The sequence below is a fragment of the Zootoca vivipara genome, chromosome 5, assembly GCF_965207765.1.
Source record: "Zootoca vivipara chromosome 5, rZooViv2.hap1.1, whole genome shotgun sequence".
Lineage (NCBI taxonomy): Eukaryota > Metazoa > Chordata > Lepidosauria > Squamata > Lacertidae > Zootoca > Zootoca vivipara.
Window position 1 is genome coordinate 45,640,332 of NC_142588.1, and position 288,358 is coordinate 45,928,689.

The following is a 288,358-nucleotide window of genomic DNA, read 5'->3' on the forward strand; positions in this document are numbered from 1 at the left end:
TATTGAAAGCATACCACTTGAATTCAGTGGGACTTACTTCTGAGCCTGCATGCATAGGATATCACTGTAGAGGCAGCTGATGGCTTGATTGAGTTGCTTTAAGATGGCTTGTTCCATGGCTCTCACCAGTAGAAGCAATAGCGGTAGGGGGGAACGAGCATGGAAAGGGACTGGGTAACATACAGGAAGTTGTTAATAGGGGTGGAAGGGGAGGTTAAACTAAAGAAGTTTGCAAGAAATAAGTGGAATATTAACAAGTTGGCTGCAATATCGCCAACTAAATGAGATATTCAAGATTGATAAGAAAAATGGTTTTACAACTCATACCTCTCAATTAGAAAAAGACCTGCTAAAGAATAAAAGGTAATGTCTAAAATGTATAAATTATTATTAGACTGGCAAACAAAGGATTAAATGGCCACATCATCAATGATGCATTGTGCAATGGATATAGGTCATAATATTGATATGACAGCATGGGAAAGACTCTGGAATGGAGATTAAAAATCTACAGCGTGCTATGCATTAAAAGACAATTATATGTAGATGAGATATAGATGGTACTTAACGCCAAGTAAGCTGGCTAAAATGTATGTCTCAATCCAATATTTGTTGGAAATGTAAAGGGAAAGAAGATACCTTTTTCATATGTGCTGGTCCTGTAAGATTGCAAAAGCTTCCTGGGAAACGATCCATAATTAATTGAAAAAAATGTTGAAAATAACCTTTGTTTAAAAAAACAAAGCCAGAAGCTTTTCTTCTAGGTATACTCAGAGAACAGGTGCTGAAAGACCAGAAAAAACTATTTATATATGCAACCACAACTGCCCAAATGATATATACCCGGAACTGCCCCAAATAGAGACAATAGGCAATAAAAACCGATGGAATACACAGAGATGGGGAGACTTACCAGAGGATTAAGAGAACAAGATGATAGACTTTTTGTAACAGAATGGGGAAAATTTATTGAAGATATGAAAACAAATTGTAAACAATTAAAAACATTGGCAGGATTGATATAAACACAAACAGTAAGAAATTTAAAGGAATTATACTTGATAAATTTGTAAAAAGAATAAATTTGGATATGCAGTAAGAAAATTATAGAAAAATAAGAAACCATTGAAAGGGAGGGAGGGAAGTTGCAGAAAATATTTGATTTGTGTATATTTATATTCATTGTTGAATGCTTTAAAGTGGAAAAACTGAAAATATATTTTAAAACATAAATAAATAAAATGGCTTATTCCAGTTCCACCAGTCACATTCCTCTCAATAGGACCAACATATAACCTTGAAGACTAACAGAGTCATTCTAACAAAGTCCTATTGAACTAAACGGGGCTTACTCCCAGGTAAAAAGGGTGTCTGAATCGGTTAGGCAAAGTTAGCTAAGTGAAAGAAGGTCAATGATGATTTGGAACTTCTAAGGTCAGGTTCTGTGGTTGGGAGTTTGTTGATGCCTTTGAGCAAGGTGACCCTGAAGATCCTAAGCAGAAAGAGAGAGAGAGAGACTTCCAAACAAGCTTTGATCACCACTGAGCTTGTCACTTATGATCCATATAGCTAAGCCATTGACCAAATGGGTAGCCATTGTCCTAGAAGTCTCCCAAGTTTGCCTCTGCTTTGCAAAGCCCAAGCACAAACAAAGCCCTGCAAGAAGATAATTTCTGCTACATCTTCATTGGAGTCATTCATTTCCACCTGGATCGTAATCCTAGCCCAGCAGAAATTACTCCAGTGTTAACTTAGTAGTAGCAGTGGCAGTTTTCTAGAAATGGTAATTACAGTGTATAGAATGCCAGCTTTGTACAGAACACAGGTAATACTATCTGCATTGGGCACGTTTACAATCTAGGTCAGCTGAATACAAGTGAGTATTGCTCACCAGCACCTACACAGCTGTTGCTTTTTAACCACCTTCTCCCACAAACCATGTGCTCCAGATTATGAGGGATTCATGGTGGATTTCAATGGATTTTGAGTAACAGCATTTTTTGAATGTGTGGATTGGATTGAAGACTTCAGCAGTCCTAGCTGCCTCTTGGAGTGGTAGCTGGGAATCAGCAAGCGGAAATGGTTGTGGACTAACTGATCATACAGGTGAGAGGCCCAAGTTCTCCCCTATTTTTCTTCATCCACCTCCAATAGCACCCCCAAAGAACTGAGGAAACTGGGTGCTGGGATGGGTAAACTACAGTTCCCATGATTCTTGGGAGTGGTATGTGATTTAAATGTATGATGTGCATACATTTGTCTTTTCAGTATCCTACTCTGAACAACTTTTGGATTTTCCCATAAAACTGAAGACAGTTTTTTTTCCATTCTTCAGTTTTATGTGTGATAGTCCAAAGGAGGACACAATCCTCTCTACCATCACTAGAGTGTCAAAAAATGCTCACTTCTTCTAATAAATCAAGGAATGGACCATATATTTTCCCAATCAGAAGGTCAGCAGTATTGAATGTTGTTGTTCCCTTGACTTAAAGGAGGTGCTTCCTAAAATAGCCGAGCTATACTCAAAATGCCCCTGTGGTCATTAGGATCCATGTAGGAGAGGAATTTGGAGGGAGAGGAAGGACTGGGAGAGCCCCAACCCCTACCTACCTACCCACCCACCCAAAACATTTCCAAATCAAAGGAGCAGGGACCAATCACCAAGAAGTGGTGGGGTGACTCAGTCTCTTCCTCCCTCCCCTCACATGCCTGTGTTCTGCTGCTACCTGTTTGTCAAAGGCAGCAGTTCTTTAGGACTCAAATAGTCAATGAAGACCACCAATGTTTCTCCTTAACATCTTTTATTTACAAGATGAGGAGAGTAGAGAGCGAAGCAAGAGAAAACTGACAGATCATCTTATGGTCTCCTCTGCTGGTGAAGAATCCCTTCCCTTTGGGGGAAGACAATGAGTCAAATGCCTCACAGGCAGTTGGTGCAGCACCCAGTGTTGATAGCAAAGTCTGCATTGAGACTCCCAGTGGCCCTAGGAAGGCTTCAACCTTATATACTATTTGGAAATGCTGATGGCACGATCATCTCTGTTTGGGGTCACATCCCCATGACCTGTCAATGTTTACATCTGGCAAGAGGCCGACTACAAAGAGTTGTGATGTCCCCATGCTACTTTACATAGTGCTGAGTCAGTGACATACGTCTCAGGTGGAGATGCATGGCCTCATATCTCCCACTCCATCAGTCAGGCAGCTTTCTGTAGTAAGCGCCGATTCCCGTAAACTGTGGTTAATTCTTACAGAGCTCTAATCTATGATACTGCAATGGTCTAACTACAGGCAAGTGCCAATTCCAGGCCTGGGCTGACTGCATCCAATGGGGAAGTTGTCTAGCATCACTCCTAAGTCCTCATAATACAAAGGTCTTCTGGGTATGTCCCAAGACAACCTCTATGTATGGAACTGGATAGGAGCATGCCTCTTGCTTGGTACTGCACACCCTCTCCTGCCTGATGTTGCTCCCAGGCACTTCAGGCACAGGTCAGCTCCATCCACATTTAAACTGCAGCCGTTTTGTGGGCAACAGGCTATCTAATCTGCAGTTGTTAAGTCCAGCCCACTTCCCTAAAATTGAAGGAGGTGAACCATTTGCAACCCACAATCAACAGAAAACCATCATTTTGAGACTCCCAATGATGTGAGCCAGAGACTTTAACACTACAGTGCAATCCTATGCATTTCTACTCCAATGCAACCCCAGGAGAAGCTTGTAAATGTGCTTAACAGACCAAGAAGGCAATTCTATAAAATAGTAATAATTTATTATTTGTACCCCGCCCATCTGACTGGGTTTCCCCAGCCACTCTGGGCGGCTTCCAACAAAGATTTAAAATACATTAAAATGTCACACATTAAAAACTTCCCTAAACAGGGCTGCCTTCAGATGTCTTCTAAATGTCAGGTAGTTGTTTATCTCTTTGACATCTCGTGGGAGGGTGTTTCACAGGGCGGGCGCCACTGCTTCTCACAGTGAGGGAACCACCAGAAGGCCCTCGGTGCTGGACTTCAGTGTCCCTCAGTGTCCGGGCAGAACAATGGAGTTGGAGACGTTCCTTCAGGTATACTGCGCCAAGGCCATTTAGGCCTTTCAAGGTCAGCACCAACACTTTGAATTGTGCTCGGAAACCCCAGGGTGTGAGTCTCACAGAGGTCAACTGCTGCGTTCAAGTTGTCATTCTGAACACCCTTAAGGCACAATCTTAACTTTATTAACAACTCCCACTAAATTCAGTAGATTTATGTGGCTTACTCACAAGTAAGTCTGCTTAGGCTTCCATAGAATTAACCCTCACTGAAATCCATCGAGTAAAAACAAGAATATTTTTAATTTTTTTAAATTTGCAAGCCTGTTGGGATGCAGGTTCAGTAGGACTATAATTTAGGATTGGGAAAATCTTAATCCTCTGCGTGTTTACCGGTACTTGGAAATAAAGTATTGTGTTCAGTGGGACTTATTTCCAAGAAACTGTGGCTGAGACTGCAACCTCGTGCTACACTGAACACAGTGAACTTTCTGAGTCAGTAAACATACAATTGGATGGGACTATACATTTGGTTGTGGACTCCCACTTCACTTGAATCCCACCGACTTTAATACCTCCAGCACTTCATTCTCGGCAGGCCATCTTCGGATTTTGTTTTTCCCATACTATAACAGAGTGTTTCTTCCAGACGCTTGGAACCAGCAGTTGGTTTGGGGCCTCTCGATGTTCATCAGCAAGGGTAAATATTGTGGCTCTTGGCGGGCGAGGTAGGGGTGGAGAGTTCAGGTTTTTTTATATATATAAAAAAATGGAGCCACAAATCTAACTTCTTCTCCTTCCGCCCCACCACCACACACCATTCTTCTGCGCGCACTTAATTTAGAAAAAAGCACAACACACTAAACTCAGGGGGACTTACTTCCAAGTAAACGTGCATAAGAGGGGGCTGCAAGAGGGGGCAGAGAAAGCAGGATTCCAAAGCTTAAATGGTTTTTTAAAAAAAAAAAAACCAACGGAGTTTTGTTTTTCCCTCCCACCGGATACGACCAAAACAACCTTTCTGAGAGAGGTTTACGGTTTGGGTTGAATTTCGCCCGCAAGAGTAAGGAACACCAACCTGCCAAGTAAAATAACAGCGATTAGCGAGATTATGAATGGAACTCGCCGGGGAGTTTTATCTGGGAATCTCTCTCTCTTTGGAGTCCTCGAGACTGCTGTGTCTTCTCTGGCTCTAGTACCTACTGCGATCAAATGCTAGAATAATAAGCAGAACGCTCTCTTTTCCCTCATTCTCGAGGAAGAATGTCAAGCCCTGTGGTTTTGCTTTCTAAACAGAGCCCCCACCCCGGAAAAAGTTTGTTCAAATAATGAGCGAGCTAGATGAATGAGATCCAGATTCCCAAGACCGTCTGGAAATGCCTGCCGCTTTCTCTTGGTGAGCCAAGCAAGCGCAGGCAACGGGCCCACGGACAACTCTCCCCTTCCGCGACGAGGCTTCACCTCTCCAAACCCACCTCCTCCTGCGCAACCGGATCTTTACCTGAAAGCGAGTCTGAAAACCCGCCACCAGGACTCACGCGTGAGGAAGTCCTGTTGAGTGAAGTGGAACCACTACTTCCATGGAAGCGTGGTTAGGATCCGGCTCTGCGTCTTTAGTTCATTTCCACGGGGTTTCCTTCCGATAAAGTGCGCTTTGGCTTCGTCTCCAGAGCACATTTCCGCGCGGAAACGTCGTTCCCACGGCCACACACAGGAATCTAAGGGAGGTGGGCGGCGGGCGGCACTTCTATAGTATCAGGCCTGCTTACTTGAGTGTAAGCCCCATTAAAACCCACCGAACTTGCCGCTGCAGTATTTGACGAGGCTGCCGGACTTGGACCAGTTACTTACTATGACTGATCTCCTGCAGATCCCCCTCAACTGCTGTCTTTGGACTGCAGTATCATAGCTAGGATATTCTCTTTTCTCCCCTCCGCCACCCCACCCCCCTTTTTCTTATTATCTATACTGAGCAAAAGTGAAGAACTGGAAAGCTTGCTTGCTATTGCAAAGCTTTCGTTTTTCCTAATAAAGGTATTACCTTACTGATGTTTTTGGGTGGGGTCTTTCCCCTCCTCTACCATCTTCTTTTTAAAATGCCCCAAATAAAAGAAAAAGTATTTCATCTCTACATTCCCCAGCATTCACGTGAACTAGGGGGAGGTAGACTATTTAGAGCAAAAGTACACGTTGTGAGAGGGGAGGGGACCGTGTTGGAGAAAAAATGTTAAGATTTTCCCCCGTTTTCCTTTCAACGTCATTCCTTCCTCCTATGCAATTATCTCCGTTATATGGGACCTTATTCTGGTCTCGTTCCCCACCCCGTATGCTTGGCAGAACTTTCCACAGCAACTTCTTCCTGTCTTTTGGTGCGAATTGCTCCTGAATATTTGTATATTTCTTCCATAATTAAGATCAGAACAGATTACGGTGTCTCTGCATGGAAATCTTTTAAAAAATAAGTTTCTTCAATGCAACCTCGCCGCCTTAAACTCAGCCTTCTTTTAAACTTGTTGCCATCCTTTGCACATTTCCTCTAGAGTAAACCAGGCTTAGAGTCAAGGGCAACTACTCCAGAGTAAATGCATTCAAGGTTGTGGTAAGTTAGAAAAACCCCTTCCCCCCCCCCACCATGTCGTTTGAGGAGCTAAGGCATGCACCGATTTGCTAGGAAGTTTGAGGTGTACGTGGGGATGTCGACAGGATGTGAGAATCGGGACTGAAGGAGGTTTTCGAGCGCCAGGTCTGTGCCTGCGCTCATTTGATAACCAGGAATTGAAAACCTTTCATTCAGGGGTGGGGCGAGAGGCACGGGCCATTTACAGGCCAATGACTAATTTAAAGCACATTAAAGGTCATCATAAAAACCAACAAACGGCAGGAAATTCAAGAGTTAGGAGCGAAACATTTCTTTTCTCCTCCCTTATTTCCATCGGTCCTGGCCAGGAACCCTACAAAAAATATTTTGCGGATAGAAAATTTCATGGGACACTATGCAGTCTAAGTGAAAAGCCATTGGGGGGGGGGGTGAAACGCAAGTTTCGGCTGCAATCCTCTGCTCACTTACCTGGGAATAAACCCCACTGAACTCAGAGTGGCTTAACTTCTCAGGAAGCATTATAGGATTGCGCCACTACTCTCTCCAGGTACCAATCAAATGGATCCCGACCTGTTTCATCGTGGCTGGATCGAGCCCATTGGTTCCACCGGGAATGAGCAGAGGAAGCCTGCTCACACGCCCCATAAGTGGCAGCTTGGGTCAGCCTCTCAAAGCATTTGCTGTGGGTCAGTCCCCAAAAAAACCTAGAGCGGTTCTTTTTGCGTTCCCAGCTCCCCGTGTTAATGACCGATCGATCTGAATTAAATGTTGCTGGCTTAAAAATGTGGGGTAGGCAAGTTTTGCTCCGGAGAACTAAAAACAGGCAAGACGCGGCCACTTCCCCTTCTCTCCCACCACGACTTCAAGTTGAATTTCCAAAACCTTTCTCTTTCGCTCCGCTGCATCTACGACGATGAAAGCAGACCTCCGAAAAAGAAAGGCATTCACAAACGACCCAAAGAGAGAGAGAAACCAGTCTGGAATCCCCACTTTCCCCCAAAACTTTGCAAGCTAGTGGATCGGCAGTTGCTCAAAGTCCCACACCCCATACCCCCCCCTCGCCCTTTTGGGCCGTAGGATGGCCCTTAAGGCGCCCCTCAGCGGCCGGCGGACGTTGAGAGGCTCCTTTTAGTCCTCCTCCCCATTTCAAAGAAGCTTCGCTGATCTTTCATTGTCCTGGTGGAAAGGAGAAGAAAAGAAACATACGCACAACATTCCGAAGAGGAGGGGGCGCCTGGTACCTCCAGCCTTTGATGTTGATTAAGGCTTTTTGCAAGGAAATAAATAACAGTTCAGGGTGGGACGGGCAGACCGGTCTGAGAAAACCTGGAAGATGTTTGAGCCTTAAAGCGCACCGACCATGTGCAAAATTCTCTTTCTCAGAGCCAAGGAGCATAAATGAGAAGCTCCTGGACGGTTAAGCCTGACCGTCTGGAAGACTCTCACTTTCTCTCCTAAATTAGAGATGGGAGAAGCTGAGCGACGGGGTGGCCGGTACCTTTCCGGTAGAATTTCCTGCTAGGCTAGTGGTAACAAACCAGCGAATAACATTTTTTCCCCTTTAAAGCCCCAAAGGAGGACATGATATGAATGTCTAATAACCCCAACAGAAAATTCCCTATCTCATTTGATATTTGGTGCTAGGCAGAAGCTAGCCTTCGTAAATAATATACAAAGTAAGAAACCTAATCCAGCCGGCTAGAATGTTTAATTCATCATTATGCGAACTAATTGGAAGGTGATTATATGGTAATTGCTCATTAGTGGTGTATATTTATCGCTGTACCTTATGTCAAGGCCATGGGAATTGTGTAGAGTCTGTTCTCTCATTTCAAGATCAGTTTCAGAAGCAGGCCGGATCAAGTGTGTGTGTGTGTGTGTGTGTGTGTGTGTGTGTGTGTGTGTGTGTGTGTGTGTTTCCTTTTTCTTGACGTCAGGTCCAGCCAAGTGCAATGGAGAGCTGAGCTATAAATATTAGCCAGTTTTCCCCAGACTGGGAAGGAAAGGCTGGAAGGGCTGGGGCGGGTCACCCCCTCAACAAAAAAAGAAGCCCCTTCGGGGGATCCTGACAGCGACTGAAACTGCTCCAACAAATAGGTTGCAGTGGACATCAAGGATAAGACCCCTCTGCACTCGGAATGTTGATCAACACCAGCGCGAAAGAAAGGTTGTGGAGGGGAAGAGGCGAAAGGGAGCAGTCCAAGCGATAGGGGAGTTGGTTAGGAGGATTCTCCTTCAACCGCTAGGGATGGGGGGGAGGGCAAAGATGGAGGAGGAATCCACGCCTGGGAAATCGTGTCTCTGATCAAGCTGGAGCGTGCATGAGTGGGATGAGAACAGAGTGAAAGTGACTGGCCAGAGTGAGTGAGTGAATGAATGAAAATTATGTTAATTGTAACCATACAGCCATAGAAGGGGAAGGTGTCAATGAAGAAATTATCTATCTACCGGTATATATGGAAAGATTGGCTGCTGTGACAGAAACAGCTGGATGAGTGGAGATTCCTGGACTTTTAATGGGGAAGTCTCGTTGGTTTCAGGGGGTCGCCTGCTTGCGGGTTAGAAGAGAAAATCCTGCAGTTAGAATGTCAATATGAGGACCTACCTTTCCCACACTGTTTTAACCCTTCCTTTAAAAATATGCCTTTAAAGCACTTTAAAGAACAGCCCAATCCCAGCGCTCAAATAAGGCTTCTGTTTCGCAAACAAACGATGCACAAATAAGGGGGCAGAAGTCCGTGGATTTCTCCCCAGACAATGCTCAAATGCGCGTCAGGTGCTGATGTGGCGAGAGCCTTTCTCCCAGACCAGAGACTCGTCCGAGCCGTGTTGATTTGGAAAAGAAAAGGCTTTTGTGAGCTCACGGGTCAGCCAGGCACCTGCCGGCGTATTAAATTCAGGCGAGGCGTCAAATGACAGCCGCCTCTTTGACACTCTCCCCTCTGCACTTCAGGTTAGAATTTTCCAGGGTGCCAGGCAGCACCTAGGTAAGCCAAGAGTTGCGTCCTGGGCCTATGGCGACCCTAAACCCACCTATTTACACGCACCGCTCCTTGATTTCGTTCCTATTCCTTTCCCAGAAGACTTATTGGATTCTAGGCACGTGGGACCCTCCTTCCCTCCCCCCGTCGTTTTCAGGGGAACTTGTTGTCAAGTATGCTCCGATCCTAGGTAGATTTATTCAACAGAAATCAAAGTAAGTCCGACAGCTTTTCCTCCCATTAATTTCAAGGGGGCTTGCCCGATCCTTCTAACCCACTTATGTCCTTGTAAGCCCACATTCGTACCAGCGAACACGGTACGAATCCGGTTTAAGCCTCAGGAGGACGCAAGCGCCTTTGATTAGCGCACGCTGTGACAATCAGTTTATGAAATCGGCTTAAGTGATTTGCAGATCGAGCTTCTAGGAACATTTATCCCTTCCTTGAACATCTTTTACTTGGAAGCAGGCCCCCACTGATGTCAGTGGAACTTCATTCCGTGGAAAGTGAGCTTGCAGAGATGGTCCACTTGGAAAGCCCAGCATAGGGAGACTTACCTCTGGGTAAAAGGTACATAGAAGAGGACTGCACATTGTTCAGTTTCCTGTTTCAGACTGAAGGATGTCAAACTTCAGTCCTCAAGCCACTTACGCCAAAGATGTCGGGCATAAGCAAATGACTGACATCCCAGATCCTTTACACGTTTGCCTGAAGGTAAACGCCAGGGATGTTCAAGAACCATGCCGTCATTCCTCAGGTGGCGGGGAGAGACTTAATAGCGAGTTTAAGAAGCTCTGGAGTCCCAGCCAATCTAAAAGGGAGAATTAGTATATTGGCCAAAGCTGGAAGGGGGTCCTGGGATCCGCTCTGTGCTGTTTGACATCTCGCTTCCCTGGCTCAAGCGCTAATCACAAAAGGCCAATTAAAAGCCCATTGCCTCCGATTAATCAGACCTTTCGCTTTCAAGTGCTGCTTCTCTTCCCTCCACGCTGCGCTTTAATGGCTGAGAGCGTCCTAGCTGCTAGCAGGACAAGCTCCGGCAAGGAGCGAGGTTACCGCTCGGGGTCACCAGGTCCTCTAAACTCCGACTTCCACGGCGCAGCGGGGGCTATTTGGAGAAGTAAATCAATTGATATATGATGAGCTCTAAGTAGTTATGAAACACTGGAGGGGAAAGAGGGGAGAGCGGCGGGGCTGGATCAATGGGATGGGCGCGGGAAGAGGCGAGCCGAGCTTCCCGTCTCATTTCCTAGCCTCACGCCTAAGCGGTTCGCCTTTGGGGCTGGGGGCAAGATCATTCATTACCCAGAGGTGACCGGCCAGCGCGCTCAGAGGAACTGAGCGCTCGGTGCAGCCTCTCTGAACACGCTACGAAACATCTCGTTTACTTCCGAGAAAGCAGGGGGACTAGAATGAAAAGAAGCCCCACTTTAGAATCCGGAGTCCACCCCCCACCCCACCCCCCACACACACAAACGAATCCGGGGCCGACAGAGTAAAGCCTAAATCATCAGGGGCTCTCCAGAGGCCAAACCACAATAGACTAGGGAACAAAGGCGTTTTCACACCGGCGGCACCTTAACACGTGTTCATGGGAGTGTACCCATTAAGTGCAGGCATGGAATCGTTGGAAGAGACTCCAGGGTCATCACAGCATCATAGAATTGTGGTTTTGGAAGGGATCCAAGGCTCATCTAGTCCACCCTCCTGCAATGCAGAACTCGCGACCCTGAGTCAGTCTCCTCCTCTACCGACAGAGCTATCCCAGTCGTCTGAGCCTAGGCATGTGTACTAGGGAATAATACCCTAATTTGCATTAGGGTAAAGTAACTCCCAGAGACCCGCGTATGCGTTGGTCTGCAGGCAGCTGAACTTCCAAGCACATCCGGTTTTCCGGTCACATCCCGCTCTGGCGTGCTCACCTCATAGCAAGGCATACCGAAATGAAACAGAATCAGTCTGGGATCGCGATCCTAACCTCTGCTGCTCATTTTTTTGATTTTTTAAAAATTATATTCACAAACATTCACATTCTTTGCCACAAAACCGGGCTCCAATATCGCAGGACCGTCTCCAAGCTCAACGCTGCCAAGGCCAAGCAAGGGGACCCGGTCAGAGCAGGAAACTTTTAATCTCAGGGTCGTGAGTTCGAGTCCCACGTTGGGCGAAAAGATTCCCGCTTCTAACTGTACGATTCTATACGGTACTTCTATACTCAGATCCACGCGACTTACTCCCAGGTAAGCAAATGTTTGCGCCACTGGGATTAGGATCAGAGCGAGAACGGCAAAAGCAAGATGGGAGTGGCCTCCGTGAGATCACACCCAGGCCTGTGTACCCAGACGACCGAAAAATATCAAGGCAGTATCCGAGATGGTCAGTGCAGAAGTTGGTGAATGTCTGCGCATGCGCACAGACCCCTGGAGAAAACCCGCCTTTGTATACATTGTTCTGTTTCTGCAGATACAGTATAGTTAACATCCAACACGAGTTGGAAAATAATCGAAGTGGGAAACGCTCCATAATTCTGTCCATGCGCCCGTCGATCCTTAGGCTAAAATCCTATACATACAAGCCGCAATCCTCAACATGCATAATAAAAAGCCCTGCACACTGGGAGTGACTTCTGCAGAAATATGTATTCGCTTGCCCTGCTAGAAGTCAGTCCACTGGAATTAACCCGAAGAGAAGCAAGCCAGGAAGCGGAAGGTCTGATCTAGCTTTCTCCTTGACATGCTAGTTGTCTATGTGCAGGGAGCGTTAGCTTTATCTGGAAGAGCATTTAGTCGAAAGGTGCACAGGTTTACCACCTCCGGGAATACTAGGCCAGAACTTGGGGAGAACTTCAGTCTCAAAAGACAAGTCTAACTCGAGTGACAACCTGCTCAGGCTCCTTTTCACGCCAGTTAGACATGTATTCTGAGACTGAGGTTTGATTCCTGGCTGACCCCTCCCCAAAGCCTGTTTAAACCACTCCAGACTTCCTATGAAGCGCGGGTGGAGGTGGCGGGGTGGAATTCTAGGTGAACCCCGCCCCACCTCCGAGTCTAGGCCTGACGTCCCAAGAGCAACCTCTTCTGGGCCGGAAGATGGCTGGTGCAGGTTTGCGCCCCAGAACTAAACCGAACCAGATCAAAGGCGCGCCCCCAAATGCAACCAAGGCCTCCAGCTGAGACCGGGGCGCCCTGCTCTGAACCTGCCATGCAGACTGAAAAGGGGGCGCGCGGACCCGGCGGCGGCGCAAGACACAGGTTTTTAAGAACACAATTTCGGGACCGTGGCTTGGTGATCTCCGAAGTAAGACGAGAATTATCCTCACAGTATCACAAGCACGCACCACCATCCCATTCAGAAGATAACCACGCATGCGCACTCATTTCAACTTTTTTTTAAAAAAGGAAAAACAGTGGGAAGAGACAGGAAGGAGACCTAAGGAAATAGAGGAGGGGTGGAGTGGGAGAGAGGAGGAAAAAGCAAGCTGAGCCAGAGGTGCCGACTGGAATAAAATATTGGGGGGGGGGGCAGGTAAGCCAGGCCCTGCATAATCGATCACATGACGCAGTGCACAAACATTATTTGAATGGGAATGATCATCAACTTTGTGGGGGCCCAGGCGCCACAAATATTTCATTGTGGGGGCTGAATCCCCCAGGCCCCTAGCAGTTGGCTCCTATGAGGTGAGCTTAGTGTAAATGAAGCCCCATTTGGCTCAAGGGGTGTATAAACTGTCTGGAACTGGATCGGGCTTTGGTGTGTGGGTGTATGTTAGTGTTAGTGTTTGGGTGTATGTAAAAGCAACGAGGACTTAGCCCCCATTTACATCAATGGAACCTATTTGCACGGCATTGGCTCGGCCTATGTAGGTCTGTGTGTGTCACCGAGAGGAATAAAAGCCAGGTGCGCTTCCTTGGGAGTAAGTCTTATTGAAAGGATTTATTAGTCAACCAAGTACAGTATTGGAGCGGGCTAAAAGAGGGAGGGCAAGAGAGAGCAGAGCCAGGGAGAAAAGCATTTTCTAGACACCAGGAGTGAAGGCGACCGAAGTCGTTCCAGCACCTACTTTGGGAAAGCGCCCGGTCAGCCCCGTCGCGGTCCTCCTCCAGCTCCCAGAACCGCCTCCCCTAGCCTCCGCTCCCCGCTTTCCATCTCCGCCACTGTCACGCCCCCGACCTCGCTTTGCCCCCCGGTCCGGCCCATCGGGTCTCATCTTTTTTTGCGGAGGGGGCGCAAAGTTGGTCCCCTCCCCGCCTTCGGACGCTAACGTCGGGCGCAGCAGCCGCAGCGCGGCCTGCGTAATCCGGGCGCACTTTAAAAGAGATGAATTAATAAAGCAAATGAGGACTTAATAATTCCAAGCGTCCTGCTTCTTATGGAAACGGGGGCGGAGGGGGGTGGAGAGGGAGAGGGAGGGAGAGAGAAAAGTGCGCCCAAATTGTTTGCAGTGGATCAAGGCGAGCCGCCTTTTGCTTCACTTTCTTTATCTTAATTCCGACTTGAAAAGATATAATTATCTAGTTTGAACAGAGCTGCTATCAAATCCTTCTTTAGGCAGGGAAGGGGGAAGCTGGAGAGGGCTGCAGTGTTCTGAGCCGCTCGGTGGAGCCTGAGATAGCGAGTAATGAAGTTGTGGAGTCCTCAGATACAAAGGGCATTAACCTCATTAGCATGAAACCTTTTCTTCTAGCCATTGTGGGACTCTTTCAGACTCCTAATCCCCCCTATTTTCAAAGCTTGGTTTGTAATAAAGCTTTTAGGGGTTTCCCTCCCCCCCCCAAAGCTAATAGCATTCTCTGAAGATTTTATTGCTGTTACGCTACATAGGACGCTTAATATATATTTTTTCTTCTTCTCCCCTTTCCTTCAATCTCCTCTCTCTCCCCCCTTTTTTGCGGTTTAAGGGAAGAAAGAGGGGGAATTTATTTATTTATTTATCCGAAGCGAGAGGCTCCCGCATCTCGCAGGGGGCAAAAATAAGCTGTTCCAATAAAAAATAAAAAATAAAATCAAGATAGGAAACCATTTCGAGGACTAAAGCCTAGGAAGATTGGTAATGGGTGGAGGGTTTTTTTTTAAAAAAAAACAATCAAAACAAAACAATTTATTTTATAGCAGGGAATTTTTTTTAAGGTGCTAAAGAAATCAAACTCCCGTGGCCCGATTTTATTGGAAGAGGCGTTTTAAAAGGGAGAGACAGAGAGAGAAGGAGGAGGAGAAAGGCTGGGGGAGGGGAAAGAATGAGAGATGGAGGAGGAGGAGAAAGGAAAGAGAAAGGCGAAGAGAAGTTTACCTTAGGAGTTTGGCTCCTAGATGTGGAGTGGGAAACGGCGGGGTTGAAGGGACAGAAGAGGGAATTTCTCCCAGGGCACCTTCACGTTCTCACTGCTCTCTGGGTGGAAAGTCACCCATTAGGATCGAAAGGAGAAACAAAGAGCGGCCATTATAATTATTATGATTAATCATCATCATTGTTTTTTAAAGGCCTAAAAAAAAGAAAAGAACCCGACCCGGACCTTTTAAACCGAATTTCCATAGTGCCATATACTGGACAAGCACGTGCGCGGAATGCCTAATCTGAACTTTCAAGGCAGGATGCTGAACAAAGCTGGTATTTCTGCGACGCATTGTAACTTCGCCTTATCACAGTGTAAAGGGTAGTCAGATTGTCCTAAATTATGTCCAACTAGCCCCCCTGGATCCACGGATTAAGAGATTAAAGGAGACCACTGGGCAATGGCTCCTCTTTCCCCTTCATATTCCTGGTATGATAATTGCCTAAACTGATTTGCACTTCGACAAAAAAGTCTTTGTAGCTGGAACACTGCAGACGAGGTTTGCGCTGTCAATGGAAAGAAAACTGATTAATGCAGCCTATCAGGCTAAGGAGCAAATGAAGCATGAATTAAATTTTTTTTTTGGAGGGGGAAAAAACCAACAACCTGGGGCACCCCCAGAAAGCCAGCTAGCTTCCTCAAAGATTAGGGGAAACTTTTTACCCTTTTCTTTTTCAAGTTGGCAAACCTCCCTTCCCCTTCCTATGCCCCCACCTCGCTCTCTCGGAAAGTATAAACATTAATACGATAATGAAACAAATAAAAATCCAACCAGCTTCTCCTGCTCCCAAGGAATACTTGGCAAGCCTGCTACAGCTGTGGAACGCCTCGTTTTAGACTTGCTTCTAAAGCGTCGTCCTACGCTTATCCTAAAAGCATGCCAGAAGCGGCGCAATGCTATCCGGGTCTACTCAACAGTAAGTAAGCCCCACTGAGTCAGACCGGGGACGCATTCTCAAGTTAAGTGAGTGTAAAGCTGCAGGAAGTTCGGGTGGAATTGAAAAGAGTTGACTTGCATGTGTTGGATGCGAGGTTAAAATGAAGGAACGGAACCGCGATGCCAGGTTTTAAAGGAAGAAAAATGACCAAATGAGCTTTATACTCACCCGCCCACCCCCCTTAATGCGGAAGTAAAGTCGCGTTGATTCAAGTGGAGCCTCCGATTTAACAAAGCTGTCCTCGACTAATAGGTACCTGGACTCGCCAGCAGAGCGATCAACAAGCCAGTTAGAGAGTATTTGGAACTAAAACAGCAGCTATGCAAACGCGCCCACGAAGGAGAGCCCATTTATTTCCAGGAAAGATTACTTCCGGCTATAGTGATTTCATAGGAGTACAATCACAGGGCACTTTCTCACACACACATAAACACAAACAAACCCGAGGTTGCCATGTCGTAGGCGCTGCACAGTCAGGGCAGGCAGCTAATTCTGACTTTCTGGTGCCTGCGCGTGCATGGCACACGAATTCACACACACAGAGAGACGTTTCCGTGAAATCCATAATACATTTTTAGATGCACACTTAGAAATTTAGTTGGGCCGGTTCTGACATACTGTAGAAAAACTCCTCCGTTTGCTCTGGGAATGGTTTGGGGGAGGAATGCTTTTGAGGGTCAGGATGAAGAGATCTATACTGGGCTTCCCTGTTATCTAGCCTGTTGCTAGCATCAAATCAAGGTCATCGGCTCTATGGGCCAGCAGAGAAGAGAGAAGTGGCAGGGACTTAACCTTTCCGAAGGGAAAAACTGTGCTTAAAGTTGTTAGGCCATATTGATAAATCTTTATTGACAAAATATTGACATTGAGATACTTCTTGGAAGTATATAGTGTGTTAGAATTCTAACAAATTAAACACAAAAAACACAAAAATATTTACATTCTGGTAAAGAAGACATTAAGGAAACATTTGTCATTTTTAGTAGCTCTATAATCTTGGATCATCAACATCAGTGCTTGAAATTTGTCCCCAATGAAAACGGGCCTGGGTCGAAATGATTTCTACAGAGGGATCTGCAAGATCCCTTGTTCCTTCTGAAGTCATGCGAGAGTTTGAGTACAAACCCCCACCCAAGGAGGAGGGGAATTAAAAGGAGGAATCGAAGTTTTAGAATGTGGGGACTAGTTTCTTTAAATCTCTTTTTATTATTGTTTGTTTTTGCAGCAAAAAGTTCCCTTCCCCACCCCTCCACCCTCAACAACCCATCCCCTTTTTTCTTCCTCAAAGGTTATATCCATTGGGGGGAGGGGGAAGCAAAAATAAAATTAAAAAAATAAAATAAAAAATTAGAATTTGTTACCGCTACTTCATTGAGTTTTCACAACCACGTTGACGCCAGAAGTTATCATAAAAAGGTTTACAGACTGCACAGTTTCTCGTAAAATAAATTTAAAAAGCACACAGAACCTGTCTCTGAGGAAGGGAGGGGGGAAAGCACAGTTCATGTCTGACTTTAGGGACCATTAAAAAAAAAGGCCCAACCCCCTCCTCCTCCTTTCCCCTCCCTCGAGGTTTTTAATTTTTAAAAAAAGAAAGCATGCAGTTCAAGTTTCTCTGAAACAGGTGTGTCGATTTTGGCTGGGTATGGGGTCCTCTCTCCTAAAAGCCTTGGAGACACTCAGAATCATCATTAATAAGAACAAAATCCCTCGTCAACTGCAGTGTGTCCCGGTACGGTTGCGCGTGTATGCGATCCCTTTAAAAATTTGGAGCGATTTGAGTTCGAATGGCGAGAAACGGAATATTGGTCAATCACCTCGTCTTGGTGGTTTGGCTTTGATTGACAGATTCCCCTCCCCCTTCTCTTTTTTGCGCTTAAAACAAAATTGTACCAATGCAGGACCAACCAAGGCCCCTACCCTTTATGGACTGACTTTTGGGCTGGCTTAAACTGGCCGGCCGGCTCTCGCCCCCCTCAAACTTCCCCTCTCTAAAACAGAAACAAAACAGAAAGGGGGGGAAAAAAACAGAAAAACGAGAATCGCCTGGTGGGATCCAGCCGGTTTGCTGTCCCTCGCCCTGGCCGCGCCACTCACTTTCCTGCGGTTGTCGCGAGCCTTTAACACTTGAGTTGTTCGTGGGAAAGTCTGTTAAGTGCCAGCCGGGAGTTTTGCCGCCGCCGCTTCGTCGTCTTATTATTACTATTATTGTGTTCTTTTTTTAAAAAAAGTAGGAGATTATTTAATCGTCCGACGTGACGTCGATCTCCTCCGGGCTGGCTTGTTTGGTGGCGATCCTCCACCGGTTAATATGATGAGTCCCCTTTTTCTTTTGTTGGGAGTCCGAGCCTTCCTCTTCCAACTTCTGCCGCTTGAACTTTGTCCTTCGGTTCTGAAACCAAACTTTTACCTGCAGAAAGGGAAACAACACAGGCAGGGCTGTCAGCACCCTGTCAGAGGATGTGCGTGGCCTAAGGTCTCTCTCTCTCTCTCTCTCTCTCTCTCTCTCTCTCTCTCTCTCTCTCTCTCTCTCTCTCTCTCTCTCTCACACACACACACACACACACACACACACACACACGGCGATTTCTGCACCTTTACTGGGTCCACTGCAGAAAGAGAATAAGCCTCGCTTCGGAAACAGGCCTCCTGTCTTTAGATGAGGGTTTACACCAGGTAGACATGTCTGTCTCGGGTAAAATGAACACAGCATAGCAGCAGTGGGACATTCTCGCCCTAGCAGTACCCACTAACCCGGCTACAACAGCCCTGCGCGCGTGAACTCAGTAGGGGTTATTGTGATGATTGTTTAATGTATTTGCATCCCGTCTTTTTTCTCCCCAAGCGGGAATTCAAGGCGGCTTACAACAGTTAAAAATCTTCATTATAAAACGCAAAGCGCTAAAACAAACTAATTGCTTCTGAGTAATTAGGCCCAAGGTCGAGTTGAGATCGATTTTTTTTAAAAAGTATTTAGGTTAGTCAGGCACTCCAAGCTTCCTAATTTCCCTTCCCTGACTTCGATACCTTCTGCTTGGAAGTGCCATGTGGCCACGCAGTGCGATCCTATGGCTGTCCGCTTGGAAGGGGCCGGGCTGTGTTCAATCTGCTGTTAAGCAATCGCGTGGACCAAACACAGCTACGGCATGTTCATATTTGGAGAATCCTCTGGCTATAGCGGGACTGGAGGAGATGTGGCGTTTCTCGCCGGCTTTGCATGCTTACTGGGAAGTAAACTCCATATAAATTAATGGGACTTCCTGTTGCTTAGACAGACAATGCCCGGATCAAAGGCAATCTCATTGACTTCACGGGAGCTCACCTCCTGCCTCGCCTAGGACTCAGTTAAGCCGCAGTAATTGGGGTTTTAAGACTAATCCCCCACTTTGAGCGCAGCCCTTGGAAATGCGCCCCCACTGATTTCAACTTAGGACTGCAGCTTTTCACCCCGATTCTGAACTCATTTGTGGCATTACATTCCATATGAAATCAATAAGGGTTCACGTCCCAGGAAAAAACAACAAATAATCGTTTAGGATCATCGTGCCGATGCATTGAAAATCCAAGCATCTCGCTTCAGCTCCACTGTGGATCGCACTGGGGGAACTGGATTTTGAATTTCAGTGTAAACAAGTGACTACAGTGGAGATCTGGCTGCAAGCCTTTACTCCGAAGCAGAAGCTACAGCTATGGCGATCCTCTCTTTTTGCACGCGGTGGCCCCGTCGCACTGAGAGCCGGAAGTGTAACTATGGAGACGCGAAGGCGGGGCACGGCCCAGACAAGGAGCCTCTCCCTTTTCCCTCCCCAGGTGCAGGCAGCCCTCGTGTGCAGAGGTTTACACGCGATCTGGAACCCCAGAAGTTCTGCCGGCGTCTCCGCCGTGGATGTATTTTCGCTCAACCCAGGAGAACACCGAGTCTATGCTCCTCCACTTACTTACTCCAGAGTAGTCATTAGAGCCCACCCAAATGCTTGAGGGATCTGCAGCTTATAGGCACCGCACGTCTGATCTTCCTTATAACCCCAGTGAACCGTAGGTCCAAAGGCTGCACTTGGAAACAAGTCCCCTAGACTTAAAAAGTGATTTTACTCCCAAGTAAGTTCGCTTGTTTACTGTATAGCCTTACATTCCGATCCTAAATAAGTTTGCTTGGAAATGAACCCCATGGATTCAGCCATTGTGAGCAGAAATTGAGATCGCCTCACTGGGCAATCGGTGCCCACTTACATATGCACGCAGGTCTCTATATACAGCCCTCAAATTTACACCGTCTGTCTGGCTTCAGAAAGACGCTGTGCATGTGACCTACTAGCAGAAAGGACAATATATTGTGGCGTCCCGTCCCGTCCCCCGTCCCCCCGTATCTGTATGTGTGTGATCTGCCACTCTGCGGCAGTCAGGTCTGCACGATGCTCCTATACATATAGGTAAGCGTTACAATGTACACTTCTTGTGCAGATGTGAACCCGTTCGCCCATACTATCTGCTACAGATGTGTTTTTAAAACACCGCACGCTTTGCTCTCACACGTGTATTTCGTGCACCTATGAATGGTGCGTGCGTGAATGCCCTGTCCCGCTCTCCTCTCAAGCTCACATATTTCCTCTCCAAGCAGCTCTCTCTTGATACTCGTGTCAACTGCACTTTGCATTACAAACGGTGGGATTGAGAAGGACATTGAGAGTTCCAAGGGCATTTCCCCCTTCCCCACTCTCAAATATTAATCGCATCGGCAGCCATTCGAAATCAAGCAATTAACCAAACCGAGATGGTTGCATTTTTTTTGTCTTCATCACCACTTATCTCATAACCGGTTTTATATAAATTTAACGTCCGTATTTATAAACACCTGGCTGTAAAACTCTTCTTTCAGCCTGGGCTTAAAAACCTACAGTATGGATATATTTTCCTAAGGAGCTGAACCCGGTTTCAGGTTCTAAAGGTGGAGGGGGGGGGGAAACTACCTTAATTAAATATATTAAAAGGGGGAAGCTGAAGAGCTGCGTTAATTAAATAGGAGGGTCGAATTTTGCCTGCTCTAAATCGACGTATCTTTTGTACCCAGAGCCTGCCTGCCTCATCATCAAAGGGGCAAGATGAACATATTTCCCGGTGATGCTTCGGTGACAGCGGCCCGCGTTGCATGCCATATGGGGAAGTCCTTCAAGTATCTCGGGGAAGGGGGTGGGAAGAAGGGAGAAGGGAAGCCCCCTACGAATTTGCTTTGGCTCGCCTAAATCTGAATTATACATAACCAGCTGACCCTGTCAGTCATTTAATTGCAGATCTTATTGATCCCGAAATTATCTCCAAAGAGAGAGGGACACACGCACGCACGCACACACACGATCCTTGTTGCGGCCAAAGGTAAACACGGATGGGCTTTTTTAAAAAAAACACTTTCTGCTCCGATTCGGCCTGAAAATGCCTGATAAAGACGCTGCCCGTAAAGGGAGGGGAGGACGTAAATCCGAAAACGGGACCATTTTAATAAGCTCCTTTAACCCGCTTCGCTGCCCCTTCAGAAGCCCTTCGCTGCCAGACGCCCCCCACCCTTCCCTCTCCCCACAATTCGGCCGCATTTTCATATTCTAAAAAAAAAAGCGCCTCCCATTTCAAATAGCTGAGCGGGGGATATACAAGGCGAGTTTAATTCGCTTTTCAGTTTGCTAATTGAAGGGGACGACGGTTCATTTCTCCACGCCTGGTCTCCAAAGGGGCGCTCGTTTTGTCGGGGGCTGGAGGCCTGACACCGCCACAATAGACCCCGACCAGCTTCGGAATCAAGCGGGACAAAGACCACCTTAAATACGGCCTTTGCCAGTGGAAATCAGGCTGTGACCAGGCCCTTGTTCGGCGAACCTCATCAAAGGGGCGACCCATTTACTGGGGGTTTTGTTAGGGGAGACATCTTTAAAACAAAAGGCCCGGCCCTCTTTAAGGCGCCCCCAAAGAAAGGCAGGAAAAGGGGACGGGGGAGAGAGAGAGAGAGAATGGGGGGCGCGCGAAAGTGTTACAACTTAATCCGACCAAAGAACGCTACTGTTTACTGGGAACTTTGAACTAAGCTGCGCCTATTTTTCCTTCTTCTCTGGCCTTGCTCCCCCCTCTTCGCTTCCTTGAAATGCAAAGCCCGGGAGAGAACATTCCTTTCGAAATATCCCCGGCGTCTTGGAAAGAGAGAAAAGCGTTTGAAAAAGGCCATCGAACTTCTGTTAAGGGAGGAGAGCAGTAACAAAAGCCTCTGAAAATCGAGATATTTGAAGGGGGGGAGGCCAGAGACGGAGCCCCTCAAGCAAACAAACAAACAGAAAAGAAGAACGACGGCATACATCCTAAACAAAAAACAAAAAAAACCGGAGCAGCCAAACCAACCATCTGGTTTGAAACGTATGCACATACAGAATATACAGCAAGGCAGCTGGGCAGTCGAACAGATTAATTTGATCTGATCTCGCGCACACACTGCAAGGTTCACACAATTGATCTTTCTGCCTGGCACACTCTCCAAGAAACGAGCGCAAGTCTCATCTGGGCGACTGTCAAACAACGCCATTCTTCCCATCGCCGGATCGCTCTCCGCACCAGCTTTTTGATGTGGTCTCCACACACACACCCCTCCCCAAACCTTATCATTCTATTTCACTGGCACAATTTGCTGGAGGGTCAGCGGGACATACGCCGTTGGCAGGGAAGGGCTTCAAAAAAGAAAAGGGGGGGGGAGACAACCACCAATATTGTCAGCCCCCGGCAAATAAACCGTCCGGTCCGCAGCACAGTTAAAGACGGGATTTTTAAAGCGGTTTTGTTGCTCTGATGCAAAATGCAGGGGGTTTGGGGGAGTCCAGTTAACACGCAAAGAACCTTGCGGCTAACACGGTTGTTGGGGCATAAGCTCTCCTGGACTCAAGCCCGCTTCATCAAATTGAACACGTGAGTGTGTTTAGATATATATTTATCACACATTTAAAATGCGTGGTATTTAACGTAGGGCTGGGTCAATAGAACGTCAATAGAAATTATTCGAAACACTTTCGCTTAGAGTCTACTTCTACCTATATGGAAGCGAAATGTATTCAGGTTGGGACTGTGGAAGGGTTTGATTATTGTTACTTTGGTGTAAATGGGGGGGGGATGGGTTAAACTATATGGAGGTACCGACCATAGCGGAGTTAACTGTATGGAGGGACCTACTTTCAATTTCAGAAGTAAACAAGGCGGTGGAGGGGGAAGGGAGAACTCCCAACTTTCCGCTTGAGGTCTCTCTGTCTATAGTTTTAAATCGTTTAAATCCTACATTCAGAAAAAAAGACATAACGAACAGCACCCAGTTCCCAAACCAAGTCTGCTCCTCGAATAACAAAGCGAACGCGCCCTTTCCAGTGCGCAGTTTCACAAGCTGTAAAACCAAACCAAACCAAAAATCGATTGGATAGTTCTCAGCGATAAACACACATTAAATATTTCAAAACTCCTGATTTTCTTTAATTAAATGGAGTTCAATTTAGAAATGCAATTTATTTCTCCGCCTTGAAATTTGACCCTAGATAATCCCAACGGTACGATCCGGAAGCTATTTAAACCGAACTACCTTGATAGAAGATGATAAAAATCTTGTTCATGCCGCTGGGGCGAAATATCCTGTTACTTTGGCTTAAACAGGTAGCCTCTAGATCTACAACAATAATAATTGACATAACATACATTTTTCTAATACTGTAACAGTAACAATACCAATACTACTCCACGAGCTTTCTGAAACAAAACAAGACACATCTTTGGGAAAAGATCCAGAATGCTTTTATGATGGGGAGGAAAGAAAGAATCGCGGCAACCAACACACAGGGACAGAGTTTATAATTCCCACGTTAGCCTGCACCTCTATCTTCTTAAACGTGAACCTGGCTTCTCCCGCCCCCCGCAGCCCTTGCAAACTCAACCCAGGGCGGTGGGGGTTTGTTCAGAGGCCCAGGCCTTGTCCTGGAACGCGCGCCGGAGCGGCCTGCCGGGTAGAGACGCTCCCTCTCTCCTCCAGCACCTCACCTGAGTTTCTGTGAGACTGAGGCTGTGCGCCAGTTGCTTCCTCTCTGCCCCTACGACGTAGTGATTTTTCTCAAAAGCGTGCTCCAGTCTCAGTAACTGGGAAGGAGAAAAGGCGGTGCGGATCCGTTTGGGCTTCCTGGCTAGTGCATTGTGCAAGAGGAAACTCTCCGGGCTGGTTTCATTGCCTGGATCGCGAGACAAAAAAAAAAGACATTCATGAGCCAAGCAAGCCTTCTTATTAGCATTTTGCCTCTCTAATCGAAGGTGGAGGGGGGAGGGGAGGGGGAACATGAAGCGGAAAGTCTTCCCATTATTTTAAACCTTTCTGTGTTTGGCACCTTTGCTTGGAAGTGATTTGCCTACTTAACATGTGCTTAAATTCTCACCCAGCAGACTGACTTTTGGGGGGGGGGAGGGAGAGACAAAAGGTGCAGACCCTGCAAGATCAGAACGAAACTAACATTCACTCAGAGAATGTCTCCCAAGCAAGAAAGCGACGGAGAGGAAATGCCAGTTGGTCGGCTTCATATATCTTAAAAACAAAACTCTGGGTATTCGAAGGAACGCGTGGCGGGGGGGGGGGTTAGGTGTGCAAGGGGGAGGGGGGAACAGCTGACTTCCGATTAAGGGAGAAAGAGCCCCCTCAATACAAGAAAGCAACTAATTACCGGTATTTCACAAGGAAATTAATCTCGCCAACATTCAGGGAACTAAGAAGGAGAATTCGCAACCATCTTCCAGGAAACCCCAATTTCGAAAAATGGCATCCCCCGCTCTTCCTCCAAGGAGTTTCCTACCATACTATTCTGACATCGCCTTTTACATGCAGGTAGTTATTTAAAAATAAAATAAAAATCCGCACAAGGACCATCTTTTCGAAGACCTGCACCAGGTGTAAAGTCGCCACCCTCGACCGCCTTGAAAACTTCCAGCAGAAAGAGCTGCTTTGGCGAACATCTGACAAAGCAAAAAGAACCAGACTCATCCTTTTAAATGGGCATGGGGGCTGAAAATGGGAGAAGAGGAGGGCGGAGGCTCTCTTCCCAATGCCCACAGAGCCGCCGCGTTTGTCATCTGTCAATTGCTGGAAGAGTTTCCTCGCCAGGCTTTTTTGCAGGGACACCCGTCACCCCCACAATCGCTCTACCTATTTTTTGCGCCTCTGTCGTTTCATCCGACGCGGGGCAACAATAACAAGGCAGGCAAATCCCTCCTCTGCGATGGAGCCTCCTTCAGAAAGCTGCTCACGACAGCGGGGGAAATGACTGGGTGAACGAAACCCCTCATTTCCCACCGAGAGGTTATAACGATGATACTAATAACCCTAATCGAGTCTCTCCCTCCCCCTCTCCATCTCCTATCTTGGAAACCATTCCATTTCAAAAGAGGCGTTTGCATGGATTCCCAACCCCTTTGGTTACTCCTTATTGCACTTTGTAAAATTAAATTTTTTTGGGGGGGGGGACTTAGCAAGGAAGTTAATAAGACTAGTGGGATACAAACAAATTCGGTTTCTGGCTCTTCAGAAGCTCCTGGTCTTAGCAGGACAAATACCCCACGGTTAAGAGGCAGGTAGCAGCGTCTCCTTTGACTGAGTGAAGGCCAAACTTCCTTATCACCCTTCAAACTCGTTTTTATAACGTTTGGCTTCCCGAAGGGAAATTGCTTGTGCGCGCTCTCTCTTTTTCTTTCTCTCTCCTGCATGGGGGGCGGGGGACGAAAGCAATATTCTAGTCCTGTCCGTCTCTCTCTCTCTCCCCACTTTTCTCCTGTTAGTTTGCCCGTGTAAACCATGGGAAAGTGAAAGGAAGAAAGTTATTTCTGTACGAAATCCTTTTCCAAGTCTTTCCTTATTTTCGTTATTCTTTTATTTCTGGAAGATTGTCGGCGTGGGCTTATGGGAGAGGCAAAATCCAACAAGGCTTGGGGAAATATACCAGTGCGATCCCTTTTAAAACAAAAACCACTGAGAATTTAGGAGTCATTGACTTCAAACTGAGCGTTCTTTCCCAGTAAGGTTTCACTGGAACGTGAATGAGATGGCAGCTTCGGAAGTGCCTTGGAACAGCTATCGGTTTTGTTCCCAAGAAATTAACTCTGCAATTTAGCCTTGTTTTGGGCTGTCCTGGGAGCCTCAAATAAAGCTTCGCTCTTTGACTTGACTCCACATTTCTCCGCTGAAGTCGACTTTGGTTGGGAGGTTAAAAGGAGAAATTTACCTGCGAGGTTTTTCTTTAAATCATTTTAAAGTCATAGAGAGAATCGTTTCTGCCCCGCCCACTCCTCCTTTTAGTATTATCAACCCCCTTTCCCCCACTGTCTCTCTACCTGCCTTTCAGCTCTTATTTTTCTCGCAAGACCTTCGGTTGTTAATTCACTGGAGGGGGGGGGTTGTCCTCTTGAACTCACTCTTTAAGGAAGATCTGATTTTAAAAAAAAGTTTCAAGGAACAGGCTGCAGAAACTGACTCACTCCTGAAGCCCCACGTTCCATAACGATCCTCCTGAAGGGGATAAGGGAGACTGCGGAGGGAATCCATTAGACCAAACTGAGGGAGGGTTACACTGTCTGCCCCTTGATCCCAACCCTTCCTATTCTGCAGCGACAATCGCTCAAGTTAACGTTCAAAAAAAGAGCACAAACTCGAATTCGCTTCCTCTGCAAATAGTCACCTTTGCAACGGAACTAAGAGGTTCAGAATTTCTGCCCCCTCCCCCAGTTCCACACAGACACCCCTCCACGCCCACCCTCAACTCTTTTTTCGTTGCGTCGCCTAGACAAACGGCCTTTGGGGGAAAAAAGACGTTTCCTTCCCCATTTTCTCTGCCTTGGTCGGAGAGATTTCTGCACTTTTCCGGGTCTTCCCCTTCCCCTCCCTCCAATATGTGCAATAGGAAATCCAGCAGCTGGGGGGGGGTGGAGAGGGAGGCAACCCCCTCCGTCCGGCCCTTACCTTGGAACCGATGACCCAGATATCTATATCGGTGTATTAGCCAAGGGTAGAAAGTAGAGGGGTCCCTTTGCTGCGAGGCGAAGAGCGGGTGCGGGGAGTGTGAGGCCGGCAGCGGATGAGCGGCCAGGGCGTGAGGCGGGGGCACCGGGTGCACCGGGACGGCGGCCGGATTGGGCGGGTGCGAGACGGCCTCTGCGAAGACCAAGTCCGGGTTGGAGTAGACGCCGCGGCCGCCCGAGTGGAAGCCGTTGAGGAAAGGGTTCATGGGGCTTGCGTTGGCATAACTCAGCGCCGCCGGCCGGATGGGATCCTCGGCGCGTGAGGCGGGCAACGCAGGGCTGTCTTTGGCCACCAGAGACTCGATGGTGAAGCAGCGCTTCGGCGCCGGTTGAAACATCCTGGCGGCTAAGCGCCCGGCACCGGGGCCTCCGGGCGGCAGGCGCGCCCTCCGCTGCGCCCGCGGCTCCTCTTCGGAGGCGTCGAGGTCCGGCGGAGACGATCGGGGCGCCGGGCCCGCCTAGATCCAGAGCCTAGCAGCCTGGCAGCCGCCCGTGAAGGCAACGGCAGCAGCAGCAAGAGAGCCGTGCGGCCACATGGAGAGGCGAGCGCTCTGCAAAGCTCTGCACTCACTTCATCCGCCCGACGGGAAAGCGAAGTGGGGAAGAGAAAAAGTTGCTGGGCGAAGTTCTGCCTTTCTTCTTTTTGCCCCCTTCTCCTCCGCAGCCTCCTCCTCCCTTCCCTCCCGCACCTCCGTCTTGTCCTTTTTTGTGCAGCGCCCAAGGCGGCCCCGGCGACGTCCAGCGGCAATCCAGCGAGAACGAGGCGAGAGCGCGAGCGAGCGAGCTTGCGATCGGGTCCCTTTGCCCAAAGTGGTGCAAACGATTTGTTAGTTCATGAGCCTAATTAGTGCCGAGGATCACATAAACAGCTTCCTCTGAAGCCTGGTAAATGGCTTGATGATTGGTCGCTATTACTCGCCCGGAGGTGGAAGGGGGAGACTCTTTAAAGTGCGTCAGAGGGGAGAGGCGAACTTGTGGCCGGCGCGATCCTGGAGGGATGGATCCGGGCCCGGACTGGAATGGACTCCACCGCTCAGTGCCGTGCGAGAACGGGAAGGGAAGGGAAGGGAAGGGAAAGGGGGGGGTGAAAGTCACGAGAGAGGAGAGCGAGCGAGAGAGAGAGACGTAGCAGACGTAGCAGACGCAGCCTGCCAGAGGTCCCACCCGTGTGAGCGGAGTCGAAATCCCTCCAGGATGCAGGTAGGAGCGTGGGAGGTTTCACAACTTTGACAGGGGGGGGGGGAGGAAGAGAAGGAGGAAGAAGAAGACGACTACTTTCTTCGGGTTCAAGACTGAGCGAGCTCGCCTGAGCTAGCGAGGAAATCTGGCTTTCCCCAAAAAAGCCAACTGAAGAATTGTGGCGAGGATTTTCTCTTGGTGCTGGAAGTGGTGGTAAATGTCTACCGCCTGCTGTCCTCTCCTTCTCCCCACGCCTTTCGGGTCCGCCGTCTCTGTCGGATCTCTTTGGATGCCCCGAGTTGATCTTCAGCCATGGGGTGGCTCACTTCCCCCTTTCCTCAGAACCGCCCTACAGAGCAGGAAGCCGTCGACTTACTGGTGCTGTTTTCGTCCAGGAAACCTCCAGGAGTTTTCTGCGCCCAGACAAACGCAAAACCCCAAACACCTTTTTGGCGGGGGTGGGGGCGGGTGAGCGGGGGTGTGGCTCGTCGCCTTCTGCTGATCTCCGGGGCAGCATGATGACGAGAGAGGAGGGTTAGGTGTTGCAGACAAAGCTGAGACTCCGGCAGAGGGACGGGCGGCGAATCCGGCCTTGTCCGCATTTTCGAGATTACCGCGGCGTTTGGGGACGATTTTTAGGGCCGAGTCCTCCCGCTCCCATTGGCTGCTGCGGTCGAATAATTATGATCACATCCTAGTACTGCTGGCTGCTGCTTACTGTTTATTGGTAGTTAAGGATCTATTATCTATTCATCAACCTCCTATTTTTACCAATTACACTCTTCTAAAGTGAAGTACCAGCAGGTATTTTTCACGTTCTCAATTAATGATTAAAAAAAAAAATCTGGCGTATTTTAAATCTATTACACTGCGGTGTGATTTATTTCGAAAGGTGCAGAGGATGCACAGTGGAGTCTACATGGAAATCGGGAGGGGAAAGCTTGTTTCCAAAAGCTTTTAAGTTTTCCCTTTCATGGTTTCTCCACTATCCCTTTAATATTATTAATAAAAGCTATTTGATTGAATACTTTTATTTATTATTTATTTTTTAAAAACCTTATTATCTTATCACATTCATTTAAATATACCTTAAGTCGAAATATATCCTGCCTTTTCCGTAGTAACTTGTAGGAGCACAGGTAGGTAGCCGTGTTGGGCTGCCGTAGTCGAAACAAAATAATGTGGGAATGTTCAGGAATGTGGATGAGGAGATATTGTTTAATATATCCTATCCCCGCTTGCGCTAGCAAGCACAAAACTTTAGCAGAGTAAAACATTCCCCTTTTGCAAAATACACAGCAGAAGAACGTTTGCGCAGGCTTGATTTAAGCCACTAAAATAAAGTGTATTTTCCTGGTATTTCCCCTTTTTCCCTCTTAAAAGAAAAGACACAACACAATGCTCTTAAAAGTATAAAAGATGTTTACTTACAAGCATCTCGAGGTACAGCACACTCAAGAGGTAGACTTGCTTAGTTAAAAGGTAATATATACATTGTGAAGTTCACTTATAAGAAGTGAGACTCCATCTCATCTCTCTCTCTAGGCTGGAGGCCTTGAGGGAGAGACTCACTAAGATGTGTGTAGTCCAAGAGGTCTGGTCCAAGAGAGGGAAAATGGCTGTTTCCTTCAGGATTTATCTGCCACTTCCTCAACTCATTTGCATGTGAAGGAAGAGGAAACTACGCTTAGTCATATCCTCCTCCTCAGTCCTCCAAGTGGACTATCTAGGGATTGTTGTGACTTGACTGCACTTAACCCTTTGCATCCCACAAACCCCTTCTCAGGCAATTCACAACATACACAAAAACATACATAAATAACTTTAATCAACCACCCAAGAGTCCCAGCTTGCCACGAAGATCCTGGAACTTCTCTCTTGGCAGGGGCTTTGTTAGGACATCTGCAGTCATCTGGTCAGTGTTGCAGTAACACATTTCAACAAGTCCATCCTCGATCACCTGGCGTATGTAGTGGTACCTGACCCCAATGTGTTTGGTGCGTGCAAGGAACTTTTCACTTTGTGTCAGCTTCATACTGCTCTGATTGTCCTCCATCAAGCTGACAGGTCCCGTTCTTGGCACGCCAAAGTCCTTCAGGAGCTGATCCAGCCAGGGGATCTCTCTGCAAGCTTCCGAAGCCGCAATGTACTCAGATTCTGTGGACGATAAAGCTACACATTTCTGTTTATAGCTGCCCCATGCAATAGCTCCGTCCCCATACATAAAAACATAGCCACTTGTGGATTTATAATCCTTATTGTCCCCAGCCCAATCCGCATCAGTGTACCCAAGCAGTTTAGGGTCTCTGACAGCTGGCAGTTTTAATTTACAGTCCATGGTTCCCTTTAGATAACGAACAACCCTCTTAACTCCAGCCCAATCATGCTCAGTGGGACAACTTACTTTCCTACTTAGGATCCCCACTGCACTTGCCAGGTCAGGTCTGCATGTGGTAACCAAATACAAAAGTTTGCCAATCGCTGACCTGTATTGCGTGTTGTTTGGCAGCAACTTCGAACCTTGTTGATTCTTCAAGAAGTCTGTGGCCATCGGTGTCGCAACTGGGTGTGCGTCCTGCATCTGCATGCTTTCAATCAGTTCAGTTATCTTTTGCCTTTGGCTGAGTAAGAACGATCCATCCTCTTCTCTCTCAACTTGAATTCCCAAGTAGTATTTCACTTTTCCAAGTTCCTTGACCTCTACTTCCCTGTTGAGGTGTTTGACTATGTCTTTATAGTCTTTCTCATTTGACGTAGAAATTAAAAGGTCGTCAACAAAGGCTAAAATGTACGAAAACTGTCCATTCCTTTGTTTGGTGTACAAGCACTTATCAGCAGTCCCTTGCTTGTACCCAAGCTGCACCAGCATCTCATGGAGTTTCTGGTTCCAAGCCCTCGCTGCTTGCTTCAAACCATAAAGTCCTTTCTGCAGCTTGCACACTAGATGTGCCTCATTTGGTTTAATGAAACCTTTGGGCTGCTTCATATAAATCTGCTCAGAAATTTCGCCGTGAAGAAAGGCTGTCGCAATGTCAATATGGTAAACTGACATTTGCTTAGATGCTGCAATACTTAAAAGTAGTCTGACACTGCTGTATCGAACTGTCGGTGCAAACACTTGATCGTAATCCTCTCCATACTTCTGGGAAAAACCTTGTGCCACAAGCCTAGCTTTGTAGCGTTGCACCTCCCCTTCTGAACCCTTTTTAACCTTGAACACCCATTTACTTCCAATTGCTTCCTTACCAGGAGGTAGTTCTGTGAGTGTCCAGGTCCTGTTCCGATGAAGTGCATCTATCTCCTCCTGAGCAGCTTTCCTCCAGAGACTGGCTTCATCTGGTGGCATCCTCTCTATCTCTTCCCATTTGGAAGGTTCCTGTGGAGACGCCGACCTTGTAAGGTAGGACAGCCGTAATGGTGGAACACCTCTGTTGGTTCTGGATGAGCGTCTGACCTCTGGTCTTTCGACCGCATCAGCTTCCTCATCCTCCTCCAGCAGTGGCATATCCCCATACAGCTGCTCGTCATCATCTTCGTCTCTGGTGCTGCCAGGGGCCTGGACCTCCACGTCTTCTCGGGTGTCACCTATAGGGGGTGCTACGACACTAGAAGTTGGATTAGTACTTTGTATTGGTTCAAAAGGAAAAATCACAAATTCCTCATCCTGTGGCTCCTTGGAACAATCAATGGCAGTGTCCTTTGTATCAACTTTGCCTTGCTCATCGAAGTAAATTACATGCTGCGAACTTGTCTTGCCAGTTTGCGGATCCAAGACTCTATATCCTTTTCCTCCAGAAGCGTACCCAACTAGGATCCCTGCCTTCGCTCTGGAATCAAGTTTGTGTCTGTGCTCCTTGGGCACATGATAGTAGCACAAACTTCCAAATACACGTATATGTGACAAATTTGGGGCTTTTCCATGCCAAAGTTCAAATGGTGTGCGCTCTGCGCCTTTTGTGGGCAGTCTGTTCTGAAGATAGACTGAGCAACGAGCCGCTTCACCCCACAGCCTGTGTGACAAGTTAGCTTCCTTTAGCATGCACCTTGTCATTTCCAAAATGGATCTAAATTTCCTCTCTGCAATTGAGTTTTGTTGGGGTGTGTAGGCAACTGTGGTCACGTGTGATATGCCTTCTCTAGCCATGACGGCCTGCATCTCATGTGAACAAAATTCCCCACCATTATCGGACATTAAAATGGAAGGGGCTCGCTGGAACTTGTTCTTGACCATGTTAAGATAGTCCCTGAACAATTCCACTGTCTCACTCTTCTCCTTGATAAAGTAGGCTACGCAGAATCTCGAGAAATCGTCCAAAAATATCAAAATATATTTATTACCTCCTAGAGAAGACACATTCATTGGTCCACATAGATCTGTATGGACAATGTCCAATACTTTAGTGCTTCTCTTCTCTGCACAACGTGGGAAAGAAGGTTTAGTTGCTTTCTCACTAACACAAGTTATACATTTTGATGTTGGTGTATTTGTGTTGCTTTGCTTTACCTGCAGACCTCTCACAAGATCACCTTTCTGTAGTTCCAGAATAACGTTGGTGTCTCTGTGTCCAAGTCTCTTGTGCCAGAGTTCCAGACTTCCTTCGTCCTTTTGACTTGGTTGCGCCACCTTTGCAGACTGGTTCTGCTGGTTCTCTGAAACATTAAGCTCATATACACCATCCTTTAGTGTGCCTTGAACATAAACTTCATCATGCTTAGTCACAATACATTGTCCTTTTTCAAATGTAATTTTAAAACCTTTCCTGTCCAAACTGGACACGCTGAGTAAGTTGCAATTAAGCTTTGGTGCAAACTTAACTTCAGTTATCTTAGTATTAATTGTTTCATGATCTACGTTGAATTTCAAATTCACAGTTCCTGAACCAATTGCCTTTACAATGTTGCCATCAGCAATCTCAATTTCAGAGGTTTCATCCCCATTAATCTCATTAAAATACTCCTTTTCATAGCAGAAATGAGAACTCGCTCCACTGTCAAGAATCCACTTATTGCGCTTATTTTCACAATCCTGGACAGCTAAACTCCTCTCCTGCATCAACATGGTTTGCTCATGACTCCCCTTCTTAACACCTTGTGGTTTTGAGGGGTGGGATTCAACTTTATCCCCATTTTGACTCTTGCAGTTCCTTGCTATGTGGTTTTTCCCATTGCATTTAAAACAAATTATTTCTCTAGATGTCTGTCTGGACTTTCCAAAATGCTTGGATGCATAGCTGCTATCCTTCCTCCTTGGATTCCTTTCTTGAGAATCAAGGCTATCTCTGCATTCCTCTCTTAAATGGTTGATAAGCTCATTAAAAGTTAAATCCTTTGTGTGATCCATTATACTTTTAAATGGAGCAAACGTAGGTCCCAATGATGCAAGCATAAATGTTACTTTAGTCACATCATCAAAGGCTCTGGGAGTAAGGGCAATTCTTTGAACAATCTCAGAAAAAATTCTTAAAATGCTCTGTAAACTCTTCTCTAGAATTCATCTTCAACTTGAGTAACTTATCCAACAAGTATCTATAGGAACTCTCTGTAGATTGTGCATAAATGCGTTCAATGTCCTCTAGGATCTTAGATGCATCATCTTCAAAATTTATCATTGATAGATGCTCATTCCTCAAACTGCTCAAAATTATGTGCTTGGCTTCATCATTTTTAATACTCCAAGCTTCTATCTTAGCTAAAGCTTCTGCATCGGTTCCTGTAGGCTTTTCTTCCTTAATGGCCTGCAGAACACGCCTAGCAGCAAGATAAACTAAAACGCGCTGCTTCCACTGCACAAAATTATTGTCATCCAGCAGCATAAAACTTGGTCTTGCCTCACTATCAAAACTGGAGCTTGCCATCTTAAAACTTCAAAAATTTCCAAAATTCAAAAATCTTTCAAAAATCAAATTCAAAATCTCAAAAATATCTTCACTACCTCTGAGCTTTCTCAGTGCTGTAAACTCTGAGGGAGGGGAGGGGTAGTTAATCCCCCAAGCACACTGCAGAACAAAGAGACCATGTGCTCAACCAGGAAATCCTAACTGGAAAAATCCTACAGAGTTCAAAATCACAATCCAAATCAATCCTTCAAAAATACACAAAATACGCAACTCTGGGCCGCAATAACCCTATGTGGGAATGTTCAGGAATGTGGATGAGGAGATATTGTTTAATATATCCTATCCCCGCTTGCGCTAGCAAGCACAAAACTTTAGCAGAGTAAAACATTCCCCTTTTGCAAAATACACAGCAGAAGAACGTTTGCGCAGGCTTGATTTAAGCCACTAAAATAAAGTGTATTTTCCTGGTATTTCCCCTTTTTCCCTCTTAAAAGAAAAGACACAACACAATGCTCTTAAAAGTATAAAAGATGTTTACTTACAAGCATCTCGAGGTACAGCACACTCAAGAGGTAGACTTGCTTAGTTAAAAGGTAATATATACATTGTGAAGTTCACTTATAAGAAGTGAGACTCCATCTCATCTCTCTCTCTAGGCTGGAGGCCTTGAGGGAGAGACTCACTAAGATGTGTGTAGTCCAAGAGGTCTGGTCCAAGAGAGGGAAAATGGCTGTTTCCTTCAGGATTTATCTGCCACTTCCTCAACTCATTTGCATGTGAAGGAAGAGGAAACTACGCTTAGTCATATCCTCCTCCTCAGTCCTCCAAGTGGACTATCTAGGGATTGTTGTGACTTGACTGCACTTAACCCTTTGCATCCCACAAATAATAATAAAAAAATCCTTCCAGTAACACCTTAGAGACCAACTAAGTTTGTCATTGGTGTGAACTTTCGTGAAGTGTGCATGCACACGAAAGCTCATACCAGTGACAAACTTAGTTGGTCTCTAAGGTGCTACTGGAAGGATTTTTTAAATTTTATTTTGTAGGAACACACACACACAAAATTATATTTTAATCACATTGTCCGGGTAGCAACAAAAAACAAGAACAAAAAACCCAGACTTCATATCACTAGAGCAATTAGATGAGGACTCTCTCCTTCAATTGGAGTTACTAAGAACTCAGGGGGTGAATTCATATACTTTCCCCTTATTTTGTTTACAATTTCTCTCTCTCTCTCTCTTTCACTCACTCACTCACTCTCTCTCTCTCACACACACACACACACACTTGAGACAGTACAAAGTGCGTTGCTTTTATGCTTATGACCAGATGCCACACAAGCTAGAAATAAATTGAGTATAAATATAAACTCGTAGATGGAGCTTGCATATGGCTAAAATTATTATTAGGCTCTATTATTTATGCAAAAATCCCACCTATTTCTCTCTGCAGCCCATGTGGGTGGAAGTGTGTGGACAGATTAGGAAGGCTGGCAGCTGTATGCAACCAAGAAGACAGGAGTGTGTGTGTTTTCTTTAATCTTTCTTTATTCCCTGCGTTTGATGTTTTGGGGCTATCATCATCATCCTGCACTACAATACAACATTCTGGCTACTAAACTATAAAGTGGTCATTTATTTATTGTGCCTTTAATTGGTTTTTAAAAAATCTAAACGGGCAGCGTAAAGACAATGGACAACTCTTTTCAAAGCCGCCTTGCCTTGCCTTCACCCACCGACCCATTTGAAGTTTTTTTTTTTTCAATTAAAAAAAAAATCCCGGTTGTCTTTTAAAGGATTAACTATCGTCGTAAAGCGACCAATTTCGACTCCTATCCTTTATGCCCAAATGTTGTGTAAAGCGAATTTTAAAAGTCCAGCAAGGGGGGGTGAGATCATAGCTGCCAAGTTTTCCCTTTTCTCGCGAGGAAGCCTATTCAGCATAAGGGAAAATCCCTTTAAAAAAGGGATAACTTGGCAGCTATGGGTGAGATCGGTGTTGGGGTTACAGGCAATCTCAGGATGAAATTGGGCAACGTGAAATGTCATATAGCCCAATCCACAACTCAGGTCATCCTGCGTGTATGTCTGGACTGAAGCTCAAGTCACTTTTGTGGGATCCGCAGCAATTATTTCACCATAATTACACTCTGACATCACGGAAGTGGGAATGAGCTCATTAATTTCGGTGTAGGCTATTGGGAAGGGGGTGGGGAATTGTGTGTTTCTTAAATCCTTTGGGTAAGGGCGCCCATCTGCGATCCTCAGTGCATTAGTATGAAAGGGCGTTTCGCCGAAATAAGGGGAATTTACAAATGCAAAGAGATTGGCAGGCCCCAGATTTCACCACGATTTACCCGGATGTGTGTGTTTGTGTGTGTGTGTGTGTGAGAGAGAGAGAGTGTGTGTGTTTTATGCCATCAATGGGATGGCGGTGCCAGGAATGACAGATAAATATGCTTCGGATGACCCAGGTGCCAAGTTAGAACCTTAGTCCTGCTATTGTCTGAAATGTTCAAAAGGGATCGTATAGTAGTGGCGAGGAAAATCTAGCCGGGGGCTAAAGGAAGAAAGAGAATCAGCTTAAAAACAGAAAAAAGAACCCTCCCCAAACAAGCATATCCCATAGAAAAGAAATCTGACTGTTTAAATAGCTCCAGTCAGGGGATTTCAGCCTGCCTGTTTTGAATGCGAGAGATGCCTTCAAACGAGTTCCTTAAAAGTTGCTTCTCTGCGCAGGTATAGAGAGAGCCCTGTTGTGAATGAATGGCCGGCCTGAGTGGAAGCCTTCGGTCTTTCGGAAGCCCCCTGGGTCGCCTGGCGCGCGGCTGAAAAGTCGCCGAATGGTGTCTCTTTATAGATACCCTCTTTGAGCTCGCTTTGCCGCGGGATTCTATGAAAAGGGGGTATCGCGTCCTCTAACAAGATCCGAAGCAGGAAGTCTCGATCCAGCTCACCCCACCCCCCGTTTTTTAAACCAACGGCGAGTGGAAAACCGAGACCGAACTCGGAAGTGGGGAGGGAACCCCACCATCTCCCCTCGCTGTTCCCCTACATCGCGGCGGCCGGAAGGTGCCCTCATCATCCCGCTACACCGGGAGAGTTTTCCTCGGGCAGAGTTAGGTCTTGGAAAACGCGTCGCTCGCCGCCTTAGGAAACTCTTGCCAGGACATTTCTCTGTGGAAGTTAATAATCGCAGCCCGACATCTCTCTCCTAGGCCGGTGCCTGGCGCGCCCTTTGCTGGAGGCACCGGCACAAAATTACCATGCAGAATCTAAACTCCAGAAAGGAAAGAGGATCTTTTGCGAGAGGGTTGGCATATTTGTGACAACAACAAGGAGCGGGGGAAGTTGAGCCAGAAAAGGCGAGGGAAAAATAGGGCGCTCCCTTGACCCTGCTGCGTGTGGGGTTAGAAATTATTTCCCAAATCCCAACCTTTGCCCGTTGGCGCTTCTGGCTTTTCTGAGACTTCTGGGACCCCCTCCAAAATGAGATCCCTTTTAGCTCCAGATCTGAGTCTTTCCACCTTTACCCCACAATCCTAGTGCTCTTTCTTCTCATCGCATAGTTGTCCACTTCTTTTTAGTCTAATAAATAATAATAATAATAATAATAATAATAATAATAATAATAATAATTCGACCAGCCTGACGAAATAACCCAGAGCCGTCGAGGTCGCTCAGACGCTGCCCAGGCCCAGGAGCCCTGACTGGAATGGATCAGGATTGCGCCCACAATAAAATGCTGAGCAGGGCCGGGGTGGCGGCTGAGGTGGGGTGGTGGTGTGGTTCTGGTTGGCTGGGAACTGGAGGGATAATTACGTGGCTTAAATGCATAAGGCAGCTCCTAAATCTCCGCAAATAGATTTAGGCGTGCTGCGAGCCCCCTTTTAAAAGTGTCTTTAGCGCCATAAGCCGGAGCGATTGCGATGGCCCGGGCCTTGCCCTTCTGCTGTTCCTCGGCTGGCGCAGGCAGATCAGAAGGGAACCGAGGTCGGGCCGGGCCGGCGGGATAAACGAGGCGAGCGGTTGGAAGCCCGGCACCAGGCTCCTGGGCAGCGGGTCAGGCCGGACGGCCCCCGCCCGAGGCTCGCAAGCTGCTTTCCGCAGCGCGCAGGTGGATTAGCTGTCCGAGGTGAGAGCGAGTCCTCCAGCCAAAGTGAATTGCAATTCCCCACCTTCCTCTCTTCCCAAACCTCAACAGGCACAGAGGTATCCAAGAATCCTGGGATCCTCTCGGGTCCAGATCCCAAGAAGGATCCCCCTGCCTCCTTGAACAGAATGCAGCGTCCCCACCCCATTTTTCATTGAGCCTCTTTAGGATGGGGGGTAATGGCTTATCTCTCCTGGTACTGCCCTTCTCTCTGGGTTTACTGGGGGAAGATGCGCGGGATTGGGGGGGGGGTTGTGCGTGAGAGAGATAATCGATCTGCTAGCTGCCCCTCTCTCTGCAAACTTCCCAAGTTGGTTCTCTCTCTTCCAGATCCAAGTTAACATTCACAAATCTCTTCTTCCTATCCCCTAAGAACCACACGACGTCAAGAATTAGAATTGGGTAACTGGGCAATTAATGTTCAAAATTAATGTTAACAGAGTCAGAATTAAAAGTCTGGACGGTCTATTTGGAAGAGGGAAATCCCTTTTCAGCCCACCCCCGAATATATTGCACACACACACCAGTTTAGAAAGGGAGATGCAGGCTAGATCTCCCATCGACTCTCCCAATAACAGCGAGCAGAGCTGGGGGAAAGCGATAGCAACTTGCCAGCCTGGGGGAGATCTTCCGATTTGCAGACCATCTGGGGACGTGTTTGGGTTGCTCAGCAGAGAGGTTGAGAGGTCTGCCCTGTGCTAATTTTGGACTATCTCTCGGAGGTCCAGTTTTGGTACAGCCTGCAGGATAGGACCCAGGCTCTGTAATGACGCAGTGGGCGCTTAAACCGGAGTAATGGCGTTTTACGCGTCAGATGGGTTCCCATGAAACTCCGTGTGAGTCATAAAGTGGTTCGTGATGTCAAAAAATAATTATCTGAGCGAACCCCCAGAGGCTGATCCCCCTGTAGCCCAAGTGTGAATTAAGAACATTAAAACAAATAGCAGATAAACAGGAGGAACAGACTATGTAGTGAACAAATGTAGGTGGGACGGCGGTCGTTCCCGGATGTTTTGGAGTTGTATTCCTGGATCCCAATACTGGACTGAAATCGTTGTTCCTTTTGGCTGTAGTGGACCAAATTCTGTCAGATACAAATCTTCCTGCCTATTCTGTTTATGAACTATTGGTTTCCGGTCCAGAGCCCATTTCGTTGGAAGAGGTCGCCTCCAGTTAGAGTGGAATTTACCTCCAAGTAATTGCGTGTGTACAGGGTTGCAGTCCTGGCGTGGCTGAACCCTCTTGGTCTTGCTTAATCCAGCAGCACAGCATCAGTCAAACAGTATCAAAATAAATTCCAGATTTCGGGCATATATGTGCAGGATAAAGGGTTGAAAAGAAAAGAAAAGATGTGAGGGTCTCGATTAATTCGCATTAACGGCCTTATTTTACATATCGCATCAGATTACTGATATGAAGCAGAAATTAAATGATAATAGAAAATCGAGCGGGCCAAGCCGGAAACTTTTAAGGATTTAATTAGCAATTTTGAAACCCTTAATCGGATTGGAGCTCCAGCCATCGAGCATAATTTGGCGGCACTCTGCCCAGCACATTTTATGTGTTTAAAACTATTTTCAGAATTTGAGTTCTCTCCCCCCCCCTCTCTTCTTTTTCATGGTATCATTTACTCAGAGAGAAGCAAAATGTGGTTCAAATCAGGTTAAGGACAGATGCAACTTTCCACGAAACATCTCTCTCTAATTTTGTATGGAAAATTGTTTATTCGCATTATTTTGAAAGAGCGTGGCCTAAATATTTATATAAACAAGTTCTAACAGGCCAGAGAAAATGCAAATTTTGTTAGAAAACAAATTATTTCATTAAGAATAATTTTAAAAATAATTTCTATGCCTTTCCTAATTCAGATGCTTTTGCAAATTAACTTGGGATTTAAGCTATTTCCACAATGTGTGCTCATTACCAAATGTTTTATTTTTAAGAGTCTAGTGTTCAGTAAAGACGTTTTTGAAAAAGTATTCTCTAACCAATACTTCTTCCATCCCTTAACAAAATATATGTGCATGTAGCGCCGCCTAGTGGATGACGTCTGGGAAACCTCGAACACAGAGATCTTCTGTCGCAGAAGAAGAGATATTTTTCTCCACACACACACACACTCTTCTTGTAATTTACCCGTTCATCATTAACACTGCTATAAATGCATGGTGTTTTACACTTTCGAGATGTTATTATATCCAAGGCGTGATATAGGCCTAATAATTTTGCTATTTTTAAAAATCATACTTATAAGAAAATTATAAACTTATTTTTACACGGGAAGTGTCTTTAAAGACACACACACCTGGCTCAGCTACTGTATCTTATTATGCGCTTTAGTACCCCATCCTAAAGAGCAATTGCGACTAATTTGCAATGGAATGAGGACTAATTTGCACCCGATAAATGGACGGTGGGTCAGGAAAGCTTATGCCACCATAGATTTATTAGTCTTTAAGGTGCCACGAGACTGTCGTTTTCATTTCCAAATATATATATATAAAAATCAAAGTATATTTGGAATTGAGATGGCAAACGCACTCCTCAAAAAACAGAGCGAAAAACGTCGCATATTTCTTGTGCTAGTTGCCAAAATGCTGGTTAGCGAAAACTGTATTTGGTGCTGCTGTCTATTGCATTTTCGAATTAGCGATGCCGAATATATAGATTTCTCCACAATTTTATTTTTAAAAAAATCAGACGCGAGGAATATAGCTTCCCCCGCCCGCTCTCCATATTTTTATTACATTCCAGAAATGTTTTTCTCCGGGCTCTATTAAAACACCAGTTTGCTGCTGCAGCAGCAACAAAATCCATCCCGCTCCTTTTCTTGGAATTTAAACCTTTGCGTGCATTTGAAAATGGATTTCGGACCCCTCATTTGCAAATCACTTCCGTTGAAGTCTGTATTTTCAGGCGACCATCTTCCCAATTTCCTCCTTTGGATGTGGGAATCAAACACCCATTCTTTGCATCTGGCAAAACCCTGAGGTAAGGAGAGGAAGCGACTTTTCCTTTCCACCTGATCTATACTGTACTCGGGATGTGCCTGATTCCTAGCCTAGGGATTTGAGGCGATAAATCTTCACACACACACCCAAAAAAAGACCCACTAGAGAATAAACTAAGGGCTATGGAGCGCTGCCCCGCTCCGCGCTGGCTGAGACCAGATCGCTCGCGAAGTCCTGCGCTGCCTTTTACGCGCGACAGCAACCTGGACACGTTGCCCCAGGCAGTGCGCCAGCCAGTTCCCCCTGGAAGAGCTCCCTTGATCGCCGTTTGGACAGGGACTTCCACGAAAATTTTCCAAACTGCAGGACTTGTGGCCCGTCGCTGGAGCACCCTCCCCACTTCCTCATGCATGCGGATTCGGAACTCTTAAGCCCGATCCAGCGACCTCTTCGCTTGCTCTCTCCAAATCCCACCGCTCTCTCCAGCTGCCCCTTCTCGCTTTGCCTTCGGCGGACCAAGTCATTTGGGCATTTCCTATCGCTTCGACAAGGACCAGGAGTCTCTCCAGGCTAACTGACCCAGGCAAACTCCGCTTCGCGAGAAGTTAGTCCTTCCTAGCGAGGAAGAAGGCAGATAACGCCCATGCAAATTCCCAAACAAAACCTTTCCAAGGATCGTGGCACAGCAATAACCTCCACCACGAAGCTGTGATTATTCCACCACCTCCGTCTCTTAGCATCTTTAAAATGAGCTATAATAATTAAAATCATTAGGGAACTTTCTTATGGTTTCTAGCAGAGTCTGACTTCAACCTTTAAAAGCGTAGATAGCGTGGATTAAGAATTTGGAAAGTTCAGATTAGATTCATATTTACAAGTTTCTAGTCCTCGTTGTTGGGGGGGGGGAATGTACCAGCAGTGGTGAAATCCAGAATGATTAGAATCAACGCAAACCCAAAGCCAGTTTAAAGGCTCTCACATTAATGATAGTACCACAGCTTCCATTCCCATTGTCGAAGACTTCTGTATTTCGGAAGGATCTCCATGCCATTTTTCGAGTTGCCCCTCGGCCTCGAGTCTATATACCGGGGTTATCTACTGTCCTAAATATCGGCCGTTTCTCTCCAGATTCCTTTAGAGAAGAATAGGGGGAAAGCCCTTATCGGTTGCCCAGAAGCCTCAAATTTCATAGGTACTCGAATAGATGGTGCACAAGATGTCGATGTGTATTATATTCATCTAATTCACACAATGTATTCCTTCTGCCCTTGCCCTTGCCTTGCTAACATTTATTCACTCACCGTCCTCCTCCTTTCCCCCCATGTAATACTGTATGGATATTGCTGTGTCTTCATGGCCTGCCTTACAACAATTCTCTGAGCAACGTCAACTAAGGGTGGGAATCCAACTATAGTCATACTCAGAGTAGAACCATTGGAATTAAGGGGCACGACTAACTAGGGTGCATTATTTTCAGTGGGTCTGCTCCAAGCGGAATTTAGCTGGATACAACCCGAAGGGTCTTGTAGGACCTTAAAGGTTAGCCAGCATTCTTGTAGTACAGCATAAGCTTTCGTGAACTAAAAGGCCACATCGCCAGATGCATGAAGCATAATAGCCTGGACCTAACGGTCAGGGATCCCTTTACCTTTACCTTTAGGGATGTGTATGTATGTAGGTGTGGACAGAAATAGATATATGACTATTGTAATAGTTCCTGTCCTGAGTTCACAGGACTGCAAAGTGCTCTGAAGCCTAGACGCTAGCGCACCCATTTATCGCTCTCAAGGATTTCACACAGCGCACGTGTCCCGCTTGACTTCAGTGGCAAGCGCCCCTATCGGTTTCCACGGGGTCCTGCGAGGGGGCCGCAAGTCAAGCTCATGCTAAAATGGAGAGCTCCTACTTGAAGTCAGTTGTGACTAGTTCGTTGGATACTTTCGTTGCTACAAACGAAAGCACGAGAAATACTTCGACCCCTGGAGTGAAGAAACATCCGGGGCATTTAGTGTATGCGTCTGTGGAGAAGTTTATCCACAATCCAATGACAACCATTTAGTCCTGCGCTCCCGGATGCGCTCCCGCCGTCGCCGCTTCCTGCCACCACTGATCCACAACAAGATAGGCCGGCAGGCAGGGCTTCTTTCCGCTGGTCGGTTTCCAATACTTTTTGTTTATTTCCCCATTCAAGAAACTGGCCGGCCAATGTGGGTTTTGTAGTTTATTCTTTTTTTGTTGCTCTCTCCTCCTTAATTCCCACCTGGGAGGCAGAAAGAGCCACGTTGAGTCGGCTCAGTGGCGTCACCCAGGCCTGGAGCGAATTCAGCTTGACACCCATCTCGTAGCGCCTGTTGAAGCGGTTTGCGGATCGCAGCTTCTTCCGGGCTTTGACGAGCTTTAGGCCTTCCCGGATGAGCTTGGTTTTCCACCCACCTTCTCCTTTCCCTCCCGCTTTCATTTTTTGAGTTGCAGGCGCTCTCTCTCTCTCTCTCTCTCTCTCTCTCTCTCTCTCTCTCTCTCTCTCTCTCTCTCTCTCTCTCTCTCTCTCTCTCTCTCTCTCTCTCTCTCTCTCTCTCTCTCTCTCCCCATTTCCAGCAGTCTGGAGCGTGAATTACAGAGCAGACAGACAGAAGGAATTTAACCGAGGAGACAGAACACATTCAAATAATAAGTCAACCCCGCTTCTAAAGCACAGATTCAATATTAGCACATTAAAGTGTCATTTAGGATACTAATTAATACTTATTTCGTTTTAAATCATGCTTTTTTCAAGGGCTTCAAGAGCGTAATTTGCTTGCAGTGGCATCTTATGACTAGGAACATAAGTATGCGGAATTGAGACTCTCTCTCTCTCTCTCTCTCTCTCTCTCTCTCTCACACACACACACACACACACACACACAAAACATTTGCTGATTCCCTCCCTCCCTCACCCAACTGTGCATTTTCCAAACAGCAACGCTCGGCGATCCCACGCCCGCGCCCAAGACGTGACGCGCTGAGATAGAACTTGGCGTTTCTCCTTCTGTGCGCCGAGTTTGGCTGGGCCTAATACGAATGTGACGTTTGGACCAACGCAAAGATGTCTTCTGAACAGGCTAGAATGAGGTCGCAGGTGAACTGGGAGCCTTGTCTCGTTTCCCAAGAGATATTGGGATTTTTAAAAAGAGGGTGCCCTGTAATGAAGGGCGGCTTCTTGGTTAGCAAACTGCAGTTGTACAAACAGGTCCAAGTTGCAATCCACAATTCCCCAGCCTCTTGAGCTGCTCCTTCTCTTTTGAATAGGGTTACTCGTGAGAAAACGACTCCTGTCTCTGGAGTGCAAGAAGGCATGTTCAGGGCTTTAGAACTGGGTCCTTAGTTGTGTGCCTTTGGGAGTAAATTCAACCCAAAAGGAATGGGCCAAGTGGTTCCCAGTCTCTGCGTTAACTTCACACTTCTTCCCTAAGCCCATTTAGGGAGAAGTTCTTTGAGTGAAATTCTTAGTAAGTTTTAAAAGGGTGGAGTGGGGCAGAACAGGGTGCCAGTCTGGCATCTAAACCTTAATGCCTATTTATTATTATGGAATTTTAATAATGTTGCAGTATATATATATATATATATATATATATATATATATATATGTTTGAGAAGCAGGTTTTATGCCACTATGTAGAAGTAAACCTTCAGGTATTCCCACGTTCATTTAGCTCATCGGCTTAATGCCAACTATCCTAAATTCGCCAGGTAACATTTTGAAGAGCGGACATCTATGAGACGGGTCACAAAAATAAGCTTCTGCATTCTGTTAGTTTTTAATGACAGAAATAGGTTTGTTTGGGGTGAAGTATTTGACAGCTATAGAAGGAAACTTAAAGCTTTCATGGAAACGTGAAAAGGAAGTTGGGGACATTTTGAAACTGAGCAAAAAGTTCCCTTAGGCCTAATCCGTTTTGATCCGTAGCTACGATTCTTCTTTTTTGAAAGCCTGGCACGCCCTGAGTTACCGTACGTTTACTTAGACTCTAGAGTAAGTCCCCCGGAGCTAATCCTCCAAGTAAGAGGACTTAGGATCTAGCGCAGCCGAAGTCACTTTTGCTCACTCCGAAGAGCTTTTGCTCCTGAGTAATTGTATCGGGAACCCCTTCCCATTTTTTTCTTCTTCTCTTCCCGTTGTGGCTTTTAAAATAAACCTGTCTTACATAAACTTTCATTCCAGTCAAGGTACAGAAGCTGTGCGCTTGAGGATTTGCCCACGGGACTTGAGTCCATGTGCGCTTAGGGCTGGGCGCTTCTAGTTCCATTGACTGAGGGTTAAGATCAGCTTAACCCTGTCCGCTGGAATGTGGATCAAGCTCAGTGTGTGTGCGCCCCATCGTAACTTCTTGAACATAAAAGTCCTACCTTCTCATATTCCTCCGGGCACCTAACGTCTGAACTCCTAAGCTTATCTACGACTATCTCTCCCGCGGACACACCCAGTCTTGCACACCTTTGCACGCCAGAGAGTCTACGGGAGCTAGCTTAGGTCAGAGGACGTTGAACTGGTATTTGAACTGGTTGCGGGATTCCTTCATCCAGCTGAAAAGGTATCCTAAATTGTGCGGAGCCACATGGCACCAAAACGACCCGAGGGAAGTCCAAACCAGAGGACTCGAGAGAAGATAGACGGCGCGGACTGGGTTTCGTGTGTCAGACTGCCTTGTTCGTGATAGATTACGCACTCGGAAGTTCGTGGGTTGTTGTTTAATTTAACGTCACACAGGGCAACCTGTTTTGTTGGCTCGACTCCGAAACGGAATCAGAGACATTTTTAGCTTAAGCATTGGGGGCGAGCAGGCGGTGGGGCTGCGGGAGGATTTTCTGTTGTGCGAAGACACGTTTCTGAAGCTGAGCTGCGGCTGGTTTTCGACGGGGCGCCTGGTTCTTCTTCTTGTCTGCAATGTGCCTCTGCCCAAAGGCACCTGAAACAAGTCTCTCGTAAAACAGGCTCCGATGAAATCCTTGCTTGTAATGACACAAGCAAACCAACCGACCGACACCTCCTTAAGTGAAAAAACGGGGTTTAGGGCATTTGGCACCGCAGCCGAGATAAAATGCCAGGTTCCTCGGACTGAACGTCCGACCGTTTTAAAACTGACTTCTAGGCGAGTACTTTCTGTCTAAGCAAGCCTTAGAGCGCAATGGGATTCTCTCCCGAGCAAACGCCCTTTTGAAAGGGCTCCTGTCCTCCCCAAACAGAAAGGCATCCGTCTCATTGGATGCCAACCTGGATCCCCTACGTCCGAGGAAGGGAGCGGGAGAGAAATGTACACAGCCTGCCCCCACGCTCCAGCTTGGATTTGCTTGCGCATAAGTGTGCTGCGTAAAGATCTGGGAGAATGCTATGTTTCGGCTTCACAGGGTACAAGCTGGAAGTTCTCGTCCTCAATCCACTCCCCTGTCCTTAAAAGCTAGGAGAAACGTTGCCCTTGTTGCATCCCGCAGACGGGAAAACAGGAATGCAGTGGACCGCCCTCCGCCTCCCGCGATCCCTCCGCAGGTTGCCTCGCTGACTAGACTCAATGGAAAGCAGGCGACGTTGCGACGGCGAACTTAGAGGGGCGACCTGTGGTATCGATGGCTCATTGGTCAGCGACAGCTGCTCCAGACTTTGGGTTTCTTGATTGTGTGTGAGAGAGTGGAGCGACTTGAAGTTTGTTAAAAATGGGGTGGTTAGTTTTGCAGTTGGGCGAAGGGGTGGTATCCACTGTGAGCCTGTGTGAGTTTGTATATAGGATATCCCTGGCCTAATATTACAGTAACTCCTTTCTAGCTACAAAGATGCACACCATAATCCTTTTGGAAAGGGTTGGGAGAAAAGATGCAGTGCTTTTAAAGTGTACTTTGGACTTATTCTGTGGGTTAAGGATTTTAGAAACACATTTTAAAAATCATTTTGGAAAAAAGTAAATTGAAAATAAAATATGTTAATAAAGATAATTAAAATATTCAAGTCTGACTCTAATTTCTTTCTGGGCCCCTTTTTGGGATGTGTAAACTTTTAAAATAAAAGATAGCTTGAAACGAATAGCTGGGACATATAGCCACTGTGAGCTGATGCTGTGATTGCTGGGAATGGTAAGAGAGGCAGCCGTTGCCCAAATCACATTGTTACACTCCCCTTCAAGTAAGTTAACTGAACAGCGGAAGACTTGGGAGTTATATTTGCCCCTGTTTTGATCATCACATAAAATGTAGTCAGATTGCAGATCTGAAATTCTTGCAGAGGTCATTGTTGCTTGTACCATGGCAGGGAGTTCATTTTCATCCTTTCCTCAGCCCTAGCCAGACTAAAATAAAGAATCCAAAATAAAAGGGGGGGGGATCACCAGACTTTTCCATGGAGAGCAATGAGAATGATCTCACAACCATTAACATGAAATATTGGCTTCACATCAGGCAAGAACAGCGGACAACAGACCTGAAAGGAAAAATATGTTCTGTAGAGATTTAATTGGTCAAGTTTTAATGACAGGTTTTTCCTATAGAATGCAGGATGGTGTGGGGCATTGATCTTAAAGCCAGCACAGATGGTTAGATGTTCAATAGGATATGCAAACGAAAGAAGATCTTTGTGAAGATACAGTGTATGATAAAACAGCCTGTTGCACAATACGTAACACCTCAAGGCTAAACCACTGAGGTGTGCACACTCCATTACCAGAAGTGGGGTTTACTTCCAAGAAAATTCCTGGGGGTGGGTGAAAGAGGGAGGGGGTGCCAAAGAGGGAGGTTGGGAAAGAATGTTCAACACACACATATTTAGCCATTCCAAAATGATCTAGCCAATAGATAATTTAAAAACATAGGGGGGATTTATGCAGAGATTTGATAGATGCAATGATAAGTGAGGATATGACATCATATGGCAACAGTATTATGTACACAAACCATACAGACACAGAAATAACAATTCCCACACACATCACAAAAAGGTCAGTCATCGGAATCCATTTCTCAAGGATTACTCCAGTTTCTCAAAGTTCATCTGGGACGTACTTTCTTAGGTTGCAACTAAGCTGATGGTGGCAAGGGGTCAGCAGCGCTCCGTAGAATTCTGTATTTTGCTATCTCTGGCTCATGGGAACTGCTCCATTGAAACCATGGGATTATTAGAGAAGATGTAGATAGGGTCGTCAGCAGTGGTACCATCAAGAGGAGACTTTGGGGCAGAAGTCCACAACCCCGCTCAGCAGATTGAGCAGGAAAGCTCCTAACACAACAGGATTGCCACTTTGAAGGAAGTAAAGTCATACACATTACCATCTAAAGAAGGAGGCCTTGGAAGGTGATTAAATTCAAAGCCTAAAATTATCTAGCTCTACTTAACTGGCCACCTGGAACGGAACTGTAGGGTACACACATGAGTGAAAAGCCTCTGAACATGTAGGTATCCTCATGCTACCACTAGCATTTCAAATGGTATATCTGAGGAAGACTGGAGCATGTGTTTGTGCTGGAAAGCAGTGTGAGATCCCACATGTGTGAGATGATTGTGGGTAGGTTTCACATTAATTGTTGCATGGAAGGGTCTTTTGTAAAGAGAACGTTGTAACATTTTCTAGTGAAGTTTTAGTGTCGCTCAGAATCACACAGGCTAAATAACCAAATCTTTGCAGACCACAAAGACCTTTGCTATGCTCAACCTTTCTCTCTTCCCCCCTCCTCTTTCTAAACGAACTGTAGAAAAGTGGACAATAACTGTAGAAAAGTGATCTGCAGATAATTGCATCAACAAACTAACATCTGTTTGCCACTACAATGCTTGCTTTTTTCTTTTGCAAGAAAAGGATGGTCTAAGTGCTTGCTGAAACTTGTTCAGACTTTGTTTTTTTTTTTAAAAAAAAAAGTGTTTTGAAACTCATTACCATACAGAGAGCAAAGCAAATAGCAGTAGCAATTATTAAGCTGCAAGGAGCTCTGATTGACTGCACATGTGCTAGGATTCCCAAGCTAGCCAAGCCTGCTTTGCATGACCACTTTAAGGAATTATTTCTCAATCAGCCTAAATGGAACATGTCTGCAATAAACAGGTGATGCAGATCTGTTTTGGCCACTCACAAAAGCCATTCACAGAAGCCTCCATAAAAAGCTATGAGTGCAACACATTTCTGACGCCGGCATCTGCGTAGTGATGGTTGAACTCTCATAATATTGAATTGTAATTCCGCAACCAATTGTGAACATTGTTGAGAAATCCCTACCCCCAAGAGTTCTAAACTGGCATGCATGAGGGTGGTGTGGTTTTGCAGTGGCTCTTGGGAACTGTAGCACAGTTTCCGAGCACAATTCAAAGTGTTGGTGCTGACCTTTAAAGCCCTACATGGCCTCGGTCCAATATACCTGAAGGAGCATCTCCACCTCCATAGTTTTGCCTGGACACTGAGGTCCAGCACCAAGGGCCTTCTGGTGGTTCCCTCGTTGCGAGAAGCAAAGTTGCAGGGAACTAGGCAGAGGGCCTTCTCGGTAGTGACGCCCGCGCTGTGGAATGCCCTCCCATCAGATGTCAAAGAGAAAAACAACTACCAGACTTTTAGAAGACATCTGAAGGCAGCCCTGTTTAGGGAGGCTTTTAATGTTTAATAGATTACTGTGTTTTATTTTTCTGTTGGAAGCCGCCCAGAGTGGCTGGGGAAACCCAGCCAGATGGGCGGGGTATAAATAATAAATTATTATTATTATTATTATTATTATTATTATTATTATTATTATTATTAAACGGGGGGAGTGGAGAACAGCAGCAGTTCTGCCAGGAGTGTGAGGGGGGCACAGCAGGGCAGAGGAAATTGGTCCATGAGGGTGAATGCAGCACTGCTCCACTGACATTAGTATGCTCTCAGCCAGCTCCCACCTGCCTGCCTTCTTTATTGCAGCCAGCCCAGGAACTGACAGCTTCTTCTTCCCTAGTCTCAGTGTTGCCCTTGCTGAACTCAAGAGGGAGAAGGGTGGGTTCAAAACTAGAATGAATAGCTGCTACCTGTCATTGTCTCTGGCGCCAGCTACTGTTGGACTCCCTGCCTTTCTCCCAGTCCCAATGGACATGAACTACTCTTGCACTAGGGGTCTGGTTAGGGCAGGGGTAAGCAACCTTTTTCAGCCGTGGGCCAGTCCACCGGCCCTCAGACCATGTGGTGGGCCGGACTATAGTTTTTTTTGGGGGGGAGAACAAATTCCTATGCCCCACAAATAACCCAGATATGCATTTTAAATAAAAGGACACATTCTACTCATGTAAAAACGGGCTGATTCCCAGACTGTCCGTGGACCGGATTGAGAAGGTGATTGGGACAAATCCAGTCCCCGGGCCTTAGGTTGCCTACCCCTGGGTTAGGGGGTGGTTTGGCCTTTTGTGCGAGTCCCTGTACCTCCTGACCCTCCCCTCCTTTTAAAATAAACTTTGCTTACAGAATGACAGTGTGTGCTACAAAGCACAGTACCAGTGAGCACCCAGCTACATCCTTCAAGTGTCTGGGGCCAAAGTAGTACCAGATTTACATACAGGATGCGTGGGCTACAGCCCAGGGCATCCATCTAGGATGACCTTGGCCTCCTGCCATTTTTTTAAAGGCATCTTTTACTATCTAGGCCTAGTTGCTTAGTAACATAAACATGTGGCGTATGATTCTATGACTATATAACAGTTGTACAAATGCATGCTTACCATTTAGTAAGAATCAAGTGTCAGCTGCGAAGCAATACAAGTGTTCAGATCACTGTGTATCATTACAGTGTGCATTTTGAGAACAAGTGAGGATTCTTTTTATATGACTGTGAATCAGTATAATATTTAATTTTGATGTCATATTGCTTTGTACAGCAGGCAGAAGCAGCCCTACAGAATCCCCCAGATACAGAACATTTGTTTTCAAACAGAAGAAAATCAAGTAGACTACTCTGAGCAGTCTAAGGAGACTGAAGAACGACCCTGGGCACCCAAGTGGCTAGCTACGCCACTGATCAAATAATATTCCAAGAGAAAATTCAGACAGCTTTTCTAAATGCGGAAACAATTTTCCAACTGTGCCTGTGTTTAATGGTTACAAACTGTACTGGAAAAAGATAATGATCCATGGTCAACAATGTTCCAAGACTGGTTGTCTGATCTAAGTGATCTCTGCACGGAAAATGATAAACTGCAACTGACTGATTTTAATGATATAATTGATAAGTTGACGAGACCCTTAATGCCTCCTTTTTGTTTGATACAATGGAGTTTATTTATTTTAATGTGTAAGCAAAGGGCTTTCCTCTATCTGACGTAGTGAGTTGGTTTTCATATCCAGGCCCAAATATTTATTTCTTAATTTTATTCTACCAACCCACCATCTTTCACCCTTCATACTAACCTCTGTAAGCATTATACATATCTTAAGACCCTACCCCCAGGCTCACAGTCAAATAGGCATGGTACCAAAAAAAGGTAAAGGTAATGGTACCCCTGACCGTTAGGTACAGTTGCAAATGACTCTGGGGTTGCGACGCTCATCTCGCTTTACTGGCCAAGGGAGCCGGCGTTTGTCTGCAGACAGCTTCCGGGTCATGTGGCCAGCATGACTAAGCTGCTTCTGGCGAACCAGAGGAGTGCGCGGAAACGCCGTTTACCTTCCCGCCGGAGCGGTACCTATTTATCTACTTGCACTTCGTGCTTTCAAACAGCTAGGTTGGCAGGAGCAGGGACCGAGCAACAGGAGCTCACTCCGTCGCAGGGATTCGAACCCCCGACCTTCCGATCGGCAAGTCCTAGGCTTTGTGGTTTAGACCACAGCACCACCCGTGTCCCTTATGGTACAAAAGAGAGGCAATTAAATGAAGGTAAGGGGCCTGCCACAGAGATGAGCCAATTATTTGAAAGTTCAGCAAGGCCCCAGTCATGAAGAATCCAAGGAAGGGAAACCAACAGCAAGAAATTCCCCTACCACTCCTCTTTCCCTGATGAAACGGGGGGGGCACCTTGTTGTGAGCCCCTCTGTTCTTTCGTTTTCCTGAGTGCCTACCTTCCAGTTGCAGTCAGGGCTGTGTGCAAAGGAGACGGCTGCTTCTTGGATCTTGGTCCTAAAGCCCCACTAGCAGGATGTTCCCTGTGCAAAGCCCACTGCATGTTTTACTTGGCCAAGGCTTCTGGCTCATCTACAATTCCCAGGTATCCAGGATTTTTGCATGTGGGTGAGAGTGCCTGAGAAGCAGCCTTCGCGGTTGCCTCCCTTCCAGCTGCTGCTGGATGGCACCTTTTGGGGGGGTGGAGGGGAAAGAGCACAGAATTGGCCAAATTTAGAGCATAAATAAGCTCAATACGTCATTACTAGGATGGGGCTATTTTGACCCTCCCTCCATTCTGAAATTTGGCATCATCACAGTCATCATCATTGCATCCTGCACATGAATGATAACTTGTATCCGAGAAGTGATCTTTTGCTTAATTTATTATGTTTACAATTTAGTTCATTTGTTTTTACAATTTCTAGCCAACCCACTTTTGCAAGTGGCTCCTATGAAATACAGACTAGAGAATCTACATGGAAGGGTTGTACCGGTAGCTCGGGGGTAGATCATCTGCTTTGCATGCTGAATATCCCAAGTTCCATCCCCAGACAGAGTTGGGAGAGTCCCTTGTCTGAAGGCCTGAAGAGTGGCTGCCAGTCAGATCAGACAATGTTGAGCTAGATGGACCAAGTATATGACAGTTCCATATATTCCCAATCAATGGATGGTTGAGGTAGGGTGAATCTGTTGTACTCCTTCTGTTTATACCTAACTAACTCAAGGAGAAAGAAAAGTGCCAAGGAATTGTGTGTATCTTCATTGCAATGGGGGCACTGTACTATGGAGGGCTCAGTCTGCCTTCAGGCTCCCATCTTTGCCTTTTATGTGGCTTGTTGCCAACAAGAGACGTCTTATTATCAGAGAATTGGGGTGGATGCCTGCTAAGATTTCAGAAGAAACAGCTGATTTATCCGCAGGTCCAAGTCCTAAGGGCAACCTTCTTAACCACTAAAGAAGAGTTTCTCCTCACTCCTCCTGCTTGGAATAGTTAATATATATACTTAATAAAAAAATTCCTTCAGTAGCACCTTAAAGACCAACTAAGTTTTTATTTTGGTATGAGCTTTCGTGTGCATGCACACTTCAGCTCATACCAAAATAAAAATTTAGTTGGTCTTTAAGGTGCTACTGAAGGAATTTTTTTATTTTGCTTCGACTCAGACCAACACGGCTACCTACCTGTAACTATATATACTTAAGTTTCTCTCTCATTTTCCTTTTTAGCTCTCATGCAGATACCTGTGCTGTTTTGCAGTTATGTGCATTTTAACACCACCTCTCTGCTGTATACCAATTTGGCTTGATGCTTGATGTCTCCTCCTCTACTTGGCATTTCAAACCCCCTATGCCTTTTAGAATTAACCTCAAAGCCGCCAGCCTAATTCAAAGGCTGCCTATTGACTTCTCTCTGCCTTGTAATAAACTGTATACTATTTCATTCCAAATCTTGGTCTTTTTTTATTGCTGATTCCCCCCCCCCCTCACAAAAGTGCAATTTTTCCTGTGATGTGACAGCTTTGAGCTAAAGGCCCAATTTAAACATGTGTTCCCCTGTACATGTGTAATCCAGTCATAGGAGCTAACTCCTGGGGGCTGAGGTCCCTTCATCCCACCAATAAAATATTCTAGGAATCCCCCCACAAACTAGATGGACATTGGCACTGAAATGGTGTGTGCGCACCACATCATATGATCAATTATGCAGGGCGGGACTTACCTGCCCCCCCAATATTTTATTTATGTTTGCACCCCTGAATCCAGCAGTGTGGATGAGGAAACAAGAGACAATTTCCAAACTATACAGCAGATGGTTGCGGTTCTCTAAAAATTTAAAGCCACCAGTGCTTCTACACAACAGTTTATTGTGGACTAGTGTACTGCTCTTGCATACAGGTGTTGTGTGCTTGCCACACCATGTCATCCTCATCAAACTGTCACCCCATCTTTCCCCATTTAATTCAGTGATCGGTTTTCACAGAAAATCCCATAAGTGAAAAAACAAAAAAAATCCACAGAAGGTAAATTCAGATTAAATTGGGGGATGGAGGACAGGATGGCATTTTGATGAGGATGGTATGTGGATGCTGCAGAAAACAAAACAAAACAAAACCTTTTATGCATGAGTAGTGCACTACTAGATCACAATAAATTGCAGTGTGGAAATGTCCAGTGTTATTGATTGGATGTGGTGGTTGTTTTCCCCTCACTTAAATCTTATTGAGCAGCTACAAGTTTGGTATAGAAACTGAACCAAGAGTGAGAATCACTCAGAGTCATTCATGTGCTCTTGAGTCTGAGAAGAAGTGGTCTGCCCAAGACCACCTAGTGAGCCTAGGCCTGGTTGGCATTGATTGAAACTGAAGCTTAAGTTCAACATTATCCACTGACCACCACTATCATTGCTACTATTTTCAGCTTGCAGAATTCTCCTTGTATAAAATTGGTTTTGGAACCCTTTTTAAATATTCAATTTTCTCTTTCCTGGCAAGCTAGTCCAATAGAAAACACACCCCATTGGCTGGTTGTGATTGTGCCAGACCACAACTACAAATGCCAATTGCCTCTCAAAACTGTTTGGCACTCAGTTGACTGTAAAATGTGCCACTGGTATGTGGGGAGGGGGGATGCTGGTCAATTCACATTGATCCCAGTCCATCAAAACCCTCAGGCTCTAGACAAGTATATAGCTGCATTGACTTCATAAGGCTCAGTCAACAGGTGAGCTTTGTAGATGCAATTCCCTGGGTAGCATAATGAAGGATTAGCAACCTCTTGAAGACTGGAATCCATGAAAAGAAAATTAAGGCCGACAGTAATGGGTTATCTGCAGGTTATTGATGCCGTGAGAAGTCCTCCCACCCTTAAAAAAAAGAAAGAAAGGAAATAAGATAAGAGAAATCAAGGTATATGCCACCATAGTCAAAGGAAGATTCCTGTAAGTAGCTGTGAATGACAGTTAAGAATCACAAGGACTTGGTTGGGGTGGGGATGGTGTATCTTGTCATGAATGACACCTTAGTCACTATCCAAACAATGTCTGTGCTAATCACACAATCACATTATACACAGCAATATTGTTGGTGATGGTGGAGCTATCTAAAAGGCTATCTAAACCAGCAACCACCCAAATTGTGCTTAGTTCCATGCAACAGCAGTGCGGCCTGGGATTTGTCTCCCTTCTTGCATAATCAAATGGGTTCAGTTATGCTTTCATTTCTCACAAAATGACCCTTTGTAGCCTCCCAGACTCTAATGTGCCCTTGAAGCAAAAAAACAAAAACCCAACAACAATATTGGTTGTACAGATGTCAAGTGCAGGTGTTAAAATAGTTTATTACAATGTAATGACGAAGTGAATAAAAGATTGCGCAAAAGTTAAGCTCAGTGAATTGTGCCTTGAGTAACCCGTAACCATGTTATACGCTGCAATCTAATGCCCTGCTTTGTAAATCTGGACCACATTGTAATCCGTTTCTCATTAAAAGCATTTCATGTTGGTTTATGAATCACTTTCTGCAATGCCTAAGTGCACTTTAACACACTTCATCTCTAGCCTGTAATTTACTACTTTTAAGAGCATCATGTGCTAGAATTCATAGCTACTCCTGGGCATCTAAGAAGTAAACGTTAATTTAGGTTCCAAATATACCTGCTGTTACATCAGAATAGTGGAATGTTCCAAGGCAGCCCAATTCAGCATTCTCAGAGACCAAGCTGTTCTACAGATTATTGTCCATAGTTCAGGAGTACATTTTGCTGAACCAGCTGATACTCATGAGTGGTCACAAGAAGAAGTGGGTCATACCAAAAACCTATCTAGTCCAGCAACCTGTTTCTCCCAGCAACCAACCAGTTGCATATGGGAGGCCCACAAGCAGGATGTGAGGGCCATAGGCCTCTCCCACTGTTTTACTCCAGGAAATGGTATTTGGAGGCATGGTGGATTCATAGTAAAATTGGCTCCGTCTGTTATTATTTATTTAAAAGACTTCAAACCCACTTTTCAGGGCACACTGCCTTCAAAAGGTAGCTTACAAGATTCTGAAATATATGAAAATTCAGTTGCAACAATTTAGCCAAATAAAGACTTGTATAAATATGTATTCAGTATTATTATTATTATTATTATTATTATTATTATTATTATTATTATTATTAGTGATCCACAGACAACACCATCCACTTCATAAATCAAAGACTAGCAGTGATGAGGCCATATTTATCTTCCTATTTCATTTCCCCTTCTCTAACAGAAGCTGAACTGCAAACATTCTTATGTTTGTTTAGTTAGCAGTTTGATTTTTTTGTGACTATTCCCTGCCTTCCTACCAATTTACCCAATCAGTATGAAAGACTTCACTACAGCAAGCATGATGAAATATCATTTTCACATATGTTTGTTGTTATCACTGACATTTACTGTTTTTACTTAAGATATCTGACATATAAAGAAAGAAACTGGTCATACATGTGGAGTTAATGAACATAGAATCGTAGAGTTGGAAGGGACCTTGAGGATCATCTAGTCCAACCCCCTGAAATGCAGGAATATGCAGCTGTCCCATGTGGGGATCGAACCTGCAGCCTTGGTGTTATCAGCACCATGCGCTAACAAACCGAGCTATCCAGTTTTGATAGTCATAAAAGATGGGATTCACCTAATGAACCCCATCAGTGGAAGCCCTATGCAAGAGCTTGCACTTGCACAATGGGGCTTTCTCTACTCTCCTCCCCTTGCGCTCCCCCAAATTCATTGGGGAGGCTAAGGGGGATTGTTCTGTCTGGCAAACTGATATGCTTGTGCAGCCAGAACATTTGTAATAGTGCCACACTGAATTCCAAGCAAAGGCTTTTCAATATTTAATAACAGACATAAACTTGGCACATTTAATGCCCAAAGTGCGTTGGGGCAATTTTTTACTCATTTTCTTCACAATAGCTCTATGAGTTCGGTCAGTGTTCCCATTTTACATATGACACAAAGAAGCCAAGAGGTAGTCCCTTGCCCAGAATAACATGGTTAGGGTGGAATTTGTCCTAATGTGTTCATGCTAGTCCAAAATCTATTCAATCTCCCCAAAATCTTTGTCTGAATGTCTTTAAATTCTTGTGGCCATCTAGCGAGAGTCTCATGTCAAACGGTGCTATGAACTGGATTGTGTTGCTAATCTATTCCTTCTGAGATTGCATGTAATATAATAACTATACTAGCTTTTTTTCAATTCCCAGAAAAACTAATAATGCATATATCATATACTTAAATGAAGCAGCTTAATATAGGCTTTCACTATAGTTATTATTCTTTCCAAAATGGCAACAGCGATTGCTTATACTTTATTAGAGTCCCGAGTTAGAAAGTAGATATAATTCAACACCTGTTAGAATTAATATGATAATCCCACCCCCCTTGTTTTCATAGTCTGAAGGCCAAATCTTTGCAGGAACAAATTTCACTAAAAGGTAAAGTTAAAGGACCCCTTAAGTCCAGTCAAAGGCGACTATGGGGTTGTGGCACTCATCTCGCTTTCAGGCCAAGGGAACTGGGGTTTGTCCACAGACAGCTTTCTGGGTCATGTGGCCAGCATGACTACGCCGCTTCTGGTGCAACGGAATACTGTGACAGAAACCAAAACGCATGGAAACACTTTTTGCCTTCCTGTCGCAGCAGGACCTCTTTATCTACTTGCACTGGTATTCTTTCAAACTGCTAGGTTGGCAGACAGAGCAACGGGAGCTTACCCCACCATGGGGATTCGAACTGCCGACCTTCTGATCAGCAAGCCCAAGAGACTCAGTGGTTTAGACCAGTGGCCCTCAACCTTGGGCCTCCAGATGTTTTTGGCCTACAACTCCCATGATCCCTAGCTAGCAGGACCAGTGGTCAGGGATGATGGGAATTGTAGTCTCAAAACATCTGGAGGCCCAAGGTTGAGGACCACTGGTTTAGACCACAGCGCCACCTGCGTCTCTAGCACTGTATCACCACTGTGGCTGAGTACACACCATATATTTCAACCACATTTCCCCTCTCAATTTGGTTAAGGGTGCTGCAAGTGTGGCTCTATGAGAAGCAAACTACAGTTCCCAGGATTCAAGAGAGGGAGGTGCTTTAAATGTATGGTGTATACACAGCCTGTATGAGTTGTAAAGAACAAAGGACAGTAAATAAAACAGGGTGAAGAAAGCATGTCTTTCCTCTCTCTTCTGTTCGATTCATTCGTGAAATCTTTCAAGGTTGTGGCCATTTGTCTGACCTGTGATATGATTTGGAATGATAATTTCAGGCAACCTTTTCAGGAATCTCTGATGTAGTGAATTCAGCAGAAGGGAAGGTGAGAAGTTGGGGGGGGGGGCGTGTACCAAATTTTGGCCTTGCTTAGGCCTCCTTTGAAATTTGAAAGACCAAAGTCTGCCCCTGGGACATGTCTTTCTCTACTGTTCCCATTCTTGCCTGGAGGTGATCTCATAAAGGAATCTGCATAAGTCTGTGAAAGAGAAGAGACTTGGCAGTCCGGGAACTGAGTCTGAACAACACGCAGTGCTAGTGCTAGTTGTCTTCTGTGCTTCTAGGCTAAATAATGATTCCACATAAACATGATGCTGGTAAAATGGAGGACTGACCGAAGTTTAAAAACAATAAAGTTTGGGTGACAGTCCAGTGCAGGATCTAATTTTGAGCTCACATGTGTCTGAGGAAAGAAGCAGCACAACACAGTCAGGATGAATGAATTATAGTTACTGAAGATCCCTGCCTGATTAACTACAGAGGATGGATGGTATGTAATTTGAGGGGCATGTGGACATACATCGAACAAAGACAATAAAAATAAATAGTGAACAGCTGCCTCTTTTGTTAAGCTTGGATGATCCTGCAAGCTTCCTGAGCCTGGGGTCCTGCTAAAAATATAGTATATGATCATGTGAGATAGATACACAGAAAAACACATTAATGAATCAATGGAAGCTAATTTATATGGGAAGGGAACATTCTCAAATCCAGACCAATATGTTAAATAAAGAGAGTCGGGAGTGGACAAATAAGCTGCGTCCTTGGCAATATATATTAAGGAGTTGAGCAAGATGTAAATAAAACTGAGGTTATACCACGTGGTACCATTCAGAGATGATTGTCAAAACATTCTGAAGCATAGGTGGGGAATATTTCCCCCCTGGTGGTCTGCTTCCTTTGGGGGAAAGCGGTGAGAGTATGCATACCAGCAACGGGCAAGGCCAAAGCATGCATATTGTCATAGGATGGTGGGGTTGGTCCAAGCCTGTGGTTTTATATCTCTAAGATTCTACAATAAATGAGGCTGCTAAAGTGGTCAGACCAGTCCCTTTGTTAAGTTAATGACTCAAGCTAACTCTGTTAGGTTACCCCTGTGCATGAATGAAGAGCAAAGGTGAATGGTTTCCACAGAACTAGAGATGGAGATACTTTCAGAAAGAGCTAAAAGGGGCAGGTTCCTCTTCATTTGGCTGGAGGCGATGACATCAGTAAGTATAAGAAAACAATAGACTTAGACCAGTCTTGTTTGGGACCAGAAGCTTGACCTGCTCTTTGTGCTGTGTCCAAATCTATGCTTTGGGTGCCCTCTTAAGAAATCTAGTATGGGAGGAAGATCTGTTGGAGTGTTGATGCTGTGAGCTCTTCCCTTTTATGCTCAGCCTGTTTTTATGTGTAAATAAATTCATATTTCTCAAAGACACCACCATCTTGTACGATCTTCATTACGAGAAAACGAATCCAAGGTATGTGGTGGCACCTCTGAAGCTTCTCACTGCTGGGAGATTGGTACGTGGATAAGAATCCAATCCTTGCTTTTTTTCCAGCTGGAACTCACTCAACAACTTGGAGTGGGTGCTCCCCCTAAAAAAAAGGTCAACAGGTTCCAGCATCTCTTTTTCTAAAAAGGCCCTGATTCCACTTATTTAGTTTTATTTAACATGCCAGCATTTAAAATATGTCATCTTCCCATGCTATCTCAAAACAAATAAAAACAACCCAAACCCACATAAAAGATCAAACAACATTTCATTTATTCTAAGCCCCCTACCCCCTTACACAATGTCACTAAAAGCAGTCATGAATAAATATGTTTTTAGAGCATGCTTAAATGACAGCAAGGAGGGGGCTGATTGTATCTCTCAGGGCCAGGAGTTCTACAACTGTGGGGCCACTACAGAAAAGGTCCTGTAAAGAGATTCCTAAGTTGATGTAGTAAAAGCAAATTCTCCTAGTTACTAAAATTTCTACTGATGAGAAAATCACAGGGAGGAAAGGTCACGTGCATTCCCCAACATCAGGAGCCAAGAACTTCTTCCACCGCTAATTTGCATTGAAACCCACAGGGTTTTTGATGGAAATCGCAATTACATTGATCCCCATTGTCTCCTGATATTCACCAGTCTAGAATGTTGGAACCCTATCCAAGACAAGATTTAAAGACTCACTATATATCAAACAGAATGAGATTCTTGGCTACTTGAACAGGGACATCAGAGAAGAGATGTGCCAAATAATTCCCTCAAGATTAAAGACTCAAAATGTTCTGAAAAATAATAACTATAAATGGTCCAGGATGTCAACACTATATATTTCATTGAGGATTTCATTTTAAGAACCATTTTGGAATTAAATTTTGCACATTTCCAGCAAGATAATAATTATTCTAAAGTCTTGTGCACACTTCTCCCTTGAGTAACGTGATTTAGAATAAATTGCTGCAAATATGGGATTGCTGAAGAATTTCCGTTATCCTGCTAGTAATGGGAATTGTAGGCGCGTAAGCTAGAGAATGCCATTTCAAGCCAAAGGATGCCCATGTTGTTATTACAGCAACAATTAAGGACACTTCAGGCACCAATATGCCAAAACACCACATGAAAGCACAAGAATGGTTTAAAAGATGATCACATTTGTTCTGGCTAGCAATACGCAAGGGGGTGGGGAAGAGAACCATTCCAAGTTGGATGTTTCAGTGAGCCTAGACAGATGAAGGAGCTCTGCTGGCTTCTTGCCACACAGATGTTTATGAATGAATCTTGCAAAATGTGGGATTTGGCTTTAAATACAATAAAATAGCCCCAAATTGGTCTGTGCTGGAGAGATACTATGAAAATATAGAAAAAGGCTTTCCCACTGTCTGATCTCGCTATTGCTGTGCAATGTTGTGTGCAATGCTTGATCACTTTGTTTTGTCTAGGGTTGCAGCATTAGTCTTCTGCTAGTCTTGATCATTTCCTGGGCCAACCAATGCATCCTGTGGATTTTCATTAAAAGGCATTAAAAAAAAAAAGATACCTGGCAGTGTTTGAAAATGTACTTGTTGCCTCAGCTCCCAAACCAAACGTTTGGTTCCAATAGTTACAGTGATGATTTAAAATAACTATGTGTGAAAAGGTCATTGGGATCCCTGTTTCAGAGTTTCACAGGTTATTAATACGGGCCAAAGACTTGCTCAAGTCAGCTTCATACATAGATGGTACCTTATCACCATCTGCCTTCATCACATTAGTGTGTCTTCCTTGTGCTTGGGGAGATACTAAGAAGGACGGTCTCTGAAATACACATGGTGGACTTGTTAAGACATTATGGGAACCAGTTTTTGAGATTATATCACACATTGTTCACCATGTTAATCTGTAAAGTCAACCCAGAACTGATCCACAAGGATTTTGTTTCTGGCATTGTTTTAAAAGTTAATGCATCAGAGTGAACTGGCAAGAGGTATGGAGGGCAAGATTCCATCTTTGAAATGTGGGTTCTGTTAATCTTTTCCATAGAAGTTGGTATATCTGTGGCCCTACAGATGTTGTTGGATTCAAACTCCCATCACCCCAGAGAGCATAGCCAATGGTTAGGGATGATGGAAATTGTAGTCCAACAATGCCAGCAGGGCAAAAGGTTCCTCATCCCTGTTTTTCACCAACGAAGGTGGGAGGCAGGAATTCATCCTCCATCATCTCAGTTTTCCCCTTGGAAAGGCAACTCTTCTTGCCTTATGATAGTAGCTGTAATCTGCTTCATGTTTTATGGGATTATGGCTTTATTTATGTGTGCTATATGCTCTTGTATGCACCTTTGTATTTTGTCCTTGGCTTTTTTCGTCTTGCAATAAATGTACCCCTACTTCAATAAAATAAAATTTAAAAGGAAAGAAAGATCATCCAAATTGGCACGGGAGTATAACAATGCATGGAGATTCACCCTCTTGAGCACACCAGAATTCTACTATCTGCATGTGATCATTTATACTTCTCCATCACAATAAGTATAAATGGGAAGCCCTTTGGTATCTCATTTAAACAAGTCAAATAAACTGTTTTATGAGCCACTCCTTACAATAACATCAGCCAGAAATATAATACTACTGTATACATACTGACAAAGCACAGGCAGAATTTACAATGTACAAGTCAAATAAAGCAAGGTTGAGCAGGTAGGTGGTCAATGACTGTCACAATGCAGGAAACGTTTTCTAAATGACACCTGCCAACCAGCCCTGGAATCTGCAGCAGGTTCAATTAAATGGTTTTGGCAATTCTTTGAACTGCATGATTCAGATATCAGTGTGTTTGTGGGATGAGGGAAGAATCTGCAAAGTCTCCCAAAGGGATTCAGCTACAGTGCCAGCCAGCAAACTAAACATCTCAGCAACAAATATAACCTAATAATAATAATAATAATAATAATAATAATAATAATAATTTATTTGTACCCCGCCCATCTCGCTGGGTTTCCCCAGCCACTCTGGGTGGCTTCCAACAGAGATTTAAAAGACATTAAAACATTGTTGCCTGATGACAGAAGTCACCAAGAGGTGTGTATTGCAATGAAAGGGAATCTATCATGCATGTAGATCTTGCACACTACTTCTTGCTTGTGACTGTATCCTTCTAGTTTTTGGTTCCTGGAAAGCCATCTAAGGGGCCATGGCATTTGCATTAGTTATCCCTCTCCAAGGTTAGATTGAGATACCAAGTAAGATAAACTCTTACCGCCACCACAGCAACTTCCAGAGCCCTGGCCTTACCAATGCTGAAGCTCCGAAGTCAGTAGAGCCAAGAAGAAGGCATGCTAGGGGTGCGTTGGCAATACTGTGGAGGATCAGGGCAAGCTTAGATCTGACAGATCCAATAACTTCCCAGTTCCCCAACACCCATACACCCTGGAGCTGGCAAAAGACACTCTCATTTATTTCCCTTTTGTTGTTTCCAAACCAACCCATCAGGGAAAAAGGATGGAAGAGCACAAAGCACTCCTCCACCCTCACTTCCACTCTGCTGACAAGAGCCCAGCAGGTTGTTAGACATGAATTCCTCTTCCCATTTTAGGATTGCAGCTGAAGTGTACCAAAGATGTACCCTATGAACACATATGTCATGTTGTCCAGATGGCTGATATTCGGAGTTGTGATCTGGCAACAACGGGAGGGCACCACATTGGCTACCCAACTCTAGCCCATTATTGTCCCCAATGGGTAAGAGTTCTTCAAAGTGTTGGGCAGATTTCTTCTCCAGGTGTGCTACCTAAGATCCCTTACTAGAGATGCCAGGGATTTAAAACTGAAACTTAGGTACAGAAAACACATGCTCTGCCCCTCGGCTATAGCTCTTTTCTCATAAAGGCAGTGGCCCTTGTTGTCTCTCAGCATGAGGGAAAGGTAGGAGATGGCCCTCATGGGTGAAACCTGGAGTAAAGAATATTGTAATGCCACAACAGATTATGAATTTCTGCACTGGTGGAATTTCCAATTCTGGTGGAACTATGGATGACTCTTGCATGTGCCTTCCAGAGAATGGAATTCAGTGTGGAACTAAGGAGATTGTTCGCTCAGTGCAAGCATGTCTGCTTGCCCAACAGAACATTCTCCTATCACCCACCCACCTGTACTATTCTGGGGGTTCTTCTGACCCCCCATGGCAGATTTGGGGGAGGCATGCCCCCCCATTGCACTAGTGAGAGTCCTTGCTATGGTTTCTGCTAGTGGGACTGGTTAGTTGCATTCAGCCCAGTGTCCCAACTTTTGCGCAAACTGAGAGTACACAGCCCACTCTCCTTAACTCTTCAAAATGATTCTGGCATGGACATTCTTTTTTTGTGCTCTTCTTTGGTCATCACTAGAACAAAGCACTCTTCAGACTACTTTGTGGCATTGCAGGGGTTCTGGGATACACCTCTGAGATGCAGAAACAGCGCAAGAACAGATGCTGCTTCTGATCTGGGAGACACTGAGCACACAAACTGGTACTCAGAGCAGGGAACCAGCATTTGGATCTGTCCTGTATCAGTTGATACCTCAGTAATGAGCATTCTGTTCTGCTAGGGCTAGGCATATACACAGAGCTTAACCAAAGTAGTGCTACACTCCAGGTATTGATGTACTCCAGCTGCCATCACCCTCAGCCAACATGGCTGATGAACAGGTATGATGGGAGTTGGAGTCAACAGCATCTGGCGGGCATCCACAGTAGATAATAATTGCGCCTGCTCCTAGCCAGCACTATGGATGAACGTGAGCCGAGTCTTCTGGTCTTCTTTCACAACACCACAATAATTCTAATACAGTAATTCGAGAATTTCTATTGCTTCTTCCTTTCCTTTTTAATCCTCCCGTTCATGAGTCGGTTTGCTTGAAGAAATATTCTGCTTTGCATGGCACATGGGAGCATTTTCACGCAAATTAATTTTGCACTTCATATTCATAATTATTTTATACAAAGACAGAATGCTGTGATCATAATTAGGGTGGCTTCCTCTTGACCAGCAAGAAACACCTGTGGGAACACTGGAGCTTGTGGAGGTGGATCGGTTGAGATGAAGCTGGTTAGAAACAACAAACATTTCTCATACCATGTGAATGTCCCCCCCCCCCAGGTGATCTGGAAAGAAAGAAAGAAAACCTCAATGGGCCTTTTGCTGCAGAACTCAAGTGAGTTTATTTCATTTGCTAAAAATCTCCCCATCAGTGTCGCTTGCAAACTGTATTTACAGTGTCTTATAAAGCAGACAAATTTGCCTTGCCCACTACAGTACTTTTCTTTCACACAAATGTTTGGATTTGTTGGAAATGGTGAGTAACCAATTAAACAATAATTAAAATACAGATAGGATGTTTTGACAGCATCGTCTTTATCATATTGCTGTTCTTTATGTAGCATCGTCTATGTCACAAACGGGGAGCATTCTCAGCAAGAGGGCCACATTCCCTCCTGGGAAACCTTCCAGGGCCACCTGCCAGCATGGAAGGGGCCAGAAGCAAAAGTGGGTGGAGCAACAAATGCAAAATTCACCTTTGTACAGTATGCCACTTCCTCCATTCATGCAGGCAAGAGGCATCAGCAGAGTACAAGGACACATTCCTACTCTACAATTCTATGATTCCAGCCAGACAAAAACCATTCAAGTAGGATAGAAAGCAGGGCCAGGGAGGGCTGTGGCCTCAGGAGAGCTTCAAAGGCTGCATTTCATAAATGTTCACCATGCTTTATCTGTGCACATTGCAGTTTGCAAAGGACAGGTATGACAGCTCCCTGACCCAGGGGGCTTACAGTCCAAAATAGACATGGGAAAACAGCAGAGGAAGGGAGGAATGAAGTCATGAATAGACAAGAAGATGACTTCCAATAGATGTACTTTGGCTTGGTTACAATAGGGATTAGGGAGTGGATCCAAAGGCTTCCCAGAAAAAGGTGAGTTTTGAGGAGAGACTTAAAGGCAGTTTAATAAGTTTCTGACCATGTGGCTTGGATGAAGACTCCTCGCCAGAATTTACTTATTTTTTAAATTCAGATTTTATTCCCAGCACTAAGTCTGATCCAGATGTTTCACAATAACCTCTCCCTATGCATTGCACAAGACAGCCTTGCTACAGGAGGATTGCCTGCTAGTCTTTTGGGTTTTTTAAGAGGGTCAAATAAATTTAGGGGTAGCATGTATGTGTACATAAAAATGGTGGTGGGCTTTTGCAGGGGAGAGGGTGCCTTTCCAGGAGATTATCAGTTGTTTGCCACATTCCAGGATAGTTGTTTTTTATTGCCCATGGTGACTGGGGCTGATGGGAGCTGGAGTCCAACAACATCTGGGGAATGGCAGGTTTCCTCATCCCTGGTCTACACAGAGTGGTAGTTTCTCTCCATGGTGCTAGACAGGAGCCTTTCTCATCCCTATGTGGAGATGCAAGGGGTTGAACCTGGGGCATTCAATATTCAAGACACATGCTCTTCTATAGATGGCTCCTCCACAAAACCTGGAGACTATTTGCCTCAGACTGTGGCCCACAGCTTTACCAGGTAGACAACCCTAAAAACAGAATAGGGGAAATGCATAGCTTTCACTTTGTACAAAGTATACTTATGATTATCACAGTTTAAGTCTGTCTGACCCACAAACATTGGGCCTTTGAAAACTCAGCTTTGTCCAGCAGTGGCCAAGACATCTGCATGCACACTTTCAAGGACACTGAATCTGTCCCACTGACACTTTTCATCTCTTGCCTTCCCGTTCACGCCTCCTTTTCCCCTCTGTATGCCTTGGCCTGCTTTCGAAATGGAAGGACAGCAAAAAATTAATCCCCATTGACTATTCAAAGGCTGGTGGAAGACCAACCATCCCACCCATGCCATAGCCTCTTGCTAGCACAAAAATGTTGGTTATGCTGCTTCAAATGCTCACTCGGGTAGCAGCCAGGATTTTCACATGGGAGAGGGCTCTGTGTACAGCTCTCCAACGTGAACATAGCGTTGTGTCCATACGATGAAGGCATTCCATGCTGAAGCCCACCTAGGTGGATGTCCAATCTGTACCACCTCCCCGCTTTGTTGAAGGAGAACCACCATGTGAACCAAATATTTACAGCCATGGGAATCACATGTGGTGTACCTCCGCATGGCAGGAGAGGTTGGAGACGCCACTCCTTGCAACACGCAAAGGCTTTTGCCGCACAGGCAAGAACTTAACAGACATTATCTGCATGGGAGAAGAGACTATGCAAAGCCAAAGACTCTTGAAGCCTGGGGAAGTGTCTGTACTGGGCTTTTATCTCTGGCTGGTGTCAATGGAAACATCTGAAAGATTCAATTGAGGCACCCTCATCCTTTGTCCACTGTGGAGTTTGGCTTTTGCCCAGCTGGACTCAGCAACTCTCAATGTGCAAATAGATCTCGCACTCCCCTCCCTCTCCCCGAAGTTGTGCAGGTGCACAAATGGCCCGCACATGCAAAGCCCAGCAACATTAAAGCTGTCGTTAGATTTGCTTCTAATTTTTTTTGGCCGTACTCAACCCGTCAACCAAGCTGCTTCCCTATAGCTCAGCATGTGTGTTATCAAGATGAATGTTCCTTACTCTTCTTCTGAAGAGAGGGGGGGGGCTTTCGACTGCCAAACAAATCTTCAGGGAGATTATATTTCAGAAACAGGCAACAAAAAAAGGAGGAGCAAACTTCTGAACTACTTTGTCTGGCTGCCTTTCCTCTCTCATCTGGTTTCCTCTAAAGAGAAATCTTGCCCAGCTGCAAAGGACGTGGAGTTAGAGTGACAGCCTGTGGCAAAACAGAAGAATTTCAGTACCTTAATCCTATCGATTTTCATTTGCTTTTGATCTTCTTCATTCTTCCTGCTTGTCAGGCAAGATAAAGAGACTGGAGTTTGGGGCTAACTCCACACACTGCTGCAAGGAAAGCTCTTCTTAAGCAATGGTGGGGGGTAGAGGGGGTGTTGCCTCCATCCCCCTCATACCGTTCCATAAGGAAACACACTGTGTGTCAGGACCCAGGCCTATCCTGAGCCTGGGGGCAATCAAGCAGAGATCCAGCCTGTGTACCACACACAGATCAGAGGCTGATGTCATGTTGACCAGAAGCACCTGTATAGGCCTTAATAGAATTGCTGGCATGGCCTTCAATGGGTTACCATGCCAGGCATACAGAACATTCCCCATACACATTCAGGAAGAGAGTTCCAGCCTTCCTGCACCCATACAGAGTTCTCAGAAGTGAGAAATTCAGGCTATGTGCCACCCTAGTTATTTTTGCTATCTAGGATAATATCCACACAATGCAATTAAACCACAAAGATCACTGGGAACCGTAGTTTACCTTTTGAAGAGCTACAATTCCCATCACCTTTAAACTATATATCCCAAAGTTTTTTTTATGGTGCAGATAGGACCTATGAGAAGATCCTGTTGAAACATTGCTAGGCCTGACCACCACTCCACCTCACTTCACTATCAAAGGCTTCAAGTCAGACTTACGTGGTCTAAACAAACCAGACATGTTCTCAGTTAATCTGCTGTCTCCCTTGCTTGTACCCTTCATATTACCCAGGAGTCGGGATGCGCTGTGGTCTAAACCACTGAGCGTCTTGGGCTTGCTGAGGTCAGGAGTTAGAATCCACGCAATAGGTGAGCTCCTGTTGCTCTGTCTCAGCTTCTGCCAACCTAGCAGTTCGAAAGAATACCAGTGCAAGTAGATAAACAGGTACTGCTCCGGCAGGAAGGCAAACAGCGTTTCCACGTACTCTGGCACTCATCACGGTGTTTCATTGCACCAGAAGCAGCTTAGTCATGCTGGCCACATGACCTGGAAAGCTGTCTGTGGACAAACGCCAGCTCCCTCATCCTGAAGAGAGATTAGTACTGCACCCCATAGTCACCTTTGATGGGACTTAACCATCCAGGGGTCCTTTACCAACCTTTTTTTTTCAACATCAACTTTGTTGGACTGGTCATGTTGTGCAGATGCCTGATGATCGTCTTCCAAAGCAACTACAGTACTCTACTCCAAACTTAAAAATGGAAAGCGTAATGCTGGTGGTCAACAAAAGAGGTTTAAAGACTGTCTCAAGGCAAATCTTTAAAAATGTAGTATAAACACTGACAACTGGGAAACACTGGCCTGCGAGCACTCCAGTTGGAGAACAGCCTTTACCAAAGGTGACATAGGCTTTCTCGATCTCAGGACGCAAGGGAGAAATGTGCTAAGAGGAAGGCACGCTTGGCAAATCCACACCGTGATCAACTCCCACCTGGAAACCAATGTCCTCACTGTGGAAGGACGTGTGGATCCAGAATTGGCCTCCACAGTCACTTACAGACCCATTGTTAAAATCGTGTTTATGGAAGACAATCTTACTCGGCTACAAGTCATCGCCAAAAAAGAAGAAGACCTACCTTTTACTTTTACGCTAGTGGTCATCAGGTTCAGAAAAATCATAAGAATCTAGGCTTCCTTTTGTGTATGAGCAATTAAAAAAACAAGTTTCTAATATTTAGCCCAGAAAATTCCCCATTTTAAACTTGTGGAAGAGGGGCACAAGAGGCTTCTTCCTTTAAGCCAATAGGGTGTTGTGTAGCTCTGTTGTTCAAATGATGGCTCACAAACTCCCTATTTTTACAGCTTATGAAACCTCTGTTTCTTCAGTTACTATCACTAGCATTTGCCAGCTCTTGGGTTCAGAAATATATAGAACATTTATGAAAAAGTATTATAATAGCAAGCACTTCCCACTTTTTCAAGTGAGTATTTAAGGCAGGGATGAGGAATCTGTGGCACTCCAATGTTGTTGGACTCCAGCATCAAAAATCCTCAGCCCGCATGGCCAATGGCCAAGGATGTTGGGAGATGTAGTCTGACAACTTGTCGAGAGCCACAGATTTCCGATGCCTGATATAAGTGGTGGGGTGGTGACACCGTGCTAATGACTGCAAGACAAATTCAAGTTGATTAATCCAAAATAGACTAACCATGGAGAAAGGTTCCATCAACATGCAAGGGGAAATGGCGGTAGAAGGAATCTAATCACAGTGTAACCATCTTGCTCATTCAGGAAAAGAGCAAATCATGTAGGCATGAAAATTTAGCATACCGGTACCTGCATTATCTTGAGCAGCCCTTTCCCAGCCTGGTGTCTTCCACATGTGTTGAACTAAATGGCTGGGGCTGATGGAAACCAAAGTACAAAACATCTGGAGGGCACCAGGTTGGGGAAGACTGATGAGTATATACTCTGCAGTTTACCAATGGCAGGAAGGCAGATTTTTCCATGACTTGTCACTGATTTTGAAATCATACCATGGGAATAATTCCAAAGTACTTAATTTGAAAATAATAATAATGGGCTTTTGCAAATTGTCTCTTTGATGCTTTACCAACGTAGGCCGAGCAGCCAGTTCTTCCAGCCCGTTTTTCTTTGCAGTGCTTCATTTCTGTATAGTGCTTTATAGTGGCAGAGGGCCTATAGGATATTAAAGCCATTCCTGAGCAGAGTTCTTCCAGTTGGCCAGGCAACCATCCACTATCTCACCACCAAGGCAGCAAACTTTGCTCTTATAATAACAACATGCTGGCAGTTTTTCATTCCTGAAATGTCTGTGCAAGGTTGGGGTTTTCCTTTTCTTCTCTCAGTCGTGAGCAGGAGAACTAAAAAGGAGTGGGGGGCATTTATATTCCTTCTAAATTCTGCCCGAATTAATAAAATAAATCTTTTTTAAAAACAAAAAACAGTGCTAAATGAGTCACAGATGGGCCTGCCTTTTTACAGGTTGCAGAAATTGCCTATTACAGTTCCTTTAATTTATCAGGGGCAGGGGAGAAAAATAAGATGCCCCCTTGCTCCTATGCAGTAATAATCAGAACCAGTCTATCTGGCAGTCTAATTTGCTCTAAATATATAATGATAGTTGCAGTGAGGAATATGTGACCTATCTGGAAGTCACTAACAGAGAGAATGGTGGGTAGCTTTTTATAAAACCAGGTTTAATAAAAAAAGTGTTATATTAAGTATGGTTTCTGGTGTATTTAAGCATATGGTTTCCATATCAGGAGCAAAGATGGCAAACACATGGTTTACCTTTTGACTAACCTTTCTTACAGTCTGTGCTCCTTGCTATGGGCGGTGGGGTGTGTGTCTTTTTTCCCCTGATTAAATGTGTGCGTGGTTTTAAATGATGGAGAAGATGTCCAAAGGATGTTAAGCCTAAAAACTCTTTATCAAAATCAAGATCAGGCTCACATCACCTCTTCTTCCTTCTTTCCTACTTATTCTGAGAGGGGTCACGGCTGAAATTTAAGCTATAGAACTGGATGGAAGCTTCTTATGCTGCTGTTTGTATGATTTTACCCCCAAACCAAAAATGCAGGAAACAGTCCCTGGTTTTAAAGAGAAGGGTATAAAAATCTCTCAGCCGTAGCAGCCATATTTGACATTGGTGTTGTAGCAGCGATGCTGACATCTTACTGGTCCACTGGTCCAAGGGGCTTGATTGAGGCCACAGGCGATTTTTTTTTCCTGCCCCCCCCCAACAAGACTCCACTAATCTGACTAGCAGAGAAGGGACAATAACCACATATCTCAGCTGATTGGCACATTCACCTGGTAGTTGGAAGTAAGGTGGAAGGGTAAGGGAGATGTGTCACTCAGACGTCTCTCCTTACCACTGCTGCAGAATGTCCACAGCACTGACTATGTCAAATTTCAATCTACCTTGTCATCTGTGATCAGATTTGCCAGCAGACATAAAAAAATGCTCGGGAGCTGCATCCTGGGATTAATTGCTGAAAAACTGGAGTAGAAGTTCTGGGAGGAGGATGAGATTCCTTATATAAGCTGGAGATCCAGAAGAGTCTCTTGTCATGTTTGGCCTTGTGCTGGCGTCAGTGGGATTGGCACACAATGGCACACCAGGCCTGGATGGGCATCAGTAAGGGAATGACAGAGACTACAGAATAAGAAACCAGTTGTCCAGAAGGCACCTGCAAAAATCAACCTGTAGCTTCAAATTCATTTTAGACCCCAGAACCAATAGAATTCACCCATCCTTCCTCAGGAAGTCATTTATGCTGTCCCGCATTCTATCACACCAATGGTTGCCAGTCATACACACTTCATGAGTACAACAGGTCCCTGCTTCAGAAAACTGCCCCTTCAACTCATGGAAAGCTATAAAGGGTGAGGAAAGCAATGTGTTGGGTGGAACAGGTTTGCCCCCTCTCATATGATTGTCACTATGCAAGGGAAGTGAACCCCAAAAGAGTGTTCATGTTATTTCTGATTGATTGATTTCACTTATATGCTGATGATAGATAGACCCAATATACCCCCAATAATAGCCAAATTGTAACAATAACAATTAATTCCCAAATTGTACAATTATCAAAATGTCAATCAACTTCCAATTAATACATTTTAGCTAAAGTGACTCCCCGCATGGTGGTTTGGGTGCATTACCGATCTTATATCACTGTGTTCCATAATCTTAGCTAATGTCAGTTACATTTCAGTTTTAAAAATAATCTACATAATTAAGGATTTCCATTCATGATGTTACAATATACCAGTAGACCAGTAATTGTAAAAAGCTTCAAGTGAGGAACTCAAACTATTATCTTTATTCTGCCCTCCATGTGAAAATTGTTTTGTCCATAGAGATTCCTTCTGTCCATTTATGGTGTTGTCTCTTTCACTTCCCAGCTGTTGTTTTCTCCCATCGTGGCTTGGGGCGGAACTGAATCTTGAAGTTTCTCATGAGGTCTTATCTCTCCATCCCTTGCTTCAATGTCTTGGAACAGGTGACAGTCTGCTAGAAACCATTCTGTCTCACTATTAAAACATACAGCAGATCTTTGCCATTTCCCCCTATGCCTAGAAAAAGGTGGGCAGTTTTCAAATGCACTGAAGATTGAATACTCCTCTCCAACTCTCAGAATCTCTGCAGCGTTCTTATCACAGCCTCCAAATTCTTTCCCTTCCAACTAGAGATTTATGGCTTCATTAAACTTTATCTGTACCCAGCCACGCGTTGCTGTGGCTCATCCCTGTGACTCCCCCCACCCTCTCCCGATCCATGACCCGTCCCGACCCCATCCTCCATGGCGAGCCCCCACATCCACTCAGCTCAGTCTGCAGTTTCGCTCTTGTCCAGCGGGGGTTCCCTGCAAACCTGAACTGAGCTGCTTTGGAGAGGGAAAGCTTTGGTAGCTGCAGTACCAATGGAGTCTTCGATAGAGGGCGATGTTTTGCAACCTCTCCTCTTCCTGTTTTTATTGTTTTTCCAAAAAGCATGTTTTCACCTGTCACAGGTGTGACATCTATATAATCTAAGTATATGCAAACACTCCCATATTCGCATGGAACGTTGTGTAAAAATTTCAATGCAATCGGTCAAGTGGTTTTGGAGGTAGCTGGATGCGTACGAATGGGGACCTTTTACATTTTTATTTATATAGATTACATTCCGTCAGTAGCACACACAAATCTCAGTCTCTTTTTCCTTGTTTGTTGTTTATAAACGGAGGTGAGGGGAATTACTCTGTCTTTCCATACATAGTCATACTTGAGCTTCTCCTCCCCCTCCCTTCTTCATTTCGGATCACACACAGTTTCCATTTTTGCTAGTTAATATCAATATTACTCCAACGTACCTTCCGCACTTGTAAATATCTTTTTATCTTATATTCTGGAGAAGGTTGCCGAATCATAAATATATAAAAAACAGCTTAGAATAAACAAACCTTGGGCTTCCCTCTCCCCAGCTGACTCTCACACCAAAAAAAATCTTATTTCAATTCAAACCTTTGATCTATGTAGCTGGTATATTGCACAGTATGTTGTTGCAACCATTTCCCATCACACGCGAGTACTTTAAAGCCAATTAAAGATCCACTTAAAGGGAGAACTTCTGTTTCTTAATGGCAGCATAGGAGGGTTTTCGCCAGGTGAAGTGCTTTTGCACTCCTCACCTTCCTGCCTCCCATATTCCATGCCAGAGCAAGATTCAGGTACCGAGAGGAACTGCGAGTGAAGCCCATTACCCCCCCCATCCCTGGGGGGAATTTGCAAGGATGATTTACCCTCTGCCATCCTTGTTTTTTGTTCGCTGACGATCTCCCGCTCTTGCGGGGGCTGCCTCCATTAAGGTAGGCAGGACCGGAAGCCCAGATGCCGCTTTTACACAATGAGCTGTGCGGCTTACAGCAAACATTCAAAACATTACAAGAGAGAACATTGGAGATGCAAATATATGGGGCATGCCGGTAAATTCAAAACAACAAAAACCAACAATTTAGCAAACACAGAATAAATTCAACATTATGAAGAAAAACCCCCAATCTAGGCTAATTTACATAAATACAAAGCAAAAAATGAAAGTAAACAGGCTATAAAGTATCTTGTAGTTGTTTTGCTGCTTTCCAAGGAGTCTTGTTTAAACACAGTTGAATCGGGGAGGTTTTGTTTTGACAAATCACAGAATTCTTTCACCTTCACCTTCCAGTGCTCAGCTCATTTGGTTATTTGTTTGCAAGCTGAACATGGGGAGACAATGAGTGATGACACCCCTAGTGTGAACTTTACAGGAAGAATGAGAGCTAAATGCTAGCACTTGTTACACTCTCCTTGGTAGTTCCTGGTCTGCAGCAGTGAGTTATAAATCTATTGATCCTGCTGCTTTTTCGTCACTTGCCTGATCCTGTGCCCTTCTTTTCATGTGTTGTAATTACTAACATCTGCTTTCTGATCCTGGGCTGTGTGGCATTTGCAAAGGCACTTTCTATTCAGAACAATGGCAACAGCTGTTTCATTTAGCCTTGGGCCAGCGCTTCCTGTTCAGTCTACAGCTGTCCTCCTGCATCCAATTTATGTGGCAGAGTTTCTCTCTCCCTCTCCCTTTCTTACTATTATTAACACATTCGAAAATTTACATTAACTGCATTCTGCACTTGAGCATGGCAGACAACAAAATAAATAACCTAGGCTATGCTAGGTGAGTAATGTTTACAGTGGATTATTGGCAGAGGGTTGTAGCAGCCTATACACAAGCCTATACATGTCTCCTCAGAAGTAAGCCTAATTATGTTCAACGGAGCTTGCTCCAAGGTAAGTGTGCAAGACAGGATTGCAGACTAAAGAATGTGATTGTTCAAAAATTTGAAGTGGCATATATCTGTCCTTTTAGGAAGGCATTTCCAAGCATAAATGATTTAATATGTAACTTAGCAGATTCTGTTAAAATGCTGAAAGCATAATGAACACCAAGGAATTCTGGTAACACACAAAATTAGACAAAATAATCCCCAGAATAATTTCCACTCTTATCACCAGGTTCAGGTGAACAAACTGTAGGGATTAGCACTCTTTCTCCTCCCACAAGAAGGAGATTAAAACAGGAAGAAGAAAAATGCAAACTAACCACAGTTTCCTGTGACATCTGTACTTGGAAACTATAATATGTTTAAACTGTGAAATAATGAGAGCGAGCCAGGATCAAACTATGGTCTTAGATTCTGGTTTGCTCTCAATTTTGTGCTGTGCCCCAAAAGTTATTCTGCATTCCCTACCCCTCCCAACCACTCTCTTATCAATTTATGAGAGGGGAAAACTGCATGCAAAAATGATCCAATGAGTGATGAAATTCTAATTTGAGGGCCACAAGGCTTTTTGTTGTCAGTGAAATTTGTTTTCCACTGGTTTGCATTTGGCAGCCTTCCTGAAAACCCTATGACTCCCTAGACTGAGATTTCTTGTAAGCAAAAACCGTAACTGGCTTTGCCTACAATGTGCTATTTATTGTTTTGTTTTTTAAAGTGAGACCTTTAAAATGAAACTTCTGATCTCACAACTGCAGAGGAGGAGGAGAGGAGTGGGAACACAAGCCTGAAATCCAGTGCAACTTATTTTTGCATCAGGAAACGGTGGTTTGCTCTTCCATCTGAGCCAGACGGGTGATTCCATTCAGTTAACCACCCCGCCACTGACAACCATCCCAGCTCCAAAGGTAGTGAGGAAGTTGGAACGATCCAGAAGATAGGATACCCTTCCATATCCATATTACCTAAATAACACATCTGTTGAAGGTGTGGTGCTTAACAGCTGTAATATCCTGACATTTTAGAGCATGAATAAACATGGGATGCCCTGAACACAACATATTAAACTGAAAGGTCTATTGTTAATCAATCCCCATCCAAGCCTGGTTGCTGTGCCAATTTCAGGCTGCCACACCAATCTGCCTCCCCCACCTTCTGCCCTGGCTGCTGTGCATTGCAAGGCTGCAGATGTGCTACTAGGTCTATTGCTCCATACAGCCCCACTGGTGCACCCTATGTTGTTAAGTGAAACAAGGTTAGAAATAAGGGCCAACAACTGCTTTTTGGTTCATTAGGCTCCTGTGTCTTTAACAGGGTTGCTAACTTCTACTGGCTGCCACTGCCTTTTTTTTGCCTGGAACAGCTGGTTCCTGGGGTGACATCAGTAAAGGTTTGTGTTGATTCCCATGCCCTACCATCACCCCAGCTGAATCCTGCACATTGTATGGTTTTAAAGGGAACCAGAGTGGGTCCAGCTGGTAGTTTTCAGGTCAACTGGCAAACCCTTTCAAAGTTGAAATAGGAAAAGAGGAATTCAGAAGATAAAAGTACTCACCATCACACTGTTGCTCCCTACATCTCCCTCCTGCTTTTCCCTTAAAGGCTCCCCTGTTCCTTCAACAGCTGCCCATCAGAAATCCAGGTGCTGCACACCTCACAGATATTTCCCCCTCTTCTACCCCATGCCTCTCAAATTATTTTGACTCATCTCCAGTGATGTCTTTCTCCTGTATCTTTTCACACTTGACCTACTTTAACTATAAACTCTTTAAAAACTTTAAAAACCTATAATGAACAAATATGTCTATCCCTACTTCTGAGTAGACATGGTTAGGCTTGCACTGCCCATGCAACTAATCTAGTCCAGGCCCAACCAGTTTCATCTCCTAAATTAAAAATCCTAGGTGTCTTACTGAAGATTGATTCTTCTTTGACCCTTCATTGGTGATGCATCTCTTTGCAATGAACAAGCCTTTGCCTCTATCCCATTATATACACTTCTGATCGTAGAAAGCACAATGACATTTTTCTTTTCCTACTCGGGTGTGTGTGTGTGTGTGTGAATTCTTGCTTTAAAGAAATGCTCCAAAGAACATAGGAATGAATGTTAATCTGCTAAAGGAAATTGTTTTGGGGATGTAAAGGCTGGAGTGGACAGCATGATTTTTACGGTCATTAGAAACAGCAATAAATATTCCAGATTGTATCCAAGAGAAGTGCAGAGGGACAAGTTCTCAGAAGCCCAACAGGATGACATTTACACCCAAAGCCACAGTTGGGGAGAGAAGGGGAGTTATCTGTACTATTCAGTTAACTGGGGGTGGAACAATTGGGGCTTATTTGCCTGGCTTTGTATCCATCCCAGTTCCAACTCCTTACTTTTACATCTCTTACATGATGATAAAGATCTTCTCATAATATCCTGAATCTCGATCAGAGGTAGTATCCCCCCCACAAAAACCCCAGATAGATCTTTCTTTCTTATGGCTTTGATCCTCAGAGATCCCCAGCAAACTTCGTAATCAAATGACAGAACTGAAGCACCAGGGCTGCTATTTTCTTTCATGTTCTCTGACTATCATTTCTTTCACAATCATTATTGCCATTATAGGCAAAATGGGAAGGTGGAATCTCCCACTCCCTGTTCCCCCGCCAAAGCCTCACTTGCCCAGATTGTGTGATGGTGGCATCAGCTTTCCAACAAGATCTCATGAGATTTCATGGAACTCTTGTGAGATCCTGCAGAGAAGGAAGTTATGTGCTCCTAAGGCCTCACTCTAGTCAGCAATTGCGTTGCAGCATTCTGCACTAACTGCAGCTTCCGAGGCAAGTGCAAGGGAGTGTATTGCAGTAACCTAATCTATATAAGGGAAAGTGTACAGGCAGTATTGTTGTTGTTTGGTCGTTTAGTCGTGTCCGACTCTTCGTGACCCCATGGACCAGAGCACGCCAGGCACTCCTGTCTTCCACTGCCTCCCGCAGTTTGGTCAAACTCATGTTCGTAGCTTCGAGAACACTGTCCAGCCATCTTGTCCTCTGTCGTCCCCTTCTCCTTGTGCCCTCAATCTTTCCCAACATCAGGGTCTTTTCCAGGAAGTCGAGTCTTCTCATGAGGTGGCCAAAGTATTGGAGCCTCAGCTTCATGATCTGTCCTTCCAGTGAGCGCTCAGGGCTGATTTCCTTCAGAATGGATAGGTTTGATCTTCTTGCAGTCCATGGGACTCTCAAGAGTCTCCTCCAGCACCATAATTCAAAAGCATCAATTCTTCAGCGATCAGCCTTCTTTATGGTCCAGCTCTCACTTCCATACATCACTACTGGGAAAACCATAGCTTTAACTATACGGACCTTTGTCGGCAAGGTGATGTCTCTGCTTTTTAAGATGCTGTCTAAGTTTTTCATTGCTTTTCTCCCAAGAAGCAGGCGTCTTTTAATTTCGTGACTGCTGTCACCATCTGCAGTGATCAAGGAGCCCAAGAAAGTAAAATCTCTCCCTGCCTCCATTTCTTCCCCTTCTATTTGCCAGGAGGTGATGGGACCAGTGGCCATGATCTTGGTTTTTTTTTATGTTGAGCTTCAGACCATGGCAATATATTTTCCATTTATTCCCATTTATTCCCTGATCAATTGAAACTGTAATCCTATACAGTCATACCTCGGTTTAAGTACACTTTGGCTTGAGTACTTTCAGTTTAAGTACTCCGTGGACCCGTCTGGAACGGATTAATCCACTTTCCATTACTTTCAATGGGTAAGTTCACTTCAGGTTATGTATGCTTCAGGTTAAGTATAGACTTCCGGAACCAGTTTGTGTACTTAAACCGAGGTACCACTGTATACTCATAATTAGGAGCAATTCCTGTTGAGCTCAGCTGAATTTACCTCTGAGAAGACATACATAGGATTGCACTGTTGATATCTTTAAACATAGCGTTTTACCTATATTGATGTTCTGATTGTTCTACAATTATTCCCTGCCCCTTTACACAGTTTCTGACAGTGGACCTTGCTTGCACATTATACCACATGGGTTACTATTTGTAGCTTTTACTCTGGGAACTAAATGCAGTGTGACTATGTGGTGGGGCGGCAGGGAAAAGAAAATCTTGCTTCTCCCTTCCTTCCTCTCCATAATTCATGTGCAAACTCAAGGGCATGGAAACATTGCCAATCATCAGAGTCTTAAGGAAAAGCCATAGAGAAGGCTTAACTAGCAGGCAAACCTTTTAAGGGAACATGGCAAGATGTGATCTATCATCAACAGGAATTAATGTAGGAATAAGCTCCAATTCTTCAGCTCAGTAAACACTAGAACATTTAAAAAGTGGGACTAATGTTAGAATTCCTTGCACTATGAAAAGGTCCCAGCTGCTCCCTCCAATCAGCAGAAGAGGACCAAAGCAAACATCTCCCATTTGTCAGCTCTCCAGTTGTCACTTTCTGCCTTCCAGCTGGAAGGAAAAGAGGCTCTTAAGGGTCATTTCATGCCTGCCAAACAATTCTTGGGATTGTAGTTAAGCTTTACTCAGAGTAGACTCATTGAAAGTAATGGACTTACGCTTATTAATTTTGATGGGTCCACTCCAAGTGGGATTAGCATTGGATACAGCCCTTGATCCAGTTTTTAGTTTCTTTCCTTTTTTTTACCTGCAAAGTATTTCACTTTCATATTATTTGCCAAAAAAAAACACAGGAATTGCTCCATCTCCATGATCATAGAAATCACATATCTAGAAATCACAAATCAGGAGCCATAGATCAAGAAATCCATGATAATTGTGGACTGCTGAGTTACTAGCTACCACCCACAACATGGAAACATAGAAAAGATTGGATTATTTACTATTTTCATCTTCTAAATATCACGATGCTACCTTTTAAGGACAAGTTCTCCTGAGAAATTAGAATTAATGCAACAAATACCAAAATGATATGCAAAACAGCACAGATTAAAATGTAATGAGCCAACAATAAAATCATTGAAAGCACTGATGGAATAATAAAGAAATTCAGGATCCTAGAACTATGGTCTTCAGAGAAGACCTATCAAAGTGAATGCACCTAAGTTAGTCGTGTCCATTCATTTCAGTTCAGCTCAACCCTGAGTAGAACTAACACTAGATGCGACCCAGTTCTCTCAAACATACTCTTTTGAACTGGATCAAGTACAGTATCAAGAGTGCTAGGCTCTGTTTTCACAATCAGAATATCAGGTTGAACTTTCAGGCTAGTGCTCTTGGAGTGCTTTCTCAAAGCCACTTCATATAGATTAGTTAACCTGTAACACACTTTTAACAACTTTATGTCACTCTCTCCCTCTCTCCCTCCCCTGCGCGCGCGCACACACACACACACACACACAGAGGGATCCTCAATTCCATGATGATCGGTGTCTTTTAATCCTGATGAATTAACCATCAAAGTCATCATATTCACTGTTGGCTGAATCACATCACATCATTACAATGAAAAATCAGGGACAGGGGGAATAGGTTACACAGCGTATGGTTAGAAAATGATTCAGCAGACTGATTGGAAGCTTGGCTGTAGAAAATTTAGGAGTAGAAAGGATAAGAAATGGAATATTTGGAATGAGTTTAATACTTAGCAGGAGACTCTGGCATGCTGACTCGTGGTGCGCATTTTTGTTCCATAAACCTTTATAGGTTGGCTTTGTGGAAAAGAATTATCCATTTGTACTGTGTCTTTTGGGAAACATTTTGTTGTATTAGCTGAAGTGGAATGTCTAGTACGTGCTTTTGTCTAATAGCAGTGTAACACGCTTGTAGTTTTTGATGAAAAAGGCGTTTTTGTGGCTACTGCTGGTCAATGGGATTTCATAAAACCACTTCCGCGCCTGCATCAGAGGTGGAGTTGTGGGCGTCAGGACCCGAACACGCGCGCAGGGGCTGAGAGCTCAACCCCTAAGTGATTGGAGGGTTCCCACCTGCATCATTTTCTCGCGAGGAAGCCTATTCAGCATAAGGGAATTTCCTTTAAAAAAAGGGAGAACTTGACAGCTATGCATGATTTCCTGCCAAGAAGAGAGAAAGGAAGAAGATCGTTGTGTCCAATCAGATGACCAGTCAAATTTGGCAGGTAAAAGGGAAGAGAGAGAGAGAGGGAGAGGGAGAGGGAGAGGGAGAGAGAGAGAGATTACATGGAGCAGAAATTGTGTTTGGTTTGCCTACCCAATTCACACTTTCCAGAAACGCAGCTATCCTTTGAAAAAAAAAGTCACACTGCTCTGAATTTTGCAATGCAGATCTCCAGAAACCATGTATAAAAATGCATGAACCAGAGGAAAGTGTGTGTGTGAAAATGCATATGTTAGCATGCAAAAATGCATTATTGAAAATGGTTGCAAAAACATGTATATTAAGCAAAAGTGCATACAATAATGAGTATAATAAGAGAAATGCATGTGAAACTGCTGGTTAATTTTCACAAGGACATTCTTTCTTTAAAAAAAAAGTTTGCAAGCTGATGTAGAAATGTAGACAACTGAACTTTAGTTTGGAAAAATGAGAAACAGAGAAACTGAAGTTGTCAGGTTTGTCCATCACATGTACAGTATATGGGCTAAAGATGGGAAAGGGAGAAAAGAGGTCACTAAAGTTTGTTCTCTTAAAATATGTGCATAATTGTCTTCAACTCCATCATATATAATGTGTTTCATTTGCTCAACTTTTTTTTATGATATCCCAGGAACCAAATTTATGTTCCAAGCCCTTGGCTTATAACCAATCCCTAAACTTTAAAGTCTTCTCCAGTTCCCTCCCCCTGAAACAATTATGTAATATTAAAGTATGGACGGAGTTGTGGCCTCAGTTCACTGTATATGATATCATTAGGATTCCCTAATGGACTATCATGTTGGTGCAGCTGGCTTTGGAAGAACCCTCCTGAGCAATATTTTCCATATTCCCAAATGCTCAGAACCATTTCCCATCACTCAACCAATTTAAGGCTTTTATTTTAACTGATTAATCAATAAAGTAACCAATTAAAATAAGTGCTAATATCATGATCCTTAGTGACACATTGATGATCTGTAATTATGACCCACATTACTCTTAAATGAAAATACAAATGATTTTTTTTGTTTTGTTTTAATAATTATTTTCAGAGATAGTTTCAGTCTGAAAAAGGCTACAATCCTTGACATAAAAGAAGACTTAGAAGTAAATCCTAATGAAATCAATTGGTTGCACATCTGGTGTGGAGAACCTGTGGCCCTTCAAATGTTATTGGACTACATTAGCCCCACCAGCATGACCAATGGTCAGAGATTATGGGAACTGGAATCCAGCAACATCTAGAGAACCACAGGTTCTCCTTTTCTTGTGTATGCAAATGCCTAATGTACCATTTCTACATACTGATCATATTCAGGAACTCGTTTGGCTGCTGTTAAAAATGCCTCCACTTTGGCATATTAAAAGCGATCAATCTCAAGTTTTCCAGAGTTGAAGACAATCTTTCATTATAATCACTCTGTGATCCATAAAAAGGTTAGGGGTTTTGTCATATGCAGAAAAGAACTCTCCTTGCCAAATTATCAAGCCATTAGCGGTGGGCCTTAAATAAATAGTTCTGTCCAGCCAGTGTTTTCCATGAACACTAGGAGTTTGTAAAAACTGACTCCATCCATAGAGTTTCCTTTCCATTTAATGGCTCTGTTGCAACCCCCCCCCTACTTCCCTGATTATTAACTCCAGTTTTTCATACCATAGCAAGCAACTCTTCTGCTTATTAGTGTTAGCTGATGAACCTACCAATCCGAACACTTGCTAAGCAGGCCAAGCATGTCACCGACAACATTAAGGCGGATCTGGGTTGATTAGGGAGCAGCAGAGCTCTGTGAACCCAAAAAGATCTCTAGGAGGCAGCCAAAATGCAACAGCTTACATATCAAACCACAGAATGTGCTCCATAGAATAAATAGAGTCGCATCAGGTGGAACAGTCAAGCTGATGAAAATTCCAGAAAGTGGCTTATTAGTCTCTTCCCATAATGCATGGATCCTGCTTCTTTTCAGGAAAAAGCTTCTACCACACCAACCATCCATCTCACCCGTAGTAGGTGCGAACTCCCGGGGGCCCTGGGGCATAGCTGCCAAGTTATCCCTTTTTTTAATAGGCTTCCTCGCGAGAAAAGGGAAAACTTGGCAGCTATGCCCTGGGGGCCCAAGGACTCACAGAATTCCCCATGAAGGTGCTGGGCACCCACAAATTTCAGTGCCAATGCCATGCATGGCATCCACGGCCCCGGGCACCCATGATCCCAGGGCCAAATTGACACTCCTGATCTCAGCTAAACCAACCCAACCTGGGAAGCAATTATGTTATCACAAAGGACAGTCCTTGATAGCGTCTTAAGCAGGCATCCCCAAACTGCGGCCCTCCAGATGTTTTGGCCTACAACTCCCATGATCCCTAGCTAACAGGACCAGTGGTCGGGGAAGATGGGAATTGTAGTCCAAAACATCTGGAGGGCTGAAGTTTGGGGATGCCTGGTCTTAAGCATAGCTGTCAAGTTCTCCCCTTTTTTTAAAGGGAAATTCCCTTATGCTGAATAGGCTTCCTTGCAAGAAAAGGGAAAACTTGACAGCTATGGTCTTAAGTTTGGAGTTGCATTTGTGTATGTTTACATTTAAAAAAAACACTGTCCAATAATACCTGGAGAGTCAGAGGTTCCCCAACCCAGCACTAGGGAGTAGTGTCAAGCCACGCTCATGACACTGCAGAGTCCTGCTTAAGGAATCTTCAAGTGATTAACATTGCTCACTGCAAGGTTCATGATCTCCATAAGATAACTCTCCTGGGGGAGCTTTAACAGAATCGAGCCTTCATCTTAACACTTTTTGCAACATAAATTCATTCCTTACCAATGAAACTGTGGTTTTCCCCAAGCTAATTGCATCTTTTCAGTGCCCTGAGTCAGATAAGCCATATCTCATTAGAGAGGGAGAGAGAAAGATTTAGTATGAACTCAAAGCCTTCTTCAGAACATTAAAGAACCAGAATCCCTAATCAGCACAGTATATATTTTGTATAATTGCACCTTGGCAACTCTTTTTTTGCTCATTAAGTTGAAATGTACAAATGATGTATTTTTACAAGGCAAAAAAACCTCTCTGTCTATTATTGTTTATACATACAAAGTATGCCTGGGATCTGTGGGATCATCTGGTTTCATAGATACAACAGCTAAAATATTATCGTTGGAATATCAAGTCTATCAGAAAGCAGGGAACCCAGTTTTCAGCCAACGTAAACTGACCCAGCTCTCTCAAAGTTAATAAGTTCATAATAAGTTTCTTTACGCATCTGGCCAAATCTGTGAAGATAACAATCTGCCAGTTGAAAATCTAGTCTCGGGACACAAAGGAAATGAGGACTTGTGCCTTGTGGCACTATTAAGGATTAATTATTTGTCAAGATGCTTCACGATAAATTGTGAGAAATAATGTCTGCTGGGAGGCGGAGGGGATGAGGTGGGGAGAGAGCCCGCACAGATGACCCAAACTATCCTAGCTTGAGCTGTCTTGCGCTGAATTAGTTTGGTTTTTCTGTACCACCCTGCCAAATGGTAAGGAAGATTTTGCCATATGTTTGGTCCTGATGTGTGATCAAACAAGTGGTAGGATAATGGTTCACCTGGATGAACTCAATGCTACCACATATTCTGGGGCTCCAAATCTCTCACAGTGCACATGTGATGCTCCCTCTTAGGATGTTGACAACATTTAAAATTTTCTGTGTCCTTCTTCTGTGATAGAATCTTTGTTTCATTAAGTGGGGTACAGTAGAAGAATACGTAACCACAGAAAAAAATGGCCGAGATTTCAAACACCCAAAAGCTCCCCTCAGTCATTCTCTGCCGACCATAATTGACTGCCTTGGGGAAGAGTCTCAGGTTTCACACATGACACTAAGCCAGTGTGGTGTAGCGGTCAGAGTGTTAGGCTACGACCAGGAAGACCAGGGTGCCAATCTCCATTCAGCCATGAAGCTCACTGAGTGACCTTGAGCCAGTCACTGCCTCAATCTAACCTACCTCACAGGGTTGTTGTGGGGAAGGAGAACAATGTACACTGTCTTGAGCTCCTTGGAGAAAAAGGTGGGATATAAACATAAAATAATAATAATAATAATAATAATAATAATAATAATAATAATAATTAGCCATGGCTTAATAAACCATAATTCAATTGCCTATGTGATGATGTGCAAACCAGGCCATAGAAAACCTTTTGAGTTCTACATGGATTAAGAGGGAGGAAGCTGATAGCCAGAACCACCTGCTGGGCTGGTTGTAAACAACAACAAACAAACAAACAACAAACAAACAACAACAACAACAGAGGGAGGGGGCACTGGCTGAAGGCAAGACTAAGATGAGTAAGCAGTGTTCTATTCACCCTAATGCAGGGGTCAGAAAACTTTTTCAGCAGTGGGCCGGTCCACTGTCCCTCAGACCTTGTGGGGGGTCAGACTATATGTTGGGGAAAAATATGAACGGCTTCCTATGCCCCACAAATAACCCAGATATGCATTTTAAATAAAAGGACACATTCTACTCATGTAAAAACATGCTGATTCCTGGACCATCCATGGGCCGGATTTAGAAGGCGATTGGGTCGCATCCGGCCCCCGGGCCTTAGTTTGGGGACCCCTGCCCTAATGGATCAGCAACTGATAGTTTGTCCTGTCCATTAATTTCAGTGAGTCTACTCTGAGGATACAACCCACTGATAACAGTGGAACTTCCAGTGAAGGGGGATCATTGGCAGCTGCAAGGCAGACAGAAATTCAACAGGTGTGGCTTTCCTCCTTCGCTTCACCTGCATTCTGAGAAAAGCTTTACCTGCTAAATTTCTTTCTGAGTTGCAACAATGGCACAGAAGCTTTTGCAGGAAAACACACACACACACATTGAGATCCCTATTCATAGGTTCCAGGGCTGAGCCCGAATGAAAATAATGTGTTATCTGCCAGGCATTAAACCCAGCTAAAGGCCGGTGAAAAGAAAATGTCTGTGCCTGCTACAGTCCTATGCCACCTTGCAGCTTAGAATAAGCTTTGCAAGTGGTTGCCTTTGTACAAAACGAGTTAAAGTTTAGAATTTACAAGTGGAGCAAAGCAAATCTGGTGTTCCGATAATGCCTGAAAAAGTAGCTGCGCAGGGTTTTACCTCTGAGGAAACCTGCAGAAGGTTGGGCTCTGCAGCTTAAGATAAGCTTTGCAGGAGGTTGGTTCTGCCATAGAACATTTTAGCGGGGGTGATGCTGGAATCCTTGATCTATAATGGCTTGTGTGCAGATTTGGACTGGGAGGCAAGCCCAACATATGGCTTTTGTGACCCCACAATGCCGTTCGGTAACAGAGTCTACCCTCCAAACCACCATTTTGTGGCTGGGTCCACCCTGCACTGCCATTTTGTAACTGACCTGCTGGGAAGACCCCAGGGATATCTCTCTCTCTCTCTCTCTCTCTCTCTCTCTCTCTCTCTCTCTCTCTCTCTCTCTCTCTCTCTCTCACACACACACACACACACTTTCTTTTAAAGTACTGTAGATCCCACAAGCCTGAAGTCTGCCTGCCCTCTTACTCTAGAGGAATAAAAGAAAAAAGCTTATAGCTTCCTTAGTCTTCTTCCCCATGGTTGTGATCAGCACTGTGAAAGCATACTTAGTTTATTTGCCCATATGGCTGTTGCTGTGTAGTTTGGTAATTTCATATGTTTTATCAGCCTATCTATTCATCCTCCTTTTATCCTGTCAGACCCAAGTATGCTTACTCTACTCCAAATGTGTTCCATATTCCAAATTGACTCTTTCTTTCTTGCTTTCTTTTTTGTTTCCTAGTCCTCACAAGCAATGTGCCGATCCTTCTGTGTTCACATATTGCCATCTAGTGTGAGCAGAAGAAGTTGCAAGCAGATTCATAGCCAGAGAATGATGTGAAGGCAAGGGACACCGTGTGGAGCAGTTCCACTACCAAAGAGAAGCAGATTTGGCCGCATGAGCTGCCTGGGTGGGAGACCACCTGGAAATCATGTGTAAGCTGCTCGAGATACTTTAAGAATAGGGGTAGAAATATGTCGTAAATAATGGGCCCATTTTTTTGCCCAATCCTCCCAAGTCACCTTGTTTTCACAAATCCCCCTTGATTTTATGTATCTCTCTTTTTAGGTGCCAGACCAGCATTAACAGAGTTTTCTGATGCTGAGCTCTTCTAAGCACTTCTTTTCCTTGCATTAGGGCCCTTTTAAATCTTGACTTTTAGAGGTGCTGCACAGTCAGGCAGTGTATGTTTTGGACCAGAATCTGGCCACCACAGAAACTCTAAAAGAAATGAGCACATTCACAACTAAAATATGTCTCAGAATAGTTCAAGCTGAGCTTCCCTAACCCATTGTACAGATGCATTTGGTGACTTCCACGCTGTGCAGTTAAATCACTCTTATGCCACTACAAAACTCCTGACTTTCATCTTCTTTTAGATGGCAAGAACCACTTGTGTTTCTATTGCTACCTACGTCTCAACAAAACGAAAAGCAGCCATTCTGGCTTTTCACTGGAATAGTGAACAGAATTTACTGCTGGAGTGGCAGGACAACCAACTCGCTATATTTTTAATCCGTTGCCTCTGGAAGTGATGCTTGGTTATTGGCTTATACATTGGCTTATGTCATAAAACTCCAGACATTGCAGAAAAGTTTGCACCATGAATGCAGAACATGTAGAGTTTTAGACAGTAGCAGCACAACCCTCTGCACGTCTACTCAGAAGTAAGTCCTGTTGAGTTCAATCCGACTGATTCACAGGTAAGCATATATATATAGGACTATTGCTTTAATTGGACAAGATATGCTCACCAGAGATATTGTGGCCTTTGTCTTGGTAGCATTGCTGGAGCTATAGGTTTCTTCATTTGGTGTTGGCCTTAAAGCAGGGGTGGTAGGGAACCTTTTTGAGCCACATTCTGGTCTGGGCAAACTTTCGGGGGCCACATGCTGGTGAGAGGCAGGACAAAGCAAGGAATGCAATATGTGGCTTTGTACAGTAGGCTACACTCTCGTCCCCCTCCATCCAGGCAAGCCAGAGGGATTATCTGGAGTTCATGGAAACAACCCAGGCAAAAACACTCAAGGAGGATATAAAGTAGGGCTGGAGAGGGGTGTGGCTCAAGAGAGGGGTGTGGTTTAGGAGGGGGTGTGGCCTGGGGAGAGCCCTGAAGGACCTCATGTGACATATGGGCCAAAGGTTCCCCACCCCAGTTTTATGGCCTATCAGCATAATCCCTGGAAAGTGGGAGCGATCAGCACAAGTGCCGTGATCAATAAGCAGTATATTTGTGCAGATGCATACAAAGTGGAACATGGTGCGTATCACCCATTTCCTCCTCTTTAAGGCCACTACTGTAAGTGGATGAAGCTATAAACAGGTAGGGTGGACATGGCCACATATTAAAGAGGTAAAACTGGCTAATGATACTCTACTGTACTTTGTTGATGCCAGGACAGAGCAGACCTCAGGTGTCATAAGCCACCAGATGCTTTCTCTTAATGATATACCACTCCTATTTAATACAGTCCCTGGAGACACCTCTAACAGCATGAGGAGTATTATGCATTAGGCCAAACACAAGGCTGCTACTCTCAGGAACCTTCCAATTCAAATTAGGCAGATAATCTAATGAGACCTTACACAACATCATCATAAAAGAGTGTGAGAGACAGAAGGGGGAATATAACACAAAATGAGAAATGGGCTCTTGGGGAAACATGAATTACAGGGAACGGAGGCTGCGTAATTAGGCGTCTTGCATTCTTGGGTGAGAGAAAGAGCAGGATTCTACTCAGAGCCACAGCACACCCTGTGAAATGCATGAGGAAAGGGGGTGAGGGAGGGAGGCTCAGGTCTAGGAAACAGGGCTGTTGTAGAGCCAGGGTGATGTAGGGTTTAGAGTGTGAGACTGGTTCAAGTACCCATTTGGCCATGAAGCTTCTTGGGTGATCTTGAGCCAACTACCAACGTTCAGCCTAACCTTCCTCACAAGGTTGTTGTGAGGAAAATATAGAGAGGGAGAGAATTCTGCATTCCACCTTGAGCTTCCTGGAAGAAAGGTGAAATACAAATGTAATAAATACAGTGCTTTTTTCTGGGAGGAAGAAGGGGTACACATACCCCTAAACATTTTGTGAATCTAACGGGAGAAGAAACTAAATAATAATAATAATAATAATAATTTTCTAGCACAGTGAATCGTCAGTCCCAATGGCGGCTTCATTTCCTTTCCCAGTTCTGAGTCTCAGACAGAAGCGAACATTTAACATGTGAAGCAGTGTGGAATGTGGATGTGTGGTGTTTTACTGATGAAAGTTTGGCCTCATTGAGGGTCAGTATTTCAATATGAGTAATGCATGTCCTTTGTACTTTTCTCCATTTACTGTATTTATTTTCCCCGATTTGAACTATAAAATGGTGATTTTCTTGAGTCAAAATGAGAGTACCCCTAAACATTTTTTAAAGGGAAAAAAAGCACTGAATAAATAAAACGCTCTTATGGTCCCCAACATTCTGTGATGTGATGACAACAATATTGGAAGAAGCACTTGAATAGCCAGGGGAAATGAGAGGTGCCACGTTGGCTACCCCTGCTCTACAGAAACTTGGCCTGTAACTAAGTCTAAGCATACGTGACCCAAACAACTATGTGTTGCCTTCCTGTTTATCCCTTCCTTCACACCCATCTCTGGTCATTCTTCTGAGTTGGGCCCTATACCTCTGCCTCAAGGTCCAACCCTGATGACAACACTGCCAGCCACGCTCCTTCCCTCCCTCCTGAAACTTCATTTGAAGTATCTCAATGGACTGTTTAGCTTATTCGTCATTAACAGCTTCTCTTTATATCAGCAGTGTTTCCTGTTGGCAAAGGGAGAATGCCAAGTACTTGTACGTTGTATTAGATTTCCAGAGGCTGCTTCTAGAACCAGAAAAAAAAAGGACATAGCAGCATTGTCTCAGATGCATAAGTGCCAACATCTCATTTGCATAAAACAAAAGTGAGTTACATCAAATGTTTGCCAAACTATAAATCATCTTCTTCATTCCAACCTGCTCTGCTTCTTGCAAAAACCTTCTGCCCCATAAATAATATGCTCGTCAACCTGCTAGTCAGATAAATATTTCAGAAGCTGGGAGCATGGTCACACTTTCCCTGCTTTGCTTTGGAGTAGCGGGATGTTTGGATTAGGAATTATGAAGAAAACTAGAGAAAGGGCCAAGATGGAAGCCCTATTCACATTGGGCGAAGGGAGCACCAGATAATTAACCACAGAAGGGATTCCACTGCCAGCTGAGTTTGGACAATTTCAGTTTGTCTCAGTTTCTAATCTATCCAGTCTTAAATTCAGTTTGCCATATTTCTGCATCAATTTGCAATAATAATAAAAAAATCATCATGAAAATTCATCAGCATCTTAGTGTGCAGTTTTCCTAAATGAAACATTTTTACATGCCACTTTACCTTAAAAAAAACCACATATTTTTGCAAGCAGCATCCCTAATATAATGCATTTTTGTATGATGATTGAACAAATATTGGTAAGGGCATTTTAGTAAAGTTTTTGGTTGGCGATCTGCATCGCAGAATTTCAGAAAAGCATGTTTTTCAAAGGACTGCTGCATTTTGGTTCAAGTATTGTTTGGGGAAGTGTGGATTAGGTAGGCTCGCATTAGAATGCAAAGCAAACCAAATTTCACCTCCATGTAGATGTATGTCATTTTCACTAATACATGCATTTCTGTGCACACTTTCCCCTAATATCTGCACTTTTTGTACACATTGATTTGGCTGGAGAAGTGCAAATTTCAAAGGACAGCTGTACTTTGGTTTACGTATTGTGTAAGGAAGTTGGGAATTAGATCCACATGAAAATGGAAACCAGACTAAGTGTCTCTTCCCCCCTGCTTATTTGGACCTGTGGAACATTTACAGCAAGAGTTAATTCAGTCTTGTGTGGTATTCCTGATCCATGCACCCAACATATGGAAGTTGCCATGTAAAAGCAAATTTAAAGTTAGGATTGGTATTCAGTAGCATGGAGGCTTGTTGGCTACAGGATGGTTATATGAGTAACACTAATTGAAATTATTAGGATGTCTGGGATCTGCCCTAAAAGGCATCTCCTCTATTATATATATTAAAAAATGGTTTTTGTGTGTGTGTGTGTGTTTTTAATGTGGTTCTCTGGCAAATTATTGCTTGGGAAAATCTCATGGCTGTTCCCCTCCAACTCTTCCAGCATGAATGCCCACACTTAGCCCACTCAGCAAGTCTTTAGGAAAATAGCTAAGAGGATTTTCCTCTTCAGATTAAACCATCTCCAATGATCTCACCCTCGGCGAATCAGCAGGCGGTTGGGATAGGAAAGAGTTTACTATGGTTTTAATTTAGGGCAAGATGGATTCATTTCCTTCAACATCATTGGGCAAATTAACAAAGAAAGACATGAACACACATCGCTGAAGCTAAACTGATTTGGTGTGAGCAAAAGCTGTTCCCTAGAACTCTAACCCTTCTCTCTCTGTTGCCTCTTTCTACTGGATATGTGCTTTTATTTCTCTGTTGGCATTTAGTCAATCCGCGGGGGGGGGGGGATATGCAATTGTAGGAGGAGGAAACTGATTCTTTAAAAAAGCTTGTTTGAAAATCTTATGGGTCAAATCCAGCACAACCTTAGACATGTTTAAACACACTCCTATACATGTCTGCTCAGCGGTAAGTTCCATTGAGTTTAATGGAGCTGTTCCCAGGAAGTGGATATAACACACAGCATAGTTAATCACCCTTAGCTGCTAATGTAGCCAAACACCTATTAGGCTTGCTTCTACTTTCCCTCCTTCCTCTTCCTCTCTTGAATTTTATTTTCCTTTTCTGCTACTATATCTGGCTTTGAACTTTTCTTTTTGCCTTACTCCCCCGTTCTGTATTCCACTGCAAATAGCACGAAGGATTTTTGTTTAACCTAAAGCCTGCCGCTTTGGCCTTTCTCTCTGTTGGTCCCACTTGCCTTCTGGTTTTGCTCTGTGCCTTTTCCCTTTCTGATCCAAATTCAATATGCTGTTTTGTCTTCAGTTTTCTGCTCCATTGAAATGTGGATTTTTCCTCCTCCTCCTTCTGCAGTAGCTGCTAACACAAAAAGCTCATAAGCAAAGAGGGAAATCCCCAGAATTTAAATGCCACTCTTTATTCCCACCACAAGAACCCCCCCAAATTCCTCCTCTTCAATATTATAGTTCCAGATTTTATCAGAGAGACTGGTTTGCATTAACTTTTACAGTGCAGAGACATTAAGTAAAATTTAGAGCAGCCTCTTCTGAGCTGGCGGGTTTTGCTTATTTTCATATTTTTGCTCGTTAAGTAGCAGACCACATTTCCATCCAGTCTATGGTCAAACTACTCTCTAGTAGGGCAGCAAGACTGCATGGGTTTAATTTGCAGAAGACAAAATCAGCAGGGGGCCAAAGGAGTGAATGAAAAAGAGAACGTTACAGATGGCCTTTTGTGCATCTAGTAAGAAGTTCGCTTTTATTGCTTAACCTGTAAGTTTTTCCATCTTTCAGTATGAAGGTCTGCTATCCTGCAAATGTATTTGGATGTAATGGAGAGATGAACCAGTTTTTAAAAAGTAGATGTAAAAAAAGAAAAAAGAATTATTAATTAATTAACCAATAGAATTGTCAGAATAAAAACTGTCAATTGAAAAGACAGAGTAACGAAACAATGTGCATATCATACAGACTGCTATTTCAAAGCTAGATATGGCAGCACAACAGGGGCTAATTAATGCACAGAGTACCTTAGGCCACCAAATAGCAGCTCTGGAGAGGCAGTTTTTGGCAGCAGAACAGCATGGTGGCTAATGCTGCTGTCACCGATTGGGCCCCCTGCAGCTGCTTTCTGCTATGTAAGAGGCATGTAAGAGGTCTAAGTGGTATTGTGGGTGGCTCTTCAGCATGGTGGGGGAAAACTGTCTTAAAAACAAACAAATACCAAGGTATCGCCATACCGTTAGTGATGGGGCTCGCCCAATCTTATGGACTAGAAAATCCATTCGCTCGGGTGCCTTAATGGAGAAGGTTCTGCCTTGGTAGTTCCAGATGTAGACAATTTCACAGCACTCTAGTATTCTTTTGAGTCTTTAAGATGGAAGTGGAATAGCAGCTTTCCTTCTAGAAGTCTAGCCTTCTGTAGCCAGTTGGGGAGTACCTTTTCCCCAAGCCCCAAATATTAGCTTTTATTGGGATCCATGGTGGGTTTAAATACCCCTTCTCTCTTTACTTTGCTCCTGATTGCAGGTGGGGTGGGGTGGGGTGGGGTGGGGTGGGGTGGGGACCAGTTCTAATGGCAATCAGTGAACAGGTAGGGAGGAAGGCAAGAAGCCGATGACAGGCAGAGCCGCACATCATTGGCTGTAAGTAAGAAGACAGGCAGGTTGGGGCCAGCTGAGAACATTGACTCCTTACTATCAGAAACTTCTTCCAGGTGTTTAGTCAGAATCTCCTTTCTTGCAACTTGAAGCCATTGGTTCAGAGCCTACCCTCCAGAGCCGGAGAAAACAAGCTTGCTCCATTGTCCATATGGCAGCCCTTGAGATAGTTGAAGATGGCCATCATATCTCCACTCAGTCTCCTCTTTACTGGAGAGTAAGGTCAGCATACATAGTTGGACCTGATGAGTAGTTACTGTTCCCAACCCAAATCCTGCAGAAAGCCATCTAATTCAGATTTTAATTTTATCCTGACTTGTTTTTAAGAGCTACAGGTAGGTAGCTGTGCTGGTCTGACGTAGTTGAAACAAAATTAAAAAATTCCTTCCAGCAGCACCTTAAAGACCAACTAAGTTTATTTTGTTTTTAAGAGGTGATATAATTATTGTTTGATTTTATATCAATGTTTATATTTTATTTTAGCCACCCTGAGCCTGGTCTTGGCTGGGGAGGGCGGGATACAAATAAAAGTTTATTATTATTATTTATTATTAGAGTTCCAGTATGAAGCAATCCTGTTCTCTCTCTCTCTCTTTGCAGTTGTTAATAAATAAGTAAAAGGTAAAGGTACCCCTGACCATTAGGTCCAGTTGCGGATGACTCTGGGGTTGCGGCGCTCATCTTGCTCTATAGGCTGAGGGAGTTGCCGTTTATTCACAGATAGCTTCCGGGTCATGTGGCCAGCATGACTAAGCCGCTTCTGGTGAACCAGAGCAGCGCACGGAAACGCTGTTTACCTTCCTGCCAGAGTGGTACCTATTTATCTACTTGCACTTTGATGTGCTTCCGAACTGCTAGGTTGGCAGGAGCTGGGACCAAGCAACGGGAGCTCACCCCATTACAGGGATTCGAACCACTGACCTTCTGATCGGCAAGCCCTAGGCTCTGTGGTTTAACCCACAGCGCCACCCGCATAAATAAGTAATCCATTCCAAATCATGATCTGTGACAAAATAAATAAATAAATCTCAAGAGGACCACTTTTGGCTGAGCTGGGTTTTTTAAAAAAAACAAAAAACAAAAACCTGTTATGTATTTATTACAAGTCCATCCCACCTTTCTTCCAGGGACTTCAAGGCAGCATATATGATTCTCCTCTCATTTTACTATCACAACAACCCTGTAGGGTAGGGATTGGGGTAGGACTAAGGTGAAAGAAAGTGACTGGCCCAAGGTCACCCAGGGAGCTTCAACATTTTTTCAATTAATCCTAAAGTCTTCGTTCCAGAAAAAAACCTTTTTCTTTTTTTGCTTGCAAATCGGCTTCATTACATTTTCTTTTCTTTTTTTGCCTTATGCTTTTTTCCTTTTTATTTATGCACTTTGCAGAATTTGATACATACAACTTAATAGAAAGACAAAACCAAAATATATGAAAAAGATCCTCATTTGGTAGGAGGCAAGGCTAATAACCGTAACGTGGTTCATATCTCTTATCTCTTAAATACAGAAAGAAATTTCAAAAAGAAAAGAACAGGGTTTTATAAACTTAAGCACATCCAGATATAATTTCTTCCATCTGGGGAACAAAGAATTCAACAAGTATGTATGTGTAATTTGCTTTCATAAGCTAACATCTCTCAGGAGTAAAAATAAAATAATAAAAAAGTCAATTGATCCAAGACTGGCATAAAACAAAAATACTCTGGCTGTGCACACAACAGAGGAACTACTCCCAACAGTAAACAAGCATAGTAGGGTACTGTTAACTACCCATGTGGGTGCATTTTACATAAAAAGTTTAGCAGTGGCTGCATATAAATTTTTAGAACACACCCTGCCAGGATGGAATTGAGAAATGAAGGTGTATTTGTTCCCTGGAGTAAGAGCAAGTAAAAAAAACAAAAAACCCTGTTAATCTGCAAATATTTTTTTTAACTACCTCCAATACTAAAAGAAGGCTTGTAGTGTAATAACCGTCATTTGTGACCCAGCACTTGCTCTGTTTCCAGTGTCCAGAGGTGAGTGCCATTGCTTATGCAGGCTTGGGGAACCACAAGATGTGTAGACATACAAAACTAGTCAGGAGGGAAAGCCCTAAAGTGCTGGGGAGGAGAGAACTTCCAAAATAGCCCAGTAAGGACCAAGTGTATTCAGTGATCCTGAAATGCTGACTCTTGGGGAAAGGAGCGGAGCCTGGAAAACCAGGACATGGAATACTGAGCAGCAGCATTCCCCATTGCAGCACTTTGTTGTGGGATAAAACAATTAAGGGGGTGTCGTTTGATTTCAACATGATGCTAGGTTTCAAAAAGCCTCGTGAGCCTTTGGCCTAGAAATTTCCTACCTGTGCACACAAGGCTTATCTCGGTCTTCTCAGTCCCGCATTGGGCTGCTCCCAATGAAATGACTCCTGAGTTTTAGGGATAGTTTGGTAAGAAGTGGCCCCGTGTGCACAGCCCTGTGGATCACAGCCAAAAATGACTGTCAAACTAAAAAAGCTGCCATGGGCAAAGCTTACCTAACTTTTATGTATGCTTGCAGTTTGAAGATTGCCATAGATTGGCAGGCTACACTTAAATGGACAGGGTCCAACCTTGTTTATTTTATAAGGTGTGTTGTAATTGGGGCGTGGGCTTGTTCGAAGATGCTTTCCAGCGGCAGGACGACATGGACGTGGAGTTTGCGCGCCGAATCGGTGCCAGGACTTGTTTTTGCTGGATTCCAATTCGCCTGCGTGAGCGAGCACACATGATGGCAATTACGGCTTTGGCACATTTGAAGTCAGCTGCTTGCTGATCTAGAACTTAGATAGGGGCCGGGATCTTTCGGTCCAAGTTGAGAGAGAACATCTTGAATCTGTTTCTGGGCATATGAAAAATTAATTGAATCTCTATGGGCTGAAGTCTTCCCAAATGCTAAACTGTCAGATGGTTTGTGGTCCCCCTGCATGAAAAGGGGATAACCTGCTCAGCCTTTAAAGTCAGGATAATTTTGTCGGCGGGGTTATTGAGAGATCTGTAATGAAAAGTTGCCACAGTAAGGGAGCCCTGAGCTGGAGGGAGTTTGTTTATAGATGACAAGTTAACATTACTGGGAGGAGGACTAAGTTTCTTCAGCTTTCTTTCATCTGCTGGGTGCTGAGATGCAAAGATACATTAGAGTACAGGACTGATGAAGAACGTACAGCAAACATAAACCCCATTACAGTTCTCGTTTGATGTTTCTAAAACCCAGGCTTTGAGCTCCACCAAAGAGTTCTGAATAACAACTAAGTGAATGTCAAATATTTCCTAGCAGCCAGTTCAGGGGAATGGTGTGAGAAAGAGCAACAGTTAAAAGCAGAACTTGCAATGGGGCCTACATACGAACATTCAGTATTCCTGAAGGAGCGTCTCCACCCCCATCGTTCTGCCCGGATCCACTGAGGTCCAGCGCCAAGGGCCTTCTGCCGGTTCCCTCACTGCGAGAAACCAAGTTACAGGGAACCAGGCAAAGGACCTTCTCAGTACAGTAGTGGCATCCGCCCTGTGGAACGCCCTCCCACTAGATGTCAAAGAGAAAAACAGCTGACAGACTTTTAAAAGACATCTGAAGGCAGCCCTGTTTAGGGAAGCTTTTAATGTTCAACAGACCAATGTATTTTAATATTTTGTTGGAAGCTTCCCAGAGTGGCTGGGAAGACCCAGCTAGATGGGCAGGGTATAAATAAAAAATTATTATAAATAATAAATTATTATACATCTAGTCCAGCATCCTGCTCTCTCAGTGGCCAAGTAGGTGCCTGTGGGAAACCCAGGAGCAGGATATGAGCGCAGGAGCCCTCTCTCTTCCTTGGTTTTTAGCAGCTAGTATTCAGAAGCAAGGCATGTAACCACCATGGCTAATAGCCATCAATAGCCATTAAGAACCCTCTCCTCCAGCAATCTGTCCAGGGTGGTGGCCTTGAAGTGCGTAAACTTTTCTTTGAGTAACACATGCCACTCAAAAGAATGCAATCAATTTGACATTGTAAGGCAAAGCAGTCATTGTGAGCCTGGGTTGTGCCACCTGGCACATAATGATCCCAGCCTGCTGCCTTGCTTCCAGCTTCTATAATAATAATAATAATAATAATAATAATAATAATAATAATAATAATATAATAATAATAATAATAATAATAATTAATTTATTTATTATTTATACTCTGGGCGGCTTCCAACAGAAATATTAGAATACACTAATTTCTTAAAGATTAAAAGCTTCCCTAAACAGGGCTGCCTTCAGATGTCCTCTAAAAAAATTTCTTTTTGACATCTGGTGAGAGGGCGTTCCACAGGGCGGGTGCCACTACCAAGAAGGCCCTCTGCCTGGTTCCCTGTAACTTGGCTTCTCGCAGCGAGGGAACCACCAGAAGGCCCTCGGCACTGGAGCGATGGAGGTGGAGACGCTCCTTCAGGTATACTGGACCAAGGCTGTTTAGGGCTTTAAATGTCAGCACCAACACTTTGAATTGTGCTCGGAAACATACTGGGAGCCAATGCAGGTCTTTCAAGACCAGTGCTATGTGGTCTCAGCAGCTGCTCCCAGTCACCAGTCTAGCTCATATAACTCAACTATCGACTCTCAGCTCTGGGCTTTGTCTCTCTAACTACCAGCTCGTTGAGGCGGAGGAGCACTCATTTTACATCTGGCACAGAGCCACTTCCTTTGTTACCTTAATGGCCCATACTTAGGAGGCCATTACCTCACCAAGAAGCTAGTCTGGCTATACTAGGAATTTGAATCCTTGCTTAGATTTCAAAACTTGCTGGATTCAGGAATTAGAAGGGTCTTGGCATACTGTCTACCCTCTGCAAACTCATAACACTATGTTTCCATTAAGATGCAAACTGAACCAAAATTCTCCCCTGCCCCCCCCCCACATTCCTACAGAGAACTGACAGAGGTCCAACATGCAACAAGAGTTCCTCCCTTTGCCTGAAAAATAATAATAATCACAGTCTAATTCAAGGTGCCAGTTCATCATTTTATCATTTTATTGAAGATACAGGTTAGGCTCGTTGTTATATACCGTATAATCTTGTGTGACATAATTCCAAATGGGAAACAGACAGATACATGGCATAAATATTTGTTAATAAGTTTCAATAGATATAGTAAGAGACAGATGGTGGGGCAGGGCTTGGGACAAACGCTGCAGATACCTTATAAGCAACATAACATTAGTAAGAAAACTTTTGGGTGTTTTATTTTTCCTCTTTCATAGATTTCTAACTTGCACGAAGTGGACCAATACTGCCACCTTGTGGTAACAAATATAAATGGCTATTTCCTCTAAGGCAGTGTTTCTCAACCTTTTTTGGGCCACGGCACACTTGTTCCGTGAAAAAAATCACGAGGCACACCACCATTAAAAAAGTTAAAAAATTTAACTCTGTGCCGCCCTATATTATAATTATGACTGTAAGAAACACTTGCCAAATATTGCTTTCCGGCGGGTTAGTGTAGTGTATTGGCGGCCGCCAGGCTCGTTTGCACTGAGCTTTGGGAAAGAGGAGGAGAAATATTGCTTTCCGGCGGGTCAGCGTCTCGCGGCACACTAGTGTGCCATGGAACAGCGGTTGAGAAACGCTGCTCTAAGGATCAGCTTTATAAAAAACCTTTTCTATAGATGCATCTTTGTTGCATATTTTTGTACCATTTGTATAACGATTTTGAATTGAAACCATGAAATAATTGTATTGAACTGTCATTATTACAATAGAATAGGAATAGAATAGCAATAGAAAGGAAATGTAATCACCTAGAACTAATTGTGCAAAAGGATGCTTTAGGTTTTTTTGTTTGTTTGTTTGTTTGTTTTAAATAGAGGCTAGCTTAGGTTTCCCACTAAAATAAAGTCCTATCGTGATTTGCAATCAAAGTAAAAACAATACAAGAACCACATAAACAGAATTAATAGTATATTATTTACTCGTTTGTTTGTTTGTTTAGACTTATAAACCACCTAATTAAAGAGCTGTCCAGGTGGTGCACATAATAAAATTGTAGAAAAAACACTGAACACTTCCCCCCAATATATGCAGTTTTGAAAACACTGTTTGCTTTAGCAAAATTTTCATAGGTGCAAATTTCAAAGGGTAGCTGTGTTTCAGTTTGCATATTGTTTTGGAAAGTTCGTATTTGATGGATTCGGCTTCAAACGAGACCTGAATCAAGCGTCTCCCCCATCCCTAGTCTTGGGCAAGATTACTTGTGCAAGACTTCCACAAGGATGATAAATTATGGTCTGTTCTGTGATTGCAGTCTCCAAGGTAATCCTCTCCATATGAGGTCATTTATATTTTGAATCTGCCTTCAGCATGCAGCTTTCAGTGCAAACGGACCCACTTGTACTGCTTGCACATCCAGAAACAAATTGGCTAGCTTGTGCTTAGGTGAGGAGCAAACGGAAGCAGGGGTGTGGGGAAAGAAATGTCACCCCACACATGTGACCAGCCTCCCACCAAACAAAGGAGCTGCGGATGCCCCACAGGTTATGTTTATGTACTGGAGTTTCTGCATTAAGCCATAACCCAGAGTGAATGCAAGAAGACAGAAAGTACAGGCTGCCATTGGGATGCTGGTGCTGTCATGTGGATGCTGTGACAAACATGTGTATGAGCAGCACCAATAAACTGCCAACTAGAAGCACCTTGAAACTATGTGTCTAACTAGAGGGGACATTAAATGTGTGGATGCATTTTTGTCTTCTTCCCCCCACCTCTAAATAACAGCTCAGGTGGGGCATCATGTCTATGAGAAATTGGGTCCATTCCCACTCAAAGAGAAAACCACCACCTCCTCCCCACAGCTGCTGTTAAGCCCAGGAGGGAAAGTTCCATTGATGCCGATTGAATACCTTCCATTGATGCCTCCTAGGGATGATAGCAGCTTTGGGAGTAGGGTTGCCAGACTCAATAGAGGACAGGACCTCTGTGCCTTTAATTGACCTGCTCTCTTTTGAGTCTGGAAACCTTAAAGAGAAACCAGCAGACCCTTTGTTTAATTTCCAAGCAAAGGGTCTGCTGGTTTCTCTTTAAGGTTTCCAGACTCAAAAGAGAGCAGGGCAATTAAAGGCACAGAGGTCCTGTCCTCTGTTGAGTCTGGCAACCCTATTTGGGAGGGGTGGTGAACATAAAAGCCTGGTGGATCAGGCCAATGGCCTGTCTGGTCCAGCATCCTATTCTCACAGTAGCCAGCCAGATGCCTGTGGGAAATGGTCAAACAGTTGGTTCATCAGAATTGCAGGAGTAGGAAAGGGGCAAATCCATGCTCCCAAGTTCAGTGCCCCTGATTTCCCACTCCGATTGCTATTATTTAAAAAAATAAAAACTGGGATGAGTGTTTATTGTGGGATTGATCAGCATCATGCATGCCAGGGTGCATGTGTGTGTTTGTGTGTGTTTGCATCGACATGATATTATTGGCATCGAAAACTGCATTCACACATTTAACATCTAATCTATTTTTGCCCTTACTCTTATCTAAAGTAAGTGTGAACTTCGGCCATGACTAGTTAAATGGGGGCTGTAACACCTTTGTACCAAAGCTACACACTTGCATGGCATAATAAAGCATTTATTCTATGAAACATTCAGAACAAACATTCCGGCCAATTCTATGCATGTTTACCTGGGAGGAAACTCCATTGTGTTCAGTGGGACTTATTTCTAGGTACGAGTGCAGGGGATTGCAGTATTGTTGCAATGCAAACCTAGGCATGTCTACTGAGAAGTAAGCCCTATTGAGTCCAGTGGAACTTGCTCCCAAGTAAGAGTGTGTAGAACCAAAGCCTAAGAGAATAAACAAACTGTTTATGAAGTCAGGCCAGGCTAAATTAATACAGAAGGCAGGAGGGGGAGAAAAGCTTTCAGCAATGGGCGTGAGTTGCAGAAGTGTGTGCTTAAGCACTGATCCCCTTTGGTGTTGAGAAGAGGGTTGTTAATAAGTACACAAGGGCACCTGTATTATTCAGCTGTGAAAACAGATATGCAACACAAACGACTTCACGGAAAACAACACTTCTGTTGAAATTGGGCACATGGAAATAAATCAATAGTACTCATTAAGGCACCACACAAGTGCAGGTTTGGCCACTTGTACTGGGAACCTTTAAAAAACTAGAGACCTGAGAGCCAGTTTGGTGCAGTGGTTAGTGTATCGGACAAGGACCTGGGAGACCAGGGTTCAAATCCTCCGTTGGCCCTAAAGCTGACCTGGTGAACTTGGACCAGTCACTGCCCTTTGACCTAACCTACCTCACAGGGTTGTGAGGCATTCCCAAACTTCGGGATTCCCAAACTTTGGCACTCCAAATGTTTTGGACTACAATTCCCATCTTCCCCAACCACTGGTCCTGTTAGCTAGGGATCATGGGAGTTGTAGGCCAAAACATCTGGAGGGTCGCAGTTTGGGGATGCCTGGGTTAAGTAAATGAGGAGAGGAAGAACCACGTATGCCGCCTTCAGTTCCCTGGAGAAAAAGGTGGGATATAAATACAATAAATACAATAAATAATCCATAGTAATGGTGATTACGGATGGCTGTTTACTGCAGGATTGGCCATCATCATGCATGCAAGGCTGTGTGTGTTATTGGCATCAAAACGCCAATCCACAACCCTCCCATTTAATCCAGATTTTCTGGGAGGAATCCAATCACTAAAAACAACCTAATGACACATTTTGTGCTATCTATGGCCTGTTTTCAAATTAAGCCCCACCTGGAAGCACCCACAAACTGCCCCTTTGCAATATACAGAGAGAATCTTCAAGGTTGAGGAGAATAAATAACCCTTGTCTCCCCTTCTTCCATTTTTTTCTATTTTGTCCTTCCTTGTACACAGAGACACAGAGGACTTCAGCAACATGTGTTAGCACAGGGTTTAAGTAACTGCAACTCCCTAATGAAGCTAAATATGTGCATAGAGATTTTCTTCCCTCAAGGTCAGAGTGTTCACTTGTTTAGAGCTCCGATAAGAATCATGGAATGTGATTGTACTTGATCTGCAGCACTCACCTCAGCTGACTCTAGCTAAATGAAGAGATAGGAAAACAGCCTGGAGATCTCTTTTCCCTCCACTCTAATAGCAGGTAGCCATGGTATAATTTGCCGGGCCTGCAGGGAAACTAACTTACTCAGGAGCCATGCCACTAGTATTAATTAGGCTACTCTGATGTAATTTAACTAAATGGCCACGAGAGTTAGAATTCTATAGGGATCAAATTCCTCAGATTAAAAAAATAATACAGCTGCTCTGAATAAAAAAAATATCCCATCTCTTTCACTGTCACATACCACAGCTAAGAAATATGAATTTGTATGTTTCCCCCCCTCACCACTGTTCTGTCTCGTTCTCAGCAAGAACTGTTGACAAAAGAAGCCTAACTTTGTACAGATTGCAACACTTTGCTTAGGGGCAAGGAAGCACCATCTGTTCAAAGGCTGCTCTCGCAAACACATATTTTGAACCCTACATGGGAAAACAACTTGAAGCTAATTGTGAGTGGAGGCAAGGAAAGAGTTAACCTCCTCCTCCCCCTCCTCCTCCCTCCTCCCCAGTTACTGGGCTCAAAATCCAGTTTCTTTCTTGAAATAAGATATTCTTATAGTTGCATATAACATGCAGTGAGCCTCACCTGGATAGACTGTTGCTTACACACACCACACCCAAGTACATGGGTTTTGTATCTGCCCTGCTTTGCCATGCTGGACGGTCCAGTGGCGGCTGATCTATTAGGGCAAACAGAGAACTGCCCCGCCAACCTCTCTCAGCCCCTACCTGTGTCAGGGACTGGGCAGAGGAGGAATGGTGGAGACAGCCTCCACAGCCTGACCCTTTCAGAGAAGAAGAAGACAGTTCAGAATTACAGCAGGGGTTTGAGGGAGGTCACAGCTCAGAGGAAGGCGAGGGGGAAAGCTGGGAGAGGAGGAAGAGGAAGCACCAGGAGGGCGACAGCTGATGGACACAGTGTCCTTAGAAAGCATTCCAGACCACCACCACCCACCTCTCCCAGAACCCGGCAAGCCTTGAAAGTAGGAGAGCAAAGAGCTCAAAGGCAGAGGGTACTTCTCAGCATCTGTAGCGATGATGCATGAAGGGAGACAAGTGGGGTGGAGACTCACTTGGGTCAACATCATTATTCCAAGAGGCTGCATTCCCGAGCCTCTCTCTGTGAATATTGAATGAAAAGCAGTTGGTAAGAACTTTTCCTTGTCTTATCCGTTCCTGGAAATCTGCCGTGGGGGTTGGATATTCTGCTGCCTGACAACCTGCCTGCCTTCTTATTTCCAGTGCACAGCACCACGCTTCTGAAAAGCAGCACCTGATTTTGGGTAGATTGTATGTACATTCAAGGACAAGAGACTTTCCTGTATCTTGTATGTCTGCCATGTGTACAAAAACAACAACCACCCTTATAACCGGTGGGAACTTTGGCCAATGCTGTTTTTTCATGCATATCTGGGGTGGGGGGTGGGGAGATGGATTGAGGGGAGGTCTTCTGTGTTTCCTAGATCCTTTGAAAAGCAATTTTTAAGAAGTTCTGAGCCTACCAAAGAAGGATACCTTCCTTTAAAAGGACTGATGTTCATTTCTAGTCAATACCATAAATTATCATGCAAGAACTGGAACACTTACATTCTGAGCACAAATACAAATTTCCCCAAACTTTACAATGATCATAATTAGATTTCTGGAATTGGGCTGTGAGTGTACAAAGAAGGTACCTGGACTCTGCTATACATTTATATTCATTCATTCATTCATTTAAGAAAATATTTACTACCAGTTTATACAATATCAGATGGTGGTGCATAAAAATATAGGCAATAAAATAGAAAACTTCATAAAAACAAAACAAAAATTAATTAAAATATGAGTCCACCCTTCAAATGAACACTTCATGCTCCATCCAAGGCTAATTGGCACAGCCTTCGCCTAGATCCCTGTCTATTGCAAGGTTACCCAAAGTTGTAGCTGGTGGAAGGCAGGGAGGCCAACAGTAGGTGGAGCCAGAGACAATGACAGGCAAAGTCCACTAATTCTAGTTTTACCCCCTCCCCCTCCCCCTCCCTGCAGAATTCTTCAAGGGCAAAGTTGAGACTAAGGATGAGAAAGCTGACAGCCAGTCACCCCCTGAACTTCTTAAGCAAGAAGGCAGGGGCATAGGGACTACCAATTGAGGTTGCCCTAAAAAGATCAGCCTCTGCTTGCTCCCAGTCTCTGGTGCTTTGGCTGGGCCACATGATTTTTGATGAAGCCAATCCTCCTCTTTTGCTTACGTCTCCAATCCTGGATCTGCCTAGTCTTCATTTTCCTTCTATGGAGCTAGCACAGTAGCTAATGGTTTGTACCATTAACTCACCGTCCTGATCTAACCAATCAAGATTGATTGATTAGTTATACTGGGAAACATAGAAAAGGTCTGGAGCTCCTTATATTTCCTCTCCAGCCTTCCGCCCTGCACCCACACCCTGCTTCTTTTGCTGTAATATAGGATGTGGTTAAAGCTGCCTGGTTCAGATTTCTGGGGGCATCGCTGAATGATTGCATTTAGAACGTAGCTACTGACATTAGCCCCATCAAGATAAAAAGCATGCAGCAATTTATCTGATCTGCCTGGAAGTGTCGTTATTTTAAGGGAAACAGCACAAGTTTGCCTGCACCTTCTAAAAACTGCAATTAAAAAACATACATGCAAGAGAGTCGCTTTTGCCCGAATCGCAAGGACAAACTCTCAACATGAGCAGAATCCTTGAAAGTGAAGTTCTGTAACTGTACATGGCAAAACATTGCTCTTAGCTGAAATAAAGAAAGAGGAAAAGGCTGGTCTAGAAAGTAAAATTTCAACTGAGTTTTATGGAGCTCACAATAATAAAAGCAGTATTGTTCATCTTCTTACACCCTTATTCCCAGAAGGCCAAGGAGTTTATCATTAAAGGAATCTAATTGTCAACTGAGGGGTTAAAAATATTTCAACATTCTTGTATTCAGGGAGCTATCATAGGAAGCCATGTCTACCCTGGCAAGGATCTTTCATATTACTTGCAACCTGGTCCTTCCAATAGAAGATGCCCTTCTGATGTTGGCCGGTGTGGTCAATGGGCAGGGATGGTGGGAGATGGAGTCCAGCAACATCTGGACAGCACAGGTTCCCCATCTTGAAAAAGAAGCTCTGCTACTGAGCTACAGTCTCTCCCTTGAAATCATTACAAAAAAATTCTATATAAATTGACTGACACCCAAAGAATCATGCAGCCTAGCACAGATGTGGCCTACCAAATGCTGCTGAACTACAACTCCCATTATCCCTGACCATCAGCCATGCTTGCCTGGGTTGATGGGAGTTGTAGTTCAACAACATCCAGAGGGCCAAATGTTCCCCATGCTTTACCTAGTAGACCTTTTAAGGCCTCTCTTTCTGACAGCCACACTTACACAAACACACACACACACACGGGGGGGGGACCTCCAGCGTCATTCAACAATGCTCCCAGAAATTTGAGCCAACTTTACCAACATCCTTTCCTACAGCAAAAGAAGTACCTATTGTGTGTGTGTGCAGGGCAGCGAGGGTGGGGGAAACAGAGGCGAAATAGGAGAAACCCTCCTGACTACGCAGAAGCCCTTGCACATGCATGAACAGGATCACTGTATCCTGGCTATTATGAAGATGCAACTTCCATTAACTTCAATGGGGCAATTTGGATTTTAGATTATTAGCAGGTATTATACACATTCACCTGTGAATACAGGTATTCCCACATGTTTGTGAAGTGGCTCTAACCTGCTTCAAAGCCTTTTCCTTGCTGTGATTTGTATCTGGTTAACACATGCTATATAAAAAATTATTACCTACATTAACTAATATATAACTTTTGGGGGGGAGTTTTCTAAGATGGCAGTTTTAGTGTGAAATATACTGTTATTATTCTTTCAGAGATCTTATCATGTAGGACACAGTCCGCCCACCTAGAAACATACTTTGCTCTTTCTGTGCCCCCTAGGATTTTTCTCTCTCCTGGTGCCGCCACTGGGCCCTATGCTGATAACAGCCATGGCTGGCTTGGTGTAGCTGCTGTTACCTAGGAGCAAGGCAATCTCCAAGAACTGACTGCACTGGAGATGCAAGTACCTAAATCTCAGTAACTTTATTTTGGGATATAACAAGGGTATAAGGTAAAGGTACCCCTGACCATTAGGTCCAGTAGTGACCGACTCTGGGGTTGCAGCGCTCATCTCACGCTATTGGCCGAGGGAGCTGGAGTACAGCTTCCGGGTCATGTGGCCAGCATGACAAAGCCACTTCTGGTGAACCAGAGCAGCACACGGAAACGCCATTTACCTTCCCACTGGAGCGGTACCTATTTATCTACTTGCACTTTGATGTGCTTTCGAATTGTTAGGTTGGCAGGAGCAGGGATGAGCAACGGGAGCTCACCCCGTTGCGGGGATTCGAACCGCCAACCTTCTGATCAGCAAGCCCTAGGCCCTGTGGCCCTAGGCCACAGCGCCACCCACATCCCTAACATGGGTACAGAAAGGTGGAAAACATAGATGCTAGTGAAATCCCCATGGGGAGTGTGTTCCATAATTGGGGAGCCACAACACAGACACCTGCTCCATGTCTCAGCATAGTATACCTCACCCAAGAAAAGCCCACTGCACAGCGCACAGGCAAGTTAGCTCTTGGCTCCTATGCTCTCTAGAGATTTATAAAATAGCATTGACACCTTGAGTTGAGGTCAGCAGCATACAGGTAATCAGTTCAGATTCAACATTCTGTGATTCCAGCTAGCTGAACTGGTCTAACGCTCTGGCAGTCACATTCTCCACTAGCTGCAGTTTCCAAACTGTCTCCAAGGAGAGCACCACACAGAGTGCATTACAGTAACATGAGGTTACCAAAGTGTGGGTTACCATAGCTGATGTTTCTATCCAATAATTGCAATTGCTGAGGACCAGACAGAGCTGGACCCCTGACATCGCTTGGGCATTGATGGAGAAAGCTGAATCATGGTGTATTCCCAGACTATTCACTGTTTTTTTCAAGGGGAGTATAACTCCATCCATATACCCAGTTCCTGGACCTGAAAGTTACCAGCCCACAGTACCTCCACCTTGTCCAGATTCAACCTCAACTTATTGACCTGCATCCAGCCCATTACTGCCGCCAGGTAATGGTTCTCACCTAATTCTGATGACAAGGAGAAACAGAGCTGCATGTCATCTGTATATTGATGGCATAACACCCCTTACCCTGGATGCCCTCTTCCAGCATCATCAGATGTTAAGGAGTGAGGGGAACAATATGCATCTTTGCAGAACCCCACACCTTACAAGCCATGCAGCTGAGCAGAAGTTCCTCAATGCTGCTATCTGGAAATGGTCCTGTGGATCGGCACAGAGCCACCATATCATCCCACCTCTGACACCAAACCCACAGTGCTGATCCAGGAAGATACCATGGCTGATAGTATCAAAACCCTCAGATGATCAAGGCAAATCAACAGTATCGTACTCCCTCTATCTTACTCCTGAGAAAAACAATAAACCAGGGTAGCCAAGACTTTGTCAGCGCCAAAACTGGGCCTGAGTCCAGATTGAAATGGATCCAGATAATCTGATTCTTACAAGCACATCTACTGCCAGCTTCTCAAGAAACTTCCTCTATAATAATAAATAGTTTCCCTGAGTGTTTTTTTTGGGGGGGGGGCTCTGTTTGATTTAAAAGTTGGGAATTTCCCCTCAGTGGACACATTTTGAGGGTGTGTCTTTTATGCTCTGCAATTTTACCAAGCAGCCTGCTTGTAGAGTGCCTCTAGAAAGGGTAAAGGAGAGACAACCAAAGAAGTCTATGCCAGCTTTTAAATGCAGCCCGCATGCTGAATAAATCTGCAAAACCTTCTGTGCTGCAGAACCCCCGTTAATTAATTGTGTCTAGCTCAGATGTCACTCACTGCTAGCCCATAGGCAAATAAGGGAAATGATTAGTAGTGCTGATACCTAATTGATCTAATCAGCAAGTCTTCACTGTCTCCTGCTGCCTTTAACTGGAATAGTATTAGGACAACTGAGCCTTTTCAATTTCTAAAGAAAGTGTGAATTAACATTTTGGTTAGGGGCCAAACTACACTGCAGTTCTGTGACTTTTCATTTCAACAGGTCTTGTTTTTTTGTTTTTGTCTTAAAGGAAAATTAGCCACGGGAGCTTAAAATTGTGAAAGTAGGGTAAACCTACTTAATCCACACACACACACACACACACACACACCACTTCCTGGATAAGAGGTGAACATCTTTTTGAAACAAGTGGGATTTGCTACAAAAAAGTTGCAATTGTTTATTCTCTTAGGCTGCAATCCTACATACATCTACCTAGGAGTAGGTCGCACTGAACTCAACAGACCCTACTTTCGAGTAGATGTGCATAGGCCTTGGTTTTAACTTACCACAAGAAAAATACTAGCATTTATATTGGTTCGCTATAAATTGTAATATGCCTATGGTAAAATAAACCTGGGCACACCTTAAAATGGAGGGTTGTTTGGAGTAGCAGAGTGACTCCATTCTGTCCGTATTCTACGGTAACTAAATGTCAGTTTGCACAAGGTGCACAGTTGACCCTGGGATTTTTTATTTTATTTTTTGCTGAGGCATTATTTACCCTAGGCCAGTGTTCTTTCAGCTTCTGCGTGCTTAGAATTCCAAGAATGGAAGAAGGATTTATCACAGACTCAGCAGAACACTCTGACCATTTAATTTTGCAGAGTTAGTCATTAGTACACAAATTCTTACCTGACTAAATTGTGGGCTCTGGACTGCTTCGTTTTATACATGATATTTCTCCTACAATGAGACAGTATATCTGTAAAGAGAATAATAATAATGAATAATAATAATAATAATAATGAATAATAATAATAATAATAATAATAATGAAATGTGTCTATTTATTTGAGTGCAGTTACATCTTTACACAATAGTTTCCCAGTGTGTTTAATCACAGTAAAATAAGCACTCATGTGTTCTTCACTTATGATGCTGTCTACAGTTTTATACATTACCCCCGCCGCCGCCATGTGGACATAAGATCAGTTTAGGGGACAAATGTCATTTCTGATGAGGCCCTCGCAAAATGGGCTTGGGTCCATGAAGGTTGATGCCACCATAAATTCTGTTACTCTTTAAGGTGCCACAAGACTCTTCAGAAATGACAAAGTTGTGCTATTTCATAAATGTGGTATGTTATATTAAACTATTGTTGTTGTTGTTGTTTAGTCATTTAGTTGTGTCCGACTCTTCGTGACCCCATGGACCAGAGCACACCAGGCACTCCTGTCTTCCACTGCCTCCCGCAGTTTGGTCAGACTCATGTTGGTGGTTTCGAGAACACTGTCCCCTTCTCCTTGTGCCCTCAATCTTTCCCAACTTCAGGGTCTTTTCCAGGGAATCTTCTCTTCTCATGAGGTGGCCAAAGTATTGGAGCCTCAGCTTCACGAGCTGTCCTTCCAGTGAGCACTCAGGGCTGATTTCCTTCAGAATGGATAGGTTTGATCTTCTTGCAGTCCATAGGACTCTCAAGAGTCTCCTCCAGCACCATAATTCAAAAGCATCAATTCTTCGGCGATCAGCCTTCATCATGGTCCAGCTCCCACTTCCATACATCACTACTGGGAAAACCATAGCTTTAACTATAAGGACCTTTGTCAGCAAGGTGATGTCTCTGATATTAAACTATGGTCCTTGCTAAATGATAGAATTTGTTCCCACAAGATGTGATGGCTTGAAAAGAGGTTAGACAAATCCTTGGCGCATAAAACTATTGATAGCTATTAATAATGATGACTATAGAAGAATCAGAGGCTGAAATACCTGTAGAACAAATGTAGAAGAGGGTTCTTGTGCTCATGTCTTGCTTGGGGGATTCCATTAAGCATCTGGTTGGCCACTGTGGAAAAGAGGATAGTGGACTGAATTAGCCTTTGGCCTGATCCAGGAGGGCAGGGCTCTTAGGTTCTTACATTGTATTCAATAACTCAGCTTTCTGCTACAAGGTTGACTGTAAGTGCAGCCCTAAAACCCAACGCACTGAGAGAATACAGCCATTGCACTAAGGCATCATACCATTTGCAACATACCATATAAGCAAGATGAATATGAGTCTAGGGGTATTTCACCTACACAGCATCCTGAAGGTATTTGCCTATGCTAACTGTGGGGTTGCAAGTTGCTAGTGACTTTGCAACATAAGGATAGGGGTGGGGGTGGGACCAGCTCACCACATGCAGGATGCTGCTGTAGTTCCATTACTATGTGTTGCTCTGTGGCATCGTTAGCAACGGAACAGCCAAACTAACTGCCACAGAGCAACAGCCTCATTTGCAATAATTTCCATAGTTCAGTTTGCTCTATGGAAGCTTTGCATCGTGTGCAATTACTATCCTCTGGCAAACAGGTAGTTGGTGCATAAAAATGTATCTGGAAAAGGGTTTCTCTGTCACAACGGCAACTGGATAAAAGACAGTGGAAGCAATTGGTCCAAATTCCTGCATATCAGCCTTCAGCACCTTCCCAGCACCCTTCTACACGCATCATATAATGTTTGCTGCATACTTATAGAATCTGTTGTTGTTGTTTAGTCGTTTAGTTCTGTCCGACTCTTCGTGACCCCATAGACCATAGCACGCCAGGCACTCCTGTCTTCCACTGCCTCCCGCAGTTTGGTCAAACTCATGTTCGTAGCTTCGAGAACACTGTCCAACCATCTCGTCCTCTGTCGTCCCCTTCTCCTTGTGCCCTCCATCTTTCCCAACATCAGGGTCTTTTCCAGGGAGTCTTCTCTTCTCATGAGGTGGCCAAAGTATTGGAGCCTCAGCTTCACGATCTGTCCTTCCAGTGAGCACTCAGGGCTGATTTCCTTCAGAATGGATAGGTTTGATCTTCTTGCAGTCCATGGGACTCTCAAGAGTCTCCTCCAGCACCATAATTCAAAAGCATCAATTCTTCGGCGATCAGCCTTCTTTATGGTCCAGCTCTCACTTCCATACATCACTACTGGGAAAACCATAGCTTTAACTATACGGACCTTTGTAGGCAAGGTGATGTCTCTGCTTTTTAAGATGCTGTCTAGGTTTGTCATTGCTTTTCTCCCAAGAAGCAGGCGTCTTTTAATTTCATGACTGCTGTCACCATCTGCAGTGATCAAGGAGCCCAAGAAAGTAAAATCTCTCACTGCCTCCATTTCTTCCCCTTCTATTTGCCAGGAGGTGAGGGGACCAGTGGCCATGATCTTGGTTTTTTTGATGTTGAGCTTCAGACCATATTTTGCGCTCTCCTCTTTCACCCTCATTAAAAGGTTCTTTAATTCCTCCTCACTTTCTGCCATCAAGGTTGTGTCATCTGCATATCTGAGGTTGTTGATATTTCTTCCGGCAATCTTAATTCCTGCTTGGGATTCATCTAGTCCAGCCTTTCGCATGATGAATTCTGCATATAAGTTAAATAAGCAGGTTCCTATGCAATATTTTTCTTTACAGCATTGGACTTTCCTTTCGCTTCCAGGCATATCCGCAACTGAGCGACCTTTCGGCTTTGGCCCAGCTGCTTCATCAGCTCTGACTCTACTTGTACTTGTCCTCTGCTCTTCCTCAGTAGCATGTTGGACGCCTTCCGACCTGAGGGGCTCATCTTCCAGCGTCATAACTTTTATATGCCTGTTGTCTTTGTCCATAGAGTTTTCTTGGCAGGGATACTGGAGTGGCTTGCCAATTCCTTCTCCAGGTGGATCACGTTTGGTCAAAACATAACTTCTCTAAGTTATTTAAGCCCCTTCGCCACGACAAGGCAGTGATCCATGAAGGGGATAGAATCTGTATGGCATATTATATTTATGTCAAATTTGTCAATTCTGGCACAGTCAGTTTGGGCCATGTAAAAGTATCCTGATGACTTCAGTGTACCACTAAGAGGGGAAAAGGTCAATTGCAATATATACTTCTGTTGGAATTGTTAGCTTGTGGTTCTTAATGTTATTGACACTATACGTACAGGAGACTTTGTGCTGCAGCTGTGGTTAAATATGGAGGCACTTTGCAATGCCTTAGAGCATTTTTCCAGGCTTACTAGAAACCTGAAGACAGAGCAAATCATCAAAATCAATAAGACATTTATTTTAAGAGTGGAGGGTGGGTTTCCCCGCCTCCTGGAGGGAAATGCACTTCCTTTAATAGTGTTCATCTTTATGTCACTGTTTTGCTCATGATCAATCTAGGATGGGATAAGGCATTTTGTATTTATTGGGCAACTGCCTCCTGCCCAGACGTGCACTGCCAGATGATTCCATTAATAAAGAATGACATTCCCAAGGGTGGGTCTTTGATCGCAAATACAGAACCCACAACCCATGCTCTCAGAGAGGGGCCAAAGGAAGCTCAGGGCAGCCACCTGGACTGCTCCTGCAGTTGATCTCCTAGCAGAACTGTTGCTTAGATCTTTCAGTGCAAATGGGGGTGGGGATGCACTTTAAAATCCAACTGCATGGCTCCAGATGAGATTTACTGAGATTTCAGCAGTGGCGGCAGCAGCAGCAACCTGGACAACTACCGTAGCTATCTGCCACCCATTTTGTAAATGGTGCTGACCAGAACTGGGAAAATAATGTGAGCATTGTGTTAGGAGTGGGGAATGTTTTTCAGCCTGAGGGTCGCATTCCCTTATGGGCAATGTTTGGAGGCCACATATCAGGGGCGGGCATGACCAGAAGCAAAAGCATGCTTATTGCCTCTGAATCCAAAAGAACAAGTGTCCTTGGCAGAACAGGGAGTCTGACTCAAAGGTTATGGCAGAGGATGAGAAATGTCAACAGAAAGATAATGGCACAGCAACACAGGGCCGGCTCATCATAGACCCCCGGTGGCGCAGGGCACCATGGCGCCGGCCTGCCAGGAGGGCGCCGCGAGCTGCGCCCGCCCGCTGGTCCGCCGGTCCGCTGTGCAGCTGCGCGCGGCGCCCACCTGCCCACCGCGCTGGGAAACGGGGCGGGAGGGCGCCGAAGAGATCGCGCTGTGTCTGCCCGCCCGCCCGCCCGCCGCGGAGCCGCGCCCACCCGCCCACTGCGTTGGGAAACGGGGCAGAAGGGCGCCGGAGAGATCCGGCGCACCATGGCGACAGGGGCGCTTAAGACGGCACTGCAGCAACAGCAGGGGAGAAAATATCATGCAGGGGCACCAAGGACACCTTGCATGCCCCCCCCCCAAGTTTGGCAACACCACTGTTTGTTCAGAATTCGTAATGAATTGCAAGTTGAAGAAAATGGCTTTTGGGGGGCTTGATCCTTTTAAAACACAAGAGCCATGCTGTGACAAAATCAGATTTGAACTGTTTTTGGATTGATAACCTTATAAACAAACTCCAGAAAACAAAACATTGTACAACAGGGGATATCAAGTTATAGATAGACTTATATTAATACTTTTAAATTAGCAAAGTATAAAAACCTTGACACTATTTTACATGTTATTTTGCACTCCACATTCCCTCAACCGGTGCGACATTTTAGAGCAGGTTTAGTTTCCTTGGGAACACTGGAAACTGTGATATACAGTTGCTTACAGATAAATATATTGAAAAAGTGAACCACAAGCAGGCGCTGCTACTTTGAAAGCGGTATCAGTCAGTCTCCAAATGCAGCCTCTCTTCCCTGATGCCTGCCTCTCTAGCCAATCCCGAGAACTAAGAAATTGTTCTCTTTTTTCTAATCCACTTCAAGCAGCTTATTTTAAGCTCTGCTGGCATATACATTTGTATCCAGAGTACTGGGCAAACTAGTTTAATAGCTTTGTTCAATATATATTTTATTTTTAAAAAATAACAGTTTTAATTAATTTTTCAGTTTATACGTCTCAAAATAAACATTTTACATAATACCATGTGTAACAATTGACTTCCCTCCTTCCTCTTTCATGGTTCATTTTACTTATCTATCATTCCTACATATTTTACTATAACCAATCTAATCGTTTCTCCATTTTACATCCTTCAAATATTTACCATACTGTTGAATTTATCTAAATGCTACCAGCATTTTCAACCATACAGTTATTTTCTAAATATTCAGCAAAAAAAATCTACTCCTCTTTGATTGAGGATTCTTCTTGCTCTCTTATTCCATAAATTAAACTTTCTGCTTCCACAAATTCTATCGTCTTAAGTTGCCAATCTTCCTTACTAGAGATCTTGCTCACTTTCCATCTTTGGGCTAGCAAAATTCGAGCCGCTGTAGTTGCGTACATAAATATATTTTTTCCTAACAGCCAGGAACTTCAGACTGAACTATTCCTAACAAAAAGGCCTCAGGTTTTTTGAGGGGATTGTTGTTTTAAACATTGTTTTTAACTCACTGTAGATCAATATTAGTAAGATGTTTATTTTAAGAGTGGGGCAAGAATTCAGACACCTACCACAGTGAAGGTCTGAAGGCACATGTACTATAAAAAGAGGGGGAAGGGTTGTACCTCAGTGATACTGCATTAGCTTTGCAAGCAGAGCAGATCCCAAGATTGAAGACCCCAAGTTCAATTCTCATCATCTCCAGATAGGACTGGGAAGGAAGGATTTCTGCCTGAAACCCTGGAGAGCTGTTCCCATATTCTGAGAACTCACAATGGATTCAGAAGCTGGGGCATGAGCTATTGTTGCAGAATCCCAGTTCTGCGATTTGAATGACTGCTGAAAATACCAGAAAATTAAAAGTTCATTCCACTGCTGGCCTTTCCCTTTCCCCTTTTTTAAAAAAGAATGTTTTCAAAGCTCTGTATGATTCTCTGTTTAAAAGGTAAAGGGGCCCCTGACCATCAGGTCCGGTCGTGTCCGACTCTGGGGTTGCGGCGCTCATCTCGCTCTATAGGCCGAGGGAGCCGGCGTTTGTCCGCAGACAGCTTCCGGGTCATGTGGCCAACATGACAAACTGCTTCTGGCGAAACAGAGCAGCACACAGAAACGCCGTTTACCTTCCTGCCGGAGCGGTCCCTATTTATCTACTTGCACTTTGATGTGCTTTCGAACTGCTAGGTGGGCAGGAGCTGGGACCAAGCAACGGGAGCTCACCCCGTTGCAGGGATTCGAACCGCCAACCTTCTGATCAGCAAGCCCTAGACTCTGTGGATTAACCCACAGCGCCACCTGGGTCCCTGCAATGATTCTCTGTTTAGCCATTAATTAATCAATCAAAGAGCTTTTTAAAAGTGTGTGTGTGTGTGTATGTGTAAAACTTATCAAGTCTGGAAAAGGAAAGCTTTCCATTTGTAAGAAAGCTTCCCAAATGGCCCCCCTGTTCTAAAAATGCATACTAGATGACAGCTGAGGTCAGCTATAGGCCAACTACTTGATAACTCTGATAGCTGAGGACTCTTAGGTCTGGATTTTAGGGCTGATTGACTTATTTCACTTACATATATCCCGATACAGCTTTTAGAGTGGGAGAGTGGATTGCCCCAAAAGGATTAACACCTCCTGCCAATTACTATGTAAAAATCATAAAATAATTTGGAGGGAGGGATGTTGTTATGTCACATACATTCCAGCCAACTATCACAATAAAGCGTGTCCTCCCTAAAAGAGGGCACGTGTTGCGGTGAGACCTGGAGACTGACCTCCTGGTTGTGGGTGGGTCTAATATTGGATAGCCACAACACCCGATTGGTAGGTCCCTTGCTGCTGGGTTTAATCTGGCCAATGGGGTACAGTCTAAACGGATCAAGGGACCTATATATACCTATGCACGTGACCCAGAGCTTCCACTTTCGGCACGTGCATCGGAACAACGAACAGTGTGTCCTGTGTCCAGCCGAGCAATGATACACCTCTTCTCAGGTTAGAGAAATTGCACTTTGAATATTTGCTGAAGAAGTATGATCCTATCGAAACAAAAGTACTACCTTGCAGGGAGATGCGCATTCATTTTGTGAAAAGAGGATTGTACAGCAAAGGCCATTGTGCCTCTCCCATGCACTCTGATACCATCTTCTATTCTGTCCTGATAATGCTCCTCCTCTTCTTTTTCTTAACTGTATAACTAGTATGCCAAAATAAAAATGAGAATAACATTTAACGAAGGTATTGGATGGTGCTGTTTAGAAAAGTCAAAATATATTCTAGGCACAGCTTTTAGTCTTTCTTGATGCTAAATCTGGGTAATTTTTATTATTATTTTTTGTTCCACCGACATCAAGCCTTGGCTATCAGCCCAGGAACATAGAGAAAGAATTGCTGCAGTGAGTCAGATGCATGGTCTACTGAGTACAGTAACCTTACACCTGTAAACTGGGAAAGAATATTAGCAGAGTTGCCTGAGAAATCCCTCTGGGCAGCACCATCCCTCCACCGCAGGATGACATGACAGCAGCAAATGACAGTGCTTTCCCCTTCGCTCTCTCGCAGGAGAGATTGAAGTGAAGTCCATTTGGGACACTAGCAGAGAGGTTTCCCCTCCTCCACTTCCAGATCTGGAGGACTCCCTGTCAAGGATACGCAGCTCAGGGCATGCAACTCAGGACTGTTGTTCTTAGGACACAATATTCAATTTTACAAATTCGCAAGCTGCCTTACTGCATTTAGCCAAAGCATTTTCATGGACTCCGTCTAGACAAATTCATTGCCCAACTTTTCCTTTTGCAGTTCTTCTCTCTCTCTCTCTCTCTCTCTCTCCCAGCAACCAGCTGGTGACTGGGCAGCAGTGCAGTCTCATTCATATTTCTGGCACGACAACAAAATGCGACTCTTAAAAAAAACCAAAAAAGGAAATTATCATTACTGGCTCTGATTGAGAGACACGCATATGAAAGTGGACACTGATTCTGTAGTGTATGTGGGTATTAATTCCACCATATGCACATTCTGCATCTTGAAAGTTGTAAAAAAACAACTTTTTAAATACTGGAGAAAGTTAGTGTTAAAAAAAACCACAACCCTGCTAATTTGCAATATGGGAAGCTGCCTTACACTGAGTCAGGCCACTGGTTCATCTAGTTTAGTAATCTGGCCACAGCATCTTGGACCTGCTGAAGTTTCTGAAGACTTTCCAAAGATATAGCATGTAACTAAGGCATGTATCACCAGATCAGACATCTCCAGGAAATGCTGCAGCTTGTGCCCTTTAAACTGGATTTCATGGTTGGCCAAGAGCAAAATTGTGAAACACCCTGAAACTTAGTGCAATACGCCCTTTTAACCTCAGCCTTTATAACCAATGATAAAGCCACAGAGTACAAACTGATCTTTATTTATGCTTGAGGAAAGTTGGTGCAGGATGAGGAGACCATGCTTTGAGATATAATAATTATGTGGCAGCTTTCCAGTGGTTCCACACTAAGGAGTACCCTGGGCACTCAGACATTGGAAAAAGCAAGCTTCACATGTTCTGTGTGTCATTCAATTTCTTCAAAGCACCAAGCATTTCTCTTTTGACTGCCAGCAACCTGCCCTTGATTTCTCCTAGAGCAAAAAGTGTGGACTGCATCTGGCTAAACTCAGACACAGCCCAATGAAATCAGTGAACTTAATTTAGTCAAGAAGAGTCATGACTAACTTGATTTCAGTGGCCATATTTGGAATAAGACTAAGTCAGGTACAGCCCTACAACGTTAGGCTCTATTTGCTATTTAGTAAAATGCTGACTTGAGGAATCAAGGTTCTTAAAAGGAGTAATTAGTTTTAACAGTTTTTAAACTAATTCAAACTTAGAAATAACATTATAGTAAAAAGAATTAGGAAAGTACAAGCTACCAAGCGTTTGCAGAAGGTAGAAGCAAGCAAAAGAGTCACATACAAAATAGAAGACTCATATTCCATCCCTAATCCTTGTTTTAATGTTCTACATTTCCAGTTTCCCAGACTCATCGTTCCAGTTCATTTCATGGCAATGGTGACTGTCTAGTGTTAACTCCTAACTCTAGTACAGCAATTATTTTAAAACTCTTCTCTGGATCACACACCTCCTTTCCCTAGGTCACAGGTACTATCATTCCCTTTCATGCTCACAGAAAGCCCATTGAAAATGTCAAAATTCTGATTCTTTATTCGCCTTGGCAAGGTGTACTACTTTCTCTTAACAGGGTTGTGAGTTAGGGATGGTACAGGCTGCAAGTAGTCCCCTTCTTTTCTCCTAAGAGGTGCCTAGAAAGAAGAGATCTCAGTCCTGATCTCACTAGGTGAATATTAGGCAATGACCATGTATGCAATACCGGAACCTTTTGTTGTTGTTGTTAAAAAGTGTTGCACTTACTGTATCAACTTTGTGGTGCGTACCGGCACCTATTTTTCTAGGGGAAAAAACACTGCTCATGACTGATAACACATGTTTTTTGTCCAGCCCTTGTAGAGACAGCAAAGCAATGGAGGAATATTACCTTCATCATATACCCACAGGAGCATGTGGGAAACCAATATTCTATGTTGCTGTGCAACCAAGTTCTTCTGCTATGCTGACCTAAAAATCTCAGGGAAGAGCAAACAAATAAGAGTTGTTTTCTGGGAGCTAGTGCATTAATGTGGTCATGCTAAGCCGTACTCCAGTTTACCATCACGTACACACCAGATTATTAGCCTCAATGCCCAAGCTGCAATACAGCATTAAGAATACCTCACTGCCTTACAGGACTCATCTATGCAAAACTCAATGAGACTTGAAAAGTGTCATATGCTAAATGTTGCTTATAAGAAAGAAATCATGGTCCTTGAAAAAGGATGAAGTCTAAGGTATTCAACTAAGTTTTTCTCAGAGTAGATCTGTCGAAATTAATTTAATTATGCTCATTAATTTAGTGGATCTGCTCTAAGTAAAACGGAGTTGAATGCCACCCATAATGTCATGGGACATTAAGCATTTCACAATTATAATATTTTCCACACCCTTCCATAGATTTAATAGTACAATCCCATGCAAATTTACTCCCAAGTAAGTCTCATTGTTTCCAGTGTTGCTTACTCCCAGATATGTATGTATAGGATTGCAGCCTTAGTCAGAGAATGGAATAGAGATCACATTACAACAACAGATGCACTGAACAGCTGATGAGGAGGTGGTGTTAAGGCCTACAAATCTCTAGTATAAAATTAAACACAGACAACTACCTTGATTTTAGCAAAGGCGGGAGGGAGGATATCGAGCCTTTTGATAACCTCCCAGGTTCTATGTGGGATTGCAGGCTTGATGAAGAGAAGATCGGGATGATACAGTAGCTTTTTTGGCTCTCCTTTATTTGGTAATAGCCATACACTATTACTATGAGGCATTGCATGGCTGCTAACAGAGGTCTCCTGGGCAGACTTAGAAATGTTCCTCATGCAAACAGCCATTGACAGTGTGGGGTGAGACAAGGACGAAGCTTAAAAGGGATGCAGGTGCACAGGCCAAAATGGATTAGCCTGGCTGATAACACCGTTCACCCAAAAGGATTTCCCCATGCATTAATATCTCTAAGCCACAAGCCTGCTTTTAGGCCGAGCAAAGTGGGGCGAGAAAGGGGAAGAGAATCAACCTGCTCTCAGGGAAAGCAAGGGCAACAGGCTTCTGTCTTAACAGCCTCTCTGCTTTGGAGCTCAGGATGTTGTTTCACTTGTTGTCCACTTCGATTGCCACAGCTGCTGGCTTATGAAAGTCCCCCTTTGCTAACTTTGCACAGAAGGCTGGGGGGGAAGATGTGAAGCCAGTTGCACAACGTTCTCTTGCCAATTCTTATGCACAAATCAGACAAGACTTGTGTAAGGGGACTTATAGGGTAAGGGTGCCAGATGGGGAATGCCGCTGACGGGTCATTGATACTTCTTTCTCAAATGCAGCTTTCCCCTTTTAAGATACATCAAGGTGCTGTGGGAAAGAATTAGGGCCCTGCTTATGTATATTTAAAGGGAATATCCAAGTTTGAAACACGTGTCCATTTTTCGTAAACAATGTACCGGTATATTTTATACTCTAGCGTATTATGTTACAGGATGCAGGCTTGGTCTGGATGTCACCTTATGTTTCCTCCAAGCCTGTGGTTTTATATCTGTAAGATGGAATTCTGTAGGGGGAAGAGGCTGCAAAAGTAGTCATTTTGCTAAGTTGATGGTTCTAACAAGTTCTGCTAAGTATAGATTTGCATGAGTAAATAGTAGGCCAAGTACAGGTGTGTAGGAATTACTAGTGTGATATACTTCCAGGAGAATGGAGCAGATTCCCCCCCCCCCAGATGGAGGCAATGTCATTCTCATTGGGTGACTAAAAGGCCAAGGGCCAGTTGCATCTTGTCTCTTGTGTATCTGGAACTGAGAGACACAGAGGACTTAAACTTGTGCTGAGTCTGAAGATAGGGCTTTGCCCTGCCACTTCAGCACTATAAGGGAGCAAGAGTGTTAATGTTCTGAGCCCTTCCATTTCATGCTTATGTGCAAATAAAACCATATATCTCAAATACAACTCAGTCTCTAGTGACCTTAATTTCAAGGAAACGAAACAAGAGATATGTACTCGCACCCTCAAATCTCTCAGTTCACAGACTGGGAAGCATGCAGGGCTTTTATTCTAGAAAAAACGGTGCCAGTATTCTCTATGATGTTGTTATGGTAAGTGCCATACTTTTGACAAGTGCTTTTCTTCTGGGGGCGGGGGGAAGGGTGCTGGTACTGCGCACCATTGAGTACCCCCAGAAAAAAAGCACTGAATACATGTAACAATATGTACAGAAGTCATATAGAGGAGGGAGAAAGGTTGTTTTCTGCTGCTCCAGAGAAGCGGACACGGAGCAATGGATTCAAACTACAAGAAAGAAGATTCCACCTAAACATTAGGAAGAACTTCCTGACAGTAAGAGCTGTTCGGCAGTGGAATTTGCTACCAAGGAGTGTGGTGGAGTCTCCTTCTTTGGAGGTCTTTAAGCAGAGACTTGACAGGCATATGTCAAGAATGCTTTGATGGTGTTTCCTGCTTGGCAGGGGGTTGGACTGGATGGCCCTTGTGGTCTCTTCCAACTCTGCGATTCTATGATTCTAAATGTTTCATAAAAAGCAGCAAGGGTGGACATGTTTGCATTGTCAACAAAAGGAAAGAGGAAATTCATCACTCCCAGAAGACAACAGATTTGCATAATTTTAGCATAAGGCAGCATGAACTATTGTCAATCACTAGTTTAAGCCTCAAAGTTATTCACCCCATGTGACTACCATTGCATGAGGGGAAGCATGGGAATACTCTCTGATGATCTCACCACTCCTTCATTGTCACCACTCCCATGTTAGGATTCATTCCCCGTCTGCAGTTATAGGGTTATTGTGTATCATATGACTGTATGTGTTTTCATTCCCACAGAGTGGAAGTGATGTAGACAGGATGTTTACGTGGGACTGTTGTTTCTTTGTTCTTTCTCTTTACTGGCTGTGATGCCAGAGAGAGGGAGCCATGATGTAGAGCACCCAGTTTGTTTATATGTAAATAAAGCAGTTTAGCCTTATTTACTGACTTGTGTGTTGTTCATCACGTTTGTGAGAGCAATCGCATATTTGGCCTGTGGGACCAGTCTAACAGCTGGCCCCCGGGACGGCCGAATTATTGACATCCCAGAGCTCTCCCACTTGTTGGGGGCTGAACTTCTGCAGCAGGGAGCCAGTTCTAGTCCTGAAAGCTTCTTGTATGATCTAGAACCCTGGAATATTAGGGTTCTAAACCGTTTGGGAGCTTACATGTATAGAAAAACCTTGCTGCAGAAGTTAACTCTCCAGTGCATGGAGGGCTGCGGGAGTGGTGGGGAATCTGTGTCCCTCTAAATATTTGTTGGATTCCAAATCTCATCAGCCCCAGCCAACATGGCCAATGGTTAGGGATGATGGGACCTGTAGTCCAATATCGTTTCTCAGTCCTGGGCTAGAGGGAGGATGAGAAAATATGTGTGTTTTGGCTAAGGTATGGTTTTGTGCCTGTGCTTCAAAATAGAATTTAGTGTATTTTGGGCAATGAGATGTGGATGCTGTTTGACTCATAGGGTGGCTGGCTGACAGGTCATTGTATTTGGTTTCAATAAAAATTTATTGGTTTGAGTTTCTTTAAGATTTCAGCCATGGAAATACATTTGTGCCTCTCCAGTCTCTCCACACCATGCCAGCAATAGTGGTGGTTTCTCTGATGCTCACTCTACCTCCTCATTGCCTCACCTCACTGAGAAATGGCCAAGGGGTTCCTTCAGAATGAGACCTTCTGGCCATTTTGGATACCAGAGTTGCTCCCGCAGTTTGTCATGGAAGCTACAAAGGCTGTTTTAAACTCAGGGTTTGAAATGTGTGTGTGTGCTAAGTTAATAATGAAGTGAGCAGGGGATCTGGGGAGCACCAATGTCCCCACCCCTCCTCCATCCTAAGATAACTGTCTCACTCCGCCCTATTTTGGACTGGCCCTGTCCAAGGATGATGGGCATTGTAGTCTAGCAACATCTGGAGGGCTGTAGGTTCCCTACCTCTGCTTAGTGATTGAGATGCTTTTCTTTTTACTACCACCACAGCATGTAGCTTAGACAACAGTTCTTCCTGCATACTTAAGCACCAGCTCTTTATTCCTCTCCAGGCTTTTATTATGCATGTTTATCTGCAGACCTCTCTTCCTGTGCCTTTAATCATCCAGCTTCCTAAAACTCTCCGGAGAACAAATAGAGGGGTGTGTGTGTTTATAAGCTGAATAATGGATGAACACCATGCTGCATTTACTGTGCTGTGTTTCCAGCTAAAGTACATTATTTCTACATGGCACCATGCTGCAAGACCTATGTTTAAAGCTAATGAGCCATAGATTAGCATCTCGGAAAGTCAATTAACACAACTGTCTCTCTTGCTCTTCCCCCCCACCTCCCTTCATTAACTCGTATTTATAAATTATTAATAGAAAGAAATACGTGGGCTCCTTATAATACCTGTGCTATTGCTGAGCTGTGGACAAAATAAATCATGTTAATGGCCCTGAATATTAATCCCAGAAGTGTGACAACTCTGAAATCAAAGAGTTGGGTGTTTCTTCTGGTAAGTAATCAACCACAGTAAACATAGCTGTTGATTTAGCTTAGCTCCACACACTTTGCTTGACAAGGCTTCACATTCCTGCCTTTCTGCTGATCTCATATAATGTAAATGTAACAGTCCCTAACTATACAGGTAATGTGATCAGCAAAGGAAAAAACATAAGAGCCCCGTTGAACAGGCCAAAGGTTCATTGGTTTCCAGCATCCTGTTCTCACAGTGGCCCAGGAGAAGCTTGCATGGAGGACCAAGAACGACAACAACTCTCCTCACTTGTGATTCCCAGCGACTGGTATTCAGAGGCATACTGCCTTCAATAGTGGGGGTAAAAACACAGCCATCATGGCTAGTAGCAATTGATAGCCTTTTTCTCCCTGTGTTTGTCTAAGCCTCTTTAAAGCCATCCAAGTTGGTAGCCATCACAATCTCTTGTGAGGGCAAATTCCCCAGTTTATGTATGTGCTATGTAAAGTATAAAAGTACTTTATTTTTCCCTTAATCTTCCAACTTTCCTGCTTCATTGGAGAGTGCAAGGTTCTACTGCTCCCTATCCATCTTCTCCACATAAAAGACACAATGGGAAAAAGTAGCTTGCTAAAAGACACATACAGTAGCTGGAAATCTGCCAGTGTTTATGTTGCAAGATGAATCTACCGTAGGTGTTGGGAATCAGAAATACTTGGTGTACAAAAATAACAAATTGCTACCTACCTGTGACAATTGCCTTAGCTCCCTTTAAAACACACACACACACACACACAGAGAGAGAGAGAGAGAGAGAGAGAGAGAGAGAGAGAGAGAGAGGATAAAAGGGACAAAAAGCCATCTGCCCAGTCTCCTCCTCTTTGTAGCAATGTGTCCTGCATTATCTGGCCAGGTTGGATCTATTCACATCCCTTAATGTCATTTTTTTTGTCCATGTGCCACATGTCAATTGCATCCCGATATGTTATGTGACACTGGAGGACTAGGCAGCTGCACCTGTCAGCAGTTTCAGCCTTCCTTCCATAAAGTGCTTATGCAAAAGCGGGGTTGCCAGATCCAGCTTCAAAAACAAGAGCTCTTGTGTTGGAAATAAAGAACACACCTTATGTTAGGTTGAAATACGGTGTTGTGAACTGAAGGCAATCATTCAAAGGAATTCTTTATAATTTCAGTGTTGATCTGCCTCTGAATGCCAAGTACTGAGGGGTAAGATATAGGAGAGGGTAGTTGCCTTCATGTGCTTCTGTGCTTCCCAGAAGGTCCTAGGACTAGGGCTGTATACATGCCCAAATGCTAATGAGTGTGTGCATCAAACGTTTTCATGTGTGATTTTGCATATGTATGTCCACACATGAGCCCTTTCAATTAAACTCATCATCTCATTGTTTTCCATCCACACAAGTGGGCAGTGTTCAATGGGATGTATTTGAAATGTGTGTTCCCACCCTGAATATTCTTCTACTAGTAAAGGTAAGGGTACCCCTGACCGTTACCCCTGACCTCTGGGGTTGTGGCGCTCATCTCGCTCTATAGGCCGAGGGAGCTGGTGTTTGTCTGCAGACAGCTTCTGGGTCATGTGGCCAGCATGACTAACCTGCTTCTGGCGAAACCAGAGCAGCACATGGAAACGCCGTTTACCTTCCTGCCAAAGCGGTACCTATTTATCTACTTGCACTCTGATGTGCTTTTGAACTGCTAGGTGGGCAGGAGCTGGGACCGAACAACGGGAGCTCACCCCATTGCGGGGATTTGAACCGCCGACCTTCTGATCGGCAAGCTCTAGGCTCAGTGGTTTAGACCACAGCGCCACCCGCATCCCTTCATCTACTAGACCTGTACAAAATGTTGGGTTTAAATACAATATATGTATGTGTGTCTTCTTGCCTGCCTGCCCTACCAGCAGCCCACCCTCCCTGAGTTGTGGAAAGCCCGGGTTAATTTTGGACATGCATCCTTTTGCCTGTGTGCTTTATTCATTTTTGTATTCAAATTCTGTGGAACAGACTTGCTCAAAACAGCTGCGGTGATGGGTGGCACCCAACAAAACACTGCCATATTAAAAAAACAATACCCCCACAATGCACTGCAGTATGGTCATGGGGGGCGGGATGGACACCCACCTCTCCCCGCCCTGGATCCACCCCCAAAACAATTCAGAGGACATGTCTAAGGGTTTTTAAAGGTTTTTTGTTTTTTAATAAAAAAACAACCTCAATTTTAACTTACAGGTATTTATTATTTTATTTCAACAATGTAGAAGTGCAATGTAGAAGTGCAGTAAGGTCACAAAGGATACAATATTATCAATTCTTTGTCCAGTGTGATTAGACTCTTGCTTAATTGACCTATCTCTAGGTCAATTATCAGGTAACAGGAGTTACCTTTCTTTTTAACTGAGCAAGGGTTTGGGGGAAGGAGAAGGCCAAAACTGCATGTGCACTGGCTGGAACAGGCTGCACTGAGACATGGATGGGGACACGACTGGCTGCTGCTTTAGACCCAAGATTGCTGAAGCTATGAGAAGAGCAATGAGAGCCACTATTGGAGTGAAATGTTCTGCACTTCTTCCATCAAAACTCAGGTTGTGAATATGTATAAAACACACCTTTATTCTCAAAGACACTAGTCTCAGGTATGCCTCGTTCCAAAGGAAGACAAACTGTGTAAGTGCCAAGACCCCTGGAATCTTGCTGTTGCTCAGCTTTTTCAAGGAGGTGCTGTTTGGATCTTATCCTTAGAAACATGTACAGTAGTGTTTTTCATACCATCCAATAACCATTATTATAGAGGAAAAGAGGGACAACAGTGACTCTGAATAATTTATACTGTATTCCAGGCATCCCCAAACTTCAGCCCTCCAGATGTTTTGGACTACAATTCCCATCATCCCTGACCACTGGTCCTGTTAGCTAGGGATCATGGGAGTTGTAGGCCAAAACATCTGGAGGGCCGTAGTTTGGGGATGCCTGCTGTATTCCATTGCACTTTTGAATCTGGATAAAATTAATGGTACGTATAGTTAAAGCTATGGCTTTCCCAGTAGTGATGTATGGAAGTGAGAGCTGGACCATAAAGAAGGCTGATAGCCGAAGAATAGCTTTTGAATTATGGTGCTGGAGGAGACTCTTGAGAGTCCCATGGACTGCTAGAATATCAAACCCATCCATTCTGAAGGAAATCAGCCCTGAGTGCTCACTGGAAGGACAGATCGTGAAGCTGAGGCTCCAATACTTTGGCCACCTCATGAGAAGAGAAGACTCCCTGGAAAAGACCCTGATGTTGGGAAAGATTGAGGGCACAAGGAGAAGGGGACAACAGAGGATGAGATGGTTGGACAGTGTTCTCGAAGCTACGAAGATGAGTTTGACCAAACTGCGGGAGGCAGTGGAAGACAGGAGTGCCTGGCGTGCTCTGGTCACGAAGAGTCGGACACGACTAAACGACTAAACAACAACAACATTAATGGAAAACCTGAAAACCTGTGTTTGTTATTGTTTCCCTTTAGCATCTTGAAATCTGTCTAATTCAGTTGAATTGTGTAATTGGTCCGTAAACAGCATATATGAAGGAATATACAAGTTCTGCATGTTTCTTAAGGTTAAATGCTTTGTTTTAAAAAGGTAAATAAAGGCAACCCCCACCCCCTGGACTTTGATTTGGTATTTTGTCATGTTCACAGGAGCCTAATTTCACACCCAATACCCCCTCCCTCTCCCCCTTATTTTTGTATGGGGAAAAAAGTTTACAGGTTCCTTTCGAATTGTGTTTCATTACAAAAGCCATCATTCGTGTTGATTCGGCATATTTAAGCCACTGCAATCATTCAAGGTCCGGCTACCTTCTTGCTTGAAATTGATATGTTCAGTGAAGTATACGCTGCGTGCCAATGTGTCTTGGCTAGAATATTTTCATTCATTTTCTTGGCAGTAGTTGCCTAATCTGAACCAAAAGCAGGAGAAAGGGAGTAATTTTCACGGAGATCGGGAAAGACGCGGGTGGGAGGAGCATGCCGGTGAAGTGCAAGCAAAAAAAAAAAAGGACGTTCGTTTTCCACGGCATTCGGGTAGCACCCAAGGATTTGATGGTTCTGCTCGAATTATATTTTTGATGTGCTTGTGTATGTTTTACTCTATCGCTTCGGGACGTTCTGTTGTGAGAAGCGGTTTATACGTTCAATAGACTAATGCGCTCGTTGCAATTGCTTTATCGGTAGGCCAGGTGGGAAGTGAGAAAACAAAATCCAGGCTAGCAAAGCGGGCCTATGTGAAGTGTCCGAATTCAGAATCCCTGTTGTTATTTTTCGAACACCGCTTGCATCCTATGCTGATAAAGAAAACACCGCTCCCCCAATTCCCCTGGTGGAAATGGGACGCAGCCCGAGCCTGCCCTCGAAACAGGCTTCGACCAAGTTTCCTTCTTGCGGTGCCTTTAAGGACCCTCACACTTTCAACCCTTTTGCCTTACAAACACTAACCTCTCAACCAGCCTTGAACACAGAACATGACGGACGGGCGGAGGGAGTAGCGGGAAGCAAAAGCAACAGAAGGGAGGAGGAGGAGGGGCCAGAAACAAACACGCACGCGCACTTCCTGTCTCCTTTTTCCGCCTTACTTTTTTTTTTCCCTCCTCCCTCCGCAGTATTATGAGCTCAGCGCATGAGACGGCGTAGCTTATGACGCAACCCACCCCCTCCCGGACCTCCCCAGCCCTGACAATCCAGACAGAAGAGGGGACGGGGCAGCCCAAGGGAGATAAGTGGCAGTTGGTCTCCTCTCCTCAGCAAGGGGGCGGTGGACGGGAGAAGACGAGAAAATACCCGGATGCTGCGGCCGCTGCCGCTGCGTGAGGCGGAGCGGGCCACAGAGGGAAGGAGCTGTGGATACGACGGCGGTTTATCGTCTGGGGCCGGCTGAGGGGAGCGAGCGTTGGGGGGGGGGGAGCGACGTCGCCCGCGAGCTCCCCCGGGTTGTTGTTTCCGTTGTTTTTTGACGGAGTTGCTGCGGCCGTTTCCCCTCAAGCCGCTGCTCGCAAGATGGAGGTAGCGGGGCTGGCCGTGGCGCCGGCGTTGTCGGTGGCGGCGTGAGGCGGCGAGGACCGCGGGGTAGGCGGCTGCTTGAGGGGCGGCGAGAGGCGCTGAGGCGATGCTGTCGGTGTATGCAATACTGCTGTCGGCTCTGCTGGGCTCCTGCCTGACGCTGCTGTGCCAGATCCTGCTCTTCTACCGGAGGAAGCCCGAAGCCCCCGAGGGGCCGTCCCCAGTGCCCAACACCGGCATCTACACCACCCGGGCAGTGCCCGACACCGGCCTCAAGGAGTACTTCGCCGGTTTCGTTGGCGGCGGCGGGGTGCAAGAGGTGGCTGGCTCCCGCATCCTATTCCCCAACCAGTCCCCTTCCAAAAACGACCAGGGCACCCACTCGGACTCATCCTCTAGCTCTGTGGTGGAGTTCACCGAGGAGACCCTGTACTGGCTCAATGCCATTTGTCTCTTTCTCTTCAGGGAGCTCAAGGACACTGCTTTTGTCAGGCACTGGGTCACCAGGAAGATCAAGGTGGAGTTTGAGGAGCTGCTTCAGACAAAGGTGACAGGCAAGGTGCTGGAGGGGCTCAGCTTGAGGGACGTTGCCTTCGGAAACGTCGTGCCCGTTTTCAAGAACATCAAGATCCTAAGGCCGGTGACCTGTAGCGAGGAAGGATGCCCCGAGGAACTAGACTTTGAGGTGGATGTTGAGTACAATGGTGGCTTCCACTTGGCCATTGATGCCGACCTTGTCTTTGGCAAGTCGGCGTATCTCTTTGCCAAGATCTCTAGGGTGGTGGGTCGGGTGAGGCTGGTCTTCTCCCGCTTGCCCTTCACTCACTGGTCTTTCGCCTTTGTCGACGAGCCTGTGATTGGTCTTGAAGTCAAGTCACAGTTCGAAGGAAGGCCCTTGCCACAACTTACTTCCATCATTGTCAGCCAGTTCAAGAAAGTCATTAGGCGCAAACATACTTTACCTCATTATAAAATCAGGTAAGGTGCTTTGGGTTTATCTGGAGCAAAGCTATACTTTACTCACATGATAGTTTGGGGAATTGTTGGAAGGAAATCTTTCTATTGACTTATTCTTAATAAACACTGTGTAGTGGTATTTGAAATATGGTAATAACGACAATGATGATAACATTCGCAAAAATGCCTTCTGAAGTTGCAGATAAAAGATGAAATTGGGAATGGTTTGTATTCATATGCATAGGTCCACAGGTTTTTGGTTTGTCTTATCACAGCCATTATTTAGTTGTACTACTGACCCCACTCCCCCATTCCACACCTCATGGTGCCCCTTATTCTGTTGTTGTTTTTTGAAGAAAGTGCAAGCAGCAACTCACTGCTGCTTTCTTCCAGTCTGTTGGAAATCTTGATCATGTGGAAAGCTTAAGGTGAATAGAGCCAAACATGTACCTTTGATTTCAGGAAAGCTGGATTTAATCAGCTCAGAGAAATGCTAGGTAGGATTCCATGGCTAGATACTGTATACTAATAAAGAAAGGAACCCAAGACTAGTGGGAGTTCATGAAGTGAAGAAGTTACTAAAGGCAAAGTTACTAAAGGCAAATCACATTTCTAATGGGAGAAAAATATGAGACAAAATGTAAAGAGCTGATGCTGCTGACCAAAAAGTTTGGTGATGAGCTAAAAACAAACAAACCCGAGACTTAGAAAAAAATGAAAGGAAGGAGAGGTTGTCACAGAGGGCAAATACAGTTGCATACCCAGACTTGTTAGGACAGTGTTAGGAAAACTGAGGCTGGCATGCTATGTAATGAAAAGAAAAGGATTGTATGGTTTAAAGGAGAGGACAGTAACAGTAGGCCTTCTTCATTGTAAGGATGATAAAATGTTAGAATGTAATAAAGAGAAGGAGGAACTACTCAATACCCTTTTGCCTCTGTTTTCTCCTAAAAGGGGAACTGTATGTGACCTTGTGAAAGTAGTTAAGGGTCAGGATTGCAATTTAAGATAGAAGAGGAATTGGTTAGAAAATGCCTAGCTACCTTAAAAGAGTTCTGGTTTTTAGGGCCAGGTGTATTGCATTCTTGGGTACTAGAAGAAGCTGCTGGTGTATTCTCAGAATCTCTATCATCTGTTAGATATCCTTAAGAATAGGTAAGGACTGGAGATAGGCAAATGTTGATCCAGTTCTCAGAAAAGAGGAAGATTAGACTGCTTTTGCTGACCAGGAAAGATACTTGAACAGATTAGATAGGGACAAATTTATAAGCATAAATCTTGACAAAAGGCAGTGGTTAGTAGAAGCCAACATAGATTTGTCAAGCATAAATACTGAAGGCTGTTACATAGTTCTCTGCTATCCCAGAGCAAGAACACATATAATGGGCTTAAGTTACCAGAGTGTTGCATGTTAAGTTAGACTTGGGTTGCACGTTAGGAAAAACTTTTTAGTGGTAAGAACATGAAACCAATAATCAGTTATCGGGTATATGGTTGGGCTTTCTTTTGCTGGAGGTCTTCAAGTAGAGACTGGTCATCTGTTGGGGATGCTTTTGCTCTGGATTTCCTTGATCTAGCTAGGGGTTGGACTAGGTGGCCTATGAAATCCCTTTCTACTCTGATTTGCAAAAGCCTTTCTGGAAGGATAGAAACTTCATGTCTTTCTTTCCTCTCTAGTTAGGGAAAAGAACTAACATTCTCTCTCACTCACTCTTTGGTACTCTTTGACCTGCAGAGAACTCTGGGAATGGAGGGCTCTCTGTGTTTCCTCTTGATATTCTTCTATTTATGGACAACCTGGGGTGGGAATATGTTTGTGCTGGGTGTTTGGTGCAGGGATGCTTGCAACTGGCAAACAGGTGAGTGTATTTATGGAACCCTGTTTACAAATTGGAAGCATGCAGGGGGAGGGGTGTTGTTTTTTGTTTTGGTAAACTACATTGTTGTTGTTTAGTCGTTTAGTCGTGTCCGACTCTTCGTGACCCCATGGACCATAGCACGCCAGGCACTCCTGTCTTGCACTGCCTCCCGTAGTTTGGTCAAACTCATGTTCGTAGCTTCGAGAACACTGTCCAACCATCTTGTCCTCTGTCATCCCCTTCTCCTAGTGCCCTCAATCTTTCCCAACATCAGGGTCTTTTCCAAGGATTCTTCTCTTCTCATGAGGTGGCCAAAGTATTGGAGCCTCAGCTTCACGATCTGTCCTTCCAGGGAGCACTCAGGGCTGATTTCCTTAAGAATGGATAGGTTTGATCTTCTAGCAGTCCATGGGACTCTCAAGAGTCTCCTCCAGCACCATAATTCAAAAGCAACAATTCTTCGGCGATCAGCCTTCTTTATGGTCCAGCTCTCACTTCCATACATCACTACTGGGAAAACCATAGCTTTAACTATACGGACCTTTGTAGGCAAGGTGATGTCTCTGCTTTTTAAGATGCTGTCTAGGTTTGTCATTGCTTTTCTCCCAAGAAGCAGGCATCTTTTAATTTCGTGACTGCTGTCACCATCTGCAGTGATCAAGGAGCCCAAGAAAGTAAAATCTCTCACTGCCTCCATTTCTTCCCCTTCTATTTGCCAGGAGGTGATGGGACCAGTGGCCATGATCTTGGTTTTTTTGATGTTGAGCTTCAGACCATATTTTGCGCTCTCCTCTTTCACCCTCATTAAAAGGTTCTTTAATTCCTCCTCACTTTCTGCCATCAAGGTTGTGTCATCTGCATATCTGAGGTTGTTGATATTTCTTCCGGCAATCTTAATTCCTGCTTGGGATTCATCTAGTCCAGCCTTTCGCATGATGAATTCTGCATATAAGTTAAATAAGCAGGGAGACAATATACAACCTTGTCGTACTCCTTTCCCAATTTTGAACCAATCAGTTGTTCCATATCCAGTTCTAACTGTAGCTTCTTGTCCCACATAGAGATTTCTCAGGAGACAGATGAGGTGATCAGGCACTCCCATTTCTTTAAGAACTTGCCAAAGTTTGCTGTGGTCGACACAGTCAAAGGCTTTTGCATAGTCAATGAAGCAGAAGTAGACGTTTTTCTGGAACTCTCTAGCTTTCTCCATAATCCAGCGCATGTTTGCTATTTGGTCTCTGGTTCCTCTGCCCTTTCGAAATCCAGCTTGCACTTCTGGGAGTTCTCGGTCCACATACTGCCTAAGCCTGCCTTGTAGAATTTTAAGCATAACCTTGCTAGCGTGTGAAATGAGCGCAATTGTGCGGTAGTTGGAGCATTCTTTGGCACTGCCCTTCTTTGGAATTGGGATGTAGACTGATCTTCTCCAATCCTCTGGCCATTGCTGAGTTTTCCAAACTTGCTGGCATATTGGGTGTAGCACCTTAACAGCATCATCTTTTAAAATTTTAAATAGTTCAGCTGGAATATCATCACTTCCACTGGCTTTGTTATTAGCAGTGCTTTCTAAGGCCCATTTGACTTCACTCTCCAAGATGTCTGGCTCAAGGTCAGCAACCACACTACCTGGGGTGTACGAGACCTCCATATCTTTCTGGTATAATTCCTCTGTGTATTCTTGCCACCTCTTCTTGATGTCTTCTGCTTCTGTAAGGTCCTTACCACTTTTGTCCTTGATTATGGTAATCTTTGTACAAAATGTTCCTTTCATATCTCCAATTTTCTTGAACAGATCTCTGGTTTTCCCCATTCTATTGTTTTCCTCTATTTCTTTGCATTGCTCATTTAAGAAGACCCTCTTATCTCTCCTTGCTGTTTTTTGGAAATCTGCATTCAGTTTCCTGTATCTTTCCCTATCTCCCTTGCATTTTGCTTGCCTCCTCTCCTCCGCTATTCGTAAGGCCTCATTGGACAGCCATTTTGCCTTCTTGCATTTCCTTTTCCTTGGGATGGTTTTCGTTGCTGCCTCCTGTATAATGTTACGAGCCTCCATCCATAGTTCTTCAGGCACTCTGTCCACCAAATCTAAATCCTTAAACCTGTTCCTCACTTCCACTGTGTATTCATAAGGGATTTGATTCAGATTGTATCTTACTGGCCCAGTGGTTTTTCCTACTTTCTTCAGTTTAAGCTGGAATTTTGCTATAAGAAGCTGATGATCTGAGTTACAGTCAGCTCCAGGTCTTGTTTTTGCTGACTGTATAGAGCTTCTCCATCTTTGGCTGCAGAGAATATAATCAATCTGATTTCGATGCTGCCCATTTGGTGATATCCATGTGTAGAGTCGTCTCTTGTGTTGTTGGAAAAGAGTGTTTGTGATGGCCAGCTTGTAAACTACATAACTTGCTAGAATTTTTAAGAGGCATGGTTTTAATGCTCTCTTATTTTGTAGATAATCTCTGTTGGCAAAATGACTTCGTACAAAGTAGCAGAAGAAAGAGAAAAGTTGTTGTCTGTTCACTGACACCCCATGGCTACACCCTTTTCTTCTAACACTTTAAAACACCCGCGCCATGTTCAAAAGATTATGTACTCTGTTGATATTTAGTCCAGATCAGCTGCCTTTCACAGCTTTTGGTTTTGTCTTTTAACCACTAATGCAGGTGGAAATTATTTTTCTGTGTTGAGCTTGTCCTGAAAGGAATGGTTACTTATCTTCTTTCTTCCTTTCCCTTTACCATCTTTATCATTGGTTGTACAGGGTATTTCAGCTTAATGTTAGATTGTGGATGTGTGCCCATACATTTTATAAACACCGATTTTGAGATACTCTACATATCTCAATCCCAAATACTAAGTTTAGAACTTTATAATGTATGATAATAAAGTACTTGGATTTATTTTAAATGCAATATTAGCTACCATGCAAGGTGCTGGGAGATGTTGGATAGTTTTTCACATAGTATGTGTTCTGAGAACTAGAAGATTCTTTTTCCATCAGCCTGAGCCCCTGGAGAGGAAGCAGGCTCCCTCATTCAGTGGTGGGAGTGCCTTGCAGTGTTCAACTAATCATTGGAGTGATTGTGTTGTTTGCACACTACAAAGTATTCTGCAATTGAACAAATGGTGTAAGTTTTGCTTTTGGGGAATTTCAGTTTAGACGAGTAAGAGGCGACATGAAATAAGCATATAAAATTATGCATAGCACATAGAAAGTCAATAGAGGGGGAAATTCCCTCATAATGCCAGAATCTGTGGATATCTAATGAAGCTGAATATTGGAAGATTCAGGAAGATTCTGGTTGGGGGTGCAGAGGGAGGAGAGAAGCCCCATTGTGTGAGTGAACACTTTGCAATACAAAGTGTATTAACCGATCTTAACCGATGGGATATTGCTGTAGAGAAAATTTAGTAGCGCCTAACTGACAGTAAATCACTGATACCACAGAATTATAAAATCATAGAATTGTAGAGTTGGAAGAGACCCTTTCATTATCCAACTCCCTGCGTTATAGGAATCTCAACTAGATCATACATGACAGATGGCTATCCAACCTCTGCTTAAACACCTCCAAGGATGGAGAGTCCACCACCCCTCATGGGAATCTGTTCCACAGTTGAACAGCTAAACTTTACAGGCATGGCTATTCCATAACAAGCCTGGAATACTGTTGTCGTTTAGTCATGTCCGACTCTTCGTGACCCCATGGACCAGAACATGCCAGCCACTCCTGTCTTCCACTGCCTCCCACAGTTTGGTCAAACTCATGTTGGCAGTTTCGAGAACACTGTCCAACCATCTCGTCCCCTTTTCTCCTTGTACCCTCAATCTTTCCCAACATCGGGGTCTTTTCCAGGGAGTCTTCTCTTCTCATGAGGTGGCCAAAGTATTGGAGCCTCAGCTTCAGGATTTGTCCTTCCAGTGAGCACTAAGGGCTGATTTCCTTCAGAATGGAGAGGTTTGATCTTCTTGCAGTCCATGGGACTCTCAAGAGTCTTTTGCCTGGAATATACCACAGTATAAAAGTGACCTCCTTTATTCAGCAGATAATACCTTAATATAGACAGATAATAGACAGCTTTTTATTTTATTTTTCAAATTTTTAATCCTTTTCATATTTACCTAGAAGTCTGTTCCATTGTGTGTGGAACTTGCTTCTAGATAAGTGGACATTAGTGGCTAGGGCTGCTGTTCTTTCTTACTTCATTTTTTTAAAATTAAGCTGGAAAATTTGGCTGAAGACGAACCCAAAACACTGAAATATTGTAAAAAGATTTTCCACTTCCATTCTCACAGTTGAATTAAATGCCAAAAAGACTGATATGGAAAAGGGAGAGAAAACTGTTTCCTTTATGATACAACTTTCTATTTTCCTAGTGACTTTGGAAAGTACAGATCTTGGTTCCTCATAGTTTATATTGTTCCTGGTGACAAAATTGATCTGTGATTATTACATATGTTGGTGTTTTCAGTGACTGAAATATGGCCACTGGGTCTAATAAGTTTTGCTAGTACCAAGGTTAAAAGTTAATTTTTCACAGATCTAGCCATTGTTGTTCTCCCTGTTTGTAGTATGCAGATTCCAGATATATTATAATCTGATGTTGGTAAGGCAATCTTCCAGATGCTTTCTGAAGTACTAATAAACTCCTACTGGAATGATATACTGTTTCAGCTAGCAAGTCTCTAATTTGAACTATAATCCAAAATGTAACTTTGTGGTTTCAAGTGAATACCTAAGAGTCTTTTCTCACATGGCACATCTTGTATTTTAAAAACGTATCTAGTGCATATCAGTTTTTTAAAACAGCTTCTCCCTAGACGAAAAAAAGGAGTTAGAATATTAATAGCTGCTTCGTAACAATATTGGCTCTGATTTGATATTTTCCATCTCTAAATCAAGTGAAGCTAAAATTGGCTTCTTTTGTTTTTCTTATATCCTTCAATTGATTCTGTTCATAGAACTTCACCCTTGTTTAAAAGTTTTCCTGATTTTGTGTGTGTGTGTGTGTGTGTGTATTCTGATGCTGTGGCCTACATTTAGTTAAACATGATTTAATTATAATAATATTGAACTTGGATAGTATTAAAGTGATAATCACACTAGATATTTAAATAGGATGGAATCCTATTTGCAGGTTTTAAGTACTGTTTGTGTAATTATAGAATCATAGAATCTGTCCAAATCTACAATGCTATGATTCTAAGTGGAATGGTAGAGTTGGAAGGGATCCCGAGGGTCATCTAGTCTAGCACCCTGCAAGGCAGGAATCTCAACTAGATAATACTTGACAGATGACAATCCAACATCTGCTTTAAAACCTCCAAGAAAGGAGAGAATATGTTCCACTGTCAAAACAGCGCTTATTCTCAGAAAGTTCTTCTTGATATTTAGTCAGAATCTCCTTTTTTGTAACTCGAATCCATTGGTTTGGGTCTTGGCTCCTGATGCCTTATTGATCATGGGCACATTTTTCAGCCAATCAAAATGGATATTTGATTAATTGGATAATTACATATTGCAGCCTTGCTTTTGGTAACTAGAAAACTAGCATATCAGGATAAAGGTTAGACTAATGTGTTAGACATTTTTATGGTATTTCTTGCAGGCTGAAGTACTGTAATACAGGCTGATCAGTCTTCTCAGTACGAAATAGGCCTGAGTTGTAATGTGTTGACCCAGTTGGATCAACCCCAAGGCTTTTACATTTGTCCAAATTCTTCTTCTCTTTTTTGGCAAGGTGTCACCTTGGTGTCAAGTCATTTCCAGATATTTGGGAATACAGTAGTACTTTCTACCAGTGTATGACTGAAGGACAGAACAATAATAATAGGCAGCCTATTTACTAATTAATAAGATTTGAAAAGCAGTGGTGTGGTAATTACTCCTTTTCAAAGAGGTAAAAGGTAAAGGTAAAGGGACCCCTGACCATTAGGTCCAGTCGTGACCGACTCTGGGGTTGCGCGCTCATCTCGCATTATTGGCCGAGGGAGCCGGCGTATAGCTTCCAGATCATGTGGCCAGCATGACAAAGCCGCTTCTGGCAAACCAGAGCAGCACATGGAAACGCCGTTTACCTTCCCGCTGGAGCAGTTCCTATTTATCTACTTGCATTTTGACGTGCTTTCGAACTGCTAGGTTGACAGGAGCTGGGACCAAGCAACGGGAGCTCACCCCGTCACAGGGATTCGGACCGCCGACCTTCTGATCAGCAAGCCCTAGGCTCAGTGGTTTAACCACAGCGCCACCTGGGTCCTTAAATGAAAATGATAAAGGGATCTTTCAGAGATGGCAAAAAATGCTATTTTGCACAAAGAGCATATGAAATGTTATTGTTTTTAAAAAGCTATTAAAGTATGTCAAGAATTGGAAGTCCTGGAAAGGATAAAGTAATGTAGAATACAAAAACAAGGTACTTTAACATTTCTAATCACCCGTGCATAGAACAAATAAGGTTCAGGTAATGAAGCTTTCCCCAATGTGCTGCTCTCCAGTTGTTATGGACTTCAAATCCCTGCAAGCATGGCAAATGGTTAGGAATGATGGGAAATGTAGCTCATAATGTCTGGATGACACCATACTGGGGAAGGCAACTTTGACCTCAAACTGCAGATATATTGTTTGATATTAAGTTATGTATTTTTGTGTTTTTATTCTGTAAACCAGCTCTGTCTGAAGGGTGGTATATAAACAAAACAAACAAATAATATAGGTATTAAGTGGCAATATAGACATAAACAGTAAATAGTCTATTGCTTGCATTCTTTTGCATTTTGTTCTAGTAAGTGTTGGCAATTAAAAAGAATTAGCACATTCTTTTAATTGGGACACTTTGTTCTCTGGAGCAAACAACTATTGCATTGAAGGTAACATCTGTTTTGTGAATTTGCATGTTGAATAATGTCCATTCAAGTGGTAGATATACAAATGGCTGCCAACACAGATTTTGAGGCTGTTACCGATTACATGTTTGCAGGTAAAGACAATCTCCCCAGCCTTGTGGAGTACTACAAAAGGGTTCTACAAATAAATCAGTGAATGGGTATGATTGCTAGCTATGGAAGGAAAAGTTAAGAGCTTAAGTAGAGACTTTCTAGGGCACACTAATAGTTAATCGAGTCCAGCATCCACTTTCCCATAGCTACTAACCTAGTGCATCTCTGTGCCTCACAGGTAGAGTAGGAAGGGAAATAGGGCAATGCCTTTGTGGCTCCACAACTGCTGATACTTTGTGGCATACTGCAACTGAACATGGAGGCCTGTCATTGATAGACACCTTCCATGTATTTGTTTAATACTTTTTACAAAATAGTTTAGCACTGGTCATTACTGTGTCTTGTAGCAGTGACTTCATTTAATTTCTTACACACTGAGAAGAAATCCTTTTTTATTTCCTGAATCTCCACCATTAAACTTCTTTATGGCCTTGGTCCAGTATACCTGAAGGAGCGTCTCCACCCCCATCGTTCTGCCCGGACACTGAGGTCCAGTACCAAGGGCCTTCTGACGGTTCCCTCGTTGCGAGAAGCCCAAGTTGCAGGGAACCAGGCAGAGGGCCTTCTCGGTGGTGGCGCCTGCCCTGTGGAACGCCCTCCCATCAGATGTCAAAGAGAAAAACAGCTACCAGATTTTTAGAAGACATCTGAAGGCAGCCCTGTTTAGGGAGGCTTTTAATGTTTAATTATTTTATTTCATTTTTCTGTTGTAAGCCGCCCAGAGTGGCTGGGGAAACCCATCCAGATGGGTGGGGTATAAATAAATTATTATTATTATTACTATTTGATCCCAAGTTTTAAGAAGGTAGGAGACAAAACTTATCTTGTTTTATTTTGCCTACACAAATCATAATTTTAAAAACTTTCATCATGCCTCTCCCTTTAGGTTACCCTTTTAAAATTAATCTAAATATTAATTTTACAGAAGGTGCTCCAGTCCCATGGAATAAGACTTGTGGAAATGAAGTATATATAGTCAGCAAGAATGCCTATATTGAGAAACACTCCCTTGGGCCTGTGGGATCTCCTGTGGAAGAGTAATGCTTGAAAACAGCCTTCCTAATTACATTTGGTTTTCCAGCACTCAGATCTTATAATATACATCTATCCATGTGTTATAAAGTCCAGAGGTCCTTTACCTTACCTTTACTATTACAAGCTTACAGTAGAGGCTTGCTATTTGTTTTGAATCAGTATGGGTAATTTTGCAGCCTTTGTCACTATGGCTGTTTGGTCCAAGGCCACCATATAGGCAGTGTTGTTTCTGTCTCCTTTCTTAGGCCTACCTTGGTAGACCCTTCATACTTAACCTCCCAGTGTGGCTTCCTGATTATGGGTTTTCCTCCAATTGGAGATACATCTTCAGGTGTTGAAAAGACATCAGACGGAATTGAAGCATCTGCCCCACCTGGCCGTCAGAGGTTTATGAGATGGTCACATCAGTACTGCATAATGATAATCTATGCTGCTGGTGGTTATTTTTTATTATGACAATTATAGTTGTATTGTTTCTTGTTTGGGGTGTGCATTTCTGTGGTTTATTGTATACTGTTCATTGCCTGGGGAACTTTTATTGAAGGGTGGTTTACACTAATAATAATAATATTAATAATAAATATTTGCTACATGCATTTCAAAAAGCACTTTGCAACTAAAGCATTGACTTCTGCTTTTCACACACCTGCTTCTATGAGAAGTTATTTCCACATAAGTAATATGAAAAATCTGCCAGCTGCTGTGTTTCCTAACTCAAGGTCTTGCGAGTTCATCCATTAGATACCTAATCTGCTTAGCATAGCTAAATCAGTAAGGGAGCTCTGTATATAATAAGTACATTAGTCTGTTACATAAAAGGAGTGGAATTCTTTAGTTTTATGTTTCACTTGAGAAATATGATTTTAACATGCAGGTATGATACAGTACTTTTAAATTGAAATATACTTTTTTGCAATTTGGCTCCTAGATTAGGTTTGCAGGATGCTACCAGTTTCCCAGTGTAATTCTTTCTTTCGGAATATGACATAACCATTTTATGTGCCACCTATGGTGTTTAGGAAAGAATGAATACTGTAATGTGAATCCTCATTCTGACCATTTATCAACATATTTCCTCAGATTTGTCTATCTTTATAGTATAGTCTTGCATATTGTTTTTCCCTTGCCTTTGTTGAATAGCTAACCATCTTTATTAGAGCTTCTGTAACATTTCCGTAAACTCTAGGTCAGTGTTTCTCAACCTTTTTTGGGCCAAGGCACACTTTTTCCATGAAAAAAATCACGAGGCACACCACCATTTAAAAAGTTAAAAAATTTAACTCTGTGCCTATATATATATAGAGAGAGAGAGAGAGAGCCCAGTTTAGTTTCTGGGGTAAGTCCTAAATCTCAGTGAATTATGACTGTAAGAAACACTTGCCAATTGCTGTGTTGGTTGCAATCTCCTGTAATAAGGCTTCACAAGCCGCTGATTTCTCTGCCAGCACGTGCTCCTCACCGAAGAGGCCGCTCACTCCCTCGTAGACGCTGCTGGCTGCCCTCCGGAGGCTGTTCTGCTTGTCGGCCCGCAGCCTCGTGCCGATCAAGCCCCGGGCGCCGCCAGCAAGAGCAGTGAAAGCGAGACAAACAGCAGCAGCACCCGCCGGCCGCCTCTCACGTCCGAGGCCGTGGTGGTGGCTGTTGAGAGCTGCGCTCGCCCCGCGTCGTGACCCGGCCGGCTTCCTTTCCGGCGGGTAAGTGTTGGTTATTGGCGGCCGCCAGGCACGTGACAATGCAAATCGCCCTTCTCGTCGCCGCACGTCGCGGCACACCAGCCAGCGTCTCGCGGCACACTAGTGTGCCGTGGAACAGCGGTTGAGAAACGCTGCTCTAGGTAACTGGAGAATATTCTTTCTGGAAACCATTACAGTGGTGCCTCGCTTAACGAATGCCCTGCTTAACGAAATTTCCGCTTAACGAAAGGATTTTTTCGAGCGGAGCTTGCCTCACTAGACGAATGCGTTTTATGAAAAATTCGTCTAGCGAATTGCGGTTTCCCATAGGAATGCATTGAAATTCAATTAATGCGTTCCTATGGGCAAAAAAAAAAGTCGGAAAAAATTCAGTGCATTCCTATGGGATTCGCTAGACGAATTTTTCGCTATAAGAAAAGACCCGTGGAATGAATTAATTTCGTCTAGCGAGGCACCACTGTATGTTAATCCTCTATCTTCCTGCATCCTAAAAATTGCCAGTGTATATTCCAGAAAGGATAAGTTACAAATATAGTTTACGTTTTTTACTTTGAGACAGTTCTTTATCATAGAAATTAAACTGAACATAATTGGTGTCTGTTACAATGTGATTCTTGTGATGATGCCTTGGACATCAGATGAGATTGTGTGATGGCACAGGGCATTCTAACTCCTCAGAGAACCAAGAACTTGGCAACAAAAGGTTCACTGTCTAAGTTATAAAAAGGAATACTTGTCTGTCTGGGTATAGAACCTCATAGACTTTATTGAAAGAAAAGCTATATGGGGTGTGCTAAGCTGACTGACAGAAGGCCTGGGAGGATAGGGAATGTATGAAGTACAGTGCCCAGAGGCTAGGCAAATGAAGAAAAGCAGGGTGAAATATATGAACCTGAGGGAAAGGCAAGTAGGCCAAAGGAAAAAGATTGGGGATGTGGGTGAGGGAGCCAAGAGGTCATGGGGTGCCAGATCTATGTCCTGAGAGGACTCCTGTGTCTTTAAGAACTGCATTGAAGTGAGAATTCTGCCAGTTATTGCTTCTAGTCACTGCAGCATTTTAAACTGAGATGGCAAGAGCAGTAATGGAGTACTTTGTTTTACTTCACATCTTTGTCACAACACATCTTTTAAAACTGGGAAAATATTTCTTATTGTCTGTGAGGGGCAACTGCACATCACATGCAAATGTGTGTTCTAAATTCCTGACTATTTCTTTAAAATGAAAAGCACCCTCTGAAATCTGACTGGGATGTGTTTGTGTATGTATTGAACTGAACCCCTTTCCCCGCCAGCCATCTACTCCAAATCATATCTTCCTCCAAACTTATTTTCCACCATGGAAGTGCGAGTACCAATGCCTAAGTACTCTTGTAAACTTTTATATGGAACCTTTCAAGGAGGGAAAGCTGCTGGAGAGGTGTGTGGAGATTTTGTAATAATTCTGTTAACGTCCCCCACTTCTCCACTCAAAACAGCAGCTCCTTGTGGCTGCTTCTTTCCTCCCCACATAAAGCCCTGTTCACATGCATTTGTGTATGTACTTTTTGGGGCTGCCTCAAATTTCTTCCTACATTTGTTCTTATGACAGTAATGGGAAGATAGTATTTTCATAACTTGAAAGTAGTCAGACGTACGTTTGGAAGATACATGCAGCAAACCTCCAAACTTCTGTTCAGCAGAAACATGTTTGTAACTTGATAATGGTCAGGGGTGTCTGTCAAGGACACAGATCATTTTACTATATGTTTCTTAAAGATTGTGTGAAAGAAGAAGTAACGAGTCTATTTTAAGTTTCATGTGTTTTTACATACTGCTTCTGCAATGTTTCCTCACTATGGTAGGATATATAAGCAGCTAGCCAACAGTTAATAACTGCAATAACTGCTGTTATTATAGCCTGATTTTATTCCTGTTACCTGGGAATAAACACCACTAAATTCATTGGGACACATGCATTCAACTTTTAGCCTTTAGTTAAGGTTAAATTGGCAAACCAAATTTCTGTTTTTGTCGACATATTTTAAGAACTCAACAACTTAAGAGGTTTTCAAAGGTGGTGTGTGTTGAAAATATGAGACAGAATAGTGGAAAGTTTAATGCTGAATCTCTGTCTCAAAAGGATAAGGGAAATCATTTTATTTTTATAGTCTTTCCTGGTGGCAGCTAAAAATAACAGATATATTTAGGAAGCTATGCTTGTTTATATAATGATGTTGGCACATATTACTGAAGTTTTAACTGGTCATACCTTAGAAATTAAAAATGAAAGCAATCATAAGTACGTTTAATTAAGAAGCTCTATTTAACTCAGAACTTTCTGAGTATAACTTTCATGTATAAATAAATATGAAGATGATTGTGCAACATCTGTCTTATGTATTCGCTAGAGAGACTAACAAAGCAGGTCAGGCAGTGTAGTTTAGTGGGTAGTGTTGGACTAGTGCTGGAGAGATTCTTTTCATATTCCATGCTGCCATGAAGCTCATTCTGTGACCTTGGACCAGTTATTGTATTGAGGTCTAACTTACATCACAGGCTTGTTTTGAGTATAAAATATGTTAGTTCAAGTGCACCAGTCTGACCACTTTGGAAGGATGGGATAAAAATGCAATAATAAGCTATAGTTCGTTATTCTATTTAAGATAGTGTTTGATTGAAGTATTCAGCCCTGCCCAGTTTTTTGTAGGTTTGGCGGATGGTAGCTGGGTTAACCTCTTCCCAAAATTGTATTAATATTCCAGGAGTGTGGGAAAATTTAAAGAATTTTCATGTTGGTGAAAATTGAAGTTGATGACAAAAGACTAACCATTTGTCATCCTCTTCAAAGGGTGGTGTCACACTCTCCATGACAAGTGGATTTGTTGAAGCCTGCTTATTCTTGGAACAATCATGTATTTATATAATGATATTATTGACACACATTACTGAAGTTTTAACTGGTCATATCTTACAAATATAAAATGAGCACTACAGTTCAGCTAAACCTAGCTGTAGAACAGGTTCTGTATCTTTTGCTGGTGGAAAATGGATCTGCCTAAAGTTGCAAATCTTCTTTCTCTGAAGAAAATCCAATTTTAAATTATGCTGAGCTTGAGAATTATTTTAAATTGAATTCACAAGCTGCTTCATGGGGACAATTATTTATTTTGGGGAGTTCCGTATTGAAAAACATGCCAAATTCCATTTTGCTCTCTTTGCTTTTAAACTTAAAAAATACGCACTGGGTATCTTGACAAGGGTGTGTAAACTGCATTGTGAATGCAGACAAACACCTGCACCCTTGGTTAGAGTAGAGCACTGTAGTTCTGAAGCACTGGTGAAATTTGTATCACACATATCAGCTCTGCAACAAATGCAGCCATTTGATCAGTTATCAGATTTGCAGTGTGCAAAATGTACTGTATTGCAATAGTCATAGTCATACCTTGGGTTACGGCTGCTTCAGGTTGCGCACCGCACCAAACCCAGAAGTCCCAGAATGGGTTACTTCTGGGTTTCGGCGCATGTGCACTAAGCGCTGAATCGCAACCCGCAGATGCAGTGCTGCGGGTTGCGAACGTGCCTCCCACACGGATCACGTTCGCAAACAGAGCGTCCACTGGATTGTATATGCCAGGCCATAGTAGGAGTCTGTGTTATAAACTTTTTGTCTTGGTAATAGTGTATAAACATTAGCTTCTAAAAAAAATAACTTGTACTGATTATTTCCAGTACAAGTTTGCTTTTTGAAAAACACTATCCCACATGAGAAGGGGGAAATTGTTCTGAATGGCATAATAAAATGCTACCATTGTACAATTTGTTAATCTTTAAGTCTAACATAGCTAGCTGTCCCTCTGGAAATCATAAGGGTTTGTTATACAATCCTGTCATTTGATATTCCCCTTGTCATAGAGGTCAGTGAAAGGACACACATAAGCTCATAATTTCAGTGACACAACATTGACAGATAGTTCTGATTAGAATGTGTTAGGGGTTATTTCATTTCTTTATGCTGTTCCTGTTGAGAAAACTATTCTTCAGCAGTTATTCCAATACTAGCATGGCTACTGTAGTATCTGCATCCATTAACATTTTATGTATGCAAAGGTGAACAAATTAATGTGAACTCCGCTTAGAAGGATAGAAGTCTATTGTAATTTTATCTTGGCATTTACTGGCTGCATCTGGTTGTAACAATAAGCTATGGTTAAAAACTGGATTTATCATTATATGAACAATCTCAGGTGAAACTCAGCTTGTGTACTCCTCGCTCAACTGCCTGTTCAGTTCTAAAGAGATTAACAGGCACCCCCAAACTTCGGCCCTCCAGATATTTGGACTACAATTCCCATCTTCCCCGACCACTGGTCCTGTTAGCTAGGGATCATGGGAGTTGTAGGCCAAAACATCTGGAGGGCCGCAGTTTGGGGATGCTTGGATTAGAAGCTTTTGCTTTCATTTTTAACTAACCACAGGTGGTTGTTATATTTTTAAAAAAACCAATTTTATACTGCCCATTATGTGACAGAATCCTAGGGCAGTTTACAATTGCACATTAAAACAGCAAAAAACAACAACAAATTTTAAATCAATCTTCCAAATAATTAATACAACCACACAATTAAAATGAGATGTATAGCTGCAGTAAACTGATTGCTTTTCTTGTGGTTGATCTCGCCCAGAGATTCTGTTTTGTTCAGTTTTCTCTGAAGGCCTGGGCAAAATGCTGTCTGGATGGCATCAGAATTACAGTAGTGAAGGTACATTATGCACCTTTCGGAGGGAGCAGTTCAATAAATGTGTGCATTACAGAGAAAGCCCTCTCTAGAGACACTGCTGAGCTAATCTGTCAATGAGATCCAGTGGCCCAGGCAGGCTGATACAGACAGAAGCACTCCTTCAAGTATGTATTTGGGTTCCAAGTTCTTTAGGACTTATAAGCAGACTTGTTTACGGCCTCAACAACTTCAACCCTAAAAAAAGCTCAACTTTGGGTAAAATAATTAAAAAAAGCTCAATAACTTCAATCCTAAAAGAAGGTCAACAACTTTGGTCGGCCCTTACACATGTTCACTTCATCAAATCTGGCCCTCTTTGAAAAACATTTGGACACCCCTGCCATAGAGTATAAAGGATAAGGTGTCTTGAGGTGGCAAGCCATATGCAACTTGTTACTCAGTAAAAATTGAACTTTTGTGGATAACTTGGAAACTTTGTCTGAGCCTCTGGAACTTCCAGGCCCAACAGGGAGATTTTAGGGATCCCAAACTGTATTGATGGAAGAAACAGATACAGTATTTGCAAATCATTAATTTATAGCATGAATAGGCTGGCTGGTTTCAGTAGGGTAAAAAGTGGCTTTTGCTGTTGCAACAAAAACCAGCCTCAACATCTGGCAATAGGGACATGGCCATTCAGTTCCAATCTGCATGTCAGGCAATACCTTATTGCAGGGATTGGCAATACCTTATTGCAGGGATTGGCAAACAGTGGTCCACAGTGTGTCTGTGCCGAACACTTAATATTTCAGTTCTTTGAACTTCTATGTATTCAAATTGTAATACAATAAAATACAATATAAGAAATAAAGTAACAAAAATACAATTAAAAATGATACAGCACCTAGCACAGCACATTACAATTGCTACAACAGACAGAAGAAACATCAAATGGTCCAACAAGACACTCAGCAATTTTCAAGTGATCTGTGGGGGGAAAGTTTGGGAAGAGGGTAGAGACCGTGTAGATTAATTTTAATCAGTGATTTAAATTGGCAAGAAAAAAGACTGTTTTAAATCAAGTTTCCAATTGATAACTTTCATATATTTCTTAAATAATGCTGCAAATCTGACTAAATCATGTTAATTTTCAATTTGACATATTGTGTAGTGTTATTTATGCAGTTGCTTTGTTCTTACAATCAGACCTTTCATCTCTTCATTGCTGTGTGTAAATTTTGTATGCCTTTTTCACCTATGGGGAAAAGTTTTTAACCTATTTATACATATATTTTGACTAGGTTCAAGCCGTTTTTTCCATTTCAAGTTGAGCCACCTGAAGAATTTAGAGATCGGAATCTCAGTATACAAGATTTTTCACTAACTGAAGGACGACTGAAAGTTTCCTTAATAGAATGTTCAAGGTATGTGCTTGGTACTCTGCATGTCTGGTTTCACTGAATGTCTTCCATTCAAGTACTTGGATTGTGGAATGGGACTGTAGCTCTTAAAAAATAAAAATATTTTATTATTTCCTAAATATGTGTTCCTTTACATTAGTTTGCTTTTCTCTGCTAATTACAAAGACTCTTAGGAGCTGTTGCTTACAGCTTCTATTAGCACATTTTTTTCTTTCTGGTTTTGTATCTTCAAAAATGTATTGCAAATGAAGAATACCTTTTCCATTTTGTTGATGTTCTAAATGGAGTAGGAATAGACTGTAACACTGCTTCGTGTTTAAATATTAATGGTGTAATCATGTGCTTGCTGTGTTCAGTGTGGTTTACTGCCATGTATGTTTGTATTGAAGTACTGCCTGAGCACTTCTTGCAGCAAAAATGAATAACTCTGTCAAGCAGATCTTTAGAGAACAATTCAAATTTAAAATGTATTGTCAACCCTTAAAATTCATGACAACTGCAATTACTGGTCTGGTCTACTGAAATCTAAGGCTGGTTGATTTGGAGGCAGGGGATGATTAGCTTTTTGTTATGAGCAGAGCTTTGTTTAGTGGGTTCTATAACAGAACAAATATTCAGAGTACTTGTTGACAGTTGCACTTACAACATCAAGTTTATAATACTAATAGTTCCTGCCTCTGATATCTGCAAGGTTTTAATTGTTGAAAGATTCTAAAAACAGAATTGATGATAGGAGCTGTCAAGCAGATGAAATACAGAAAATTCTCTTGATAGAGTAATGTAAAGTATAACATCAAAATAGCAGACAACAATATATGAATTACATTTTATCCTCTGGTATTTTATTATTTTAGTGTGCAAGACAAATCCGTCCTCCTTGCAGAGCTACAGCCCAGCAGCTCATGGCAGTGGGAGGGAGAAGGACTATTGGGCCTGATCTGTTTGCCAGCTCCAGGCTGCAGACTGTGCCTGATGCTGTTGTGATATGGTAGTTAGACTTACTTGGGATCTGGTAGATCCTGGGCCAGCTTTTAAATATGGTCATTATTTTTTCTTCCTATCCTATCACACCTCTTCTGTGATGGTGTTAGGTGTACATGCCAGAATATGGAAGCATGCGTGTCTTGAGTTGTTGTTTAGTCGTCCTTCCAGTGAGCACTCAGGGCTGATTTCCTTCAGAATGGATAGGTTTGATCTTCTTGCAGTCCATGGGACTCTCAAGAGTCTCCTCCAGCACCATAATTCAAAAGCATCAATTCTTCGGCGATCAGCCTTCTTTATGGTCCAGCTCTCACTTCCATACATCACTACTGGGAAAACCATAGCTTTAACTATACTGATCCCTTCATGGATCAATGCCTTGTCGTGGCGAAGGGGCTTGAATAACTCAGAGAAGCTATGAGCTATGCCACGCAGGGCCACCCAAGATGGACAGGTCATAGTGGAGAGTTTTGACTAAACGTGATCCACCTGGAGAAGGAACTGGCAAGCCACTCCAGTATCCCTGCCAAGAAAACTCCATGGAAAAAGACAACAGGTGTCTTGAGTACTTGGCTGTTAATACAAAATTGATCAATTAAAATATGACCAATTTTCTTCAGTCTTTATCACTGTTACATATGCAGTAATAGCGCGAGATTCAACTTTCTGCCTACTTCAGTGTGCATATTATGTGTTTCAGAAATTGAGAAACAATGCATCTGAACAAGTTCATGTGTCTTCCTTTCCCACTAGAGGGTGCAAGTGCTTTATAAAACTTTTGATGTTACTTGTGCTACATTAGTAAAGTAGAACCATGTGGGCTTAGCTATACATTCAGGTTATTTAATATTTTAAGGGGTTCCTTAATATGGGCAAATGTTAAACCAATTACAAATAATTAATGATGGCTTAATATATATATTTGTGTTAATGCTACTAATATTCTTGTGTTGCAGATTACTTATTTTTGGATCCTATGAGAGAGAAGTATCTATTCATTGCACATTTGAATTGAGTGAAAAGGTTTGGGAAGAAAAAGAAAGATCTTTTATCAAAACGGTAACTTATATATATGCTATTTTATATTATTTTTATGTGATGGCTCATATTTCCCCTCATTTCACTTAATAACTTGACAAGCAACCACAATAGAATACAAAGTACTCACTTCTTGCCTCTAAGAAGTTCATGAGATAAAACCAATAGGAAACCCCTCCACCTTTAAGAATATGCACATGAAGTGCAGTATCTATGTAACCTTTTACCCAATTACATCAATTTTTTGTTTAAATAAATAGTACTGAAATAATACTATGAATACAGTGTATCAAAATATTAAGGGCAGGATCCATTTCTCTCTCACACATACACACTCACCTACACCACTCCCCACATTGTTTGAGAGAGATTTGTGTAGGTCCCAATGGAAACCTCCCCTGTCAATTATTGGGCCAGCTAATGGACATAAGGATTGGCCCCTGTACATACATACAGCTGTTGTTTTCCTCCCTGGGCCCCAGCCTTCAAATTACAGTTGTACCTTGGAAGTCAAACAGAATCTGTTCCGGAAGTCCATTTGACTTCCAAAACATTTGAAAACCAAAGCACGGCTTATGATTGGCTGCAGAAAGCTCCTGCAGCCAATCAGAAGCAGCGGTAGCACTGCCGGACATTCAGCTTCCAAAAATAGTTCGCAAACTGGAACAGTAACTTCTGAGTTTGCGACATTTGGGAACCAAAACGTTTGGGAACTAAGCTGTTCGACTTCCAAGGTACAACTGTACTTGAATCCCAATCTTTAGTAGTGGGCAGAGGTCCTGGGGAAATAAGCAACACGGTGAAAGTGCGGGAGTCACATTGGTCTTCCTATTCTGTGTATCAGCTACTTTTTGCACAGAGAGCCAGTAAAGGGAAGCAATCTAAATACATCTGGAGGTTTGTCCAGGATTTTTTTTGCAAATAAATACTTTGCAAAATACTGTATGTGTTTCTTCCCTTAACCTACATGGTAGTTACATACATTCAACACCAGATGGCAGTATTACTACAGATATAACTGGACAGCAGAGTAGGAATTCGACCAGCAGGAAAGAGAGAACTGTGTTTTAAAAGTTAAAAACTGATGATGGTGTGTGTGTGTTGTGTTTTAACATACAAGATGCTTATTCTTGGCATTATAGTGATACTAGAAACCAGTTACTTAAATTGAAAAAATGTTTAAAACCAGGGTGGATTTGATTTAAATCAAATCGATTTAAATTACGATTTAAATCACTAGTCAGTAAGGCTTGATATAAATCATTTTTTACAGAAAGGTTCAACCCTGCTGGCATCCTCTTAATATTTACAACCTGAGGAAGGTTTCATTTTTGGAATAATAAATGTTCAGAGTAGTTTTTACAGTTACATCAAAAATTACTGATTTGGTTATACCTATCAGAAATACATAGACAGATAATTATGAAATATGTTTTTATATTTGGACAACTTTTCTGCTGTACTTTATTGGAAGGATACAAATAATCATTTCCTTTATAACAATTTAAACAATTTATTTAACTAAAACAATAACATTATAGCATATGTATCCATGTTTGTTAACCGATGTGGTTAAACTTAGACTGAGTTTTAGCACACATGAAAAACTTGAAACAAATCCTTATTTCCTGATGAATAGCCTTTGGACTATAATGTAACTTAAATAGGAAACTATCTTTAGAAAGATTTTTCCTCCAAAAGCATTTTATTTTAAGGATCCAATTTAAATTTTTTAAAAATCTTATTTTTTTAAAAAAAATTAAATCATTGATTTTTAACCACCGTGTTTAAAACTGACTCAAGCTGCTAGTGGAAATACTCGGATTCTTCTTTATGAGCAGAACAATAGTCTGGAACATGAGTTGGCAGGGGACAAGATTAAGTTTGCAAGGAAGAGAGACTTCAAGCTAGTTGAGTACTGTTTAAGGAAATGTTTTATGTATGATGACATCAGGCAGGAGAGAGACGGAGGAAATGTGTCCTTTTGTGTTACTTCTCTTTGACCTCTCAGTGGCTTTTGATACCATTTGGGCATGGTATCCTTCTGGAGCGGCTCTCTGAGTTAGGGGTGGCACTGCTTTGGAGTGGCTCTGTTCCTACTTGGATGGTCGTTTCCAGAAGGTGGTGCATGGGAAGTATGTTGTCAGCAATATGCTGATGATACACAGCTCTACTTTTCCTTTACATTTGTGGATGTGGCAGTGGATAGGCTAGACTGTTGTCTTGCCTTGGTAAGGGACTGGATGAGAGCCAAGAAACTGAAGTTCAATCCAGATATGAGAGAGGGATTGTTAGTGGGCGGTTCCCTAGACCGGATGGATGGAAAATTGTCTGCTCTTGATGGGGTTACACTCCCTTTGAAGGAGTTGGTATGTAGCTTGGGGGTACTCCTGGATCCTTTGCTGCCACTTGAGGCTCAGGTGGCGTTAGTGGCATGGAGTGCCTTCCAACAGCTTCACCTGGTGGCCCAGTTGCACTCCTACACAGTATAGCCTAATTTCTGTTGTCTATGCTCTGGTAACCTCTAGTTTACATTACTGGAATGCATCATAGGTGGGGCTGCCTCTGAAGATGGTTTGGAAGGTGGTGCAGAGTTTGGCGGCCAAGTTGCTCACTGGGCAAGACAGTATGAGCATATTACACTGATCCTGGCTCGACAGCACGGGCTGACAATTAGTTTTGTGTCCCGGTGAAAGTGCTGGTTTTCACCTATAAAGCCTTAAATGGCTCAGGATTGCAATTCCTGAAGGACCGCCTCTCCTCATATGAACAGACCCAGACCCAGACCCAGTGATCATCATCTGAGGCCCCTTCTTTGTGTTCTGCAAAGGTGGCAACACGAGAACGAGCCTTTTCTGTAGTGGCAAAGCCAGTGACAACACTGTAGAGAGAGGTAGGATATCTTACACAGAGTATCCACAGGATCAGACTAAGCCACAGCCCTTCCATGCAAAATTAATATTTGATTGGCAAGGATGGGCGGCATAGCTCCATGGCAGAGCACATGCTTTGTAAATCAAAGATCCTTGGTTCAATCTTTACAATCTCCATTGTAATGAGAAACATTCTGATTTCCCCATACCACTACTACTTTTTGGAATGTACACCTAAAAACACTTATGTATAAATTGATCCCACTGAAATAAATGAATTGTAATGGATTAGCATGTGACTAATGGTCCTTTGTGACCTAGAAACTAAATCACAGTATAGGAACCTAAAATGTCATAAATCTGGATCTTTTTAAACAATTTCTTGTTTTGCAAGTTTACAGAAAGAGCTCAATTTTTTCATGGGCAGTTGACAAAACAGTTTTTTCTTGCTATATATTGTCCTCTATAATTATTTCCAGTTGCAAAATACCCACCTTAGGTCTTCCTTTCATATTTTTGTTATGTAAGCAATGAGGATAAATTAGACAGCTTGGTGCACAACAACTAAAAATAGTGAGACTTTAATCAAATCATGTCCCTTTACATATTGGTGTATAATTGATTTTGAACAATGATTCTAGGTTATTAAAGCTGTCCAGTACATTACTTCAAATGTCACTTACAATGGAAGATGGATCTGTTCCAAGCAAATTTATTATGGTGCATGGGCTGCAATTTTCCACATTGCCCCTAATATGCTAACATTGCAAATAAACTATTACTTGGAGAAACCAAATGTACAGATGTATTAATGAGAAATAGTTGTGGTTCCACAGGGATGCTGTTGAGATAGTGTGGGCATGGTAATAGTGAAACTGCATGTAGAATCAATACTATTATGTTACTCTGCGAAAGTTAAATACTTCAGATAAAATATTGTACATGAGAGGTCACTAAGTACGGGGTGTCTTGATTTATTTATCCAGTTCAAAGTTGAGATTAATATGGTAGGTGAACCTATGAAGCTGCCTTACACCAAGTTATCTAGCTTGGTATTTACACTGATGGGCAGCAGCTACAGGGTTTCAGACCAGAGTCTTGCCTAACCCTACCTGGAGATGACAGGAACTGAGCCTTGGACCTTTCCCATGCAATGCATATAGCCTATTACCAAGCCACAACTCTTTTCATATGTTGTTGGCTGTGGAATATACAGTAGTTGTGGTGGTTGGAAATTTTCCATTTTCCATTACTAGATTGATTTTAATCAGTACGGGTAGTTGGATGTGAAGTAAGGCAGGATTTTTCTTTAGACTTTAGTTGTTCTTAAGTGACATTGAACAAACTATTTGTTAAAACTGAAACCTGGAAAATTAAACTAGTGTTAGTCTTTTTTCCAAACAAACAAATTGTTGAGTATTCCGAATAACAAAGACTGCATTTTCATTGAATACCAAACCATGTTTTAGCATTAACAGAATGAACCATAGTAAACCTTGGGTTTGCCTGCTATCTGCTCTCCTTTCTCGCACTGCTCTGAAGAGATTATTTTGCTTCCATTTTAGACTAAATGCAAGTGGTCATGCTTACCCTTACCCACTGTTTTTTTCCCTATAAAAATAGGTGCCAGTACAGTGGTACCTCTGGTTGTGAACAGGATCCGTTCTGGAGGCCCGTTCGCAACATGAAAAGGCTTCATCCTGAAGCACCGCATCTGCAAATGCGCGTGATGCAATTTGGCGCTTCTGCGCATGCACGAAGAGTGATTTAGTGCTTTTGCGCATGCACGCTGAACCCGGAAGTAACCCGTTCCGGGACTTCCGGGTTCGGCACATCCGTAACCTGAAAAGACGCATCCTGAAGCAGACATAACATGAGGTATGACTGTACTCACCATGAAGTTGTTAGAGTAAGTGCCACACTTTTTAACCAAAAAAGAGAGGTTCCAGTACTGCATACCCTTGTGTCCCCTCTGGAAAAAAAGCACTGGCCTTAACTATGGTTAGTAGAAACAAGCCATCTTTAAACCCTGGGTTATGCAGCTGACTTGTTTATGCTAAACAAGCCACGTTTTAGGGTTTCAACAAAGCGAAACTGTAGCTAATCTTAAACAGAAGTGCTGTAGATGCTTCTGATCTTCAGTTGGTCACTTTAGAGGAGGAGGAGGAAAGAGTGCACAAGCTCCTCATACTGCATTCTCTCAAAATGCTGAAACATAGTTTAGCATTATGTGCCAACTGGGTTAAAGAAAACAGTCTTAATATATCTCTACCTATTGGTTGGCAGATGGGGCATTCTGAATTTAAGTAGCTATTATAAAACAAGCCTACTTAATCATATGGTTGAATTGATGTCATCCAGTAAATGGCCAACACTGGAGGTTACCAAAATTGATGGCATTCCTAGAGGGTTATTAGTATTAATGGCTAGAGAATACAACTGGGGTACTATGCTGCTACTTCACCGGTAGATGACTACAAGGAACTCTGTTGTTGGCATGAGCTGGGCTTTCATGACACCCAATGTAATAAACACACCCCTATTGGGTCCTCCTTTAGTTCCCCCCCCCCTGCAAGAAATTGCAGTAGATGTGGCATGATACATACTCTAATAAAATACCATTTTTTCAACTACTTGGTAAACTTGAAGTAGTTGTGAAATAATAGTGTAAATAGACTCAGTCAAATGTCTCTCAGTAATAGTATTTTAGCTTACTGAAGTCTGCCTTTTCAGTCTTTAATCCTGTCAAAGGAAAGAACTGAGATTAAGGCAAAAAACAAATAAAAAACCTTCCATTTTTGAAAATGTCACTTTTTATGAAAATACCAAGTCTTGTAAAACTTAGCATTTGAAAATACAGTGGGGGATAATTTTGAGACTTGAATAACTTTCTGTAATCCATATTGCATGTAAAATGGAAAGCTGTCTGCTTTCTCATGCTGGAGCATTAAGTATTTGGCTTACTTATTAACTGCCTTGATTTAAAGTTGTTATATTCTGTTGAAATAGCTTTCCCCTATCTGCCCTTTCCTGGCAACAGTTGCAATCATTGTCTTGATGTGCATATTTTTATAATAATGTCTGCAGTCATATGATATCTGTCATTTCGCTCCAAGAGCCTTCTAATAAATGAAGCACACAATGTTTTACATACTGTGAATGCACCAAGGTGTGGGTTTTTTAGCCGAACATGGCTACTTTGGATGAGGAAAAGTCAAGGTGTTCCCAGTCCTATTTTATGTTACAATTTCCCCTTCCTTAACGCTGTTCTTGAACCAGCAGGTAATCAATTAATTAATTAATTTCTGGAATACAGTATTATTTGGATGGCTTATGTGTTAATGATGGTTCAGTGCATTGTAACACATGTTTTGTAAAGGAATATGTTATCCTAGGGTATAAACTTAACTTGGTTTAATTTCTTTAAGCAGCTGCAAAGCCTAAAAGAAACAGAGAGGAGTGTTTATTTTTCACAGATGCACTGTGCTGACAATCCATTTTGTATTCACATGGTAATCTGTTCTGTTGCTTATATAAATATTGGACACAAGACAGAGTTTTCAGTATTACTTGCAGACATGTTTCTCATTTGAAATTGATTTATAGTGACAAGTGATTTCAGCTATAAAGGTGGACTCAGCATGAAAGTTAATTATTTGTGTAAACAATATGGCCTGTTTGTAAGAGTGATAACAATGTTTGTTTTCTTGACCCAACTAAAGATTGTGATTTCCAGGTAATGTGCTTAGTTTCAAATGACTTTCTAAAGCATATGTGATATATTGTACTGAAATGTTGCTGCCTGATTACAAGGTTCCAGCGTAATCTAGTTAACAATGTGTCTATGTATGTGGGTGATTTACTTGGGAGTCCTGGCTTGTGTTCAAACCAGTGTTTCTCAAAATATGGTCTGCACACTCCATTCATGTAGTCCATGGAAAAGTTGCAAAACAGTCATCTGTCCTTGGCCCTGCAAGTACATATCAAAAAGAGAGGCAAAGTTGAAATGGTTCAAGGGACAATTGTCATTCTTCGTGTTCTGGTTCATAGCTACTGCAGCCGTGCTTAGAATTCATTCCTTCTGAAGCCAAGTGCTGATGTCATAGCACTAGCAATACTAGTAGTAGTAGTAGTAGTTGTGTCTCTTTGAACACATAAATCATGTTTTATAACTATATGGACAAACTAGAATGAGCAGAGTGAAGCCTCAGATTAATATGCTACCTCACCTCCTCCCATACGACTAAGAAGGACTTCTGGCATGTAAACTTCAAATTTCTACAAATACTGGCTTGTCAGTTATGGCATAAAACAAACTCTTAAGTTTCAGAACAAGCCAACTTCAAACCATGGATTGTGAAGCTGACTTGTTTAATTTAACCTTAAACCATTGCCCCTGATTTTTGTGTAATAAGAAGCCAGGAGTCATAGAAATTGAATGTAAACATACCAGTTCTATTCTCAGCTCTACAGGGCGAGGTGGGGGTGGGGGTGAGAGAGTACATGAGGCCAAGACTTTGCTCAAGCTCATTCTAGTTCATGTACGTAGTTCTAAGCTATGGTTTAGTGTTATGTGCAAACTAGCCTCTTCTGCCCAAATCATATTTTTGCAAGTTTCTGGGACTGAAGCTCAGTATGCAACAAATATATTACCTTACCAAGCATTTCCTCTCATTGTTACTAGAAAGATGTTCTATGATAGTAATGATCCCAATTCTTGGAGGAGAGCCTGCTCTTTTAATCTTCCTTTGTAAAAAAAAATATGGCCATTTACTCCTACTTTTGCTTGTTTCCTTCTAGCTCGTTGTCAGTCTATATAAGAGGACCTTCCTTCTTACTGCATGATCACCACATTTTTAGAAGCCTTTGATAGGGGATTCCTTTCTAAAGGGTTTGGAATTCATTTCACCAGGTTATCCTTATCTTCATATTTGGTGATACTCCAGAAAGCTACTGAGGAATGACTTCTCTTTTAAACATGCTAAACTGATGCTTTCTGAATGTTTAATTGTTAATTGGCTTTACATTGGCCATCTTCCATATACCTGGCAAAGGGAGTATATGATCTTTTAGGAGAGAATGTTCAAAATTTAATAAAGCCTTAAGCCCAAATATGAATTATGGGGAGGAAGAGGGGAAAGGCACAAGAGAGAACCTACCGAAAGCATTACCCTGGGTGGAATTCAAAGTAGTGCTAAGGAGAGTTGGTTTTGCCAGCACAAGAATTATTGTGCTGGCACATAGCTGCCAAGTTATCCCTTTTTTTAAGGGATTTTCCCTTATGCTGAATAGGCTTCCTCGCGAGAAAAGGGAAAACTTGGCAGCTATGTGCTGGCATAGCTATCACCTTAGCATGACTTACATCATAGAATGATCTCTCCTGTCCTCCCTTCACATGCTGTTCTGGGGACTCTCCTGACCCCCTATAGCTGATGAGGCACACAGGGGAAGGAGTCAAGGGAAAGCCTTGTTGTACCAGCCGGACTTCTTGTGTTGGCTTCTAAGCTAGCACAGCTATTTAGTTGAATCTGGCCAATTGTGTTACAAGCTAATAATATTGATAGTGACATTTCTAGTCATATTTCTTCCTATCAAAGAGTTTTTGAAGTACACTGATGTGGTCTGGTTCACATATGCTAAGAAATTATTCATTACAGGCATGGCCAAACTTGGCCCTCCAGAGGTTTTGGGACTTCAACTCCCATCATCTGTAACTATCAAGACCAGTGGTCAGGGATGATGGGAATTGTAGTCCCCAAACCTCTGGAGGGCCAAGTTTGGCCATGCCTGGTTTATTATGTGTGAACCCTGTACACTAGTTAGATTTTTTTAATCAAAAAAACATGATCATAAGCTTATTGTTGACTTATGAACCTTAGTTTAAGTATGACATTCTGTTAACCTGCAAACCTGCCACACCTCCTTAGCCATGGTTTGTTCAGCCACCCCATATCAGGCGCTTACCAAACCATGAAGGCACAAGGCAAAAGAGAAACATATCAAACTTTGGAGAAACAAGCCATAGTTTGTTTGATCTTCTGTGGGACAACTTGTGCTTCATTAAACCATTGCTTACTGTTATTCTGCAAATCAGGCCAATGTTGAGTCTGTTCTCTGCCCGTCAAGTGGTGGGTGTTAGGGCAGATGACTGTCCAAAAAAATGTTTCTTTTATTTACATTGCTGTTTCCTTATTTTCATTTCTGTGCTAAAGCATTTAATCATCCTTGAAGAGAAAGTGGCATTTAAACAAATCCATAAATGAAACCTATTTTTGTACAATAAAACTCAAAACAATATTGGTTGATTTAATGACATAGAAACATAATTCCATCTTTACTTTTCCAAGCTATCAAATCATTTAAATGCCATCATACTGTAGAATCTTTTTAAATTATTTTACCACACTCGTGTTTAGAGGATATTAAAGTATATAGGTCAAAGGATATGAGCCACCAGAGTTCAGTGACGAAAACAGAGGTTTACTCTTCATGATTTTCTGCTGACATTTGAAAGCTAACAAATTTCCTCAGTAGGAAATAAAACTGCCTTATTGATGTATTATGGTAATTGACAGAACGGAGTGATCTTAAAACGATAAGGTAACATAGATCCCTTTGTTTGCAAATAGGAACAAAAAGGGCAAAAATGTAGCACTCTTTCTGTCTCTAGGACTTCAGTGCTTGCAGAATTTCCTGAACATTTTACTCTTTGAAAGGCTCACAGAAAAGATGGTTTTTTAAAAAAAGTATTAAAAGCACAGATAGTTTTCAGCTGCATATATAGAGATGAAATGTCAAATTACTGCATGCAGAGGAATAATAGTCATATCAGAATTATTTGCACAATATATCATGTTTCACAAATACATTGTGCTCAAAGCAGTTCACAATACAATTTAAATAAAATGATAATTATAGTATAAAATTACCAATCAAACAATTAGTTTATTTAAAAACCTTATTCCCTCCAATTGTGGTTAAAATTTACCCCACCGATATTTTTCTTTACACCTAAGTAGTCCCTCTTGATATATCATCATCTGCACAGTTCTCACCTACCCAGGGTGCTCCGAGATTTCAGCCTTTAAGTTTTCTTTCTGTCAACAACAACAAACCTGTGAAATCTATTGATTTCTGCCACTGAGGTGCTTTGCCTGTCTCAGCCACTGTTAGTATATTGAAGTATTAGTATATTGGAGTAACAAATGTACCATGCAGTTTAAAAAAAAAATCAACCCAAGGAAGCAGATAAGTGCCCTTCTTCTGATAGAAAACACGTTGCTTTTGTTTTGGAACATTTTACTACCTAGATGCATATTAGAATTTCACTTTGGATAGTAAACCCCCCCCCCCAAATTACCTATGTTATTATCTTAGTTTCTGCTTAAGAATTATAATATTGGGGTAAAAAAATCCTAGATGATTTTTCAAACAAAAACAGTTACAGAGAAGCAGATGAAAGCACTCCTGACACACACCACATGACACTGTTGGGGTCATTCTGCTTCCCTGAGATGCATTGAAATTTAGTTTAGTCAGCTGCTGTTGAAAAGTGAAAAATACAGCACAGTGTAATGTTGAACAATAGACCTTGGGGAAAATAAACACAAAGAGGTAGAAACATTTTATAGCTCAGGAAAAAGAATTGGAAAAGCAGAAAAGACTACTGGTACTTAGAAAACCATAGACAAGGGGTCCGATCCTAAGATGTTCTTTTTATGTTAAGTATATTCTGCTTACAGAAGGGCTAGCTTGCACCTTGTGCTAGAGCTATGCACTGAAAAGCGAAATAGTTTTGAATCTTGCTCCACTCAGCCTGGGACAGTTTTTGGAAATGAAATGGCCTTAGTGACGATGAAGAGGGAGGGGGGCTTTGGTCTGCACCAATGGAATGTCATATTGTCCCGTAATCAAGGGGATCAGAGATTTAATTTGAAATGCTGCATAATAGAGTTCTAGATTGGGCATTCTGAGACCTCCCTTAGATCTATGCCTAAATAATGTTTTATAATTTATGCTATATATCCCCCCCCCCCAATGAAACAAATACAATTAGCTTTCATTGCCATTTCTTAAATAAAGAGGAGAAAATATGTATTGGCAAAACCTGGAAAAAATATGAAAACTTTGGAAGAATAGACATTTTAATCACAGCTATTCTGTCAAGTCAACTGAGATTTCTAAAGGCAATGCTGATGGCGTGGAGAGATTGGGACTCATTTCTGGCCCCCAAACCCTCTTGATTCTCTCCCCCCTTCCCCCCCCCTTCTTGCAATATTTTCAAATTGACTTTAAGAGTCAGTTAATGTGAGATTGTACAACATTTTGCAATAACTGATCCATGCTCAAGTGCTATATTAGAGGAATCTTTTCTATCAGTGGCTATCAGAATTGAAATATGAAAAATCAATTGTTTTCCATTTTTTCAGGACTGAGGGAGCATCACAACTGCATTTAGCAAGAACTAAAAGTCAATGAGTAATAACCATTCAACATGAGTTAACTAGCATCTTTTTCTAAATTGCTTTCTTTGGAAGAGGAACAGAATTGCATGTAAAACCAACGGCTTCCTTTTTACATGGTGCAGACATTGTCCTCCTAAATGCTGGTTACCCTGTTGTAGTTGTTTGTATCCTCTGCTTCCATAATTGTCATTGCTTGGAATACCTGGGCAATTCATGCTAATCGCTAAAGAGATTGTGTCTTGCATGTCACAGAAACTGGTTATTTCTGAGTGTTCTGAAAAACTGCTTTGCAATTTGAAGGTAAACATAAGCTATTACAAGTATGCCCAGAAAAGCCCCCTTTTATATAAATCATATATTCTAACAGTAGAGAATGTTTTCTAAGTTGGGAAAATATGAGCATTTGTACATATGAAGTTGCCAGACATTGGTCCATCTAGCCCTGTATTACTCAAACTATCAGTGGCTCTCCAACTTCTCAGGCAGTTAACTTTTTTAGCTCCACTAATTGTTTTCCTTTACTAGATGGCAGGGATTGACCCCTCTGCATGCAAAGCATATGCCAGGGACGGCCTGTCCCCTTGTGTTGCCCAAGGTGTTACCCCTGCCAAAGCTCTGCTTACTGGGGTCATGCAATGGCAGCTTCCAGCAAGATCTCACAGAAGTCTCCCAAGATCTCTGCAAAAGCCACCATTGCAGCCACACAACCACAGTAAGGAGTTGTAACAAGATGTACCTTTTGCCCAAGGCGTTGGGGAGGAGGGTGGCAGAATGGGTCGGTGCATCTGGCTTTTAACCAGAAGGTTAGTGATTCAAGCCCCCCCCCCAGGACAGCTGTGGGCAGGATTCCTCCATTGCAGGGGGTTGGGCTAGATGATTTCTTGGGGTCCCTTCCAACTCTATGACTTCTATAACTTCTGTTGAGAGTGCCTCATTTTGCAGCTGCTATTGCGATTTTATTGGTATGTGTTTCATATTGTTAATAATCAGTTTTAGATGTCTGTTGGGGGCTGCCAGGTGCCGTCATACCCACAAATGCTTCATTGGCACCCCCAGACACTGAGCTTTTATTTTTATTTTTTTTAAGTAGCCCTAGAAAATACAGGTAGTTATGAAGCAAAATGTGCAGGTACACTTCTAAGTGATTTCTCTTAAATGAGTCAACCTGGATGTTCCCACTGGTCAGTGTCCACCATATATATTCTGTGTCCACCATATATATTCTGCCCCTAGTGTCCACCATATATATTCTGCCCCTAGTTTTGCAGGCTTTTTGTTTGCTTCATACTGTACCTGGAAAAAACTTACTGTTCCTCTGAGAAGGGAGACATGTATTTCCCAGATGCCCATATGAGGTTTTTAAAAAAAGGAAATGGAAAATAGTTTGAGCCCCTACAGCAATAAATGCTCTATGATTTCAAATCACTTCATCTTTAGTAAAATAACATTTTTGAATGCAAAATATGTTTATTTGCAGCATTTCAAATTAACTTCTGCTTGAGACCCCGACCACTACTTGTACTGGAAGAAGCAAATTGTTTGCTCATGGTTTTGAATACAGTATATGGCATCTGTGGAGCTGATCTTAATTTGCTTTTCTTTTTCTGTGAATTGGCTTGATTATAGTCATGGATCACAAAGTGTTCTGCTGAGTTGGAGTATGCTATAGTTCATGTAACATGTTTCTATTCCACTTTATTTGATTAAAAAACATTCATTTTTGCAAACATGGATAGAAAATGACATTCTGTACACTATTCAGGTAATAGGGTGCAACTTAAAACAAAAAACTTAGTTCTTCATTGATCATTCCTGTTTTAAACATACCACATTTTGTAAGACAGATTTGTCAAGAGAAAACATAGCAACCGTATGCATTAAATCTTTATTCACATTAGATACCAGATTAAATGTCATTTCATTTAACAATAAAATGCTATTAATTTTATTATATTAATTATAGAATCTTAAGTTAACAATAAGCATGAAAGTCATTGTTCACATTTCTTTCTTCCCAGGCAGAACTAATAAAAGGAAATTCACCAAGTGTTGGACTCAATCTGCGCCAAATACAAGTTAAGGAAGGTGAAACAGGGCATGTTGTCATTGAAACTATCACACCGAACTCAGCTGCTGCAGCTGCTGATCTTCAGAGAGGGGATAGGCTTATAGCTATTGGAGGTAAGTAGTAAAACAACTTGGATAAAACTGTACATCAGATCCATCTTTAGCTACCGTCTCTGGACCAGCTTCCCTAATACTGTACTAGTCCCTTCTTCCACACATAGCATATTGTTGTTGTTGTTGTTACAGGTAGTAGCCTTGTTGGTCTGAGTCGAAGCAAAATAAAAAAAATTCCTTCAGTAGCACCTTAAAGACCAACTAAGTTTATATTTTGGTATGAGCTTTCGTGTGCACGCACACTTCTTCAGAGTGTTGTTCACTCCTGTCCCGTACTTAAGTGACCTGAGGTTTATTTAGAACCTCTTCTTGCTTTCTTTTCCAGTTGTGACTGTCCTTTTCCTCTTTACCTTTTCTTTGGGCTCATTTCAATCCATACTTTGTCCTGTTGCTTCACCCTCCTAGCTTCTAGACTTTCTTTCTTTCCCTTAATTTTTTTGTTTCGTTTTGACATCATGAAACCTCTTCCCAGTTCCAAGTCTGCCTGTGTATGATGTTCCAATCCCTGTCAACCCTAAGCTGTCAGTTTTACCTACCCTTGCAAAAGGGAACTGTAACACATTTCATAACACTATACACCAAGTTTGTCAATTGGTGTCAGAAGCTTCACCAAAACAGACACAGTAAGATCTTTTTCAGTTCTGTGGTTCTAGGTTACACCTACAGTTTGTTCTAAACCAAAACTTTGTTTTTGTATCTCTTGCTGTCAACAGTTAGGTTGTGCTTGCTCCGAAAGTACTTGCTGTAATGCATTACTGTAGATTTAAAGCTTCCTTACCACCTGACTTCCATAATTGCACTGAAAACATCTGAAAATCAATATAAACACATTTAAATTGTTCCTACTCAAAGACAGACATGTTTTCTCCACTCGTTAGACATTTCTTTGTTTACTTGCAATTGTTTTTCTTTTTCATGAATACATTTTTTTAAAAAAAGGTTATTTACACTTCAATCCTATGATGCCTGAGATGGGATCCTAGAGGATATTTAGGATACTGTATTTTGAGAATCTCTTTCCAGGGTAGAGAAAAAGAGAGAGCGGTCCACCCTTGGTGAGTGAGATTGATCTTGTGAGCTGTCTCCTAACCATTATGAAACTACAGCACCCTTGCCTTGCAGATGTCAGTAGTATAGGAGCCAGCTCCTAGAGGGGCTGAGGAGGCTTTGCCCCCCCCCCCCAGTTGATGGGCATTGCCATTCAAATGGTGTGCGTGTGTACTGTACCAGCTCACAACTGAAGTATGGAACCAACTATGCCAGTCCTGGACATGATAGTTCTTGCCTGCCCCCCCCTTCAAAAACAGTAGGGGAGGGATCATAAAAAAGGTGGATGAACCAGAAGGGAGGACAGGGGGGACGGACCGCTGCTCCCTTCCTTCCTTCCTTCTGCCCTGGACAGGGGGGACGGACCGCTGCTCCCTTCCTTCCTTCCTTCTGCCCTGCCACTTCACTGCTGATAGAACTTTGGAATCTGAGGGTCCACTAATTTCAGTCCCCACCCCTCCTTGATGGATCCGTGGAATTGCTGTGTTGGAAAGATAAATTTACCTACCCAGTGCCTGCAGATCAAAACCAAAAGGCAATGACACTGTTCCTGGTATGTAGTGTTCCAGTGTGATGCAGCTGCTAGAGTTTGTGTGGGAAATGCAGACTCAAATTTGCATTTGGCAAAGGGTAACCTTGAACCTAGACTTCACTCATGTTGGGGGGGGGCAGCTTTTACTGAGCCCTCCTTATCACTGCAGCCCATTTCACATGTATGCTGTCAAATCTGATTGTCTGTCCTGTTTATAGAATCATAGAGTTGGAAGAGACCACAAGGACCATCCAGTCCAACCCCCTGCCAAGCAGGAAACACCATCAAAGCATTCTTGGCATATGCCTGTCAAGCCTCTGCTTAAAGACCTCCAAAGGAGGAGAATCCACCACACTCCTTGGTAGCAATTCCACTGCTGTACAGCTCTTACTGTCAGGAAGTTCTTCCTAATGTTTAGGTGGAATCTTCTTTCTTGTAGTTTGAATCCACTGCTCCGTGTCCGCTTCTTTGGAGCAGCAGAAAACAACCTTTCTCCCTTATTCTCATGGAAACAAGATATTCCGGTCAAAGTGCTGCCAAGATCTCCATGTGTAGGGCCTTTTCTGTGCACACAGTTCCCAGTCAGCAGAATCTGGTGTTCAGTATGACCATTGTCCTCACTGAAACAGGGCATGAATGTTTTATAAAGTCAGCTATATATATATATATATATTTGATTCTTGGATTTTTTTCTTTTTTTGACAGGAGTGAAAATTACATCAACAATACAAGTGCTAAAGCTCATCAGACAGGCTGGTGACAGAGTCATCGTACATTATGAGAGGCCTGTTGGCTATAACCAACAGAATTCAGTACCGCAAGATAGTCTTGCACCATTTGTAAACTCAGTGTTTCCAGATGAGGAGACATCAGCAGATCTAGAAAACAAAGAACTGGATTTACAATTTGAGGATTTGGCAAATGAATTAAAGTCATATGAACCCGGAGATGATTCTTCAACCAGTCCCAAGCATACCACAGTGTCATCTACAGCGAAACCACTGGGAACTATATCACCGCTACTAAGCCGCAAGGGACATTTGGGAAGTCCTCAGGCAACTGGAAAGGCACTTTTCAGAGAGGCAGCCAAACAAGTGGTATTAAAAAATGCTGAAAATTTAGATGCAACCCACCAAACAAACAAACAGACAAGTAAACCTCCTGTCCCTCCCAGGCCACAGTTTAAAATCACACCACTTCCTAATGAAGTTCAAAATACACTAGAAACTGGTGACTTATCTGCTGAGAAACCAGAGAAGCAGCCACTTCCTGCAAGTAATGGAGATAAAAATTCAGAAAAGCTAACAAAAAATACTGACATAGAAGAAGAACCTACAGGATCCAAATTAGTTGTAAATAAACCTGAAGCAGTTAAGGAGCCTTTCGATTCCACACTGAATGTTAAAGCAGTTACAAACAAACCAGCTACAAACAAACTAGAATTAATAAAGGAAGGTTCAGAATCATTACAGAGTCCCAAAGCAGTTACACACAAAGCAGTTACAAACAAATTAGAAACAGTAAGGGAACCTTCAGAATCTTCAGAAAGTTCTAGGTCAACTACAGAAAACCATAATTCATGGGAAACACCAGAAATTCCTTATCGCAAACGATTAGGTAAATGGACAAGGACAAAGACCTCTTCCTATATATTTGATGTAGAAAAAGAGCACAAGTACCTAAATGTTGCCGTTTGGTGTAGGGATCCTTTCAAATTAGGTGGGCTTCTCTGTTTAGGATATGAAAGCATAAAACTTGAAGAAATAGCTTTAGATTGTATAGCTACATCCTCCATGGAATTTATTAGACAATTTAGATTAAATCCTCCTGCACCTAAAGCTTCAGTAACTAGAACTGCATTGCGTAATTTGATTTCTCACAAAGGTTTCAATGAAAATTTTTGTTACGGTGATATTACTATACATTTTAAATATTTAAAGGAGGGTGAACCAGAAGACTCCAGTTTTCTCCTGGAAAAAGAAAAAGAAAATATTTCAGAAGATGAGTCTGCTCCCATTCTTCCCAAAGACGATCCTTATTTGGGACAGATTATCTACACTGAAAACAAGCATAATTTTCAGGACACCCAGTTTCAGAATCCAACTTGGTGTGATTACTGTAAAAAAAAAGTTTGGACTAAAGCAGCATCACAGTGTGTGGTTTGTGCATATGTTTGTCACAAAAAATGTCAAGAAAAATGTCTAACAGAAAGCCCATTTTGTTTAGGAGCCACAAGACGGCTTGAACGAGACCTTCGCACTTTTAAATTTGATAGCCCTGATTATCTAAGCGTACCACCATCTCGTGCTGATACAGAACTGAAAACTGCAAACAGAACAACAGGTTTAACAAGACATATCATCAACACTAGCTCCCGGTTGTTAAATCTTCGTCAAGTTCCTAAGGTTCGTGTTAGTAGTGAGCCAGGGGCTGATGTAGTAGAACCTTCGCCAAAGCCCACGCCACATGGTTCCGATAATGAAGGTAGCGACACAGAAACTGGTGGTCCAAGTAGCCCTTCCAAGCAAGCAGGTTCAGGGGTAAAGTTAGCAAGAAAGGAAGGCGGATTAGATGATAGTGTCTACATTGCTGTTAAAGAAATTGGTCGAGACCTTTATAGAAGTTTGCCTACAGAAGAAAGGATCCTGAAATTAGAGGTTATGTTGGAAAAACTACAGTATGAAATAGACCAGGAACTGGAGAATAACAATTCTTTAATAAGAGAAAAGAAAGAAACAACAGATACAAGAAAAAAAATGCTATTGTCTACTGCATTGGCTAAATCGGGTGAACGATTGCAAGCCCTAACACTCCTTATGATTCACTACAGAGCAGGCATTGAAGATATAGAAGCTTTGGACCTGGAATCCAGAAAAGAGGATAAATATGAAGATGAAGAAATGGATAATGAAGTTGATAGTGCTCTAGTAATGGAGCCAGTACTCGAACAACTACTAAAAGAAGGAGAGCTTGAAAGATCTGATGACTTAGTAGATTGATGTTGCACATTTGGCCTTGAGAATGATAAACTGGGAAAATACTTTGCACTTAATCAAAACCACACCAGATACATTAAAATGTAATTAAACACTGGTAAAATGTATACAAGCTGCTTTTTCCAGTTTTGTTTTGTTTTTAAATCTCTGTAAGGGTATGGTTATAGTTTTCTTTACAAGTACAGTCCCCCTTGTTTTTTGTTGACATAGCTGGTCCAATTTGTGTTTAAAGAACATTTTGGAAGTTTATACTGGAAGATTAATTTATTTGAACTTTTTTCTAGTTTCATGCTAATAAAGTTGTTTTATTTTTTGTTCCTTTTGATTTTTAACTGCATGCTGAAATTTACAGCCAAGGGGACCAGGTTCTGAAGATTTGATTGTGTCTAATTATTTGGCTCTTTGATTTATTTCAGAGCAGGGGTGTTTTGTTTTTTGCCAATCACGCATCATAGCCAACACAGGCTTTATTTTCAGTTATTTAGTAAAGGTGTTACTACATATCATGATGCTTACTTTCCATAATTTTTTTCAGTCACAGATTTTTGAAGATTAAATTGACACTTGAATACCTTTTTACTTTCTGGGTTTAGCAGAATTGTAAGCTGGGAGAGAATTCTAAAGCATGTCTAGTTCAAAGCTCAAATAATTATCAGTAGGTGCTCATCTCCCCCTCTCTCCTCCCTTAAAGACCACAAACATTCAATTTTGCCTGATCATAAGCTGTACCAATATTGTACAGCAATTTCTTGGAAATGTACCAGCAAAGATATGTTAATGTAAAAATAGGCGGAAGCCTTATAGAACATATCACTGTAATATTATAATGCATAAAGACCTATTTATTAAATTGAGTTGTAGCTTTTTCTGTTTACCTAAGCATTGATTTTTCCACAAAATGTATGACTTTTGTGTGTTAATTAATGTTTAAAGGGTAAATAAAATGCTAAAATAATTTACTTCCGCTGGTTGTAATGCCATCGTGAACAGAAAAATGATAGTTAGATACCCAGCTTTTTAATATAGCATGTGAGTTTCTTTACTGGCTCCTGGGCCCAACAGAAATTGGGGACCTTTTTTAAATTTATTTTTTTAAAGCCCCAGCTGGTCTGATACGAAATATATTTTGGGGGGTTTGACATTTATGTGGCATAAGGCTTTGTTTTCCATACGCATATCATTATTTTAGGCCCTGTGCTATATATACAAACACCTGTAGAAATTGGCAAAGCTAGCACACCTAAATCCTCTTATTTTGACAGACAAGCAATCAGACATCCTACTATGTTGAATCTGCTTTTCAGTTTGTATGGAAGTGATAACAACCTCTTTGCATCTTTTTGGCCTTAAAAATAACCTTTTGCTTTTAAAAAAACATAACTGAGCCAAATATTAAATTAGAATATAATCCATACTAGTAATAAAAAAGGGTACAGTTCTGCTCTTAAAAAAATCTGCTTCATAACTTATACTAGATACTTCCAAAAAATAAACCCCTCCAAGAGTTCAACATTGTGTTTAATGAATTTTATCTCTGAATTTATTTTCTGGGTTGCTTACCAACAGAGGTGGTCTGGAATAATTCTCCATTAGTTTTTAGCTTGAGTCCAGGTACTGCCTTGAAACACCTGCTCATTTGAAAAACAGCTGCAAAAATAATATAGGCATTAGGTTTTTTCAAAATAATACCTTATAGTTTATCAGTTAATGAAACGGGCATGAAAAGTTTGGTATCAATACTCTACTATGATGATTGTATAATAAATTAAATGTAGTGCAATATTCTAAATGTTGCGTGAGAATGGTGGCAAAATAATTGTATGGTAGCAAGGGAAAACAATTATAACAAACACTGATCTTGAGAGGCAAGCTGTATTAATACATTCCTATTATATTCTTTGCTTCTGTGCTTTACTGTACATAGCTAAAAATAAAAAATGCCACTGAAAGCAAGAATATCTTGATGTAGTGGTATGTAACTACTTGACACTTGCACATATTTATAGAACGTCTGCCCGAGATGATTGTCAGACATGATTTTATCATGAAAACAAGCTTTAATAAATTTTTTAAAATAAGTTCTGAGTTTCTCTGTTGCAAGCTGTTATATTTATAGGATATTTTCAGTACTTATCTGCAGATATTATCTTATCCATGTTGTAGAGGATTGACATCCAAAGTTTTTATCTTCAAGTGAATCCTTTCGGTGATGCCCTGGGAAACAACTCAATGATAGAGAACACGCTTTGTCTGCAGATGGCCCCATCTTTACTCCCTGACGTCTCCAGATAGAGTTGGAAAGGCACCTGCCTAAAGCCCTTGAGAGTCACTTCTACTCACTGTAGACAATACTGAGCTTGATGGGTCAGTGGTATAGACTGCTTTCACTCTTCCTTTCCATTGACTTGTTAGCTAAGGAACATCTTTCACATCCGCACAGAGGATTCAATGATACATTCTAGGGAGCATGCTAAATTTCTCCTGCATTTGGGGGGGGGGGGGTCAACAAGTGCAGGGGATTGAAAGTATTGTAAGCTGCCTATCAGGATCAATTCCCCTGCAAAGCTGCATAGATAAAAATCTACTACATCAAAATAGTATAAATTCCTTAAATGCACTTTGGCATTGCAAACCTAAACTTCACAGAATTTTGATTGGGGGGGGGGGGAGATTCAGTGTCACATATCCTGAAAGTGGCAATGCAACCTTGGAAAGTTGCTTTAAGGCACTTATTTCATCTTGTGTGGGTTTAACCTGAGTCCACAGGGGGAACAGAGACGTTCCGTTTTTGCAAGTGAAAATCTGTTTAAAGTACAAACATTTATCTGGAAGCTAAGTCTAGCAGTCTGAATTTGTATATGACCAAATCTTGTACTCTTAAGTAACTTTGCAGCAGAAGTTGCAACTACAGCTATAGAAGCACCCTTTGCAAAATACACAGAACAGAGTACTCTCGTTATCAGTCACTATACCATCCTGTGCACTAGGAATGGTGCTGTTCAGATGACTTAAGGATATGGAAACAGCATGCAGGAACAAGTGTGATTTGAAACAGCTTCCCCTAAGCTCTCGTATGATCATATCAAGAGCTGTTACAGCAAGAGTGCAATAGCATGATGAAATAAGCCTATTCCTAGAAGACAATGTTGGAGTCTTTGTACTAATCTGTACATCACTTGTAGCAAAACAACATCAAATTGTCCACCATTTATTTTGGGGTTGTTCCAAGAAATGATAACATTCCAAGTTCTTACTTTTCTGCATAATTAACAATAATTAATCTACAGCATCTCTAATTTTGACCAATATATACACTTACAAAAATATGTAAACAAAGTGTCTTCTTTAAGACACAAACCATCTGTTGATAAATGAAAGAAGGCACAGAGATCATGTTTTACAAACAGCATGACAAGTACATGACACTAAATATTTGATATTGATACATGGGTCTATCATTTGTTGGAATTCTATTTTCACAACTAAGGGCACCACACATCCTTTCATGAGCTCAGGTCCAAATGAAGGACAACACTGTTGTAGCGTTCAATGGACTGCTGAGTTGCCTACCAATTAGAAGAGGCAGGGGTTTTACATTCCTCCCATATAGCAATCTACACAGTACTCTTCTCTCCAAATCCCCTTGCTGCAAGTTACTCTACCCAGAGCAGGAATACTTTCCAAGGCTGTGGTTCTGTAGTCTCATGCCCAAGGGCCAGCCAAGAGTGAAAATTTGACTACCTAATTGATAGCTCTTAGATTTATATTATATGGGCAGACACACAGGTCCCCCAGGAGACATTTGTGTCTTGCAACTCTCTTAATTAAAAATCAAAATAAAGCTTTAAGAGAGTGAAAGAAAGAACAATTTTATTAGAATTGTTGAGAAGTTTCAAATTGACTCTAGGTGACACAGTTCAGACATTGACCAGTTTTGCTTCTAGTGTCATATATTTGTCTAAACTGTCTTCTCGTGTTATATGGGAGGGATTGTCAAATCTGCTAGTATTCTGCATCTGTAAGTATCTGACACAATTTGGATTTAATTTATGGTGTGCACCTAGTAACACATCTGAAATTTAAATCGTATAATGCACTGTGAATCAATATTTTGATACAGATAGTTTTTCTCCCCACCTAAGTTGCACAAATGTGTTGGCAAGCATAATATACAGCCATTTTTGGTGTAGTGCCTACTATCTGTAAATAGTAGTTAGAGATGAACCAATAAGGAGTTTAATTAAATGTATCCTTCACAATTGTCATATTTTTTCCAATGTTTTTCGCTCCAGGAATAATGAGGAAATGCAGATAATTTGGGGGATTATGTATTCAATTTCATTGTTTCAAGGAAAGCTATTTAACAAATGCAACATTTTCATTTCTTTATATAGTGTACAATCAGATAATTTATCATTGTTAGTTTCAGGCACTCTTTGCTGCTGATCAGTCAAATAGAGAAAAGGTGGAATAAGCAAAGTGTTAATGAATTGACATTTTAAAGGCAAAGATCTGGATTTAGATTTACACTAATTTAATCAAAATATAGTGCATTTTCTTGACACTGTAGCAAACTCCTATAAAAGCTTCCCTTCTCCTTTTATAAGGCAGTGGGTAATCTGCTTCATAATCAAGGGCAATAAATAAATCTACCTTTGGCTTTTTCTTCTTTACTATTTTACCATTAAAAGTACAGTACAAATAAAACGTCTTGATGAGATGTTCCACAGGAAACACTTGTATACATTAATCTACTTGATATGGCTTTCAGAAACTACTCATCACTTTCTGATTCTTCTTCATTATCGCCTATTGGATGTGACTGGATGTTGTTCTGCGTATACATTTTGGTTTTATAGTGACAGTTATGGTCCATAAGTATTGCCTGCAAAAGAACAGAGCTGTGCATTAGTATATCTGTTAAGCATTTTCTTGCTTTCAGCAACAACAGATGGCTTAGAATTGGGACCAAGTATCTCCTAGCATTGCAGCAATCCTGAGGGCTCTCACACTGAAATCAGATGCCTGAAGGTTCTCAAGACATCCCACTGTTCCTGAAGTTGCCTCAGGTTTTTGACACAATTTGTTAGTCAGCATGAGGGTTCAGAGAAGGTGTTAGTCTCAAATACCCTTCCATGTGAACTCTTCATAGTTACTTGAATTCCAGCGGCAATGTGGTGAAGTCTTACACATCAAAGAAAACCAGATGTCTAACTTGTACTGTTAATTCAAACTTCACCCAAAATATAGTAACTTTGTTCCTGCTGGTTCCCAAATATAAGCCAGCCTTGCACTTTTTTTGTCTTGGGCAAACCATGTTACCCCACTCAATACAAAATACTGATTTCAGCTAGTGAAATAGAACATTACAAAATAGTTCGTTTTTCTATTTGCTTATGTACTAAAATATATCAGAATTCAAATACAGCAAAGCGAGAAAAAGTTTGTGCTTACTATTTTTTCTTCCTTGGCAGGAGGACTGCGCAAAAACAAACACAGAGGAGCGAAGAGGATGTCAATGATTCCTATAATGGTCATGAGCCATGGGAATCCAATTGCCTTTGCAATGGCACCACCAGCAGATGGACCTTTGGGAAACATTTTTTTTAAAAAAATCTTAGGGTACATACATAAGAAAAACAAGAACTAGCCTAAAAGAATCTGTGAGCAATAAAAAAGACCTAAAATACTGTGTGAGCAGAATTAACAAATATATGCTTGAAAACCTGTGTGTTGGGAAATTATTGATTTTTTAAATGCCTTTTAAAGCCCGTGAAGATAGTACAAATCCAACATGGATTTTAAAACTACCCACTAGTTCAGTGCTTTTGTTTCATTACCAAGCAAGAGGCTTGACAACAGTTCCCATAATTACAGAAATGGAAGGGAAAGAAAGCCATTCTGCCTTCCCTCTATACACACACACACACACACACACACACACACACCAGTAGCCACGAATTAATACCAGTTCATGAGTCCTCTCTTTTTCTGTAATCTGTGGAAGCAGAATGTATGGGTCTGCAAGGGCCTGGGCCAGCTAAGATCTTACGGCCACATCTCTCTTGGAGAGTAAAAAGAAAGTGTGAAGGTGGGAGAGAAAATGAAAGAATGTAGATGAATGGAATGTCAAGGGTTTTGACTTCAGCCTAGCTAGTTTCTTGCTGTTCCTTACTGACCAGGTTGCGACAACTTTGTCATCCCTGTAAGAAGCTGTTAGCTCTGTATGTAAGCAGAATACTCTTATTGATCAATTCAGAAGAGAGTCTAGCTGATGGGGTTTTCAATGCAATTGCCTTGTCTTAACAGAGACTTGGGTAGATATTTACCCCAATAGTGTGGAGACTGAACAGCATGACTACAGCCTCTGTGTGATACAGCTAATAGTGCCAATGGGAAAGGGATATTTCTTACCTTCTACTACAGCCTTATGACCTGCTTATTCTATGCAGCAAACCCCACTATTGCTGCAGCCTACCAGGCAGCTGGCATTTGCCAGCATTTGCTCCAAGGCCTTTGTAATATCCTTTTGGTATTGTTAGATGCATTTCAAGAGGCAAATTCAGCTCTTACCTAAAGCAAATCCCATACAAAATGCAACATCTGCAATTGCATAGACACTTCCATAAACTGAAACATGGCGCAGATCAACAAGGTAACCCATAATAGGCATCATCGAAGAATCCACCATCCCTGGTTATGATAGGGAGAAAACAAATGCTATTTTGAGAAAGACCTTTCCTTTTTCCACAGTTTAGAAAACTTATTTTAAAGCATAAATATATGAAAAAACAGATAATAGTGAGATAATTGCTCATTTTTATGGCAAATATATTGTGTTCAATTTTCCTTACACCATCTTTGAATGTATGAGGTTTTTTTCATTTTAAGATGGTGCCGTTGTCCTAAACACAAGATCTTCCAGCAAATGCTAAACCACCCTCTTCACAAAACCTAATACAATTATAATCTTGAACAGCCCTCTGGCCCTTTTCTCCAGAATTGGAAAAAATGTTATTCAGTCAGAGAACTTTTAAGACCTTCAGAAGAAGCTAAATTTCTGAATATCCAATTATTTCATCACCTGTCAACTCCTGTACTGTATAATAAAGACACTTACATGACTTTACTGCTCTCAGCACAGTCTAAACACACTTGCATGAGATTGCTAATATACCTGGTTGAATTACTTAAACAAACCTGAATCTGTTCACCTTTTGCATTTCAAGCAATACATAAATTGCTCATTAAAAGGAAAGGAAAGGAACAGTAGGGAATTTACATTATAAAAAATCTGAAAATTTATGTCATAACCCACCCACCCCCAGAAGCTAAAGCCCAAGCCAGAATTATTCACCTGTAGCTGTGGGCCACACCCACTGCTAAGTGTAAGTGGCAGATAAAGTCAGCTTTGGCAGTGCCGATCACCCATTAGCAGTGGAAGCTGGGAAGGGTTCTGGATTCAGAGCCACCCCCACCACCACCCCAAAAAAGCAACCATCTCTTAGGAAATGCACACAAGCAGGCCCAATTCAGAAAGGATCGACACATCTACAGTCTAGAAAGCTTCCCTTGATTTTTTTAAGCACATACATCCATATGGAGTTTGGTAAGCAAAGCCACACATGAAAGTCTGCTTATGGGCCTTACTGTTTGGGGTGACATGCTGCAACATAATCATTAAAATCTAGAACACAGCAGAGCATGGGAGGCAATCCCCATAAGTTAACAGAGTACTTTCCCCTTCCTTCCCTTTTCCCATCAGTCACCAGCCTGGTGCATAGGCACCAGCCTTTACTTGAAATGCGATAACATGAATGCACACCTGGCAGGACTACTCCTCCCCAGTTATGCACACAGGTGGACATTCACCCCATCCAGAGAAATCTAATCTGAGTCCTATCTATTAACAAATATATTAAAGTGCAGATTATTTTTAACCCTATTAGCATGGATGGAGCCAGGATTTTTGTGGGGGAGGGCAGGTCTTTGTTGGGGGGCGGAACCGAAGTGATTGTTTAGTTATTTCTATTGTTTTACTTGATCTAGGGGGGCAGCTGCCCCCCTGCCCCCATTGGCTATGCCCATGCCTATTAGGATAACATTCAAATGTGATCCTGTACTGGTATATAACTTTGAAGTCATACTTTCAACCACTAAATCAATTTCCCAACTACAGATTCACTTACTTAGTATTTGTATATGCCGCTCAATAACATACATTGTCTGAGTGACTCACAAAAAAAATAGAATACATCAAAAAACAGAAACAAGTATTTTGTGTTTTCCTTACCAATGGCAAAACCAACCCCAAAATTTGGTGCTATGAGTCCATATATATTTCTAGCAAGTGGCACCTGAAAAAAGAAAAGCAAACATTCAAAATCAAACATCAAACTGCTTACTAGATTGTATCATATGACCTTTATTTAAGCCGCCCAGAGTGGCTGGGGAAACCCAGCCAGATGGGAGGGGTATAAATAATAAAATATTATTATTATTATTATTATTATTATTATTATTATTATTATTATTATTATTATTATTATGCTCTGTAGTCAGTAGGTTCTGATATACAGCAATCACAGGGCAGGGTGCAAGGAGAAGGGTACAATGGCCAGGGTATGGAAGTGAATTAACTATGCCAGCTCCAGCTTTGGATTAGTTTAGTTGAGCCTTTTAAAAGTGGGATTTTGGGGAAACGAGGGAATTGGATCCTGAAGATTAACAGCCTCACCTAGCATTCCCCAAATGTATCCTGTTCCTGGCCCCACCCATGGCAGCTTTTTCCTGCCACACCAGGGAGGCCTCCGACACCATGCCACACCATTCATTCATTCCACCAACCCACAGAGGTCCACAGTTTATTAGGGCCCTTCAGCTGCCTTCCCAAGAAACATACGATTGCTCCCTACTAGCATCAAACATGAAACATCTAATAGCCCATAACAGTTTAGGTTCAAGTTAAAAGAAGCTAATCAGCCATAGTGACGCTGCTGTAAATGAAGAGACTGTGTGCAACAACAACCAGGGCCGGCCCGTAGGCAGGGCCGGGTGGCGCAATGCACCATGGCGCCGGGCTGCCAGAGGCACCGAGCCGCTGCGCCCGCGGCAGTCGTCTGGCACCCGCAGCAGCAGGCAGTTGCGCCCGACTCCCGAGCCTGAGGCGCCCGCCACCACAGTCAGCCGCGCTGTGTGGGAGGGGGCAGGGGCTGACGCTCCCGTGGACAGTCTTCTCCAGGCCCGGCTCTAGGTGTAGTCCCAGTGGCGTGGGGTGCCAGGGCGCCGGGCTGGTAGGGGGGGTGCTGTGCGGCAAAGCCGCACAGAAGCTGTGCTGCGCACTGCGAGGGCAGGGGCGCCGGAGCGATCTCCGCGCCTCAGCGCCCGACCTGCTGGAGACGGCCCTGAAGACAACCCAGATGAAAAACAAGTATAATAGAATTTTACCGCAGCTCTCTTCTCCATATTCTCATGCATGAAATCAAGAAAGTACGAATGCTACGGCATCCTTCAGGGGATTGAATTCAAATTAAGATTGAAGAAAGTTTTTGTCATCACTGAATCCCAAATACCCTTCCCCAATTCAAATACCCACACCAAAAGGATAGAACCACCAGCAAATTATAGAAATAACAGAATTTGCTCTCCAAAGTATCAACTTGTACTCACACACAAAATGCTTATTCCCACTATTACCATCCCGATTAGAGCACAAAGCCACCTATGAAAGAAGAAACATTATCTTTTAGACACCGAGAAACGTAGGCACTAAACATGTATTTTACTTCAGCATTTCTACTACAATTACTACTAAAATAATAACTTTAAAATAAAGCAGCAGGTTAATTTATTAATCATGAAAGCTGCAGTTTGTTTCTCATAAGGAACACTGAAAGAATAGAAAATATTGTACAACTGTGTTAAGGAATTAGATAATGTTTAAATTCAGCATACCGTCCCATTTTGTGTGCAAGGACCCCAAAAATATTAGTTCCAATCAGATAAGAGACACTGGCAGGAATAAAAGCAACGCCTGAAAAATATGAACGGGTTATCTTATCAACACTGGTTTCAGTGAAGCATTGGGAAAAGCAATAAGTTCAGACACAGCAGTTTTGATTAGAACATATCTAATGAAGGTCTTCAGCCTAAACCAAAAAAAATTAATATCCGGTTTGTTTCAAGGCTTTTGTTTGATCTAGCTAGATTATCCATCAAATTTAAACCATTATTATACTTAAAAAATAATACTTGCTATCGGACACCAGTATTTGTGCATAAGTGAAGTAGTGTGTATGTGTATAAAACAAAAGAAAGGTATCTTCCAAACAGGGGCGTAGCCAGGGCCAAGGCACAGAAGGGGAGGGGCCACAAAGTGGGCGGGGCTAAAGGGCCAACGGGCCTGATGACATCGTGGCGGTGGCAGCAGCGGCCACCTTGTGCTTCTGGGGCTGGTAGTGTTGGCGGCTACCCTGCTTGGCTGGAGAGGACGGGAGGGTCGGGCAGGCGAGAGGGGGTGGCAGGGCGGGCGAGGGCGAGGCAAGACATGGCCGCAGCCACGACGGCTCTGAGGCGTTGCTGCATATCAGCATAATATTTCAACCATGGTTCAAGCCCCACCTTAGGGAAAAAAGCCTGCATTGCAGGGGGTTGGACTAGATGACCCTTGTGGTCCCTTCCGACTACAATTCTATGATTCTATTGATATATTACCATAGCATGTGCATCAATCTGCTTTCTTGAATTGTCCTACTCCTAGGCATAGCATCTAACTCCTAGAGGCCTAGGTGCCCCCCCAATTACTGGTAAATACCGTATTTGAAAGAGTCATCCCCCCCATGTTGATGGGCTTTCTATGTGGGGCTTATCTGCCCCCCCTATTTTATTAAGGATGGAAGATGGAGGGAAGGAAGGAAGAAATAGAGAGAGAGATAACTCATATTTGTGGGTGTCTCTGGATGACGGTGTGATGCTGGAACTCTGCAGCAAGAGGACGGGAGGGTCGGGCAGGCGAGAGGGGGTGGCAGGGCGGGCGAGGGCGAGGCAAGGCATGGCCGCAGCCACGACGGCTCCGAGGCGTTGCTGCATATCAGCATAATATTTCAACCATGGTTCAAGCCCCACCTTAGGAAAAAAATCCTGCATTGCAGCGGGTTGGACTAGATGACCCTTGTGGTCCCTTCCGACTACAATTCTACGATTCTATTGATATATTACCATACCATATGCATCGTTCTGCTTTCTTGAATTGTCCTACTCCTAGGCATAGCAGCCAACTCCTAGAGGCCTAGGTGCCTCTCTCCCCCCCCCCAATTACTGGTAAATACCGTATTTGAAAGAGTCATCCCCCCATGTTGATGGGCTTTCTATGTGGGGCTTATCTGCCCCCCCCCGTATTTTATTAAGGATGGAAGAGGGAGGGAAGGAAGGAAGAAATAGAGAGAGGGATAACTCATATTTGTGGGTGCCTCTGGGTGACGCTGTGATGCTGGAACTCTGCATGTACAGGAGCCTTGTAAGCAGCTTTCGCTCTGCTTGATTTACAGCAGGCACGTCCAACAGGTAGATTGTGATCTACCAGTAGATCACTGGATGTCTGTGGTAGATCACTGGTAGGTCACTGGCACCCCTAAAAAAAGCTCACCCAAAATTTTCCTCCTCCCTCAAAAAAGTTGAACTATGACCTGAAACCCTAAACAAAAATGGGCCTCCCTCCTAAAAGAAGCTCAACAAGTTTGACCTAAACCCCAAAAAACAGGGCTTCCCTTCCTTTAAAAAAAACTCAATAGCTTTGACCTGAACCCCCCAAAAGGGGGTAGATCACCCCCAGTTTTAAACTCTGAGTAGATCAGAGTCTCTTGGGAGGTGGCCACCCCTGATTTACAGTATACAGATGCAGGAGGAGGGGCAGACTAGAACACCAATGCTTTTTATAAACATCACTGTGTCTGTCAAAGCTACAGCCCCCCCCTTTCTTATTCACTTCTTTTTAGCCTTGCAGAGCCACCTTATTCAAATTGAATCCTCTGAGTCTGCACCCTCATTAAATCGCCAATAGAACTCTTAATGCTCCTGAATGCTCATTAACAACTGCCACTTAAGAACAATAGGGTGAAATGGTCAGCTATCGAATCTTGCCTGGGGATATATGCTCCATTGTCTTAACTGCTTAACTACTGGTAGCCACTTTGCTTTATTTATTTGATGTGTTTTTGTTACTGCTGTGTCCCCCCCCCCCCAGCAAGCGGAGACTTAGCTGCTCTTGCTAAAGCAAAGCCCTTTCCACTTCAGTTTTTGGAGGGGAAAAGTGCTGGTTATGGTCTGTAAAATACATTAATTTTTTTGCTTCTAGGGGGGGGCACCTGCCCCCTCCTGCCCCCCCTGCCTACGCCCATGCTTCCAAATTAAACACAATACAGTAATAAACTGTGTTTAAAGGAGATGAATTAAGATTAAGAGTATTGCAATCCAAGGCTGCAATCCAAACCTGGACAGGGGCAGAATTTATTCAAACAGAGGGAACAAATTGCATCTGCAGCCCTGCTGCTCATGCCAGCCAGAGTGGGGAGGGGGGGGCAGAAGACAGGCAAACAGCTGACAGCCTGGAGGTGGAGCAGCAATGAGGTCCCATGTCGTCATGTAATGGCAGTGAGGCTCAGCCCCTCTCTTTCCTCACCCCCAGAAAACAGCAGGTTATTTATAAGGATGAAATGGGTAAAACTCCCAACACATTGCCCTGAGCTTCTTGGAGAAAAGACAGGATAAATATGTAATAACAGTGATCATGTATATTCTCTTTTCCTATACTGAACTTGAGTTATGATAAATTTAAAATACCATATATACCAACATCAAACTTGAAAGACTTCAGCGGTTCACCTTTCTGTAGCCAAAACCATACGACTCATGCACAAGAACAGGATATCTACAGCCTTGGGATACTCCCAAGATTTACAGAAGTACCAAAAAAAACAAAAAACACCTTTGGAACAAATACTAAAGTAGGGAGGGTGAATAAACCAGCCCAATGAAGAATGAACATGCTCTGTGTACACAGAAAGCTGACACAACCAGGGGTGGGGTGTGCTGAAAAACAGGTGGAATGTAAAGGAGTTACTTGGGGAAAGGAAGGGAGAAAGAGAGATATAAAAGGGTATGTAACATTTTGTGTAGGATAACAATTGCTTGATGCAACAATGCGTAACAAATCAACCAAAATGAATGCTCAATGGCAGCATCATATAACCTCTCATTGAAATCAGGATATATGCTCAATAAATAGGTCCCAAAGTGTGCAGTATAAACTATATAATGGCATACCAGAAATCTACAGTATTCACTCAATTGTCTAGAGACATATTTATTTTTAAAAAATGTTACCATTTGTCATATGATCTGAGATGGCAATCGCAAACATTCTCAGGAACAGAAATACAATAAATGAAAGAAAACACTTTACCGAGTTGCCATTTTCTCGAACACATTGTCTCCATCATCCAGATGGGCAAAGCTGGTTCCAGCATAGCAATTGCCATATTTGAAAAACATATTGATCCTTGAAAAGAGATGGAAAACAAATTGCTGGAATTGTTTCACTTAAATTCCAATCAACAGCTCGAAAGAGCAACACTTACAGAAACAAAACGTCTTTTGAAGACTTGCTTGTCAAATAATACAACACTGATTACTTCTAAATTACTAGTGTGGGAGGAAAGTCATTTAATCCATAATTTCATATATAGTCCAGTTATTCCCTGCCCCCCCAAAAAAGGTTTCCCTATTTTCATTGCATTTCAAAGTAGAAAGACAAAATATTTCAGCATGTGATGATACTTTGAAAGTGAACTCTAATAGGAGCAACACAGTTATCAATAGGAGATTTGCCAATGATTCGATTGCACCTGGCTCACACGCTCCGGTGGTAACAAAATAATTAATATGAAAATATATTTCTAATTTTGTTCAGAAACGGAGTTTACTTTGTTGGACACAGATTTGTTTAAAACCTATTCCTCAGATACTTGAAGCAGAATAAAAACACTGAAGACTTTAGGTTGTATTCAATGTAGTGCTAATGTGAACTTTTTGTCAGCTCATTTGCAATGGAGCATGCTCCCCCTCATGCGTCTCTTAAATCTGTTATTGGGGTCCCACCAACTTTCTGGAGCAGATTTGAGGTTGATAAGGGGGGGGGGAAGTCTCATTGTGCTAATATTAATCCATCCACCCCACCAGCACATTTAGTTAGTTGAATTGACATTTGTCCCTTTCGTCCCTATGGGAACTGAAGCGTTGATCACTTGTTGGTATCCATTTGTCTCAAGAGACAATGAAGTGCACCTCCAGGGGTGAAGTCAGACTGAAGTGACCTTCCCAGGGTGCAAGTCTGGGCAGTGTGTATGAAGGTCCTGGGCTGCCCAGACGACAAGACCCCCCTGTCAGCCTCACTCATGTGGTCCAAAGGAAAGCAGAGCAATACTTCAGTTAGGGACTTCCCCTGCATGCAAAGACAGGCTCCAGTGAATTTATCACTTGTAATAAAATAGAATTGTTGCCTGGAGAGATAAAGCTAATGAGAACTAAGAGTGGATTCAAATGCACACTTTGGTACATGTACATATACTTGTGGATGGCATTCACCATATGGTATATTATGAACTTGCATGCGTGCAAAACATAAGCAGATTCAGGATGCAGTCCTAAACATACTTACTAGGGAGTAAACAATATTCAAGACAGGAGGACTTACTTCCACAGAAAACATGAATAGGACTCCATTGTCAGTACTGCAAGTACATACCCAAATTAATCTTAATTAAGGATTATTTTTATCATAAAAAGCTGACAAAGATCACACTAATTCTATATATATGATGATGCATATATGTGGGCTGCCTTACTCTCTGCTGCTTAGCCTGTGATGAAATGGTCACCACTAATTTAACAGGATGCCAGATCCCTGCTAATCAAACGTTTAATAGGACAATGTCCCAATATATTGAGTGCATTTAATATATTCAAAAGAAAATGTGATATTCCATATACGGGACATGGGCTAAACAGTATTTGTCAATACATATCTGAATTTCAACTTTGGACTATTTGATATATTCTCGATGTACTATGCTGTGTGCAACAAAACACACATGGTTTTATTTTGCCATACAGTATCAATATATCATACTAATGCACCATCATTCTGGATTACAATATGTACATGTGACAAAGCAGGCAGTGTGGAATCATAATGCACACACTATGTTCATGCAATTTTTCCTACCTGGAAATCTAGGATGTTTGTCTTATGTAAAGAAGCCCTGAATCTACAAACTGCCACTCCACTTTGTCGAACAGCACATTCAGTACTGAATGTACCTTTAAAACATGTGTATGTTTTTGATCACAATGAAAAAATACAACAGACTCATTTACAGCTAAAGGAGCTTGTTATCTTTTAAATTCAAGTCTAATTTGTTTTAATTCACGGATAAATTATTTCTCCTGGGAAAAGGCTCTCCTCTTGTAACACAGTTCAGCAAAAAAATGACCACTGCTGTCATTCTTTGTTCAAATATGCCAGGTTGCATTAGACTCTGTATGAAGAATCCCTAAAACAATATTGTGGTCTCACTAGTGCTGTGATCCCGAGGGCAAGAAGCAATAGTTCAGTACTGTTCTTACAAAGGTAAAATGTTATGTCTAATGTAATCTTTCCACTATAATTTCCACCTGAAAAACTCGTATGTCTAAGAGCACAAGGTAGATTTGTCCTTCTATCACAACTGAATACCTGAAAACAACACTGGCTGTTTGCTCACATTATAGTTTTAACCATAATATGCACAAGCTGCATGCTGGTGTGTGCAGCTCAAGTGATCCTTCCTTAGTCAGACTAAGTGATCCTTCCCACAGACTGCCAAATACAATCAGAAATGACCACAACAAATAAATGCAAGTGTGCAATTACTGCAAATACCTGCAGCAATTATGATGTATGGATCCCTCAAGAGTGTCAGCAGCGATGCTCCTTTCTGACTCTATCAACAGATAAATAACCTCAGTTTTAGGGAAAGTGTAATACAAGCTTTTTTAAAAAAAAATAATTATTATTAAACTACTTACTTCTGGTTGTATCCTGGATGGTTGCAGAATTAGCAATTGTATTCCTGCAGGAAAAGAAATCATAACGTAGGGTATTTTTTTTTAAAAAAAATGTAGGTAACAATGTCACAATTCAAAGCTATTGGTCATGTCATAGATATGGAAATTTTACTTACCACCATCTAAAAGAGCCAATGCTGCTAGCACCAGGAAAGGTGCTGTCTTCCCAACAAATTCATACATCACACTTCCAAAAGGCGGTCCCACTACAAAAAAAAAGTCATTTATACATTTCTTAGGGTGGAATTCAACATAGTTCTAAGCGGGGTATGTACACAATGAATGAGGTCCATGCATACAACAGGACTACAGTCGTACCTTGGAAGTCGAACGGAATCCATTCCGGAAGTCAGTTCGACTTCCAAAGCGTGGCTTCTGATTGGCTGCAGAAAGGTCCTGCAGCCAATCAGAAGCCATGGAAGCCCTGTCGGACATTCGGCTTCTAAAAGAACATTCGAAAACTGGAACAGTCACTTCCGGGTTTCAATCGTTCGGGAGCCAAAACGTCCGAGTTCCAGGACGTTCGACAACCAAGGTATGACTGTATTCCCCCCCTCCCCCCAACCTGTTTTGGGAGTTCATCCAACCCTCCTCCAGAGCAGATTTACAGGCACAGGAGAGGAAAGAAGGGAAGTCGCACTGAACAAGCGGATATAATAATATATATATAATAATTTATTATTTATTCCTCTGGGCGGCTTCCAACAGAAAAATAAAATACAACTAGAACAGATCTTGTTCTAGCATATTTTAGCTATGTCACTAAAATGAGTTTATGAAACAGAAGGAAGGCAAAGAGATACCTGTATATTAATAACTGAAATATTTGACACTTAGCAGAAAGGAACAATCCTGAGGCAAATAACTCAATTAAATGATATACAGCAGAAATAATTAAAATTACACAGCGCCACAGGTATATCTTATCCCAGGGGTGTCAAACTCAAATTCATCGGGGGCCGCATCAGCAGTTTGGTCACCCTCAAAGGGCCGGTTGTATCTGTAGGACTATGTGTCCACTCTTTATTATCATAAATTATTGTCACTGCATTCAATTATTACTGTTTTTTGTAATAATGTAATGTTTTTTGTAATAATGTAGTCCCCTTGGAACGCCCTCCCACCAGATGTCAAGGAAATAAACAACTCCCTGACTTTTAGAAGATATCTGAAGGCAGCCCTGTTTAGGGAAGCTTTTTAATATGTGACATTTTAATGTATTTTTAATTTTTGTTGGAAGCCGCCCAGAGTGGCTGGGGAAACCTAGCCAGATGGGCAGGGTACAAATAATAATATATTATTATTATTATTATTATTATTATTATTATTATTATTATTATTATGCTATGACACTGTTTCAATTGTATAGTGCAGACTGAGTCCTTGAAGAGTCTCTGGCAGAGTAGGCAGTGGATCAATTGTCTGACTCGGTATAAGGCAGTTTCATGTGTTCACCCTGACTTGTACGCTGAACATTCTCCAGGACGTGGTAAACCACAGTGATTTAGTGGGCATTCAGAAGACCAGTTGCTATGAGAAAAATAATAGCTCACAACTGCTCCATCACACAGTCATCACTATGTAAAAACAAGTGTGTGAATCATCTTTTTTTTCCCCTAGCTCCAACATAGGCTGTAGTCAAGTGTCACTTTCTGAAAGTCTCAGTGATTACTATCAAATTGATATTGGCTGGACAAATAAAGAAACAATGTAGCAAAATTATTTCTGGACTGCAGATGGGATTTTGTGTGCTTGACTATTCCTCCATGGGAATGGGGAAGAGATCATCAAAGATTAAAAACAAACACACACTAGACACCATCTTCTTGACTTTTAAATTTCTGTCTTAGGGTATTATTTTAAAAGTGGAGGAGCATTCAGTCATGTAATTCCCCACAAAGCTGCAGTCTAATGGAAGTCCAGTTACCTGGACTTCCTGTTATCTGCTACTGGTGGGCTGGGTTGTAGAGAAAGGAGGACGAGGATAGCGATGGGTCTCTCTCCAATTTGCTTCCATGAAGCGCACAAAAGTGGAGCAGAGTGTGGAGCGCGAGCCGCCTTCTTCCACCGGGGCGAGGAAGCCGGGGTGCATTAGGGCCCTGTGGGAAAGCGGCCCAAGCAGGGTCCCTCTGTCCAGCTTGTCTGGGTCTTAAATACATACACCTTCCACCCAAAGCGAGAGATCGGCGGGGTGCAGAGATGCGTATGTAAAAGCTCTCTCGAGCACTCTCTCTCTCGTAACTCCTGGGGTTTGCAGCAGCTGTGTTTGGAGGAGGCGTTTACAGCCCAGGATTCATTCTCTCTCTCTCTCTCTCTCTCTCTCTCTCTCTCTCTCTCACACACACACACACACACACACACACACACAGCGCCTAGGATCCGCTTTCCCTGCAACACTCACTTTAACTGACACAGTGATTACTTTCCACTCATTCGGAACGCCTTTCAAAAGAAAAGCGGAGTGCGGGGGGGGGGGAACCTCGGCAGGGTGCAGAGATACGTGCGTAAAAGTGCGCTCTCTCTCTCTCTCGTAACTCCTGGGGTTTGCAGCAGCTGTGTTTACATGGTGATTACTTCGGGAGAACTGCTGGAAAGATCCTGGAGATCCTCCCTCGATCAGTGCAGATTTTTTAAAAAAAGTTTCTTCTCTCCTCTCTTAAACATCTCCCCCACCATCGATCTCACTCTTGCTCTCTTGAAACTTAACATACTCTCTCTGCCTCTCATCCCCGCCCAGTCTCACTGCTGCTTCTCCCCATTTGCTGTAACAAACAAATTTCTGGTTTGGGTTTTTAAAGTTGCTTTTGAAACCCCAGAATCATATCTTCTTGTTGTTCAGGAGTTCAAAAAGGGGTGCATGGTTCTCACACGCTCCCAGCTCCTCCACGGCATCTCCTCCCTGCTGGAGGAGCCGCCCTCCAGCCCCACAGCGCTTGCCCGACTCCACCATGCCGCGATGCACGGTGCTCGGAGCCTCCGTCCAGCCAGAGGAGCCGCCCTCCAGCCGCTGCCCGCCCAGAGGGAAACATGGGGGTGGGGGTGAGGGTGGGGGCGCTTGAGGAATCTGTGCACCACGCGGCGCCAGATAAGCTGAAGACGGCCCTGGCGCTCGGGCGGCCAGCGCCGTCGCTGCTTCAGCTGCTGCTCGTCGCCTCGGACTCGGAGGAACGGAGGAAGTGCGACAGGGCGAGGAAGGGGAAGGAGCTGGGCGCGCGCGCTCTCAGGTTCCACCGCCTCCCCGCCTGCGGGGCCCTGTGCCCCCTGCAGGGCATTGCAGGCATTGCAGGGAAGCGCCTCTGCAGCCAGCAGCAAGCAGCAAGAGGAGGGAAAGCTGCGAGTGGCAAGCGGCGGGCGAACGGGCAGGCAAGTGACGGGCAGGCAAGCGGCGGCTACACGGGCCACATGACGAGGTCTGGCGGGCCGTATTTGGCCCGCGGGCCTTGTCTTTGACACCCGTGTCTTATCCAATCTGTGCCAATATGGAAACTCATACTAATTTATTAGAAACAGCAGTCACTCAGAAGAAGGCAAAGGCAGTGGTGTCCTGGTGGCAGGCAGCACTACATCTGCTGGGATGGGGACTGCCTCCTCCACCACCACCCCCATTAGCCACTGTCGATTAGAACATTTTAAAGCATGTATTTATTGCAGTGTAGGTACATAAAGGCATCACTGTATGAAAGAGAGACTTTTTTTCTTTTGGAAACCACACATTCTTTTTAAATGAATTTCCTCATACTAACCTAATACCCCCATAGCCATGCCTCCCAAGGCAATCCCCATTGCATTGCCTCTTTCTTCATCATCAGTATACACACTGGCCAGCATACCCATACCTGCATAAGCAGTAAACGGAAAAGGACATGTCAGTACTGATGGTTGTTCTCAGTGTGAAAATCAGGCAGGAAATCACACAGTGATATGAATAGCAAGGTGCACATGAAGCACAAGAACATGCTTCATTTGTTCACAAAAAAAGCTAAACTTAGCAAGCTTGTTGAAAATAGAACACCCAAATGAGAAGGGAAAGGAATCCCAAGAGCCAAGAACCCCTGCAGTAAAATGTATCCTTCCTCACACAGAATATATTAATATCATCTGACCTATAAAACTGAATTTTAAAACTTTTAAAGCAAAAGAAAATGATGCAATAATTCTTTAAAAAAGCAACAATAATGGGGCCATTAGACCATTTCAGCTTATCTATAAACAGCAAAAAGCTAGATGGAGAAAAATTATCTGATTAAATAGAGGAAGTAAATGAAAAGTAAAAATTATTTTAACTAAAGAAATGCTTAGCTAAAACGACAGAGCCAAGAATATGTTGGTTGCTCAAAATGACAGATCTAGCAACCACCAATCTATATCAAGAAGTGCGTATGAAATACCTACCAGCTACAGAAGAACAAGAAGATCCGACTCCTTGAAGAGATCTTGCTATAAAAAGTAACTTATAGCTTTCTGAAAAGGCAAACACTGTGGAAAAGACAGAACACACCAACACAACTATTAAACGGAACTAGATTTATCCAGGATCTTGTGAAGACATTTCACAATGCATTTGCCATGAAAAATACCACAGAAAGTGTCCCAAACCAGATACAGTTCACACTTGCCAGCAGAAGTGCTTTGCTGAAAATAGCTCAGGAAGAGCCAAGCTAACGTCAAGCCTCCATGGAGAACATAGATACATCACAAGGAAACATTCAGATGGATGAGCAGAAGAGCATAGAGTTTCCTCTTTAATTATTCTGTGGCTGCTTGTAAACTAGCAAAGGAAGGTGGGCAAAGTAGAAATGGCAGCCTTCTCTTCCCACTTACTGTGTAGGTTGTAAATAGTGCTGCTGATCCAACATTGTGGACTGGACAAGAAAAGCAAATATTTAAGGCACCAAGCAACACACACACACACCCAAAACATATTGAAGCAAGGAATGATCATGTCCACACTATACTGCTATGGAACAATATAAGGAGAGAAGTTTCTCAGTGCACTCATGCATGCTTTAAACTAGTGTCCCCATTTGTGTACTTGGTGACATAGGCAGGGGAGGACAAGCACTTACTAATTGTTGAGACAAACATGATGCAGAAGCCAGCAAACATGGGAATCTGATAGCCTATTCTGGAAAACAAAAACCAACACAATATTTAGGTTTGCTGTTTATGCTTTCCTGCATCTTAAAATGCTTTAAAAGACTTCTTTCACTAGAAAGCTGCTTTAGAAAATTCAGCTACATGGACCTCTCTGTGGTCTCTGCTGGGCCTTACTATTTAGCTGTAACAAATACTAAAGCATCAGGTGCTATAGGTCCATTCACTAGGTCCTAAATGCCACTAGTTGTCAACAGGGCAGGGCAGCACACATTTCTAGCAGATGGTGTCAAGGGCTAGAGGCACTTACCTGATCTCCCAGCAGGCAGGTCACCACTGCTTACTAGGAGGGCCAGGGTGGGATGAGGCACTGAGAAGGGCATTGCAGTACAAATGCACCACCAGGAGCACCAGATTCTCTGCTGGTGCATTTGCACTGTGCCAACCTTGCCTGGCAAACAGTAGCAAGTTACCTTCTAGATCAGGTAAGTATCTCTGCCCCACCATGCCAACCACAACTGTCATATTGTGGAGCAAGAGGCAGAAAATTATGTTTAGATTTAATTTTATCTATTATATTAAATCTATATCTCACCTACCGGTATATGATGTACCTTTCATCCTCACAACAACCCTACGACAGGACCAAGGTCACCCAGTAAGCTTTATGGCTGAGCTGGGATATGAACAGTGGTCTCCCAAGTCCTAGTCCAACCCATTAACCAGTGCACCACACTGGCTTGGTTGCATTCTTGGCAGCATCTGCTTTGGGTAACTGCAATTTCCACCCTAAACCACCAATTATTCTGGTAGATTGGAAGCTTTGGATCAGCACATTTCTCTTCATAATGCTCTGATACAATGCTAAGTTTGCCACTCAGGAGTGGCAAAAGTGGAGCAGCTCAGAATCCAACATGTTTAAAAAGGTATGTCTCCAGCTAAAAGAAAGTACTGATCTCCGGAAAAGTGTGCATTGTTAGGCTGATAGGAAGCAGGCAGTGACTAGCAATGTATGTATAAATTGCCAAGACTGTGTGAAAAGATGGATCCAGTATCACAGAACTGGCTGGTGATGAGAATGTTCATTAAAAAGAATGGTTTAAATGTTAAGCCATATATAGATTTCTTTTGTTGCAATTAAATAATGTGGAAAAATAATATACTTGCTACAAGTGTCTAATTCTACTTTATAATACCACATGGTATTAGTGCATTGTAATAGCACAGTGCTATTATTTGTGCGCAGTTAACTGCACAGCTATTGCACGATACAATCCTTCAAGTGGTCTATAAGTGAAAGCCAGTTTTGCAGCTCAGATATCACATTGTTCCAAAACTCTCATTTACTGTACACCTATCACACATTTTCCATTTGGAGAAAAACCTAACAGTCTGTTTCACTTGCATCATATTTACTTAAAAGCACTTCTAAACAGTTTAATATTTTAAAATCTTTTCTACAAAGATACATTTTAAAAGTAGAACAGTATTATAAAAATTAAACACAGATTCAATGTTCCAAGAGTTCTATCTGCACATAGGGTGGCCAAGTGAAAGAGAGGCTAGGACCTCTTCACCTTTTATCGTTGTGTAGAAGAGGGAAGTTGAGAAGAGGCAGGCACAGCTAGCTTGTCATTCAAGCAACACCTGTTGAAATTATATCTTCTAAACAACTATTAAATAGTGCAAGAGCCATGTGCCCTTTTCCATTTGCAATAATCAGCAGTCTGGACAGTTTCACAACATGGACGAACATGCATACATATGATGAGCAAACCCTACTTGTTCTGTGGATCTGGCTGCCAGACTAAAGTTGTGTACATGCCAGGGAAGCACATTCAAAGTACATTTTCACACAAAGAATTCTGGGCATTGCAGCTGATCCCTAAGAGTTACATTTCCACCAACTTTAACAAACATCAGTGCCCAGAATTCTTTGAGGAAAAGAATGCACTTTGAATGTGCTTTAAATGTAAAAGGTAAAGGGACCCCTGACCATTAGGTCCAGTTGTGACCGACTCTGGGGTTGCGGTGCTCATCTCGCATTATTGGCCAAGGGAGCCGGTGTACAGCTTCCAGGTCATGTGGCCAGCATGACAAAGCCGCTTTTGGCAAACCAGAGCAGCACACGGAACCACCGTTAACCTTCCCACTGTAGCGGTTCCTATTTATCTACTTGCACTTTGACGTGCTTTCAAACTGCTAGGTTGGCAGGAGCTGGGACTGAGGAATGGGAGCTCACCCCGTCGCAGGGATTTGAACCACCGACCTTCTGATCGGCAAGCCCTAGGCTCTGTGGTTTAACCCACAGTGCCACCTGCGTCCCTGTGCTTTAAATGTAGTGTGTGTAAAAATAAAACAAAAAGAAAAGGAGTAGGGCAGATTGATAGTTCTTTTCATCCCATATTTTTACAGTTCTGTTTCAGGACAACTTCACATGGATACCATACAAATGTGATGTATGCAATGTTCTTCATGCTGTCTGTGTGGGATCCTTGGTATTGCATCAGGACTTGAATCCTTCTTGGGAAAAGAAGATGATAGTTCCATAAAGGTATTACATGCAGATCTCCTAATTAATGGGCCAACTGAAGCTCTGACAGAAGCGTTATGGCCCTTTCCTCATAACATGATTGTGCATCGTGTATGATAGTAGGTGTGAGTGGAACATCATCCTGGAATTCCACTCATTGCTCTTTATTTATTGGTGTCTTTCATGCATGGCTAATGTGGATGTATCACCAGCAAATGCCACCATAATCAGAGGGTGGAGCAGTTGCTAAGCACTCTGTAGGAGTGGATCGCAATATTGTTGTTAGCTTTTGTCTCTACCCCTATTTTTTGTGCTTTTGACTTTGATGTTCAGAAACATAGGATTGTGACACTGGGTGGAATCCAACATAATGCCAAGGGGAATGTTCTGTGAGTGCAAGGATTTCCCCAGCAGCAGAAGGGTCATGAGATATGCTATTATAGATTTTTAGCTGTGCTTATCTATCAGTAATATGCCTTATTTAGTCTGTTTAAACTGATCCATTAAGTGTGCATTCTCCAGTTATATGCTTTTTGTGCTTTACTAAAACCTGCTTTCCTCACTCAGGCATGCCTATTGCCTCTGAATCCATAAAATCACTTACTGTGGTAACACAATTGGCCTTAGCAGAATAGATGGCTGCAAAGCCTGCAACCAATTTCTGCTCCTGAGTTGACCAGCCTATGAACTGTGATACAAATTCCCTTAGGCTAAGGACATTGGCGTCTGCTGAAATTGGGGGTCTTGGTCCCTCACCCCCAGACTTCCAACTAGTGTTTAATTAACCAAGCAAGATGGTGGCCTGTTTGTATGAGATACTGTTTTATTGCATTTTGGAATATGCTGGAAGCCACCCAGAGTGGCCGGGGCAACCCAGTCAGGTGGATGGGTTACAAACAACATCATTATTTATATTATTCTGAGATGTAAAAATCTAAAACCTCCAAAACGGCATTCAGAAGCTCTTCAATCTTATAATTTCATATTTTGCAGTTGTATGAATTAATGCTGAAAAGTTCTGAAGACAAAATCAATCTTCAAAAATTTTACAAATATAACAACCACTGTTATGTATTTCTACTTCACACATGCTGGTATTTACCCTGGTATGAAAGAGATTCACTCTTTCAACAAAAGCATTCATAAACAAGTGCTATTCAAGGAGTACAGAAGGAAGGAGATGTTAAAATTATTTAACGTAACTAATAGAAGCCCCTGTTATTTAAAAATATTGCAGGCTTAGAGGAGATTTACTATTCAGATACTGTATATATTTTGGTAAAAGCAATCCATTAAAGTGAACAAGCCATGAAAACATACAACACAATGCAAATAACTAAAGGGAAAAGGCAAACCTCTCTCTGAAATGCAGATACTGTATATAAACTGGCAGATCAGTATTAAATGCCACTTTAGTGTGTAAGAAATAGAGCATACCTATTTGTCATTGGCCCTATGAAAGGGTTAGTAAGCAGCTGCACAGTTGCTTTGGAAGCAAACAACAAACCAACTTGGACATTTTCATTTAGCAGGTCTTTGTCTTCCTTAGGGCAGTCAGAGGTTGGTGATGCCTGAGTCATATTTACTACCATTTGCTCTGTCCGAGCGTGATAAAAATCTCCTGGTCTTGTCCCTTCAGAATGATTTCCAGTAATCATTGTGGAGTTGTCATAATAGGAGAAGATACTTTGAAAACTATCCAGGCTTAATGTAGATGTCTCCGGCCTAATAGTTTGGATTTCTGTTGCATTTTTTTGGTGTGCAATGCTGTACAAGTAACTGGGAATAATTGGCACTGAAAAAGCAAACAGAACAAATATTATATAGGGAAATATACAAATACCACTATCAAAACATACATAAATGTTATACCTTTGCTGGATCAAACTACAAGAAGATTATGTAAGTTTTCAGGTTACATTGCCAAAAATCATGGAGGAGTACATAAGATATCACTGAATTATAAACTGTGTTCCTTACAAAAAAATGTGCAGGAAGTTCTCATGCAAACTGAAACACTGGCACCTTTGGCATCCTCCTATCTTACCTCCATCTGTGGGGGAAACATAGGTGCCGCTACTTTCTAAAACGATGGAAATTCAACCCCTTTCCCCTACTCTTTTCCATATGGTCAGGAGAATTTGCAAGGCTCAACAAAGTTCTGCATGGCATCTATTTTCAATGCAACGTTCATTTCTCTAAAATGCAAGGAAACTAAACTATAAAGTTCTAGAAAAGTTTTCTTGTTTGGCAAATAGAGTGTGCCAATTTATCAAATATTGTGGGGGAACGGCTTCTGGATAGACTTGAGCACCAGCAACCAGTAATCCAGCTATTAGGCACGAAATATATGAGAGAACAGGTCAATGGAGAGGGGAAAGACCCATATAGTAGATGAAACAGATTCGAATGTTTTTCATATGAATAGGAAAAATTTAATTTTTCAATTTTTATTATGTAAATTGCTTTGATACACCTTACTGCAAATATGTAGCTAATAATATTGATGATGAATTTCTTTGTTGGTTTGATAATGTGGGTGTAAAATACTTTGAAATATGTATTTAATATATCTGTTTTTTGTTGAACACATATTCTTTATTTACTGTTCTGATTAACTGCTTTGAGTATCATTTGAAACAGTGGCATATAAATAAGCATCACGATGATACATTATTGCAAAATAACACTGAGATAAGTCTTGATGAAAAGGGAAGTGGGATTATGCTCAAATCCATTTCTAAATGGATAGGGTTTGGGAATGCACAAACAGCTGGAAAATTGTGAGTGGAAGCCATGCCTATACTGATTTTTAGTTCTAATACAAATCAACAGTTTTAACCTGCATACCCCACAGACTCCAGTGGTATTTTGATCTGAATTACAATATAAACTTCCGGTCATTTAAAGCCAAGAATGAAAGTGATGCATGCAATGCAAACACTTCCCTTTCATAACACGGTGCAAAGAATTGTCCTTCTGTATCTCATATGTATTTCATTTGCTAAGGCAAAAGAACCACTAATATTACAAGAGTGGGGAATAAACTATAAACAAGATTAAACTTTTGCATGTGATTTAAAAATCCGAATTACATCCTAACTGTATTGAAAGGAAGGAAACGAGAACTAAAAATAGAAGCAGCAGGTGAGGCAGCATGTTTCATGAGGAAATATGAGTGACAAAATCAACAGTCATTTACGTGCATCAGTGACTTGCAGATGTCTGAATCGATTGACTGTGGCAGCAGTTATATTTATTTAGGAAACACCAAGTGATACAGCAATAAATTTGCAAAAGGGTGTTTTTCAATTTCAGAACAAAATAGTAACTTTGGCAAGAATGTAACATCAAAAATACAGGAAAATAAACACTTCAGAGTGTCACTCAGACACATTGTATTGCTCCTGTTAGAGCACAAAAGGCCATAAAAGGGTGTTATTCAAATAACTACCCAAACAGTTACATGGTGCTTTCAAGCAGGGAGAGGAGGAAGATGCAAAGCACCGAGAAGGCAGGAGTATAAACTAGAACAGCTAGGAAATCTAGACCAGGAGTCCCCAAACTAAGGCCCAAGGTCCGGATGCGGCCCAATCGCCTTCTAAATCTGGCCCGCGGACGGTCCAAGAATCACCATATTTTTACATGTGTAGAATGTGTCCTTTTATTTAAAATGCATCTCTGGGTTATTTGTGGGGCCTGTCTGGTGTTTTTACATGAGTAGAATGTGTCATTTCATCTAAAATGCATTTCTGGGTTATTTGTGGGGCATAGGAATTCGTTCTTATTTTTTTTTCAAAATATAGTCCGCGCCCCCCCCCCCAAGGTCTGAGGGGCAGTGGACCGGCCCCCTGCTGAAAAAAGTTTGCTGACCCCTGATCTAGACAATTGAGACAGGAAAATGAAGATATAATAATCAACTTCAAAGGTTAGCAACATTTGGAAAGTCCATTTTTGAAGTCAGTCCCATTCCAAATTATTTCACTATGTTGAAGTGGCAGTCTGAATAATGAAGGCAAAGCTAGGTTTATAGTTAGGGGGGAAACCCCACAGGTGTCAGATTATTATTATTTTTAAGCAAATCTCCTTAACATCAATCACACACATGATTTGGTAGTAGAATTAAATCCAGGTTGACACTTTCATGTGTGTTTGTGTATGTTATAGTGGGGGAGATACCGTACAACCAGACAGAAGAGCATCAGCTCTATAATTTATGGATTTCAGTTTATTTTGGTAAACTTAGACTGCACAGCGATAAGGAATTTGTAAAATTGACTTCCACAATATTTTGAAATGCTGAGGAAATCGCGTATAGAGCATGGTGGATTTAAACCACTGAGAAAAGAGGCCAACTTAAAGGACAAGTATAAAGCAATCTTCAAAGTTTCTACATCACATGATTTCTGATTAAGCATTTTATTAACTGGTTGCAACAACAATTAAAACACATAGGTCTATATTTAAACAGAGCCTTCATTTTGCCAAGGAGCATCCTGGAACCTAGTTCCTCACAGCAAGCAGAAGCAACTCGCCTACCATGCTGTCCACTACTAAGCATAAGAGTATTTGTTATTCAATGCCATGGAAAGAAAATTTTCATGCCTTTTCATTGGCTACATTCAGACAGCAAGATAAAAAATGGTTTATCTTGGTAGTAATGTACTGCAGCAAGCATCATGTTCTTATGTTGCTTTCTCAGGTTCCTCACTTTACCGCACTGTGGATGCATTCCTCCCCACCTTTTGCCGCCTAATTACAGAAGATAACATCTTGGTAATGGCTATATAAGCATACACATACAACCCAGAGCAAATAGCTCACCATAGCTACCGGTAAGTCAAAGCAGGAAACTTGTGTTATTCCAAGATAGTAACCACTTGCTTCAAACTTGGCCCTACAAGTTGACCAGCAAAAACAAGAGCAGGACAGCTTAAGAAGATTTCACTATGGGTTTAGTAATGTTAGTAAGTCTACTCTGAGTAAAACTAGTTTGAATACCAACCTAACAGTATTTTGGCATTGATCATACCTTGCTGAAGTCAAATAATGTCCTGCATTAATATGGATGTCATGTTTACCTCTCTGGTCAAGTCTTATTAAATACAAGCAGTGGTGCAAGTTAATTCCATCTGTGGCCATTTTCATAATCTATGGTGACTAAATGCTGCAGCTTTACAAAGTTAAATATTCTCATAAGCCCAAAGATGAAAAAGAACCTATCAAAAGGAAACATGCATCCCAAGTCCTATCTTCACTGTCATTTTGGTTTGTGAAACCACAAAGGAAAGTACTGTGGAATTTTTTTTAAAAAAAATTACATTGCTATTTTTGTCTTATGAATAATTTTTTTTTAATTCAAAGCATTATTTGACAGTTCCTGCAGATATCCACAGAAGCAATACTATTATAATAGTAACTGGAAATGTTAAATGGTTGAGGAATATGTCCTAACAAATGGCTAGCTTTGTTTATAAAGAAATCAATTGCACTTTCATAGCAATTGTAGCATTTTAGCCTTCTTGAATGGTTTTTAAAAAAAACAAGAGGAAAGAATAAAAAACAACTACGTACCAACTACAGTAAGCAACATGTTGTCCAAGAGCAGAGCAATGAAGACAATCAACAAGATTAGTTTCCGGGATTGCCGACTCTCTCTGAGCCAGCTGAGGACACCGAATTCACTCCAAGCCATGGTTTAGTTTCCCTTGAGTAATGGCTTATACTACAAACATAAAAAATAATATTTTAATACAAATCCAAAATTAAAATGCATCATCCCCTTTTGTTTTCAAGGCAGCCTTCTTAAGGAAGAACATGATTTCCAATCTGCCACCAGAAATGTAAGAGATGTTTGCTTCTCTTCCATCCCTGGGCATAATAGGGAGGGGTCAATGTGGCCACTTTTACATTTGGGACCTATTTATAATAGCCAAGTAAATCAATCTTTTCCTGTGGTCACTATGAAACAAATGATAATTCCAGCCAAGCTCTCATCATTGGGTTTCAGCATTACCATTCTAATTTACTATACAAAAGCCACTTGCCCTTTTCATAAAACTGACTACCAAAAAATAAACTGTGCCAAGTCCAATTATGTAGGATTTAAAGGGGTTGTGGGGGAGGGTGGGAATAGAACTAGCAATGAAGACCACCAGCACCCAGATATATTAAAATAAGGACTATAAAGATGCATTCAAATACAGTATGAGCGTTAACTGAACTGGTATAAATGGAAGATTGGTTTCAGCCAGCTGGTTTCATTTCCACTTCTGTATTAATTAATCCCTCTACACATATTTCCCTAGGCAAAGAACATCAAGCACTTCAGTTTCATTTAGAATATTCTCAAAGCACTATGAATGGTCAGCAGTATCAAATGAGTATGTATCTTCTGCTTAGTTTTCAAATCATAAACATCTAGAACTCCAAATGCTACAAATATATACATTTTTAAAGAAAATCTACATTCAAAGAGGACTGAACACACCTCCCTGAATTATGCTTTGTTCCAATTCTCATATTAGAGAATGCTCACATTCTAATTCTTCACTGCTTAATCTAGTTTGGCCAGTTTGCATAAAGAAACAGGATATTAGACAAGAATAATGGATTACTAACATTTGACTTCTCAAAACCCTAGCCGAAACGCCAGAACAGGGACCCCTATATTACTGCCGCAACTTGGGCTGTGAGGACAAGATACTCAGCACAATGGGGAAGGGGCAAATATGCCTCAAAGCGAGACTCCTGCACCACCTTGATCAATCCCTCAAATTCTCCTCTCAGAAAAACAACAACACATGTCTCTCCTGTTTCTAACCTGCAAACAGGGGAAATTGTAGTTCAACAACCATGTCTGATTCAACAGGTTGGAGCAGTGTCCATCACACAAAGGACACAAAGTAAGGATGCTATTAACACAAAGCGGTATTATTGTGCGAACTACCAAATGCATGTAAACCCAACTATACACTCTCTCTAACCAACATTTACACTCCCTTCTGAATGACAAAGCAGTTTTTGCACCAGAGACTGGTTGCTCTTTTTCTGCAATTGCATTTTGGGTAGAGGTTCATTACATTGATTTACTTTGTGTCCTGCTAACTAAGAAAGCCTTAGTTTTGAACCAGCCATATAGTGGGTGCACAGTAGATGACTGAAATCTCCATTCATCGGAATGGAATCTGAATGTATCCTTGGCACTGTCCAAAAAACCAGCTTGTGTTACACAACAAGACACATAAAGTGAGTGAACTCAGCGTGCACTTTCAGAGCACTACCTTTGTGCTCCCTGTTTTCCTCCACTGTCCTCTCCTACAAAGTGCTGAAATAAAACTGCCAACAATTAAACCAGCTTGGAAGCCACTCTCTTTAACTTACAAGCAGCTTCCTAAACCTAGATGTGTTGAAAGTCCAGCAGTGAGGCAAATGTTCTTTGTGCATGCTCAGAAGCACTCTCGCCCAATTTCAGGTCTGACCCTAGTGCGGAAAACACATTATTCACCCCTCACTTTAGGGACTTCAAGAAACAGCAGCCAATTTACAAAGCTAATAACCCGCAGATGCCAGCATCAATTCTTGAGTGAACCACAGCAACCAAGGTTACTGGGATTAATGCTTCTAGACCACTTCTATTGCCCTTTATTCAATACTTATTTGAGTATTCTGTCACCTTCACTGACCAACCAGGTACTTTCCCTGCTCCAGCTCAGTATCCCACACAGCAGGGGTGGGGAAGCTGCAGCCCTACAGATGCTATTGGACCCCAAAACCCATCAACCACCCCATCCAGCATGTGTGGCATAACGGTTACAGAGTGAACCTGGGTCAGTCACTGCCTCACAGGGTTGTTGTGCGGATTGAAGGAGGAAGAGAACCACGTGCGCCACCTTGAGCTCCTCGGAGAAAAAGGTGGGACATAAGCGCAATGAATAAATAAATGTCGAGGGAGATGGGTGTTCCAGTCCAGCAATGGGCACAGCTCCCCGCCCCTACTTTGCAAAGCCTAAATCTCGACGGTTCCCTCCCATCCCCGAACCAAGTATGCCTCACAGTCGTGACCCCCTTTTCCTGTCCGCCCCCATCACTTCACGTGAGCGCCCCCCACTGCCAGACCCACCCCACGCCTTTCCCTCTGGGTGCGCCACTCGCCCGCACTCTCTCCCCGCCCTTTCTCTCGCCTGCTCCCTTTTCCCGCCTAAATTCCCTCCCCGCGCGCCAGGGGCTTCTCTTACCCTCCTGGGCAAGCGAGGCTTCCTCAGCCGCGGTCCCCAGAACTCGCCGCTGCTTGCCTGCCTGCTGCCCTCCGCCTCAGCGCAAACGCTGCCTCTTTCTCCAGCAGAACTCGAAAGAGCTCCTAGCGCCTCTGGGCAGCTCCACTTACCAGACTCCTCTCTGACGTCACGCCAGATCCTTATCGCTTCCAACAGACTCCGCTGGGGCGCTGCTTGTTCCAAGCAGGCACCCAACTCGACCCAAGCGTCTCCCCACCTCCACTCCAAGCGTCTCTCTCCCAGCCCCACCTCAACTCAGCACCCTCTTTTACTCCCCGCGTCACCTCGCCGCTTCCTTGGACCAAGCGCGAGGCAAATGAGCCCCGCTTGCAAGGAGCTCCCGGAGGATGCTCTGCTCAGGCGGCTCTGCCAGACTTTGGCAAGCGCCTGGCTTGGAGGTGCGGGAAGCAAGCAGCAAAACCATCGCTTGCTGCCGTGTACTTGGCCCCTGTTGCAGCTGCTCGGCGAGGGATAAATACTAGGGGCGCGATGTGTAAAGAACTCACTCAGCCAGCTGGGTTTCTCTGGCGTCTCCAGCTGGGAGTCATTGAACAGGATACTGACACTCTTCGCCTCCTCCACGCTGCTGCTAATAGCAGAAGCACCTTCCTTTGTTATAGACAAATGTGTAAATATTTGGTAACTGCATGGGTCCTTTGGCAGCGTTGTTCAACCATAGGGAGCTTTAAAATAGCATAAGTTTTAAACAACATCCACAACAAATTAAACTCCTATGTTTCCCTGTTGGCATACATTGTGGCTGGGGAAACCTAGCCAGATGGGTGGGGTATAAAGAATATGTTGTTGTTGTTGTTGTTGTTGTTGTTGTTGTTGTTGTTGTTGTTGTTGTTGTTGTTGTTGTTGTTATGCCTTTATAAGGGATCAATCAAAATTATAATGAATATATATGGAGTCACTGAATCACAGAGCTAGAAGGGATCCCAAGGGTTATCTAGTCCAACCCCCGAAACTCAACACACTATTCCCAATCCAATTTGAAACCATACCAGACCTGGCTTAGCTTTGCAAATGTGCTAGCCGGTTTATTGCTGCACCATTATATATATTCACTTACCCAAGGACTCTTGCAATGTACTGGTGGCAGCCGGATCCTACATATAATTCCTTGGAAGTAAAATAATAATGAAAAAATACTGATTTTACTCCCAGCAAAATATATTTAGGTACAGTTTTCAGGTGGCAATGGGGAAAGGAGAATCTCACGGTTATGCTTCCCCCTCCAAACAAATAATTGAATTCTAATTTCTAAAAGAAGTCAACATTTGACTAATCTCTTTCAGCAGGTTCTACAGCTGATTTGATAATTTGTCCACCACACAAGGAAGGGGGCATGTCCGGCAAGACTCACAGCTGATGCTCTCAGCATAGCTGCCAAGTTATCCCTTTTTAAAATGGATTTTCCCTTGTGCTGAATAGGCTTCCTCACAAGAAAAGGGAAAACTTGGCAGCTATGGCTCTCAGGCCATTGGTAGACATAGTTCACTATTCTTTGCTTGAACATAATTACTATCATTGGCATACCTATGGTAATAATTATGATCAGGGCTTTTCTTCAGGTGGAACTTGCCAGAACTCAGTTTCAGCACCTCTCAGGTGGGCACCATTGCCATAATGAACAAGGGAGGAGTTCTGGCACTTCTTTTTACAGAAAAATGGCACAGATTATGATCACTGGGGTGGAACCAGACTAAGGCCTAGACCCACTTTTCTGAGAGTAAATCCCATTGATGTCAGTAAATTAGCTGGCATCAAGAGCACATTGGCTCTTGAGAGAATGAAAGAGACTGAAGGGCATTGCTTAAGTATCATGGCATGTTTGGGTCAGACTCATGAGGCATAGGTCTGTAAAGCATTAGGCACAAAGAAGGAATTTTTAAAATACATAAGAAGTCATATCAAAGTATGTACAGTATTAATATATTTTCCTGGATAGAAAATAATTTTCCTCATGATAAGTAAATGCCTTCTGATTAAACCTCCTTATGTACAAAACCTGACCAGAGTGAGGGGGACAGACATGCATTTCAAGTTGAAGGTTTAACTGTAAACATATGTGTAACTACATTTGTGTTTGAAGTCCTAGTCCATCAAAAATGAAGAGTTGTGTAGATATTGCTTTGGTGATAGGGAATCACATTTTTAATGCATTTTAATGAAACATCAATAGAAATATTGCATCAGAAGAAAAAGGAATTGGGCTTTCATAGAACATCAAAGCAGAATTAGCCTTCAGTTGTATTTCCAAATGTTTTGTAGATAGAATGGAGAGGAACAAATTTGCTTGTGACAGAATATACTGCACTACGAACATCGTGACATGAAAGGCCTTCTGATCTATAGACTGTTATTCTTTGCCCCATCTCACTGCAGTCCATGTTGACAATGGCTATTTAGTATTGCTCAAGTTTAAATCGTCGGCTTTCTTAGTCTCTCAAGCCCTCCTTGCCTCCAAGGAGCTGACATTCTCACCGCCAGATACAAAAAGCCAATATATATTAAAAGGGATCTTGTCAGTACCTTAGGCACAAATGGTTGAAATTGTTTCTGAGAGAACTTATTTGTGCACAGATATGTTATTAATACTTGCATTGTGGTAGCATCCAAAGGTCAATTTGGACAGGTTTCCATTGCCACAGCAGAACATGCATGGGCATTTGGACAAACTGTTTATTCACAAGTATCCATGTGAATTAAGGGCCCTTCCATGTGTCCTTTTTATTGTGCATTCATGGTTATCTGTGCTCACAAGGCATACTATTAGGACAGTCATACACAATCCCCCTTTCAATATTATTTGTGCCTGCAAAGGGTTTGGGGGCAGTCATACAACTTCATTTCCAGTCAGGGCATACTGTATACTTTAACTTTCTGCTGAAATTCTGATCTTTTCACATTGATCTCTCTCCTCTACTTTTCCCCTCCACTCTCCTTCCACAGTGTGCATTCATTTTGTTTGTAAGCCTGAATAAAAATAGCTATTTTCCCCCTCCCCCACCCACATGACATAAATCACTTTAAGAGACAATAATTATCCGAAAAGGTTGGCTGAAATCTATGGGTATGACAAATGTAGGTATGTTATTTTCAATGGTCTACTCTAAGTAGAACTTAGTTGGATACTACCCTTGTTTTAATCTGATTCTTTAGGAAGTGTGTATGTGTGCTAGGGCCAGTGATATACACTGTTAATTTCATTATAGTCTGGTCTGGATCTTATCAGTGAGTGAAGATGTGTTTGAAGCGTAACTGCACGCTGCCCTGGGCGCTTTCCAGTGCAGTTAGCCCATTAAGTGGGCAGAAGTGCTATTTTGTTCTTATTTGATGTGGTTCATTTAACATTTGATGCTAAAACAAAAGAAATATAGATGAAGTATTTTAAAGTACTTCTGTTAACAGCCTCCTCTGATGGCCACAGTTCAGCCAAGATCTCCAACATCATTAGGCTTTGCGTCACAGTGATGCTCCTACTAGTCAAAGTTATGATGAGAATCTTTAAATGAGAAGGAAGAAAATAGATGTCTGCTCACAGAAAAGACAAAGGTGTGCCAAACAGCTCCTGGATGCTACTCACATCTCTCTCTCTCTCTCTCTTTTTCTATAGAAATCATTCCAAAGTTATCATTTCATTATCCAGAGGGTATCTGTGGAACAATATGGCAACATTTTGTTATTCTCTCTGCACAATATTTATATTATAATTGTAATCTCAATTTCAAATAATACGACTACAGCCAAAATCCATCAATAGTAAAATCATACTCAAATACTATGGCTGCATCAGTAAGCTGTTCTGGAAATTCATGTAGCCTTACTGAAATCCATACTGTTTTTTGAGGAAACTCTGTATGTTCATTCTGGACGTTTTTGGTAATTTAGGATTTTCAATATAACAGCATGCCATATTTATTGCAACATTTTCGAGTCTTTTCCTATAATTTTGTCCATCCCAACAAGACCACATTTTTGCACTTAAGACACACTTAAAATATTGAATGTTTACTCCCAAGTGACCTCTGCTCCATTGAGAGTCAGAGGAAAAGGAAGTTCAAAACATCAAAACGATGCAGTGTGGCTTCAGATGAAATTGTATTATAAAGTGAAGCAATTTTGAGAATATATGAGATACTCTGCAGCCCTGAGAATGTGCAACAAAATTTAGGAATAACCTAAATTTTGGAATTTTGAGAAATTATAGTAATTTATGTGTGTCATGACCCCTGGCTGTGGGTTCTTACAAGGCATGGAGGATGTTGCAGATGAGCAGAAGGTTTTTGGGTGTTGTCTCAAAGTGGGGTCCTTTGGTACCCTTTTTTGCACTGTCCCAGCCAAAATACATAACCACATTGTCAGAGCATGAACTACCAACCGCACAACCCCGCACAACCGCACAAAACCTTAAGAATACAAAACCAGGCAAGTGGCCTTTAGAGAGTCTTTCCACGAGCAGAAAGTGGCCTTTGGGAAAACTATCTTATAACAGCACACGGTTTGCATGTGATTATAAGCCCTCACATATCACCAACTCCTGGTTGTAGGATTTATGAACAATTAGAATTGAGGAGTTGAGGAAATACCATTAAAATCCAAGGAGAATAACAACTTGCTGTGTTAACATCTTCCCATGTTATCCAATGAGGGAAGAAACTTCTGCCAGGCTTGGCTCACTGGGAGCTCTCTCAGGTGCTGATCTGGTTACTCAAACTTGGAAACATTGTGACTGTACTAAGTGTGACTACGGTATATGTGACCCTAACTGCTAAATTTCCCTTGAATAATGTCTTGGACCCTTGCAGAACAGGTTATGACAGACCCGAGTAAATTTAGAATAATAATCAGATTATTTTGCTTGGGTCTTCCTGTGTGTTTCATTCATCCTTAACATATCACACTTCCTAGCATCCCCAAAATTTAGTCAAAATTAATCATAACAATTCAAGCACTGAATTACTGTTTTCAAAGTAGTTGATTTTAAGCCTCACCTTATTTAGGTGAACATTTAATATTAATTTACAAATGCAGATTTGCTTCTATCTACATTAGAACTTGGTTTTAATCTACTGGAACTATGACTGTAAAGCTTTTTAGTGGAAAGGCTAATGCAAAGCAATTATTATGAAAATGTTTGCTGATTTGTGAAATGTTTTGGTTTTGTGTGTCTGATAATAATCCTTTGAAAAATTAAAAACACAGTAGGGATAAACTTTTTTCCCCTTAATAACTCTACAAATGTTCTCAAATGCCGCACACTTTATTGTGGATGTGCAATTCATTCCATGGTTCCATTAAAATGGCATAAATATGCCACCATTAGGTTTGGGGGAGCTTTGCATTTTTAATGCTCCCACCTTTCAAAACCTAGAAAACTAGTTTCTCCTTCCATAGAGCAAAATAGCTTAGGTGCTACTGTTCACTGCACCCAGCAAGCTTTTTGCACAGGGAAGGGTTTAAAATACAAGGTCCACCTGCAGCCTGACATACTATCACCCATAATTCTACCACTTCAGTCTCCTGTTCTTTTAGAACAACTTTCAAAACTGACCTTGCAAAACTACTGAGTCAGGATGAGAAGTCAGCAACCCCACTCCTCATCCCAACTTTTTTGCTAAATATATTGTTTTGAACTAGTGGGATCTGCAACAGAATGTTTGTGGCATGGAATGTTTAAGTTCCATTATCTCTTCCTCGCACCTCTCTGTTTTCCCTTAGAAAAAGTTAGCATCACATGCCCGCTGGGCTGTTTTTAGATAGATATAGTTTTCCCCTTGGTTGGGGGGGGATGTTTTTATTTCAGGTTTGTAATAAGAATATTTTTTTAAAGAATATAACACAACACTATACAGAGCAGTCACACAAGTTCATGTCAAGATTAACACGCCTTTAACCAGTCCAATAATATAATAAAACAAAGTGCCAGATATAAGATACTATAATTTAAAAGGTCTACAAACCATGGAGATGCTCCAACCCTATCAAAACTTCCCCTCTTGTGATTTGCCATTGTGGCTAGCTAAGGACCAGCACTCAGAGAACTGATTTCTCGTATCTGAAGAAGTGTGCATGCACACAAAAGCTCATACCAATGACAAACTTAGTTGGTCTCTAAGGTGCTACTAGAAGGAATTTTTAAATTTTGTTTCAACTATGTCAGATCAACACGGCTACCCACCTGATTTCTCTTATGTTATATTTAATTCCTAAAATACTGCCTTTATTCCATGGACTCTTGACCTGTACAGTGCTTTTCCAAATCATTTCCCCTGTTCTCTACTCCTTGTCTGGATTCCTGTGTCGATCTTTTTCTCCTGTTAAATTCTGCTTCGGCCAAGTATAATCCCATTCTTGTAATTTCCATTGCATCGTTTTGACACCATAAAAAGTTTTCTTCCGAGGAATCATATAAAGCACTAACAATGCAACCTCAATGGAATTTAAAAACACAACATTTAAACTTTGTCAGGCAATCCATTCAATGGGGAAATATTAATGGCCAATGGTTTCAGGAGCAGCTGCCTATATCATTATACACACACAGACACACACTGCTTCCCATTCTGCGCCCTGAAAGGAAGGCCTCTATTGCCATGTCTCGTTACTCTAACAAGAAGAGAGGCTCTGTCAAGCAAAATAAAAGCCGGCTAACAACCAGGCTAAATCTCACATTGTTTTATCTGTCTTTTCAAACCTAGTATTCCGTTAACACTTGACACAGCCTTGAGGGCAACTTTGCTTTAGCTTCATAATCAATAAGAAGCCACACTGACTGCAGTGTTACAAACCTAATTATTTGTTTCTGGAAATTTGTCTCTCACAAAAAGGCATCTGACAAATAATCTTCCCATCCCTTGAGGTTAGAGGAATCCAGTCATTACATGCAAATTGTGTTTATATTGACTGTTTACACTGTTCCTGAAACCTTTTGGCATTTAGTTTTCTAAGCACCGAGCAGTAAATACCACCTTCTAGGCATAGTGGAAGTACAAATGGATGCAACTATAGATCTATGTTTCAAATGTGATTATGTTTGCATGATGACCCGTGTGCAACGGTCCACATTTTAAAAAAAATAAAAATAAAAATAAAAATAGCAATATGCTTCCTCAGAGTTAAATATTGGCTACATCAGGGTGCACCCCTCTGTGTTCATTTGACAAGCACATGTAGCTTAACTGTGCATTGGGCAAACTAAGAAAGGGAAACAGTCATCTGTGCTCCTCTGGGCCCTGAACTTTGAAAAGAAAATGTCACATCTTGCCTTCAGCCCATAAACAGTTTTCGTCAGGAGCACAGAGGTAGAAAGGAAGGTACAAAGCAAACTTTCCATGAGCATCGAAAAAGGCAGAAAGTGCAGTGGCAACTTAGAGATGAATTGATTTGCTGTGGCATGAGCTTTCATGGGGAAGAGACTGCTTAACTGGATGCACGAAGTAGACTGAGAAATCAGTGCATGTATAGACACAGGTGTGTGTGTGTCTGTCCACACACATACACACAGATATTTAGGATCAGTGATAAATAAGCCAAGGCAACAAGGTTAAAGCAAAAGAATATAGGAATGCCAAAACACCACCATCGTGGCAGCTACAATGCTAAATGTGAATTAGATGCTGGATTATAATTATGTCTCATACCATAACGTTTTGTGTTTTGTATATACATGAGTATCTCAAATGAGATCCATGGGGGAAATTGGGGCTCGTTTGAATCAGATACTGAATTTCCGCTTTTAAAACAGATGAGTTTTCCAAATTCATTCAAATTTATAGACTTAAGGACCAAACCAGACATAACATGGGAGATCTGCTATTGGATCTCCCTACATGTTATTTTCTTACATAAGGAGTTGGATAGGGAGGCTCTGGTGGGTGGTGGGAGAGGGTTCGAACAACCTCTTCTGTGCCATGGTTCTGATGCAAATCCAGCCCAAGGTTTGCTTTTAGGAAAAGAAAACTATGTGGAAAGATATAATATCAGGTCTCCCCTATAAGATCTAGCTGAGCTCTCATAGTGACTGGTTTGTTTATTCCTTTGAAGTTTATATACTGTTTTTTTAATATAAAAGTTCTCTAGCTGGCTTCAGTAGGTCCATAGAGGCTTGCAAACATGCTTCATCAAGACATTGACTAAAGTGCAGAGTGTCAGATAATGTGGGCTTCCACATGTAGATGTTCAAGACTCAAGAACAACCCTTCCCCCCCCCAAAGCATGCCAGATCTGACCCAAAAGTTGAGCATGTATCAATGTCTACATCAGGCTGGTTCTTTCACAGCTCTTCCCACAGACAACTGGCTTGATAGCAGTTGGTTTAACCATAATTATCTCTCCAATGAATCCTTTATGGGGGTGGAAAGAGGATCTCTAAGAGGAAATTGTCAGTGTCTTCTTCAGACTATAATTCCCAGGATACAATAGATAAGCCTGGACAGTTATATCAGTTAAACTGGTATACCTGTAATGACAATCACCTGAATCCTAAAGTAAGTTAACCCAGCAATCTCCAACCTTCAGAGGCTTGGAGACTTGTTTGGAAATGTAAGGAACTGTTCAGGGCACACAAAATACCTATCTCACAAAATTACAACTGGTGATGCTCAGAACCACCAAAAAAAGAGGGAAAACATAGCTACCCAAAACAAATAAAGCCCAGATAAAAAAGCAGGCAAACCACCCCCATGCAAAGGCAGCCCCTTCAAATAAAGAAAAAGCAAAGCCCATAAATTTTAAATTAAAAAATTAGGAGGGACAGGAGACAATACGAAGGGAAGGTGTGTGAGGGCCATGGGGGGCAGGGTTAACTTAAGAAAGCTTACAGTATGAAACTTTCCTGTTTGCTACGCCCCTTCCTGCTGCCCTAAAATTAAGTCACAGAAGGAACCTTTCCCGTTCCTTCTGCACTTTAGCAGCCCTTCCTGACACCTCCTGCCATGTGGTTCAGGCGGGTTCCCCAACCTCTGAAAAGCCTTGCAGCTGCCTGCAGCTGGGAGGGAGGAATGGGAAATTTCGCCTCCCTGAATGTCCTTAGGTTAACTTTTCTTAGGCTCCAAGCCAATATGTTTGGATGTACACATTGCTTGCGTTCCCACACAGATACTCTTTCATCCACAGGACAGTGGTTGGTGGTCTTGCAGCAAACCCTACCTGAAACCTGCTGTGCAATCCTATGCATGCAGACCCTATTGAACTCATATAAGTGTAGGATTGCAGTCTTATTCATACAGACTTCATACATTCATACAGAATTCATATATTCATACAGAATTCATACATTCATACAGAATAGTTATACTGCTTTTTAAACAAGTTCTCAAAGCTTTTTACATAGAATTGAAAACTGTTCCTTAGCTTAGTCGAATGTGATTAAAATATCGCTGGAAAAGGCATGCATTTTATAAGCACTCACACCAAAGGTAATGTCATGTGCCTGCTTTGTGTATTTTCTCAATTATGGCAATTTTTTTTGTCACAGGATTAATACCACTACCCTCCCTTCCCTCAATTGGTCCTATGGATTTAGGACAGATTTTAAGAAATAGAAAAAATGGTCTAGAAATAAAACGAGCAATATAGTGCTGATTCACAAATGGGCAAATGCAATGTGATACTACAACAGATTGTGAATGTCTGTGTTCTGTTGTGTTAATAAATGCTCCTGTGAGGCTCTTAAGGATAATAAATTGCTGCTAATGGAACATTGTCCCCAGCACGTACAAGTAATTTCCACCTTCCAGACATTTTCAGATGATGTACACATTGCTATTAGAAATTCTAAGCAAGTTGCCTGGGAGTGGATGGACAGCTTTTTCTAAGACAACCAGCTGCTCTTTAGGATAGGCAGTCTAGCAGTATCTGTTTAGGATAGAGGTTTAATATTCCTGTCCCTTATACATTTACTGCAAAGAGAAGGAACAGTCAGTGAAATATCCTATGATGGAGGATTTAAAGACATGGTGGCTTTTTATTGCTAGAAATATAAAGTGAAAATATACCAGTGGGTTCTGAAGCTGAAAGTCATGATTAGGGCTGCAACAATTAATATGTTTTATCAGTGGAATGCAGCAAGATCCAAAATTCAGAAGTGTCCCACAGCATTTACTTTTTGTTAAGTGTTCATAGGAATGACAGTCTCAGTTACCTACATTGAATAAATTATTGGGTCGGGGCAAGTTTCAACCTGGGAAAGTTTTAATTGCTGGAGCTGTGGGTTTAAGCATTTTCAACTTCTTTTTTGTGGGATGGTGAGGCTACTTTGTTTCTGCTGTAAAAAGGGGTAAAGAACACATAACAACAACCTTTCTACTAACAATGGAAGGCAGTTTTTGTTCAACGAATTGTATATCCACTTATACTGCCTTAAAAAGGTAAAGGGACCCCTGACCATTAGGTCCAGTCTTGACCGACTCTGAGGTTGTGGCGCTCATCTCGCGTTATTGGCTGAGGGAGCCGGCGTACAGCTTCCAGGTCATGTGGCCAGCATGACAAAGCCGCTTCTGGCGAACCAGAGCAGCACACGGAAACGCCGTTTACCTTCCCACTGTAGTGGTACCTATTTATCTACTTGCACTTTGACGTGCTTTCGAACTGCTAGGTTGGCAGGAGCTGGGACCGAGCAACGGGAGCTCACCCTGTCGTGGGGATTCGAACCACTGACCTTCTGATCAGCAAGCCCTAGGCTCTGTGGTTTAACCCACAGCGCCACCCGATCCTGCCTTAAGTATCTCCAAAAGGTACAAATAATTAGTGTTTAGTAATATGCAAATTCATTTAACTGTAACTGATTACTCATTTCGTTTATTAAAATGGCAGATTTGTGAACTAAACACCCTTTCATTGGGTCACTGTCCTTGTGTTATTCACAAATGTTTATTAGATTTCCCGGTATATGTCCATTGCTGTGGAATGTACCTGACCTGTATATTTGCAGGACCCACTTTGTTCTTTGTTATTGTATTTTTAAAATATTTTATTTTAAGACTGCTTTTAATGTTGTATTTTAAATAGTTGTAACCCACCTGGGACTTTATGGTGAAGGGCAGGTAATAACCACCACCACCACCACTCAGAGGGAAAACATCCAAAATACCATTTATTTTAAACACCATTAGAACAGTTTCATAGATCTGCCTTTAAAGCCTCTTCCTGCAGCAGAGATTGAAAATAAAGATGAGTTGAGGGAAGCGGATGGCATGTTTAGGCTTGATAGATAAATCAAGATCTTTAGCAAACTGGACCACAATGCTAGTGCTGAGTCAACTGTAGCTTCCGCTTTCTTATCTCTCTCTCTCTGCAAAGGCCATTTTGCTTCTGGCTGCTCACCATGCAATGTGAACCAAGAGAGAAATAGCAAGAAGAAAAGAACTGAGATGTAATTTGGATCAGGGCTTAGCCAGAGAACTTGTCTTCAGCTTGCAAAATGCAACAAAGAAGAAAGTGCCTCTGAACTAGTGCAGAATGTATTGCTTTCATCACAGAGAGAAATACAGTACTTCCCACACATCTGGGATCAGGAGACTGGGCTTCTGGGTCAGAAGATATGGCTTCTAAACAAATTGAGCCAAAGGTAAAGGTAAAGGTAAAGGGACCCCTGACCATTAGGTCCAGTCGTGACCGACTCTGGGGTTGTGGCACTCATCTCGCTTTACTGGCCGAGGGAGCCGGCGTACAGCTTCCAGGTCATGTGGCCAGCATGACAAAGCCACTTCTGGCGAACCAGAGCAGCACATGGAAACACCGTTTACCTTCCCACTGTAGTGGTTCCTATTTATCTACTTGCACTTTGACATGCTTTCGAACTGCTAGGTTGGCAGGAGCTGGGACCAAGCAACAGGACCTCACCTTCTGATCGGCAAGCCCTAGGCTCTGTGGTTTAACCCACAGTGCCACCCGCATCCCAGAGCCAAAACTTAGTAGAAGCTAAAAACTGCAATCACATCAATAGGATTCAGGATGCAATCGTATACACATTTACTGAGGAGTAAATCCCACTGAACCCACTGGGATTTATTTCCAAGTAAATATGCATAGGTTGGCACAGCTATAAACAGTCAAGCCATTTTTTTTTTTTGGAACCACAGAGACCACAGAGAGAAACCTCAGGTGGAGGCTTCCAAATTTCCTGGAGTTTAGGACATTGTATAGCTTAATTCTCACCCAGATGTTCATAGCATGTCCACCAGGTAGCTATTTATGACCATGTAATATGACTTTCAGAATGTTACAAATGCAACTGTTTCTGAAGTCTCTTTTATGATCAGGCACTGTTGTTTTCAATTTCCTGTTTAATAATAACTATTATTATTTGTATGTGAAAACTGATATACGCCATGAGTATGTACAGAGTACCTTTTCCTCACCAGTAAGTCATTCCTGCAAACTTCTGCACATCTGGGAAGGGCTTTGAAGCAAGTGTAAACCATCCCACCTCTTCTTTAAATAACAAAGCACACATTTTTATTTAATAATAATACATGCACAGTCTATGTATGAAGTATGTGGATCCAGAGTATTTGGATCATATATTTGATAAATAAATTGATGTTTTGAAACTTGGCAGATAAGACCCTTTTAAATATGCCAGTTTTAGTCTCCTAGAACCAGACAGACCTGCTAGGACTAAAAAACAACCCTCAAAAGACTGCCTTTGTTGCTTCCATCCTTAAATTTGCAATATTAGTATGAATTCCCTCCTTGTAAAAAAAAGAAGAACAAAGACAAAGTAATAAAGGGGCAAATTAGAGATAAAGGAAGTAGTTTACTACCATTGGGTGCTCATTACATCCTGCTGCCTCTTTGTTCTTTTGAGAAAGTCAGCTTTAAAGTTTGAATCTAAGCAGAGGATCGTTTCAACATCCATAGCAAATGTTCTGCACATCCCTGAACTACTCACTGCAAAACATTTTGTACAGGAGACCATAATCAAGCGAGAGACAGAGGGCCAGATCTATCTCCTGCTGACACTAACAACAGGAGTTCTAATATGACTAAACTCTACAGAAATCCAAGTTGAGTTAAAATCATTGACCCATGTTTTTCAGAATTTTACAGCCCTGAGCGTGCTCCAGGTTACTACAGACCGGTCAGAATGACCAGGAGAATGTGAACTCCGTGATTCCTTTTATATAAATATTTTATTGCTTTTATTTAAAATACTTATTAACTGCTAGCTGGGGCTGTTGGGAATTGTAGTGCAAAACCTCTGAAGGGCACCCAGTTGGGGAAGGCTGATTCCCAAAGACACAGGAATGGATATATGGAGCTGTTCGATACAGATCTCTGTCTCTCATTCCCCCTGGTTTCGGCTAAGTTGTCAGCTGTTTTATCAGAGCTGTATAAGAGAGGCTGTCTTTCGTTTCTTAAGGAAAGTACGTTATGCAAAAATCTCCAGCGTTTCATTTTTCAGGAAGTCAAGACCATAATAGGCAGCGTATGTGTCTCACAGGTGCAAAATCACTGGTGTTTTGGCCTTCCTGTGTTTTCTTAAGTGTTTAGGGCAGGAAGGGTTCAGTGGTGGCCACAGTAGTACTTAAAGGGGAGGAGAGGCCATTGTCATTCTGCCTCCCATTCAATTAGACCTTTGTGCAACAGCTGACATTTTACAAGCCTGCTGCACTGCCAACACTTGCAATCATCAAGACCGTGAATCATATGCTGCCGTCTGAGACAAAGGGTGGACTATTCAAAACCTGTAAAAGGGCTTAAAATTCCAGGAAACTGGCAACCAGTAAAGGAGGAGATTCGCCGCTGAGTGAAAAGCTTAAGCAGAAGATGAACATTTAATTATGTGACTCACTTGTTACCTTGTTCGATGTTGATGAGATGTTTGACGAAAGATCTGAAAGGCATCCCGGCGCACTGCAGGCAGGAGCAAGGGAACATGGCAGGAATGACAGCTTCGATCTCGAAGGCCTTTTTTCACAAAAAGGCACACCCTTCTAGGTCATTGCCATTTGCTAATACTGTCCCAAATCATCAGACTGTTGGATTTTTTGAATAGTCAAGTTACTTTAGAGCCGGTCTAATGTACCCTGTTTCTCATATTTTAAGACATACCCATAAAATAAGCCATAGCAGGAATTTTAAGCATTCAAGGAATATAAGCCATACCCCGAAAATAAGACATAGTGATAGGCACAGCAGCAAAGCCGGCCGCGGCAGGAGGAGGAGGAAAAAAATAAGACATCCCTTGAAAATAAGCCATAGTGTGTTTTTTTGAGGAAAAAATAAATATAAGACATGTCTTATAATATGAGAAACACGGTAAATACTGTCTGTTTAAGAGAAACAGGTGCCGGTGTTTCTGTTAATTGCTCACAGGCGTGGGCTCTGCTTTTTGTATATAAGGCTCTGCCAGAAAGCCTTCTGTATCTCTTAGTTAGATCTTTCAGTTTGATTCATCTCTAAGTAGATCACTCTCTGTTGTTCTCAGTTTAAGAGATTCCTCAGTTGAATCTTAGTATGAGAGTTGCTTAGTTATAAAGCTAGTTTACTGTTAATTCTTGGGTAGTTTAATGGGAGTTTTGTGGGAGTTTTGTGGGAGGTTTGGAATGGGTTGAAGGTAGATAACATTGCTAAGAGAGAAAGCATTTATCTTTAGTTTAAAGTCTCTTTAGAGTCAGTTTGTTTTTCAGTTAAAGAAACCCAACCGTTTGTATTTTCATCTGCATACTTTTACAAGTGTGCAGCTAGTAAGGGGTTTCATATAAGGGAGATAATTCCCTACGCTCTTGGTGGTGTTTTCTTAGCCGGGTCAACTTCTGACTGCGTATACTCTGTGTGAAGCGTACTTTAAAGGGCCGCTGGAAACTGGGATATATGATTTAGGTTAAGCAAGTTTCAATACCCAGTTTTCTCCAATATTATTCTCATCATATATATTATTTTCCAATACAGACACCCCCCTCATGCATCCCCAAGCATGACACCACTTAGCATAGTCCTTTGCGCAACTTGGAGGCATGCACAGAGATGCTGCTTCTGGCTGCCCTACCCAAAATAAGTTCAAGAAACAGGAGAAGCCTTGGCTAGCAGGCTGAGGGACCAATGACTTGCAAACAGGCTCTCCACACTAGTTGCGTAGGAAAGAGAGCTATTCCCAGACCCTCTTTACTAGTTATAAAATCGCTAGCTGCTGAAACCCTGCCCTTTTTCGGGCTACCCACAGAGTCACAGAGCAAAACCAAAAAGGCTGTAGCAAAAATATGTTTCTCAGTCCATCATTTGAACACCTGGCATTAGTCGGGGATGCTTTTATCATAAGCATCGTATTAAATGCATCAGAGTTCATCATCCCTTATAGAGCAAGCACTGAGCCAATATTTAAGTCACTTGTTGAAACTGTTTTAAGATATGACATGTGTTATATATAGGTGGTGTTTAATCTCTACTGGCATGATCCAACCAAGGCATTTCATTTCAGTGAAAGAGAGTTACAGCTTAAATACCTCCCACTAAAATCAATGAGACTGTAGGCCTGCTTTATTCTGACTGACTGCTGTGCCTTAAATATCTAACATACCTGTGCATGACTGGAAGCCCAACCTCTGACCAGAATCCCCTGTCTCTCGTCTCAGATCTTGATGTTGTAGGCAGTCAGCATTCAGTGGCAAGGGAGGTATTCCTTGCACATGCTCAGAAATGCTCTTGCTGGCTCTGTATTTCGAAACGCGCCATATAACAATATTTGAATAAATGCTGTTTATACACATTATAAAAAATACAAACAATATTTAATTCACTAAAAGAAATATGAAAACAACAATATACAGTATGTGCTAATTTGGAAATACCGTAAGTTCCATTGGGTTGAATTACTTCTAAGCAGGGTGGCCAGGTGAAAAAAGGAGAAAGGGCTCTTGTATCTTTAATAGTTACTGAAGTTCTCTCTTTTATACAGCTATTAAAGGTGTGGGTGCCCTGTGTTCTTTTTTACCTGATCAGCCTGCTTTCAACTTGCACAGAGTTGCAGCCTAACAGCACAATCCTATATATGCCTATTCAAAAGCAAATTTCTAACTTTGATAAGGCTCTGAGGTAAGTGTGCAGCCTAAGACCTGTATATTGATGCCCCAATATCAGTATACAAAAGTTTAATGAAGATTAAATTCTAATTCTCCTAAAATGCATTTTTACTTTTTTTTATTTCTCACATTGTCTTCTAATTTTAATTATGACCTAGACTATAAGTGCGCACTCTTGAGTTGACAGAATATACTGGGTACTTCTACATTGTTTCTCAATAACAATTCTGAATGAAAATGTGCTAATATTAAGAACAGTATACTAAAGTACTAGCCAAATTGTTATGAAAATTGAGGGCTTTTCTGCCATAGAGCTGCGCTGTGGCTCTGGGCCTATTATTATTATTATTATTATTATTATTATTATTATTATTATTGCCTCATTTTCCCCATGTAATGGCTTTGTAAATCACTGCACCATGGGATTTACCTGCAACATTAAAAATCAGTTAGGTCTTTGCATGAAATTTTATGCTTCCAAAAATAATGATGGAATGAGAATACTGAAGCAAGGGATCAAAGAATAACAGTTTGTGTCAGAGGATTCCATTTGGTGTCTTTTTATTTTTTACGTCCACGAGCAATTTGTGTTTTCAAAACTACATGTTTCAGTGATGCCATCTGGTGGCCACTGCTAAGTCTGTCTGATGAGCCAACTTGTGTTGCACGTAGAACAGAGGCCAGTCTTCCAAACAGAAGGATAGGCATTTGGAAGTACGCAATAAAATTCATTGGAAGGATGTATAAGAAAGCAAGTTATTGCTAGAGTGGTCCCTCCCCACCTCAACTGCAGAGCTCCTGTGCCTTAACAGCTGCTTTATCCAAACCATCTTAGGGTTGGCATACGTCCGGAATTTCCTGCACATAGCCAGAATACTGCAAAAAGTGTCCAGGCAGAAACTGACTAAATGTCCGAGAAGATTTTGCCAGTGAAAAATGGTGTTTCCCCAATGTGCTGCATATTTACAGTGAAGATGGAGTATTCTGATATCACTGTGCATTCACAATATTGATATGGGGTTCCTTAATGCACCATACAGTATAACAAATTATGCCTACAATGATGCACTGTACAGATTTTTTTTTAAAGGACACTAGACCTGCCTGCAGGCATATAGTCTAATATGTAAGATTTTGCACTTCTTCATGTGGGCTTTTAAGCTCACACTTCATGAGTTAGCTTTGGGCACCTCAAGAATAGCCAATGAGATTACATCAGGGATGCAGTTACTGTAGGTGTGAAAGCAGATAATGGTTTGATGTGGCCTGAAAGCACTCTTACAAAAGCCCTAGCTTTGGAATTATAGTGTGGTTTGTTGTTGCTGCTTGGGTGAGAAAACAACTTCTCTCAAAATTAGAAAATATTGCTATGAGACAGTGAGGTTGCTGTTCCTGCAGAAGTCGCTCACTACCATCCTTCTTCCCTCAGCTATTTGGCCATGTACCAAGAACAAGAGAAAGAATTTTATATGCCTCCTGTAGCAGGACTGGAGAAGGAGAAGACCAGGTCACTTCACTATTTTCAAACTATGAAAATAGCAGGAGAGGGGATGTGTTTCCCTTCCAGACCATGCCATCAATTCATCCTTTAAATCAGCAGGTTCTAAATAATGTTTGTAGCAAGCCCTCTACTGAAATGGAAAGGAAGAGGCAGGTATGATGTGAAATGAATGTTGGAAGATTCAGGACAGATTACAGAAAGTGCTCCTTCATGCTGGGAATTTACCGCCACAGGAGGCAGTGGTGGCTACCAACCTTAGATGGCTTTAAAAGAGGATTAGGCAAACTCCTGGAGGAGATATGGCTATTGAAGATCAAACCTATTCATTCTGAAGGAAATCAGCCCTGTGTGCTCACTGGAAGGACAGATCCTGAAGCTGAGGCTCCAATACTTTGGCCACCTCATGAGAAGAGAAGACTCTCTGGAAAAGACCCTGATGTTGGGAAAGATTGAGGGCACTAGGAGAAGGGGACAACAGAGGACGAGATGGTTGGACAGTGTCCTCAAAGCTACGAACATGAGTTTGCCCAAACTGCGGGAGGCAGTGGAAGACAGGAGTGCCTGGCGTGCTCTGGTCCATGGGGTCACGAAGAGTCGGACACGACTAAATGACTAAACAACAGCAAAAGCCGTGATAACTATGTTCCCCCTCCATGGCCAGAGAGGTCTTCTGAAACCAGTTGCTGGGAACCACAGGAAAAGAGTGCTCCTGTGCTTGAATCCTGCTTGCCAGTTTCCCATGGGCATCTGGTTGGCTACTGCTGTGTGAACAGGATACTGGACCTGAGGGGCATGAGCTTGATCCAGCAGGCCCATTTTATGTTTTCATGTTCTTAAGGCACATATACAGTTTTTCCTAATGAAAATCCCAAGTTGTTGTTGTTGGCGTGTTTGTTTGTTTTTTAATGGAACCAAGTAAGCACAGGCCAGAGAAGTCCTTCAAAAGTGTGAGCACTGCAACAACAATAACAAACAACAACTTTTGTCCATATACCAGAAGTTGCATATTTTTTCACAAAGAGGCTCACTATATTTATTTCCTCCCTTGGAAAAAAACCCTGCTTTGTTGCTCCTTTCAAATAGCCCACTTCTGCCCTCCTGCAGGGATCAAGATAGCTGGTTCATAATGGAAAGTGCTATAATTTGAAACCTTTGCATTCTTCTCCCTGGTGCTCGCTGGAAGGCTCCAATGTGTTTGCACAATGATCATAATGTGTATTTATTCATGGAAGCACACAAAAAATGAATGCTCTGATAAGACATTGGCCTTTTTATAAATGCTGGTCAAATGGCTATGCTCCAAGATGTAATTTGAAAAAATAAAGGCAGTACAGCTGGAACACTTTCCATTTGGACAATTGCATGCTGCACATGCTTTATTTGCAATGCTTTTTAATTGCATCATTTGGACATGGACAAACAACAATGCTGATGTCACCAGACTCCTTTATGTTACTAAATTGGCCAAATCTATGACATGGACATACTTTAATAAGCCATACTGCAATATATTTGCTACCAAGCCATAAATACGTTTTCATTACATATGATGCAGATGTGATAGATACTGTAGTGGCAGCCCTAGAAGAATTATTAGGACAAGGTGATTTTTTTTTAAAAGAATACATCCACATTTTGAAATTTGATGTAAGTTCTTTAATTTAAAATTTAAATTCACTATGTGGCTTAGACTTCAATTAACCTAGGCGGGGTGATGGGGGGGTGGGGAAGAGATTTGGCCAATGAAAACAAAGCACTTTAGAGCATATACTGCAGGAATTTTGAGCTAAGTAGCAGTAGATTTGGAATTGAACAAGATACTGATTTTAAATATTTCTTCAAGGACCTACTTGGAATAATTTTCAAATTATAGTTTAGAACCTGTTGTACCATAATAATGTGAAATGAAAACACAAAATATAATTCAGCAGGTTGGACCCAAAGAGAAGGCTTGCCTTCCACTCATGAGAAGGCATTTCAGGGTTCAAATGCCAACTTGGCAATGAAACTGGGTGACCTCAGGCCAGTCACTTTTCACTTTTTAAACATATTACATACACAGCCACCACTGAAGGAAATGGTTTAATTTCTTGCAGACAGGATGCACTTTCTTAAGACAGCTCCCAGTTTATCAAATGTTGGAACCGTACCCAAAGTGGAAGCACAGTTTCCACCGGATGAAGTTGAAATGTGGCATATAGAGCAAATCGGGAACTCCTAGTTATCAGTTACATCTTGCTGTATTGAAGTATGTTTCTGCAGGACAAACCCACCTAAAATGTGAAAGCCTTCACCTGAATTAACACTGCTGGCCTTGTTTACATTTTAGTCTCTCAGTACTTGACCCATTGTTTGAAATGAATAGCAAGGCAAGCTTATGGAAGAGTAGTATGTGCATTCTGGAAGCACAATCCTCTAAACATGTGATTGTTTCTTTAGACCCTGTGTCACATATGGCAATAAGCAGCAGTGTCAACACTCACTTACTCTTTCCGCAAGTCAATGAGTTGCTCCTTCAGAGCACTCAGCATGGAGCCAGCCAACAGCCAACATAGCATAAAAGCCAAGCAATTCTGCTGAAGCGGAGACTAAAGTATCAGCAGCTTTTAGAAGAAGGTATGTGCTAGAGCTTTTCTTGATTATCTTGTTTCCATGGAATTACGGCTACATTCAGATGATCTCCCCACCCCCAAGACATAATCACTTTTACAAGAGCATTTTGCTCCCACTACATGAAGACATTTACAGCATACTTTTATTTGTTCATTTGTGGCAGCCCTTTATTCTTTACACAATCTCGGGCCAAGGAACAACATTAAAATACAACAACAAATAATATTTCATTTAAATACAACTTAATGTAAAAAAACAAAACAAACACCAAGCAATGTGCTAGCAACGTAACTCCATCAGCCAAGAGAGGGCACTAGTCTAGCCAAATGGCTGTGTGAATAGTTACATTTCTATGTGGAGCTGAAATTTTATTATCGTGGGAGGGGAGGGCATTCCAAACTGGGATGCCACTATTCAGTTTTGTTTTTTTCCCTTTAAAAATATGTTTAGTGGAACTCTCATTTTCCTACTCATTTTGAAATACTGCCCCTCAATGAGGCCAAACTTAGATTCACAAAGTGTTTAGGAGTATGCGTACCCCTGCATACCCCCAGAAAAAAAGCACTGTCACTATTGAGAATGTTCCTTTCCAAGCCAATACCAGGCAACTCTGTTATGTCAAAGAATATATTCTATTGTACGTTGCTGGTGTCTTCACAGTGCTGTCAACTTTCCCTTTTTTGTGGGAAATTCCCTTATTCAGCACCCTTACTTTCATATCTGGGAGTTGACAGCCCCATGGGATTCCTTATCTTCAAATCCAGGGGTTGACAGCTCTTCCTGGGAGGAACTATCTTCAGAATTGTGGTGATATTAGATCAAGTTCCATTCTCTTTCATTTCCACATTATTGTGAGAGACACTTCAAACAGTTGAACATGCTTATTTGACATTTCTGACATTAGAGCTCAGTGGAAGAGCAGAAGGATTTGTGTACAGAAGGACCCAGGTTCAATCATGCCTGAAACCCTGAAAAGCTGTGGCCCATCAATTTAGATAATACTGAGTTAGATGGACCAATTGTCTGGTTCAGAATAGGTGTCATGGACCATGTGGTTCCATGAGGACATGTCATGGTTTGGCTACCCCAGATGGACAAGGAGGAAGAGCCGATGGAGGGCTGGAGGGCTGACACAAAGAGATGGAGAAGGGAAGTCCTCTGCTTGTGACTCTGTCTAGATGTCAAAGAGAGAGAAACAGATGGGCCAGCTCTCGCCCCCTCTCCAGGGAGTACCGAGCCTCGTCAGGGAGCGGGCAGGACTTCAACCAGTCAAAGAGAGGGGCAGAACAGGAGGAGATGGCAGCGGATCTGGAGGCAGAGGGACAGGACACGGTCATGTCACTGAAAACAAGGTGCCACCTTCTTTGGTGGGTTCAAATGCACCTAGAGAGAGCAAAGCAGGCCCACAGAACAAGAGTGTGTAATGAGGAAGCTCAGCCTGCCTCGTCTTTAAAAGTTTGGCAGGAAGGACATGTTACCTGTCAGGACGTCTTTGAAACTTCCATTAGGTTATGAATCTCTTAGAATCTAGACTTCTGGACCTTAGGCTTGCTGCTGAGCCTATACTGCTATTAGTCTTTCTTACTACTACTACTACTACTGATAATAATAATAATAATAATTTTATTATTGATATGCCACCCAACTGACTGGATTGCCCCAGCCGCTCTGGGTGGCTTTCCACAAAATATTAAAAACACCTCTTAAGTGTTCCACACACTTATGGTTGTGCTGTGCCTAGAAAGCACGAGTCCAAGTAGTTTCCCCCTTGCCCTGCTCCTTTCCCACAGAAAACCTGCTCTTTTATGCTAAATTGCAGCAAACATCAATCTGGAGAAAACCCCAATTGCTGAATGAGCGCTGGACATTCAGCGGTTGTGTTTGGGGTATGAGTCTGACAGACAATAAGGCAACTTCCGGTACTCCTATGGCATTCCATCTCCAACCCACGCCTATTTTCAATTTTCCAATTCCACTAAGTTTTAGGGTTTCCATGCCTAAGGTTTTTTCCTAAAGGTTTTCTTTTGTTTATCTGCAAGCCTTGGGGTTGCACCAGGTCTGTTGATATCTCCCTCTTCTGTGGGTATGGTGCTGTTTGGGGGACTTAAGGATCCATACTCAATGCCACTTCAGAGGGACCACCCAAATTTACATCTCCAGAGTAATTTCATATTTACCTACGTTTTCCTGGAAGCACTAGTTGAGCTTTGGGTGAAATTGAGTGCATTACTTTTCAGTTATATCAGGGCAAGCTTAGAGGCATTGTAGAGCATAAGTAAGTATCAGGCAACCTGAAAGAAATTCGTAAGTCACTCCAAACAGTGATGTTATTTTGGAACAACAGCTGCCAAATGAAACTAAAGATTAAATACCTAGAATGGTGTGACGCAGGCATAACCTTTATTAGTATTGTTTTGCATACATTAAAGCATATCATAAATTATTCATTAATTCCTAGCAATCAATCATGAATATTGAGGTTACTGAAAGCCTGCTTATTTAAATACTATTTGCTTAAACTATAGGAAACAAACATAAAACAACTGCTTTTATTGGACAAACGTCATTAACAGTTTGCAAAAAGATCAGAATGTGGATTTTTATTTTCTCACTTCTTATCAGGGGTGTGGTTAGAGGGTGGTTTAGCAGGCCCCCTCCAAGACCCACATCTTTTATGCTGGGCCCCAGATCTCTGGACTCCTTTACCATTAAAAACAAACTTTAAAAAAATCTGCTTTGGCTTGCATTGCATGTAGTGCTAAGGAACTGTCCCATGAGCACAAGGATTTCTGCTATTGCAATGGGACTTTCTTCCCTCACAGGCCCCCTAAATCTGTTCTGGGGGTATCCCCAAGCCTATGGGGCAGATTTGGGGAGGGGCACACATGGGGGGAGGGGGCAAGTCACATTGTGCAAGCAGAAATCCTTGCACTGACAGGGCAATAAATTAGTGCAATGTTTTTTTGGGGGGGAGCCTTTGCTTACAGGGCATGCTGGGGATGCTATGAAGCACAGTGGCAGAGAGACCCCAGAAACACCATCTTAATTCAATCAGACACCTAAACTTGCATCTATACATATAAATTAGCATATGCACATGTTCTGCCAATTTGTGGCATGGGCCTGTGTTGTTGAAAAACAATCAGCTCAAATCAAAATGTCAACTGTAAAAGGAGTCCAGCATAATCAAATGATACATATTGAAGAACTGCCCACTTGTATTGAAGCAGGGTTTAAAAAGTCAGAGCAGTGACCCTACCAGGAATACTTCACTGATACGAGAGCCTATATACCTAGTTCTGCACTACTGAACTTTCCGACAATCAAAATGTACTTGTATATAGGATTTGCATGACAAAGAGAATCAAACCCACTTTCAAGACCAAGTGTAAGCATCATTTGGAAAATATTCATGCATTAGGATGACGCTTTTCTGTGATCAAGGTATACATTAAGTTTCATTGATTTCATCTTTGTAACAGCCCTGCTATGAGATAGTGGTATTTCACTGTGAAAATGAAAGAGGTTAGTGAGAAGGCACCAGTCCAAGTTATCATTGGCAAAATTTGACATAAGAATTTAAAGTACTTTTCAGACTGTAGTTTTACAGAAACACTGACAGTGCATGCCCAACTCTGCCTCTCTGAAAATATTATACGGTAGTAACTGCAGCTAGAACATTATATCAGATTAGTTGTGCACGCAATGACTGCTAACTCAAAGCAGGTGCATGTCCGGGGGGAAGAATCTTTGCTGTTTGCAAGGTGAATTTTCATTATGTGCTTTAATAACAGGAATACATTGATGTGAAATAAAGTTTCTAGTGATAGTACTGTAGGAAATAGAAGAAATGCATTCACTATGCTTAATAAGAAAAATTGCGGTATTTATGATTTTGAGAAATTATTGGGTTGTTTTGGGTTGTTGTTTTTTGCTCTCAGCCATGTTTCATTTCTGCAGCTCTGCAAGCATGAGAATCAGTTGGCCCTTCACCTCCACATTCCACAAAAATTATTAGTAATACACACACACACACACACACACACACAATTCTGAACACCATCCATTATCAGCAGAGCATAATATATAAAGGGTAAAGGGACCCCTGACCATTAGGTCCAGTCGCGAACGACTTTGGAGTTGCAGTGCTCATCTCGCTTTACTGGCCGAGGGAGCCAGCATACAGCTTCCGGGTCATGTGGCCAGCATGACTAAGCTGCTTCCGGTGAACCAGAGCAGTGCATGGAAACGCCGTTTACCTTGAGCCATAAAAAAGAAGAAGATCAGGATGTGTGAGGAGTGCTTAAACTCTATCCAAGCATTCTCTGCAAAGTAACAAACAAAGATTGGACATATGCAGGAAAATTTGACATATACCTCTCACCCACATATATTTTCCAAGGAACACATTATGAAAAGCTTCATGGGGGGGGGGTATGAGACCTTGTTATTCATTCAGTGCCTGGCAGACCAATTCAATCTTCTCTCTTGCACCAGGCCCAGGGGTGGGAGTGTTCAGTCACTTCCACCCAGCTCTCCTGGCTAAGCTAGCCTCCAGCCTTCTGCCACTGATGAAATGTTGCAGGTTTCATTCCATTGATGTTGTTATCCTTCTGCCTACGAAATGTGCAGGTGTGCAGCAGTGCTTCCTATGAGATCTCCTCTGCCCTGAAATGGAGTATCTTGTAGAGGAGGGAAGCTTCCCTAGGAGCTGTTCATCCTGAGCCACTGCTGTTGTGTGATGGCACTGGGCCCAGTTGAAGCATCAGCTCCAGGCTGGCACAGTAATTTTGCTGCCTCCCTCCACCTTCCATGTCAGCTGCTGTGTGTGTGTCGGGGCTGGAGATGTGGCTGAGTCCCTGTTGCTTGATAAAGCCTTGCCGCTTGGCAGCCAGGATTAGGATTGCACCCTAAATGCCATATTACTCAGTATTAGGAGCAAGTTGTGCCAATTAAAAGGCTCTTTAGCAGAGGCAGCCAGAGAAAAATAAAGACATCCACTTGGTGACAGTGGTGAAGTGGCCAAAAAGGGGTTGGTTGGACTGGTTTAATCGCCTTCCTTCTCTCTCTCATGGGGCAAGCTACAGCCTAGGCTGTCATAGTGCTTTTCATTAGCTTTGCCTGGTTTATTATCTGTGGCTTCTCCTGCACAAGGCTAGTCTGGCCATAGTTGCCCATGCACTGATAACCTCCCAATTGGATTCCTATAATGTGTTCTATCTGGGGCTGCCTTTGAAGACAGCATTTTGGAAGCTTGAGCTGCTACAGCTGCCAGGATTTTAACTGGCACAGCCTATTCAGGTCATATATCATTAAAAGAGCTCAACTGGCTGGCTGCCCACTTCTATGCCCACTCAAAGTGCTAGCATTAACTTTTAAACCCCAAACATCTTGGGAACAGTACTTGCAGGAGTGCCTTCCTGCTTGCACTCTAAGATCATTAGCTAAGGTTCTTTCCTGTTATTCTTTATTTTCTTTAGCAAATTTATACACCATTCAGTCAACAAGAAAGTCCCACCTAAGTGCTGAATGATACAAAAAGTTACGTGAAACAATATAAAATTCAAACATTAATACTGTACTGTCAGTCAAGTAAGTAATAATACAAAACAGGTCACATTTCATGAAAGCTTGATTAAACAAAGATATTTGCTTATAAATTAATACAGATGAAGCTTGCTTGATCTTCTTTGGCAGGGAGTTCCATAACATCAGTGCTGCCATCAGTAGAGGTTGGTCTGTTAGGGCAAATGGGCAACTGCCCCACCAACCTCAGGTTGCCCTCAGCCATCTCTCACCTGTCCACTTTCCTACTGCCGACCATTCAGGGGATGGCTTTGCCTGGCAGCAGCCCCAAATTGTTTAAGGCTTTATATACATGCTAACAGCAGCACCTTAAATTTGACCTGTGGGTCCAGAATTGGCCTCCACAGTCACTTATGGACACACTGTTAAGACCATATTCAACTAAGAGTGATTGCCAAAGAAAGAAGAAGAAGAGATTTGACCCAGTAGCATATTGGCATATTGGCTTATTGGCAGCCTAGGAAGATACCCGAGTTTCCAGTGACAGAGACATCTGTAGGGGCATCCCCCAGACTGCATGCCTGCACTTTCAAAGGTCATGCAACCCTGTCTGGAACAGACAGCTGGCCTATCTTCTGACCACAGAAACCACTTGCCCACAGAAGCTCTGTTTTACCAGGATTCACTCAGTTTCCTAGCCTTCATCCAGCCCACCACAGCATCCAATCCAGAGCTTATACAGCCACTCATGGTTCAGATGTGACCACAAAAAAAAAAAAATAGATCTGGGTGACATCAGTGAAGTGAGTGGTAACTGGAGAGGGGGCTTTCTCAGCCATGGTGCCCCATTCATGGAATGGCATCCCCAAAGAAGTTCACATGGTAGTAATGTTGCCATCTGAAACTGTCTTGGTTGCCCTGGTTGATAACTATCCCTAGGAGAGGCAGAGGGAATGTAACATGGTGGGTTCTTCTGGATTTCTTCTCAGTGGTTTTCAAAGCCATTTGCCATGTTTAGATCAGGGACAGCTGAGAGAAAACCAGCTTCCATGGGAACCTCTTCATCTGCCGATGTCCATCAAGGAGTCCCTGCTGTTCTGGATGACTCCTTAATTGCAGATTCAATTGTCTATATTTTAATGAAATTGTTTTATTGCACATTTTAATTTTGGATGCCTATATTTCAATGATTCTGTATTTTTTATATACCTGTAAACCACATTGAAGCCCTTTTTTGCATCAAGTGTTATATAGAATTATTAATTAATTAATCACCATCATATTTTAGGTGCCAAACAACCCCCCTTTTATTATCCCAGGCTTTTGAATTTTAAGCATTTTAAAATCTTACCAATTGTCTGTTTTATTTTGTTATTTCAATTGTGTAAACTTACATGGACCCAATTCCAGTAAGATCTGGTATATTAATATTGCAAATATTTCATTGTTATTATCAATTATTCTAGCTCACCGCTGTCATTGCCAATGGAGGGGGGGGAGACAAATGGTGGATATGTCCACACAATTTTAAATATTCATATTTAACAGAGAGGCACCTTCTATATTACCTAGTGTTCCAAAGAATAGTTTTATTCCATCAGTTTTACTCCTTAAAGGGGAGGAATGCCCTCACTATCATTTGTGTTCAGCTGCTACATAATCATTCCACTAGTTTACAAGCAGATCCCACTGTCAATGAAAATAATCACCCATCGTGATTTTCCATTACTGAATCAAAGGCGGAAAAACAAAAGCATTCACAATAGCCTGTAGCGGCTACCCATCAACATGAGTTTGGAACTGATGTTGCTGCCTCTCCTTTTAGTTAGATGGACATTTTTCATACCATTTTTGGTGGGGTATTTTTCCGTCCGATGCAGCAGATCAACTTTTTGTACAGAGAAATGAGCCTGTCTTGCCCCAGCTTGAAAGCGATGATGACGATTTCCATGCCGACCACAATATAAAATGACAAAAACAAAAAGAAGTTGGGGTGTTCCAGGGCAACGTCACCAAAGCCAATTGTTGTTAAGGTGATGAAGCAGAAATAGAAAGCGCCCTCGAAATTCAGACGGCTTTCCCAACGCGGAAGGATGGCGGCAGCGCAGGAAATGTACACAAAGACAATGAGCATCATCAACCAAAATGGCACATCCAGCTTTTCTACTCTTTTCCCTATATTGTCAATATTGTCAATCATGTGGTTCATCATTGCCCCTGAATCTAGTTCAGGGCATGAACTCCATCGTTCAAATTTGCCAGGTCCTGGTGGTGCAAGGAACTGGTTCTCCCTGGCAATAAGGTGTTCAAATATTTCGACATTTCGACTTTGCCCAGGCTTTATTTTCAGTGAAGAGTGATGTCTTAGCACTTCTTTAATATTTAAAGGTTCATGAAGGACTACTTTGGTTTGCCTGAGGGCTAATGATCCAGATTTTGAGTCTCTCTTCTTCTTCCAGCAGGATGCAAGAGAAAGTCTGGCTAATATTTTTGACTGTAGTTGTCTTCCTTTATTGTAAGATGTGGATAATATAGATGAGAGGATGTCTCCCATATCAGTGAGAACTAAGAACATTAGAGGGATGCCAAATAATGCATACAGCATACACAAGTATTTCCCAGGTCTTGTCACAGGGTAGGTATGACCATAGCCTGAAACCAAACAGAATCAGAGAAGCACAATTTAAATTCCATTTGATTTGTTTTTTCACTGGTATGTCAATTAAATCCAAGCTGATGAAATATGCAAAGAATTTCTTCCCTTTATCCAATATTGCTTCCCTGCCACCCAGAACATGAAGTCTAAAAACAGCTCTACTACATTCATGTATTTCCATTGCAGGTGACAAATACTATGCAGAACTTAGTTTTCCTACTTACAATGCAAGACCAAATGGTTTATTTAAGTCCCTTTTTGTGCATTTTTAAATTCTTTTGGAAAGGTTTTCCCCTTTTGTAGAGTTTAGCCTTAGTTTCTTCATGCTTATGTGCAAATAGCAACATTCTTCCAGTATATAACTTGCTCAGCTAAAGGCTGACTATTGCTAATCCTTGGTTGATTTTTCTTTTTTTAAGTGCTGGTAGGTGATTTAGCAAGATGTTTGCATACTTCAACTTCATCTCTCTGTAATACACCAGTTGACTACAACACAGGGCCAGCCCAAGACATTTTTCTGCCTGAGGCAAAGGGAAAGATGGCACTTCTCCCATTCCATGCACAGAAGTTGATCAAACTTGTACTCTTACCTCTGGCAATGGGACAAAATTATCCACCCCATCTGAGGACAGCAAACTACCTTAGGGGTTTCAGGGCAGTCTGTATGGGTCACACGGTTATGCCTGCTCCCTTTCTTTAGTATCTGCTGCCTAAGGCAGCTGCCTCACTCTCCCTTAAAGATCTAGCAGCAAAGGGCAAAGCGTCAACAAATCACATAATGTCAACTTGCATTAATAGCATTCCTATATGTTATGATCAGAGTCCTTTCCTCCTAAGAACTAATAGAAAATTGGGTTCAGGGGGGCACAGTGATTCCACACTGCATACAAAGTCGAATATGAAGATAGTAGTTTATGAGGAGATCTGTCACTACGTGAGCTACTTAGTTTATCAAACCAAAGGTTTAACAGCACATCTTATTTGTGTCTACTCAAAAGCATTTTACACTGAGTTCAATAGGACTTACTCCCAGAAAAGTTGTTATAGAGATACGTCCCAAATACCGCATGCATTCTTGCTACTAAGTGTTCCTACAGTCTTTAGATTCCATTATCAACTTTACAGCCAACTTGATGTGTGGCCTTGAAGCTTGGAATGCCTTTCCCTCCTTACTTTCACACCTGGAAGCAACTAATAATGTAGACTTCAGGGATTGGCTAGAGGAGGAAGTTAATTGCTATAATTTAAATGTATGGAGTGTTTTTTTTTGTTTCCTTTTTATCTCTTAATGATAGTAATCAAAAAGGCTTAAGCCCAGACTCTGGGATTTTTTGGGGGGGTGGGGTGGGGTTGTTATTTGTAAAATACTTTAACAATACAGTCCACCCAAATACTAACAAATTCTGCCTGAGGTTACAGGCAACAGAGAGTGTGTCTTCCTTTCCTATCTCAAATAAACAAAACAAAACAAAACCTCAGCAAATAGATTGGCACTGCTTTCATGATTTTGCTGGCTTGGCTTGATTTCCTGAGTCCAGAGGTATTTGCCTTACAGGCACCTTCTAGTTCATGAGCCACGACAGTCTGGATTGCGTATATGGATTGGAACAGGAAGGGGAAGAGAACTGGTGGAGGGATAAGCCTTCTTTTGGAGCAGGGAACTATTATTATTATTATTATTATTATTATTATTATTATTATTATTATTTCCAGCTTTGTGATAGTATGAAATCTCCAGTGCAAGTCTACAGCTGGACAAATATTCTTTTATATGTTTGCTGCTTTAAGATAACGTTGAAAACCTGCTGTACTAAAATATGGACCTGATATGTGGCAAATTCCTACTATCTAACTGAGATCCAGTGTGGTATTGTATTTAGAGGGCCAGGGAGTTCCACGTTCAGACACCTGCCCTCTGTCCTTGGGCCAGAAGTTATCTCAGCCTAGCCTAGACTGCTGTGAGGATTAAAATGGACCATAAGGCATTTTATTTTTGACACCATACATTGCAAGCCAGCAGCAGCATTCCAAATGAGATGGGCTGAATCAGTTTAACAGCTGGGTCACTGCAGTCAGTGAGGCTGCAACCCGCAACCCACTTGCTAGGGTAGAGCATGGCAGGTGTGTCTGGATCTTATGGCCTTTAGGTTGCAGAAAGCTTTGAGTTTAGGCTATTGGATCACATGTCTGTCAAGGGCCATCTGTCCCTGTCCCCTTGTGCAGGCAGAGGAGTTGGTACTTCCTCTGATGCTCATGAAGGGTCTCAGTGAACATCTCCTCTTTCCCAAACTGTTGTCTAAACAGTTTGGGAAAGAATTTTTAACAGAAGTCAATGGCAGTCTATAATTGGCCATTAACTCCCAAATCCTTGTTGCCTGGATTCCTAAGTGACTATGAATCAAACATGCACTGTCTTGTAATGTCAGAATTGTTGACGATAGCAAAAATGATAATTGCAAAAAGTTGGTGTAGTTCCAAAGTGCTCACAATCAAGAAATAGGTTGCCAATGTATGGCAAGCAGCCACAAAGTGAGGAGGGGGAGAAGAGAATGCAGAACAGTGTCAATCACGTCTAAACTTTTGAAAATGATCAAATGACATCAATACTAATATTTATATTTTATATTTGTTTAAAATTGTCATGTATTCATATTTCTGTTATGAGATACCTTTTGGATTTACCCTGTTGCATATTTTACTATAAATTCAATTGCTAAAAATAGCAATATGGCATTTGTCAGCCACAAACTAATTAGGTCCCTTTTACTGTGAATCTTTTGGTATGCATATGTTGCTTAGATGTTTCTTTCTTGAAACAGTTGTCTTAAATGACTTAGCTAGCAGAAGAAGACTAGATTCACCAAAGACCACGTTCCCTATATGATGTACTACACTGCAAGGAAAATGCAAATGTTAAAAACTAGCTTTGCTCCTTGCTAAGGGAAAGCCAAGTGAGCTTTTTCTTGCTCCTTGAACATCATTGGTTACCCACATAATATGTTCATTGAAGTGGTCCCTATAAGTTATTGCCTTTACCTCAATCTCAGGAAATAAATTGGGGTATACCAACTGATGACCTGAAGATTCATTCATCTATTTACTGTATACCCCACCTTTCCTCCAGGAAGCTCAAGGCGGCATACATGTTTCCTCGTCTTCCTCCCCATTTATCCTCACAACAACCCTGTGAAGTAGGTTAGGTGGAGAGGTAGTGATCCAGTGAGTGGGGATTTGAACTCCAGTCTGCCAGGTCTTAGTCCAGTACTCTAAGCACTATACCATACAGAAGTAGAGAATCTATCTCTGGTGCATGCATCACAAGAATATACATAGTGCGCATAGCCTAAGCACTAAGAGAGGCATCAGTGCTCTGACACTGAAACCAAATCATCATTTATACATTACACACTATGGCGGTTTGAGACTAGTGTCCTCCTGACCTGGTTTCTTCTTCCCGGTTTGAGGTAGTGGCAATCATATTTCACTGAGAAAAAAATGGGTTGTTTTTTTTCCTGGAGGGGGAGCTCCCAATTTAATTTGATTATATACCAGTATATTCTGACAGGAGATGAAATAATATTATTAGCAGCTTAATTAAATATATGGGGTGTATGGTGGGGTGTTAAGGGATGGGTAGTACCTGTGGTGGGGGACACGTGGTTCTCCTTTCGGGGGTAGTTTGTCCGCTTTGGTCCCCACCCTGCACTCCGCTCTCACTTGTGGCTCTTAGAAGCTGTCAGTACGTGGCAGCAGCCATACCCAAGGAATGACTTCAACTGGCTGGCTATACCAGGTGAGGGTAGCCGATGGGTCTCAAACCCTTGGTGAGTTAGGGACTTCTCCTGCACGTTAAGACAGGCGCTGCCAGATCGAGTGGACAAGACCAGTAGTGGGTCCAACGGTGAAGAAGGGGGTTTCTGCACATGCTGTAGAGGGAAGTGAGGGGCAGGTGGGGCCAGGGCCGTCATAAGCCCATCCAGCGCCCTGGCGCTAGGTCCCTCCAGCGCCCCCCTCCAGAGCCTCTCCAAGGGCCCGGGAGTGCCAAGCGGACCGCGGCAGCAGCGGGAGGCCACCTCCAAGGACTCCGCACTGCGGCTCCTTCTCGTTTCCCCAGCACTGAGTTCCGCTCAGTCAAGCTTCGCCACCAGCGCGTGCACCGCGGGACCAGCAAGAGCTGTTTGGGCGCTGTGCGCGCGCTGGTGGCGAAGCTCGACTGAGCGGAACCCAGCGCTGGGGAAACGAGAAGGCGGTGCAGCGCGGAGTCCTCGGAGAAGGAGCGCAGTCCTGGCCAGATCGCCGGAACCCAGCGCTCACTTGGCACCCTTCCAGCGCCCTCCAGCGCCCGGCGCCGTGGTTCTCCGCACCACTAGCCTCTATGGCTAGGACAGGCCTGGGTGGGGCTCATCGACCTGGGAAGGCAGCCCACCTAGGAGAAGGGAAACTCTGATCCTAAACCTTTGCTGCCTTGCGGGATATCTTTGGGAGAAGAAAAGGCTAAGGACTAAACCCCCCACAAATCCTGAGTGGAGTCCCTAAGACAGCTGGATGGCATCTTGTACACCTCCTTCTGGCAACTCCTGCAGCAATGCTGGTGCCAAACATATTGCTCGGCTTTCCTTTGGACCACAACAGAGAGGCTAAGAGGGGGATCTTGTCCTGTCATCTTGGCAGCCCTGGACCTCCATACACACTGCCCTGGTTTGCACCCCAGGGGAGTCACTTCAGTGCTGCTAGCACAGCAGTTTGACTTGCGCAACACCCCCCCCCCCGCACACTCCATTGTCTCTCCACCTACATCGTTCTGCCCGGACACTGAGGTCCATCTCCGAGGGCCTTCTGGCGGTTCCCTCACTGCAAGAAGTGAGGTTACAGGGAACCAGGCAGAGGGCCTTCTCAGTAGTGGCGCCCGCCCTGTGGAACGCCCTCCCATTGGATGTCAAGGAAATAAACAACTCTCTGATCTGACTTTTAGAATACATTTGAAGGCAGCCCTGTTTAGGGAAGTTTTTAATGTTTGATATTTTGTTGCTTTATTATTATTATTATTATTATTATTATTATTATTATTATTATTATTTGAAGTGAAAGTGTTTTACGTGTGTTTTATCCTCTTCTCTAAATGTTGTTCATGGACAAGATTAGTGAAGATTTGATGTGATGTGATTTGATTGGGAATTAAAATATGAAGCACAAATCTTCAGAATGTATATAAATTAGAGACACGTCTTTACACATAATACTAACTGACATAATAAAGTTATATTCAAATATTGCAGATATTTCAAACAGAAATGGAAGAGGATTTCTGGGTTTGGTGTGCTGGGGACCCTCATGAGCCACACATCTTGTACTCCCTTATATGGCTGCCCCAATGACATCATCGGGAATAATCCTGGAAGCTTTACCCCATCTTTCTATGGAAAGTTTCTGCAGCCAATGATGACTTAATTCTGTACATAAAAACTTTATGAGAGGTCCTTGATATAACTTGCAGTACAATCACATGTTTTCTCGGAATTAAAACCCACTGTGTCCAATGTGACTTAGTGTATATGTATATATATATGGAAGTAATCTCTCTGAGTTCAAGGAGAGTTACTCCTATGTACATGGACACCAACATTCACCCTCAAATGACTATATCCATGGTGTAATGTAGGTAACTATGGGATTCTGGTGGCATATGCTGTTGCTGAAGAAGCTACAGGTCCCCATTGGGATTTATTTATTTCTTGCAGGCATGCTAATGAGCTCAATTATCTTAACAAGTCAAGTGCAAAATACTTTCGGAAAGTCATACTTACCCACTGTTGTGAACACAGTGCAGCAGAAAAAGAGAGAGCCCAGGAAGGACCATTTCTTTTTAGGGTCGCCAAACCATTCCCATTCAATTGTTTCAATCAGCTTGCGTGCTTCTTCCTTGAACTCATCAAAGGAGATCTCATTTCCTGTTCATAAGAAAGTGAGATTTAGTATTAAATAAACTGAAAATTATGGACCTGGATTATGGAGAATAAGTAAGGGTTATGGACCATTTGGGTTATTCAGCACTCACTGACTGGCTGGCTGGCTTTTATTGAGGCTTAGCTTTTTAAAAGAAGCTCTCTTCCAGTGCATCATTCCATGGAGAGGAAAGCAATGATTGGACTGGGGGGGTGCTTATGATCTGGCAGCTGTTCTCCCCTAATTCTGGGGTGGGGGTGGGGGTGGGGGTGGGGGTTTCCACTCTAGCTAGTGTTGAAATAAATGCAAACAGCACCTGCTTGGGGACACAATCATGTGCTTTTACATGTTTTCCATAGCACAGAGTGAAGCCATGGAGAAAATACTGAGTTGTGACAGAAGAAAGAAAACATCATAAAATTAAACCTGAGATTGAATTTAAAGCATCATTTTAACAAAATGTTCCTGACAAATTTGGATCTTAAAATATTTTTTCAATAAATTATCACCGTTGTTCCAAATGCATTCTTTCTTAAAATGATGCGTCCTGAAACAATCACATTCCTTGAAAAGGACTTATTGCTGCTTAGGATTTGTACAAAACTAGTCTTTAGGATTGTAGCATTGTGGGGCAGGCACGGTACGGCCGCCTACAGTGACTAGTGTAAAAGAAAGCCTCGAAATGATGAACTGCTTTGCTGGAACCAAGAAATTTGCTTCACACCAAAATGCCCCTTCATGGGTAGTGCCCCACAACCCATGACCAAAACTGCAGGGTGAGAAAGATCTACACAACAGTAAAGTCATAAAATGGGGAAGAAGACCTAAGCAGCAGCTGTTTTCATAAACCAGAGATAAGTATGATGTTCGGAAACTGGGAGCAGAGATTCCTCCGAGGATGAGAAATCCTTTCACATTAAAACAAGCAAAAAACAAACAAACCACCCAACACAGTATATTGCAGTCACAGCTGCCCAGCCCAGATATATTCAGACAGTCAAAAGGACAAGAGAATTGACATCCACTCTGTGAAATAAACTCGGGTTAATACATCTCTGCCAATGCTACCTGTGCACATACCTGATGAATTCTTTGACAGATTCCACAGCTGTCGCATGAAAGTCTGATATGCTTCTGTTTCATTGCTTTCTCTGTTGCCTTCAACGTGAGAAAACATGAGAGCGCCCAGCAATGCGTAGATCACTAAGGAACATATGAAGCAGACATGAGGGAAAACTGTCCAAAATACTTGGTTGCAGGACTTTTTCTCTGTCTGGGAAGGCGATGGTTCTGTCATCATCTTCCCAAAACTTTGTCTCGGCAAAAGCAGACTCAAAAAGGCTTCTGCACTCCTGCAAAACCTCTTCCGCTTAAGAGGAATAGAATACACTATTTCTATTCCATGCTTAAAGCACTCTTGATATTATAACTGGAGTTATCCTCACAATACCCAAAGGAGCCTGGAGAGAGCTTGCAACCAATCATGTCTGAGAAATATCTGTCTGTCAGATGTTAATACATTGTGCAGAATGGCTATTGATTTCTACCGGAGCTATAATGCATGCAGATGACAAGCTACAGTACAGCCTCTCCGGCAGTTACGTGATATTTGAAAGGAGGGGATAGTTTGGGTACTGTGCAGTATAACTTCCTGCGATCTGCCCTCTGGCAACAACTGAAACGAAATTTCCAGTAAGAGAAAGCAAACTGCAGAGTATAGATAATGGGTGCAGATAATGGATCGGAATTTGATCAGGGGATGTCGCCAAGGAGTGAAGATGTAGTATCTACTGTGCTTCTGCCATTGTATGGATTAGTGCCTATTTCCCAGGGGATTCAAAATATCACTCTGTTTTGCTATTCCTCCCACTCTTTCATCCTGGCTTTCCGGGTCTTTGCTGCACTAAGACTGCAGTCCTAATAATAATAATAATAATAATAATAACCTCACTAACCTGGAAATAAACCCCATTGAATTCAAGTAGTAGACAGGATTAGGACTGTGTTGTAGGTCAGTTGTTGTTGTTTAGTCGTTTAGTCATGTTCGACTCTTCGTGACCCCATGGACCATAGCACGCCAGGCACTCCTGTCTTGCACTGCCTCCCGTAGTTTGGTCAAACTCATGTTCGTAGCTTCGAGAACACTGTCCAACCATCTTGTCCTCTGTCGTCCCCTTCTCCTAGTGCCCTCAATCTTTCCCAACATCAGGGTCTTTCCCAAGGATTCTTCTCTTCTCATGAGGTGGCCAAAGTATTGGAGCCTCAGCTTCACGATCTGTCCTTCCAGGGAGCACTCAGGGCTGATTTCCTTCAGAATTGATAGGTTTGATCTTCTAGCAGTCCATGGGACTCTCAAGAGTCTCCTCCAGCACCATAATTCAAAAGCATCAATTCTTCGGCGATCAGCCTTCTTTATGGTCCAGCTCTCACTTCCATACATCACTACTGGGAAAACCATAGCTTTAACTATACGGACCTTTGTCGGCAAGATGATGTCTCTGCTTTTTAAGATGCTGTCTAGGTTTGTCATTGCTTTTCTCCCAAGAAGCAGGCGTCTTTTAATTTCGTGACTGCTGTCACCATCTGCAGTGATCAAGGAGCCCAAGAAAGTAAAATCTCTCACTGCCTCCATTTCTTCCCCTTCTATTTGCCAGGAGGTGATGGGACCAGTGGCCATGATCTTGGTTTTTTTGATGTTGAGCTTCAGACCATATTTTGCGCTCTCCTCTTTCACCCTCATTAAAAGGTTCTTTAATTCCTCCTCACTTTCTGCCATCAAGGTTGTGTCATCTGCATATCTGAGGTTGTTGATATTTCTTCCAGCAATCTTAATTCCTGCTTGGGATTCATCTAGTCCAGCCTTTCGCATGATGAATTCTGCATATAAGTTAAATAAGCAGGGAGACAATATACAACCTTGTCGTAATCCTTTCCCAATTTTGAACCAATCAGTTGTTCCATATCCAGTTCTAACTGTAGCTTCTTGTCCCACATAGAGATTTCTCAGGAGACAGATGAGGTGATCAGGCACTCCCATTTCTTTAAGAACTTGCCATAGTTTGCTGTGGTCGACACAGTCAAAGGCTTTTGCATAGTCAATGAAGCAGAAGTAGACGTTTTTCTGGAACTCTCTAGCTTTCTCCATAATCCAGCGCATGTTTGCTATTTGGTCTCTGGTTCCTCTGCCCTTTCGAAATCCAGCTTGCACTTCTGGGAGTTCTCGGTCCACATACTGCCTAAGCCTGCCTTGTAGAATTTTAAGCATAACCTTGCTAGCGTGTGAAATGAGCGCAATTGTGCGGTAGTTGGAGCATTCTTTGGCACTGCCCTTCTTTGGAATTGGGATGTAGACTGATCTTCTCCAATCCTCTGGCCATTGCTGAGTTTTCCAAACTTGCTGGCATATTGGGTGTAGCACCTTAACAGCATCATCTTTTAAAATTTTAAATAGTTCAGCTGGAATATCATCACTTCCACTGGCTTTGTTATTAGCAGTGCTTTCTAAGGCCCATTTGACTTCACTCTCCAAGGTGTCTGGCTCAAGGTCAGCAACCACACTACCTGGGGTGTACGAGACCTCCATATCTTTCTGGTATAATTCCTCTGTGTATTCTTGCCACCTCTTCTTGATGTCTTCTGCTTCTGTTAGGTCCTTACCACTTTTGTCCTTGATTATGGTAATCTTTGTACGAAATGTTCCTTTCATATCTCCAATTTTCTTGAACAGATCTCTGGTTTTCCCCATTCTATTGTTTTCCTCTATTTCTTTGCATTGCTCATTTAAGAAGACCCTCTTATCTCTCCTTGCTTTTTTTTTGGAAATCTGCATTCAGTTTCCTGTATCTTTCCCTATCTCCCTTGCATTTTGCTTGCCTCCTCTCCTCCGCTATTCGTAAGGCCTCGTTGGACAGCCATTTTGCCTTCTTGCATTTCCTTTTCCTTGGGATGGTTTTCGTTGCTGCCTCCTGTATAATGTTACGAGCCTCCATCCATAGTTCTTCAGGCACTCTGTCCACCAAATCTAAATCCTTAAACCTGTTCCTCACTTCCACTGTGTATTCATAAGGGATTTGATTCAGATTGTATCTTACTGGCCCAGTGGTTTTTCCTACTTTCTTCAGTTTAAGCTGGAATTTTGCTATAAGAAGCTGATGATCTGAGTTACAGTCAGCTCCAGGTCTTGTTTTTGCTGACTGTATAGAGCTTCTCCATCTTTGGCTGCAGAGAATATAATCAATCTGATTTCGATGCTGCCCATTTGGTGATATCCATGTGTAGAGTCGTCTCTTGTGTTGTTGGAAGAGAGTGTTTGTGATGACCAGCTTGTTCTCTTGACAGAACTCTATTAGCCTTTGCCCTGCTTCATTTTGAACTCCAAGGCCAAACTTGCCAGTTGTTCCTTTTATCTCTTGATTTCCTACTTTAGCATTCCAATCCCCTGTAATGAGAAGAACATCCTTCTTTGGTGTCATTTCTAGAAGGTGTTGTAGGTCTTCATAGAATTGGTCAATTTCACTTTCTTCAGCACCGGTAGTTGGTGCATAAACTTGGATTACTGTGATGTTAAAAGGTCTGCCTTGGATTCGTATCGAGATCATTCTGTCATTTTTGAGATTGCATCCCATTACAGCTTTTGCCACTCTTTTGTTGACTATGAGGGCCACTCCATTTCTTCTACAGGATTCTTGCCCACAGTAGTAGATATGATAGTCACCCGAACTGAATTCACCCATTCCCTTCCATTTTAGTTCACTGATGCCCAGGATGTCGATATTTATTCTTGTCATCTCATTTTTGACCACATCCAGCTTACCTCTATTCATGGTTCTTACATTCCAGGTTCCTATGCAATATTTTTCTTTACAGCATCGGACTTTCCTTTCGCTTCCAGGCATATCCGCAACTGAGCGTCCTTTCGGCTTTGGCCCAGCCGCTTCATCAGCTCTGAATCTACTTGTACTTGTCCTCCGCTCTTCCTCAGTAGCATGTTGGACGCCTTCCGACCTGAGGGGCTCATCTTCCAGCGTCATAACTTTTATATGCCTGTTGTCTTTGTCCATGGAGTTTTCTTGGCAGGGATACTGGAGTGGCTTGCCAGTTCCTTCTCCAGGTGGATCACGTTTAGTCAAAACTCTCCACTATGACCTGTCCATCTTGGGTGGCCCTGCATGGCATAGCTCATAGCTTCTCTGAGTTATTCAAGCCCCTTCGCCACGACAAGGCATTGATCCATGAAGGGGTGTAGGTCAGTATCCTGTGTATATATACTGATTAGAATGCCTTAAGTGCCTTCATTATACACCTTTAGGTGCCAGGCAAAAACGTTCCTCTTTAAACTGGCCTTTGGCTGATGGCCCTTTTAAAATGTGTTCTGGAAGGGTGGATTATTGAGTAGAGAATAGAATGAGTTGGGGGGGCTCTGCTGTGGTGGAGCCCCAAGCTATACCCAACTGGACAGGAAGATTCCTCCAGACCATCAGTAGGCAACATTAAACCCACCAAATGGAGTGCTTGCAGCAAGGTACTGGACAGTTTGGATACACTCCATCCAGCGGGAGGGGCTGAGCAGGAGGAGGTGGAGGAGAAGCAGGAGTCAAAGGAGCAGGACACAGTCTTGTTGCCAGTAACCAAGTGCTGCCTCTGTGACTGTGGACTGGAACAGATGCACTAGCCCAGACAGAGCATGGCTTCGAATGGTCACGTAAGGTGAGAGAGTCTTGCAAGTGAGCTCACCCTGACTCATATTTAAAAGCTTGGTGGGAGGGGAGGGGAAATTGTTGGGACATCTGCTTTGCTTCTGTTCAATTCTATATGTGTTACCCTTTCTTACTCTCAATTAAGAGCCACTGTTGTTGTGTTTGGGGATGAGAGTGTGACACTTGGAAAGAGGCCTGAAGGACCCCATTCAATTCCTAGGCCTGGGAATTCTACTCATTTCTCTCAAACCGGGCTGCCAGTCACTATTTGCTATGTGCTGTTGTATCTCAGAGAAGTATTTTCATGAAATTGCTGGGACATTGTTCAATCTGCTCCTGAAAGCATCCTGATGTTGGGATAAGAAGATGTTGAGTAGCAGTCTGAGTGGGCACAGACTACCTGACCCATTCCTGAGCATGATCCAGACTACATGGATCAAGAAACTGGGTATCTGTGCACTCCTTTCCCATGTTCAGGTCTGTACTAATGAAAGGTAAAGCCCAGCACATTTTAAAAAGCCTATTTCATTTGCTAACACAGAGATGTTGTGCTATGAAAATATTCTGTGAAAATAAAGGGAGGGGAACTATTGCGGACAAGCCTAATTCAATTATTCTGTCAGATAAGTGCAAATTACAATGCAAGCAGTTCTTCTAATTTTCTTGGATCACAGTAGTTCAAATTAGAAAGCTCTTTCTTTGGATACTGAAAGGCTTTTAGATAATCAATAACAACTCTCCCTGCATTATTTTATCAATGAGCTGTTGTTTAGGTGTTCCATTATAGTCAACTGCTGTACTTCCAAGCATTAAATGCTCAGATTTCAAATCCATATAATTTATATGTATACTATACATCTTTCCTTCCTTCCCATCACTAAGTGATTCATTGGGGGAAGGGGTAAAAGGAAAGGGGCAATGATTGCTACATGCCACATTGTATTCGAGGCATTCCATTAGACAAGAACGGCTGCAGGAATCGCCCATCCTCAAGATCACTGAAATGAGTGGGCAGGTTGACAGGCCTTGGAGATCAAGAGCAGAAGCAGTGGCAGATAGCGTGGTAGGGTGGCACCATGTGCCCGTCCTCCTGCCAGGACATAGAAAGGGAGGAGATAGGTGGGGGTGAGGCCAATGCATTCATAATAAACAAATTCCAATAGTTTGTTGGGAGGAAAATGAGAAACTGGGCAGGGCAAGGGGAATGAACTGGAGTGGGTAGAAACATGAACAGGACTACTCTGCCATACCTGCCAAGTTCGGGACGTAAAGATCCGGGATCGGCAGCGCGCGCATGACCGGAAGTTGCGTGACGCAACTTCCGGTGGCGCTTCGCCCTTCTATGGGCACCAGAAAATGGCGGCGCCAGCGCCGGAAGTCGCTTCCGCGCATGACTGGAAACACGTAAAAGCAACTTCCGGCGCTGGCGCCGCCATTTTCTGATGCCCATAGAAGGGCGAACCGCAACCGGAAGTCGCGTCACACAACTTCCGGTCATGCGCGGAAGCGACTTCCGGCGGCGCCATTTTCTGGTGCCCATAGAAGGGCAAAGCGGCACCAGAAAAATGGCTGCCGGGCCGAAGCTGATTTAAGGGACAATACCGGGATTTTAACCTAAACGGGAGACCGCCGGGAAACGGTAAGAAAAAAAGGGGTTTTCCCGGCGGATACGGGATACTTGGCAGCTATGCACTCTGCACATCACTGTTTTGTTGCAGGTTCAACTTGTATATAGTCTAAATTGATGCACCATTTGGACAATCTCTGATTAGCTGTTGCTTTGATGCATAATAATAATAATAATAATAATAATAATAATAATAATTTATTTATTTATACCCCGCCCATCTGGCTGGGTTTCCCCAGCCACTCTGGATGGCTTCCAACAGAAAAATGAAATGAAATAATCTATTAAACATTAAAAGCCTCCCTAAACAGGGCTGCCTTCAGATGTCTTCTAAAAATCTGGTAGCTGTTTTTCTCTTTGACATCTGATGGGAGGGCGTTCCACAGGGCGGGCACCACCACTGAGAAGGCCCTCTGCCTGGTTCCCTGCAACTTGGCTTCTCACAACGAGGGAACCGTCAGAAGGCCCTTGGTACTGGACCTCAGTGTCCAGGCAGAACGAAAGGGGTGGAGACGCTCCTTCAGGATGCAGCTCACTATCTCCATGTTTTGGGGTTCCTGTGGTCACAATGACCAGATATTAACGCTAAGACAAATCTGGGTACATAAATCAATATTGTCAGGTTATTTGTCCATTTCATCTTTTGAGCCATTATCCCAGGCTCACACCTTACAATATAAGACGGTTATGGTGAAGATTATGTGTTACAATCAGCACAGATGGTACTACCTCAAACCATATGGTTAGATGTGACAGAGCCATAGCCAATGACCAAACAACAGCATTTCATTGATTTTCATCTCTTATTTTGATCTTCCTTGCCTGCTGCTTTCTTGAAATATTAATAGATGTGTTATTGTATCTTCCATTAGGCATTGTGGGCATTGTGGGGCCAGGATAGTAGCTTTTCAAGGCATCCCAAGCCAACACATGCACATTAACGTTCCACTAAAATCAATGGTCTTGAGCTCACATAACGCTACACTGGTTTATGACAATGGAATTATATTCCTTTTTTACCTCTTTAGTGGCTTCTGCTCAGTTATATTAGTTTTTTTAAATAGTACAGATATAAATAGGACTTGACCCAGAAGTATGATCTTTTTTTATATCTCTCACAGTACCTTTAAATTACAATTCAGGCTTTCCCAAACAGTTTTTATATGTGATGAATTATGCTTTACATCCTGAATATAAATTAACTAGACTTCTTATAGAGCTGGAAAAATAATGAACAGGGGGGAAACAGCCAAAGGTGTCTTTCAGTTACCTTTAATAAATATTCATCTAAATGGATCTCTGAACCAAGTCATCTGCAAATGCTTAAATGGAGGAGCTGAATGTTGTTAAACTAACAATAGATGTGCATTTTATGGAGTAAAGAAGCTCACTGTGTTTGTGTTATCATAAAGGAAAACCTTTTACATTTAGATATAATATAATTCTGTTGGGAGCTGCCCAGAGTGGCTGGGGAAACCCAGCCAGATGGGCGGGGTATAAATGATAAATTATTATTATTATTATTATTATTATTATTATTATTTGATCTCATCAAGATAAGCTACAATCCTAAGCCTGGCTGACTGAAATATTGTTGTTATCAGTGGGGTTTTGTGGTCTTAAATGCTATACTTGCTTACTTTGGAATATGTTCCACAGGGATATAAGTGTGTTTAGGACTGAAATATTCCATTCTCAAGATCTATTCTAGACAGCACTAGAAAATAAAAGGAAAATATTTTTTTATGTGTCTATGCTGGTTACATTTGAACAATTTAGATTCTTCTCTTTTCTTTAAAAAAAACCCTTATTCTATCGATACAGTGATTTTTATACTAAAATTATTCAGCAATAAACAATGAGTTGTATTGAAGAGTGGACTGCGTTAAGAATCTGTTTTTGATTGCCCTGAGCACATCACATTGAAGACAGAAGGAATCTCATGCTCAACTGGTAATAGCATGAATCTGCTTTTTCTCTCTCTTTTGGATAAATTAGTAGAGAAGACAATTGACAAGGTAATTGCCCAAAGCATTTTTGAAGGTTAGGTGTTGGACTTTATATGTTATTGGGTGAGATGTATGAGCATTTGTACTAGACTTGACCCAAGGTGTTTGTCTTGAATTGACAGGAAGAGCCTATGCACATCTACTCACAAGTAAGTCCCACCAAACTCAAATGGGTCTTGTTCCCAAGCACACATGTACAAGATTGCATCCTTTGCTTCCTTTTAGCAAACAATGCAATTGGGAATAAAGGATTACACAATTAAGTAAGAATTATTAAAAACCTATAGTTGTGCATCCCATGCAGAAAAAGTGAAACATCATTGCTTCTTTTATTTCAAAATCTCTGTTTCTTTCTCGCTCTCTTTCACTGGAAAGATTTGCTGGGTAGCAGCAATGAACAGGGCAAGAGTTTCCAAATGACCAAGGGGTGGGGGGAGACTAATTTGCTTTGCTGCCTTAGAAATCTAAATACAAGCCAACATGGTTCCATCTTTTGGTCCCACATTCTGCTGTGAGCCAACTGACTTGCTCCACAGCATGTGTGTCTTTTGGTCCTGCGCTGTGGCACAGCCCAAACGGGACATCTGGTGTTGGGATCAGAAGCCAGGGTAGTTTCTATAAATCCAGGGTGTCTTGCTTAAAATAGGACAGTTGTGTGGTATGGGGTAGAGTTAATGTTAGCCACTGAGATCCTGGCTTAATCAGGGAAATCTTTCTTTCAAGAGGAATGGGGCATCCACTTACCTATTTCTTCTTCTTCCTATTTAACCTGGCAGAAGAGGATCTTTAAATTCCCCATGGCACCTTTGTTTAATTTAATGCTTCTACAAATATTGCTCTTAGATAAATTATTGACGGGCCTTATTGAGGAATGCCATTTAGAGTATCAAGGGCACATCCCACTATGCCAAGTTTTGTAGTAGCATTTAAAAGAGCCAAATGGGAATGGTGGTTTTGTGCCACTATTATACTTAACAGGGAGATGCCATTACTTCATCCTGAAATTGCACACAATACTATCTTCATACTCAGGTCACATTTCTGCTCGACAGCACCTGGCAAGCATTGATGGTGCTTAGAGAACAAGTTTGTGCTTGAGGTTTTAAATAATAGCAGGAACACTCTCCAACTCTTGATGCGTGATTCATTCCCAGTGCAGAAGGTTAACAATCTTAAGAGAGAAATATCCTTGCTTTTGAAACAAAGGTTTAAAATTAATGACCTTTAAGACCAACCCATATTATTATTATTTATTAAATTTGTATGCCGCCTTATACCCATAGATCTCAGGGCTGTGTATAATACAAAATCACAATATAAAAAACACAAATAAAAGCAAAAACAGAGGCAACCCAATGATTCCCCCCCCCTTTCCACAAAACATTTCAAGGGGCATCGGATGTCCATCAGCCAAAGGCCTGGTTAAAGAGCAACATTTCGCCTGGTGCCTAAAGGTGTAAAATGAAGGCACCAGCCGAACCTTCTGGGGGAGAGCATTCCGCAAATGGATAGCTAGAAAGGGCCCGTTCTCACGTTGCCAACCTCGGGACCTCCCATGGAGGAGGCACACCTCAGAGGATGATCTCAGGTTCCAGGTAAGTTCATATAGAAAGAGGCGGTCCTTGAAGTATATATATCTGCTGATGCCATACAGAGGGACAGGGAATGTGATATCTACAATGGCTGCCTAAGAGATAGTGACTTGCTCAAGAGTTTCTAGTCCAAAGTTTCCCACCAACCCAGTGCTTCCCCTGCCCTTGTCGCCACCTACCCTGCCCTATCTTCGTCCTGATGAGCAGCAGTGCCATCACAGCCAAGAGGGTAGTGCAGTGACAATGCCCCAGCTCATGTGCCACAACTCCATGGGGAAGAAGAATCCCCAAGCAGTACCTTCTGAAACTTACCATGACAAGAGCCACCATACAACTATGCCTCTGAGACCTGTTCCTACCAGGATACATAGCAGATGGTAACGGAAGCTGTGGAGGGGTCTATCAGAATCAACAGCCTGGGGACATCATTTGTGAAGATAATCTAGCAGGACAACTGGAGCCACCTCTGCCCCAATGCCCAAGCTAGAAATCAGATTTCCCAGGTCTCAAAAAAACTGGCCTCACTCATTAAACCCTGGACAATGTCCAACCCTACCATTAGGCAGATTGAGGCAGCCTCCTCAGGAAACTGATTTGCATGGCTAATGAGAGTGAAGCAATCACTCCAGGAAGCTGGTAGAAGGGCAGTCAATTGTTGGTCATCTAATTTGTTTGCATTGGAGGTTTATATTATTATTATTATTATTATTATTATTATTATTATTATTATTATTCAGAGTGGGGGTTAAGAGAGTGGGATTTTCTGCCCAATAGACGTCAACATTACTTGAGTAACCTTGATTATTATGCATGTTGATTTAACATTCCTCTCAAGGCAAAATGAAAAGAATCATATTGTCAATATATAAGGCCCTGAACAATTCAGGACCAGGTTACCTGAAAGTCCACCTGGCCCTGCACAGAACTGTAAGATCACTTCAATCATATGGGGAAATTCTCCTCGGCTCACTGCACCCTATGGAATACCACAGGGCAGCGACCTGAAAATGGGCATTTTCTTCTGCTGCCCCTTCCCTCTGCCATATCTGAAGCAACAACTGTCAGTTGCTTTAGACATCTTCATAAATGCTTACACTTTACTCCTACCCACTCAAACCTCTCTTGTACCTACGATACATTGATGATATTTTTATTATCTGGACACATGGACAACAGACCCTGGAAACCTTCCACCAGACATTCAATGACTTTCACCCCACCATCAACCTAACAATGAACCAATCTATGCAAGAAATACATTTTTTGGACAATACTATAAAAATACAGGATGGACGTATAGACACCACCTTATACAGAAAACCAACTGACCGACAAACATATCTACATGCTTCTAGCTACCATCCCAAACATACCAAACAATCCATCGTATACAGCCAGGCCCTACGTTACAACCGCATCTGTTCCAACTCTACAGACAGAGAATCTCACCTAAGAGATCTATAGCAAACCTTTTTAGAACTAAAATATCCACCTGATGAAGTTAAACAACAGATCAACAGAGCCAGACTGATACCTAGAGAGAACCTGCTGCAAGACAGACCCAAAAAAGAAAATAACAGAACACCACTAGTCATCACATACAGCTCCCAAGTTAAAACAGTACAACGCATCATCAGAGACCTACAGCCTCTCCTGGACAATGACAGCTCCCTTTCTCAAGCTCTGGGAGGAAGACCTTTCATTGCCTACAGACAGTCACCCAATCTTAAACAACTCCTCACCCACAATAATACAACCACCAGACTTAACATGGACACTGGTACCAGAGCCTGCAATAAACCCAGATGCCAACTTTGCTGCCACATACACCCGGACAACATCATTACTGGCCCCAACAACATCCAACATACCATCTCAGGACTATTTAATTGCTCATCTTCTAACATTGTGTATGCCATCAAATGCCAACAGTGCCCTTCAGCTCTCTATATTGGACAAACAGGCCAAACCCTAAGCCAAAGGATAAATGGACATAACTCTGACATCAGGAACCACAAGACAGAGAAACCAGTATGAGAACACTTCAGTCTCCCAGGACATTCTATACAAGATCTCAAAGCAGCTGTTTTATTACAGAAAAATTTCAGGAACAGACTGGAAAGAGAAGTTGCTGAACTGGAACTCATTACCAAGCTTAAAACCATGGAGCCACCTGGGATGAACAAAGACATTGGATTCTTATCTCATTATGCATGATCTAGCTCCAAAGTATTTCTTTGCTGCATTAGACAAAGACGTATCCTTCTATATCATCAAACGTTTATATGAGCGAAAGTGATTAGCTCAGCAGGCCCATTCCATTAGAGAGTCATTTCATCTACCTGTCTGCTTCACCATTATTTTGTATTTAATCATTTGGGACTGAGAGTTCTTCTGAAGCATACCACAAATACCGTAGTAGGAAGCCAATGGGCCATTTAAAGTTAAGTAACAACAATAAATTGCCTGGCACTGGTCAGTCTGTGGTGGATTGTGGCCAGATTCTGACCTCATTTACACTGAAGCTACCCAGTGTTTGGTGGTGTTACAGAAACAATGGGAAATTTGCAGGACTATTGATGAGCTATTACCAGAGTATTTTTCAAAATTGTTTTTTCACTTTGGCTTATTGATTATTCCCTCTAGCTTGTTATGCATAGAATCAATGGCGATCAAAGAATAATACGTGGATTTTGACCTATGCTGGATTATCCGTTATTCTAAGCATTCTTCAGTATAGGACACCGAATTATATAATGTGTCAATGTGTCGTTTTTGCTGCTTCCATGGGATCCTTTTTATAATTTTTTGTTGTTAAGATTCATAATGCCCACCCAGCTTCATAAATCAAAGCACTGCAGCCATGTACCCACCTGGAAGTCAACATACTAGTCAGGAATGCTCCACAATCCCTACATGCACCATTCAGCTATTTTCAACCTTTTTTTGACTTAAGTAAAAAGAACCACAAGAGGGCACTCGAGGAATACATGATTTGTTAAAGCAGGCTTTTAGGGAAAGGTGGGGAAAGCCTCATTTAAGATGTTTCACTTCAACAGCTCAAAGATGTTTCAAAATGTCAGGCAGGTATCTGTAGGAAAGTCCTTGGCTACAATAAATAATTGAGCAAGCTCGACTCATACCATTCTTATTATGAAGTTGGACTAGTTCATGAGCCAAACCACACCTGATCTATCTTAGTAGTGACTCTGGCAGATACGTTTGCAAATTTAGATTATTCCGATAGCCCGCACTGCATTTTTCTTACTTTTAAAAAAGGCAAAGGGACCCCTGACAGTTAAGTCCAGTCGGGAACGACTCGGGTTGCGGCGCTCATGTTGCTTTGCAGGCCGAAGGAGCCAGCATTTGTCTGCTTCCGTGGACAGTTTTTCTGGGTCATGTAGCCAGCATGACTAAGGCTGCTTCTGGCAAACCAGAGCAGCACACAGAAATGCCATTTACCTTCCCGCCGGAGCGGTACCTATTTATCTTGCACTGCGTGCTTTCGAACTGCTAGGTTGACAGGAGCTGGGACTGAACAACGGGAGCTCACCCCGTTGTGGGGCCTCGAACCGCCGGCCTTCCGATCGGCAAGTCCAAGCCTTTGCTTTAAATTAGATCAGGTAGTAAGGTCAAACACTTTCAGATATCAAAATACCAGAGAGACACAGATTAGAAATCTGCAAGTGTGCCTTTTGCTCCCCATTCAGACGACTATGATACACTCTCTCGAAAATGATTTGGCAGGTGCAGAATGCAGAAGCCAATGTGATTGTTCCTGCTAGTTATAGGAAATACAATTCTGCGTGAGCATCACTGGCTACCAGTTTGTTTCTGGGACCAATTAAAAGTTCTGGTACCCTTTGGAGCCCTTCATGGCTTGAGTTCAGGACATTTGCAGGAGTACCCTCTGCTGTATATAAGACACCATAGCTTGGTGCCCTCCTTTTATGTTGGACTACCACTCCCATCACTCCCAGACTCCATGGCACTTGGGATCAGGGATGATAGGAGTTGGAAACCAAAACATATGGAAGGCACCCAGGTATGGGGACATTGTTCTACACCTCAATTAGCTCAGCAGCAACTTACACCAGGGGCAGCCAATGCAGTACCATCCCATTGTTGCTGGACTCCAACTCCCATCAGCCCCAAGGCCAATGGTCAGGGGTAATGGGAGTTGTAGTCCAGTCCAGTCAGGACTCATCCCTAGGGCAAGCTCTGTGGGAGGCTGTTTTTGCTTAAAGAAACAATATAGGGAAACCATCTCCCACAATAAAGCAACCAGATCGTGTTTAAGCAGACAGAGTATGGAATATGTCAATTAGACTTGCAATTGCTGCTTTTCACTGCAGTTGAAACTTATTTGTTTTTATGGCTTATTGGATGGCTTTGTTAATTGGATTATGGCTCTTTGATATTGCCATTCCCTGCATTGGGAACACTTTGCTTTTACTGAAAGGAAAGCTAAAAAGTTTCTAAATAGACAAATAGTGCATGCTTGACTGAGGATCGACAAGTCGATCTTTTCTTTTACAATATACTCAAATGGCCGCTAACCATCTTCTTCAATTTTGGCCCTGCAAGTTAGAAGAGTGGCCCTGTTAACTGTATCATTTCCAGTTTAACCGGAGATGACACATTAGAGAGTGAAGCTCACATTCCAAAATTAACATCACTTGGAATTAACAGCATTCATTGCTTTCTCTGATCAGTCTAAGACTCCCTAGCTTTAATTTAGTTTTACACGGCTCGTGTGTTAAAAGCACACAATATTTGTGTGTAGATTCATCTCACTCTCTGGAGGGGTGTGGGCTTTATTAAAAAAAAGAATGGGCCCCTTTTCTTGTGCCATATGCGTAACATACCTATTCAACTGCCCTGTAATATTTCCAGTCTATGGCAATAATGCATGTATTATTCAATAGCCTATTCCATCCCATTGTTGCATTAATCTGCAAAATAAATAAATAAATCCATACACAAATTCCTATTTAAATGCATATTTGTCTCATGGATATATGCATTTCTGAATATAGTTGATCCTAAAATGCACTTGCTTAAGATGTTTTGGCATGTTTCTTGAGCTGAAAAGTGAATTGCAAAATCCAAGGAAGTGCAAAATCTTGTGGGCTGTCTTCGAAGTCGTGTATTAGTCCAGGAGGTATGAATTCAATTAGTTTGCTTCTGGGTAGACAAATATAGGATTTCACTGTAACTGTGTTTAGGATTGCAGCATAACAGAGTTGTCAGGTACAAAAGAAGACAGGTCTCCTGCGCTTTTAGAAAAGGGAATTTCAGCCAGCATAGTGCACCGTGCACTTGTATGTCCATTCAGAAGTAAACACCACAGTATTCAATTGGGCTTACTCTCAAGAAATGGTGCACAGAATTGTTTCTCCCCACATCACCACCACAATGCAGTGGAAGTTGGTCCATTAGGGCAAATGGGGCACTGCCCACAACCAGCCCCTGCCTGCCTACCTTCTTAAAGGTAAAGGGACCCCTGACCGTTAAATCCAGTCATGAACGACTCTGGGGTTGCAGTGCTCATCTCGCTTTACTGGCCAAGGGAGCTGGCGTTTGTCTGCAGACAGCTTCCAGGTCATGTGGCCAGCATGACTAAGCCGCTTCTGGCGAACCTATTTATCTACTTGCACTTTGACTTGCTTTTGAACTGCTAGGTTGGCAGGAGCAGGAACCAAACAATGGGAGCTCACCCCATTGCAGGGATTTGAACTGCCAACCTTCTGATCGACAAGCCCTAGGCACTGTGGTTTAGACCACAGCGCCACCCATGTCCCTACCTACCTTCTTACAACCAGCCCAAAGGGAGGCACTGCCCATCAGTTTCCTCCTCCTCGTTCTCAATGTAGAACTCAGCAGGGGATGGAGACACATGAGTTGGCTCCACCCAGGGCTGGCTCTAGGTAGAGTCCCAGTGGCACGTGGTGGTAGGGCACTGGGCCGGGAGGCTGGGCGCTGGGCGGCAAAGCCGCGTGGAAGCCATGCTGCGCCCTGCAAGGGCGGGGGCGCCGGAGAGATCTCCGCCCCTCAGCGCCAGGCCGCGCGACCTGCTTGAGACTGCCCTGGCTCCACCTGTTGTTCACTCTGGCCCCGCCCATCATTGACTGTGGCCCCACCCACTGCCAGCCACCCTGCCTTGCTTTCTACCAGCCCAAATGGGGTGCTGGTATGCATTGCTTACAGAATATCACTGCCACCCTTTGCTTAAGTGAATATATTATAAATAAATGACCAACTGAATCTAATGTTTATGATCATGGGCAAGGCCTATAAGGAAAGGGTCCCTCTGAAGTCTGGGAATCCAGTTTGCTTTTCTGCCTCCCCAAGCTAACCAGTTGTGCAGATTCCATCAGGACTAGCTAGAGGTGTTTCAATTAGTCCCTTTGTTTATGGTGTTTAAAGCTAGAGTGTTGCTGATCTCATTGTTCTTATTTGTATCACGTTTGTCTCAGCTGGAGGGATATTGTGCCAGGCAAGTTGGAGTCCAATCTAGGAAGGGAAATGTTCAGAAGTGTTGAGAAAAAGCTCCAATTTTTCAAACAGCATGCAGATCACTCCTCCACTCATATTATTAAATTCTAATTATAGCCTGTTGATCCCCAAGACGGTGCTTGTTGGTAAATCCATATATACTGTTTCTCAAAGCTTGCATGTTTCATTTCTTAACCTGTTGACGCTTAGTTAAAGAAATAAGAAAAAAGCAAGCATTGCATATATGTGTGAAGACAGACTCAGGTTAGATGTGTGACTTTATTGTGATGTGTACTGAGTTAGTGAGAAGTTCTGGTACTAGAATATATAGATCATTGCAAGCAATGCCAGTTCCAGCCTTTGGGAAGCCTCTTGGACAAGATGCTCTCAGTGGACCACCTGTCTGGCTGCTTCCACTACCCACTGAGTTGCCTTTGGGCTCCATTCACACAACTGCCTAGAGAAGAAAAGGCAAGGCATGTGGAGGGTGCTTGGGGAAGGGCCATAGCTCAGTAGTAAAGCATTTGCTCCCCCGGGTTCAAACTCCATCATCTCTGGATAGGGCTGGGAATGTCCCCAGTCTGAAACCCTGGAGAACTGCAGCCACGCATTGTGGACAACCCTGGTGGCGTAGAGCAGCTTCCTGTGTTCCTGTGCTGTCTCCTCATTCTTGTCCCTGCTTGCTTGCCTACTCAGAGAAGGCAGGTCAAAAGCCAATGACGACGAGGAGGAGAACAGAGACAGGAGGTCCCAGGGCTTCGCAGTGGGTCCTCTGCAGGGCTGTGGACCTCATCAGAAGCCCAGGGATGCCATTACTCCACATAGGCTTATGGAAATGGTGTTTTAATAACCTGTGAGGGTGGAAATGTCTCCTCCTTACTTTCCTCTCTCCTCCGAAGCTGGTGATGCAAGGGTAGTAGAGAGGAAATCAAGGCACTTCTGCTCCTACTGCAGCTGGTTAAGGTAAAGGTAAAGGTAAAGGGACCCCTGACCATTAGGTCCAGTCGTGACCGACTCTGGGGTTGCGCGCTCATCTCGCATTATTGGCCGAGGGAGCCGGCGTATAGCTTCCAGGTCATGTGGCCAGCATGACAAAGCCGCTTCTGGCAAACCAGAGCAGCACATGGAAACGCCGTTTACCTTCCCGCTGTAGCGGTTCCTATTTATCTACTTGCATTTTGACGTGCTTTCGAACTGCTAGGTTGGCAGGAGCTGGGACCGAGCAACGGGAGCTCACCCCGTCACAGGGATTCGAACCGCCGACCTTCTGATCAGCAAGCCCTAGGCTCAGTGGTTTAACCACAGCACCACCTGGGTCCCTGTGCAGCTGGTTAAAGGAGATAGCAAAGACATCTCTGCTTTCACAACCTCCTCCCTTGTACCCTGAATCCACAGTCCAGTTGCAGCAGCCAGACAAAATTATCTTGTGCTGCCCATCAGGATGCTGCATTGCATAATAACTGAAGAGATGGTAATTGTTGTAAATTTAAGAACTGGTGCTTGAGCTCGCTTTTATTCTTCCCCCCCTCCCCATTCCTTATTCCTTGTGTGTCATGTCCTTTCTTGTGTGAACACTCTACAACCAGGACATCAAAAACAAAATAGCAACAACATAGTCATGCAAGAGATGCCTTCTGAAAATCCCACTTTGACACACCTGCTAAAAGTGCAGAGGAGCCCTGTCCTCTTTTCCTACCTGGCCACCCTCCACCCCAGTTAAGAACCTTACTCTGCATCTCAAACAAGAACGGGACAGTACCAGGAAACGCCTGACTCCATCCAGAAACAATTAGGCGTCGTGCCAACCTTAGAACATTCTCCACTCAGTTGCAGAACTCTGTTTTATCTGAAAGAAAGGCATTGATGGTGGGTGGATTCTCCAAGCAAAATCCCACATCTGTAAGAAAGCAACTCTTTTGAGCCTCATGGACCTAGCTCAGTCAGTAGAGCACGAGATACTTAAGCTCAGGGTTCTGGGTCCGAGCCCCACATTGGATGAAATATTCCTGCATTGTAGGGGGTTGGACTAGATGACCCTGGCGGTCCTTTGCAACTCTACGATTCTATGATGAAGGCCATGAAAATTTATGTCACAATAAATCTTGTAAGATTTTAAGGTCCACAGGCTTCTTTGTTGTTGACCCTGGTATAAATTAGCTCTTAGGCATACAGCTCAATGAGGAGTTTTGACGAAGTCCTTATCTCTTCTTTAGCAAATCTGTAGTGGATCTTTGTTGTGATTAATTATAAAAACTTTGTGCCCTTTGAAAGTACATACTGTATCGCAGAAATAATTAATTGTGCCACAAGAGGGCGCCTGATCACTTTGAAGATTGTCTGGATGGAAAGAACTTGGTCCTCCTCCTCCTACCGTAGTTGACCACGTCAAGCGGGATGGGTAGAAAGTGCAATCAATGCAGCAGTTACTATTTCATTTAGGCCATGTTAATTAGACAATTTAAATTGTTAATTAGATACTGTAATTAACATCTAATAGATAGACTAGTTGTATTTAATGAACCCTATTTCTATCTTAGTGTTGTACCTGAAAAAAGAGGGGACAAATAACAGAACATTGCAGCGTATCTCCACTCTGTAACAAAGCGTCAGAGATCCTGGTGCCCTGTGGTTGCTGCTGCCCCAGACTACAGCTCCCGTCATCCCTAACCATTGATCATGCTGGCTTGGGCCGATAGGAGTTGGTACTCAGCAACATCTGGAAGGCCACAGCCTCCTCATCACTGTCTGAACAGGAATACTCCTATTCAGGGTTCAAGTCATCAGCATCCATGTCTTCCTCCAGAATATAAGCTGCAAGGGATTCCATTCACTATCCTCCCTCTCTTTCTGGATTGTTCCTTTTCAAAGCACAGTGCTGGTAACACCAAGGTTGCAGGTTGGATACCCATATTCCTGCATTGAAAGGTTGGGCCCCTGCATATTCCTGCATTGCAAGGGGTTGGACTTGTTGACCCCAAGGGTCCCGTTCCAGCTCTGCCATTCTATGATTCTATGAAATGGTTACTCCACATACACCAAGGATGCCAATTCTCTTGTTTATCACTGGCCGTGTTTTGGCTCTATTTCTTTCAGCACCAGGGCACTATTTAACTGAGTGGTATGATTTGCCCACCTTCTAGGGTTGTTGTAAAGACCCCTGAGATAAGGTATGTGAAGAATTATGAACATTTTAAATGTGTGGTATAAAATGTTATTGTTGTTATACGAAATGGCTAACTATTGTTAAGTTAAAGAGGTCTGCAACCCTAAGCGTTCTAACTTGAGTGTTAGTCCCATTGAAATCAGGATTGGACTTAGTGTAAAGTGTAAAGCCACAATCCAATAAAGAGTTAAGTGCACTTAAGCCCATTGATGTCGATGGACATAAGTGCACTTGGCTATCAGTTGGATTATGACCTAAATGTATTTTGCCAGAGAGAGAAACAGTAGAAAGACTCTGTATGAAACACTGAGCTTTTGGCTATTTCATATTCATGAACCAAGTCAAGCATTCATGCATTTCAATAAAGCCAGGTTCCAAATGGACACCCTTTTGCAGAGCTTATTAAATTTGTTTCTTTCATCAATTCATACCTTGAAAGTCTGAACTGAATGCATCATCAATTTATACTTTGAAAGTAGGTTAAAGCAACAGACATTTTAGAAGCAATAGCCAGTAACGGTCTTTTAAAAAATGTGTGGTTGAATACTGAACGAGTCCAGGTTATCTGTGTTTAAAAGGAAAGCTTAAAGAAATTATCATTCACATTGAACTTGAAATTTTGAATGGAGCTGATGGATGCATCACATTCTTGAACTGCAACCCTAAAAAATGCTGTAGTTGCTCTCTTTTCATTGCAGTTCATTAAGAAATTTCAATAAAGGGCGGCACAAACTATGATAAAAGTTATTATTTCGTACTTCATTTGGTGCAAAAAAACCATGTACAATTTCAGAAATCATAAGGGATTTCCAATTTACAGAAGAGTGAACTCAGCCCCACCTTCATGGCAATCCCAGTTCTCAAGGAGGTCATAAAATTATGTGGTGTCAACAAAGGGAATTTTGCAAAAGACACCAAGAATAGCTCAAGGTCCAGCCAATGTGTCAGTTCGGAGACAGTTTTCATTTGTGACACCATAAAACCCCTATCAGCCTCTGATATTATGTGTTCTTTGTATCGTTTTTAAAACCGTAGAATAGAAAGCAAAATAGAACAATCCTAAAACAGATTGTACAATGTGCTCTAGCAACCATAGATTTTACATTTGCAGTATTAGATAGGGTGATATGTTTAGTCAAGGGCTGGGGAGCCTGTGGCCCTTCAGATGCCGGTCTCCAGCTTCCATCAGGACCACTTGACATAGCCAATGTTCGTGGATGATGGGCGTTGCAGTTTCACGGCTGAAAGATCTCACGTCCCTGGTTTACCTGACTAAGACTGCAATCCTATACCCATTGAACTCCGTGAAACTCCCTTCTGAGGATTGCACTGCCAGCGACACTATATAAACAATGGGTGGGACTACACGCGGCTCCTTATTCATTTATGTAAAATGCCCCGAAAATTCGCCCCATAACAATTCTTTAACACCAGCATGTTTGCAGCCAGGAGGGCTGTTCTTTTCCCTGACCCGAAAGGCAGGCCTCTGCTACAGCTGCCGATGAACCTTAAGGGCGGCGGCGGCGGCGGCAGCAGCAGCAGCAGCTTCTTTCTCGCGCTTCTGCTCTCCCTCGGGCCGGTGCAGACGCTCGAGCGTTGCTGCGGGGAGATGCGGGGACGGAGCGGGCGTCGGCGTGTCTTGTGGGCTGAAGAAGTGGCGCCCTGGACGATCTTTCCCGGGGGGAGACTTCGCAGAGGCCCACCACGTGCGTGGCGCTTCAAAAGGGCAGAGAGCGAATTTCATTTTTGCAACTGTTCTTTTTCGAGCTCGTGTTTCGACCCTAGACGAGAGGGGTGGGGGCCAGCAGAAATGGGGCTCGGTGTTTATTTCCCCCTTGGCAATTATAAAGATCCTGCCAGGTTTTCGGAACTGAAGACAGCCGTGACCCGGGCTTGATGCCCCCACAACTTTTTTAAAAATACCAGCTTAGTCACTAGTTCTGACAGCTACGGGGGGGGGGGCACGTTTGGACTACAATTGATGGGCGACAGCGGGTAGGGCTAAATTCAGTCAACGCCCCACCACCACCACACAGCTAGTCCTGAGAAGTGCTGGGAACTAGTTAATGCAAGATCGCGCAAGTATCTGCGCATGGGACTTGGTTTGTCGGTATATTAAATCAGAATCGTAGAGTTGGTAGGGTCCCAGGGACATCTAGTCCAACCCCAGGAATCTTTTGCCCAACGTGGGTCTCGAAGCCATAACCCTAAGATTAAGAGTCTCATGCCGACTAAGTATGATAGGCCTACCTGATTCGGAGGTTTTGAGATAGATAGATTTATCGCGCCAGCCAATTATTTACCAGGAAGGCTTACATTTATTTATAGTGCATTGGCGAACCCATCCTGTATGAGGCGATCGGAAAGCTTCTTCCGGGCTGTTTTAGCACCTGATTGTTCATTCACACGTGCAAGTTCCTGCGTTTGTCATGAATTGGCCTTTATTGGGAACCTGCGTGTAAGCACCGAGGCCAACGCGGTTGACTAGTCACAGATGAGCTTTTCTCCATGCTGGACCCATACAATGTCACCGGCGACAGATGAAAGTGGAGCCAGTCTTGATGAGTTTGCACCAGAATAGACGTCGAGAAAAAAATACAAACTTCACAGAGCAGGAAGTTTTATATCTGGGGGGGGGGGGGCGCTCTGTCTCCAAGTTCCTCACAAAGATCCTCCTTTCCTATGCTAACTTGGAGGGGTGAGTTTCTTAGTTTCTCAAGTGAGACAAAGATCATCTGCACATGCTCAGTGGCTCTCTCATCTTTCCGATCCGTCCTTATATATACAAATATTTAACCTTGAGTGAGTCTTTAGATGGGTGTCGGTGTTGAGACCTGACTCTGGGCGCTGCGTCCCGTGGAACCGAGCCAAGTTTAGGAATTCCCTCTGGGCTGGAGGAGAAATCCCCACTTAGGGCAAAAGGAACTGGGCCCCGGAAGAGTGTCTGCTGAGCAGAAGAGCTGCTAAGCGGGGTGACTCCTGGGCGCCTAAGCAGCGCCGCCCTCGCCCAAATTCGACGGAGGCGTTTCTCTCTCTCAGTGCAGATAAGGAGATGCTACGCCTCTTCAGCAGGGGGTGGAATGGGGGCTAGCAATAATAATACTTTGCTATGTGTATGCCGCCCATCTGACTGGGTTGCCCCAGCCACTCTGGGAAGCTTCCAATAAATTATTTAAAAAACCACAGTAAAAACAAAGATTATTTGATTTGACTTTGCCAAAGCGGCACTTTTGGCTGCTTTGCAGTTCCTTATTTCGTAAAAATAATATTCATGTTGGAGCAGGCCTGCTAGCCAAGGCAGCTAACCATGGGCAGAGGCAGTGTATCTCTGCATAGCGGTGGCGCTGCATTGCAGGAGAAGGCCCATCACTATGCTTGGGAGCCCTGACTCATCTCTGCTGAGTGCTGAGCTAGGCAGACCTGCTCAGCCTGAGGAAGTAGGTGGAGAGTTTGGGGGATTGTTGGGTTTGGGGGATTCCGAAAAACAGAACAACAACAAGCAACAGTCTTGTAGGGCTTTTGGAAAGGTGTGTGTGAAAGAGAAGCGGGGGAGGGATTCCCGGAATTGTTGTCTTTCTCTAACCGATATTTTATTAAAGGTCATAGTTTCTTCAACGGCAAGTCTCTTGCGCCCATGGTTCCAGAAATAACGTAGCTGCGCGGGGAAAAGGCGATATGTGAATGGAAACGAGTGGATCCTTTCAAGGACAACTTGCTCAAAGGAGAAAGCGTGGGCAGAAGTCACCACCGCCCTTAGCATCCTGGCACACGGTAAGAAGGTAGGGCATTTGCTGAGGCTGCAATCCTAATCCAATTCACCTGGGGGTAAACTCCCTTGAATTCAATAGGACTCTCTTCTGAGTAGAGCTAGTTAGGATACAGTGGCTCCGTTTTATTCTACGTTGTTACCAGTTAGATGTTTATATAATAATCATTCAAAACAATCCACTCGAGATTAGCGCCTGTATTATAGTAGATTTTGAATGCTGCAACAGATATGAAATTCAGAAACTGTGTATGTATACCCTTTACCAGAAAAACGGTTTAGCACGGATTTATTTTTTATTTTTTAAAAAACAAACTTTTCATAACTTTCCTTGTGTCCACACAGAGACACAAAAATCCTAAATGGGGATCTTATTCTCCTCCCTAAATATACCAAACAAAGTGGGGCGTAGATACTAATAAGGAATGATCCTGCAAATTTTCCATTTCTCAATTCGAAGACAGACAGGACAATAGACGAACAAAGAAATACCACTTGCGGTTAAAAATAAATATAGAGGCTATCTTAATTTTTTTAAAAAAAAACAAAACCTGAGGGTGTGTAGAAAATGTGAAGAAGCTGTCAAGGTAAGTGGGTGCAAAGACGGAGGACAAGTGTTGCAACAGACGCTTCCGACCAAGTCCTATTAAAATAAAAATCAACACCTCCTACTTCCGAATAAACATGGTTAGGATTGCGCTGTGGAAAATGGAACACTGCCTAGATGCAATTTACGGGGAAAGTAAGGAGCTAACAGTAGAAAACCAGGATAATGCGACACTGATAGAAGTAAAACCTGAAAATGGGTCTATAGCTCTGAAGATGGGTGGTGACAGCACGAAAGAGCGGTGGGCGACTACCAGAGCGCCGAGCGTGAGCCACAGTTATGCGTGAGGTGGCGGCGTGAGGTGGAAGGAAGGGAGTGCGTTTGCTGCCTTTCTCCAACGTGGGAGGTGCCACCACCCCCTTCCACCTGGGGGAAAGTGTGGCTTGGGGGCATCCAGAACCCCCGGGCAGGTATCTATGTGGCTGACTGGGTACCTGCCCATGATCCCCTCTCTTGCACCCGCGCGCTCCAGTTCGCGCGACGCGTCGCCTTTCCGTCTAACAATCTCTCGGGCTGGAGGGCTGCGTTCAGCGCTCAGTTCCGCGGCCCAGCCACGCTGCAGGCGCTCGGACCTCCAAACGAGGATATTGATGATTGAAGAAGAGGAAGGTGATTCGCGACGGGGTGGGCTGCGACCGATCCAGCCCTCCTTCCCCCGATAGTTACACGCACCCCGCTCTCCTGGGAGAAACTGACCGAAGGCTTGCAATCCTATCCGCTTACCTGGGAGTAAGCCCCAGTGAACTCAGTAGGGTTTACTTCTGAGTAGAGATGTATAAGATTGCCTTGGAAGAAACAGACGCCCGACCTCCTCTAGTTCCACGGCCACTCCCACCAGGCGATTAAAGAAAAATGCCACACTTTGGGACAGGAGCCTAGGCGACTGGTGCCTGCCTCCCTCCCTCCCTCCCCAGACACGAGGCGTGGAAAAACACCCGGGAGGAACAATCCGGAGAAGGGCACAGGGGTCAGTGGACAATGGACAGCATGCAGAAGTTCCCAGGTTTAATCCCAGGCATTTCCGGACTTGAACCCTAGAGAGCTGGTCTCAGTCAGTGTAGACAAAACTACGCTGGATGGAGCAGTGTTTCTACTCAGCAGAAGGCAGCTCTCTATGTTGCTCTGTGGTCTGTCTCTGCATTCGTTGCAGTCTATAGTACATTGGGATTCCAAGCATCCGAGGACTCGCCACGGGGGGGAGGAAGGAGAGGTGGCGGGAGGAGGAGCGGGATGGGGGAAGTTTGATTTCTTATTAAAGTGAGATTTCATGTCAAAGGCTTGTGGTTCTTTTTCTCCACTACTGTTTTTGTTTTTTTTAAACTTTTCTTGCCAAGGCAACGTGCTGTCGAAAGAGAAGGAGAGAGACGCTGCTTTTGACAACTCCAGCTCTGTGCCCTTTACGCCCTAAAGTTTATGGTATATCCCAGTGCTTTTTTTCTATTTTAATAATGTTTAGGGGGTACTCTCATTTTGACTCAAGAAAATCACCATTTTATAGTTCAAATCGGAAAAAACAAATACAGTAAATGGACAAAAGTACAAAGATTCACAAAATGTTTAGGGGTATGCGTACCCTTGCGTACCCCCAGGGGGAAATCACTGGTATAGCCTATAGTTAATGCAAATGGGCGAGGGAGACGGAAGGAATTTTTGGCGATCACTCGTAGCCGAGTAAGATTGTCTTCCATGAACACGAACCTAACAGTGAGTCCGTAATATTAAGCTCCTGAGCTATACAAATATGTTGGGAATTTTATTTTATTTTATTAGAGGACTATGTAAGGGAATAACCCAACACACACTTAACTCCCAACTTCCCATTGAACTTGATAGGGCTTACTTCTGAAAAGACACATACAGGCTCATACTGTGAACCTCAACATTTTATTTAAAAATCAAGGTAGAGTGAGGTTTAGGACTGTACTGTACTAGGTGAAGGATCACGGGATCCCATATAAGTTTGCCCGAGATCGACCCTCAAAGCCTGTGGTTTGATCTGCAGCTCAGAACCATCCGATTGGCGCTGAGACCAGAGATAGGATCTTATCGGTGTTGGCCCCTTATCTTCGGAATTGCCAGGGGTGAAGACTCCTAGGATCTCCTCAGTGCTGGCTTTCAAGCAGATTACAAAACTTATTATTATTCCACTCAGCATTTTATAGATGGCTGTAGTCTGTTTCGTGCATTAGTTGCGTTGCAAATTGGTGGGTTTTGTTTGCTTGATCTGTGCTATTCATTTACTAAGCGCTGCAAGCTTCCTTGTGAGAATTTTGCTGCAGAAGGAAGGGACAAACAAATAAAGATGGATGTAGGCTTCTAGAAGGGCCGTTTTCCAGCCCAAGTCGGCCCGGATTTTCCCATAAGTAAGTCCCACTGATTTCAATGGGATTTACTTCTGGGTAAATAGAATGCTCGCTACTGTAAATAGAACACAGTCGGATCCTGATCCAGATTTGTACTGATCCATGAAGTGTGGCTTGAGATTGCGGAGACTGAAGCGCAGTCCTGATTTGATTCACAAGGGAAATTGATTTTCCGGAATTTCTTCCCATCGGATTGTATCCTGCCTGCGACTCAGGTCACCTTGACCATTCTGAAACCTTGGGCAGAAATCCCAGACTCCAGTAGTATAGATACATGTACTTCTAGGGTCTGACTCTGCTGCACATGTTATGGGAGCTAAAACTATTTTTTATGTGACGAAAGTTGCGCTTCAAGACCCGCGGTCCTAATCCCCGCCCCCAACAATTCTGTCGTCTTGTTGATATTCTTTAAACATTTAGGAGATCAGAACAGCAAGAAAGCAACGATGCCAAGCGCGGAGGTGTCTGTACAAAGCCTTGTGGAGGGTAAGAGATTGAGCGAACAAGGCAGAGAGCTAGCAGAAGCGCGAGCCAGCCACACTTGACTGCAGTTTGCAATCGCGATGGCAATAATGGCTGCTTACAGCCTACTTCTGAAAGTTCAGGTAACGGTTCAAACACGGAAGTTTACACACACACACACACACACACACACACACACACACACACACACACACACACACACACACACAGCTTGTTCTCTTTCACAGAGAAATAAAACAGCATCTGGGGTGTGTTTCTCAATACCATACACTGTATGTTGTTCTCTTAAAAACAGCGAATAGTTCCAATGAAACCTTTAAAGAGTAATACATTTATGATGGCCAAGGGTGCCAACTTGAATAAAATATTGGGGGGGGGGAGGTAAGTTCTGCCCCACATAATTGATCACATGATGTGGTGCATGCACACTATTTGAATGACAATGCCCATCAACTGGGGGGGGGCAGCTCCTTATTGGGGGGGGCAAAGACCCCTCTGTCCATAGGAGTTGGCTCCTATGATGATGGCAGAAGTTCTTCTGAGAACTTCGTCAATGGTCCACTTTAGTGTGTGCAGGAACAGCGTTAGAATTTGATTCCAGTTGTTTACATCAGCATTGCCAGTTTCAGTTTGTAGTATTGACTGATGGGACCTCAGATTTTGGGGAAGCCAACCTTCCCTGGATATAGGCAGCTGGAAGAAGCTAAGTCTCGTCAGGGGGTGGGGAAGCTGTGGCCATCCAGAAGTTGTTGGACTTTAAGGCTATGTACACATTATTACTTAAAATCCAGTGAGGTCATTTCCCCTGCTGCATTTCAAGTTGCTTTCTTATGTCGCTGTACACACTGGGGGTGGGCAGGGAGGGATCTCTTCACCCAATGCACAGTACCTGTTTTGTTTCCCTTTGCCCAACTCCAGTTCGCTGAAACTGTCATTTGGGCATGCACTGTCTTCTGGGCATGTGCAACAGCTGTCTTCAGTGTACACACCTCAGCTTAACTGCAGCTTCTGCTTTGGATGGAAGCTGAGGGACAGTGCATCCAACAGAAGCATTTCTCAAGATGCTACAGGCCACAGGTGGATTGTGGTTGACATCATGTGTACATGACTTCAAATACCATTGGTGTGAGCGCACTGGAGCCAGAGTGTGACAGCCAGGAAGTGCCATGTGCAGCCTGCTTCCACTTGGTGGTGGCTGTTTTACGCATTATAGAATCCAGAGAGTCTTTCCCTCAAATAACTTGGTCACGGAGTATGTTAAATCAATTTAGCAAATGTTTGGACACTACAATCCTTAGAGGGAGAAGTAAGCTGAAAAGCAAAAAAGTAGTAAAAACATCTTTTGTTTGTTCATGCTACTCAAGCATTTGCATGCATGCATATAATGATTTATATGGTAGATATATTTTGTTTGTTCTTGAGTATCCATACCTGAATACCTGAATGTCTTATAAGCCAATGTAAGACACGGCCCCAAGGGTGGGTTTCTATTTATCACTGGAGAACTGTGATACAGTCAGCAATGACTCACAAAGAGAGAGAAAAGGCATTACAAATATAACAATTTTTTCCAGAGCTTACATTTCACCTAACATCCCTTTTAGCATAACCATTAAATGGAGGCAGTTCGTGTAATTGGTCAGCTGCAAGCCACTGAGTAATGGAACACAAAGCCACAAATTGTCCAGTGATGTGCATGCATGAATCATCACAAGGTCCACTCAGTGTTATAACTGAGATAAGCTGCCTTCCTAGGGGTGTCAGGCCAATCATTCAATCGGTCATGTAACTGATGTGCATGTATGGCAGAAACATCTACTGTGTGTGCGCAAAATGGAGGGGGTGGGTCATAGGTCATTAACTATATTCACAATTATTAAAACAACACTTTCTTTTCCATGTGGGGGCAAATACCTGTGCTTGCAAATTAACTGGTGAAGATACATTATTTTAGGTGCTCAGGGGCTTAGTAAGGTATGGCAAGGATATCACTGTTGCAGCTTCTTGTTGGCCCAGTGTCTGTAGTGTAACAAATGAAGTGAAGTCAGCAACTGAATACATTATGGCTGGTGTGGAAGGAGCAATGTGGGGACCTGTGATTCCAGCCATTTCTTCCTGTCGGAACTGGAACAGCTGGCTGAGCTCAGTCCAGGAGGAGACTAAGAGTGAGTTATCTTGACTGCTTTGAAATAAGCAGTTGTGAGCCCCCCACCCCCCGCACGCAAAGAAAACCTTCTACTGCTTGGAACCAGAAAACCTCCTACTGCTTAAGATTCAGCACCTCCCATTTTAACCTGCCTGAGTACTGAGATATATTCAGAGAGGTCCTTCTCCAAATGCCTTTGCCTTCTGAGGTATTAGGGTATGGTGATGGCCAAGGAAGGTGCCTGTTCAGTAGTGATGCTCTTTTTGTGCAACTCTCTCCCCAGAGAGGCACACCTGGCATGGAGCCTTTTCTCCTTCCAGCATCAGGAAAAGACCTTTTTGCTTACCCAGACCTTTTTGTCTACTTTTGTATATGAATACTGGTGATCCCTCTTTTGAGTCTGCTGCTGTATAAGTTATTGTACTGTCATTTGGTGGCTCATTACTATGTTAGGTTATCTTATATAAGTGTAAGTCAGCCTAGGAATTCTATTCCATCAGGAGGGTAGGACATCCAGTTTTAATTAACGCCCAAATCATGTAGATTATAATCCAAAACTTTACATTAAAAATAATGGTCTAAAACTCTCCTGAATGAGCTACTTCCATTTGTGTGGTGTTAGTTGTTGCAGGGAGCGGGGGAGGAGGGACATAGAACTGGCTAGTTTAAAATAGTGTTTTAAACCAGGGGTTCCCAAACTAAGGCCCGGGGGCCGGATACGGCCCAATCGCCTTCTAAATCCGGCCCGTGGATAGTCCGGGAATCAGCATGGTTTTACATGAGTAGAATGTGTCCTTTTATTTAAAATGCATCTCTGGGTTATTTGTGGGGCATAGGAATTCGTTCATTTTTTCCCTTCAAAATATAGTCCAGCCCCCCACAAGGTCTGAGGGACAGTGGACCAGCCCCCTGCTGAAAAAGTTTGCTGATCCCTGACCTAGAACAGCACCTAGAAATCACAATGGTAGTAGAAAAGCAATGACTTTGTCATATTGTTTCTGAAAGCTATTCCTCACCCCCATATCTATGATATGGATAAGAACTTCATCCATGACCCCAAGGCACTGCATCATGATAGTAATGTCAGGCTAGCAGTCTACCTTCTCCTGTCTGGTAGGCAGGCAGAAGAAATATTTAATTTGCTGCTGCTGCTGCTGTTTTTAATTTACCAAATTGAAGAGTACACATACCACATGGTGACCATTTTTATGGCTCTGTCGCTGAACAGCTTTGCATGCCATGCCTGATTCCACACTGGGGTATTTAGAGTGGTGTGAGAATGAATGCTAAAGCCAATGGGGCCATGCAACCCACCTGCTGTTAGCTGAGCCCCCAGACCTGGTGCTTGTTGTCTCACAGGTGAAGATGCAGAAGCAAGTGGATGTTAACATTGTGTGGAATGGCCCGTGAGTTTCAAAGGCATTCTCCTAGGCAAGGAAGCAGGAAGGCCCAAAGGTGCAGAGGAGCAAATAGGAAAGAGCAACAAAGGATGCAAGACTAGTTAAAAAGTGGGAGGGAGAGTGGTGCAGTTGGCAGTGTGCTGAGTTTCCAATCCTTGTTCCTACGTACATGAAGCATAATAGTCAGCCTTGGGTAAGTATCTCTCAGGACTGTTGAGAAAATATGATGGGAAACCTATGTAGACTGAAGAGTGCTGTTTAGAATGGTGTTAAATAATAGCCTACATCAAGGTAGATGACTTACCTTTCATTACCTTTGGACTTGGTGACAAAGTGACTGTGTTGCACATTATTGTCCTATTCTTTCTTTCATCTTGTTCAATACTGTTCACTTTGTATACAATGTGGGGGGGGGGGTTCGGTGGTAAATTATACCCTACATTAGAGGAGCTGATTTATGCATAAAAATAACTTTCATTTAAACTCTCTCTCTTAGAGGAGTTTTTATATATATTGCTTTTCAATATATATCTAGAGAGAGATGCTTCATTTTGACCTTATATTTTTTTTTAATGTATTAACTTCACATTTATTTTATACAGCAGCTGGGGGCATTATGAAGGTGACAATATACCACCGCTCTTGCTTGCTGGCTTCTACTGGATGAAGTGCTTCTATTACATATGACACTGTGTACAACAGCACATGGTAACAGGCTTATTTGGCAAAATAACAGCATCTTAGTAATTTTAAGGGTCATGTTGATATCCCCCTTTTCTTCTATGTAATGGAGTGTGTTTAGGATTGCTGGTTTTGTCCCTCTATTTCTAGAGTAGGTTAAAGCACTAGGCACAAGTGGAAAGAGTTTGAGTATGCTATCTTGGTCAGATTTCTTAGAGAGCTCTTTGACTGAGTGGCTTATTATCTTTCTAAGTAAGTAAATAAAATTAAAAACTTTAAAAATCCCAAATAGTTAAAGTGACTGGTTATTGTTGTTGTTTTTGTTTTTGCTATTGTGTACACATACTTCTCTTTCAAACAGTTATGATCTCCCCTTAGAGGTGTGCCTGCCTCTCACATTATTGAGTTTCAGGCACCAATTAGAAATGACAAGTATTCCACAGTAATCCAGTATTGTACCACATCATCTCATCTGTATCCTATACTATTTAATTCTTAAATTTCTATCCAGCTCTTGCAAGGAAACCCAGGACAGCAAGCAACAAGGCAGCAGAACAGAACAATTGGATCTGGGGGAAAGGAGGCACCCTCCATTAAGGATGGAAAAACAAAGCATGGTAATGACAAATCATGCCTCCTCTCACTCTCTAACCTAACTCCACCTCTTAATTAGCATTGCCATAATAAAAGAAGAATGTATCTGCAATAGCTGCGAGTACAGATTCAGCCTTGATCTCTATGAGAACAAATGGTTTCATTATTTTTAAACCAACACAGTCAACTCCACTCATTTGTTTGCCATTGTACAAATGTTAGATAATCCTTTTATGGATGTTAACAACTGCCTCTCATTTAGAGCACAGCCAATCTAATAGTTCAGGTGCGTTACATGGCCACATTTGACGAGCCTTCCTTTTAATTTGCTCAAGAAGATTACTTTGCTATGGCATCAAGGCCTTCGTGCACTTCTAATTCAGCTCTCTCTTTTTAAATAATTGAATCATTATTTTCGCTGACTAAATTCCTTTGGTAAGTAATTTATAGACACATGTCAGGTATACTGCACCGAAAACAAGCTGCATCTCATGCGATGGTTAAATGTTTATACTCCGGAGAGCAGCCTTCACCAGTCTGGTGCCGTCCAGATATTTTGGACTACAAGCCAGGTATGCTGGCTGGGGCTGATGGGAATTATAGTCTAAAAACAACTGGAGGACAACAGGTCAGGGAAGACTGAAGTAGAGCAATGCCTCTCTCTGGAAGCACATCATCAGGAGGTCCCTGTCTATGAGGACGCTAAGATATATGCTTAAATTAAGTGACTATTTAAGGATGTTGCAGTAGTAAGCAACTGCTGAGAGAAAAAGAGCATAGATTTCTTTTCTTGTGGAAAGAAGAAGGTTCACACGCTGAATAACCTGGCAAATAGAAGTTGTTGTCTTTTTCTACCTGCTTTACTGATTTGAGTAAGCTCTTCTATTCTAGCCTGATCATGTGGTCACAAGAAACAGACACCCTGGGAGTTGGCAGCGAAGCATAGACTATACTGGGATGGAAGGCCCCTTAAGGCCTGATGCCTCACTGAATCCCAAGGCTTACTGGCTATGGGGCATGGCTGTGCTGCCATATTTTCTTTGGCACAGCTCAAGGTATGTGGGCACAGGAGAGGCTGTGCATGCCATTGTTCTGAGGCTTTGAGCCAGGTTAATGTTGCCTGAAAAAGGGAAGGCAATGTCTTACATAAATATCTGGTACTATGTGTGTACCCCCTCCCCCAAAAAATAAATTACATAAAAGAGAGATTTGCATGAAAGAGATATGTGACACACTCATCCTAGAAGTTTTTTTTTAAGGTTCAGGGAATTTCATACAATCCATTCTTGCCATCTTCCTGCCATTGTGGCAGATTAAGCCCTGGCTGAGAGTTTCCTAATTTACACTCACTTGTTTAGAGTCATAAATACGTAGATCTCATTTTACTTAAATGCATTAGTTCCCCAACCCAGCAACCTTATTTAGCTAAGTGTATCTCCTATCTAAGGCATGCGGGGATATTTATAAAGCTGAAATTCTATGGTGGAAGATTATTTTATTTCACAGAACAGGGATTCATTCAAAGTACAAAAGACAAGATGAAATAAGTAGGTACAATAAGCCATTTCTGATCATTATCACATCTCTTTCATGTTCTAGCTTGATTACAATTTAGGCAGTAAATAAGCTCTACATTTTAATCATCTACTGGAAATAGATCAAATACAAACAAATGCTATTTTAAATACTGTATCAGAATAGACATCACATGGACATGTCATTAAAATCTTGGGGCAGAAGGAGGGGACCAGGGTTAGATTTTTGTGCAACAAGACTGTGAACTGAGCTCTGATACTAAAACAAATTAGGAATTATTTGTTCCAGGCAGCTGTACAACACAGGTTCTGTTATTTACACTTTCCTGGGCTGAGCATATGAAGGGAAGCATTCTGCTCCTTAATTTTATAATACCTCCACCCAGTCACTATTTCGCACCCAGCTCTGGTTGCTTGACTTTGAGGTTCTAGTAAAAAATGATGAAGATCCGGCAATCTTGACATCTGCTTACCTCTGAAATAGATCACCTTAGAGCTATGATTCTTTATTTATTGAAGAAGGCCCCTTCGGACAAATTCACCAATAATGCACTTGCACTTGCAATGTTGCAAAATACACTTGCAATGAAGCAGCAGGCTGGAAGGGCCTGAGATTTTATTCTCAGATGTGCAGGGGCTGAACATTACCACACCTATTCAGTTTGGCATGCTTTCACTATGACCTTTTCAGCCAGCTACACTGAAGCAGCATATTTATTTTTTAATATTTTAAACAATATTTTGAACACTTCAATAAATTATTAAAATTTGCAAAAGCCTGGAAACAGCAGATTCCCCTGTCCAGCAACTGTTTTCGTCATTTTGCAAAGAAATTAGGCAAGCCTATAATCAATTACAATGAAGTGCTATTGCATGGAAACGTTCATATAAGCAAAAATAGCATGTTGGCATACTATTTGTTTTTAAGAAAAGCATGCTGCTGAAATGGCTTGCTCAGGTGAATTTTCTCTCTCCCGTCTATGTGGCACTGTTATGCCCAATAGGATTGATGAAACACAGCAGAGCACACACTTACACACAGAAAATGCTAGATTCACTGAAGTGTCTAAAGTCTTTTACAGTTTTTACAGAGGTAACAGCAGAAGCTCCTGCCCACCTAGCAGTTCGAAAGCACATCAAAGTGCAAGTAGATAAATAGGGACCGCTCCGACGGGAAGGTAAACGGCATTTCCATGCGCTGCTCTGGTTTGCCAGAAGCAGCTTTGTCATGCTGGCCACATGAAGCTGTCTGCGGACAAACGCCGGCTCCCTCGGCCTATAGAGCGAGATGAGCGCCGCAACCCCAGAGTCGGACACGACTGGACCTGATGGTCAGGATCCCCTTTACCTTTAACAGCAGAAGAGCAATGACTGGTTTATGCTAAAAGTCCCTAGTCTGGAAAAGAAACTTCAATGAGTATGCAGCAAAAGCAGCCATCTCTCTCTCAAACCATCTTCAACTATCTAAAACGGGTAACCAACACGATGCCCTCCAGACATTTGAGGACTACAACTGCCATAACTCCAGATCACTGGTGGTGTTATCTGGGGCTGATGAGAGCTATAGTCCAAAGCATATGGAAAGCACTACCTCAGCTACCCCTGCTCTAAAACAAGGATGGATAATTTGTACTTCTCCATATGTTGCTGGACTGCTATTCGCCTCATCCCTAACCATTAGCTATGCTGGCTGGGGCTGATGGGTTCTGGAGTCTGTGAAGATCTTGGAAGGCTACAAGTTAGCCACCCTAGCCAAGAAAAACCCAATAGCATATAGTCTGTCTCCATCTCAAATTTATTAAGGCATCCATCTGCTAAGTCTCTAGCATTAACATTTATGTGTTGTGCCAGTTGTATGCCTCCAGGAATGTAGTTCCTACTTTTGAAGAAATTAGGTTTTCCTCTTCAGAATTCAGGAACAAACAAAAACCAAAGGCAGCACCTGACCTAACTAAGCGCCCCTTTTCAGGGCAATTGTGAGAGAAAGGCATTTGGGAGCTGACAGTTAACAAAGCGAAGAATGCATTCCACACAGGAAAACCTTCTATTCTGGCATGCTTGTGGTCATCTGATAGACGGGAGAAATAATCCAGAAATTCTAAGATTAAACAGGTAAAATAAGATAGGATAGTGTTGTGAAAGAAGCAGTGGCTCTGAAAGTTAAAGTTATCATCATTATTTGTTAAATTTGTTAGTCGCTAGGCAATTCAAAGTGATTTACAAACAAACCCACAGAGATACATTAAATTTCAGGTCCTTTTGTTTGGGTGAGCAAACGAAACCCCTTGCATAATGTCTAGTGCCAAATACAACCTATAAATAATATGGCCAAACAACTGAACAGCAATCTGGATGCGGGTGTGTGAGTGTCTATTCTTAGCTTGGAGGAAAGTATGAGGTTGTGGCTGAAGGATGCAGCAAGTTGCTCCTCACCTGCTTGTTACTCTGAGTATTCACTGGAAGGGGTTAATGCTGCAAATAGGTAGACTCTGATGGCTTTTGAGGTTCTAGCTGGCTCAGTAATTTTGGAGAGAGGGGAATGGGGGCGAACATTCTGCAACAGGTAACGGGCTCCACTTCCAACTTCTTCTCCTCCTCCAGCAAATTTCATAGCTTGCCTTTAAAGGATTACCGTACACCTTTGACTCCTGATAGGATAAGCTATTGAAATGAAGATTTTTGCCCTGATTTGTCCCTGAGAAGGCTGGGCTCTCAGCTGGGACTCATAAGGGCTCAAAACACAGGAATTAACCAATGACAGGGCAGGCCCAATATGTTTTCCTGCCTAAAGGGAAAGACAAGGTGGTGCCTCCTCCTATTCGAAACAAAAAATAAAAAAATTCCTTCCAGTACCACCTTAGAGACCAACTAAGTTTGTCATAGGTATGAGCTTTTGTGTGCATGCACACTTCGTCAGATACACTGAAACAGAAGTCACCAGACCCTTATGTATAGTCAGAGGGTGGGGAGGGGTATTACTCAGAAGGGTGGTGGGAATGGGTGATTGGCTGATAGGAGTGGTAAACCTGTTGATGACTGTTAACAACTGTGAACGACTGCAATTGGTATCAGGTATCAAGTTTATTGCTTATAGCCAAAGGCTGCTGTAATGTATACAATGTAATTGAGTAAAATATATACAAATTTGGTACAAAACTTAAAACATTTACGTTATCAAAACAATTGGTCTTGCAGGAAAAAGCAAGGGGCGAGATGGCTAAAGAAAGCTTTATCATGTATAATGAGATAAGAATCCAATGTCCTTATTCAGACCAGGTCTCTCCATGGTTTTAAGCTTGGTAATGAGTTCAATTCAGCAACTTCTCTTTCCAGTCTGTTTCTGAAATTTTTCTGTAATAAGACAGCTACTTTGAGATCTTGTATAGAAGGTCCTGGGAGATTGAAGTGTTCTCCTACTGGTTTCTCTGCCTTGTGGTTCCTGATGTCAGATTTATGTCCATTTATTCTTTGGCGTAGGGTTTGGCCTGTTTGTCCAATATAGAGAGCTGAAGGGCACTGTTGGCATTTGATGGCATAAACAATGTTAACATGCACATGAAAGCTTATACCTATGACAAACTTAGTTGGTCTCTAAGGTGCTACTGGAAGGATTTTTTTATTTTTTTGTTTCGACTACGTCAGACCAACACGGCTACCTACCTCCTCCTATTCCACGCCCATAAGATGATAAGATTGGCAGTTGAATCATGCACAGATCTGTCCTCCAGCAGGAATAGCCTGGGGACCACCATCACTGCCCTGCTGAATCTACTGCATATGATGGTCACCTTACTTTACGTAATGATAGGGCCAGCTATAGATAGTATGTAAGATAGTATGTAAGGCTGACAGCTGTAGACCCCTTCTAAACCATATATACCAGGCATCCCCAAACTTCGGCCCTCCAGATGTTTTGGACTACAATTTCCATCTTCCCCAACCACTGGTCCTTTAGCTAGGGATCATGGGAGTTGTAGTCTAAAACATCTGGAGGGCCGCAGTTTGGGGATGCCTGATATATACAGATAGTAACCTTGCTGAGGCATGAAGATAGTATTTTCTTAATAAACAAAAACAATGAAAAAAGGCAGTTAAGCTATGCCATGCCACATCATCTAATAAGCAGCAAATTCTTAAAAAAATAGTACTTGATCAAAAAGGAGAAAGAGAAAGAGAGAAAAAAACCAGAACAAAAGGACAGAAGGAAGGAGATGCATGGGATCCAGTGATGAGCAAGTGGGCTTTCACTCATGCAATGGAACTTCACTTTCCTCTTCTCCCTGCACCTCCTAAGCATGTCCACAAAATCTAGTCCAGGGTTGTCCCCCTAAACCTCTGGAGCAGATTTTGAGGATTATTGTAGGGTTGGGGGGGGGGGAGAGAGAGAGAGATGATGTCCCACTGCAAGAGTGGAAGCTCATTCTGCTGGCGCGCAGGCAGCATTTGATTCACCCCATATACACAACATTCAACTTATATGCAAAACTTTGCATCCTAAAAATAGAAAGCAAATACCAATAGCATCATTGCCAGCAGTTTAAGTGGTAGGCAAGCACTAAACCTATGACATATTCTTCATGCACTTTAAAATTTGAGTCAGGATCTCATAAAACTCTTTGCTAAGAGTTAGACTTAGTTTCAAAATACTGTAAGTTATTTGAGTTGAAACAGAACCATTGTCCATATCCCCTGTTCCACACTTCTTCACATTCCAATTTTTAAGCAGTCCCTTTCTGGTGGCACTGTTGTTAAACCACTGAGCCTAGGGCTTGCTGATCAGAAGGTCGGCGGTTCGAATCCCTGTAACGGGTGAGCTCCCGTTGCTTGGTCCCAGCTCCTGCCAACCTAGCAGTTCGAAAGCACGTCAAAATGCAAGTAGATAAATAGGAACTGCTACAGCAGGAAGGTAAACGGCATTTCCATGTGCTGCTCTGGTTTGCCAGAAGTGGCTTTGTCATGCTGGCCACATGACCTGGAAGCTATACGCCGGCTCCCTCGGCCAATAATGCGAGATGAGCGCGCAACCCCAGAGTCGGTCACGACTGGACCTAATGGTCAGGGGTCCCTTTAGCTTTAGCTTCTTTAAGCATGCTCCCTTTCAGAGACAACGCAGCAGAAAACTAGAAATTAGCATCCGAAAGGAGATATTCCCGTACTTCCTGTAGTGCCATTACTATATATATTTCAGTGTTTTCCTAGCCTCAGGCAGGTTTCTACACTGTGTTATGGTGGGAAATATTTGGTTGTCTGGAGTGAGTGAGGAATGCATATTTCTTTCCCATTAAGGGATCAGTGAAGATGGGCTATATGGTTCAAGGGCTGGTTGCCGGGCTCCGTAAGTTCTATAGTTGCAGGATCCACAAGGGGTCAGTGCTTGGAGAGGCCATTCCATGGCTGCACAAAGTAGGCATGGAAAAATGGAGGTTGGTGAAGAAGAGTAGAGAATCAGTCACTGGCTCAAAGGCTGCAGATAATACATAGATAAGATCTCCAGCAGTGGAACTGACTTGACCAAGGGTTATATAACTTCCAACAAGAAATGCCGAAGCTAGGCCAGAAGTGAGTCAGGGCCTAGAAGGTCACACAATGGACTAATTTCATGGTGGATGAATTTGTTGAAGTTTCTTGATTTTCCTGGTTCTGATTCTGCGGCAGACTCAGCACCTGACAATAGGTGGCCTCTAAGTTATGGGGTGGAGCTGTTCAGGCTGTCTCACATTTTCCAAAAATAAACCATCTGTTGTCGAAAAATTGTGCACTTACTTTGAACAGAAGATGCCTTGCGCAGCATAATGTGTGGCATTCTGAATAGTTTCCAACTTACAGCGGTGTCTTGCCTGATTAAACAGCCATTCCATTATGCAGCTCATTTTAAAAATTGCAACAGTTGCGGTAGAATCGCATCACAGCAAATCCTATAATATATGATGGGAGAGAGCACCTCACTTTCCAATGCATATTTTACTCCCTTTTAATTCAGCCTGGAATTTATTCACGTATTATGTTGAGGAGAGGTGGGGGGGCAGGGGGAGGGAGAGAAGTGTTCGCTGTCCAATACACATTTTACAAGCCTGATTGCCACCATCAGGCCTTCTCTCATTCACCCATACCAAGCAAAATAATTCTAGACTTCACAGTCTTTCTTTGTACATATATCCTACCACACCTATAATCAGTCATTTCTATTCCTGTTTCCAGGAGCTTTTCAGACTGCCAATAAATATAACTTATGAGGCAAGTGACCCAAATGGAATGTGGCATTAAAGGGGGGGTGGGGGGGTCCCTGCCATAATTATATTTCAGGGATATGCTTTACATTTCTTTAGACCCCCTTTTTAAATAAAGTATCCAAATGATTCCTTTTTTGTGGCTGTTTTAAAACTGCAGCCACAAATTCAGAAGAAAGTGATGCTGATGATACATGAAGCGGTTTTCTGGTCCTCTGAGAGTTCTAAATGTTCAGAGGCCATCAGATTATTTCACAAACGTAGCATGTTGCAAGTGCTGTGTGTTGCCTTGCATTTATCCCTGATCAGTGCCGCTTCTTGACGTGCTGCCCAGTTTCCCAGTGTGCTTATGTCCCTCTGTCATACAGCAGGATAACCCCAAACTGCCCTGAAAATCCTCCACAGATTTTAATAAGTAGTGCCATGGGCAATTCTCTTCCTAACCCTGCTTTCACGCTCTCTTACAAGTCATTAGGAAGTATATTGAACTATATGAAGTGCCCATTTGAAGGACGAGTCAATTAAAGATAATGAAATTCTCACAGCTCCAGAGCCAGAGGTCAAAGCCAAGAATTTATCGTAAATGTAGACTTCTCTCCTCCTCTGCCGCAACAACAAATAAAGTTTCCTTGCCTTGTCTCCCATTATGAAGCGAAATGAAGAGATGGTATGATAAAATGACTTGGTTGCAGATGTCCAGATACAGAATCTCATATTTCTGAATTCTTACACAGAATACCTCTGAGTTCCTAAGATGGCACATACTGTATGTTCTTCAGAGAGCTTGCTCAATGGATTCACTAGAAGAGTAACTGTATGGAACACAAGGTGATGACTCCCACTCATAAGAATTCTAGAGTCCTTGTCAAGAGCAGCCCAGACCCAGGAATGGCTAAGACTTGATGAAAGAAAAATTAGGAGTCCAGTGGGGCCCTGGAGAATCAACATACCCTGATGGGCACTCAACTGCTACCAGCACAGAAGCTACACCCCCTCAATGGGCAGCTAGTGGACTGGATGACAACTTTGCTCCAGCCCCTCCATCACCCACATAACCCCAAGAATATGGATGTATAGTATTCATTTGTTTAGTAGTTTAGTTAAAAAAATACTGCTTAGCTGACTTTTAAAAGAATCTCTATGTGGTTTACATAAAAACAGTAAGAATTTCCTAAATGTGAAATGAAGGAAAATATTTAGAACATAATGAAAAATATTGTGATAATCATGGATACTATAGAGCTAATTTTTGCAACATAAGCAAATATATGTTCACCATAGCTCTTTCATTGTTATTAGTTATATTGTTTGTTTCTTATGGAGGAAAATTTAAATAAACTGCACAAATACAACTGAGCAGTGTGCAAAACAGAAAAAGTTAAAAATTAAGAGTCAGAGTCTAGGAAAGTTTGGGTGAACATATATTCTAAAGATCTGTTGAATGGTCATTATTGTCTCCACTTCATGAATTACCCAAGGTAACGATGGGTGATCTCACCAAGAAGGTCATCTTCTAGGTTGCCTCCAAGTGATGACCATCAGAGTTTCCTCAGAAGATCTTGAAGATTTGCTACACTGTAGGGAGGCAGTCTGCTAGGTATGCTGATCCCAAGGCACACATCTCTCAGATATGGTTCCCAAATTCTAGATGAGGACCCAGCTATACATAGTTGAAGCCTTATTTAGGGGGTATCAACATATTGAAGTTGAAATATAAGTGGGGCTCAAGAGAGTTCATTCCCAGATGAAGTGGGTGAATGAATGTAAGGGTTTCAACTAATGAATCAGATTGGATGGTCTCCTTACCACCAGTTCAGATATACAAAAAATGTCTGCACATGATATATTCATGTGGAGAACTTAGTGAAAAGATGTAACCCATCCACACTATCCATGGATAGAGCCATAGGTGTGCTATTGGATGTGATGCTATGTATTCCTTCCCACTTGTGACACTATTTTGCCACTAGTATATGGGGCATGTGTGTGGGTACACAATGTGACATTTATTGTGGTGGTGTATGGTTAATGTAATAAATAAACCCATTTATTACATTAACCATAGAAATAAGAGCATTTGTTCCAGTTTTCATTGGAGTTCTTAACAGCTTGTTCTGCAGTTTGGGGCTAGTGAAGAAGACTGAGCTAATATTTTCAACTATCTACACTGATATGGCACTCTCTTTTTTATGTTGTAAATAGTTATGAGCTGGAGAGAGGCCAGCCTTATTTATCTTCATTAAAATTGAAGATGTTTAGCACATCCCAGCTAATCAGAATCTAGAGGTTTAAACAGAAGGGTTTGGGCTCAGAATAAATCTCATTACCTCACAAGAGCTTCACCTTTTATACTGGGCTAAATATATGTATGTCTGAGTCTGCAAGTAGATAAACACCTGTTCAAACACTGTTGTAAAAATGCTGGAACCAACTGGTCATTAGAAAAAATGGAACATTTCTGATAGGGTGCATTCAGATCGTTTTCCTGATTATAATGTACAGTTAGGCCTTCTGTCCCATTTAACAATGTTCCTTTCACATTGCAGTACTGTACCTATTGTGTTACGGAACTTTGGTTTTTGACTGATATAGAGGCATGCTGCGGTAAATTTAATTCACACTACTGGGCATGGTGTGACACAACCACGAACCTCATTGGACAACATGGCTACTCCCCTACCCTTTCCACACATGCCTGTTTCTGTTCCCCCATGAGTCCCCCATGAAAACTGAAGAATGGTATAATGCCCCAAAGTTTGTCACTTTACTCCCATGCTTTTCTGGTGTTGTTGCCATCTGTCTGTCTCGAGAGACAATGGAGTGCTCCTCCGGGGGTGAAGTCAAACCACTGCATTGCAGCATCGAAGTGTCCTCATCTGGGCTCAAGCCTGAGCAATGCGTATGGAGAACTTGGGTTGCCCAGATGACAAGGCTCTCCTCTCAGCCCCGCTGATGTGATCCAAAGGAAAGCAGAGCAATATGTTTGGCACCAGCTTGGCTGCAGGAGTTTCCTGAAGGAGGCATACAAGGCGCCATCCAACCATCTTAGGAACTCCACTTTGAATTTATGTAGGGCTTTGCCTCTTCTTCTCCCAAAGATATCCCACAAGGCAGCAGAGGTTAAGGGGGCTGTAAAGCAAAGTAAATTATACATCAGTTAGGGGTGCTTTTGTTGAGATTCCTGCTTTGCAGGAGGTTGGACTGGATGACCCTTGGGATCCCTTCCACCTCTATGATTCTATTATTTCTAGAACCAAACAATATGGAAATGAGTGTTAAACATGAACTACATTCCATTAGTTTTATTGAAGTGGTTTATTACATTGTTCAAAAAGTCAAATATGATGCAGACTTTGAAAGTGAGGGAAATGTTGGGGAAATGGAATCAACTGCTCTGTGAATGTAGCCATAGCCATAGTCAATTTATTTAAATACCATTTTAAAAAAATTGTGCTCGAAGCGGTCCTCAAAAAATAAATAGGCTACAATAGAAATACATAATACATAGCAGAAGCTATAATATCACTACAACGTAACACTAACAATTCCACTGGTAACAATTCTCATTTACAAAACATTAGAAAGTGAGCATAAGCTTACTATTGTCAATTAACAATAGTCAGTATTTAGCACACGGCCACTGCTAAAGCGAGGAAAAATATTTGGAGGTGATTACTATGTAAAAGAGTATATTTTTGTGATTTTCCTAAAACAAACCCTGCATGATTTATAGGGTTGGTGTGTTTTTAGGTATGTAATTCAAGTCAAAGAGACAAATTGAATGCCACCCAGTGACTTGACTGGGTTTTGTGTTAAGCCCATAGTACTGGAGCATAATGATCAAATTCAAAATATTTTGATTTAAACTGCATAATTGAGCCAAACAACTCCATCTTTTTATTATGCTATACATGTGGATAGGAGCATAACTGAAAGCATGGGGGAAATGTCATAAAGACACCCACACACTATTTTACAAATATAATTATAATTTCTCCTTCAGGTTTATAATAGAACAGGTTGCCAGGTTTTCTTTTAAAATGCTTGTGGCATTTTTTTACAAGTATAAAATGCAATTTTCTCCTACTTGCCATTATAAAAACATAGTGCTTCCCCACAGATGACTAATACAGGGATAGTCTCCAATCTTACCTATGTATGCATTTTGCAAAGACTAGAAGCACCAAGAACACGGTGAGATGCAAGGACCACATTCATGTAAGGCACACAACTTGCTTATACAAAATGCAGTACTCAAATAATGGGGGAGGGGGTCAACCTCTTACTTCTTGTCACAGCTGCCTGAGCTGCTGTTTTTAGAACAGCATGGGAGAGTCATATTTTGGCTAAAACTGGGCAAGTCATGGGGTGGGGCTTATGGGTTTTATTAAGGGCCCCCTTCCTTGTCCCCATAATTCAAACATGGATAAAAAGTTTCATGGAACCATAGAATTGCAGAGTTTGACGGGACCCCAAGGGTCGTCTAGTCCAGCGTTTCTCAACCTGGCTGGTTTGCCGCGACGTGCCGCGACGAGAAGGGTGATTTCCATTGTCACGTGCCTGGCGGCCGCCAATATCCAGCACTGACCCGCCAGAAAGCAATATTTCTCCTCCTCTTTCCCAAAGCTCAGTGCAAACGAGCCTGGCGGCCGCCAATATACAACGCTGACCCGCCGGAAAGCAATATTTGGCAAGTGTTTCTTACAGTCATAATTATATAGTCAATATAGGGCAGCACAGAGTTAAATTTTTTAACTTTTTTAATGGTGGTGTGCCTCGTGATTTTTTTCACGGAACAAGTGTGCTGTGGCCCAAAAAAGGTTGAGAAACACTGGTCTAGTCCAGGCATCCCCAAACTTTGGCCCTCCAGATGTTTTGGACTACAATTCCCACCATCCCTGACCACTGGTCCTGTTAGCTAGGGATCATGGGAGTTGTAGGCCAAAATATCTGGAGGGCCGCAGTTTGGGGGTGCCTGGTCTAGTCCAACCCCCTGCAATGCAGGAATCTCAGCTAAAGCATCCATGACAGATGATCAACCAACCTCTGTTTCATATGGTCATCTTTTCTCTTGGCTTATACCAAGTCAGATAAATGGTCCATCTAGCTCAGGACTGACTAAACTGGCTAGCAGTGGCTCTTCCAGATTTTGGTCAGAGTTCTCTCTCAGCCCTGCCTGGACATGTTGGAGATTTAACCTGGAGGTCCTTCTGCGTGCAAAGCAGATGCTCGACCACTGAGCTGCGGCCCTTCCCCTTCCTTGACAACAACTATCAGACTTATAGAAGACATCTGAAGGATGCCCTGTATAGAGACGTTTTTAATGTTTGATGCTTTATTGTGGTTTTATCATTGTTGTGTTGGGGCAACCTAGTCAGATGGGCAGCATGTTTGTTTGTTTGTTTGTTTGTGAATGACATCTTTGGCCATTATGCTTCCTTGTTCGCAGGTTAAAGACTTTGCCCCACCTCAGCCAGAGGTCAGATTGGTCCATCACAATTGTTTGCAGGAAAGCATATACAGTGGTGCCTTGCTAGACGAATTTAATTCGTTCCACGGGTCTTTTCTTATAATGAAAAATAATTCTAGCGAATCCCATAGGAATGCATTGAATTTTTTTTGCCCATAGGAACACATTAATTGAATTTCAATGCATTCCTATGGGAAACCGCGATTTGCTAGACAAATTTTTCATAAAACGAATTCGTCTAGCGAGGCAACCTCCACTAGAAAAAACCTTTCGTTAAGCAGAAATTTCGTTAAGCAGGGCATTCATTAAGCGAGGCACCACTGTATAGGGATGCTGCCTGCTGTAGTGAAGGGATACTTTTTGATGTACAGAAGCTCATCATGATAGCTTCTATAGCTACACTGCCAAGGAGAGTAGAAAAATGCAAGGAACTTCATTTATGCATTTGACATAAGGACCAGCTGGCAGTCATAAAATGTTAAGCTGATCTCATTCTCTCACTTCCTTTGTGCAAATATGTCAATGATGATGATGAGATGATGATGATGTATTATTTGTACCCCGCCCATCTGACTGGGTTGCCTCAGCCACTCTGGGTGGCTTCCAGCTTATATAAAAACATAGTAAAACATTATACCTCAAAAAGCTTCCCTGTACAGGGCTGCCTTCAGATGTTTCCTAAAAGATATATAATTACTCATCTCCTTGACATCTGATGGGAGGGCATTCCACAGAAGGCCCTCTGCATGGTTCCCCCATACTAGAACTTGAAAGCCTCGTTATCACCTCATTTACTTGCCAGAGCAAGAAGAGTCCGTAATCAATTACTCTGGCACTCCAGCAGATGACACCACCGCTGCTGCTGCTGCTGCCGCCGCCACCACCACCACCACTGCTCTAAAAAGCATTATGGAGCAGAACTACCCAGAATTCCTCTTCCAGTGCACCCCTGGCTGTTGGGCTTGTGGGCCAGATGAGTGGTGCATGCAGTGCTGGTCATATGAATGGGTTCTTCCATATGGGGCCTATGTATGCAACTGCTGTGCTTTGTGTGAGTGCAACTCAAATGAGGGCCACGGGAATCCTAAATATCATAAGCACACACATGCACATGTCCAATTAACCAGGGGCAAATTATTACTCAACTAAAATGTTTAATTATTGATCTAACAACTGATCAGTCCATTGAAAATGGCATCTCCCCTTTCCCGCATAAAACTACAGTGCCTGTAGAACATTTGTATTGCCCTCCATTAAAGGTAAAGGTAAAGGGACCCCTGACCATTAGGTCCACTCGCGGACGACTCTGGGGTTGCAGCGCTCATCTCGCTTTATTGGCCGAGGGAGCTGGCGTTTGTCTGCAGACAGCTTCCGGGTCATGTGGCCAGCATGACTAAGCCGCTTCTGGCGAACCTATTTATCTACTTGCACTTTGACTTGCTTTCGAACTGCTAGGTTGGCAGGAGCTGGGACCAAGCAACGGGAGCTCACCCCATTGCAGGGATTCGAACCGCCGACCTTCTGATCGTGAAGCCCTAGGCTCTGTGGTTTAACCCACAACGCCACCTGCCTCCATTAGGGACTCAAACTTGCATTTTTGCATTTTGATTTCTTTATGCCAGTTATGAACTCATGTCATCCTGAGGGATCGAGGGGCACATTTAAAATAACAACTAAGTAAAAATAATATTAAAAAGTTGTATTAACATATAGAATACTGCATATCGTAAGAAACTGAATGTACAAAATATTGCAATGTTTGCAGCATTACTGGAAATGCATCAGGCCCTTTCACACGGCCTTTTGTGAGTGGTTGCTTGCATGGACTCCAACTCCTATCAGCACCACCCAGCATGGCCAATGGTAGTCCAACAGTATCTGGAAGGGCACAGGCTCCCAACCCCTCCCCAAGGCAGATGGCTCTCTCACATACAGGCAATCACATCCCACTAACATATACATGCTGAAATCCAATTTCTTCTCTTGTTGACTCCCCAAAAGGTCTTGGGCTGCTTTGTACAGTCATGTGAAGAGGTGACATGTCCAGCTCAACCTTGAATTAGTTTCCAGGAGAAGTAAACCTTAGTGCTGTTTAAATCTTAGTGTCAATGGAGCTTAGGGAGCTGTAGCTGTCCCATATAGATAGATAGATAGATAGATAGATAGATAGATAGATAGATAGATAGATAGATATGATTTTGTTGAGTTTCTATTTTATTGTATTTAAATACATCCTTTGCTCATATGAGCTCATTGACTTCCTCATGGTTTTCATAATTCATTTCTATGTCATAGCATTTGTACCTCTTCCAATTTACATTTCACTTATTCCAATTATCACAATTTTTAAATAAATATAAAAAGGTATTAATTGTTAACATTACAGGTATTTTTATATCAACCCTGCTAGTGCTGTTAATTGTTTAGAATTGTCCTTCAAATATTATATAAATTTACTGCAGTCTTTTTGGAAAGCTTGATCATGCTGGTTTCGGATTTTCCCAGGGAGCTGTCTCATCCTGAGCCAGGGGATTGGTCCAACTAGGTCAGTGCTGTCTTGACTGACTGACTGACTGACTGACTGCAACTCTCCAGGGTTCCAGCCAGGGTTTCTCTCAGCCCTGCCTGGATATCCTATCAGAGATTGAACCTGGGACCTTCCTCATGCAGTGCAGATGCTCCACCACTGAGTTTTGGTCCTTCCTTCTACAAGGATTAGAGAAATTAATGGAATATATCAATGGCTACTAGCAACAATGGCTATACTCTGCCTCCATGTTTTAGGCAGTGTGCTTCCGGTTGCTGCAAACAGCAGGAGAGGAGATTGCTGGTGTGTCTGGGTTTTGCTTTTGGGTTTCCCATGGGTATCTGGTTGGCCACTGTGAGACAGGATGCTGGACTAAATGGGCCACTGGCCTGATCCAGCAGGTCTCTTATTATGTTCTTCTGTTCCTTGCTTTTGCTGCTCAAACCTGGCACACCAAAAGCCCAGCTGAGAGGATCTATGCCTTGTTTTCCCTTTTTTCAGGTTCATTTTCTTCAAGAGTATGTCCATATGTTTCCTGCTTTGACCTGCAATGCTCAAATATACAACTTGGGTGTAGCTGGGTTCTCCCCTCCCTCCCCCAAGTACTGCTGCCCCCTCTGTATTGTTTCTTGTTTTGCTGTTGTAGTGTCATTTTTAGCTAGAGAAAGTTAAAAGCCTTCCTTCTCCAGTCCCCGCCCCCCTTTGAAGACACAAGCAAGGAAGGAGCCTTACAGGGTGGGGAAGGATGTCTAACTAAAATGCCTGGATTTGTGTGAAAAGTTCCCTCGCTTTCTTTCTCTAGCCTGGCCCCTGGAACTCTTTTGTGAATGGGGGCCAGTGCAACATGTGGCCTTTCACCCCGCCCAAGAACCAATGCCAGACAGCCACACTCAGAGGATTGTTTGTTAATAGTCCAATTAGATAATTGCCATCTTTCACTCCTTTCGCTCTACATTTCCCATAAAGGCATGAATAAGGAGAGCAGCATGAAGAGGGCTTCTGCCCTGCAAGGTGACAAGAAAGGCTGAAGCATGCTCTCTGCACAAAGCCATGCGCTTGAATTGAATCATTGTAGCCTAATCAATGGTCTTATTGGATTACTGGCTGTTGCGGTTCTCAAAGATATTGTAGCAGAGACAATGAAATAGCTAGGGGGGGGGAACTTCTCCCCTCCCTTTAGTAGATCACGCAGTTGAGATCTCCCCTGCTCTCTCTCTCTCTCCCGGATCTCTCAAAATACAAAGGAGGCTTTTTGAACACACACACACACACACACACACACAGAGAGAGAGAGAGAGAGAGAGTATGCTCTGCAAATGTTGTTCACTGTGAAGGTGCAGAGAATTAGAAGGAAGGGAGTGGACCCAAGCCAAGTCTCTGAATTAAGGAGAGGTAGGAGTTTTAAGATGGCTGGCTGTGGAGATGAGTGTTAAGTAGGATTTCTGCTATTTGGCTGGCGGTGGGTGGGGGTGGGGGGAAGGGGCACCAAGGCACATCTGCTTTCTTGGATCACTATAATCCCCCACCAAGGAAAATGGCTACTTTTTAGTTGTTGGTGGTGTTCCTTTAGTGGGGTGACTTGGCGGTGGCTGTTTGTTGAGGAACCGAGACTCCTTTCCCACAGCTTCCAGGGACTCCGCATCTATATTTGTTTCCCTGGCCGTTTAATTCAGACGTATCCTTGGCCGTTTAATTCAGCCTCCTCGGATAAAACCACTCTGTAATCTGGAAGGGTCAAAGGCAAACTGAAGAAAGTTAATAATGGCCGCTAATGGCTCCTAACAATTCAGGCTGAATCTTGTCAAAAGTTTTTTTTTTTCCTCCCTCCCTCTCCTCTCCTCTCCCCCCTCTTCTTCTGGAAAGTCTCAGTCGTTTGATTGTGTGTTTCCTGAAAGCAAGGCCAATCATTTCAGTTTATTCACTGGCTAAACTCGACTTGATTGGGGACAAGCATACAAACCACCCATTACGATGTGATATATTATCCAAACAATTTAGTGTATTCATGAGGTAACCTAAATGTGGAGGCTGCAAAATTACCCGTAATCAATTGAAACAGCGAGTGCGCGTCCCTCTGGGTGTCTAACAACCACATCCCCTTCTCTGTAATAAGGGAGGCATTAAATCATTTTAGAGTTGCACTGTTGAGTACCTGATCATTGGGGCGCAGGGAAGCTGGACACTCGCACTAGGACGCTGGGACGGAGGAAGCTGCTGATTGCCAGCCTCTCGATCAGAAGAACCGACCTCTCGCCTTCGAGGGACTTGGCTGTTTACTCGCCGGTCTGACCACGAACCGTGCAATACCCAACGCAGACTTTTCTTCCCGTGCTTCCGACCCCCCCCTTTCCAACCTACCCTCCCTCCCTCCTTTTTTTAAACTTTTTAAAAAACCGTATTGCACTACATGTTTGGGAAACAAGACAAAATGGACGTTAGATGCAATTCTGAGATCGAAGCCAACCGGGTCTCCAAGAACGGGCACAATAAAGAGGGCAAGGAAAGCAAAGGATGCGAAGGAAATATTTCGACTTCTTTTTTGAAGGATCCACAAGGGACTTTCTCGTCTTCTGGCGGCTCGGAAGACTGCAGCAAAAACAAATCGAGTTCCGCTGACCCGGATTATTGCAGAAGAATACTAGTCCGAGGTAGGGGGGAGTTTGCTTGCTTTTTTTTTCCTTTTTATGTTGTGTCTGCGTCTGGCAAATCCCTGCTAGCGGATTCTTGCTTTTGATTTGTTTTTGTTTCAAGCCAAGATTTTGCAATGTTTCCTTTTTATCTATTTATTCTGTAGAGCTATTTCTTTCTCCACAATTCCAGGGGCATTTGGGGGCATCTAGTTTTGCTGGGAGACTTCCTATTTTCCCATAGCTCAGCATCCCAAGCCTTGCAGCTCAGCTGTGGGGGGTTCGTGGCTTTGCTTTCCCCACGTACTTCTCGCGGTCGCTTTGCTTAATTGTTTGGCTGCTGCTTCTCCGCCCTGGCTTCTACCCTGCAGGCATTTCTTTCTTAGTTTATTTTTGCGTTGCAATGCTGAACAGACAGACAGACAGACACCTGGGAGTAAGCTCTACCCGACCTAATGGGACTCGCATCTATACTCAGAAGAATAGGATTGCGGTGCCCGGTGCCTTTGGGGAAGGCTGCTAGTTTGATGTGTCAAAAAAGAAAAAAGCGGGGCGAGGGAAGCACCCTTGTTCCGAAAGGGGCTAAAAGGTAGACGGGTGGTAAAGTATCGTATCAAGCGAGGGTGCTTCTGTTTTTGCAAGCCTTATGCTCTCCCCACTCTTGTTAAATTTCGGCGAGGCACTTGGGAGATTTTGCTTTGCGGCCCGCTATACGTAGCCACGCAGAGAAGCGGTGTTTATTTAGGTTGGATCCGTTCCGAAGGCTGGGTTGAGTATTTTGGAGGGTCTTTTTTAAAAAACAACAACAACAACGGTGTAAAGTTTCCTTTCCAACTGTGATCATTTTCACAGCGTTTACGTTAACTTAAAAAAAAAACCCATATAAACTCCTTCCTTTGATTCAATGTAAACCTTCCCCTTAACTCTACTGTTTGGGGGTCGTTTGTTGTTTGTTTTGCATTGTTATTTTATTCCTTTGTGGAATATTATCCTCCCCTCCCTCCAAGTCCACCAATGCAATAATTTCACAACATTCCTTTAAGTGTCTGATTTAAATTCCAAAAGTTTGTTTGCGTGTGATAAACTTAAAGAGAAACTTCTCCTAGAATAAAGGGCCCGGTAAACAATAATTAATCCTGGAGCGATCGGTGGACCCTCTGAAAAGCGATCAGTTTAAAACAAAACAAAACTGAAGTTCCGTAGGCTTCGAGACTAAAGATGGGAAGGTAAAATTGTGGGAAAGCAAGGCTGGATGAGAGGGAAGGCAATTGCAATCGAGGGAGGTGCTCATAAGATGTGGAGAGCTTTTGCGGGCAGGGAAAACGACCAGGTTTTTTACATGGAAAAAGAGTTCTTGGGTCCGGGGGTGGGGGGAGCCTGCCAGTTTCCAAACAGGAAGGGGAAGCCGGAAGCCAGCCTTCAAAGCGGCCTTATATGGTAAACATGTGTCCTCGCATTGTGGTTAAAAAGCCAGGCCAAGCAAATATGATCATATCATTGCAAAGACAAAAAACGCTAAGAAGGAGTTGCTGTTAGGCCTCTGCTGATTGGATGAAGCTGATTCTTACACTAAAACAGCTCATGTTGTTGTCGTTGTAGCTTTCCATCCCAGTTCCCTGTCTTGTGATGAAAGTTGGTATTTATTTATAGGCGACGCTTTGCTATTTTAAGGGCCTCCGGGTTGTGGAACCTGTGGCCTCCCAGGTGTGATTGGATTTTCACCTCCCATCGGCCCCCCGCCAGTCCAGGCCAATGGTCAGGGACGATGGGGATTGTAGTCGTGCAATATCTGGCGGGCCACAGGTTCCCCCATGTCTGGTTTGAAAGGAGAGTCCCTTCAGCTAAACCAGGAGATGAGGCTTCGCTCTGTCAATAGGCATTTGCCTCTCGGTGAGGTCCTGAAAATGGGTTCTTGTCCTCCTCCTCCTCCTCTTCCTCCTCCTGGCTCTAAAAGTGCCTCCGTCTCTATTTGCCAGATGCCAAAGGTTCAATAAGAGAGATTATCCTCCCGAAGGGGCTTGATCTGGACCGACCCAAAAGGACCCGCACGTCTTTCACGGCGGAGCAACTTTACCGGCTGGAGATGGAGTTCCAGAGGTGCCAATACGTGGTTGGACGGGAAAGGACCGAGCTGGCCAGGCAGCTCAATCTCTCAGAAACTCAGGTACAAAATGGGCCAGAGAAACCAATGGAGAGAGCGGCACCTCCCTTCCCCCCGCCGCGTCCCAAACATCCCGGGTGTGTTGTGCTCAGAGGTAGGTGACGCAGTGACTCCAACGCCGTTGCGCTGGAACGGGAGGGAGCCAGGATCGACCCCACCCCCACCCCAGGTTATGAAGCTACAGGGGGGAATCTACTGACTTGCTACAACATAAAGCCTAACGCTGGAGTGGCTCCCTGCACGGCTGTGACCAATCAATAGAACCAGCCCGAGTTCAGGCAGGTAGACGTCTTTCCCAGAGCTTCCCAGATCCGGACTCCAAATGACTTTTCCGGACACATGCACATTCGCCCTTGTCCCCCGAAAGGCACTTTCACTTCCCTGCTAGGCTCCTGAATCATAATTTGGTACCATGCGGGACCAGCACAGTCTAGACCCCTCGCTTTCCGCTCTCGCACCCACAAACATACGTCTGTCATCACGTTAAAAAAGGGGGTTGATTCAAGGTCGGAGGCATTTCAGTTTGGTCGAGGCCTGAGCTGCCTGTCGGATGTGGATGCTGCAATTCTAAGCAAGCCTAAATGCTTAGATGGAAAGACAGATACGCAAAAATAAGAGAGTTGCGTGGATTGAAGGCGAGAGGGGTGTGCTGTAAACCGTTGGCAGGGCCCTGCAAGTGAGTTAAAGTTTATTGTGCGCGTGTTTTTAAAGAAATACTTTTTAAAAAAATTCTAGACGTAGCTGCACTCCTAGGTGGTGACGTCCAGTAACCTGCACACCGGTTGCCCTGAATTCATTTGCAGTGGGTAGGAAAATGGGAATTGATTTCAGCCTCCCGGGGTGTAAAGTTCGGGCTTTGAAGAACAGGCGAAAAGTGTGTGGAGTGGCAAAAGTACAAAAAAAAGCGGGAATAGGATCGGAATAAGTCACAAAAGTAACTTTTCCAAAACAGAAAAGGGATGCAAAATAGATAGGAGAAGGCGCAGCGCTTAAGGAGATACCTTTATCCTTCAGGGCTGCTTTGACAGCACAGCAATTGTGCATGTTTACTCTGGAGTAAGTCCTGCTGTGTTCATTGGGACTTATCCTTTTGGATGCCTTAGAATTGGAAGGCCAAATCTTTCCAACCAGAGAAGGGAGAGGGAAGGGGTTGTTTTAATCTGACCACATTTAATGTCAGTGGTCAGCAGTGATATGAGCAATAGAGCTCCATTGATTCATCCAGATCCAATCTTGTTTCTTTTACGAGAATTGCGGGAAAACAAGATACAAGCGGAGTTTTCAGCAAGCCACCGCCTTTGTTGTTCCAAAGAGCTTTCTCTCGGGAGAGGTCGCGGTGCCTGAACCTGCGCCGGTTTACTTGGAAGTAAGTCCCACGCTGACTTCGATGAGAATTGCTCCCAAGGAAATGCGTTAACGCTGAAGGAGGGCGCAGGGTTGCAACCCAAGTGTGCCACCGATCGTCCCTGGATTTGAGTGTGTGCGTTGCTAAACAA

At 42.9% G+C, this 288,358-nt stretch overlaps 5 protein-coding genes across 8 annotated transcripts in view; 2 read left to right on the top strand and 3 right to left on the bottom strand.

Annotated features, from left to right (window-relative positions):
- Positions 1–16,703: 16,703 nt before the first annotated feature.
- EMX2 (empty spiracles homeobox 2) lies at positions 16,704–27,862 on the bottom strand. 2 transcript variants are annotated; one of them, XM_035138235.3, is made up of 3 exons: positions 26,882–27,862; positions 23,929–24,113; positions 16,704–18,292 (listed from the first exon to the last, which is right to left on the bottom strand). In XM_035138235.3, the coding sequence occupies exons 1-3, from the start codon at positions 27,276–27,278 to the stop codon at positions 18,125–18,127; spliced, it is 750 nt and encodes a 249-aa protein (XP_034994126.1). In that variant the 5' UTR covers positions 27,279–27,862; the 3' UTR covers positions 16,704–18,124. The 2 variants fall into 2 exon arrangements, with proteins under 2 accessions (XP_034994126.1, XP_034994125.1); XM_035138234.3 differs by lacking the exon at positions 23,929–24,113 and having other exon boundaries at positions 26,882–27,807.
- Positions 27,863–28,030: 168 nt separating this feature from the next.
- On the top strand, positions 28,031–169,434 carry PDZD8 (PDZ domain containing 8). Of its 2 annotated transcripts, XM_088670526.1 has the most exons (8): positions 28,031–28,140; positions 65,007–65,061; positions 86,865–87,826; positions 89,259–90,067; positions 147,124–147,246; positions 149,181–149,283; positions 162,619–162,781; positions 165,066–169,434. In XM_088670526.1, exons 4-8 carry the CDS (start codon positions 89,811–89,813, stop codon positions 167,357–167,359), a joined length of 2,940 nt encoding a protein of 979 aa, XP_088526652.1. In that variant the 5' UTR covers positions 28,031–28,140; positions 65,007–65,061; positions 86,865–87,826; positions 89,259–89,810; the 3' UTR covers positions 167,360–169,434. The 2 variants fall into 2 exon arrangements, with proteins under 2 accessions (XP_088526652.1, XP_034993410.3); XM_035137519.3 differs by lacking the exons at positions 28,031–28,140; positions 65,007–65,061; positions 86,865–87,826; positions 89,259–90,067 and adding an exon at positions 128,035–129,558.
- A 1,114-nt stretch (positions 169,435–170,548) lies between these two features.
- On the bottom strand, positions 170,549–199,543 carry SLC18A2 (solute carrier family 18 member A2). Of its 2 annotated transcripts, XM_060274777.2 has the most exons (16): positions 199,382–199,511; positions 196,719–196,869; positions 192,582–192,939; positions 188,584–188,642; positions 187,910–187,993; positions 187,261–187,353; positions 183,634–183,723; positions 183,479–183,522; positions 183,333–183,393; positions 180,816–180,911; positions 177,311–177,389; positions 177,026–177,077; positions 175,650–175,713; positions 173,930–174,049; positions 172,811–172,944; positions 170,549–172,241 (listed from the first exon to the last, which is right to left on the bottom strand). In XM_060274777.2, exons 2-16 carry the CDS (start codon positions 196,837–196,839, stop codon positions 172,131–172,133), a joined length of 1,566 nt encoding a protein of 521 aa, XP_060130760.1. In that variant the 5' UTR covers positions 196,840–196,869; positions 199,382–199,511; the 3' UTR covers positions 170,549–172,130. The 2 variants fall into 2 exon arrangements, with proteins under 2 accessions (XP_060130760.1, XP_088526653.1); XM_088670527.1 differs by lacking the exon at positions 196,719–196,869 and having other exon boundaries at positions 199,382–199,543.
- Positions 199,544–226,725: 27,182 nt separating this feature from the next.
- KCNK18 (potassium two pore domain channel subfamily K member 18) lies at positions 226,726–234,999 on the bottom strand. The gene is made up of 3 exons (XM_035138540.3): positions 234,771–234,999; positions 233,552–233,695; positions 226,726–227,743 (listed from the first exon to the last, which is right to left on the bottom strand). Exons 1-3 carry the CDS (start codon positions 234,988–234,990, stop codon positions 226,932–226,934), a joined length of 1,176 nt encoding a protein of 391 aa, XP_034994431.2. The 5' UTR covers positions 234,991–234,999; the 3' UTR covers positions 226,726–226,931.
- Positions 235,000–284,481: 49,482 nt separating this feature from the next.
- The window catches only part of VAX1 (ventral anterior homeobox 1), a 7,148-nt gene continuing 3,271 nt past the window's right edge, over positions 284,482–288,358 (top strand). The window contains exons 1-2 of the mRNA XM_035138517.1: positions 284,482–284,722; positions 286,678–286,865. Of these exons, the coding sequence (XP_034994408.1) occupies positions 284,482–284,722; positions 286,678–286,865 (429 nt within the window). The remainder of the gene's footprint in view (positions 284,723–286,677; positions 286,866–288,358) is intronic.

What these genes read in the sequence shown, in the direction of transcription:
- KCNK18 (XM_035138540.3), bottom strand. Translation starts at nt 234,990, where the DNA reads ATGATGACAGAACCATCGCCTTCCCAGACAGAGAAAAAGTCCTGCAAC. An exon ending in TCTGTCAAAGAATTCATCAG is followed by an intron (nt 233,696 to 234,770) that starts GTATGTGCACAG and finishes TCTTATGAACAG; the next exon opens with GAAATGAGATCTCCTTTGAT. An exon ending in CACTGTGTTCACAACAGTGG is followed by an intron (nt 227,744 to 233,551) that starts GTAAGTATGACT and finishes GTTTGGTTTCAG; the next exon opens with GCTATGGTCATACCTACCCT.
- EMX2 (XM_035138235.3), bottom strand. Translation starts at nt 27,278, where the DNA reads ATGTTTCAACCGGCGCCGAAGCGCTGCTTCACCATCGAGTCTCTGGTG. An exon ending in TCTGGGTCATCGGTTCCAAG is followed by an intron (nt 24,114 to 26,881) that starts GTAAGGGCCGGA and finishes CTCGCGATCCAG; the next exon opens with GCAATGAAACCAGCCCGGAG. An exon ending in TCAGTCTCACAGAAACTCAG is followed by an intron (nt 18,293 to 23,928) that starts GTGAGGTGCTGG and finishes CCCTTTCTGCAG; the next exon opens with GTAAAAGTTTGGTTTCAGAA.
- PDZD8 (XM_035137519.3), top strand. Translation starts at nt 128,687, where the DNA reads ATGCTGTCGGTGTATGCAATACTGCTGTCGGCTCTGCTGGGCTCCTGC. An exon ending in TTACCTCATTATAAAATCAG is followed by an intron (nt 129,559 to 147,123) that starts GTAAGGTGCTTT and finishes TATTTTGACTAG; the next exon opens with GTTCAAGCCGTTTTTTCCAT. An exon ending in TAGGCTTATAGCTATTGGAG is followed by an intron (nt 162,782 to 165,065) that starts GTAAGTAGTAAA and finishes TTTTTTTGACAG; the next exon opens with GAGTGAAAATTACATCAACA.
- SLC18A2 (XM_060274777.2), bottom strand. Translation starts at nt 196,839, where the DNA reads ATGGCTTGGAGTGAATTCGGTGTCCTCAGCTGGCTCAGAGAGAGTCGG. An exon ending in CATGTTGCTTACTGTAGTTG is followed by an intron (nt 192,940 to 196,718) that starts GTACGTAGTTGT and finishes TTGCTTTTTCAG; the next exon opens with TGCCAATTATTCCCAGTTAC. An exon ending in ATTGGCTCTTTTAGATGGTG is followed by an intron (nt 183,523 to 183,633) that starts GTAAGTAAAATT and finishes CTTTTCCTGCAG; the next exon opens with GAATACAATTGCTAATTCTG.